This window comes from Arvicola amphibius, chromosome 14 (assembly GCF_903992535.2).
Source record: "Arvicola amphibius chromosome 14, mArvAmp1.2, whole genome shotgun sequence".
NCBI classification, from domain to species: domain Eukaryota; kingdom Metazoa; phylum Chordata; class Mammalia; order Rodentia; family Cricetidae; genus Arvicola; species Arvicola amphibius.
Window position 1 is genome coordinate 16,850,387 of NC_052060.1, and position 257,681 is coordinate 17,108,067.

Below are 257,681 nucleotides of genomic sequence, written 5' to 3' on the forward strand. Positions count from 1 at the left end.
TGGGCGCTGGGTCGCCGGAAGGATTGGGGGTGGGGCCGTGGCCGTGGGGGAGCAGGCAGCGGGCCTGGGGGCGTCGGTTCCCTTGGCTGCGGAGCCACCTCTGGGCACCCAGGCTCTGAGAGGTTTGGGGGTGGGGGTGTGAACCTCTGCCCTCTTGCCATTGGCCTGTCTTCCCTTGCCGGGTGCCAGAAGCAGCGCCCCGGGATCTGTCTGCAGGTGGCGACGGTTTGCTCCGTCCCTGCTCTTTGTGAGCCTAGGAGAGAAATGGCTGAGAGTGGAAGCTGGGAGCCCTTTGGGGCGCTTCGCAAAGTTCTACAGCCCAGCGAGCCTGTAGTGCGCCTGCCAGAGGCCGGGGGCCGGTCCAGCTGGTCCTGCCTGTCACATCTTCCACGCTGTGGACCCTAGGAAAGTCTCTGAAGTGTTATGAGCGGCCCCAGAGAAGGGGTTTCAAAGACTCTTTTGCTTTACAAGGTGTTTACACAGGGGATGGGCAGAGAAGTTACCTAGAATCAACTAAATTCCTGCACTTGCTTAGTGCTGGCATTTGATTCGGCCTAAGGTATTCTCCTTTCATTCAGGGCAGCCTTGATAAGTCAGCAACAGGCTGAGGTACCAGACCTGAAATCAAGGCAAAGGGAAGTCTACGTGTATTTGACGGAGCCTCTGAACTTTCACAGGGGGATAGACACAATGCAATCCGTAATCAGGTTTTACAGAGTGGTCATGCATGCATGAATCGATGCATTACTTACTCTTACTTCAAGGGAGCCTGAATGTTTATCTCGGGGGAAAGGGGCTTCTGGGCGTTCATTCAGTACAAAGCATGTGTACATTTTCGGATGTGGACACGTACTGGCCCGCAGAAAGGAGTTGGTGTGTTTATTTTTTCGTGGTGCGTCTTGAATGCTACAAGACTCCAGAGAAGGAAGGATTAGCAGCAGCTTGCTCCCTTTTGCTGTTGAGAAGGCTGAAAACAAAAAGAGTTCGGGGGAAACTGCCCTGGCCATCCTAGGAGTGGCACTATGGAGAAAGACGATCTGTGTATCCCAGGCCTGTGCCCCAAGGATCTCCAGCTTGGTTCCCCCACCCATTTCATACCTAACAAAATCCCACCAACAGAGGCAGGGCAGACTCCCTGGGAGCGTGAACCAGTCCCTCAGACCAGCTCCAATTTCTGGAGGCTCTCTCCTGAGGTCATTGAAGGGCAGATCTTGGTAGTGTGACATTTTTGCCGCTTTTTATCTGTTCTCAGGTGAGGTATCAGACCCCAGGACAAAAGGTCTGCCCCCTTTTGATCCTCTGCCTCCAAAACGGAAGCTGCTTAGCAGGGCAGCTCACTTTTTAAAGCAAGAGAAAGTGGTTTCTTTTTCCAAGATTTTTCCACTATCGTCATTTCTGAGTTTTCCTGGTTTTAATCTCCCTCCTGCATCTCTCCTTACCCCACTGCTGAGTCTTTCCCACTGTCAAACTCTTTTGCCACAAACAAAAATAGCTTCAGAGTTTTCATTTGTAAGGCATCCACGTCCTAGTAAAACTGTGGTATGGGAGGTGTGTGCAGTGCCATTGGCTGGAAATGGGGCCACACTGTAGTGCCTGTTGTCCATACCCAGGCAAGCTCCAAGAGGCACTGCCACTGTTAGCGGGTTGCAGCTACAGCCTTCAGAAGTTCTGCTTGAGCCAGGTCATCCCTACAGGGTTGTGTGGTGGGTGTGGCTGGTATGGGCTTGGGCATGGTGTCTGGTGGGATGGTTGTCCTTCTCCAGACTCAGATGTGAACGGTATATGACCATGTGCACGCACATACGAAGGCACACAGAAAGTGGTAAAAGGGTAATTGCTATTTTCTCGGGATGGGTTCTGAGTCTCTGGAGACAGTCTGGCACTTGCATGACCTTCTTGAGAAGGGTTCTTCTGGATTGTTATACAGGGTATAAGTTCACCCTTGGGACAAGAGACTTTAGGATAGATAGGGAGGGGATTAGTGTTGCCTTTCTCCGTGCTTTCGGTTATCCATCAGAAAGCAGTTTGTGCATTACTCATGGCCTTGGAAAAGAAGGGTTGACTCAGTGGAAAGGGTGAGGGGATGGAGCTCAGTTCACAGAAGCAGACAGCTGGTGCTGGGACTCCAGAATCCCAGGGGTAGTACTGTGAGACTAGCAGCAGAGGTCATTGTCCTTTCAGGGCCATGTGTCTGGCTAACAAGGTTCTCCAGGGTACTTCCTGATTCAGCAATCTCTTAATCTTTGTCATTTGAACCCCTGCCCAGGGCGCATCTCTTTGATAAGGCAGGGATGTTAGGGGTCATGAGTCAAGGGGCCAGCAAGGACCTGAAGCCTTAGCCCTCTTTCCTTTCTAGGAGGGTGAGGGGATTTCTGTGGGCAGACTGGGCCTTGGATTGCCTTGGGTTCCAAGTGATGCAGGTTGTGTGTCCTGTTCTGGGCACCAGCCTCATCAGGAATTCCCAGAACTCCCTCTGCTGAGATGAGGCTCAGGCTAATTGCATCCCCACAGCAACCAAGCCAGATGCTCTACTTCCCGCTCTGCATGGGCAGCCATCATGAGGCAATCTCAGAGAGACAGGAGATGGAGCGTCTGTGTCCTGGATCCAGGAGAATCATTTGAATCAAAAGGTCCTCCTTCACTTTCTCTTTAGGCTCTCGTGTTACAGACGAAGATTCTGCAACCCAGAAAGTTAACGGCGGCTTGCTTTCAAAAGTTAAGGGTAGTACTAAAGCAGATGGAAAGGTCCCTGGAGCCTGTGCTCTCAGCTGCCTGCTTCTTCTAAGGGAGCATTAGGATTGGGCTGTACCTAGTTCAGGGAATCCATTTGACAGGGAGCCAGACAGTGGTCTGGTTTGAAAACTGTCCAACCCTATATATATTAACTTAACCACTTGGAAGGAAACTTCTGAGGCTTCGACATTTTTTCCTGTTACCAATAGGCAAAAACATCATGGGTTTTTTTGTGGGAGTAAACTAAACGTTATATGATGTGGAAAGGTGCCTTGGATAGTGCCCAGAACTTTGCTGGTGCTCAGGAAACATGACCTGAGTCAGAATCAGAATTATCTATAACTGATGGAGTTCATGTTTGTTTCCCAGGCCCTCACCCCCTGGAAACCTAGCTAAGTATACACTGGGGTAGGGGGGGCAGGGGTCTCTCCTGGTCCAAAGAAAACACAGTTCATTGTAAGGGCGAATGCCTTGCAGACAACTATGCAATGCAGAGTATGTTTCTGAATCGTCTCTCAGCGGTGTGTGGATTACCTGCTGTCACGGATGAATGACCCCCACTCTCCTCCATTCTCTCAGTTCCTATAATCAAGGGCTCATCAGGCCCTTGCTGTTTTTCTATCCTCTAAGCAGTGACATCTATAGGAAATGGCATTGTCATTCCCTTTGTCTTCTGCAGCATCTAAACAGCCTTTCAGGAAGAGAGGCACTTATGAAGATCCCCCCCCCCCCTTAGCATGTAGGTGGAGAAACTGAGGCAGAAATCAACTCCTGAAGGACACTTCTAACCTACAGTTAGTCTGCAGACACTTATTATCAGGATTTCAATTCAGCTCTGTCTTCAGAGTTTACTGTTTAGAGAGAGAACAGCCACCCTTGAGAACCCAGGAAACAGCAGCAAGGCATAGAGTTAAACAGAGTGCAAGCAGCATCGGTCAAATAGCAGTCCTGGCTCCAGTACCTGCTCAAGCACTACAAGCACTATTGCTGGGCTAGATAGAAAGCTAAGATTACATGGCCTTTGCCCCGAGAGATCTTTGTGGGTCCCAGGGAATGTCCTGCCTAGAGTGACTCCCAACCAGTTCTGACTGTTTATTAATCATTTAGGAAGCCACAGCTACTCCTTAGCTCTCATTTTCCTTATGTGCAAGATGAGTGGTGTCTACTCCAAAAGCAGGGGTTGTTTTGGTGACTTGATGGAAACCGTCCATGGATGCATAAGGTATGGAGCCTGGTGTGGTCAGTGCTCAGTCATCCATTCAAAGTCAAATCCAGGGTTATCAGAATGCTAGGTATCTGTCGGCCTTAGATTCTCTTATTCATGAAACGATAGACATCATGGACTCTTCTGACTGGGATTGCTTTGAGGATGAAATGAGATAGTCATGGGAGACAGTGCAATACCTTGCATAGAGTATCTGGCCATTTATTACTGTTGATGCCATCACTGTTAATGAAAGGGATATAAAGCACCTGTAATCCAAGCTTGGCATGGCAGGTGCTTGAGCAGAGAGGCAGAGTGCAGCTAGCCTAAAGGAAGGAGAGTCTTGGGAGGAAAGGAAGCATCACCAAGAAGGAGAACAGGTAGGATTTTAATGAGCAAGGCAAGTGGAGGTACAGGGGACATACTCCAGAGACAGATATCCAGGGTTTGTTTGTGAGCCAGTCTCTGCTCTTGTTGTTGGAGGCTAGGGAGGTACCTGGACTGCCTAGCTCATATGTTAAGGTTTGTCGCTGTATGAAGATGCTGGAATGTCAGGCCAAGGAGTTAGGGTTTTATTTCACAGGCTACAGAGTGAAGCACCATCAGAAACTTGTTTTAAGGAGATTGCTCTGAGTAGAATGAATTCCAAGGTAAAGGGAGGAATCTAGGAATGGGGAGGGGAGAGTGAGACCAGAATGCCAGCAGGAGGGAGGACCAAGGGAGCCAGTCTTTCATGGTATTTCATTATTTGGCAATCCTTGGAATAAGTACAAAAAACATGGTCAGGTGCTGGGCAATGGTGGTGCATGCCTTTAATCCCAGCACTCAGGAGGCAGAGGCAGGTAAATCTCTGTGAGTTCAAGGCCAGCCTAGTCTACAGAGCAAGTTCCAGGACAGCCAGGGTTCCACAGAGAAACCTTGTCTTGAAAAACAAAAACTAAAACAAACCATGGCCAGGGTAAGTGGCCTAGGGTGAGGGATTCTATGGGCAGGAAGTGAAGAGCAGCATTCGGGATGGAGAGAGTGTAAGCTTTTCTGTCTCAGAGGCATCTGGGTAGGAAGGACCAGTAGCAGCTCAGGAGCAAAAGCATCATTAGAGCCTGGAGAAGTGGGAGAAGTAGCATTCCTGGAGAGAGGAAGGCCAAAGTTCATCACAAGTCTGTGTAATAAGTCAGCCAACTCCAAAACCAGGCCAACAAACAACACCACAGACTCCCAAAGTCACCTCTGCCTCGTTTATTTCAATACAGAAATAAACCAAGTACGTTCTAGAGAATCCAAATAACTGAGCTAGGATTTGGCTCTGCAGTGGTGCGATCAGTTTAGGATTAGTGGAGTTGAGTGTGCCAACCCCAAACAATTTCCCGTCACTGTTACGTGTGTTTCTGTGTCACCACATGGCTTCCCACAGATGGTATACATTTGGGGATCGCAGAGTCATTTCACTATCATCTTTAAAAAGCCAAATCTGGGAAGGTAAATCTGCTTCCCCAAGCCAAATATAGTTCTCCGTGCCATTGTTCCCTCCATCCTCACAGGTGATGGGGAATGTGGTGCAGAAAGCTGCGCATGAGGGGCAAGGGTGCCCAGCCCTGAAGAAGCTCCGAAGGGTGCAGTAGAGGACAGGTGAGAGATCCTGGCATGGGATAGGGTGTTGTTATATAATGGGGAACTCTGGGTTCTGGGCAGATGGAGACAGGAGGCGAAGGAGCTAGGGAAGGCAGTGAGCGTGGCTCAGCTTGCTCTGGGGTGGGAGAGGGACAGTGTGGAAGTCAGGTGGACCAAGAACCCGAGAGAGAGAGAGAGAGAGAGAGAGAGAGAGAGAGAGAGAGAGAGAGAGAGAGACCCGGTACAACCTCACAACCGTTCCCTGCCTGTTCATCATGCTTCTGATGGCTGCAGTTGGACAGTAGGTTGCTAGGGCAAGGATCCAGGCCAAGCATCCTCAAGAGTAAGTAGCAATTTGCCAGGGAAAGCTTTCTCCAAGGGAGTCAGGGGGAGAACTTCACTAGGCTCTTGGCTTGCTGGGGTCTCCCACCTTGACAGAATTTTCTAAACCCAGCCTCGGTCTCCTTCCCACCAGGGAGAAATAGAAAGGATGTGTTTACTTGATCTCCTTCATTGGCACCCCAATTTCTGATTACCCTGGTGGATGAAGAGTGAAATAAAAATTAGCATGTTTATCCCACTTTTAAATTTGTTTAATGAGAACTCATTTACCCTCTCCCAATTTAAATTCGCAATAACACCCATAACCTTTCAGAGCTAATTATTACCCATCTTACCAGATCTTCCTGTTAAAGGCTTTCCTTCCCAAGTACTCCTGGACCCCCCCCACCCCAGCTTGACACTTTATCAGTCAGCAGCCTTTGATGAACTGGCTCTTTGCACAACCCCTGTGAGATACTATCCTTGCATCACTATCAGAGTTCCCTATTGGGGTGCTTTCAGTCTTATCTTGCCTTGGAGATTGCTGTTTCACTCAGTGACACCCCCCCTTGTCCCATCCTCCGACAATTAAAGAAGACTCAGCCCTTTCTCTGATCTTTCCTATCCCTCAGGGGTCACGGAACTAACTTCAAGCTGGTGTGCACAGTGTCTGAGCAGCTACCAGCCCAAAAGCTGGAGTCACCATGGCGGCGGGAGTTGCAGCCTGGCTGCCTTTTGCCCGGGCTGCAGCCATTGGATGGATGCCAGTGGCCAATTGCCCCATGCCCCTAGCTCCAGCAGACAAGAACAAGCGGCAAGATGAGCTGATCGTCCTCAACGTGAGCGGAAGACGGTTCCAGACCTGGAGGACCACTCTGGAGCGCTACCCCGACACTCTGCTGGGTAGCACAGAGAAGGAGTTCTTCTTCAATGAGGACACCAAGGAGTACTTCTTTGACCGCGACCCAGAAGTGTTCCGCTGCGTGCTCAACTTCTACCGCACCGGGAAACTGCACTACCCGCGCTACGAGTGCATCTCTGCCTACGACGATGAGTTGGCCTTCTATGGCATCCTCCCTGAGATCATTGGAGACTGCTGCTACGAGGAGTACAAAGACCGCAAGCGGGAGAATGCGGAGCGGCTCATGGATGACAATGACTCTGAGAATAACCAGGAGTCCATGCCCTCGCTCAGCTTCCGCCAGACGATGTGGCGGGCATTCGAGAACCCACACACCAGCACCCTGGCCCTGGTCTTCTACTACGTGACTGGTTTCTTCATTGCCGTCTCAGTCATCACCAACGTGGTGGAGACGGTGCCATGCGGCACAGTGCCAGGGAGCAAGAGCTTGCCAATGTGGAGAACGCTACTCGGTAGCCTTCTTCTGCCTGGACACTGCTTGCGTCATGATCTTCACGGTGGAGTACCTCCTCCGGCTCTTCGCGGCACCCAGCCGATACCGCTTCATTCGCAGTGTGATGAGCATCATCGACGTGGTGGCCATCATGCCCTATTACATCGGCCTGGTCATGACCAACAATGAGGATGTATCAGGGGCCTTTGTCACTCTCCGGGTCTTCCGTGTCTTCAGGATCTTCAAGTTCTCCCGACACTCCCAGGGCCTACGGATCCTGGGCTACACCCTGAAGAGCTGTGCCTCAGAACTGGGCTTTCTCCTCTTCTCCCTCACCATGGCCATCATCATCTTTGCCACTGTGATGTTTTATGCCGAGAAGGGCTCCTCTGCCAGCAAATTCACAAGCATCCCTGCATCTTTCTGGTACACCATCGTCACCATGACTACGCTGGGGTAAGTCGGTGTCACTGGCCTGGCTAGGGTGGAGTTGGATTGGTTGATCACAAAGCTTTAGATGGTGTATCACGATTGAGGGGAGGAGGTTTGGAGACAAAAGTCCTTCACTCAACTCTTGGAAGACAAGGGAGTGGAACAGTCAGAAAAGAAACGAGTGATTTGTTTGTGGGTGGTGACTTGTTCTGAATTGATTCTATTGGGGCGGGGTGAGGCATGTGTTTTATAAAATATGGGAAATTAAGTCACTATGTCTTTCCTCAAGCAGTGTGGTGTGTGTGATGGCAGGGTGGACTGTCTCTAAGAATTGTGCAGAGAAGGAAGACAGAGCAGGCAGGTGGTGGGGCAGCAGGCTGGGAGAAGTTGGGTGAATGGTGTGCAATCTGCACATGCAGATCCCTTCCTGCATTTCTCCTTGGTGGCATAGTTGCAAGCTGCTTTCTCTTCTGCCTCATTTTTCTCTTCTGCTGCCACAGACACTCATGGGTTCGGTAGCTCTTATTAGGATTTCTCCCAATGACCCTGATTTGGGGATTTTTTTTTTTGCAGAACAAGGTACCAGTTTCTTTTTTCTCACTAAAGGAGGAGCAGGCTTGTTTTACCAACTGGAGTCAGAGGGGGAATGACCCAGCCTACTTGTCTCAGTGGGTCACGTGACCAGACAAGCACCGCTAGCTTCAGAGGGAGAGACAAGTGCTCGGTGCGGTGCCATCTCAGGCAACATTTCTCTTCCAGATCTCTGAGTCCTCCACTCCACTGAGGTCACAAAAATACATTTATGGTGCTGGCGTGTGAAGCTTTCCATTAGACAAAGGGGTCCCAGGAAGGAGATTAAAGCCTTCATCCTAACAGGATTAGAGAAAAATAAAGGCAGCTTTATGGAGACATAGATTTCAGAGGGGTTCTGCCTCAACCTCAGAGACTAATGAAAAATCCCTCCACAATTCATACGCCAGCTCTAGATTTGCTTAGAAAAGGAAGCATTATATTGCTGATGGAGAATTCATGAAGCTTTTTATTTGGTCTTTGACAATTCAGTTGGTGGCATCCTGGTAATTCAATTTTTTTTTTCCTAGCTGAAACCCTGTTGTGGTGGTATAGGTTTATTCCATAGTGCTGCGTGTGCTTATTGGGAAGAACTGAGCAGGTGACTGGACCTTCTAAAGTGATTGCATTTGTCGTTCTGCCACAGGAGAGGAGCAGGGAGGAGCAAGGGATGTCACCATCCATTTGTGAATGCTATGTTTGATCCAGTCATCCATTCCCTTTACCTCTGTCTTTCGCAAGAAAACTATTCAGCTATTCTTTCCAACACCACACACACACACACACACACACACACACACACACTCACACCGTACATCATGCATACACAGGTGAACACACGCCCACATATGTGCTCATCAAATAACTAGCTGCTCACCAGAGTGAATGTCTAACTCACACTGTGCCTTTCTTGGATCAAATGGCAGATGTAAGCTTTGGGCACCATGAGATATTTAGGATAAAGTGACCTAGGGACTTGGCTTCATTTTTGTCCCTTCTATGCAGACCCTAGCCATCCTTCACCTTCCTACAGAAACCCAGGTATCTCATCCCAACCCTCAAGCATGATCCTGATGGGGATGCATGACTCCCTAGTCACCTCTTGATAGGATTCGTGACCCCCAGAGGGAGGAACTTGTATTGCGATAAAACCAGGCAGATTGATGGGTGTCAGATTATTAAATGGGATCCATAGGAGCGTCACTGGCCGTCCACCCATTACTTTTTATTGTTAGTATAATAGCATCTGGGTGTCTACTGCGTGTCAGCAGTGTGCTGAGCACTCCGCATGTATTATCTTTAAGTCCTCTCAGCAGCCTTGCAAGGTAGGAGAAGTCCTGTACTCTTTAAAGATACAGAAGGTGATGCTCAGAGGGATTCAGTAAATTCCCCAGAGTCACAGCTGATTTTCAAATGCCGCCTATTACACCTTCAGTTGTCCCTTTCTCCTTGTCCCATGTCCCACTGTCCCTGCTCCATCGTGGCCTCCAGTAGAAGCCAGAGCTGAGGCTTATTACTTTTTTAGATGACCTTCGAATGTGATATCCCCTTCTAGTCACATGACTGGTCAAGAAAGCATCAGCTTGGTGAGTATTGCATGCCAGGCACTATCCTGGGCACGCAGAGACTTTACACATTACACATTTCCTTCTAGACAGAGCAGAAGACTGCACTAGAGATCAACGGCTGTTTCCATAGCTAGACTTGGGATTTTAGTTTTACTGTGGGGTAATGGTTGATCTCTTTAGTGGTTCAGGCATCAGGGGGTGGGGTAGGCAGTGTTGGCCTCTCGTTTATTTTCTCAGAGGTAGAGCAGGGTGCGGGAAGACTGCAGGAGAAGGCACATGAGGAGGAAAAGACTCTGCCCACACTGGGAACAGGTGTGGCTCCCTTAGGGGCCCTGAACGTCCTCACTCCACCCCCAGTGATTAACAAGCTTGGCTCTCCGTCCCAGTACATTGAAATGTCCAGCTTCTGAGAGGAGACTAAACGGGCTAGAAAGGAAGCCTTCACTCTTCTCTTCCTTCTGTCCAGAACAGGTTTACAAGACGGGCCAGTTCTCGTTTCCTTCCTTCCACTCTGACTGTAGCTCCGTGCTAGATCAAGCTCCTTTGACTTTGACCTGAGCTGGCAGTTGGCACCATTACCTGGCTCGTTTGTTTAGCTCTACAGAGCAGGTGCTTGGCAAAATGCATTTTAATGGAGGGGTAGCGTAAATGGGGCACCTTCCTCATTTACTTGCCTGATGTTGTTTCTCAGTCTCTCTAGATGTATCTGTCCTTCTTGAGGGTAAATTGAAGGTTTGAGCCTGCAGCCCTGCAGCAACTCCAGCCCTGGATGCTCTGTCTCAGCTCTGCTGCTCCGGGGAGAGAGGAAGAGCAGACTTGACTGATCAGTCCACTGAGATGCTACAGGACCACATGGAGCTTCTTGCCCTTACTAGGGGACTTTTGGCTCAACGGCTGGAACGTTTTCCCTCTCTCCTGGCTGGCTTCTATCCAACACCATTCACTGGCTAGTTTAGTCCTGATCGCACCATTGAAGGAAGTTCTGTTTTTTTTTCTCTATGTTGAATTTGAGCTCAGGTGACCAGGAAGGATAAAGGACCAGCTCTGCAGTGGTCCAGTTGCTTCCAGGAGCTCCCTAGACATACCAAGCATGTCTGTAAGCTCCCTTGCCCTTCTCCTCCCTGAGCTGCCATCTCTAATCAACGATACTATCTTCAGCTCCTTCTCAAAGCAGTGCCAGCCAACATACTGAGCACGGATACAGTGAAAGTGTCTGCTCTTGCCAGCGCTCCGGTTGCCATCCTCTGCTTCTGGCCGCTTCTCCCATACCTTATCACTCCTCAGGTGGTATCGAGCTAGATTGTCCCCCAGGGAAGGATCTCCTGAAGCCAATTATCACCATTTATTTAACATTTCTCAAATACACTTTACACACACAAGACAAATGACAGCCCACAAATTATGGAACCAGGGTTGAAAGATGGTCTTTCCTTGTCAGGTTCCTGTGCCGGTAGGAAAGACCCCTGAGCTGTACCCAGGTTTCCCTTCTGCTCCCTTGACAGTTGAGATCCCAAATGCACCATTCAAGGATTAATTTCCGTGTTCATAATTGATGCTATAAATAAAACAAATCCCCAATTATCTCAGTTAATAGAGGAAAGGGATAACGTGGAACTCCCAATATTAAATAAGACCAACATAACTAGTTTGGGAAGTATTAATGAGGTGAGTTATGTCAAAGCAAATTTCCCTTCTTAATTTCGCTTGGCTTGCTTAGCACTGTGGCTGACCTGGAGCAAGTCCTGAATAGGTCCTTGAAGCAGCTCAGATTGGTGGGGGAAAAGAGAAGCTGGGAGCCTTTGGGTATGCGTTCTCAAAAGCTGGGGGAGGGGGCTGACTTCAGGACATCTGGAGTGGACTGCTCTCGGACTTCTTAAAGAGGAGGATTGGGCCTGGGAAAGGTAGGGAAGGTATGGAGCAGCCTGCTCCTGACTTACATAATTGTCATCGGCAACCTGTCTGTCAGCCCGTGCTCTGAGATGAGAGCAATTCTGCAGTGTCCAAAAAGCACGTTAACAAAAGCAGAATTGATTGTTTTGTTTTGGTTTTTTACTTCTTCCAAGCATGAAGCAGTCTCCAGGTGATTTGCATTTCCCTTTAAAACTTAGTCCTGGAGGGCATCTATCTGAGGTCCCAGAAGGCAGGAAGACTCGGGAAGTCAGGGGTGTAGAGAGAACACTGCAGGTTGGGGTTCTGGATCAGGTTCTCCAGTGCCAGAAATGGAGCTTATCTGAGATGTGTTTTTATGAACTCTTCTGTTTTCAGTGTTCTGTCTGTACTCCCCAGGGATCACCACACCTCAGTCTAGATACTGTATGGGGTGGAGCCCTGCCCCCAGGACTGCTCACAGAACATTCTGAGAATGAGTGACCTTCGGGTTGTTTGTTTGTTTTGTTTGTTGGCATTTCTTAACTGATAGTTCCCTGGTGCTGAAATTCCCAAGAGAGGATACAAACTTCCATCTCAACAAGGAGCCTTTGGTTCTTTCCATGTCTGTGGATGCTTACACACGAGAGAGCATTGCCGACTCTGAGAATACACAAGCACTATGATGGCATTCCAACCCAATGTGAATTTGCAAGATAAATCAAACAAGGTGCATCTCCCTTCTTCAGGACAGTCTTCCAAATGTAAAGCTCCACTGTCATTCTCTAAGAAGTCTTCCTAGCAATTGAAGATCTGCGGTTCCTCTTGCCTCCTGTGACAGTTCCAGTGTCCTGCCGCCACCTCCTGGTGTCCTACCCTGTCACCACCTCCCATCACAACCCTGATGTCCTGCCCTGCCATCATTTTCTTGACTTTGTCTCTGCATTTTCCCCATAGATTGTGAAGACTTGAAGTGGCATTATCTTCAAAGATCACAAGGCGTGATAGTATAGTAAGCATCCATCCCAATCGCTTGACTAAACAAAGTTGTGCTTTGGCTTCCCCAGCTTCAACTTCCCCATTCACACACTACTTCTGGCCATGTGAGAACCAAACAGGCCTTTCCAGATATCACCCATGCTGTCACGTCAGGCAGGATGTTTGTGGGCAGAGCAGACAGGGAAAACAAACACTGAATGAAACTTCAACCTTAGGAGGGCTGAGACTTCTTGCAAAGAGTGCCGTGAGCCCTTAAGTAGTATTTGGCTACTTAACCATGATCACCTCGAGATACTGCAGGACCAGGGAGGAGCATAAAGGGAACCATAGGTAAGCTCCTACCCAACATGGTTCCCTTCATGCCGTTTATTTCCCCCAATACTTATTAAGTTCTAGGCACTAGAATTCAGCAGTAAAGAAACCATTCTGTGCAGCTTGCATTCTAATGGGAAGGGCAATACAGTAAGTAGATAAACAAACACACTCTATTAGGATCCACAGAAGAATAAAACACGGCAGGACACGTAGGGAGTGCTGGGTGTACTTACTCTCCAGCAGCCTGATCCCCAGGAAACCTAGCGGAGGCTTAAAATGCTTGAGGGACTTCCTGTTCAGAGCCGTGGTGGCATGGTGGTCACACCATGCTTGAAGGATCCTCCCATTAACTTTCTGATCTCCTACCCCGTCCCTGCAGAAACTCTATTAGGAATTTCCTTGCTATTTCTGGAATAGCATATTAACGATCCCTCCATCTGACAACTTTTGCATGTATTGTTCCTTCTGACTGGAACGCTCTTCTCTATATTGTCCATATCCCTTCAGGTCTCTCTGCTCAGCATCTGTGAGGTCTTCTTGATCCCTTAACATAGCATAGCATGGGAATAATCCAGGCTTCGGATGGTGGTGGCATCATGAGTGAGTGCAGCAGAGATCAGGGAACTGGAAGATCCTTGTCTATTTAGAGGCGGAGGGCTGGAAGATTAGCTCAGTGGCTGCTGTGCAAGCATGGGAGCTGGAGTTCAGAGCCCCAGAACCTGTGTAAAAGCTAGGCACAGTGGCACACTTATGCCCCAACACTGGGGAGAGGAGAGTGTGAAGACAGGTAGGTCCCTGTAAACTCATTGGACAGTCAACGGAGTTGGGCTGAGGCACTTGAGGTAAGAAATTCCATCTTAAAAAGTAATGATGGAGGGAGATTGAGGAAAGGTCCTGAAGTTGACCGCTGTTTTCTACTCTTCCTCTCTCTCACACACACGTGCATGTGTGTGTTTGTGTGTGTACCTACTTATATGCACTAACAAGTAGACTGCCCCCCCCCCACACACACACGCAAGCACACTTTAAAAGTAGAAAGAAACATCAGGAAGTTTCTCAGGAAGTATTCAATAGCCCTTCTCCCATTAAGCCAGCTGAAAAGTTACAGCAGATTAACCATGAAGATCTTCCATACCCTTGAGAGAAACATTTGGCAAGAAGAGGCTTGTAGGGAGATTCAAAGCCCGGGACAGCTAAGACATCAGCTGGGAACCAGCAAGCCGAGAGCACCAACTTGGAGTCGCAACATCCAAAAGAGGGGTAGTGCAGGCTGGCGGCAGGGTGGAAAACTGGAGAGAACTCACCCTTTCTCCTGCCCAGGCCATAGTGCGAAGTATGTGATCAGCTGGCCTGTGCTTACACCATCAGGAGGGACCAGCCGTGGCTCTGACATGGAGGCCTCTCTGAGACTGGACTGCAGAAAAGGTTGACTTGCACGGATGACATTTGAGTCGCTTAGGTGCCTTACATGTTGCGGTGGGGGTGGGGGGGGGAGCGAGAAGTCTTGCCCCGCCTTTGCTTTCTAAGCTGGCAATTCAGATCACCGCAGTTTTTGGGAAAGGGTTTCCACGCTGGTGTTCATTTCACAGCTCCCTTCCAGAATGTCTGGAAATCAATCCCAACCTCTCTCTGCTTGGCTTTGTTTGTGCTTCTTTCTTTAAACACACCAGTAAACACAAACATGATTCTTCCTGAGGAACCACAATTATTCTGCCTTGAAATACTGTAAACAAAAAGCAGAGGGCCCTCCTCCCTCCTCAGCCAGGGGAGAGCCCCTCATCGGCTGCCTGAATGTGTTCAGTTCTCACACCCAGGAAGGAATGCTTGTCCTGGGGCATTTGCGGCTCCAGACCACACCCCACAAGAGCTGGGAGTTCTGAGCCAGTGGCTCAAGTAGAGTAACCTTCCACCATCTTTGGGCACATGAGCCTGCATACAACTAGCCATCTCTAGGACGCTAACACTGGAAGATGCGTTCACAAAGATTCTTCTTTCGGTGATGTTCAAGTCCCTGTTTTTCTTCTGGGAAGCAGACAGGCCCCCAGAGATCTCCTTTGGAAAGAGTGCGTACTGTTGGCCTCAGACTAGCATCTAGAAAAGATTCGTTTTGAGAAAGGAGTTCCTCCTATGTTTGGGGGCATCCACTCTACTGACTCCATGTTTGGTTTCCTGTTTGTCCATCCTGCTTCCTCCAGAGCACACCAGTACAAATGGCAGGTGTGTGGGAAGGTGGGACTGCAGAGGGAAGAGAGGCCAGCATTGGTAGACCATGACTGGGTGCAAGAAGATTGCACTTAACTCATGTAATCATATTCTGGGTGCCAGGACTTGAATGAGTGTCATTAAACTGAATCAGAAAAATCGTTTTAATATAAGTGCCACCTCACACGCAAGCTAGTTGATGGAGAGATGGATGAGGCCGGGGACGCCTCCTTTGTAATGTAGTGCTGTAAAACCCATCACCTTCATTACTTCCCACCAAGCCAACGCATCATAATGCCCATGAGTGGCAGAACAGCTTGAATTGAATATACAGAAAGTCCAATCAAACAATGAATGGATGGAACTATATAAAGAAACCATTTTCTGGGAGGCTGGCTCCATTCTCTGGGATTCAGCTCTCTGACACATGAAATGTGCATCAATTTTCACCAACTAATGCAGCTGCCGAAATCGCCAAATGCGATATTTGTTTGCTTCAGAAGTGGCAAAGGGGACCCTTCCCTCCTACGTTAACTGGCTATCGATGCAAAATTGCAAATCTCATTTTCTTGGATTTGCATCCAGTGGCTCCCAGTGGCACAGCAAGGTGCCTTGCAATGGCAGTAAAAGTAGAAGCATGGTCCTGCCTCCATCCTGGAACCTATCACCCTCAGTAGCACCTCATCATCTTTGAACGATTGGACAGTCACCAGAGTGAGCATTGTAAGAGGCTAGGTAGGAGTCTATCCATTTAGCAGTCATTGTAGAGAAAGGGGCATATCTTTGAGGCGTGTTGCCACACTCTGAATGTCTGTGCCATTGCTGTGATGGCCAAAGTTGTTCGGAGCAAATGTTTTGTTCTCCATTGGGTTCCTCCTCCCACCGTGGCTCTGTGCTTTGTCTTCCACTCCTCTCTCCCAACCAGTTATTGAGCGATTACAAACAGAGATATCAATAGATCAGTCAAACAGAAGAAATGAAAACTGGCTGTTCAACAATCATACAATACTGTCAAAGGCTGCTAGAAAATATTTTTTTTCCTTCTGGCATGAGCTCCTTTTCAAAGCTTTTTTTCCAATGACAAGAATGGCAGGGAGCTAACCATAATGATAGGCTTATGGCCTCTAAACAGCACCGCTGGTTTACTTTCCCTTCTCTCTGGACATGCGTACGTTAGCTGTGGGAGAATCATAGAAGAGTTAAACTAACCAGTATCAAAACCATGGATATCATAAATCTCATTTGATTCAGTAAGCATTATTGAATACCCAGTATTTGCAGGGTAAAGTATCAGCAAATGTTGGAGATATAAAAATAAACAAGAGAGCTCAGAGGTACAGTGTTCGTCTAGTATGTGCAAGGTCCATGGTTCAGTTCCCAGTACTGCTAAATTGAATGGGATAGGAGAGAGGGAGGAGGGAGGAAGGGAGGGAGAGGGGGAAGGAAGGAAAGGGAGGGAAGAGGAGAGGAGAGAGATCTTGAGAAGTCTATGATATTGCAGGGGATGTGAGTATGTTCACAAGAGTGTACAGGGAAGAAAGTCATGCTCTGAAAAGACCTGGTGGGTATTGGAGAATAAATATTTAATATTTGTTGAGGAATGAATGATTGGCCTCACAGAAGAGGTGCTTTTTAGCCAGACCAACAACAGCAAGTAAGATTTAATAAGTGCGAAGGGGAGACCCAGGTAAATCAATGAAAGGGCAATGAGCTCGGGAAACTTAACTACTGTTTGTTGTGTTTAGGATAAAAAAACAGGAAATGGTTACATAGGTAGAAACAAATGGTTTTTTAGAGACTCAGAGGACCCAAAATAGGAGGGCAAGGAGATCATTTGGTAGACATTAGGAGCCACGCAAGATGTTCTGGGCGCGTTGATAAAGCAGTGCTGGTTCCTGGAGGAATGTTAGAAGATGTCTTAGATGCACGATGGCCATCCATGAGTGATGGAGTGAGAGATAAAGGAGGCCTGACCTGCGACAGCTACAGCAGAACTAGAGGACTCAGATGGAAACACAGCCAGGAGAGGTCTGAAGGATCTCTGGACGTAAGACTGGCTAATAACAAACACGAAACTGCAGATACTAGAGAAGGGACAGGTTGGTGAGAACTCACGAGGGAAGGACCGTGGCCTTGGTTTTGGATAAGTCCAGATGGTCTCTGGATAGAAATGGCTCTAGGGAGGACAAAGGCTGAGAGTAGTTTTTCAAATCCTTGGTTGAAGTGAGAAAACTGGAAGAAACGATTGAAGGGGAAATGAAGGCTGAGCCAAGGAAGGAACCTTGAGAAATTCTTCTTGTCCTGTGTCTTACTTGGGTACTCAGCCCCATCAGGTACATTGTCACCATTTGTAAATAACTTCGTTAAAGATTCTGTCTAGTCTGTCTTCCTGGCCTAAGGAAGTTCACTTTCATACTGTGTTTCTGCTGTAACTAAAAGGGAAGATTGGTCCTCTGAGTAAAACAAGGTTTTGTTTTTTTTAGTGTCCTACAAATGATAAGTAAATAACAGCACCCACCAGGTAAATGTTTGTTTATGGGTTTTGCAGTAGCAAATAAATATGTCTGCCCTTACTTTGCCATGTGGATAGGACCTAGGATTGAAATGGTCACAGACAGACCAAGACCATCTCTGCCGGGCTCAGGGTGATGCTGATGTAGAGCGGCCCAGCTTTCCTGGTCTTCTGCAGTGTCAGACTCGGCAACCAAGTTTCAAGAGTTTGAGACATTTTTTCCCCGACTTGATTTATTCTTCCCCTTGGGAGAAAATGTTACCTGCACCTACTGTGTTTGGTCACATGAGAAGGCCATGACAGTGTGCCCAAGCTTCCACACTGCAGCCACCCTGAAGGTTTTTGGTGCCATTTGAGTTCACTGGGCCTCTAATGACCTACGGTCCAGTAACAGATATCTGTGCTCATAGAGTTGTATTCCAGGCCTTGGTAAGGCAAGAACATGAGTGAGATGAAGGGGACAGTGAAGGTAGCACATTAATGGGAACTCTGTAGAGGCTATGGCATTTCAGCTAGAGCTTGGACAATACTGGTGCAAGATGAAATACGTTGGTTTGACCATTTATATAACAGCTATAGTGGAGATCTGGCCCATGCATACCCTACCCGGAAGGTGAAGAAGAATTAGTGGACAGAACAGAAAAATCCTTGGAATTGACATTCTAGTAGGAACTGATAATAAACAAATAAATGTTTAAAATGAGAATGAAATATTGAAGTAAAAGCTATAAAGACACTGAACCTCATAGAAGAAAAAGTGGGAAGTACACTTGAAAGCATTGGCACAGGAGACCACTTCCTAAATATAGCCCCAGTAGCACAGAGACACTGAGAGAAAAAAATTAATAAATAGGAGGACCTCCTGAAACTGAGAAGCTTCTGTAAAGCAGAGGACATGGTCAACAAGACAAACTGGCAGCCTACAGAATGGGAAAAGATCTTCACCAACCCCGCATCGGAAAGAGGGCTGATCTCCAAAATATACAAAGAACTCAAGAAATTAGTCATTAAAAGAACAAATAATCCAATAAAAAAATGGGGCACAGACCTAAACAGAGAATTCTCAACAGAGGAATCTAAAATGGCTGAAAGAACACTTAAGGAATGTTCAAACATCATTAGTCACCAAAGACATGCAAATCAAAACAACTCTGAGATTCCATCTTACACCATATAACACCTGTAAGAGTGGCCAAGATCAAAAACACTGATGACAGCTTATGCTGGAGAGGATATGGGGTAAAGGGAACACTTCTGCATAGCTGGTGGGAGTGCAAACTGATACAGGCCCTTTGGGATATCTGCATGGTGATTTCTCAGAAAATTAGGAAACCACCTACTTTCAATAAATACCCGCATACCATTTTTAGGTGTATACCCAGAGGATGCTCATCATATCACAAGGACATGTGCTATCTTCATAGCAGCATTATTTGTCATAAGCAAACCTGGAAACAATCTGAATGCCCCTTGACCAAAGAATGGATAGGAAAATGTGGTACATTTAACGCAATGGAGTCTACACCGCAGAAAAAAATCTTAAAATGTGCAGGCCAATGGATCGATCTGAAAAAAACCATCCTCAGTGTATGTAACCCAAACTCAGAAATACAAATATAATATATACTCAGTCATAAGTGGCTTGTAGACATAAAGCTAAGAAAAACCAGCCTACCAATTCACAATCCCAGAGAACCTAGACAAACAAGGAGAACCCTAAATAGACAACGTGGATCTAATCTACATGGGAAGTAGAAAAATACAAGATATCCTGAGTAAATTGGGAGCATGGGGATCATGGGAGAGGGTAGAAGAGAAGGGGGAAGGGAGGGAGGGGAGTGGAGAAAAATACATAGCTCAATAAAAACAATTTAAATGGCTATAAAGAAAAGGATAAAGCTGGGAAGGAAGAGAGAGGGGAGGCCGGATGTGCAGGGAAGCCTGAGAGGTCTCAGAACAGGGAGGCAAAGGGGACAGCAGCTGTTCCTGGTTTCCTGGGTGAAGGCACCCACTCAGGTCCTCCAGTTGGTTAGGAGTCAGAGAGTGGCTGTGTCCAGGGTGCAGCGATAACTGAAGAGCTGTGATTGAGCCTCTTTAGGGCCGTAATTCAACAGCGCAGAAGTGACTGTTTGCCATCTGTGCTGGAGACTGAATGAGTAGAAACAGGTTCACCCTGACGGTGAGGGATGACTGTCATTATCACCCTTACAACAGTGGCTGATGATGCTCAGCTTCAACAATGGCCAGCCTAAGCTCAATGCAGGCTGTTTAGATGCATCTAAACCCTCCCATTGGCCTGAGGGAAGAGGTTTCAACAATTGCACCTGGCTTGTGGTTAAGTCTTGAGGCCCGCTCAGAACTGGAGGCTTGTCTGTACCAAGCCTGGGTTCCCCTTAGCGCTGGTGTATGCAGCATCCACTCTTGTCCTGTCAGCCCCCAGCCTCTTCTGTCCAAAGGAAACCAGAGTGTTTCCTCAGAAGAGGAAAGAAAAGTCACCTTCCCAGCTTTCTCATGTGCAAAGGAGAGAGAAAGAGACAGAAGCACCCCAAACTTCCTAACAGGGCAGGGCTGAAAAGTTCAGGCTTCATGTACAAAAGATGAGAGGGAGGGATGAGCACAGAGTATAGCAAAGGAAATGTCTAAGGCCAGGGGGAGCACGCCGATGGCCCTAGGCATGTGGGAGTTAGGCTTGCTGGTGTTCACGGAGACACGGACACTGGTGGCAAATGGGTGGCAAAGGAGGGAGGACAGCCAAGACAGGGGTGGGAGCTTTCAAAATATTGCAAACTCTCCCTTCCCCCAAAACACATATGAGAGGAATATCCATACTACACAAATATCTTCGATAATAACTTTGTCAAGATCGCAGACTATTTCCTTCCCTGGAGAATTCCTGTCCCAAGTTGCCTTGTTGTTTTGGCACTCCTTATCGTTCCAGAGGCCTTCTAGCTGGACCCTCCCAGTCTACTGAAGGTGTCATAGCTCTGCCTAATTCTGAGGTGTGGGACACTGGCCCATTAGGTAAGACAGCTGTGCTCTTAACTGGCCGTAGGTCTAGGTTTTCCACACCCCTTAGGAACTGGCCCTTTGTGGTGGTCCATGGCTACTTTTACTTCCAGAAAGATGGGGCTGGGGAATAGAGGAGCCCCCTGGGGGATGTAACCTCTGAGGTATCACAGCCAATGTTGGACCCTCCTTGAGGAAGCCTTGTGCTTGGTGTGGATGGATCTCCCTTCAGGATAGCCTCATTCCCACTTGGCTGTTTTCTTCAGCAGTGTGGCTATTCATAGCCACATGCCTCTTCGGTGCCATTCCTCCATGGAGAGATGAGAAAGGGCAATACACAGTATGTGAGCTTAGGGTATTTCTGTGTTACCTTCCTTCTCACACCCCTTTCTTCTTCCTGCAAAAACTGATGGGAGTTCCCCAAGATTTCTGACCCAGAGAAAACCCACGTGCTTGTCTTCTGAGCTGTAGCTCTCTTGGTTTTCCCTCCAGCCCCATCTCCCCCTTAAGCAGAAATTTGTTTCAAGCGAGCAAGGGCCGTGGTGTCAGTTAATAAAACATTCTCCTGCAGCTGGACTGGCACGCTCAGAGCTTGGGCAGAGTTTAGGGGGAGATTAGGAAGCTCCATGCCCACTCCCCCCTGTCCCCACCCCTACACCATGCCTGACTTCTGAATATCTCCATGTAAGGGCAACTTCTCATCTGAGAGGGAGAGGCTGCAAAGTCCACACTCAACATTTAGTACTTTATGCCTGAGGTGGCTTATGTGGATTGGCCAAGTCCTGTGGCTGGGGTGGGGCTCTGAGGGACTGTGGAAAGGCCCTCAGATTAGAAACCAGGGGAGGTGGGTGTAGGACTAGCTTTGGGGAGTCGTGTGACCTTGGGAAGGTAAGCTCTCCTCTCCGGTCATTTGTGTCTTCTTCTGAACTGTGAGAGGTTTGTATTGGGTGAGTTCTCATTTTTTAGCCAGCTACTATAAAGCCCGGAGCCTTTTCTGCACCCAAGGAAAAGGCTTGTTAGCCTGGTAGCCTGGGTTCTCCACAGCTGGAAGAACTGGCCTTTAAATGGTCAGATGCTTGGCAACCTTCCCATTTCCATTTCTTTTTTCTCTAAAAAGGCAGAAGTTAAGAGTCCTTGACCAAAGTGCCCATAAGCAATGTAAGTCCACAGGGAGGCCTGGCAGGCCTTGCTTGGAGATCCCCATCCCTAGGAAGGCTTCAGGAACTTGGTGCTAAGCAGTCAAGGTCAATAGTTATTAAGGCCCCAGGGCAGAGGTCCTACTGGGGAAAAAAGCAAGGAATTGTAAATCCAGCTCCATGGGATGACCAATATGACCAAGTGAGTGGCAGCATCAAACATCAACCCTGGGAGCCAGGGCCTTTTAAAGGGTGAGGTCGGGTAGGCATTCAAGCCTATGAATATTAAACTCAGAGAGTCTAGTTCACTATCTCTCTTCAGCACTGAACTCACCCACCCCAGCAGATGGCATCAGGTCTTCCTACATGGTTCTGGGCATGGGAAGCTGCCCCTGTTTGCTGTAACACATTTCTTTGTAGGGAGAGTCGGTGATTACAAGCCTTTTTATACAGATCCGGTTCTCCTCCTTTAATCCATAAGGACAAGGGCTTTGAGGAGCCAGAAAATAGTTCTGGAAGGCAGGGATAATTCTGATCACAGAAGTCTCTTGGAGACTTAGAGATCTGTCCTGGGACAGACTTGGTGTGACTGGGTCCCACTGGAGTGTGTGTGGAGGCTTCTAGGGTGAACCATCACCCAGGATCCTTGCTAGATATGTGGGATAAGCAATCAAGAACCTGTGTGCTATGGCTGGCTGACTTCTGAGGGTGACTAGATGCACCCCACTTCCACAGTCTTCCACTATTCCCTCTATAGACACCTCTATCTCTTTCATGCCCTACCCTCATCACCAACTTATCTTTTGCATGCTGTTATCCTGATGATCTGTGAAAGGCCCTTCCTTTTTCTGCTTCTCTTATTTCATTACAAGAGTTTCCCACAGGAGCTTGGGGGAATCTATAGGATGCTATATGCATCTATATATAGTGTAAGCAGCATGACTTACCTTAGTTTAAGTAGTTTGAATGAAACCAACCATTAAATGATCACAGAGGACTGGGGAGACAGCAATCTTGTAGTCTCCCTTGGGGCTATAAGCATCCCATTGACTTTCTTTTCAGTACAGGGAGATAATGAAAGCCAAATTGACCGAGGTGGTGACAGTGGAGGGGAAGCCTGGTAGACATGGCCAGGATAGCAAATCTAGGATCTCTCTCTCTCTCTCTCTCTCTCTCTCTCTCTCTCTCTCTCTCTCTCTCTCTCTCTCTCTCTCTCTCTCTCTCTCTCTCTCGGATACAAAGACCTGCTTTCAAGCAGCTCTGACTCCTCAGCATGAGAGGCTCTGGTCTTGCACCCCAGTTGTATTCTTGGGTGGGAGGGGGTTCTCTGTGCTGCTTTGGAGCCTGTCCTGGAACTAGCTATTGTAGACCAGGCTGGCCTCGAACTCACAGACATCCACCTGCCTCTGCCTCACGAGTGCTGGGATTAAAGGTGTGCACCACCACCACCACCACCACCCTGTGCTCCAACTCTAAGCAGAGCTCCCAGCATGTGTAAGGAGCTCAGTGGATTTTCACTGGCTCATTGAAGCCTCACTGTGACCACGTGATCAGCAATGGTCTGATAAACACACTGAGCGTAGAACTTTAAGCCGAGCAAGATCAGACAGTGAACCCAAGTTCAGAGGCTGTGCATTTCAGAGTGTGAAGTCGAGGAGAAGCTGCCCATGCAGACAGGGTGGTGCCAAGGGATCTTTAGATCCACTCCACTCTGAGGAATCACAAAGTGATAGAGATGAGCCCATGAATCTGGCCGGAAAGGTGGTTTTGTAGAGCTGAAAAGGAAAGGTAATCCAGGCAGAAAGTGAAAACTGGAGGGGAGAGAGAAATGGGTACCATGCTTACAAGTCTATGCGCGCGCGCGCGCGCGCGCGCGCGTGTGTGTGTGTGTGCGCGCGCGTGCGCGCCCACGCGTGCACACACACACACATGTACACAAGAAGGCCTCCCAGCTATGAGGGTGCCAGGTAAGGCAGAGAAAATTCTCGGGTAACCTAAGCAATCATCCAAAGTGGACATTGTTTTCTTTTTGCCATCAGGAGTCCCTCTGTTCTTGGGACTGCTGAGAGGTGACCCTTTTTCCATTCCTCACCCAGGGCTTCATCCTCTGGTTTGTAGATGAAATAGACCCCCATGTACCTTTTTTGTTTTCTCAAAGAGTGGCTCTGTGCCTGGAAAATCCAGAGAAGATTGTCGGGTGGCAAGAGAGATTGACTGTTCCTTGAATTCTCAGTCCTGTTTGTGAAAACCCAGAGTGCTAGGCTGGGTGGGCTGGGGCAAGAGTCTCCAGCTGCTGCTGGAGCTCAAGTGTGCTCCGGTGACAAACACTTCTGCCACGTGGCCGAGAATTCTGACCTTACGCAATGACCATCAGCTATAAGGTCTGGTCACCAGACGCAGGAGATGACCCATACGACGTGGAGAAAACATCACGTTGGCCAAGGGAGGAGGTGAAGTACAAAGCAAGGAAACAGCTAGCCCCCAATACTCCAGTATCACAGGAGTCCTTTCTCCTGATGGAGCCTGCCTTGGTTAGAAGGCTGATGCCCCTCCTTCCCTAATTTCCAAAGAGCCATTGTCAGTCCTGGCTCCATCCTATCCCTGTGTCTCCTTCTTAGTAACAGCAAGCATTTTGAAAATATCACTTTAATTCTGCTTAAAAACCCACCCACCCCCAATTTGTGTCACCTTCTCAAATCAACTTTAGTGGAATTTTCCCCCATAGAACCGTGTTTCCCAGTATGGTTACCTGGCTTTGCCTTCGACCTTGCTCTTAACCTGAGGCCACCTGGGCCTCATGAGGATGGAAGGCACTGTTAAGGGCTGTTTCCACCCCTCTTGGCCACCTTGGAAGCTGAGCAGTCCTGTGTCTCTCCCATACCTGTATCTCTATCCCTACTGTGTGTTGTGGCCCACAAGTTGGGTGTTGCTTCCATATACTGAGCTTTGTCTGTCTGAGGGATCATTTCACCCACCTGCCCTCAGGGTCCCAACTGGGAGATCCACAGTGAAAATCTGCTTTGGCGCAGCCCTGTGTGCAAGGGAGGCAGGTCTCGGAGCCTAATCCTGTGACCCAAGAGGATTCTTGGCCCCTCTCCCCTCCATGCTGGGCCCTGGCCAGTAGCCCAGGCATCTCTATTGGCGTGTAAGTGTTCATTTCTCTCCTGAGCAGCAATAGAGTTATAACCAGAGGCAGTTTAAAGACACCAACTGTGGGTAGCATTAGGAATATCCAGGATAGGGTCATGTTCTCTCTCTTCTTCCTATGAGCACTGAGGTGGTGATTCTAGGAGGATAACAAGCTTATTCCGAGAGCAGCCAAGGCTACGCATTGGTAGTAAATCTTTCAAAGAAGAATAAACCATATGTGTGTGATGCTTCCATAGTGGGAGAGTAAAGCCACCTGCCTGGGCTCATCTCAGCCCCGGAAAGCTGCCTAGAAGATAATTGTGGTGATTACTGTTGGTTGTTACCTTGACAGGGTCTAGCATGCCCTAGACGACAAATCTCTGAGCACATCTAGGAGTGTCTAAATTGGGTTGAAACTCCAGTAAGTGTGGTTGGTTCTATCCTATAGAGGTGGTGGTGTGCCATATCCTATGGAGGTGGTGGCGTGCCACATCCTATGGAGGTGGTAGTGTACTAGTCTGGATAGAAGGAGAAAGAAAGCTGCATTCATTTTCTGCTTCTTGACTGCAGATGCAGTGTGACCAGCCATATCATGCTCATGCTGCCGCCATCCCTTCCCTGCCATGTGAGCCAAAATAATCCCTTCCTCCATTTAGTTTCTTCCTCTCAGGGATTTAGACACAGCAGATATAGTCATTCGCACTTTTTGTTTGTGAAGGTCCCGTCTCTGTCAGAGCAGCTCCCTTGATCTCCAGCTTCCATCTTTCATGACAACACCATTTCTGTGCCTCTTCAACCCTACCGGAGCTGGTGATGTGACAGTCAGCATGCTTCCTCCACACGTGAACTCCCTGGCAGTTGGCAATAGAAGGCTATTTGTCGGAATAGCAATAGGGAATCCCCTATATGGTAGACCTCGCAGTGCTCTGGGTGTCCACTATTAACTCACTGTCATACAGCCCCATCAAGAAGCGTTGCCATCTCTGTCTACAGCTGAGAAGACTGGGGCACAGAGAGATTAAGTGACTTCTCCGAGGTCACACCAGTTCTCAGTGGCGAAGCAAGGTTTAAACTCGGGCTTTCTGCCTTTGTGGCCCTGGAACCGCTACACCAGACTGCACTCCTGTGGTCACAGTGCCGTAAAGGGGAACAAAGCTTCTTTTCTGGCACCTTCATCAGCTCCCTTGTGAGAACCTGAATCAGCTAGCTCTTATCTCACAGGTCATCACCCTTAGTATGCAGTGGCTTTAAACTTTAAACACTGATTGCTTCTCGTGATTCTATGATTTGAATGGACAGCATAGTTGCCCTAGTCTGACTGCTCTTCCCCCAGGGCCATCTGTGGTGTCCTAAGGATGGTCCAGCATGGACCATCTGGCAACAGATGAGTGAGCACCTGAGGCATCTGGGATGGATGGCTTAGCTCTGGTCCCGTACCACCCAGGAGAGCTGAGCAGGGTAGAGCCCTCCATTGATGGCAGTGGCAAAGTTCCCCATCACTGCACCGAAGGTCTAACTCTTGGTGCACAAGTTCTTTTCATGCTTCTACTCTATCGATTTCGCTAATGTGTAGTGGCCAAGTCTCCATTCAAAGGACAGAGAAATCAATCACACCTTTTGACAGAAGGAGCTGTGATGTCATATCACACAGGGGTGAGGAATGTTGGTGGCCATTTTTTATGACCTATCACAGCTGATAAAGGCTTCCCATGAACTTCATGGATTGAATTTTATAGTGGGAAACAGCAGGGAGGAAAGACAGGATGGGGGGGGTCTACATGGGAAAAGGCCAAGTGTTTCCACCGAGGTCCAAAAGCTAACATAAATGTGGTCTTTCCATCCCTAAGTGTGAATATATATCACCCATGATGTGACTCCTTTGGTTGGGACTGGGAATACAGGGATGTCTAGAGAATGGATTCTCTTCTCTGCCCTAAGCCAGGGGGTGAGGAGCCATGGATTTACCTGGTACTGATTTTATGATTGTACTTCAACCATACCTTATGTTTCTAGCTGGCCTAGATTCTCACAAGGGGCCTTAGTTACTGGCAAGGGCAGATTGATAAGACATGTCTGGGGGCCACCATGGCTCTGCTCTGTCACCTTTTGACTGTGTGACCAGACAGAAATCAATGTGGGAACCTCATTTTTTTTTTCTCTGACAAATGAATACTGTCATGAGTATTAAAATAATGATGTTTATTAAGTGCCTAATCTGAAGACCGGCAGTAGTGTGTGCTCAACATCAGCCATCCCTGGGGCTTGGGTGAGCTCTGCTGCCCTTGTCCATGGGTGGCAATGGCCAGATGAACAGAGTTGTCACTGGTAAATAACGCTTGGCTTGCCCAGAATGCCAGATGGCATGCCAGCAACTTGGGCCAAGGAAACACACACAGGGCGAAAGCTATGGGGAGAAGAGAAATGGCACTGGAGCCACCCAAAGGCTCTACGGGCATCATTCTCACAGCCTGGTGAGATCTGGTTGAGTCCTGTCATACACATGAGGAAGGTGAGGGGTAGCCGTCAGAAAGCACCCTAATCAGACTGGACCCCAGAACAATCCACTTCATGGAGGATGGCCTTCAGGTGCCTTCCTTAACATCCTCTTTTCCCACACATCTTCAGCACAGGGAGAAGGAGAGATTTAGACAATAGAAAGAGAGGCAGAAAGGAAAGGTGCTTAGTAAATGCTGGCAGTTGCCAGGGATGTGATGGGATTCACAGAGCAGCCTGTGCCCCTTCACTAAACAGAGATCACCTAGCCTTCAGACACCAGGGAACCAAAGAAAGGACCAGTCCTTATCAAACCGGTCTCCATCCTTCCCTTGAGTAGAGCTTCCTACAATAAGCGAGGAAACAATTATTTATCAGGGATGAGTTGGGCAGGGAACTAGACATACTCAACAAAGACCAGGGAACATTATGCCAACTAGGTCTGTTGAGGTTGACGGGGCTTCTCAGAGCACAATAGCCTTGCTGGCGGCAATGCTTGCTTTGTGAGGGACGGCCAAAGACACACACTGCATTTCTGATGAGCACAGGTGGACAGGCCCTCTCTAGATGGCCAGAATCCTGACCTTCAGCCCCTGGTGGCTGACCAGGAAAAAGCAAAGGAGACCAGGCTATAGCCCAGGTTCCTGAATAGAGAGATCTTTGCCCCTGAACTGTACCACCCAAACTCTTTCCAGGAAGCGAGGTTAGCTAAGGCTGCCCCTAACCAGGTCCACCCCCTACCGTTTGGCTAGGAGAGGAGAAGGGGTAAGGCTGCCCTCGAAAAGAGGGGGCTTCCCTGGAGAAGGAAGCTGGCATTTGAATGGGGTTCCCCCATCACTTGCTAACCTCACTCACTGCCAAGGCCCCAGGCTCCCCTTGGGCTTCTAATTAAGAACTAGAAAGATGAGTGCTGTAGAGAGTGCTCTGGAAACAGTCTGTTCTGTTCTCTCTCCATCCCTGGGGACTCATACTCATTCCCATCTTAATAGGAGGGTGGGGGTTGGGAGAATGAGTCTCTAAAATCAAAGCAATGTCTAGAGCTCATCAGACTTCACCCCTCACAGCCTGGATCCCCATGTTCTCCACCTCACCACTGTCCCAGGCTTCCTAAGGATGGCCCAAGTGTTCTGCTCTTGTCTGCTTTCTGGCTTGAAGAGGGCTTCACAGGCCATGCTCCCAGTGACCCTTGACTTGATGCTGTTGTGGGGAGAGAGGCAGAGGGCACTTGACCTTATCTGGTATTTTGCTTATATAGTGCGTCACCCTAGGATGGGCTCTGTGTCTGGAGGGTGACTAGGGGCTATGGCATGTCCTCAGGGTTGCTCAGTGGGGCTTTATCCTGCTCCCTAAGACTGGTGATCAGCTCTCTTAATGAGAAAGGGTCATCAGCTCTAGACTATATTCTCTGGCCTGGAAATTCCAAGCCCCAAGTAGTTAGCAGAATCCTGGAGGGCTTATCTGGGGTCTTCTGTAAAGCCAGCTCAGGCAGACACAGAGTGTCTGGCTATGGAGTGCTTGAAGTAGGGAAAGGAGAAATTACTAGGGCTTTGAGATCGTTTGTGAAGCTTTTATACCTTGGGCGTCTGAGGAAGGTATTGTGCCATCAGTCTACTGTGTGCCTACACTGTGTCTCTCTGCACCCAGCATGGACAGCACAATGTGTCTCTTGGTACAGTTGCTGGTCTCTTGAGTTCCATCCCCTTCCCAGAAGTAGGCAGGAAGAGAGTGCCATGTCTGATCTCTGCTGGCTTTTGGAAGCAGGAGCCAATGAGCCCTGCCAGTGTCTTCAGCTTAGATCATAGGAACCTTTGGGAGCTTCCCACTCCTGGGACTCCTGAGAGAGGCCCTTGCCTATTTGAGAGTGGGAAGCGATGGTGGGTGAGATGCCTGGGGCAACAGGGAGCAGCAAGACCCTAGTTAATGAGCAGGGGAGCTTTGGCCTCAGGGTACCCAGTGTGGAGCATTTAAACAACAGAAGAAACGACTGCCTGCTTCGCTGTTTGTAGTCCTTATTCATCCTTGGAAGGAAATATCCATCTTTGAGTAATTACAGCTAGAATGCTGAGGATTTTATGTAGAGTTTAGAGGGAGCTGATAGGCGTGGGAAAGTGCTTCTGAAGGTATGGGCCACTCTGTCCACTCAAATGCAAATGGACCCTCAGTAACCACAGCTTGAACACTACTGGACATGGTCTCTCTCTCTCTCTCTCTCTCCTCTCTCTCTCTCTCTCTCTCTCTCTCTCTCTCTCTCTCTCTTTCTCTGTGTGTGTGGTGTGTGTGTGTGTGTGTGTTTGCCTTCTCCTGTATGCATCTGTCATTGAGTGATAAAATAGAACATGATGAGTGTCATTCTAAAGCAATTACAAGCAAGATATGTAATGGCAGAGCTGGAGAACACGGCATTTGGCCTCCGGCAGCCTCTGTGTAAAAACTAATTGGGAGGTTTTGTTTCCCTACTGCTACCCAAGAAAACCCGATCAGCTTCAAACTGGGGGGAAAAAGACCACCAGAGCCTGACACAACCACGCGGGTGTTGAGGACTTTTGGGCTGTTGGACACTGTTGTCAACCAGGATGGATGCCAGGTGCAGGGTCTTGCCAGCTACAGAGGGGTGAAAGATGGGGAGCAATAGGAATACCCCTGAAGAAACAAAGCTAAGCAGCCCAAGTCAAGCATTTGGGGGTCTTTGGGGATCACAGAGAATGGAGGCTAAATGCAATGTGCTTTTATTTCATCCGTTTTGATTCTACTTAATGTCTCCATTTCCTCCCTCTGGCTCCAGACACTTCCTCCGCCCCTCCCTAGCTCCCTGGCAGTTCCTCTGCTCTTTTCATATATCAAAGAGCTAAGGGAAGCTCTCAGGCCTCCTCAGGGCTCAGTCTGTCAATGACCAACTTTTCCTCCTCTTGCTGGGGAATGGCCCCGTTTCTGAGAGCCTGCAAATGGGACCAGAGCGATATCTTAGTTAAACTTTATCTCAGGGCTTCACCGAGGACTGGGAACGTTTCCTGAGCAGATCAACCATGGGTGTGACAAGGATGGACACAGCTGGTCAGGGAGGCTGCCCTTTATACACTAAGTTAGGATCTTTACTTTGTTACAGGCGTCCTCAGCCCACTTCACTCCACCACCCCCATGCCTGCAGTGTGTGGGTATGTGGACATGCACGTCTGTTGTATCTTTCTATGTATACATGCTAGTGGTTTCCAAGCCAATGGCCAAAGTCCATAGAGGATCAAGGTTCCTTAACTGTATCTTCTGGAAGGATACTTTGATTTGCAAGACAGTGGATAATTGAAGTCTTCTTTGCTGGGAGCTCCCCAAGTCTGACCTCAACTGTGAGAACTCTCTTCTGCCCCTTTCCCTACTCCAACATGTCCTAAGAGGCTTGCAAACTCCTATTGTGAAGAGCCAGAGCGTAAATCATTTTAGGCTCTGTGGGTTCAATATTCTATGCCAACTACTTGGGCTTTGCCGTAGTGGGTGCAAACACACGCCAGGAGAAGGAACAAGCACAGGTATTTTCAGAGGGAGCAGATTTGGCCATGGTTTGCCATTTAGAGAGGAGAGCTAGTGCCTGGCTTCATGCTGCTAGTTGGTGACATAGGTGACTCCAGAGCAGATCCCACCAGGCTGCCATACAACTGCTTCATCACATCCCTAGGGTGGAGGGGACAAACCAGAGCCAAGAGAATCGTCTGGGCTAAGCAGCACCTTGTCTGCGTTTGGTGGCTATTAGTAGAGATGGCATTGCATGAAATTGGGAAGTAGCCTCGAGGCAAGAACCATGTTGCCTTCTGGAGAGCAAATGCATGGTGTCTAGTTGAGGAGAAGGGAGGTATTCCACCCAGTGCTTTTAAAAGCTGAGTTTGTAAGTGTGCTGCATAAAGGAGTCATAATCAATGCTCTTTGCTGTGGTTGCTTCCTCTTATCCTTTATGGTGACCATGGGCCTTAAGGGCCCCAGGTCCCTCCTGTCCTATCCTATTACAGTACAGAGTATGGCTAAACTATATTGGTTATACTTCTATTAAGGATGAGGAAGAGTCAAAGACAACCCTAGTTGTGAGTTAGTTTCCTCTCTAGAGACTTGTAAGCAGGAGCTTCACCTATTTGGGCCTCAGTTTCCCTAAAGCAAGGTGCCTGAGCACAGTAGAGAGAGGCAGGGATGTTTTCAGAGAAGGGGGAAGACTGACCCTGGAATGGGTTAGTTGGAAGGAATGTGCTGACCTCAAGCCTGGTATTGGGCTAGACCTGCCCTTGAAACCAGGAATGCTGCATGGCGGGAGGAGAAAAGTGGGACTCGTGAGCTCAGGCCAGGTTGGAAAGGCTCCCAGAGGGTGCTGAGCTCACAGCCCAGACCCTCCAATCAATAGGGCATGGCTATTTATAGCATCAGCCTGAGAGAAACTTAATTATGATCAAAAGGAGCTATTTAATACCGTGCTTGCCGAAGACGCAACCTCTTGTCAGAGGAAATTAATCAGCACCAGCCGCTGCCGTGGGCTCCTGCCCACTCAGGTTCCGAACTCGGGAGGCACCTGACAGAGCACCGATGACGTCCACACTCCAGCAAAGTCATCTCACATCTGTGGTCCCCCCAGGACTCCAGACATCTGGGGATGATGGAGACAAAGTGAGGGTCGGGGAGTAGGGAGGGGGTCTTCTTTCATTTCAAGGCCTGCCCCTTTCCTATCTGTTCCCAGCTATGCACCCTCTTTCCCCCCATTCTCTTCTCTTTTTTCCCATGGGATTAGAGACCTGCCCTACAAGTTTGGTGCACTGGCTGGGCTCTGTGAGACACTTCCTGGCTAGGTAGGTTTACACTGCAGTCTGCAGTCTCCTGCAGGTCAGAGATAATAATAGCACCTCTCCTGTTGGGTGGTGATGAGTTATCGCAGTCGCTGTGTGAACTGTATCTGACACATACCAAACATTTTAAACCACCAGAAAACTCTGGCTGATATTCTTACCACATTACTACAGCTGTCTGGGTGTCTCCTACCTCTGCCGCCTCAACCAGATCATGAGTCTCGAGGGAGTAGGGACGGGGCCTATCTCAGTGCCTACTGTAGTGTTGGTCATGTAGAGGGTATTTAAGATGTGTTGGCTGCTCAGTCCGTTTGATCCAAAGTAAAGATATTTCCTATCTTATCCATTCAACTCATTAATTTACTATAAAAACTGTTTTTGAATCCTCAAAACCTTTGCACTAGACATTGAAGATATGAAAACCATTAAACATAGATGAGTCTTGTATGCCAAGCTGCATGCTACTTACTGAGCCTGACATGTGTGTAAATGGATCATTATAGTGCAATAATAGGACTGTGGCCAACCTTTAGCAGAAACACAGGAGTCACAGGAAGCCTCTTAGTGTAGATGCCCCAGGATAGACTTGAACAATTTTATAAGTGATAACGGGGACATGGGGACAGAAGAAAAAGTGTGTGCAAAGAAAGGCCTAGATTAATGAAGGTTGGTGCATACATTATTGGTGATCATTTTGGCTAGACTCTTAGAACAGCACCAAGGTCAGCATGAGACAACTCTGGCTGGGCTGTCATCAAGACTTGGGTGTACAAAGCAATGAGAGAGAAGGGGGGCCTCTGTCACTGTCACTCTGCATAAGTGCTTGGCTCCAAGAACATGAACCAATATCCTCCCTAGAGACACGAAAGGAATTTCCCCAAATGACAGACTTGGATTTTGGAAACCCAGTGGAGAGAGGCAGCATTCTGATCGGAGACTTCTGCAGGAACCAAGGGTCTGTTTGCAGGAGGCACCAACAGCAAAACTAGATCTCACTTGTGGAATAACTGACCTGTGAGAAACCACACAGAAACAACTAGAACACAGCCTGGAGCAGGAACCTGAGTTTGACACATTGGCTGAACTAAACAGGCATGATGACCCAGGGCATCAGAGAGCATCTTTGTTTTTATCTCCCACGGGCCCCAAGCCAAGTTTGCTGCTCTGGAGGAAATCTGGGCCAGTCTCATGGCTCTTCTGGACACATATAATAATCTCAGGCAATCTCAGCTCTTTGCATCAAGCTCCGAAACCACAGCTTTAAGGACCACTAAATGTGACCTACTGCCCGTTCCCCAGTTCTGCTTGAGATGAGCCAAAAGTGCCTCCCATTTTTCTTTCCCTGGGTGTCGGTTCAGGTCCCACAGGGAAGCAGCTGGAAGCTAGGTCCTTAAGGGAGGCTATTTGCAAAGGTGAGACTCAAGTTCTTCAAGGACTAGAACCTAAAAAAGAGAACTACATGAATGAGCCACCTGAGGGAGCTGCCATCTCTGGGAGAGAGACACAGAAACCCACGGTGACCCAGTGGGTCCCGGACAGAGAGAATGCTTCTGTCTCTTTGGTTTGTTAGTCCATGATACCTTGTTGGAGGGCAAAGGAGCCCCTATGTGCTATGGGTGTGGCAGAAAGGGAAGGTGGAGAGGTGAGCTGGAGGGCTAAAAGATTCTCCACTGCAGCTCTTCGCCTCTCTCACTTGCATGACTTCCCCATGAGCCACCACCCAGTTCTGAAACTTGCTTCTTTCCCAAGACACACGTTCAGGAGTTCTTTGGAGACCCTTGTCCATACTTTCACCTTGAGACTTGTCATCTTTTCCACTTGAGTGTTCAGCCTCCGTCTCTGCCCTAAGCTTTGGGGTTTCCTTCCAGACATGCACCTCTGAGATGGGACCCCACTCAGTTCCATAGGCAGCACTCCCTCTGCCTGGAAACATGGAGTATTTGCGTGTCCCTTTCCCCTGCTGACTTAGTGGCCTGTGAGCACAGCTTTCCCATCTGTATATAGGCACGAGGAAGGTATCACCGGCTTTCCGTTTCTCCCCATGCAATCTCAGAGGCTTCTTCAGGCCCCAATTCTTGCCTTAATTGGCAGTCACGGTAAACTCCTTCCAACTAACTTCTTTCAACCTCCGGCAACCTTTTTGTTCATTTGTTCCTCAGTGGACTGGAGTGAGCAGACAGCTCAGATCGTCTGAAGCTGAAGAAGGTGGTTTGTAGTTCTTGATGCACGGCCTTGTCTGAAACCCAGGTTTTAAAATCCTGGCATAAATTTGTGGTGCTGAGTAATTTTTAAAATTTTTCATTTTCTCTATTATTACGGGAAGTAGCGTGTGTGTGTCATAGCACACGTGTGAAGGTCAGACGACAGCTCTGAGAAGTCACCTCTCTCCTCCTACTGTGGGTCCCTCAAATCAAACTCAGGCTTTCAAGTTTGTGCAGTGAACGCCTTTACCGCTGAGCTGTCTCAATGGCCTGGAGCAGCTCATTAGCCCCTCAGAGCCTCGTCTGGCATCTCCTCGGCTTTTGCAAAGATTTAGTGAATTTGTTCATTGAAAACATTTAGAATAATGATGAGAATATATTGCGGTAAATGTCCAGCAAAATGCAGTTGATAGCACTATTGTGTTCTTTTTCATCTGATTGAGAAAAGCTTGTGGGGAGGGTCGCCTGCAAAGCAAAGATGCGGAAAAGGAATGAAGAGTCCCCACACCCACCCCATCTCTCTGGCTTTAAAAATCCAGTGGGGGTAGCTAGGCTGTGCTGGCCCCTTTGTCAAGAGAAGGTAGAAGCTTCTGGGTTTCTCATACTTAGGACTGCACACCCTCAGGGAAGGAGCAGTCTTGCCCCTTTATATGTGAGTGGGAGAAGCCAAGAGGGCACACCCTCCTTTTCCAGTAGCCTCTTCCCCTCATCCAGATGTCAACTCTGGTAGAAGATGAGAGCACCTGAACCGGATAAGATGGGTCCATATCGGAGTTGCCCTGCTTCCATCTCAAGGGTCCTTTCTACCTTCTCAGACACTGCCCAGGGGTGAGACTGCAGAACCCACCTGTGTGGAGAGAATGGAATGGATGAGAACCCTTTTGAAGACAACTCTCCCAACCCCTACAGCCATGCTCAGTACTTCTGCAGGGTCCAGGCTGAGAGCAGTTCTTATCTCACTGAAATGCTAGAGCCCAGCAGAGGACTCCAGACCTTTTGCAAGGTGGTTGTGTCCTGTCAGTGGCTCAGACCAGTCCCTAGGCTAAGATGCAGGTGTGTTTGGCTGATTGCAGCCCCTGCTGAGTGGCGCTTTGTCGGAGATATCCTCCAGGACCCTCCCAGTTCCTGGCTTTTATTCTGTTCCTGCACCTGGCTCCTTGCTGACCAGCATTTCTTTCACTCTCCTTATTGTGCTTCTTTTACTCGCCCACCTTTGTGGTTCCTGGAGCTTTTCCTGCTGTCCTTTCAGATGGTTCCTTCTAGAGAGGCCTTCCTTTCTACCCATCCATAGCCACTCAGCCCTAGCCCTGTTCTCCTCTCCACACTCGCTGCCTTTGCCTCCTGGCCTGTTCCTTGCCTCCTCTCTCCCTTTTGAGAACTGGATCTTTGCAAGTGCAAGCGACCTTATTTTGCTCAACGGTCTGTCTTTTTTCAGCACCATGGCCAGTTCCTGCCACATAAAAGATGCTCAGCAAATGTTTGGTGAACTTTCTGTGTCTCCTTCCTTCTAGGTACCCACACTTGAGGTGTTCAACACAGGTGCTAACTTTGGCTTACCCATCCAACCCCCACATACATATGCCTCCCCACCTGGTGATGTAAGTTCCCAACTCTAGGGAAATTCATATGCAGATGTCAGGAGAGGGCAGAGTGAGCTGGCATAGGGGCAGGGTGGTAGAGAGAATGTATATGTGTATATAGTGTAGACTCAGGCCCATCTGACTCTAGTTCACTTTTGGCCACTCACAAGCTGTGACCTTAAGCCTGTGGGTGCAGACAAGAGATGTATGCAAAGTCTAATGCCTGCACACACTGTGTGCTCACTAAATGCAAGCTGTTCCAGACTCTATTAAATTGTAGGGATCAGCAGAGCATCCATTGTAGGGCATCCCATGCTGAGACTGGAGACTTGCTTTCTGATCCCTGGATCTCTGACATAAAGCCTGTCACCTCTTTCTGGCTCCAAAGAATCTAAGAAAGAGTCCTTTCCTATGGCCAGTCAGCCCCTGTCCTGCTCAATAATTAACCTATTCAACTCTCTAAAAGTACCTGTTGGGTCCAAAGTGCCCAGGGTTGGTTTGGGGGAAAGCCAGGTAAGATGCATGTCCTCAGAATTTGCCACCCAGCCAGAGACACAGCTGTCCAGAGTAGGGAATAAGACAGCAGTATGAGTGGAGGCAGTGTTGTCAAGCAGTGGTATTCAGCCATTAGTGGGTCATGGAATTAACTTAATGGGTCACGACAAGAATTTTTAGAGCAGAATAGAATATCATAGGATGTGTTGTACCCAGGAAAGAAAGTGATTTCTTATACAGATATTATTACCAATAGATAGATAGATAGATAGATAGATAGATAGATAGATAGATAGATAGATAGATAGACAGACAGATAGATAGATAGATAGATAGATGTTAGATAGATAGATGTTAGATAGATAGATAGATAGATAGATAGACAGACAGACAGATAGATAGATAGATAGATAGATGTTAGATAGATAGATGTTAGATAGATAGATAGATAGATAGATAGATAGATAGATAGATAGATGATAGATAGATAGATAGATGATAGATAGATAGATAGATAGATAGATAGATAGATAGATAGATAGGAGTGGATGGATGGATATACAGTATATATGATATAAAGCATATTATATTCCTTATTTGGAGTCACAGTACAAGTAGACAAGGTGCCTGGTGACAGCCATTCTTGAGAATCACACAAAGCTTCCCTGAAGGAAGGTCCTCTACATAAGGCCTGGGATATTAATACCTAGACTGAAAGTGAGGAGGGAAGCCTCTCCAGGGAAAGAGTGAACAAGCACAAAAACAAAAACAGAAGAAGACTATAGTTTTAATTGTCCCACAGTTCAGACAAATGTATTCATTCTTACCCACATACTTGTTTTTTTGGGCATGTGTCCGCCTGCACTGTTTTTTTTCCTTGTCCCGTCTGCACCTGATTGCTCCCCGGGACAGCCGCAGACCCTTGCCTTCATGCTCCTCCCCCTGTGACTGCCTCCTAGTACCACTGTTGCTGCTCCTTGTGTCCCATGTAGCTACTGAGCTGCAGACTCTTGACTGCATCTCCACCGACTGTGTCCACTCTGCATGTCCTGGTGGCCATGTAAGGTCAGCAGGATATTCCACTGCATCTCTGCTTTTACAGAAGGAAAATTGAGGTTTGGGGAGGGTCAGCTCAAACTCAGACTCATCAAGCTCTGAATGCTGAGTGAGAACCATCACCATATTTCCAATGTCCTAGAGGTATTTTATTATATCATAATGACCCTTAAACGTACAATGCACCAACCCGGCAACCAGATAAACAATTCACCCCTTTGGGATGAGTCTGTGTGTTATCCTTGCACCTCCCCTACCAGGCTAGACACCCAGACGGAAACCAAGAGGTATTTGCTGTCGTTTTCTAGCTATGTTGGAATATCAGCTATGACCCTTGAACGTACAATGCACCAACCCGGCAACCAGATAAACAGTTCACCCCTTTGGGATGAGTCTGTGTGTTATCCTTGCACCTCCCCTACCAGGCTAGACACCCAGACGGAAACCAAGAGGTATTTGCTGTCGTTTTCTAGCTATGTTGGAATATCAGCTATGACCCTTGAACGTACAATGCACCAACCCGGCAACCAGATAAACAGTTCACCCCTTTGGGATGAGTCTGTGTGTTATCCTTGCACCTCTCCTACCAGGCTAGACACCCAGACGGAAACCAAGAGGTATTTGCTGTCGTTTTCTAGCTATGTTGAAATATCAGCTCAGGCTCCGTGGAAAGGATCCCAGTGATAGCAAAGTCTCTACTTCTTCTGTCTTCGCTATGTGTGACTGTCCTCTCCCCTCTGCTCTTGCTCTCCCTCCTATTCTTGCTTTTCCTTTCCCTTCTCATCGGGCACCCCCCTCATCCCTTCCCCCATTTCCCTTTCCTTCTTCAGACTCCCATGGCACCTCACTGCCTTTCTGTGCTGCACATAGTCAGTTGCTCACTGCTGTGGACAGAAGGTATCAACCAGGTGTGGTCAGGAAACTTTACTCAGGCACCATCTGCGGAGGGGCTGAGCCAAGTCCCCAGAGAGGAGCAGCAGAGCTCCTGACCGAGGAAGGAGGAATGGGATGCATATGTTCCGTGAGTCAGTTTGGCCCTCTAGGGAGACAATCTGGACAGCTGGCATAGAAACTCCCTCTAGGCCTGGGGCAGGGTGGGAAGATGGAAGCAGAAGGGCCCCAGAAGGTTCTGAAGAAGGGAGGAGATAAATGCTGCCCTTAAGTGTGGACAGAGTCCTGAGAGCCTCCAGACAAGTCCCCAGGCTTCTGCTTCCCTGTGTACCTCAGGAGGCTGGCTCACTGCCCTGTGAGTCACAGGCTCAGCGGGGAGTGATCTATTTGCTGCTAAGCACTCAGCTGTGGCTGCTTTTCCAGGAGCTAGAGCCATTTACAGATGGGAACGGTGCTCATCTCTGGCAGGGGAGTCCCAAGCCCAGCACCAGCTCAGTGCCTCAAAATAGAGCTTCCTGTAGGGGCCAGGCAGACATGGAGCCCAGCTGAGGCTTTCCACATGAACGCAGCCAGCCGGTTCTGTTTGTCCAGTGGGCCTGGTGAGGGAAGTTGCCCAAAGCACCAGATGAGATCATTTGCTTTGGTCACTTTGTGCTTCAGGGCACACTGGGAATGCACCAAGCATCTGTGAGAGGCACACATAGTGTCTGAACTGGTTCTTAGGGATCAAGCCGTCACCTTCTGCCATTCCTTACATCTTCCTGTCTCCTGATTCCCTTTCGGCATGCATAAACATACTGTTCCCACTGTAGAAATATCATTGAAGAAGCAATCACATAATTATTATCTAAACATAAGATTTTGTGTTCTTTTGATGACTCTTAAGCAGCCGGCCTACCAAGTTATTTGTTAGCATAAGAATATATAAAGCCTCTCCCACCTCAGCATCTTCTTGGAGGAAGAAAAGTCCCCATGATGAGTGTCTTATGCCTGTTATCTCCTCAGATTGGCAACTGTTCTGCTTCAAAAATACAGGCTCTTCTGTGTCTGAAAAATGCCTGTTAGTCTCTGGTCTCAGGAGTACTAGTGGTGTGATGTAGAAAAAGTCATTTAATCTAAGTCTGAATTTCTTCATTCATAATACAGGAAAAGAACAGAAACAGTTGTCATGGGACCTCAGTGAACGTTCATTGAGATAATGTTTGAAAAAGTATAATATAAACTTCGAAGTGCTGTGCAGATGTTTTATTTAATTATTTAACTCACTCTGAGAAGTCCTTGCCCTAAGTACTTTGAATGCAAGTGGGTTAAGCTCTCCAATCAAAAGCCATAGAGTGGGCTAGTAGATACTGAAAGCAAAACCCAACTGTGCGCTGCCTACAAGACTCACTTTACCTTAAAGGAACTGAAAGCGATACTCCACACAGCCAGAAACTGAGAGAGAGAATGGTCCTGATGCTCCCACCGTGTCTTGCTTAGCCCAGCTGAGCTTCTGACCCACACTGTCCTTCCTTGCATATTTTTTATGCCTTGCTCGTTGGGGGAATGCATGAGTCTGAGTGAGAACGGAATAGCCATCTCCTTGACCTGCTCCAGTGCTATCTGTGGTAGGGTGGTGCATGAGGACAAGAAACATCTCTGGCTGGATATAGCAAAGCCCTTTGCAAACACAAAGAGCAACATAACCTTCAGAGTTATTGTGGCTGGATATTTAATAATAATCTGTCTGTCTCTGGGGGTGGGTGCAAGTAGGATGTGCTGTCTCCATACAATGAGGTTAAAGGAAACAGGAATGTACCACATGTGGGGGTGTGGAGACTTGGGGAAGGTCTGTCAGGTCCTGAGGCCTGGAGACCCTGAACAGTCTTTCCCAAAAGCCTAGCTCGCTACCTGGCTGCTACCTGTAGCTCAGACCGCATCTTCCCTATCATGACCACTTAATAAGTACTGTTCCAAGCACCATTTTGTTCCCCGCTTTTGCTCAGCACTGGATCACTGCTCCGTTCAGTTCCCATCTAAAGCACATCTCCTCTCTGTATACACACACACACACACACACACACACACACTCACTCACGGCAGTTAGAACTGTATCCCCTGGTGAATCCACTACACTAAGAGCATAGGTCTGCCACAGCCTGTATCACAGTCTGCTCTTCGTACATGACTCCAATCTTCTCTTCGTACATCATACATGACTTTATGGGAGCCAACAGAAACAACAGCTCTAGTTTCTTGAGTTTCACCAGATGCTGGGCTGGAGGGCTGTGTGCATAGAAACACATTCGATCCCAAGAGCCCCAATGAGTGGGTAATGTTCTCTTTTCTAAGCCCAAACTGTCCATGGTCACAAAATGACATAGTGGAACCAGGGCCAGAGCCCAGTCCATTAGGTACCAAAGCCCAGGCTCCTTATACCATGTGTTCAATGTAGAGGAGAGGCTTTAGTGGGTTTGATGCACAATGCTTGGGAAGACCTCCTTGGTGTAGGTATGAGTCAGTAGCATGGTTTCCTTGCACGGGTCATGGCCCAAAACCTTATTCTAGGTTCTTTCTTGGTAGCTTCTGGTACCTCTTGAGCTCTGAAGCTGAAGTAAGACCCCTGGAACCTCATAGCTCTGAGAAGTGGGAACAGACAAAGTTGAGAGACTTGGCCAAGACCTGAATCTGTTATTTCCATATAAATGGCTGCCCTTGGTAGCCCAGAGCGCCCGTGCTTTCTGTGATTACTATTTTCCTCCCACGGGGATATGCAGGGTCAGTCTCTGGGTGGGCTGTTGTGGGTCTAAAGTTAGTACCTCACCTACCTTTCTTCTTTCAACTAATACCAATGGAGACCTAGTGAGTGCCACACACCATTATTCTAGTCCTGGGACCCAGCCCAGGTACCCCGGGTACACAATGTTGAGTAGCAGAGTTGAACATGTAGAGGGTGACAGCCAGGCCTGCCGAGGTTGGCAGGCAGCTGCTGTTAAATGCACTGCCAGTCAAGCCCAGCTTCTACCGTGGCAATGGCTGAAATACCCATATGTGTTTTCCCTCCCTTCCCTCCCACTGTAATCATCTCCAGGGAATGCATTCACATGCTTGAGAACGAACATTTACTGGCTTCCCTGTATATGCCAGGCACCATGGGGGACACATAAAGAGCAACGAGCCCACGTCGTGGCAATAGGGGACTGTGGGACACTGTAAGCTGATCCTCTGTCATCAGATCCACTTTAGATAGACACACACGCGCACACACACACACACACACACACACACACACATGGACACGGACACGGACACACACACGCACATGCACACACGCACGCACACACGCTGGCCAGAAGCCTAAGCCTAGAAGAGAGTGCTGAGGCTCTCTCCAAGCCCAGGACAGGGTCATTTGGCTCTATCTTCACAAAGCCTCTGTTGTTCCACTGAAGAGTGTCAGGGCCCCTGAGAAAGGGCCTCCTAAGCCATGTTCCCACGGTAGCAACCAAGAGCACGCTTTAACTGTATGATTGCGCCCTACGTTTTCACTAACTCAGAGCAGGTCTGCAAGCTGAACGTCGCACAGTTCCAGCTAGCTGCGTACACTTCTGAGTGCTCCTTCTGCCGCTCTGGAGGCTCCCATTCTGATGCTCTTCCTCCGTCAGGTAGAACGCTAAGAGTGACCCAGGGATCTAACCTCCTTCCGCCTCCCCTGTGATCTCCCTGCCATTGCCCCTGCTTGATTGGATTTTTTTTAAATGTAGCTTCCCCTTCTCTTTTGTATTTACATAATAATAAGTCTAATAAATAGTTGTCCAGAAGATGGATGAGGTGCTGTCTCTCTGTTTTCCTGACAGATTGAGCCCCTTATGAAACTCGCCAAAGCAGAGTCTTTGCTGCAGCTAATGAAAGGTAATCACTGTGAAGCCTGGCTGCCTGGTTCTTGGCGTGACTACAGGGAGCACGCAGCTTGCTCCTGGATTTGGGTTCTAGTCACACCATCCTTGAGCCTCAGTTTGTTCTGCTGGGAAGTGGGCCGAATGATGGCTTCCCGCCAGCATCAAGAGTTTGGGGAGCCTGCAAGAAAATGCTTTGTCAGCAGTGAGGACACGTGGAAGACCCCTGCTTTCCTCAGAGTCCTCCCAAACTTTGCCCTGTCTGGGTAACATGTGGGAGGCACGAGCAGGCAACAGGCCGTAGTCTCCAGGGAGACAGCAGGTCTTCCAGAAGCACCAAGAAACGCAAGTTCTAGCCTCCCCTTGGCCCCTTGCTTGCCTTGGGCCTACGACTTTCCCTATGAAATGAGAACATGCCATGAGCCACTGCCTTAGTGTCCCCCATTCTGACGGATAGGAGAGAGGACACCAGTGCCCTGTGTTGGCGTCGAGATTGTCATCTGTGGCCAGTTCAAGCTGTGCAGGGTGCTCACAGTAGACAGAGCTAGGTGGGAACATGAAAGCTGAAAGGCCTTTGCTCTGTAACTTGTTTTGCTTTCAGGGTCCCCTGGCTGCCTCTGAGCTCACGCTAAAGCATAGATTTTTTTGATGTTCCCTTCTAAGGAACAGTTTTCCTTCAGTCAACCTGAAATGTCACCTGCCCTGGCCAGACACTCACATCCACATCTGGTACCTCTGCTTCCCTGCTCATAGCTCACTCCTCCGGAAGTCCTGCTGCCTGGGCTTTGCCCACACACTTGTGGGTTCTGGTACCAGTTCTTCAGTCAGGTGCAAGGTCAGTGGTTAAGTTCCTTTACCACCATGGGGCCAGAAAGAGGGCAAGAAAGTCCAAGTTCTGTCCCTTCCTAACTAGTTTTGACCAAGTCATTTAATCAGAGTCAGCACAGGAGATCAGTTTCTACCTGATTTATAATACTCCCTCCTCCTTCCTTCTGCTACACTTGTATCACCTTGCATTTTAGTTTTGGGTTCTCTGAAAACAGAACCAAGAGCAGTATGGGTAGTTCCAGGCAGCAGACATGAGACTGGCAGGAATAAAGGTAGAGGTCATGATAGTTTAGTGAGCTATTCATCTTGCCAGGTAGAGGGGATCAACCCCATGGGCACCTCTGAGAAACCATGTTGCATGGACCAGAGTGCATGGAGCTTAGAGCATTGGCATCCTGTCTCTGTTGGCTGTCCATGGTGCATGAGGAAGTACCAGACAGGGAAACAAAAAGTATCCCAGGTCCCCCCTGGTATGGACTCAGGGTTGATTTCAGCACTGCATCAAGTCTGTACCATGGGGTGTGCAGTGTGGTCCTCATTGTCAGCCACACCATTTGACTATCTGCCAGATGCACTTTTCTCCTTTTTTATATACTTGACTTTTATTATTTTATTCTTAATAATATTAGTTATCAGACATGCTAGGCAAGTAAGTACCAGGGATTGAACCCAGGACCTTGAGGATGCTAGGTAAGCTCTCTACCACTAACCTGCATCCCCAAGCCCTAGATATGTTCCTTATTTATTTACTCCATAGTTTTTACTCATGTCCACTTCATACAGACCCGAGCCTTTCTGGCGCAGGGTTCATCTGTTCGCTCTATACTGTTCTTAGAAGAGCACCTGGTACGTGACCGACAGTAACATCTGCTTTTGAATGAATGTGCAGAGTCAAAGGAAAGATGCATATCAAATTCTCAGTACAGAAAAGATATACAAAGGGCCTGAAGAGCACTGCTTCCATTATTCAGTTATGTGGACACAGCTCCTGTCCACTTGGGTCCAGGTGGCCAAAGGGCTGAGGCATTTTTCTCACAGCCCAGACCCCCAGGGCAGAGTAAACAGAGCCACAGAAGTCCCCGCGAGTGATCTGATGACTTCTGGCAGCAGGTTGAAGCTCCGGTGTGGAGAGCCTTCCATCCACATCACCCCTGATAAGCTGAGTGGTGAGCCCTCTGTGACCACACCTTGGGGAACTTTTGTCCTTGTTAATTGTATCCCAGAGGAAAGCAGCTTCCTAGGTCAGAGGCAGTTCCTGCTCCTCTCTTGGAAACTCAAAAGATCAGATTCCAGCCACAAGTAGGGAGGCAAGGTGCCTAGAGGTTGCCTTTCAGGAGTCAAGGCAGTGGGGGTCCCCGGGTCACCTCCCCAGGGCCCAGGGCTGCTGGAGCAGGCCTGCCCCTGGCTGCCTGTCATCTGCTGGGGATTATGGTGCCATTTGTTCTAAATCTTGTTGACATTTCATTTCACACACTATTAAATGAACCTCTCCAGAAGGGATGAAGGGAAAGTTTGCTTTGGCGAGAGAGGGGAAGTAATGTGTACTCTGGGGTAAAACAAGGCCCTGATTTATTGCTGAGAGGAAAACCCCAGTAGATACGGTGCCAGCCTCCAGACCCCAGGGCTCTGGGCTGGGGATCTGAGCCTGGGCTTTTCCTGGTTATATTTCACCTGAAGACCTGCTTAGCCCTATAGGGAGGAGGAAGGAACTGAGGGGGACTGCAGCCTAAAAGGGGGACCCCACTGGCAGGGGACTCCCCCCTAGACTTCATGGGAACCTGAGCAGACTCCCAGCAGGGCTGTTGGCTTTCCAGGGCTGGAGCTGGTGAAAGGGAAAGAGAAAATGTTAGGTTTTATGTGAGAGGCTGGACAGCAGCTCTGTGCAGGCTCTGGTCTGTTTTAGTTAACCCTGAAGATGCTGCAGAGTCTGGGCAGAGCAGAACACCTGTCTGCCTGCTGCTCTTCCTCCTCCTCTTCCTCATGCCTTCTCCCTTGTTTTGGGGAGGTCTTCATAGAGTACCTGCTGTGTGTCTGCTACCTGGAGCCTGGAGCTGAGGACAGCAGTGGCAAAGCTATTTCAAACCCTGCTCTTGAGGGCCTTGTGCTCAGAAGGGGGCCTGAAGCCGGACAACAGAGATGCCAGGGTGCTGACGTGGGGTGGGGCCATGAAGGGATAGTAGGCAAAAGCCTGACTCTCAACCCCAGGGGTTCTGATGGTACTGGTGAGGGGTGTGGTTGCCATTAGCTCTTCTTAGCTCTCAGGTGATCTTATTGGGCTCAAGCTTGCAAGGTTCCTCAGGTTTCTCAGGGGGAATAGAATCATGGCTGGGACCTTATTTGCGGGGGAGGGGGGGAAGGTAGGAGGAAGCATGTCTTGCTTGAGATTAAGAACGAGACTTTGCAAGTTTTAGCGGTTCTCTGTATATCCCCAGAGGGCCTTGCTCAAATACACATTCTGGCTTGATCTAGTAGGCCCAAGCAAGGCCTGCTGTTCTTTTGACAAGTCCCCAGCCCTGCTAGTTCTGCTGCTCTGAAAACATTGTCTGTGCAGTCATAACCTAGAGAATGATCAGGAATGACCTGCCCCCTCACATCGTGTGGCTGGTTCCCTTGCCTGTCACACTGCATCTGTCTATCTGCCTCTCCCCTCGTACAGATGTTAGCTATGTTTTTCCTCTGGTTAGGACCCATTGGTATCTCATGTGACCTGACAGAGGGTCAGAAGTTCTAGCTGGAGCATTTCCCTCTTCATCCCTGCAGTTATTGGTTGCTCTCTTCTTAACTGTCCAGTGTCTGCGGTCTTCCCACTATCCCTCTTGCCAGCAGAGTGTGCTAACCCAGAGCCTTGGTAAGCATGCTGCTTTTACATTTCTGGCCAGAAGTACACTATTCAAAGCAGTCCACATATGGGAACTTTCCACACTCCCCATTATTGTCCATTCATCCCCTTCCCCTGTGCTATTTCCATCTCTCTCATTGCCATCAGATGTGTGCCCCTCCTATGGGTTGTATAGTCCCCCTTGTGCTGAAAATGCAGGGACTTTTTCTTTTGTTTTTGATGGATCTTGACTCCCAGCTAGCAATGTTATTTGTTAAATGCCTAAGTAGGTTCCATGTCCTCATGCAAACTAGGCTAGTATCTGGCAGCAGATAGGCGTCCAATACATGTTGAATGAGCGAGTGGACAGACTAATAGATGGAGGAGTATGTTCCTGATGTAGCTCGGATGCTGGCCTCAAGCGGATCTCTTATCTTTACTCAGGGCCGATGCTTTTGTCTGTAGCATGCAAGGCTTCATTTGATGACTTCCAAGGTTTGTCCCTCGTTGGAAGTTCAGGATTCTGCTTTTATGAGGTTTTGAGTCAGTGCGACTTGTCTGGTTGCAGTGGATTGTCTTCAGGGAAGAGAGCTGACAGATTAAGAAGACAGGTCAGGTCAGACTAAAGGAATTTGGACTTCAGCTTAGTTCCAAAGGCAGCAAGGAGCCACTGAAGTTTGCTGAGCAGGAGAGTCACTTGATCAGTGTGGCACTGCAGAGACTGACTCAGCAGAGCAGGCAGCAAGGTAGGGAGAGGACTCCACCTCTGCCCAGCCCTCCATCTGGCTTCCTCTACCTAATTATTTACAGATCCTCCCATGGCACGGAGGGTTCCATCTATGCAGCAGGCATCCCTGCATCCTAGCAACGTCAATCACTTTGGGCCAGGCCTCTCTTGCCCTTCCCCAAGGAGTCTGCTGACCCCCGCTGACCCAGTGGACGAAAAAGCACTGGAGCTGGTTGTCTGTTTGAGGACTGGCATATATACAAACCTTCCTGAGGAAAAGGGGAGTTACTGTCTGTTTCCAGGAAGGGAATGTCCTGAGCCTCTGGGAACTCAAACTCAAGTCACCATGTCTCTGGTGTCCTCAACATTCCCCTCCCCAACACACCATTTCCTTTCCTCCCAGAAACCTGCTTCTCTCTTGCTCCTTTGTTCAGCATGGGAGAATCCAGAGTACTCCTCCCCTCCCCCATGCAAGCCAGGTCATCACCTGCTTGTTGACTGTTGCTTTAGTATTATTTCTACTTGCTCCTGCCTTCTAATTTGGTTCATTGTCATCCTCCAGGCAACAGTATGCCCCAGCCTTCCAACAGGTCTTCCACCCTCCAGTCTCGCCCCATCCATCCATCTCCCCAGTTGCTTCAAGAATCACTCATTAGCCATTCACTCGCTCAACATCTCCTGAGTGACTCATGTGTACTGGGAGCTGCGCAAGGCACCGGGGAGGTGGCGATAAGCTGGAAAGCCCGCCGTGTCTGGTGGAGAAGTCAGTGCTCCCCAGCCTTCCAGACAGCATTAGGATTCCGGGTGGCACCGGAAGTGCTAAGATGTGAGTAGAGGGCAGGTGGAGAGCTTTGAGAGCCGTCTCTGACGTCGTCAGGGGAGAGAATGGGAAAAGGTCTCTGAGTAAATGAGCCATATTGTAGGGTTCGGGGGCTTGCAGCCATCCTTATTCTCTCCGTGAAGCCGAGATGCTAGGGGAGATGGCCAGGCGCTCCTTTCTTTTCTAGCCTGGCTCCCCGTCCTGGCCTCAGCTTCCTCTTGTCCGACCACATGCCTTGAGGACACCAAGCATCTCCTTGTACACAGCACTGTTGCTTTTGCTGTTGCCTCTACCCAGAGTGCCATTCCAGCCTTCCTCCCGTGAGCACTACACAGCACGTTGTCTCCTAAGTCCCAGCCCCCTCTTTCAGGAATCCCACCTGCTCCCTCCCCACAGCAATGGGGTCACACCAGTGTGTTCCCTGTTAGCTTCTTCTGCCGAACACTGCCTCCTGCCTAGGCACTCTCTGCTTGCCTATACTGACTTATCTCAGAGACTAAGTGAATATAAATGTGCCAGGCCAGGTTTAACCAGGACCAGCCTTTTCAGCAGGCTGAAATATCTCTGAGAGCACCCCGGTCTTAAACACTTTCTTAGCTCTTCACCGAAACCTAAAGCAGTACTGTGGAAAGACACAGAGGGGCAATCTGTATGTGCCTGTGAGAGAGAATGTGTGTGCGCTTGTGTGCATGAGTGTGTGTGTGTGTGATCGGCAAATCCAGAGGAAGCCCGAAAAGCACAGTTTATCAGGATGATATGTTTCTATGTTTTCTGCATGAATTATACAGAGCAGGCCTGTGCTGTGCATTTTGCTATTTTTATAAGTCAGTCTTGCAGAGTTTATTTTTCTTGAGCTCATTTGTTGGGATAATGACATGTTGTCTGAAAACGTGGATAATTGAAAGGTTGTTAGGGATGGGGATTGGGTCCACCCTAGGAACTGGAGTGAGCAGGGATTCCAGTCGGATGCTCACACACTCTGAGCCTTCAGTCCCTCTCCCTCACACCTCCACAGGGCACACTAGCCCATTACTTGCTACAAAGAGGCAGTCCCCCTCTGCTGCTAACACTGGACAAGCAAATCCATAGGGATTGAGCACCCTTCCTGCCACACGTATTCAGCAAAAGATAGAGGCTGTCACCATATCCATCATTATTATCATTATGGTTGTTGCCATTTTAATTATTTAATATTCCGTTATTATTGTCATTGAGTGTGTCACCAAAATACCAAAAATTTGCATCTCCCAGGGGAGAAGGACATGTTTTTCTCTCTCGGAGCAATTACAACCAAATAAGGATAAGATATTAAAATGATTTCATTTATGTAGATATCGGTCTATGTTAATGAGTAAAAACAGGCAATTCAATTATCTGGGAGTAAAAGAAGCAAGTGGTTGCACAAATAACCCAAAAGCCAAGAGCGCCGGCACTAAAATCGATTCAGAAAGCTGTCTGCAATCAAACCGGAGAGCATGAGGTGAGTCCGACTGGGCCAATTTAAGGCTTTGGCTGATGAAGTATCAGAAGGACCTTGCAGTAAAGTGTTGAATAAATTAAAGGCCCCAGTGGCATGGGCTGTGTTGGTTGCACGTCTATGGAAAGTCTTTCTTGTTAATTTGAGAAGCTATTTAAAAGCATAGGGCTTGAATTTCCCTACACACTCCATGCTTATGCATAGATGGATGGGTTTGGCTGTCAGTCTGGCAACCTCCAGTAATACCCATGCTCCTCCTTTAAGAATCAAGACGAGGGAACAGACAGTAACCAGTTGACCTGGAGAGATAAACAGATAATAATAAGTGCAGCTGAGTCACCAAGCATAAAGCATGTGTCAAGCTTGAGATCTCTTGAGTAGCCCTCTTATCAACAGAAGATATGTTCTAAGGCCAACTGTGGCCCAAGCCAAGGGGACTAATGAACTCTGTATATGCTATGCTATCTCATATATACATACTTGTGATAAAATTTTAATTTACAAATCAGACATACTAAGAGGCTAATAATAATTATTAAGAAAGATATAGCAGTTACAACAATATAATAGCATTTATGTGAATATGAGCTCTCTCAAAATATTTGGCTGCATGATCGTTACCCTCATGAGATGAAATCATGTCTGTATGATGTGCTGAATTGTGATAGGCCATTTCCTTTATTAACTTGATTGGAATCAGAAATGTCTAGGGTATTAGTGAGGTACAGCTTTGGATGTATTTGTGATAGTATTTTAATGTGGGTGGCACCAGCCCCCAGGGCCAGGTCCTAAAATGAATGAAAAGGGGGAAAGGAGAAAACCACCTGACCACCAGTGTTATCCTTTTGTGACCTGTCAAGATGTGAAAAGCAGCCTCATGCTCCCACTGCCATGCCTCCTCCTGAATGATGGAATGTAGCCTCTAACTGTAGGCGCAGATAAACTCCCCCCACACCTTGTGTTGCCTCCTGCCATCTTCTTGGTCACAGCACAAAGTAAGTAACGAATGCAGAATTTTAAGTGTTCAGCTACTACATAAAGGCTCCTTGAAAACAAGAACTGCAATACATTGTCAGCCAATCTGACAGAATGAAAGACTAACAAATAGGCTGTCTATAATCATATACTATTCACGGGGATGACTCCTGTCCAGGGTGGGACGGCATAAGACTCACTAAGCCACTCAGAATGCTGTGTAATTTAAACCTTAGGACTCGTTACATTTGGGCTGTGATTGACCCTATGCAACAGAAAGCACAGGGTGTGAGACCTCACATCCAGGAAGGCTACCAGAAATGTGTGGCTTTGTTTAATAGCCGCAGCAGCCCTATGAACTAAGTACTGTAACACTCTGAACGTTGTCACACAACTGAGACCAACAGAAGAGCACACTGTTCCAAATGCATCCAACTAGTAGACCACCAAACCAGGGTCCAGGTGCAAATTCTAGAGTTTGGACCATCACCCTACTGTCTGCATCATTACCTCCATCATCCACACACACAGAAGTAAACGTGCACACACACTCACACACAGACACACATACATCTTTTTATCTGCTTTCGAGAACATTCAGAAATTGGGCAGGATGGTGGTCTGATATTATTTACAAATTTGGATTAACTTAGACAATCGGGCATTCACTTGGGCTTCTGAGGTTTTCTTGCCTGGCTGTGGTCCTGGCTGTGGTCAGTCTCTTCCTGAAGCTGCAGCAACCCTGATCCTGAGTGCCCTGATCCCTTAGCAGTCAAGGACTTTGGAGGAACTTGACAGCTAATTTGCTAAGGCTTCTGACTGGGCTGTACCTTTGACTTTGGTGACCCATCAATCTAGAGAGCAGTTAGCTGAGCTGGGGAGTCTAAAGATATGTGGAAGTAAACTCCTTGTGTGGACTTGACCACTGAAGCTTGTGCCCTTGGAGTACAAGCTTGAAGCTCCCTGGGGAGCCGAGTCAGGAAAACAGCCTCCTGTGGCCCTAGCACTACATCCAAATCGTCCTATCCTTCATAGGCCAATTATGGGAAGAGAAACAGGATACTGTGGAGAATGGCCGTGGTTACGGCTCTCGCCAGGATAAAGACAATACTCACGGGCAGGGAATACAGTCCGCTAGAGCTCAGAGCATCAACAAGATCGCCCAGCGCCCAGAGCTATGGAGCACATGTGGGTACCGGTAAGAGGTCCTTACTCCATTGTCCTCTGCCTTGGCCTGGACCACACCAGCTAGCTGGAAGACATGTCTCCACCCAACCCCTTGTCCGGCTCACAAGCCCAAGGTAACCTTGACTTCTCCATAAGCATGGCCTCCCTCCCACTCAGCTTTCGGCTCTGACTCTGTCAGTTCTCTGCTGTCCTGGAAGGCTGTTTCATATCGTGCTAAGTCCCAGGCAGCTTCCCATACACCCAGGGGCATGAAGGCCGAGAAAATAAAAATTCATCTTAGTAGCTGCCTTCAGAGATGTATAATCAAGAGGATAAATCTGCCTCTAAAAACCATAAAATACATTGTAAACATGAGAGAAAAACAGAAAGGAATTTGGTCAATCTACGGGGCTATAGTGACAGAGATAAATGAGAGTTGACTGTGTATTTTAGGGCTGGGTTCCACAGCCCTGGGTGGTCAGGGCAGCTGCCTCTTGTCACACAGAAGGAAGAGCAATATTCCAGTCCTCATGCCCCATTTGTGCCAGTTGCTCTAGGCACCTTCTCTCTCCATGGAGTCACCAGACAAATTGTACTTCTGTGACTTAGTTTCCTAACCTGTGATGCAAGAATGTGCCTACGGATTAAGGTGACAAATGAGATTAAATAAAGTCTCTGACATATAGTCAGTACTTACCAAGTCTCAAGTCTGTTCTCAGTACAGCAACCTACGCAAGTGTGTATTTAGGTCTCATTTCCTTGAACACAGGAGAGCTACTGAGAGTGGAGAGAAAGATGAGGTAGAAGATGCCCGGATGACGTACTGGAGTGGATTCAGAGTTAAGCATTGTGTATAGTCACACTGGCTTAGTTCTGTGTCTTTGCTAGGAAGGAGTTCCATTAGCGTTGACCCTATCCACGGATAGGGGAGATGGAGGCACAGGCTAAAAAACGGGGTCAGTGCTTTACAGTTCAAGTACATGGCCAATCTAAGTAGTTATAGCTGGACTCTTCTATATCTTCTTTGGAAAAATAAATAGAAAAGACAAAACAGGGAGAAGGAAGAAAGGAATTTCTAGAGGCCTGAGACTAGGGAATGGAAAGTTATTGTTCTGCTCCTGCCTCCTCCCTGAGGGTCTTCAGGTGGATAGCAACCCAGGGGGGCACACTTCTAGGTGTGCCATAGCAACTGAGCTGATCTTCCATCCATTTGGCTCCTCTAGTTGGCAGAAAACTGCCCTTGTCTCTCAGATGCAACACTTTCCTTGGGGATAGCCCGAGTCTCTCACGCTAGTGTTGAAGGCAAAGTGCAGTCAGGTTCAGCCCAGAAGGTTCCCATTTGGGACTGAGGACTGCTCTGGGTGAAAGATACAGTCTTTTCCATGCTTGGCTCCCATGACCTGTGAAGGCCCTGAAGCCACATCTAATGGTCCTGGGAACCACATCCGACCTTATTCAAGCCTATACATAGACACAGTGGCTCCATTAACATATCACATTTCTTCTTTTCTTTAACCCTTATGCCAATCCTGTATGGTAGGGAACTTGGCCTTGAGAAAATTCTCAATGAGATTTTGTGCTGCCACATGGCAAAGTCTGGAGTCTGACCCCTGTATGGTAACTCTAGCTATACCCTGTCATCTCTGGGTTCTTTTGAAATCTTTAGGCTACCTGTGGTCAAGCTTTCATGCAAAAATCCCCTTCTCATTAGGGACCTCCTGTAGCACTGGCTTTTGGATGGATGGGTGAACCAGGGAGGCTGGGTTGTTATAAAATAAGTCACCATGTAAGCCGTGAGAACTTATGGATACTGTATGTTTTCTTCTACAGAGTGTGGGTCTACACAGACAAGGTCCCTGAGTCAGACTCATGGACATAGCAGAAGGGTGACTGCCAAGGCTGGGGTAGTGGTGAGGGACAAGGAGCTAGTGCTATCCTGGGAAGATGAAGACCTCCTGAGGATAGCTGATAGCAATTCCATTGTAGGACTGTACTCAATGTCACCAAGATGAACACTCTTAAACATGGGAATATGGTGAAAGCAAAACCCTCAATTCAAATGAAGGAGGAGAAGCAGGTCAGGAGTTAGGTTTTATGGGTGGGGATATGATGCCCCTCAGTGATGTCCATATATGAACCCCAGCATCTGTGACTATTCCCTCCATGGCCAAGAAGGCTTAGGCTAGGCGGGTGGTCCTGAAGCTGCATAGAAGCTCCGTAAGAAGAGCAGAGTAGCCTGGGATATCCAGGTGGGCCGTTGCAACCACACAGTAGTCTGAGTTATCCAGGTGGGCCATTGCAACCACATAGTAGTTTGGGTTATCCAGGTGGGCCATTACAACCACAGGGTACTTAAAAGTGGAAGAGGGAGCAGCAGAGCAAAGAGTCAGAGGGATGTAACCCGAGGAGGGCTCAACTCACACTTCTGGTTTGAAAGACGATTTTGGGGACAGCAAGTCAAAGACTGTAGCCTAGTGGGGCCTGTTGCAGGCCTCTTATCTACAGAGCTATAGGCTAATGCATGTGTGCTCTTTAAAGCATTAAGCTTGCAGTCTTTTGTAACAGCAGAAATGGGAAACACGCACAATTGCTGAATAGGGATGTTTGGAACACAAGGGTTCTTGCCACAAAAGTGAGGCTGCCACGGAAGGAAGATGTATCCTACGAGATGGAAAATGAGTAGCTGCACCTAGCCATTGAACTCTAAAGTAGCAATACCCCCAATAAACTTTTAGCCTGTACGTCAAGCACTACCCCAAGCTCCAGTTTCGTATTAACTCATAAACATATCATGTGGGAAGTGGTCACTATCATTTTCCATTTTACAAAGAGGAAAGTGAGGCTTAGATTGTGGTCAAAGCCACAGACCTACACACAGAGTTGCTAGGATCTGAAGCCAGCCCCCCGAAGCCTTCCTTCTGGCTGCTACACTAAGGAAATGACAGACTATCCTGTCTGTGTGACCCTTCTTCCCACCTATCACCCTGAGATAACCAGTGTCTTAGGTTGCCAGTTTATCCTTCCTTCCACACACAAGAGCATGGCACACGCATTCTTGCTTATATTCCTGTTTCTTATCTGCAGCTAGGACACCAGGGATACTTTCTTCAGATATGTGTTTAAGTGTAGCATGTTCAGGAGGCAGTGTGCGCGGCCCCACCCTCTTCATCATGTGGGCAGTGAAGGGGGAGGGGAATAGTCCCAGCAGCAACTAACATGCCAGGCATGTAAAAACATGGTGGCACATGCTTTTAATCCCAGAAGTTGGGAGGTAGATGCAGGCAAACGTCTGTGAGTTCAAGACCAGACTGGTCAGCATAGTGAGTTTCCAGCCAGCTAGAGCTGCAAGGTGAGACCATGTATTAAAGAGTGAAACTTGTAACCGGACCCTTCCAGTCACAGCTGTCTGGGTGAGTGCCAGCAGTGCCCAGCAGGCCTTGAATGTCTTGTCCTGACTATCTTTCTATCAAGGGAGGGATTAGAATTTCTGTGTCACTGGGAGAGAAACTGAGGTTCAGAACTGCTTTGAAGTCATGTACTCAAAGCTGAGCCTGATAGTTATGCCTGTGATCCCAGCACTTGGGGGGAAGAGGCAGCAGGATTGAGAGTTCAAGACTGTCCCTCAGCTACAGAGCGAGTTAGGGGCCAGCCTGGGCTACTTGAGACTTTCCCACAATAAACAAACAAATAAAACTAAAGAAAAGAAAGGAAAAGTTAAATAACCAATTACATGTCACCTTGGCAGAGTGAAACCTGACCCTGATTTTTCTGACGTGGGTCTAGCTCTAGGTTTACTGAAAAGGGGTTGGGGGTGGGGCTCAGTCTGATGGAAGCCTGGCAGGTTTTTTATTCATTTTGACTCATTGGTGGGAGCGGCTGCCCAGCTACCAGGTCTTTACCTAGCCCCTTTGAGGAATCACTCCTCAGCCCTAGCTAAGGAATGCCAATGTGGTGCGCTGGGAGGTGAGAGCTCTCTTTGCTCTGGGGCATCTGGAGCAGCAAGCTGGGGAGCAGAGAGCCATGAGACCCTTTTCCAAGGTCCCCTTCAGCCCCAGGATTCACAGACTACTCCCGTGGGGAGGCTTTCTGGTTGTTGTCACCTTTGTTTGCAGGTTACTTGACTACAAGTACAAAGTCCAGGCCCGGTACAACTTACTGCTTTAAACAAAGAGCCCCATCCAGCAAATTGCATTAAATCACCGGGCTTTGTCCGCATTCCGACACCCTTTCTAAATCTGCCTACCTAATTAGCTTCTTCTCAGAACCCCAAATATGATTAAATCTGTATTAAAAATATCTGTGCGGTGTAGGATCAGACACACCTGAGCATTTTCTAAATTTAGCAGAAGGACAATAGGCTCTGGGTGACTTTAATTGGGTGCGTGATTGCCGCGGGAGTACATTTTAATTTGGATTTCCAGTGTGTTTCTCCGTCTCTTGTCTTTAAATTTGTAGCCGAAGAAGGGGGAGCCGAGCAGCCGGGCCGTTCATAAGCATCTTCCCTCAGAGCTGAATGAACAACGCACTGTGGCCATCCAGTGGAGGAGGGGACAGCTGCTTATGTGTTCCCTCCCCTCGGCTTGTAACTCCTAAGCTCTGCTTTGACAGATACCGAGGCCAAGGCTGGGTAGAAACGGGAAAAGCAGCTAATGGACCCTTGCAGGGGCTCCTGTCACCTGATTTCCTTGGGAGTCCCCAGTAGTTCTCTCTGGTTTCAGTGCTTGGGGAGAAGCTTTGCTCAGAGGGCTGTTGGGATAGACAGAGAAAAGGAACCAGGAACTTCATCTCCCGAGCTCTGGCAGGTCCCTGGCTGAACCATAAAACGGTGCCGGTCTTAGAACAACTAACAGTAATGACATCCCTACAGGAGGCACAAGGCGGGCTTCTGTCACAGGCTGGATAACTTCCCTGATTGTACCTGTCACCATCAGGAGAGAAAAAACACTGTGTGAGTCCCGGGCAGGAACCGTGGTACGGTCAGCCTGTGGTAGGATGACACCTAAAGCCATTTCTGGGGTCGAGGGAGTCAAAGAAGAGCAGAGCTTGCCCACCCAAGGACCAGAGATGGGACCGGATGTGCGAGTCTGGGCACTGGGAGCTGCAGTGAGAATGTATGGTTTCCCTTCAGGGTGCTCAACATCCTGCTGGAATTATTACACCAGGTGCTTGCAACTGATTTTCAATTTGCAAAGCAAAACAAATTTGCATTAATCAGAAAAATCCGCAGGAAAGACTGTTTAGATTGTAATGCAGCTGCCAGAGCCATTTGGATTCCAGGTTTGCAGGAGGCTCTATTAACCCTGATGCCATTGCAGGCTTGTTACCACTCCCTTCAAACAGGCACGTCAGAGGGGCACAGATGTCCTTCCTGGTTCCAGTCTGGGTGGCCTTTTCCTCCAGAATACTGGAAAGCAGGAGGTGGGGCCATTGGAGACAGTCCCGTCACGCTGTGACACCACCCCAAGAAAGGGCTGTGTAGGCAGTGATGTGAGGTTTAGGCAGGGCTGTCCCAATGTCCGAGGTCCAAGACACCTAGGGTCATCGTCTGTGAGTCAAACTCAGAACTTCTTCTGGGAACTCAGTTCTCACTGCCGCTTTTCCTCCAGGGCTGGTCGCTGTCTGCACATTGCTTGCTTCTGGCGGATGGAGATCTGTCTTAGTCTGGGCTTATGCAAAGGCAACAGGTGAGGATGGTGGTTCCGAGCCAACGGCAGCCTCTTCTGAAGCCTTGAAGGGGTGTGTTCCATAGCTAAGTCCTCTACTTTGCTCAAACTTATTTCTGAGTGGAGGACCTCCATCCAGTGGAGGCTTCTAGAGATCAGGCTTCACAGAGGGGAGTTGTTTCAGTGCCTGTCTCCTGATGTGCAATGGCTACGCCCTCACACAACAGGTGTTTGGTGGGCACCATTCTAATCCCTTGGTACCAGAGTAATGAGCACGGTAGAATGAACTCCCTACCTGACTGGAACCCATATGATAGTGGAGGTTGATATTCTAGAGATAGACAGGCAAGAAAAAATGTCAAGGGGAAATAGGATTATGTAATGTGCAATTCCCTTTGTGTCCCTGTGATAAAAAGCAAAGAAAAACAGCTTCAAAGAAGAGTGATTTATTTTATTTGGGCTCACAACAACAGAGGGTTCTCAAGGTCACTTGGTCACATGGTGATGCCAACATGTATTAGGAGTTAGGCATTCTGTACCTTGTGACAGAAAAGGACCAGGACAAGAGTAATGCTTTAAAGGCAAGGCCTGGGGACCTACTCCCTCCAACCCGGGCCCACCTTCTGCAAGCCTGCTAGCTCCCCACGGTCAATGCACATTTTGAGTCTACCCGTGAACTAAACCATTGATCCAGTCAGAGTCTTCATGATCTAGAAACATCCTCCCAGACACACCCAGAGGTATGCTTTGTTAATCTGCTAGGGGATTCTCAGTCAATCAGGTTGACAATGAAGATAAATCATCACACTAGAGAAGTAATGTTAAGTAGTGTTGTTAAAGGAAGGGCAGGCAGGGAGAAGGCAGGGCAAGTTGTCCTCCCACAGAAGAAAAAGCCACTGCCACAGGCAAGCAGTGATCTCATGGAAAAGAATGACTGAGCAACCCACTTACCAAGGAAGAGGAACCTTCCAGATAGAGAGAGAGCAACCCTGCAAGAGGAAGCAAGCCAGGTTTTTCACATCCAGGAGGTGAGGAAAGCAGGACTGGTCCCATGGGGCCTCTGCGGCCACCGTATGCTTCCCCGTGAGTTGCAGCAGCCTTCCTGTCACACTGTCTATGACACACTTGTCCCGTGGGCTCTCAGCTCATCTCCGTGTCTTTGGGGCCTAGCTCAACGCTGGCCTATAGTAAGGATGAGAGACTGCTTGCTGCATGAATGGAGGGAGGGGAAGAGAAGGAAGAAGCTGGGGCTTGTGGTCCTTACATGTAATTCCGCTCTCAGGAGGTTGATGTGGGAAGACTGGCCAGCTTGGGCTACACAGTGAGTTTCAGGCCTGTCTGGACTGTAGAATAAAACTCTGTCTCAAATTAACTCTGCCATTCCCGGTTCATCTTGGAGACTCTACCTCAGGGCTCTCCCTCTCTGTGTACAGAGGAGTTACGTGTGCCCTTTCACCTGGAAAGGAGTCAGTGACACAGGAGAACACCTGATAGCAGTCACGTTCCTGGCCCCGTTCCTGGCTCCGTTAATAGTGAGAGGTGGTCAAAAGACGGAGATGTGTGCACTTGGAGATTTCTAAAAAGTGCATGATGAAATGATGGTCTGTGTTCATGACTTTTCCTGTTGTTGCAACTACATACTTGACAAAGGCAACTTAAGCAGTAATGGATTTATTCTGGCTGAGGATACAGCCCATCGTGGTGGGGAAGGCATGGCAGTAGGGACAGGAGGCGGCTTAGTCTGTAGTAAGGAAACAGAGACGGGAATGCTGGCACTCAGCTCCCTCCTTTTTATTCAGCCCAAGACCTTAGCTTTGTCCTTCCACATTTAGGGTGAGATTCCGACTTCAATTAACCCAATCTAGAAACTCCCTCACAAGCCTGCCCTGGTGTTAGTGTCCTAGGTGGTTCTGTATCCTGTCAATCAGACAGCATCAACCATTATAACACCCATAGCGGAGGCCAGGTTTCAACTGAGAACTGTATGAAGAAAGGCTTCTGCGGTTCAGCAGAGCCATGTGTTTGCCTGCAGATCTCCGGAGAGTCACCTATGTGGAAGGGCCCCTTGGCAGGTCAAGTTCAATACCCAGAAGGCAGTGTGTCAAGGAGTCCTAAGTTAGATCCAGGATGAATCCCATCCCAAACTGAAATGCCCTTGCTCCTCCATGTTGCTAAGTCTAATGACAGGCAAGCAAAGGAGGTCTTTTCCATTTCCTGATATCCAGCGCTGGAACCAGGGACAGAGGGCCTGTGACTTCTTCCAGAAACTCTCCTTCCACCCTGGCTCTTTCCCTGCAGTGACCAGCGCTGGCCATGCCCAAAGCTTTAAACGAGGTAGCAAAGCTCTGGAGAAGTTTTGATTTGGGGGCTTGAAACTCTCGAGTATTTGCATGTTTCTCCTTAGCCCAGAAAAGAATGTGTAAGGCTGTTCTAGCCAGCAGGTGGTATCAAGAAAGATCATCCTGAAACCTGGCCTAAGGAAGCAGCCTCTGGGGCCAGGTATGCTGGTCTTGGATCATGACCTGACATGGCTGGTGGTGTCACTTTGGGTGTGTCCTTTCCCCACTCTGAACCTTCAGTCCTTGCCTGGGAAATGGAGAGGTGACGATAATTTCTCTGACTCCCTCTTAGAAGTATAGTGAAGAGTAAGTGGGAAAAAAATCAAGATAAGGCACTTAGCGTGATGATTGACCCATGCTAAGTGCTTCCTAAGTGATTCCTGCCTATGAGGGAAGATAACAGAAAGAATGAAGAGAAATGCATGTTTAGGAAAGAAAGGATAGCCCAGGGAGGGGCCAGAGACCAGGCATCATCCCAAAGGATGCTTCCTTCGAAAACAGGTCAGCGGCAAGAAGTAGTGCAAGCCCACTGCTATTGATGGCCAGGCTGATGATCCAGCCCAGGATGCGGATTGCCTACATCAGCCTGAGTGCCGAGCACGAGTCCAGGAATGCTGCTTCTGCCTTGGGGCATTCTGGAGGCTTCTCCCAGCATTCTGGAGGGAAAGTTAAACGACAGGAGATGAGGCTTCCTGGCTGGCAAGGCTGGGGCAAGCTGTGTCCCCATTGAAACCTCGCATTTGCCCTCTGGAGATTGAGAAGAGTGGCCTAGATAGCCTCCCTGGTTACTGCTCCCTACACCAGGACTCACCTTATACCCTCCCATCAGGTTCAAGGCTCCTAAGCCTTTGAATTTGAACCCTAAACCTGCCAGTACCTGGCTGAGTGACCGTGTGTGATTAATTAACCACTATATCTCATAGGCCTCATCTTTAATGATAAGATGGCCATGAAGCTCAAATAATACTCTGTGCATAATATCATGCAGTACACCAACTCAGTCAATTGTGGGAATTACTACTGCTGCTACTCGTGGTACCGCGCCCATAAACCTCCAAAGAGTGAGAACAGTGTGACCCACCCCAATGTTCCCAGTTCAGCTGAGGGAGCTGTTTTGCTATAGAGCATAGTGAGGAATTACCTACTAATAATCTGGTACAGAACTTAAATATGTTTGCCAGAGTTACCCCAGTACATCCTTAATGGAATGCGTAATCGTTTCAGGGATGCACAGTAATTAGGTATAAATGGTAAGCTAGGCATGTAAATGAAAATAATTAGTATATATAATAATTAGGAAAATAAGGCATTTTTGAGATCAGTGGAGAGGAAGGGAGATGCTAAGACTGGGAAATGAGATAGGGTAGGGGGAAGGAAGGCTAAGGTGCCTCTGGAAGCCCCTCCTTTATTGCACGGGGAAGGGCAGGTCTGTTTTCCAAGTGACATCATGGCTGGAGCTTACCCCAGCTTACCACATCCAGAAGCTACTTGGACACACATTCCTAAAACACTGGGCTGTGATGTGAGAGGGAACATGGCCAGCTGTCCACGGAAGCATCCATGTGCTATGATAGGACGGCAGTTCTCCCTCTGAGGACAGCCAACTAACAGGGCCTGGCGTATTGTAGTCCTCAGCACATCTGTGTGGAGTGACTGTACAGCATGGGTGGGAGCCTTGGGGAACAGAGAAGAAGCTGGTGGAGGCACCTCCGGTCTTCGGGAGAATGGAGAGCAAGGAGGCTAACAAAGGAGGTTCTGGAACCAGGCTCCTGGTCTGGAGCTGCCAGCTGATTAGCAGTTCATGCCTCGGCTTTCTGCCCCGTGAACTAGAAATTACCAGGTTTGGATGGGGACTCAAAGAGCTAATATAGTTGATGTGCATAAAGTGCTCAGCCCGGGGCCAGGCACTCAGTCAGCGCTAAATAAGCCTCTCATTAGCCCTTCATGTAACCTCTTCTGTAAACTTCTGGTACCTTTTGAAACCTAATCATGTTTCTCCAAAGCCTCACAGTGGAGGAGCGGGCAGATGGGGAGAATGGCAAAGAGCACGGTGGGAATCCAGGGCAGAGAGGGGAGCCTGGAGCTCTGATGCTTCCCATTCCTTCCTTCCCTCGCCCCGTGTTTACTTTGTACCTCCGTGTTAGGCTGTTCTAGGAGCTGGGGATTTAGCAGTGACCGACATAAGCCAGCTCCTGCCTTCTTGGAATGTGTTGGCATAGTTGGGGGACATGGTTAATAAGACATTCTGCCAGTTGCTGGCGAGTACTATGGAGAAGAAAAAATGAGTGGGGAGAAAAGAAATGAATGCCTAGGGCTGGGGAGGAAGAGCCATACTGGCAGATCATAGACTGCACATCTGTGCAGATGTGTGGGTGCTTCAAGGCCGTTCTCTGTCAGTGTTCTAAGCCGCACACAGGCCAGTAGAATCTGCCGTCTCCTTGCTGCCCACTGGTCTTGCTCAGGGAATGTGTTAGGCTTCAGATGTCCCCATTGTTTCCCAGGTGGGAAGACAGATGTGAGGTGGCCTGCCAGGACCACCTAACCAGGGATCTGGTATCAGATCATGAGAAAGGCCCCTGCTACATGCTTGTAGAATGATCATCACTGATATCCTGTGGGTGTTTATCAGTCAAAGATACTGCACTGAGCATATTATTATTGTATTTTTGCCTCTTTTAAATTAATCTTTAGTGTAAACTATGGGTCTCATTATGACAGTTTCACACACACCGTCACTGTATTCTGCACGTATTTCCCCACTACTCAGGCCCATCCCTCCTCCCCCTCACTGGCCCCTTCCTCCTCCTGAACAATTCTCCTTCTGCTCCCTTGTCATATGCCCATACCAAATCCATATTCACATGAGATGCTTTATCCTCCACTATAGCCCTCTTTTGTCCCCTTTACTTCCTTTTGGACTCCTTCCTCCCCCTCCAGGGTCCTCCTACTTTCATTAAACACACACACACAAATCCATACACACGTGCAAGTGCTCATGCACACACATACACACACACACACACACACACACACACACACACGTATACATACAAACCCATACACATTTTTAAATCTAGATTTTGTCTATGAGGGAAAACAGTATTTATATTTATCTTTCTGAGACTGTTTTATTTCCCTTTAGGTGGTGATCTCTAGTATCATTCATTTTTCCTGTAAGTGACATTATTTTATCTTTATAGCTGAATATTGTGAAATAGAGCACATTTTCTTTACCCATTCATCTGCTGAACAGCATGTAGGTTGGTCCCCTGTCTTTGCTATTGTGAATAGTAAGTTGGAACCCTTGTACAATGCTGGTACGAATATAACTTAGTGCAGACACTGTAGAAATCACCGTGGAAGTTCTTCAAGAAACTAAAAAAGAGGGGGACATATGATCCAGCAATACCATTCCTGGGTCCATACCCACAGAGATAATTGCATATTTTAACCCCTTTAATATTTTTTATTTTTTTTAATCAGAGTCAGAGTCTTACTCACACTGTAGCCCAGGCTATCCTAAAATTCTCTATGTAGCCCAGGCTGGCCTCAAATTTGTAGCAGTCCTCCAGAGTGCTAGGATTGTAGACCTGAGCCAGCCTCCAGTTTGCCTCTTTAGACAGATCTTCTTATCCTACTTGCAAAACATCATCCTGCTATATGAAACTGAGGCCCCCTGGAGGGCCCTGAAGGTCATACAGTTAGAGCCATGTCTGCTGCCTTTTGACTCCAGCACCTCTCCTGTTAGTCACTAGAGTTTTTTCCTGCCTATGACATTAAATGAAAAATTCCAGAGAATGCAATGTGCTTAGAAGCACCAGGTTACATTCTGATTCCTAGGGCTTAGACTCCGACCTAGGGCCTGCTACTGGGTTACACTGAACCAGCCCCATCACCTTGCACTACCCATAATGCAATAGTAAAAGTGCTGTGAGGATCAGGTGAACTAAAGTGTCGAGCTCATAGCGGAGTGTGTGATATAGTGTGAGCTGCAAGTCAGCCTCTGCCCCTTCCATTCAACAACCAGAGCATGAGCCAGCTGCCTGGGTCAAAGGTGATCTCCTCCCCCAGAGGAATTGGTCGGTCTCAGACACTAGGCAAGAGACGTTGGCTTGCTATAAGTCTTGATCAGCATGTCCCATGGAAACTCGCACCCGGGAGTGCCCACACAAGGGGCTATTCCTGCAGCAACAAAAGCATGGACAGCTATGCAAGGGGGCTGCAGCAGGTTTGCCCCTTCCTTGTCTTGCCTGGATCCCTGTCATTCATCTGAGCCCAGAGGTCAAAGGTGCATTTGAGGAGAGGATGAAGCATCACCCACCTTCTGAATCTGGTCCCTGGTCATGGGTGGTCCATGAGATAGAGATAAGATTGCCTTCAGCTGGCTTGGCTCCGTGGACCTGTCTCTCAGAAGTGTTCCCTGGCACAGTGGTGACACATGCAGGGAGGACAGGACTGTCAGGCAGGAGGATGCTTTTGTCCCTCTCAGGGTCATAGCCAGAAGCAGGATGTGTTCTCCTCCAGGGAAATAAAAGAATCAAGTGCAAAGGAGTCTGAGCCTGGAGGACAGGTCAGGATGTGATTTCTTAAGTGTTCTGTGCCCTGAAAGAGCTCAGAGTGACAACAGCCAGACCTTGGCTCTTCCCAGACCAAGGCCATCCAGAGCCACCTTTGTTCTGGCTCTGAAGTCCGACAAAGTCCTGGTTGGAATAAATTTCCTAAGCGCTGGGCCCCTTCACCATTCTGTTGAGGTGGCTCTGTCCTACCTTGCCCTTGGGTAGCACTGAGACCCCCACTTCTAACCTGTGGTTTGGCTTCCTGTGCACATGTGGACAACCATGAAAGAAAACTTCAGGACCTGGAGCACAACGGAAGAAATCCTCTTGGTCAATCTGATGAAGCTGCCTCTGCTACCTGAGTCTGCAGACATGTTTTTTCAGAAACGTCCATGCTCCCTAAGTCCATGCTCCCTAAGCATGGCACTAGCATACACTGCTGTAACTATTTTATTTATGTATCTAGGATATTTCTTTTCAGACTGTGGACTCCTTGGAAGAAGGTGTTCACTGTAGCTTCCTCTCAGATGTAACCTTCCTCTCCATGCCTGGAATGCAGGTACTTGGTGAGCCTTTGCCAGGTGGGTATTACCAGGGACAGAGAGAAGGATGGAAGTTCTATGCCCCGCCCTCAGTAGCCAGTGCCAACACAGGCCATCGGCTTGCAACTGATCATGGACCAAGAACAGCCTGATGCAGGTTGCACTGGTGAGCCTTACCCCAGGGCACATTAGGGAGTCAGCTCAGGAATTCTGCCCATCATTGTCCTCTGACTGTCCGACTTCCCATGTCTTCATTTAAAAAAAAAAAAAACTCTTGTGACTTCAGGAGGCTGGGTCAAGTAAGGGGGGCTGTCACTTGCTGCCCAGGATGGAGGCCCCAAGGACCTTCTCTATGAGATATGCAAAATAAGGTCATAAGCCTGGATGACTCTGATATGAAAACATGTGTGTCCTGCCTAGCTGATGGCACAGAAATAAATCACCAAGATGTTCCCTTGGATGGTAGAATGGCAGAGGTTAGGACTTGGGCAATGGAAGTGAGAAGATCACATGTGCACCTGGGTGGGATTCCTGTCTGAGCTCCATGGTAGGCAGGTGCATAGCAAACTCCTAAGTCCTAGAACTCCCAATGGACACTGCCCAAAGCAAGCCGGAGAAGCAGACGTGATTATCATGAATCAGGACACAGAATGAAGACTGTGGCCACCTGTAGTAGGTCTTGGACTTCCAGTCTTGAGCAATAATGAGAAGCCAGGAGAGCCCTCTGCCAGGAGTCACTGGCATTAATGCAGGCTGTAGGCTGGTCGGCCCTGTGAACTGTTCCCACTCCATTCTGCGCACTGATCTCAAGACAAGGCAGGACTGCGGAGGCAGAGAAAATGGAAGAATGTCGTATGCCTCATGAGATGATTGAGCTGAAAGAATCCCTAGGAATCATAAACTCCAGCCCCTTTGTTTTTCCAATGTAGAACCTGCTGTTGCAAGATCAGACATTTGCCCATGGTTACACAGTTAACAGAGCCAGGCAGGATCATGTCTCATGCCCAGAATGCCAGTGTTCAGTGGAGCCTACAATGATGATCAGCCCTGAGAATATAAGCCTGGGCTATCCCCAAACATTAACCTTAAGGGCTAGGCTGTTGGGCCAGCAGAGGACTCCAGGGATGTAAACATCGATTCTCACAACTACAATACAAAGCAGGAACTCATCGGTAGATGAAGAATCATGGTGCAGAGAGGTTAAGGAACTTGTCTAAAGCCATCCAGCTACCAGCTACTGGACATAGAACTCCAACCCAGATCTGTCTTCAGAGCCAGCAAGGTTTCAGCATGCTTCCTGTAAGCCAATCACTATTCCGAGCTCCTGCGTGTGTTAATGTAACTCTCTCAACATGAGACAAATGCTATCATGTGTAAAAGAAACACGTTAGGCACAGGGAGGTTGGGTATCTTTCCCAAGGTCCTAAACTGACTGTAGAGCAGAGGGCAGATTTAAACCTTGATTCTCAGAACAGAAGAACTCTCTGTTAATTCTGGAGTACACTTGGTGAGCAGTTGTTGGATGGATGCATGGATAGGGGCATGGATGGAGGCAGAGACGGATGCAGGGATGGATGGAGAGATGGACAATGTCATCAGTGCTATCAGTGCACAGTGGTCTGCTGGGTAGCTGAGTCTCTCCACCCCTGACACCAGCATGTGGCCTTTCCTAGTGCACAAACTGAATCTGCTAGCTGTGCCAGACCTGGCTGGAATCTCAATTTACTCTAGGATTCTAGGCAACCCATCTCAATGCCTCCCTCCCTTCCTTCCTCCTGCTGTTGTGCCCCTGCCCCGCCCCCTGCTCATTAATTAAAGATGCCAAAGGAGGTCATGACTCACAATGGAGACACTTCCTTCATGCTCATCTTGGACAAATCAGGGCTGCCTTGGAGCATTTCTGGGCTTTAAGGCAACAAATGGTTGGAGCCAGTGAAACCTCAGAGTGAGTTTCTGGGTGCCTGAGAACCCGCAGCAAAGGCAGAAACTGAGGGGTTTTTACCATTGTTGTGCATGTGTCTGTTGCATAGGCACCGCGTGGTGTCACTTGCCCCGGCACCCTGATATCATAGTGTTAGACATTCACAGATGTTGGCGGGAACTCAGTGTCTTAGGTTAGCCTACCAACAGTTCGAGAAGGGTAGGGCCAGGATGCCTTGCAGTTCCAAGACAAGGAGGGAAAGTTAGCTATAAAAAGACTCAGGGGCCTACTAAAGGCCAGCGGGAAACACGGGCGGATAGTATCAGAGAGGGAACACTCCACGGGAAAAGCGGAGACCTGTCCGTTGAGTTACTCCTCTATGAACTAAATAGTAACCTTGGGCTAGTTGCTCCCCAATTCTGGGCCTTAGTCAAGCAAGAAGTTGAGACTCTATCTACCTGCTTCCTCCCCTGTGGAATGGGGACAGAAGCATTGCTCCATCTTCCTGCTATGAGCATTACAGACACAGACCTTGAAGTCCTGCTGTAGTGTTACCCATGGAGCAATGGTCACTGCTCAGTCAGGCTTTGGTGGTTCTGTGGCCATGTGGGAAATGCTTCTGCTGGGAGCACAGGTCTGTGCTTGCACAACCAAGGAGGAGAACAAGAGTGGAGAAGGGCCTTCCACTGCTCCACAGCCAACACACGACACTAAGAGATAGATGCCGTTCTCAGCTCAGGGGACAGGGGTGAAGACGGATAAGACGGTGGCAGACAATAGACTGGATGATAATTTTTGCAGTAGAATTTTTTAAAACAATTACAAAATAATTTGTAAAATTGAAAGTGTGTACAAAGAGACTCAACCCGACTGACTATTTCATTGTATTTCCTCCTCCTCTTCATCCTCCTCTTCCTCTTCCTCCTCCTCTTCCTCCTTCTCCTCCTCCTCCTTCTTCTCTTGCAGGTAGGTGTTTCCTGTGGCCCCAGCTTTCCTACCCATTTCCCTGACTCTGGCTTAGGGAGCTCTGAGCACCCCGGGCGGAGGCTTTGCCCCGAATGTTTTCACACCTTCTTCCAGTCATGGGTATTCCATCCATCCCTCTGTTCTCTGCCTCCCCAGCCTACTCTGTGCCCTGCATGGCCTCCTTAGTGCTCCCTCCTGAGCTGCTGACCTTAGCCAATAGGAGCAAGGCAAGAGAGAGGCTAGGTCTCTGCATCCCTCGGCCCCTTGCCTCTGGGAATGGCTGAGATGAATGCCCCAGCCAGGCCACTCCTTTTCCCGTTCCCCTTCCACTTCCATAGGCCTATGAGTGGTCACTATCCCAGCACTCCTCTCCCCGGCAGACCTCCACACCTCATCTCCGTCCCTCCATCCAGGCTTCAACTCTGTCAATAGCCCTCTCGACACAGTCACAGGTACCACCTGACGGAGGGTGCTGTGGCTGGGTAGAGAGAGCCCAGGGCCCGTATGCCATGGGGTGGGAGAAGCAGAGTCTAACTACACGTCTCAGCTAGGACTGCCTCACTTGCGTGGTGACTATAAGCTGCTTTCCTCGGTTAGTTTGCAGCGCTCATGGTAAGAATAACATAATATGTTTGTAGAGATAAGAACACCTCCTTTGTGGACTCATTACAGAGGCTGAATAGCAAACAAATGAGACAACTCGTAAGAGTCACTTAGCAAAGTGGCTGGTATGTTCATCATCTTGCTTCAGGTCAGGAACCTGTGTGCCCAGGAATTCCTGTGCAGGGTGTGCTACCCAGCATGGAGTGAGTTACACAGTCAGCGTCCTACTAGGTGTAGGAGATCGGGCTAAACAGTTAAGATAGGGTGGACATTTATTTGGGCCCCCTTCCTCTAGGGACTTGAAGCACAGTTGAGCCAAAATAAAGGGGAGTATGGTTAGTGTCTTATTCTAGTCGAAAGAAGAACCAGCGTGGCGAGGTAGCCCTGCTCTAGTTGTGAAAGAAGAAACCGATTGCTTGGTGATACGAGACACAGCTAGCTCCTGGGGAGTTGAAAGTGGCTAGACTCGGTTGGGCAGTCAGGTTTTGAATATTGCATGGGGGAGGACATGCTGGGTGGGACAAGAAAGGAAGACAAAATGGCTGCAGTGGCTTTAGTACTCAGGTTTGACTAACCCTGGGGACGTGCACGAGACCACAGCTGCCCCTCCATCTCCTGCCTGGGCTGGGGTGTTCGGCAGCAAGAGCTGGCTTCGGGAACTGGGGAGGGAAGAGGAGGCAGCACTCCACCAGAGAGGCTCCAGCCTGCCAAGCAAGCTGGTACTGGAATTATTTGCACTCCATATGCCAATTTGCTTTGTCATTGCCTGGCTATTTTTAGAAGCCTCTGGCGTATCTAGGAAACCAGAATCTGTTGACTGTGTTTCTTCAGGGCGAGGAGTGTGATTATTTCTCAGAGATGCGGGAGGAACGTGCGAGGTCGAGTTGTGGAAGGCAACCTCTTCCCCTTGGGTCAGGGCTGCTGTCCCGTTGTCCCAAGGGGCTCCTTTCTGACCTGTCTGCTGTGAGTCCATGGTCAAGTGAACACAGGCAGGGGTTGGGAGCCTCCATTTGGCTGATAGTCAGAGAGTTCAGGCAGCTTCCCCTCTTATGCCGCCCTCCCTGCATCCCAGGACATCAGGTAGAGTTTGCTCCAGGAGCCTCATGGCTATCCTTGGCTCATTTTTCCCTCAAGGAAAAGTAGAGAGCAGAGAGGGGGTGTCATGAATGGTGGGGTCAGGTGTTTTCAGGTCCACAGCCTCTTACTCAGGGAATTGAAATAAACACCCAGATTAGCGACAGAAACAAGAGAACTTTATTTAAAGCTAAGCAATAAAAAAGACCAGGGCACACTGCAAGGCAGCAGCGGCCGCGTGAGTGAAGACACTCGGGGCCTCTGATGGTTGTTTGTGGATTCCCTGTATGGCGGTCCAGAGGAGGCGGAGTCTGACGACAATGAGGGCAATGCTCTGTTTTGATTATAGAAGGTCATATCATCATTCTTCTACTAGGCATGACCGTTCCCGTAAAGAATCTGATTTTAATCATACACATGCCCAATTATGCATAGGCATGAGATAGTAAATCAGGGGTTCTCCCTAGAGGTTACTTGAGGACACAGTTTTGCCTTATAGTACCTATATCCTAAACCGATTCAAACTGGATTGGCCCTCTTATCCTGGGGATGGGGTGTCTTGTGAATATGTTTGGAAAGAAACTGTCCCAAGTTCGGTGGGTATACCAATAGCCTGGCGTAGAAGGCAGTGGAGGGGTGTATGTGCATAGCCCATGCAGGTAAAGGTAGACTGCCAAATGCTTCATTAGATGGGGTGTACATCGCCTAATTCGAGAAGGACCCCGGGTTACTACACTATTCCCTGTGCTTGCTTTGGGTTTTAGATAATTTTGAGTGCGAAAACTTCTCTAGGGAGGAACGTGAAAGTTCATGTTCCTTCCATCCTATAGCGGCTCTCCCCATTCACACCCTCACGGCTGTTTCAGAGGCAAGGAAGCATTTCATCTCAGCCCTCCCTTTAGCCAGGACAGGCTCCCATAGCATGATCTCGGTTCTGTCCCCATATGAATCAGAAGCAGAACACCTGCTGAATAGGTATCGGGTGCCAGGAGCTATTCTTGCAGCCCAGTCCTCATAATGCAATCTCTATAGTTTTCCCTGAGAGTAGGGGCTTGCGAGGGTGAGCAAGAAGTCTGCCAATAGAGACAGTGTGTTTCTTCTACATTGCTAACCCAGTGCGTTCCGTTTCTTTTTCTTGCCTTATTACGTTGGCTGCGACGGTTTCAGTACAGCATGGAATACGGTGGTGAACAGACGTGGCAAAAGCAGATGCTCTTCGTCTTCACCTTTAAGTGTGATGCTAGTTGGAGGGTTTTGTAGAACCTATTTTCTAGTTGATAAAACTCGCTAATGTGTATTGTTGGTTTGGGGGTCATAAATGAGTATAGGATTTTGCTGAAAGCTTTTGCCACACCTACTGAAATGAGCATATGGGCTTCTCTTTTACCCACTAACAAAATGAACAACACCAAGGAATTTATATGGAGTTGGTATTATTTCATCCCTAAATATCTGGTAGAGTTGTTTAATGAAATAATTTGTACCTGAATTTGTGGAGAGGATGTAAATTAGATATATGATTTATTCAATAAAGATATAGGGTCTTCTACTTATTTATTTTATTTTATTTTATTTTTGGTTTGGTTTGGTTTTTTTGAGACAGGGTTTCCCTGTTTAGCTCTGCCTGTCCTGGAATTTGCTTTATAAACCAGGCTGGCCTCGAACTCACAGAGATCTGCCTGCATCTACCTCCCAAGTACTGGGATTAAAGGTGTGCACCACCACTGCCTGGCTTATCTATTCCTCTATGAATGAGTTTTGGTAGTGCTGCATGTAATGTCTTTCAAGAAATTTCATCTACGTTTTCAGATTTGTTGATATGAAGTTAATTTTTACAATACCCAGCTTTTGTTTTGTTTTAGGATTTATTTTCACTTGTGCGTGTTGGTGTGTATGTCATGCATATACAGGTGGGAAGGTGTCAAATCCACTGGAGCTGGAGTTGCAGGTGGCTGTGATCTGTTCTATATAGGTGTGGGAACCAAATTCAAGTCCCCTTGAAGAGCAGCAAGTGATCTTAATGCTTGAGTCATCTCTCCAGCCCCAATTTTAATTAACATCTATTTATTTATTTGTGTTTGTGTGAGTGTGTGAGTGTGTGTGAGTGTGTGTTTCTATGTGGAGGGGGCACATGTGCTACAGTGCCTGCATAGAGTTCAGAAAACAACTTGTAGGAGCCAGTTTCTCCTCCCACTCTGTGGGACTTACGATTCCAATCAACTGTATCTTTACCCAATAAACCATCTCACTGGGCTGCACTGACCCTTGTGAAGGATGCAGAAGCTATAGTGAAATATAGCAGGACTTCCTGTTCATCTTTATAAGGAAAACTTTTGGTCACATTTGTCTTTGCATTTCTGTTTTTCTGTTTCCCTGTCTTTATTATTTCTTTTCTGCCGGGACTTTGGTTTTAGTTATCTTTTCCTAGTTTCTTAAGGTAGAAGCTTAAATCATCGATTTTAAGTCCTTTTTCATAGCACAATTATCTCACGTCTTGAATTAATCCCTAACTGTTGCTTTAGCTGTTGGAGAGGAGTAAATCTCATGCCCTGTGTTCATTTTTCCCAGTTCCAAATTTTTTCATTTCTCTTTTGATTTTTTTCTTTGATTCGTGAGAAGTGTGTTATTTATTCTGCTATTATCTGTCCACTTTCTAGCTAGCTCTCTAAATCTTATTTCTTGTTGATGTTTTTATGGTTGAAGGAAAGACTTTGTAGTTTTTATTCCATGTTTAGAACTTAACTGGTCTTATAGCCTACTCTATGGCCTGTCTAGGTCAATGATTTCACACACATGCACCTGTGGATTGTGCAGTTTAGGGGTAGAGTCCTAACCTAACTTCAGATGGTGGATGGGATCGTTCTAATCGTCCACAATCCTGCTGATTTCCACTCTTCTTTCTGTGTCTTTGGCTGAGGATAGACTGTCTAACTCTAGTGATGGTTTGTTCATTTCTCCTCCATTTCTATGAGTTTAGGCTTCATGTGATTTGAAGTCATATTATAGGTGCATATGCAGTTACATTCTTTTGATGGAGTGACCTGGTTTTTAAATCATACAATATTCCTCTATACCTCTGATAATAGTTCTTGTTCTAACATCTGTCTGATATAGGATCTCTAGTTTTGTTTTGATCGATGTTTTTGTATCTTTTCCTGTCCATTGAACTTATTGATATCTTTGTATTCAAGTATTTTTCTTTCTTTTTTGTTAAACTTTTTAAAAATTTCTTTTATTGAGCTATATATTTATCTCCACTCCCCTCCCTTCCTCTCCCTTCCCCTTCTACCCTCTCCCAGTGTCCCCCATGGTTCTAATTTACTCAGGAGATCTTGTCCTTTTCTATTTTCCATGTAGATTAGATCCATGTATGTTTCTCTTCGGGTCCTCTTTGTTGTCTAGATTCTCTGAGATTGTGAATTATAGGCTGGTTTTTCTTTGCTTTATGTATAAAAGCACATTACGACTGAGTACATATGATAATTGTCTTTCTGGGTCTGGGTTACCTCACTCAATATGATGTTATCTAGATCGATCCATTTGCCGCAAATTTCAAGATTTTTTTTTCTGCTGTGTAGTAATTCATTGTGTAAATGTACCACATTTTCCTTATCCAGGGGCATCGAGGGGCATTTAGGTTGTTTTCAGGTTTGGCTATGACAAGCAATACTGCTATGAACATAGCTGAGCGCATGTCCTTGTGGTGCAATTGAGCATCCTTTGGGTATATACCTAAAGATGGTATTGCTGGGGGGGGGGCTGGTTTTTTGAGGCAGGGTTTCTCTGTGGCTTTGGAGCCTGTTCTGGAACTAGCTCTTGTAGACCAGGCTGGCCTCGAATTCACAGAGATCCGCCTGCCTCTGCCTCCTGAGTGCTGGGATTAAAGGCATGAGAGACCACCACTGGGTCTATTGCTGGGTACTGATGTAGGTTGTTTCCTAATTTTCTGAGAAATTGTCATGCTGATATCCAAAGGAATTGTACCAGTTTGCACTACCACCAGCAATGGAGGAGTGTTCCCTTTACCCTACATCATTTCCAACATAAGTTGTCATCAATGTTTTTGATCTTGGCCATTCTTAGAGGTGTAAGATGGAATCTCAGAGTTGCTTTGAGTTGCATTTTTCTGATGACTAAGGATATTGAACATTTCCTTAATCTTTCAGCCATTTTAAATTCCTCTGTTTAGGTCTGTGCCCCACTTTTTATTGGATTATTTGTTCTTTTCATGTCAAGTTTCTTGAGTTCTTTGTATATTTTGGAGATCAGCCCTCTGTTCCATGTGGGGTTGGGGAAGATCCTTTCCCATTCTGTAGGCTTCCATTTTGTCTTATTGACTATGCATTTGTTTTACAGAAGCTTCTCAATTTCAGAATTTCCCATTTATTGTTTCTCTCAGTGTCTGTGCTACTGGGGTTATATTTAGGAAGTAGTCTCCTGTGCCAATTTGTCAAGTGTACTTTCCACTTTCTCTTCTGTGAGGTTCAGTGTGGTTGGTTTTATGTTGAGGTCTTTAATCCATTTGGACTTGAGTTTTATGCATGGTGATAGGTATGGATCTATTTTCATTCTTCTATATGTTGAAATCAAGTTATGCTAGCACCATTTGTTGAATATGCTTTCTCTTTTCTATTTTATATTTTTTGCTTCTTTGTCAAAAATCAGGTATTTGTAGGTGTGTGTATTGATACCTGGGTCTTTGATTCGGTTCCATTGGTCCTCCTTTCTGTTTTTATGCCAATACCAGGCAGTTTTCAGTACTGTAGCTCTGTAGTAGAGTTTGAAGTCAGGGATTGTGGTACTTCCAGAAGTTCCTTTATTGTACAGGATTGTTTTGGCTATCCTTGATTTTTTGTTTTTCCATATGTCGAGTATTATTCTTTTGGGATCTGTGAAGAATTTTGCTGGGCATTTTATTGAATCTGTAGGTTGCTTTTGGCAAGATTGCCATTTTTATTATGTTAATTCTACCTCCCCAAGAGTATGGAAGATCTTTCCATTTTCTGGTGTCTTCTTCAAATTCTTTCTTCAAAGATTTAAAGTTCTTGTCATACAAGTCTTCCACTTGTTTGGCTAGAGTTGCTCCAAGATATTTTATGCTATTTGTGTCTATTGTGAAGAGTGATGTTTCTCTGATTTCTTTTTCAGCCCATTTATCATCTGTGTAAAGGAGGGCTACAGATTTTTTTTTAGTTCATCTTGTATCCTGCTATGTTACTGAAGGTGTTTATGAGTTGTAGAAGTTCCTTGGTAGAATTTTTGGGATCACTTATGTAAACTATCACATCATCAGCAAAGAATGAGAGTTTGACTTCTTTTTTGATTTGTATCCCCTTGATCTCCATTTGTTGTCTCATTGCTCTAGCCAGAACCTCAAGGACCGTATTTAATAGACATGGAGAGAGTGGACAACCTTTTCTTGCTCCTGATTTCAGTGGGATCGCTTTGAGTTTCTCTCCATTTAGTTTGATGTTAACTGTTGGCTTTCTGTATATTGCCTTTATTATGTTTAGGTATGTTCCTTGTATCCCTGTTAAGCATTTTTCTTATAGATAGCGTGCAGTTGGGTCTTGCTTTTTATCATCCAGTATGATAGCCTCCTCTGATTTTTTAATTGAAATTTTAGACCATTTATATTTAATGAAATATTGATATAGATTAGTTTAGCTCTAATATCTTGCTATTTACTTTCTATTTGTTTTATATCACTTAGTTCTTGATTTCCTTTTTTACATATTGGATATTCTATTTAATCGTACTGTTGGTATGTTAGCTGTGTCTTTTCAGTTTGTTTTTAAGTTCTGTTCTATGGTTTACAACATACCTAACAACATACCAGCACCTACCTTCATATATTGAAATACTTCGTTTGCATTATAAAAGATCTTACAACTACATATTCTGTTTTGTACCTCCTTTATTTTGTGATATAGTCATGTTTTTACTAAGTCCCATAAATCTTACAATACAATAAAAACTTTCCTCTCTAAATAGACAACACTTCAAAGAAAATTATAAAATGAATGAAAATGTATTTCGATTTATTCACGTTTCTTTTATTCCCAGTGATTTCCATGCCATTGAAAAGATGCAAATTTCTAACTTGTATTATTTTCTTTTTCCCTAGAGAACTTCCTTTAGTTTCTTATTGGCAAATCTAGTGGTGACAAATTACCTTAGCTTTCATATGAAGGGGTATTTGTTTTTCTTTGAAATTTACTTTTCCTGGATATAGAATTCTAGGTTGCCAGGTTTTCCTATTAGTCTTTAAAGATATAATTGTCTTCTGTCTTGCATACTTTATGGTAATGAAGTCTTCCACCTTGCCTTTGTTCCTTTATATACTCCGTGTATATATAATGCCCCTTTCCCACTGACCAATTTCAAGAATTTTTCTTTATCACTGTTTTTTGGTGCTTTGATTATAATGTGCCTTTGTGTCATTTGCTTTTTCTTTGCCTTGAATAATCAGTAAGTTTCCTGAATGAGTGGATTTATAGATTTTGCTAATTCTAATAATTTCTTCATTTTTTTTCCTTTCTTTCCTTTCTGCCTAGGATTCCACTTGCATGCATATTAGATTATTTAGTAATTTCCTAGGTTACTGATGCTATCTATGTTTCTTTTTATTTTTCTACTCTTTGCTTCCTTTTGGATTTTTTTTTTAATTTCTCTTTCTTCACACTTGCTAATTCTTCTGGTGTGTCTGATCTGCTGTTTATCTCATTTTTACAGTTTTCTTTCCAGCTACTATATTCATTGGGATTTTTTCTTTTCGATGTGTGTATGTATGTGGCATATATCTGTGTGTGTGCACGTGCGCATGTGGGTGCACACGCATGTGTGTAAACATGAAGATCAGAGTTGATGTCAGGTGTCCTCCTCAACCACTCTCCAGCTTATTCTTTGCGACAAGCTCTCTCACTAAACCTGTAGCTAAACTAGCTGGCCAGTGAGTGCCAGAAAGATTCGCTCTACCCTCCAGCACTGAAGCTATGGCCTCATATCACTGGTCCAGCTTCTGCGTGTATCCTGGGGATCTGAACACAGGTCTCCATGCTTTCTTGGCAAGCACTTAACCAACTAAGCCATCTTCCTACCACCTAGGGACATGTTTTTCTATCTTCCATTTTTATTTCCTTCATGTCCATGTTTTTCTCTAATTCTTGAGCACTCAGGCTTTATGTTTGTCATAGACATTTTAAGATTCTCCTGTGTCGTCATCGCTGTCATGCCCGGGTCATTTTTAGTGGATTGATTTTTTTCTTAAGATTACTGGTCAGTTTTTTTCTTTTATTCTTTTTTCTTTTTTTCTTTTTTTTTTTTTACACACTTATTTGTTTGTGTGGTGTTTTGGTTTGATTTGTTTTATATGGTAGGATCTCATTCTGCCATGTTAGCTAGCCTCAAACCCACTATATGGTGCAGGCTAACCTCTAAATAATTATCCCCAGGCCTCAGCCTCCCAGCTGCTGACATGACGGATACATGTCACCATGCCTGTCCTTTTTTTCATTATATGCTTGAATGTGAATTTGATTTGTTGGATGTTGGTCTCCACTTCCTTATTTCCTTAAAGGACATCATTATTATCTTTTGGGGCACACATAACTGAGATCAGTTTGATACTTTTAAAACCTAACTAGGGAATCTGGTGTCTTCCCTGTTTGAGGCTGCTTTAGTCCTATTCCATATGGTGGCCATTCTGTGTTGTTTTCTATTGCTGTGAGAAACACTATAGCCAAAGACAACCTGGGGAAGAAGGGGTTAATTTCATCTTATAGTGGGTGGAAGTCAAGGCTGGAACTCAAAGCAGAAGTTTGAAGCAGAGTCCATGGAGAGATGCTGCTCACTGGCTTGCTTTCAGTCGCAAGCTCAGCTACTTGTCTTATACAGCCCAGATCCTACATGCCCAGAAATGATAGCATGCACAGTGGGATCAGGAAAGATCCCACAGGGATCCCACAGTCTGATAGTGGTAATTCTTTAGTCAAATGTCCCTCTTCCAAGGTGTGTCGAGTTGACAATCAAAACTATCTCAAGTGTAACTTTCTGAGTGTTATTTGATGCTTTGAAAACTGACCATGAGGTTCAGCCATTCTGGCTCTGGGGTCATGAACTTCCTAGCCACGGTTCGGCTGGAGATTGTCCTGCTTCTTCAGTGGGTCTTTCTCCAGCTTGGCGGAGCTTCACTCCATGTGTGTTCCAAAGATGTATGCTAAGAGAACACTTTCAGATCTCCTGAGCACATGTTGGCTTTCCTCTTTGAGCATTCCAGCATTCTCGTCTTCTTGAACTCCAAAAATCCTGGGCTGTGTTTGTTTGGGTTCTCTTTTTTTGTGCTGAGCCTAGAAATTGGGTAATGGCAGGAAAATTGGGGAAATTGTTGTTCATTGTTTGAAAATGTCTCATCTACTCCATACGATGCTTTAGTTGTTTAAAGATGAGAAGGTAAACTCAGCCCTCATCATGGTATTGTGGTAGCACGTACTTTCATTTCTCCTTATTGTAGAATTGAAGAAACCAAGGCACAGAGAGCTGAAGTAATTTTCCCAAAATGACACTCTTCATAAATGGCAGATTTCTTATTTGAGCCCTGGTCAACTCTCTTCACTAAATTGTCACTCCTCAAGGTCAAGGACCTTGTCTTGGCACAGGGAAGTGGTACGCAGAAACTATTGAATGGATAAATAAATGATCGATCTAAGACTGAAGGAAAGCCTTCCCAGGAAGGAGAGAAGACACAGCCTTTCTTACCCTATACCCAGGTGGTGGTTAGATTTACATGGTCCGACCAGAATGCCTGTGCTGATTAACAAGCCCGAGAGGCTCCGAAATGCAGCAAATATTTCTCAACTTCCTCCTCCTTCCACCTTGTAGACACCCCTGTGCGTAAGCAGCAGCTGCTGCTGCTTTCGAATACCAAATCTGCTGTCTGGCTCCCACATTGAAACATATCATTTTAATCATGTTCTTTCAAGCCAGGAAGCCAATTTGCATTACAAAAGTCAAATTCCTTTCCCTGGTGGCAGCCATGCAAAAGGCCCGGCTTCCTTTTCACTTTTGCCCCGGGTGGAAGTTCTAGACATGCTTGAACTTACCTCAGGTCCAAGCCAGCGCCACCTTACAGAGCACACCGGTTCCCCACCCTTCCTACTTCCTACCCTGCATTCTTCAGGATGATGGAGGAAAGGAAGCCAGAATCCTTTCCCAGTGTTCTTATTCTGAACCACAGATCTATTTCAGATGATGCCAGAGCAATTGATTGAAAATTATATGCCCATTTGCCCATCTGCATAATTTTGCATATTTATTTAATGGTCAAGTAAACTCATTTGGAGTCCCTCATTGCTTCTCTTTCCCTCCTACTATTGACTTATCTCCTAGGTCTGGCTCAGCTCTTGTGGTCTCTGTTCTTACAAGGGAAACAGGCACCTCCCAGGAGGCCTCTAGAAGCAACCCTCGTCCAACATCCCAGAGTTCAACTCCTTGTCCTGTGACCCGAAGTTGTACGGGTCAGCTAAGATCTGATCCAGACTAAATGATTGAAGAAAGTGGAGTGTGAGGCTGGGCCTGCTTCTCAGGAAGATTTCAAGTAGACAGGTTGTCCGGCCACCCTGCAGACAAGTGTGTCCCTGGGGACGAAGCTGCTGTCACTGTGGGTAATTGGATTCCTGCTCCCCAGCAGGACAGGCACTGGTAACCTTTAGGATTAATTACTCCAGTAGACCTCAGCTGCCTGATCTGGCTGACTGTCTTCCCTGCTCTTGATCGGAATGCCCCAGGGGCTCAGTGGTGAGCAACTGTGTTGGGACAGAAGTGAGCCCGAGAGATGCTCGCATGAGCTTGCAGTCTGCTTGAAGATGATGCTGTGCCTAGCTCTGAAGCTCGTACCATCCCCAGGTCTTCCTGGGGCAATTAAAGGGACAATTACGCAGTAAGGTAGAATGAAGTCAACAGCTATCCTAAGAAGGAATGTCAAGCTGCCACCCGCCCTCCCCAATCCAACCCCCATGTGCTCAGAGGAGGTGCCAGGGGCTATGTTTCTTAGGTAGGTGGCTGAGTTTGGGAGTCTCTTGCAGTGAAAACCTATAGCTGGCTCCCAGGCCACCAGGAGTTCATGCCTGCTGTGTTCATTCCCCAGAGCATAGATTTGAAATAGGGAGCTATGGAGCCAGTGCCAGAGTAGCGAGCCAGGAGCACTGAGGTCCGAGGCCAGGTATAACAGTGGTGGCTGAAATCCGTCAAGTGCTTATTAGGAGCAGGCACCTAGCCTGCCATTACATCATTCCAGCCTCCCCACAAGCCTGTAAAGGGCATGCTGCTACGACCCGCGTGTCCTAAAGGAGAAAACAAAAACAAACTGAGCACCGTTGCCAGTCGAGACCGGAAAGCCGCTCATGCAGGGTATTGAAAGCACAGCGTGTCTGTCACCAGGCCTCCTGACTCTGGGAGATCCTGCAATGAGACTTTTCCATTGGTAGCCACGGGTGCAGGAAAAAAGCCGGGACCGTGATGGTGCTGGTTTCTGTAACCTTTGGCACAGAAAACAGCTGGCGCCTCTCATGCGTTGTGAATCCTGAGACAGTCCAAGCATTAAGGGTCCTGTGCTCTCCAACTGACCACTTTCTCTGTCTCCCTCCTCAAGCAGATCAATAATCTGTCAGTCAGCAAATTCATGTTGACACCAAGTGTCCCTCTGTCTTTGTCCCTCAGTTTAATTGGGAGGGGGGCCAACATTTCTCCCACCATCAGGGCCCTCCTACACCACCCTTTATTCCATCCGGCCTCCACAGTTGGCAGTGAGCAGTGTATCAGGAAAAGACTTTCCTGGAAAGCCTGATTGGCCACTCATTTGTTTCCGCTGCCACCTCCCCAACCCCCAGATGGCAATGGGCGTTTCCATGACAACGTAATGGGAAGCAATCACACCTATTGTGGGGCAGGACTGTTGACTTGCATGAGAGAGCATGTGTGGGGCTGAGGAGAAGAGAGAAACATAGACCTTCTTGTGCCCAGGAAGAAAGGATGCTAATTCTGAATTGAGAAGCTGCCTTTGGGATTCTAACCGCCACCCATGCCGATGGAAACCTCGTCACTGGGCAGCGCACAGTTTTCTCCTACTGTCAGAGAAAAAGAGAGAGTGTGTGCACACAAGGGGCGGAGGAAGAAGAAAAAAGGCACAAGACCTGGGGTTTACACTTATTTTAACCCAAAACTTCCTCTGTCGAGAAGCTCCCTGTTGCTTAGGGATTTTCTAAAAACCATTACTTTATTCTTAGATCTTCTCCCATCCATTTATCTACATGTATCTGTCCACACCATCAGGATGGCTAGTAGGCCTGATGGGGAGGGCTCCCCATAGAATGTACGAGAAGAGAGTTCTGATTTCTCTCTTTCTCTCTCGCCCTCACGTCTGTGTGTGGTGTGTGCATGTGTTATGAATATGTGCACACCTGTACATGTGTGCTCCTATCAGTGTTGAGTGTCTTCCTCTGTCCATCTCTTATTTTTAGACACGAGGGTCCCTCACTGATCTGGAGCTTGGTTAGATAGACTGGCTGGCCAGCAAGCTCCAGGAACTCCCTGGCTGTGTCCTCCCACCCCCAGTATCAGAGTTACGGATGTATGCCACTGTGCCTGGTTTTACATGGGTACCAGGAATCTCCCCAACCCCGGTTTCTTTATTTTTGAAGAGGCAAAAAAAAAAAAAAGGAATGAAATGAAATCAAAGAATGACTCAAGCGAAGTAAATTGGAGTTATATTGGAAGGGTGTCACTGTCTCCCAAGGATAGAACTCAGTTGGGTGAATGGAGGAAGCAAGGCAGGGAGAAGAAAGCAGGATGGGGTGGAACTGGGTCCACACCTCACCTGTAATTACAGCTCTGTCCCCACTGTTCCCACTATTAAAAATAACAGCGCCAAGACCAGTGAAATGGTAAAGCAGGTAAAATCACTTAGCTCCAAGCGTGACAACTTAAGTAGTCCCATCCCCAGAACTCACACAGGAAAGAGTTGACCCCCATGAATTCTCCTCTCACTCTCACAGGTACACCACAGCATGTGTGCACGCCACTCCGCCATACGCCACTCCGCCATACACACACTAAAAAATCATATTAAAGACAAATTCGAGAAGGCAGCAGCGGTAGTCAGACCCCCTGGACTCTGCTGAGGGCTCTGCCACACAGTAGCCCACAAGTGTCCGTATGGGCACTTCACCCAATTTCTGTTTGCCTCCATCTTTGCTAGAGAACTGAGAAGTAAGCTTGTTCAGACCATTCCTCCAGTGTTGACTGTTAGTCTTACTGTTTCCCATGAGCCCCCTCCCCACTAAGCCTTGATTTACCCACCGATGAAATGAGAAACATATTTACCCCAAAACCAGTTTCTTTGAGAACAAAATTCACTAACATTTAGTGGGAAGGTCTTGCTTGCCTCAGACATATAATAGATGTTAGATGTCAATCAGATAGCTCTCAAACGCCCATACTTTTGTCCCTGCGTGTGTCTTTAAAATGCCTCTGACAAGCAATCTTTCATATCCTCTTCTTGGATTATTAAATATTTGCAGAATGCTGAACTGTGGGCTGGGTGTTGTGGGGAGCCAGCAGTGCAGAAAGGATATCCTGTCTCCAGATGCATCCTGGGTCACCTAGAAAAGCACCGTGCAAGCAACAACTCTGTCCGTGCTGTGAAATGCAGGAGCCCTTTTCTGCACACAGCTCATCCAGAGAAACTGCTTTCCGTGTATTAGGTGAAGAAATGGGCGTTTGAATTTCAAGATAATGATGCGCAAAGACACGAGTATATTCTGGAGACATGACAGGGGCAGGAAGAGCTTGGCTTTGAGCTTTTAAATGGTAGACAGAACACCAGCAAGCTGGTTGCCTTCTGCAGGCTGCTTCTTCTTCTCAGGATCCATAGCTATCCCTCCTGGTCATCTGGCTTGCTGTAAGGCCCTTGAGTGGGTCAGGAATGCAGATATTGACCGGTGGTATTTGCGTGCTTCTGGCTCAAGTGGCTGAGGTCAAAATGTCAGTTAGAGCTGTAGCTATCTAAAGGCTTGACTCGTGCGGTTCTTAAGTAGTGTCAGTCCTTCACCATGTGGCCTGCTTCTTTACAGGGTGCTGGCAGGTGATTCCAGAGCAACTGATCCAAGAGACAGACAGACAGACAGACAGACAGACAGACAGACAGACAGACGGACAGACAAACAGACAGACAGACAGACAGAGAGAGAGCAGCCCCCATCCCTAGTATGAATGCCATAGTCTTCTTATAACCACCAAAGTGAGGTGCCAACATTTCTGCCAAATTCACCTAGTGAGAAGCCAACAAGACCAGTCCCCATACAGAGACAGTGCCCTAGATGTAAATACCCAGAGGCCACATGGCACCTGGTGATGAGGCTTTGCCCCTGCCCCATCATTTTGCCCATGTCTAGAAAAAGCATTGGCTTCTCATTCCTCTAAAGACAACCGCTAGGACTCTCTGCCCTCAGCTCTGTGGCCAGCTGTCTCCTTGTTCATTCATGGATCTTTATTGCACACTTGTGCCCCATGAAGTACCGCAGGTAGCTGGATAAATAATTGTATTTGGGGGACAGGAGCCCAGAATGAGAGGACACAGGGCAAGAGGCCAGAGATGTTACCCACTGAGCGAATTCTCAGGCTGAGGACAAAGAGATGTCAGTCAGCAGTGAGCATGGATGTTCTAGCTAGTGGGTAGAGGGAGAGCAAGACGTCATAAGAATGAAAGAATAGGGGACATTTCCAAAGCTGATGGAAGTGGAATGGCAGTTACCTGAGCAGGATGGGGGTGCGACACAGGTGAATGGGACTCAGGAAAAAGTTAACCCTCAACACAATTTGGGCTGAGGCTGAGGGCACCTCTCTAAGGTTTAGGGGGAAACAAGGTTTGAACATCTGCAGAGCCTGGAGAGAGAAGCACGTCAGGACTAGCACACCAGTACACACAGGGTTAGTGTGATAACAATAGTTCTGCTTAGTTTTTAATTTTACAGTAATGTGCTAGGCGCACACACCACAGGCAAATGTCCAAATGACAGCAATTGATACTACAACAAAGGGCAGGAGAGCCAAGGGGATGGAAACCCTCCTTTAGCAAGGTCTAGATTCCAGCTTCTTTTTCATTGCTGTTGCTTTGGGTTTTGGTTTTTTGCTTATTTGTTTCAAGGTGGGGTTTCTCTGTGTAGCCCCTGACTGTCCTGGAACTCACTCTGTAAACCAGGTTTGCCATGAACTCAGAGATCCTTCTGCCTCCGCCTCCTGAGCACTGTGATTAAAGGTGTGAGCTACCACCGCCAGATCACAGCTCCTTAAGCTTTGACTCACGTTGTCTTTTTACCCAAGAAATTTGTATTTAACCCCAAGTATACAAACATATAAAACAGACAGGCAAATCAAACATTTAAAGATATTAAACCATGAATTTACTTTAAAATAATTCATAGGTAAAATGCATAATATATATGTAATTTTAACACTTACTAAAGGCAAAAACAAATTGGCACACTAGTAAACATATGTGTCTATTTTTACCTAAGGTATAAGGTATGAATGTTTAGTATCAGACTGAAAGGCATAGAGAGTCCTCCATGGCTTTAGGGATTGGTAGATACCTTTATTTTGTTTTTTGAATAAGTGTTTATTTTTTTGTTGGTTCATATACTTGACTACAGTACCCTCAGGAGGTCAGAAGAGGGTGTCAGATCCCATGGAGCTGAGGTTACAGGCAGCTGCAACACTCCAGGCACCGGGGCAGGGAATCACATACACTGCGAGACCAGTATGAACTCTTAAAACACTTGGCCATCTCCAGCCCCAGATATGTTGACCTTATAATTATCAGCACTGACAATATGTTCACATAAATATGCAATACAAAATAGCAGAAGTATCTTTAGCACTTGTTACAAAAATTGTTGGGAAGTCTATCCTAATCTCAAGCCAAAATTGAGTTTTATGAAACTCAAATCAGCAGCTCAAACAAGTTTTAAAATGTTTAAATGTATTAATATTGGTACATGTCAAAGGAAAATTTCAGAAGCTTTAAATTTATAATTTTTGGGGTGTGTGTGTGTGTGTGTGTGTGTGTGTGTGTGTGGTGTATACGCAGGCGTTCATACCACACTTGCTGTATGTGTGAAAATCAGAAGACAAATTTGTGGAAGCATTTCTTTCTATTCATCTTGACAAGGATTCTAGGAATTGAACTCGGGTCACCAGTCTTGCCTGACAAGCACCTCTACTGGCTGAGCTATCTTGCTGGCCCATTAAGCAGCAATCTTTAAAATCAAACGGTCTAACACAATATAATCCAAAAACATAATAATTCCAAACTTGTACTCCAAAGAATGACAATTAAAAAAAGCATCAAAAGTTTTTATTTTCTGTAAGTAAACCATTACCCTTCCATAAGAGCATAAAACTACGTGTGTGCAGTAAAAACAACACGAGTCATAACATGCTGTAGTCTGAAATCTGAGTTGAGGTTCTTTTACACCATGTTGCATGGTGTGGCAGTATGCACATTGTGTTCAGAACAAGGTCACAGTGAAGCCACACAATGCCATGTTGGCAGCTGATGCCAGACCTATCTCAGATCTATTACAAATTTGATTCAGAAATAATTTGGGAGCATTGCTTGTTCAGAAACTTTTTACTGTTACCAGTTTTTCACACATTGAGTTAGGAGACTCTCCTATGGATTCACATGCCAGTTTAAGAGTCTGGTGTCTGGACAATTGTTGTATTATCATCATCATCAGTGTGTGTGTGTGTGTGTGTGTGTGTGTGTGTGTGTGTGTGTGTGTGCGCCGGTGCAAAGGAGTGTTTAGATGTGACAGCATGTAGGTGGAGGCTATAGATCAATCTCCAGTGAGGTTACTGTGTGTTGTGCTTTATTTTTTTTTCCGAGACAGGGTTCCTCACTAGCCTGGAGCTCTCCAAGTAGTCTAGGCTGACAAGCCAGAGAGCCCCAGAGATCAGCCTGTCCCTGCCTGGCTTTTTAAAGTGGGCTCTTGGAATAGGACTCAGTCTCTCTACTTACAAGGCCTGCACATGACTGACGGAGCCATCTCCTCAGCCCCCAAGCTCTGATTTGAACGGGTCGAGAACGCCAGCCAGGTATTGCCAGGCAAGATGCACCGTCCCCTAGAAGGAAAATGTACTCATAGTCACAGCTGCTGATTCCACAAACTGGGAGTCAGAAGGTTTGATGGAGATGCTCTGTGCCCACACTGACCTTAAACGGGGAGTTTGCCTCCACGTTTCATATTCTGCTAGTTCTTCTTCAGACTTAAGGGTCTAGGGAAGGTTAACGAGCATACTCCCCCAAGCCCTTGCTTACTATTTGAGCGCATGGCTCTGTGTCTCCTCATGATCTTACAGTCTCAAGAACACAGAGCAATAAAGAGGACCGGGCTTTGAAATACACGCCCCCCGCCACCGCTTCTGCACCTGGGTGGTGATTGCTGACAACTCCCTCCTGCTGTTGGAACTGTGGGTCTCAACTGCAAACACTGCACTTGAGAATTACCCTAGGATAGCCCCCCCCCCCACACACACACACTACCACCTCTCCTTAGACGGGTCTTTCCCAAGTTAACCTCAATTTGCAGTCCTGTTTCCTCAGCCTCCTGAATGCTTGGATTGCAGGCATGTGCTACCATGCCCAGCTACCCAACAAACGTTCCAAAGTCAGCAGCTGAGGCTCCCTCCCAAAGGGTGGTGTGATTCTGCTTCTCAGGGGGACGGGATGGGGGCTGGATGGGGCTCAGCCTCATTGTTTCTTTGAATAAACCAGGGGACCCAGAGTCCTGCTGAGCAGGAGACCCACCTGCCTCTCCAGAAAAATGGCAGTTTCAGGAGTTGCCCCAAGGAAGGCTGTCTACCATAGTCACCTGACTGATAGAGCCATCATCGTGGGTCAGAGTGAAACCCCGGAGACCTGCATCTAAGACACCCTAGCTGGCTCAGATACTACAGGTTTGTGTTCATTGCCCAGCAGTTGGGCTAGAAAACTCAACACCCTTCTGTCACTGGGGTCCTTTGGGAAGGCAATGGACTCCTCTGCTCTCATTATTTCCGTTAGAATCATAGCGGTTACTCACGGGTGATGGCTGAGGCATTGGTACAAACGGTTTCCTTGTTTGGCCCACTGCCTGAGTGTTCTGGGTGTGTGTCTCCCATCAATGCACTCTGCTCTGGTCTCTTTGGTGGGGTACAGTACACAGGGCACAGCCCTGTGTGGTCACAGATGCTTCATTAAAGGGTTTGCGTGGAGATAATGAAGACCTGGGCCTGCTCTGGAGTGTGCCTCAGAAATCCACTCAAAGAACAAAACCACGCAGTTTCTAAATCAGTCATTTGGGCTGGTTCAGCATGAAAGGCTCTGATGAGCGGGGACTGATTCATCCATTCTTGGTGTTCTGGGGAGGCACACAGAAGAACCCTGAGAATGCTGTGGACTTCCGGTGTGAATAACATAGCTTCCCCCATAGTTGCCAGCAAGGCCACCCCTGAAGTCACACTGTTGAATGACTTGGTGTGGCTGTGGTATAGACACAGGACCCCTGTTTGTCTAGCTGGGAGCCTGTGAAGTTGGTAGCTCAGTGTGTCCTGAGTCAGTCTCACACAGCCAAGCCTCTGTCTTCTCCCTCTCTCTGCTTTGCAAGGTCGCCATGGTGACTTCCTGTCTTCAGTATGTCAGGGTCTATCAGAGCCAATCGGCGGCAGGTGCAGATAAGGGTCTCTGAGCAGGAGTGGCTGCCGTGCAGCCTGCCACCGCCAAACACAGCATTGATTCTCCCCCGTGCCAGTGCCCATGAGGACAAGGGAGGCTGGGGGAGGAGGAAGCCCTTTCTATATTTAGCTCCCGCACTGGGTTCGTCCCAGTGGACGCTTAGAAAGAGGCTGACTTCCAGCCGTGAGGAGGTTTAACATCCCTGAATTAGGCACAGCCTACAGGGGGCTGCGGTTTGCCCAGTGAGAGGGTTAAAAGAGGTGTATGTGAAGAAAGCCAGGGGATGAGAACCACCAGAGGAATTGCCCCTAAAAGCTCCTCCCCCACCTCAGAATCCACACTGCTGTACTTGGAAGAAGGCTCTGGGGGGAGGAAGGGCAGCAGAGAGGGCTCAGGGCCTGAGCATGGAGAAACCCAGGAGGGGGCTGCTTAGCCGTCAGTTTGGTCCCTGAAGCGCTGCCCCCAGTGGAGGCAGAGCTAGGGGCAACTGAGCATTTGCCCTTGGGTCTTAGGAATGACCCTCAGGGAGATCCCAACTTCAGGAGGGCAGGGCAGACTTGAGTGGTTGGAAATTGAGGTTAATGGCCAACCAGCCTGAAAGTTGTGCTCTGAATGCCCCACTTCACACCCTCCAAAGACACATGAAAAGGGTTTAGCACACCAGAGTCAGTAAATTGTTTGTTTGCCTGAATTCACCAGGTAATTGCATGTCCCTCTGCTTGCTTCTGCTGTCTGCACTGGGCTTTCTAGAGAGATAAGCAAAGGCAAAATGAGGGTTCTGGTCTCCTGAGGCTCTTAAGCTCTCGGTAACAGAGCAAGGGAAGCGAAAGGACGGGCCAAGGCAGAGGCTCATGCAAATGAGTGATGGGAACTCAAGGAGGGACAGAAAGAGGAGTCTAGGGGCCTCATAGTCCCTCCTGCCTCTCTAGAGGGTGTAGGGTGCCCAGCAGGCCTGTCATTCTGCTGGGATATCGACAATGCCAGGTGAAGGGTTCTCAGCATGTAAGACTTGTCCTCAGTGGCAAGTGACCTGTACTTTCAAGAACAAGCAGTTCCGTGTGTGTGTGTGTGTGTGTGTGTGTGTGTGTGTGTGTACGTGTGTGTTGATTGTATATCCGTAGGTTACAATGGACGCAAATATATATTGTTAGTGATACTTATTGAATGTCCACTGTTCCATTACTCCACTGTGTTGAAGATCGGCAGGGAAATATATGAAGGTAGCAATCATATTATTTACTAAACATCTGTACTATATTAGACGCTTGACTTTCAGCACATCTAATTGATACCTCACAACAACCTCAAGGTGTATGCTGTTATCTCTACTTGACCACTGGAAAAACTAAGGGTCAGACAGGTTAAACTTGCCCAAGGGCAGAGAAGACAGAGAGGAGCTAGTGCCGCTCAGATTTGAATATAAAAGATACCCTGGCCCCAAAGCTCCAAACCACTGACTGTCAAGCCAGAGAGCTGTGAGCACACAGGACAGGCACATTCTCACACTGCTGTGCCCACCAAACCATGAGCAGGTGGGAGTGGGAGTGGAATCTACTGGTCTCTACCCAGGAAGGCGCTGTCAAAGGCAGCATCCTGCCAAGAGCTGCGAGGGAGATGCTGGAGCCCTGTCTTACCCACACTTCCTGTCTTCTTACCCATGCTTTCCTTTATCCCAGGACAGCTCCTCTTCCTCCAAACTGCTACCCATTGCCACAGCCTCCTTTCCCTGCGAACCGCTGGTTACAAGTGTCCTGTTAAGACATTTGCCCCTCACCTGCTCCTTCCTCCACCCTTCCAACCCCTGAATGCTACATTCTTGAATTTCAGTATACAGTGCTCCATATATTATCTCCCCCAAAACCAGGGCCCAGTTTGAGATTGGCTTCCCCGCTTTATCAGTGTGATCCCTGGCCTATCTTGGGGTGTTGGCCAGATACTGAGGGCAGGTTCCCACTGCCCTCCATCCTCCTGTGGCCCCTGAATGAGACTGGGCTATGGGAGAGTCTGTATCTTGCTCCTGTGCTTTAGTCCAAGCACACTGGCCAGGCTGGGATCCGCTCTCTAATTTGGCTTTGTTGCTGTCAGATAGAGTAGTTTCTGGTTCCTCCACTGTTCCTGCCACAAAATAAAGCTCTACCTTCATTCAGATCTCCCCAAGCTCGTGTGGGAGTGCAAGTCAATAAACTCAGCACTCAGGAGGTTGCAGAGGAGGATCAGGAGTTCACAACCACCCTTGGCTGCATAGAGAGTGAAGCCAGACTGGGCTCAGGCCATGCCTCAAGAAACCAACTCAAGCCAAAAGCACATGCTAAGTTCCCTTCTTATCAGATCTGAGTGGATATCCAGATGCTTCCAGATTATTTAAGGCTCTGGAGTGTCTGGGGGACCATGGGGATGCTGCTTTCAGAGACTGGCCATGAGGGCTCATATAACATGTCAGGTTCTCCAGCCTTGAGTCAGGTGAAGACTAAGACTTTGGGACTCCCTCCCTTCTTCCACCCTTTTCTCGGATATTTTGAAGACAAGTCTCCTGGCTCAGCACAAAGGTAGTATCCTAAACTTGATGCTCTGATGTCACATTTATCATCCTGACCTATGGCTCATCTCTCATCTTGGAGCTGCAGCTCGTCAAAGTCACTGAATTTATCTTGGGGTCCCTATTGCCCAGTTAGGGACCTTCTGTATGTAGCAAGGACACTAGGAATATTGCTGAAGGGATAAATGAAATGCCATGGTCTCAGAATGCAGGCCTTTTTCTGTTACAGATGGAAACTTATGCTAATAAGTGTTGATCTTGCCTCAAACTACAAATCAAGCCTTGCAGAAGGGCAGCTGATCTCGCTGCGTGTTGCCTAGAATATCATCAATTCTGGGCACACAAGACTTGCTCAATAGAAGCTTGTTAAAATAAATGGAATAGAATACAACATATCACCCTTTGGACTCCGGGGGCAACTGCCTAGATACTTAGGGGTAAGTGGCCATTTAGCGCTAAGCACCTGACTTTCTATTGGCTCTGGGAACCGATCTGGCTGAACCATGGGATTTTGCTCCTGGGTAACAGCCAACCGTAACTGCTTTATACTGGGAGTTTAATATGTGACATTGCTGTGACAAATGCCTTACTTCCCTCATCTCATTTAATCCCAATAACAATCCTTCTACATTCTCTCATTCATCCAGCCAGCCGGTATTTCCTGAGCATTCAGTATTTGCCAGGCACTGGGCATTTGGTAGTATATGAGATAAACAGTTTTGTTCGCCCTGTTGTACAGATAAGAAAATAGACTCAGGGACTCAGTAACTTGCCTGCAAACTTGTAAGAGGCAAGACTGCACCTATGGTCAGGCAGAAGGGCAGATGCCAGTAGCCACAGGTGCTCACATGGCCGAGGCAGGAAGAGTACTGGACCCCAGGAGATCAAGCAGCCGGGGCAACATAGGAAGATTTCATTAGAAGATAAGATGGAGCGGGGAGGTCCACGTGGTTTTCTCCTCCACATGATCTGTGTCGTTTGTAAGTTTGTGGCGGTTTTGGGAGGCAGAGATTGCGGTTTGATTCCTCTAGGCTCTAGCAGGACTTTGTGTTATGGGTGTTTGGCAGGGAACCACACCTGTCACCGGTCCCTGAAGTGATTTTCCCTGCATTCTGGAAGATGCAGGGTCTGACTCCTAAGGGAGTCTGGGAGGCAGCTTGTGGGATTCAATCTCCTCTTTTGTGTTAGATCCATTGTAGTTGGCCTCGCAAACATGAACTCATAGAACTCGCGTCTGTATTGTGGTCAGTGTGAATGGTGCTTGGCCTTTCTGCAGACACATCCTTATTGTCACCTAGAATGGGATGCATAATACCAGGGAGGCCCCACTTCTTCAACCCCAGCCCGAGCTCCAGGCTGAGAAGCAGAACACTGAGCCGTTTTCAGACTCTTCTAGAATAAGGAGGATGAGAGGCAGAGGGTGGATGTGGCTACCCTGCTAGAGGGTACTGTGGACTGAGCATCAGTCCTTTCCTGTTCCTCACATTGAACCACCCACGGGATCAGGATTCTAGCCACATTTCATAGGAGAGGCACTCTAGGCTCGGGAGACTCTTGTGGCAACAGTGACAAACGGGGAACTGGACTAAGGAGCCAGGAGACTGCGTGAACTTTAACAGCGATCCCCATGCTCACGATAAAGCCGTCCTGGGGCGAGTCGTGGGCTAGAGGTTCTTTAGGGGTGAGAACAGAGCCACAATCACTAAGGATGGGAGGCCTGGCGGAGATTGGCACAGCACTCCCTCCTACCACAGCTATGAAAGGGATGAGCCTGGATAATGTCACCCTGTCCTTTGCGCTCATATGACAGTCGGCCTCACTGTTGACAGGAAAAAGACCATTTGAGAGGGTGCTGATCCCTCACAAAGCTTAGTCCATAATGAGGGAGACAAAGGGGCTGCCATGTTAGGCTGGTTATGTAGCTGAGAGCTGAAGCCGCCATGGTTGTAGGCGGTCCCCACCCAGACTCCTGCTCCCCAACTTTCTGCTGAACTCCATGACCTCAGCCTTTTCCAGGAAAGTGTCTAGGGTCTCCTCTACCTTTCCCCTCATTGTGCTCCCCTGTCCATCTCCCTTGGACCTCAGCTCCTACCTGGCAAGGACCTTTACTTTGTCCTTTGTTTTTTTTTAAAATATTTATTTATTTATTATGTATACAATATTCCGTCTGTGTGTATGTCTGCAGGCCAGGAAAGGGTACCAGAACTCATTACAGATGGTTGTGAGCCACCATGTGGTTGCTGGGAATTGAACTCAGGACCTTTGGAAGAGCAGGCAATGCCCTTAACCACTGAGCCATCTCTCCAGCCCCCTACTTTGTCCTTTGTTAAACAGCAACAAGAGCCCAGACTTACTGCCACAGTGCTGACCCACTGTAGTTTTCACGACCACACGCTTACATCTTATGCCAACCCCAGGACCTGAAAACAACAGATCCATCCTGGCCCTCAGGAAGCCCTCAAGGTAGATGGCCGCCAGTGGTAATCTTAGGCATCACTGTCCCGAGATGACTGGAGCAGCCATAGGTGTCACGTGTGCCAGGATCTCAGAGGTGTAGCCTTGGAGGTATGAAGAGCAGCTTGGGATCAGTTGCCCCTGGCAGGTAGTCCTCAGAGGGCACCTCCAACAGCTGGCTGAACTTCCCAGATTCAGTTTTGTTTCCCACTCTGCTCTGATAAAAACAAGGGAAGACTAAGATGATAAGTTGGAAGGAATAGAGGCCTTCGCTCTCTAAGTACCCCATCCATCTTCACCACCTCAGGGAGGGCCCATTGTGGTCCCTACTTGACAGACAAGGCCAATGAGAGGATCTGTAGCATGCCAAAGCTGGGATACAAACCCGACAGTCCAGTTTCGCCCGGTGTTCTTGTAAGAACGCTCTGAGATACTTTTCTCGTTGCTGACAAGAAGTGGCTAATGAAGGAGCATTTGTTTTGGCTCAGGGCTCAAGAGATGTGGTCCATCATGACGATAAGGCAAGCACTGAGTGGGAACCCACTAGATCATACCTTAGTCGACCCCAAAGCAGAGGAAGTAGAGTCCCAGTACTCAGCTGACTTTCCCCTTTTCTCTTTCTTGTCAGTCGGGCCTTAGCCCATGGGATGATAGTGCTGCTCACATTCAGGGCAGTCCTTCAATGAATCCTTTCAGAAACATCCTCAACAATACTCCCGAAGTCAGGCCTCACTAATGGCCTGGCTGTTTCTTAATGCAATCAAATTAGTGATCAAAATTGGTGATCACAAATATCTGTAGACTGATGAGGCTAGACAGCAAGACAGGTTGTATGTGAAGATGGAAGACCGCTGATATCCCAACCTATTTGGTGATCTAAGGCATTTTTTTATATCCTCCTTTACAGTCGGCATATATTTACCCAGCCTTCGGATTCCTTATGGAGAGAGGGTACTGGGTGTATTTCTCTGTGCACAGATTGTCTAGTCTCTTCCTGTATCTCAGGTGTGGTATATTGACCCCTCCACCTTTGACGTTTCAGCTCTGCATCCCAGACCTGTTCAGCTATTCATTCCAGACCTGAATGCATACCTAGTCCTTCACAGTCACACACAGAGCCCCACGCTCCCCAGCCAGTGCTCCTGGATATCCTTATGTTTGCATTGGCACTTGACATCCACCTGCTCCATATACTCACAAAAGGCCTGCGTGCCCACACAGAAGTGCAAGCATCTAAACGTTCGCGTCCCTTCAGAACAGTAAGAAGAGGCCACAGAACTAGAGACAGTCGAGAAGATGCTCAGGATCGAGGCCCAGGAGCCTGGTCAAGGCCTAGGGGAGTGAAATTTTTTCTGAGAGCTGAGACAGGACCCAGAACTAACTCTCTTCACTCTTCTGTAAGAACCACCAGGCAGAAAAGCAGAAGCCACAGCTGGGGCCTTCTGTGAGGTGTCAGGCAACTCTCACCAAAAATGTCCCAAACACTGATGTAATGCTGGGGAGGACTTAAGTCTCTTGCAGTTACTGGGCAGGGCACAATGCTGGTAGATGCTGGTGTGTGCCCTTTATTAATAATAACCAGCAAGAGTCGAATGTCGTTCTGCGCATGTCCCTTTTCTAAGCACAGGGATACAATGAGCAGGACAGGTCCCACTGCCTCAAGGGCCTTGCAGTCTTGATGTAGAGTTGATGGCAGTATTAGCAGCTTCTTAAGCCCAGAACTTGAACCACGTATATGTTTTGGTGGATTTGGACCTAGTTATAAACCATAAGGAAAACATTAATAGTATCAATAATACTATGTTAATAGTATAGATGGTATTTTGAGGCACAGAGAGGTTAAGTGACATGTCTGAAGTTTTATAGCTCATAAATAAAGGGCCAGCATTAGAATCCAAACAATGATTCTCACGTTCTAACAAGACACACAATGTTAGCCAATATTTGATGGCAGTGCTCAGGGAAGATCTCACCTCCCTTTTTGGCACAGTGCTTCAAAGGTTACGGAGCCTTTAAACATACTTTCTTAAGCTCGCTTGAGCCCACCAGCCGTCCTCTGAAGCTGAACTCATGGTTCCCATTTTAGAGAGGAAATGGATGTGGAAGTTTTAAGTAAAGTGCTGTCTTCTAGATAGCTAGTAGATACCAAAGATGGGACTCCAGCCAAGCTGTGAGGTCCAAATGGTCCCATGCTGTCTGTCAGAATCAGGCCCACTCATTCTTTCTGGGCCTCAGAAGGACCCTGTCTGCTCTCTTTTGACCTCTTATCTATGCGCTGTGAACTATGCACTATAGCGTTTAAGTGAGGGGTTTTCAAACCCAGTTTTATTTTGTATCCATCCACTATATTCCTAACTTCTGAGCCCTTTTCCCTGCTGCAGGGTGATCACACCTCCTTCCCTGTGCCAAGGGGGGGAGGGGGGCTCAAGCCATGCGCTGAATATGGGCCACAGTGATCAGCCCTCTAACCATTCAAAATCCTCCTCAGGATTTCCGAGAGTGGGGACAGCAGGGTGGCTTCCTGTACTCTTCCTCCTGGCATTTGACCAAGCTTTCTTTGAAGAAATGCTTTTGCACACCCGATGTGGTAATGGATCCTGGACTCTCCTCACCTCAGGAGCTCTCGGGAGGCACGGTGTACCAGGCCTTCATGCTGAGCCTGGGAAGGAGCTGGTACCATTCACAGCTTCCGGGCCACCCACTGGGTCCTGGGCTATCCCCAGGGAAACAAAGGAAGCTGTGGAGAGCAGATGGAGAAGGGCCTCTCTGCAGCCCCCTGACTTATGACAAATTACCCACTAAGGTGACTGACGCAGGGAACATGACAGAGTTGATATCAAGGCCCAAGAGCTAGAATGCAGCTCCCCAGGGAAAGGAAAATGAAAAATAAGACTAAACTGTCCTCCCACACGGCTGTCATTAAAACAGTGCTCGGTATGTCACAGATATTTTTGCTTCGTCTCCAAATAATTTGTTCTTCCAACTTAAATTTTTTTAATTTAATTTTTATTGCTTCTTCCTCCACCTCCCCATTTGTTCTATGAGGCCAAGGAGACTGTGGTGTGTATTCCATGTCCCGAGGGCCTCCCCTGAGCGTCACAGTCAAAACTTATGCAGTCCACACCCCCAGGCTGCTTTTCCCAGGAGGCTGAGTCCTCTGTCCTCCTGTTCCTCTCTGTCCTCCTCTCGTCTCTCCATCCTCCTTTTTTCCTTCCTCCTTTTCCATACCTCCTTCACTTTACCCTTTTCTTCCTTCCTCCCCCTCTTCTGGTTTTCTTCCTCCCCTCCCTCCTCCTTAATCTCTTCTCTCTTTCTCCCCTCTCCCTTCTAATTTCTTCATCCTTGTTTCTCCTTTCCATTTTTCCATTTTTCCCTCCTTTTCATTGTCCTCCCTCCTCCTCTTCTTTTACTTTTTAAAAATTGCATTGTGTGTGTATGTGTGTGTATGTGTGTATGTGTGTATATGTGTGTATGTGTGTGTATGTGTGTATGTGTGTGTATGTGTGTATGTGTGTGTATGTGTGTATGTGTGTGTATGTGTGTATGTGTGTGTATGTGTGTATGTGTGTGTATGTGTGTGTGTGTGTGTGTGTGTGTGTGTGTGCATGTAGAGGTCAGAAGACAGGTTGTGGGAGTCAGTTTTCTCCTTCCATCTTGTGAGTCCTGGGGATCGAACTCAGGTCATCCTCAGTCTTGGCAGCAAGTGCCTTTACCCTCCTCTTCCTCTTTCTTTTTCTCTTATTCTTCCTCTTCTTCTTCCTAGGTCTTAGGAAGAAAGTCTGTCAGCATTTACCAGGTACCAGCTACTGTCTTAGCTACAGTGACACTGAGTTCCTTTTGTCAACAAGAGGCGCACACGCGCACACACACACTCAATGCACATGACTGAGTAGCTTAAAGCCAAGTGCCAAGAAAGAGATGAACCTGTGTAGAGTGGGAAGCAAGGCAGCTTTAGCCAGAACTATGAAGCCAGACCTCTGAGGAAGGGACTGGCAGAAAGTCAGTACCTGTGGAAAGTTTGGGAGCTACCCTCCAGATGGAAAGGGAGCACTTCACACAGTGAGATCCCCAGCCTGGGAGTGAGCTGACATGCCTGTGAAAATAGGGAGGGCTCAGCAGAGAGAGCGAGAGGAGCAGGGAAGAAGCTACTGGCAACAGAAGAAGCCAACCAGACAACAGGGCCTCCTGCTAGCCACAGGCCCACCAAGAGTATGTGCAAGGCGTCATGAAATTGGCTGGAAGGCTTCAAGTTGGGCGATTTGACCAGGTTTGTGTGTGAAAAGCCCACTACAGCTGATGTGTGCAAATTGACTTGTGGAGAGCCAGAAGGGTCAAAAGACCCAACAGGAAGACTAACTACATGTGGTCTGGCTCTCTGTTGTCATCTCTCCCCCCCCCCCCCACCAACAAACTGCAGCTGCCTGTCTTGTTCAATACCACTCCCCTCATGCCCGGGATAACAGAGGCACTCACAGTTCTTTTCTAAGTGCAGAACTCCTGCCTCTGACCAGGTATGAAGTGCTGCTGGAGGCTCCATGACCCTTCTCTCAGAGGCACTTGTACAGAGGTCTGAAGGCAAGGGTCTCAGAAAGTTGGCAGACAGTTCAGGACAAAGCTACTATGTGGTAGGTACATCAAGAGCCCAATCAGAGAGAGAATCGGGGCCCAGATGAGCTTTCTGAACAGGACTAGAGTAAGCTGGAGATTCTGTCTGCCAGGGCTTTGCCCACATGGCTCCTCCGTCTATTACACTGATTCCACCCCTCATCTCACTCGATCACAGCTGGAATGTTCTTCAATCCCAGATTCTCTCTTTTGTGAAGCTTGACCCAGTCCATATGCCCCAGCTTGTGAGACCCAGGCCTGTCTTTCTTTTAAGGCTTTTCACACAGCTTTTAAATTGTCTTGTACATTTCTTTTCCTTGTGCACACTCCCTCCCAAGGAAGCTGGCTGAGGGAAGACAAAGGTGGCATCTGATTCATCCCTCAGCTCCCCGGAATGTAACGCAGTTCCTGGAACATAGATGCTCAAAAAGTATTTGTGCCAGTGAAGAAGGAAGCTTGTCTCCCCAGTGGGCAAGGAGACAGACCCTCCCCACAGCTATGAATGCACTGTTTGTTCGGCGATTGTGTATTGAGGACTTGCTATGTGCCAGGCATTATACCAGGCTCTTGGAGGCACAACTGTCAGCAAGGCAGACAGGTCCCTGCACTTATAGAGCTTAAACAGCGATGAGGGGCCAGACAAAGCCCCGCAAGTAAGCTAGTAAACCAAATGGCGATCAGTATAGTAAAGCAAGGGCCCGAGCGTGTTGAGGGTGGCATACTGATGAGTCTCCTGAGATTACGTTGATGGGGATGCCCTAAAGGACATGCAGGAGTCATGTGGAGCCTTGGAGTTCACCCCTCTACCAAGACAGTCCATTCAGTGAGTTCCCATCTCCCTTCTGTATCAATGAGCCTCTTTATACAGGACTGATGCCCTTAGCACTCAATGATTCCATCCTTTCTCCTACATCAAATGCAGTCCCTTTACTCCCCTTCTCTACCACAGACTTTCCCCCTTTCTTTGTTTCTCCTGACTGCCAAACCTCTTTGAAAGAACTGTCGGACTCATCTGCTCAGATTCTCCTCTTTTGTCTGTTTCACCTGGTAAACATGTATTGTGTCGCCGTGTGTGTGGCACTTTACGAACACTGCTAAGAGCTTTCATCACCCCTCTGTGAAATAAGAGGTCTCAGATTAGGAAACAGAACAAAGAATGGCTAAATAACCTAGCAATCGACACAGCACTAGCTCGTGTCAAAGTGCCGAGGCAAGCTGGGCCCACTCCTGAACTCTCCAGTGTAACTCTTCAGTGCCCTGGCTCCCCAGAGCCTGCATGATCTGGGCTTCTGATGCAGCGCTCTCCTGAGGTTTCTCTCCGTGAGCAATCAGGTCCTTGAGGGTGCCGGCCCTGCAGTCAGGTCTCATCCCTTGTCTTCCCTGTTATAGCTCAGCAGTACTTAAGCCACCTCCCTGGTCCTTCCTTCCTCCTTGATGCTCTCTCTTCTCCAGGTTCTGGGGTCGCATGTTGTCCTCATCCCCCTGCCTCATTGTTTGCTCCCCACCAATGGCTTGCTAACTTCTCTTTTTCTCCACCTGGGGATGTGGAGGAGCCAGAGCCTTTGCTCCAGTCTTCCTTTCTAGTCCTTTAGCTTGGGATACTCCAGCCACTGAAATGTTGGTAGGTTCAGGCCCACTGAGGAAGGAGTGCAGTCCATCACTGGGGAGGTCACAGTGATGCAGAACAGTTGTACTCATGGTGAGACAGTCAGGCACAGAGAAATGGCTATGCCATAGTCTTTTTGCCTTTTTAGTTACTCTGGGATCCTACTCTGGGATGCTACCCACAGTCAGGTGGGTTTTCCCTCCACAGGCAAACCATTCAGAAAATGCTCTCGCAGGCACACCCAAAGCTGGGCTTTATTAATGCACTGTATTTCTTAATCCAATCAAGCTGTCAACAAAAATTTAATCACCACAGCCTTTCTTTCTTAAACTTGACACTTACCGAAACTATCTAAGCCCTTAGCATCTCTATTTAGGGATCTGATGAATGTCTTAAATTCAGGAACTCTCAAACTGAACTTGTGCTCTCTGCCTCACTCCCACTACGCTTCCTGCCCCACTCATTTATCTCCTGAATGGAAAACTCCATGTGCTCAGGTAGACCAGCCAAAAGTCCTAGGGTCATCCTTGACTGGTCCTCCATTTCCAACCTCTCAGAAACGTTGTATGCCTTCTCTCTGGGCACATGCAAAAACCTGACCATGTTTCTCATCCCTGTTCCTACCACACTGGTGAAAACCACTGTCATTGCTGTATCACTGTATGACCACCGCCACCGCCACCGCCACCACCGCCGCCACCGCCACTGCCGCCACCACTGCCACCGCCACCGCCACTGCCGCCACTGCCACCACCATCACCACCAGCATCCTGGACACCTTCCCTATTCATCACAGCAGCCAATGTAGACATTTTGAAATTTAAATACGAGAGTATCCCTATGTTAAGGTACAGGGATGAGGTTGTCACCATCTTTGGAGGGTCCTTAACATCCTCCATCATGTGACTCCCGTGGCCTCTCTAAATTCATCTCCTGCAGCACTTTTTTGGGTTCTGGTCACTTTGTCTGTTGTCCCTCGCCAGTTGAGGAGTGGTCCCTCGTTTAGGCCTTCCCTCTTGACTCTCCCCATCACTAATCCCTAGAGACCCTCATGGCTAACGCTCAGATATCACCATGTGCCCCAAGTCCATGCCGACTTCCCCAGGCTTCCCGCTCCTTTCTCCCTTTGACACTTTCCACCACTAGCTATGGTGACTTATTTCAGTGGCACACACTCCCACCCTCTCTTAGACCAAGAACAGTAGAGGAATCAAAATATTTTGTGCAGTGATGTTCTAAACACCTAAGCTGGATTCTGGCACAGGCAATACCTGTGAACCCCTGTGACCCCTTGTCTAGTGATGTGCTGGGACAGCAAGTGCCAAGGAAGGTCCTCCATCCTCCTTCTTGCCCAGTCAAGGCCAGAGTCTATGGAGATGACCCACTGTCGAGACTGAAGAAGCGTCTGCCTCTACACTTTTTAGGTAGTCCTCTGCTCATTAACGGTGATGTGTGTGCGCTTTGTGACCTGGCCCAGGGAAGAGCAGCAGCATGCTGAAACATGACCCAAAAAACCCAGCCCAGCATCCATGTTAAACCCAGACAAATCCATCACATCCCCTGACACAAAGAGCCCTGATCTAAAGTGGTCCCGGGGAACAGCTGACCTCTGCCTCCCTCCAGCTTCCCTGCAAACACAGCCAAAGAGAAGTCTGTGTCAGCAAAGCTGCCATCTGTGAGTGACAGGACACCAGGCTGCAATGGCCACCTTTAGGGGGCTGCAGGGCTTCTGTTCTCTGGGTCCCCACCTCACCAGACCCAGGGTTCAGCTTTTCTTTCCTCTTCCTTCTCTCAGAACTCGTTACCACTTCCCCTTCTCTTCACGCTTCTGTAAAGAGGATCCTGCCACCGTGTCTTTGGCTTCTCCGCATCTGTGTCTCCTCCTTGTCTGTGCTTCCCTGCACACTCACTGTCTGTCCACTTGTCTGCCTGCTCTACAAACCCTGCTTCTCATCTCTGTCTTTCACCCGCATCCAGTTCTCTTTCACAAGCTGCTTTTTCCATTCTCTCCCCGTTTCACTCCTTCCTCTCTGTCCCTACCCTACGGCCCCTGCTCTGGTGTCTGTCCTTGTCCTCTGGCCTTTGAAATCAATGATTCGGGTCCTCTGGCAGGTTTCTGGAAAGCTTTGTGCTTCTTCCTTCCCACCCCACAGGTTTTACTCTGTCTATGACTCTCTGATCGGGGGCCAGCCCATTGCCAGTCCTGCCCTCCTAGCTCCTTGCCCTTACTATGGTGAGTTCAGGAAATACTCTTGTCCCTCCAGTCAGGACAACCTTGACCTAGACCTACTGTGTTGACTTTTCTGGTGGCCTGTGGTCTCTTCACTGGGGTGGGGACTTTTCCCTGCTGTTAAGATTGACCTGCACTTGGGTCTACAATGCCATTGTTCTTCAAGGCTTTCTGCCAACTCCCTGAGTCCCCTGCATAAATGGCTTTCTAAGAGTCCATCCAGATGACACCTTCCTAGGTCCTTCCAACTGATGTTCCAGAGCACATTCTTCTTATATGGAAGCTCTGGGTACTACCATCTTTTCTCTTTTACAGCCAGTATGTCAGGCCACTTTGTAAGACATGGTTCATCTCTTTCTCTTTAGTCAGTTTGGAATCTGGCTTGTTTGCTGCCTCTTCCTTTTCCAGAGCCACGAGTTTCCACAATGCCACAGCAGAGGAAAGAGGACTTCTTTGCTGCTCTTTAGTTTTGGAGTCTGGTTAGCTTAGCAGTGCCTGGCAGTGCTGTAGGCTGCTGAGCAGGTCTGTCGGGACCCTCACATGTGGCTAGGAAGAGTGACCTGTTTTCTGCCTTCGTCTGGATTTATCATTCTCTCTATGATGCCTACCGACTGTACTGTCATTCTTCCCTGCCATCTCTGGGGAAACTTCTCCTGTCCCTTCATACTTCCAGCCCTGCCAATTTCTTACATGGACACTGATGAGTTAAATGGGATTGTACTGATGAAGGGGCCTTAGAAACTGGAAAGCGTGTAGCAGTTGCCCTATGGGGTGGTAGGAGATACGTCCTAAAAACCCTTCATGGAAGCCTGAAGCCAGAGATAGTTCCAGCCCTGTACACAGTATTTTTCCCATAAATATACACATAAGTTTTGTGCCTTTTTCATCGTAACTAAGCAGCACCGAGGCTGCAACTTTTGCAGTTTGAGGTGCGACTGCAAGACTAGCATAAATCTCGTTTTCCTTCTTCATAATTTCACAGATGGAAAATTTTGTTCTCACCACTGATCTTAGCAGTCTCAGTGTACAGTTCTTTCTCTTTCCTTATTAAAGAGAGAACGTTTAACTCGAGGGAAGAGCTTTGCATCGACCTTTCAATGTATTTGGACTGCTGGCATTAATAATTTTACACTTTGGTCGTTACGTATAGTGCGAGTTCCTGAAGCACAAGCACTAGGGTATCAATTCTCTCTAGTAGCTGAGACAGCAACTGAGTGAGTAATGGGGGTAGCATATACAGCATGGATACACATCACAAAAGGATGGTTAGCATAGACTGGTTAGTTTTATGTCAACTTAACACAAGCTAGAGCTATCTGAAAAGAGGAATCCTCCATTGGGAATAATGTATCCATAAGATCCAACCCTAAGTTTTTTGGGGTTTTTTTTTTTTCAGTGTTTCTCTGTGTAACCCTGGCCTTCCTAGAACTCACTCTGTAGACCAGGCTGGTTTTGAACTCAGAGATCTACTTGCTCTGCTGGAATTCAATGGGGGAGGGCCCAGCCCATTGTGGGTGGTGCCATCCCTGGGCTGATGATCCTGGGTTCTATAAGAAAGCAGACTGAGCTAGTCATGAGGAGCAAGCCAGTAAGCGGCATCCCTCCATGGCCTCCGCATCAGCCCTTGCCTCCAGGCTCCTGCCCTGTCTTTAGTTCCTGCCCTGACTTCCTTCAGTGAGGAACAATGATGTGTTAAGCCAAATAAACCCTTTCCACCCCAGGTTGCCTTCGGTCATGGTGTTTCCCCACAGCAACAGTAACCCTGACTCTTATTTCATCCCTACTACTCAGAGCCATGTGCAATTTTAAATTGGTAGATTAATTTACTTCTAGAATAGTCCATGTGTATTTTTGGACCCAGATTGACTATAGCTAACTAAAGTTACAAAACAGAAGACAGCGTAAGAAGGGATACCTCTGCATGGTGGCTTAAATGTGCTCTCGTAAGCCAGCTGTCTAGGCCTGCGTGGTGTTTCGAGTTGGCTCATCCTTCACTGATGTTTTACTAATCTGCACTCAGAACAATTTTACTTCCTGATGGCTGTGAGCAGGCGCGTGCTTGCTCCCCTGCCGGCTCTCTCACAGGCCTGGAGCTTAGCTTTCTGGAGGGCTCTGCATTAAGGGTGAAACATGGGCCTTCTGCTCTCTGCAAGGATTTCTTCCTGGTGCTGTGGCCGGGCATGGTTGACATCTCAGTTAAATGGTGCTCATCTTGGACACCTCAGCCCCTTTACACAACAGGCTTAGTGGTGCATACTAGGTGTGTTGAGGGTCACAGCTGTCAATGATTTGCTTATTGTGTCACCCCCCCAACACGTTGACTAAACCCCCCCCCCCAGGCCTATTTTCCATCTTGTTAAAATGACAATGAAGAGTGCTGGGAGGATACTGGGCGAGGTGTGTATTCCATGCCTAGGAGGTAGGGACTCAGTGAGTGTAGCTGTTTTAGCATTACCTCACAAGGCAGCCTCCGCATGGCTTCGAGCTGAAACTGGCCTCCCAATAAATTGAAGAGGGACTGTTTCTGCAGTGCGGAGCCACGCGGAAGTCTCTAATCCCTCTTGCACAAACCCTTCAAATGTCCAGAGACAGCTTTCATGTCCCCTCTGCGTCTTCCTCCATAGAAGGGTCTCCAGTTTCCTCCCCTGGTCCTCATATTCCCCACGGTTTCCAGACCCTTTGTCATCTAGGTCACTGCTTTTTGTGCACATTTGTCAATGCCTTTCCAAAAATATAGCAGGCAGAACTGAAAGGCAAGGCTTTGAATTTGGTCTCACCTGCCCAGAGGACAATGGGACAGTGACCTTCATCTGGATCCCCGGAAAAGGCGAAGCTCTCATTAGCGTATGCCGGTGGGTCTCTCTGTTGAACGGTGGCTTAATGGTCTGCAACCAACTGAAAGGTTTCCATATGACCCCGCCGAGCCCGTCCCCATCGTACTTGCCAGGCTAACTTTTCCATGGCTGCGGAATTGGTGAGCATGTGTTCAGCTGTGCTCTATTAATTTTCACTACGAGTTGAGATCTCTTTTTAATTTCAGTGCATGAGCAGATTTCCATGTTCAAAAATCAAAAAGATATAAAGGCAGACAATGAGAAGTCCCCACAACATCTTTTTCCAGTCTGTCTGGTATTCCCTCCTACTACCTTGGCCATGACTGCAACATTCTTAGTTTCTGATGTATCCTCTGGAGTCTCCTTTTACAGGTATAAAAGCACACCAATATTAGCCCCTATCTTTCACGTCTGTTTTATGTAACTGGTAGCATAGGATACATACAGCTCTGAGTTTTGTGGTGGTCAGCAAGATTTCACCAAGCAGTACCTGAGGTCCCTTTGACTCTGCATTCTTTCAGCTGACATAGTTGCATGTTTCCCAGTCTTGTGACACTTGTATATATTGTAAGCATGCCATCAATGTCTTTCTCCAAATGTTGATAGAAATATTTAGAAAGCTGGGGATCTCTCACCATGGGCTTATCCCAGGCTTGGATATACTCTGAGGTGCGTAGGATCCTGCCGTTCACTGGCACAACTGATCAGGCTTGTTTTTAGTCCACATCTCTCCTTATTCACAGGGTAGAACACAAATCCATCTAATTAAAGAACTAGCTTCCTACCTGGGTGTAGTAGCACACACCTTTAATTCCAGTACTCCAGAGGCAGGCAGAGCTCTATGAATTCAAGGCCAGTGAGTTCCAGGATATCCAGGGCTACAGAAAGAGACCTCATTTAAAAGAGGGGAAGGATAAGAAAGAGAGTGAGAAGGAGAGAGAGAGAGAGAGAGAGAGAGAGAGAGAGAGAGAGAGAGAGAGAGAGAGAAGAGAAAAGAAGAGAAAAGAAATGACAAGTTTCTTGGGGTTGAGCAAATGACTCACTCAGTGAAGTTCTCTACATGCAAGCATGAGCACCTGAGTTCAATCCCCAGCCCCCACATAAAAACCTGAAACATTGGCCTGAACCTATGATGTCAATACTGGGGAAGCAGAGACAGGAAGATGCATGGCACTCATTAGTCAGACAGCACAACAGAATCAGCAAGCTTGGGTTGTGTGAGAGAATTTTTCCTAAAGATAAGGTGGAAAATGGTCGGAGAGCATGCCTGGTGTCATCCTCTAGCCTTTGCACACATGCACACATGTGTCTACACGCACACGCACACTTGCATACATGAATATGTGCAAACACACACATGCACAGAACTATCTTACCAATCTATCAGTTTAAAGCAGAGGTTGTCATCTAGGAAAGTTTTTTTTCTCCTAAAGGACATATGGCGGTGCCTGGAGACATTTTTTGTTGTCAGCTGACAAGGTTTAGAAGAAACTACAGGACAAGAGGCCAGGGTATTGTTACATATTTTACAAAGAACAAGGTCGCCCACTGTCCCACATGTACACACCAAAGACTCTCCAGTCTCAGTGTCTTTAGTGCCAATATTGAGAAGTCTTGGCTTAGAAAAAAATACCAAAATTAATTTTGAATTAGAAGATTAATGTCACTTGACCTTGATGAATACATGTTGGTCTTTATAATCATTACTTTCAAAAGTTAGGTCAACATCCAATTGAGTTTTAGCAAAAGAGTATCCTCCAATTAAATTAGAACAGCATAGGGCCAGGAATATAACTCCACAGCATAGAATTTACACACGATGCATGAGGGCTTAGGCAGAATCCCCAACTTAAAAAAAAAAAAGAAAATTAACTAACTAAGCCGGAACATCATCTAGACTTGTGTATATCTCTCCTCTCTTGGGAAACAGCTCCCCCATGGGCACCTTTCTCCACAGGGATGCCTCGTGTCTGTGATGACAGCTTCAGTTTGGGCTCCTTTCTCACCACTGCCCCCAACTCCAGCCAGAAAAGACATTGAATTCATGGAGAGTTAGGAAGTCATGGGGAGACGCTAGTAACGAGGGAGTAGGTGTAGGAAAGGAGGCTCTTGTTCAGACTTTGTAAATGGCTGTTTTTCATCTAAGTGACTGTCCCTGATGTAACATCTCAAAAGCCTTGGCAGGGCTGCGGAAATAGCTCAACTGATAAAGTGCTTGCCTGAGAGGATCTGAGTTTGATCCACAGAATGCACGCTTAAAAAAAAAAAGGCCAGATGCCGTGGCATATGCTTGTAATCCCAGCTCCAGGGAAGCCGAGAAAGGCAGATTCCCAGGCCCTGCTAGCCAAACAGCCCAGCCTAACCATCGAGTTCCAGGTCAAATGAGATACCCTGTCTCAAAAACCAAAGTAGATGACACCTTAGAAATGACACTTCAGGTTGACCTGTGGCCTCTACATGTACCGGTATGCATAGGTGTACCCCCGCACAAGTGCATGTCCCCTCTCTTACAAAATACCTTGACAAACAAAGGAGATGGAGAACATCCTACACTTTCTTAAGAAAGTGTTGAAATATTCAAGAAAGATCCACTGGTAGCCAGCACATCCCACAGAGCCCTGGGTCCCTAAGGAGGACATGGTAGTCATGCTCCCATCCAGGAATGCCTGTCTCCATACCCACCATACACTGTTAGGGTCTCATCCATTCAGGGAGAAATAGAGCATTGACCAAGCTGCTGAAGAGCCTACAAGAGGCAGCCTGTAGAGCAGGACAAGCATGAATACGGAACAGATCTGCATCAAAATCCTACAGACCTGTCGAAACTAGCGTAACAAGGTCTAGTTCTTAATGCCTTCAAGGACCTGCTTTTCCTCCATAAGGACAGAGATAGCAATACCTACCTCCCAGCTCCAAAGGCAGAAAGAATAGGCATCCTCCATGACTTAGGCATGCAGTCAAACGATGCTGTGTAATTACTGAGAGTGCTCACAGGAGGTATTAGATGCGCCCTATTCTAACACTAAATACAATCCCAAACAAAGGACCATGGATGTATAAAAGGTCATTGGTGTGACTGAAAAAGCTTTGAAAGCACTGCACTTGGGTTCATCAAGGGACACAGCTTTGAATTTCCGTTCTGTCACTCACTGGCTGTGCACACAGACTTTCCTTCAGTTCTCTTACTTCTCTGTTTTCTTAGCTCTAAAATGGGGATAATGCTACCTATGCAAAAAAAAATAAGGATCAAATAAATATTTATTGAGCCCTTGGTTGTATCCTGCCAAGGAGGCAGGCTTCTTGTCATAAATGGCATCTGAGATGGGCCCTGAAGGCTGAGAGGTTGTGAAAATGGAAGCAAAAGAGCACACACACACACACACACACACACACACACACACACACACACACACACACACACACACACACACACACACACACACACACCAAGGAAGGAGGAGCTGGAAGAGCCTAGACTGTCCTGAATACCTGTGGGACTGTCCAGGAGGTTTAGGAGTAAACATGAGCAGCAGACAGATCGGAGTAATCCAACTTCTCCAAGTTTCAACTCCTTCATCTATAAAAGAAGAAGAAGGAGAAGGAAAAGGAGGGGAAGCAGCAGAAGCAGCAGCTGCTACAGAGTGTAAAGAAGCAATGAAGTCGTCTTTGACAGCTTTACTCCGCGGTTAAGGTTCCCTGCAAGTGGTTAATGGCCTGAGATGCAGCCGTAGCAGATGCTTGTCTCGCACACTTCGAGACCCCAGATTCCATTTCTAATACTGCTAGAAAACACACAGAAGACAATCAGTGTGGTACCCAGAGCCCCAAGGTTGAGAAGGGCCAGTTCTCTGGGGCTTTGTGTGCCAGGCCAAGGAAGAGGGCGATAGTTTGGGCCGTGAGAAGCTTTGACTTGCATTTGAATCAAATGTTCCAAACTGTTACAGGTCAGCTTTTGGTACCTCTAAGAGGTAGGCTGTCAAGGAAGGCCACATAGAGAGGCAGGGAGCCAGCCTAGAAAATGGTGCCAAGTTTGGTGTTCACCATGTTTTCGTTAGAGACACTGAAGCAAGCAACAGAGACCTAGCAAGGCCCCAGGCCCACAGCTGGCTATACCAAGGTCCTAGGGGAGAGAGTGGGGTTCTCGCCCCTCCCTGTTGGACTCTCTTCTGCCACCCTCTTCTAGCCTCCCTATGACAGCTGCGGTGCCCACCCCCAGTCCCTGTTTGGAGCTGTGATTAATACAGGTTTAAAATAATCTTTGTCTTCTCCCTTTGTCCGCCCCCAGTGCAGCCGCTGCTCTCCTCCCATCCCCCACATCCTTACCCTCTGCTGAATTAGCCACACCTCACAAACCAGCCTGGGTGCTACTTTAGCCAGTCCCCTCCGCATGCATTCAGTGTAGGAGCCCATGACAGAGCTGCCCTTCCAGGTCCTTTCCTGGTCTCCAAAGCTCCACAGTAGTTTCTTCCTAAGAGCTTTGGGTGCAGAGCAGGGGGACACCAGCAGTACATTCTGCCCATCTCAGATGATGACCTTGAAAAGCGTCTGGCCCTGGATGGACATCCCACTGGGTGCAGGAATGTTAGCTCACTTCAGTATGGCTTCGTAGTCAGTAATTCCTGCCTTATATAGGACTCTATACCTCAGTTCCTCCATCCATCCTCTGATTTTGTTTTTCCTTTCTTTCTTTCTTAAAGAAAAATTGTTTTCCCTTCTCTGCTAGTAGTTCTAAGCTGAGGGTGTAAGAAAGGCCACCCCATGAAACAGAAGAAAAGAGCTAAAGTAACATGACTTTCAGGAACTGTGCAGGAGGCCACCAGATCTAGCCACCAGCGCCGAGTAGCTAGCAGCCAGCAGTCAGCCTCTCCTGGAGGGGTCACCCACCTCTTCCCCACACAGACTCTGTGCCTCAACTCGTACATCCTGCGTCTGCCCAGGCACTGTAGCATCTTCCACTTTCCTTCTTTCCCAGGAATAAGCCTGATAATTAACAGACCGTTGCCCCTTAGAGCCACGTGACCAAGTGAAACACAATGCTTTTCTATGACCCCTACCTGTGTTTATACTCATGGATGGCCATGCAGGCATGGCTAAGGGAAGTCATCATAAGATGGAGTAGAGGGTATGGACCATCAAGCTATGGGTTGCTAAATTGAAGAGACACAAAGGTCTTTTTTTCCACCCCTTTTGTTTTACAAAGAATGAAACTGAGGTACAGAGAGCAGGGAGCACTCAGAGCCACCAGGAAACTGAGGTGTAGAGAGCAGGGAGCACTCAGAGCCATCAGCCTTAGAATGATGGGCCAACTTTCAAGGCCTTGCTCTCCACCCTTCCCTAGAGGCTCTCCAGGGCTCCTGCTGTGCCCTCTGAGGTCTAAAAGCTGTTGCTATAACCTGTCTCTTGCAGTGACATTGGAGGTGACACAGCATAGAGAATAGATTTTCCCATACACAGTGGCCAGAGACAGAGGATTGGGGAAAGATAAAGTGCTGGAGAAACAAACCTTGACTTAGAACCCAAGAAACCAGATATTTGGGTGAAGTGAGGTGCAGACAACTGGCAGGGACTTGTGCCCACCTGGCCCTGGATAGGTGCTCACTTGGCTTCAGGCTGAACTGGGCACCCAACAACATATAAGTTACTTCTCTGCTCTGGTGTGAGAGAGAGTGGAGGAGTTTGGGTTTGTATCAGCCAGGCTGATGAATGCTCAGTTAATCCTGAATTGCTTGCTTGAGGGAAAAAAAAAAAAAAAACCCTGGAGATGGGGAAATGTGTCCCTTTGGGTAGAAAGGAGACTGAGTGTGTTTGATGGCCTGGATGGAGTCAGGCTAAATATTTAATGTTCTTGACAGAGACCTGGAGGAGTCTGTCCCCTTCTCTAAACAGTAACACGCCAGGCTCCCAGGCTGGGAGACAGAGGAGCTGGCAGCTGCGTCCCTAGGAACTGCTTCCAGCTGCTGCTCGGAGAAAGCAGGAGGCCATGCTGGGGAATGTGACAGGGACATGGCAGAGAAGGAATGATGCAGACTGAGGTTGAGGCGCAGGGGGCCGGGACAGAATGAGAACGTTCTTTATTAAAAAAAAAAAAAAATAGCAGTTCATTCTTTACATTTGGAATAAAAACCTGTTGTAATTACCTAGCAGTGGGAAAGCAATTTCCAGGCAGCTTTATTGTTCTGCTCCCCAACCAAATGTGCAAGGAAACATCCACCAGGGACAAGCGGGAGCGAAGGCGCAACGCAGTAACTATGATATTTAAATGTTTCCACAGTAGAAATTTCAATAAGGCTTAAATGAACCATAAGTTGATTTCTCTCTGGATTATTCTTTTCTTCCTCTTCCTTCATTACTTAAGACATTGTGCTCCGAAGCTGTACTCATATGGCCCTAGTAGTGCTGTCCCAGCGGGAAGCATTATCGGTTGCCAGTCAGAGTTACCTCCGCCTAGTCCAGGCCCTAAGGAACGTGCGCTCCTGACACCCGCCTGAGCCATCAGCTGGGTCACCTGAGGTTTCAGGGCTCCTACCTCATATCCCAAAGGTGTCGTGTTTAGGTTCACCCTGCATGGCTGCACATCCCTAGACCCTTGCCTCCCACTTGAGACAACTTCAAGACAAGAAAGGACCGGCCATTGGGGCCAGTCAAGTGTGGCAGCTGGGAGTGTGGCGGTGAGGTGAGGCTGAAATCAAAACGTTTAGACTTCTCTTTGTCATCACCATCAGGAGGGGTAGACTATTCCATCATTCTATGAATCTCCAATAGCAGTAGCACTAAGAGGAGCTAATATATTTATAGTGCTTCTCTAGCCACCCCCCCCCCCATGCACGCTCTTACAGAGAAAATTTATTCCCACCACAGTTCTGGTGGTGATCACCACAATCCCATTTTCAGGTGAGTCAATGAAAGCAAAGCACTTCAGTCTCTGCCCTAAGCCCTTCCAGGCAGTGTTGGGAGTGGGAGTGATCCCAGATCCTGTTGTGGAGCCCTACTACCTCTTTACCTGCCTCAAGTCACTATCCCAGGAGTACTGACCCCTTAGAAATCATGCATTTGAAATGTGGATGAGCCAACAGCAGAATAGGTATGAAGGAAACGGGGGCTTCCTTGGGTACTGTGCTGACTGATTTTATGCCATCTGGACACAAGATAAAATCATTTTGGAAGAGGGACCCTTACTTGAGAAAATGTCCCCATCAGATTGGCCTATGGTCCATGCATTGTCTTGATTGGTGACTAATATGAAAGGGCCCAGATCACTGTATACAGTGCCAACACTGGGCTGGTGGTCCTGGCGACTATAAACAAGTAGGCTGAGCAAGCCATGAGGAACAAACAGTAAACAGTGTTCCCTGGTTGCCTCTCTTTCAGTCCCTGTTTCTCGATTCCCTTGCTTGTCCTGACTTCCCTCAGTGATGGAGCATTACGGGAGAGTTGTGTGCTGTGTTAAACCCTGAACTTCCCAAGCTGCTTTTTGGTCATGGTGTTTTATCACAGCAACAGAAACATGAAGACAGGAACCTTGAAGAAATTCAGAGACTGCAGACTTGGATGAGAGGCCAGGGGCTGCTCATGACAGTCCCTTGAATTCATCCACTGTCTTCCTCCAGACACGGCGTGCATCTGGTCACCCAGTATGTTCCTCTCTGCAAGGCTGAGATAAGTCATGTTCAGCTGATCACACCTTGTGGTTCTTTTCAGCCCTTTCGAACAGGCAGAGCCGGGAAAGAATGAAGAGCCTTGAGCATGGCTTTTCATTTCAGGCTTTGAAAAACAAGCCATATCTATGAATGTTTGGCCTGAGAAATGCCTTCATGCTGAGTTTTCTGTTCAAGGCTATATTTCAAGGCTATTTAAGTAATCTCTGGAAGCTGAAAGGCAAGAATATGAATTGACGCAGAACATTTGACTACATGTAGAAACCCAGCCACCGAGCTCTGGCCAGGTCTCCACCAGCAAATACTTGTAGTGCAGGTATTACTCATATTCTCCAGATAAATAGAACCAAGGGCAACTAGGTAGGCAGATGGACGGATGGATGGATGAATGGATGGATGGATGGATGGATGGATGGATGGATGGATGGATGGATTGGTGGGTGTCTGGATGGATGAATGAATGATAGATGGATGAATGAGAGATAGATAGATAGATAGATAGATAGATAGATAGATAGATAGATAGATATTTGGATGGATGATGGATGGATGGGAGATGGATGGGTAGATAAATAGATCAATAGATAGATAACAGATTATGAGGAATTTTATTTTTTTTTGGTTTTTCGAGACAGGGTTTCTCTGCAGCTTTAGAGCCTGTCCTGGAGCTAGCTCTTGTAGACCAGGCTGGTCTCGAACTCACAGAGATCTGCCTGCCTCTGCCTCCCGAGTGCTGGGATTAAAGGTGTGCCACCACCGCCTGGCTATGAGGAATTTTTTCTTATAATTATAGTGAATCAGAAATCTCATCACCTGAAGTCAGCAAGCTGGAGATCTGGGAGAGCTGGTGCATGGTTCTAGGCCTAAAGTTAGCAGGAGGAAAACCTAAAAGCTAATTACTCAGCTAGAGTTCAAAACCTGGACAAGACTCATAGCTTAGCTTAGAACTGTCAGGCAGGAAGATGTCCTCCCGTCCTGGTTTGTTTCTGCTTCTATGATAAAAAAAAAAAAAAACCGTGACCAAGAGCAACATGGCAAGAAAAGGGCTTATTTTATGCTTTAGAGCCCATCACTGAGAAGCCAAGCGTAGAAACTATAAAAGCAGAGACCATAGAAGACTGCTTACTGGCTTTCTCTCAATGGCTTGCTCTGCTTGCTTTTCTGTATATTCCAGGATCATTTGCCTATAGGTGACACAATCCACAATAGTCTGGCCCTTCCCACATCAATCATTAATCAAGAAAATGTCTCACAGACATATCCACAGACCAATCTGAGGGAGACAATTCCTCAGTTAAGGTTCTGTCTTCCCAAGTAACACTAGCTTGTGTTAAATTGACGAAAACTAACCTGCATACCCTCTGATTGGCAGGACAGTCTTTTTAATCTTACTTGGACCTTGAAATGAGTGGATGAGCACCACCCACACAGGGGCAGGCCATCTCCTCAGGCTGCTGCTGATTCAGATATTGATCTCATCTAGAAACATCCTCAAAGACAGACTAGAGTAATATTATATCAAAGACCTGGGCACCAATGGCCCAGTCGAGTTGGCATAGAAAGTCAGCCGTCACATTGCTCCTGTCTGGGTGCAGCCAACTCGATATTCTCTGTCCTTGGCCCATCAGCTTTGGTTCTAAGGGCTAAGAATATAGGGAGGGTGGTTATAGCATCCCATTAGCTCCACTAATGAGCTTGCCCTTTCCTTCAGTTCCCCACAGCTGTTGGCTTCAGCAGCCAGCTGTGCAGGTTAAAGGCAGTGGGAGTGCTTCTCCCCAGTGCCCACCCTGTCCTTTGCCTCCCCAGAAGGAGCTGTTGTTACTCAGGGGAATATGGCAGAGAAGGTGACCACGGGCAGGTGACTATGCTCTTGGGCTCCCCTAGTCCTTATTCTTGGCCCAGCTCTATGCCCCGGGAGGAGAGGAGGCTGGTGTAGAAGCAGAGTCTCCCGTGTCTCCTCTCCCCTGTGCACAGCAGTTACTGAGCTCCTGCTGATTAGAAGCCTGTGCCTTATTAGGCATAATAAGGCCATATTGTGGCTGGCAGGAGGGGAGCACATTTCACACTCCAAGAAATGGGATTCGGCAGAGACATGGGAAGGGGTTCCGGGTCCCTGCTTCTCTGCCCACTCGTCTGCAGGTTGGTGATGGCAACCACCGAGGGGAGATAAGTGCAGACTTTCTATCCAGCAACTTGGGTGGCACAGCCCCGAGGCTCTGAGAGGGATAGCTGTCCTGGGCACATGTCATCCCTCTCTCCCAACTGCCTGACCTTGAATGAGGTGCTTAACTTTTCCATGTCACGTGATGCTTGTTTGGGAAAGTGAAAATAACAGCACCCACCTCCAAAGGGTAGTTTTCATGAAGATTCGATGAGTTAATATGTATGGAATGGGTGTCAGAGTGCATGACCCCCCGGGGTGGGGGCCAATAAATGCTGGCAGTTATGACTCCACTGGGTTTTGTACTGGTGGAATATTTGTAACAAACTGGAAGCTGAAGGCTAGTTTCACTAGCGTCTAAGGACTGAATGCGTGCTCTGGAATGGATTCCCTTCATTGGGAAGACATGAATTCTTCCTCCGTATCCATTACACATAGGATGCTGGTGTTCCATGAGCTTGGTGGTTTGGGAGGACTATAGGAGACGCTTCGTCATCACACCTGCCTCTGGACATGGATAACTGAAGCAACACCTGTGGATCCTCGAGGCATATGATGGAAACTGTCTGTTCCAGCCCCCACAAACCCTGCACCCACGCTGTCTTCCTTGGGCTCCTTTCCTGGTTATAAACAGAGCAAACCCTCTTAGAGTCAACTCAGTATGCCCTCTTTTGGCCTCTCCATCTTTAAGGTCCTACATCCTTTCTTGAGTGTTCACATGTTAGCATACATAAAGTAAGAGTGTTGAGGGAAATGGTTTGATAGAGTTCCAGGCATTTCTGGATGTAGGAGAACTTGAATTTAAACATATTTCTTACCAACTTCACTGTGGATCAGTGATACTCAAACAAACTTTTAATGTCTGGGCTTACTGATACAGATCTGTGATTGCAGCTACCCAAAAAGCTGAGGCAGGAGAATCTCAAGTTCAAGGGCTGCTGGAACAACAGAGTGATCTCAAGGCCTACCTGGCCAGTGGAGTGAGACCTGACTCAAAAGTTAGAATGAAGAGAAGCGGGGAGATCTGTCGCAGTAGTGGAGCTGACACTTACCGCATGCAGAGCCTGTGTTCAGTCCCTTGTACAAAAGAGAGGAGAGGAAAATCTTCTAAGTGCCTCGCCTAGTACATGGCACTTATTGGGGTGCAATATGAGTCGTTTTTGTTTGCTTTTTCCTCTTTTAATCAACCAGTATTCCTTGTTCTCTGAAATAGAGGGAATCTTGGAGTCATGACTTTGAGGACAGGATCCCGACTAAACATTGTTACATCTCCTGGAGCATTCAGCTCGGTGCCCAGCACATGGCAGGTACCCTCCTAAATGTGTCTGAATGAATGAATGAATGGATGAATGAATGAATGAGCGAGCAAGCAAATGATGGACCTCTGAGACAGGGTCTCGATCAGTCCCTCTGTGTGTGGAGCCATTCATACTCCACTTGAAGATAGAAAGTTGATCCCTGGAGCCAGACTTAGCAGGAGAAAGACCAGAGATTCAATTGGACGTCCTAAGCCCCCACCCCCTGTCCCCTCCTATTCTAGACAAGTACCACCACAGCCCATCTCCTCCTCCCTTCTGCTCCCTGGAGCTTTCTTCTCCTTTCCCCTCCCCCAAGCCCCCCGACTCCTCTGTTTTAGAAGTGTCTGGGCAGAAGGCAGAGAGCAAAATCAGAGTCTTTCTCTACTCCCTAGTTGGTCTGAAAATAGTAACTAATTCAAAAATCACTTTTCTTTAGCCTCAGAATAGGTGCCGTGAGTGTTTAGAAGTGAATTGAGCCTGCGTGGTTTTTATTTTGCTTGGGCTAGGATTTAAAATCCACTCACAATTACTGACTTCTAAGCAACAGGAAGAAGAGATGTCAGTCGATGTGGGGGATTTCATGAAATATAAAATTCTCCCCTGAAGAGGGCCTAGGAAGTGAATGAGCCACACACACACACACACACACACACACACACACACACACGGCAGGTCCAGAAGAGCCATCTAGCAGCAATGAATATTTCATAAGCGCTCAGGAAATCCGTGTGGTTTGGTTGCTTTGGGCTGCTGCCCACCCAAGCCCATGGATTTGTCCTGTATCACTTACTTACCAGCAGCATTTAGAATGGAGGGTGAACTATATTGAGAGGGTTATGTTGCAGGTGAGGTTACCTTTGCCCATAGGTAATGCGTAAGTTGGAGAGCTGGTCTAGGAGCCTGGTTCGCTCCAAAATTTCAGCTTAGTGCTCTTAGCCCCTGGACCATAAGCTTGGCCCAAGGAGGAAGCAAGCATTTGCCAGCTTCTGTACTAGGTTAATAGTGTCTTTCCTGAAACTGTGTGCTGCTCCCCTTCCCGCCATCTCTGGTACCCGCACCCCGAACTTAGAAGCCCAGTAGCAGACAAGCTCAGTGGCCCTGCTTTTCCGCTGCCTCCAGGAACATCCATCAGCTGCAATTTCATGTTGAATGGGGCTGTGAGGAACTTCAAGGCCGAGATTATTACATTTTGTACATTACACTTCTGCCAGAGAGCTAAAAATACCCTCCTGGTGGTTGCTAAGTGCAGGTCTAATGGTTTTCCTTAGAGGAAAGAATGGAATTTTAGTTTCTCTGAATCTAGAAGCCCTGTGTCCAGGGAAATGGAGATAAGGAAATTGCCAGGGAAGGTTAGGGTGCATCCTTGGGGATGGGGTTAGGGCCTGAGGGACAATCCCAGAATTCATTTTTTCCCAGGTGTCAGGATGCATCTCCAGGGACCATTGCCCTCAGAGGGCCTGGGTCCCTGAAGGCACATGGAGGGAGCTGTAACTGTCACAAAGAATGTCCCTGATCAGCAGGCTCCCTCCCCAGAGAGCGGATTGTCTGAACTTCCATTTTGGAAGCTTCTCTTTCACTTGTGTGGGATAGCAGTTCTCAAAGCAGCTGCCACAGCCAGGGTAATTTAAGGGAAATACAAAGAGTGAGGGACAGTCTGGAGGGTCAGGGGGAGATTCACCTGCCTTCCTTAAGACACGAAGATCTAGAATGTCTCTTACCCAGTAAATTCAACACAGATTTCCTAAGCGGATAGCCACCCCCACACTGCCTGCTTCCTCGCAGCTGCCCCAGCCTTCTCTCTGACTACAAACAAAAACGTTTGATTTATTATTGAACCAATACATCAGAACTCCCAAGTCTGAGTAGGAAGCTTGCTGTCCTCTGAGCGGTCCTCTTGGGAATGCACATGTTCTGGCCGTTGTCATCTCCTGGAACAGCTTCACACCCTTTCTTTGAAAAAAATGTCTAGTCCTCAGGTCACTGCAGCCCACACTGCCCCTCTGGATCCAGAATGTCTCCCTGGGACGTTTGATTCGTTTGCTGGAGACTGTTGCCATGGTTTCATCCTCCTGATTACCTTGGACATTGATATGCATGTGAATTTGCCTTCCCTGGCACAGGGCAACGAGTGGCCCCGAGACTAGCTGAGGATTGGTCAAGTGGCAGGCCACACTAGCCTGGAGCAAGGTGTGTAGGGCAGCGTTTTAGCATCTGCACAAAGGACAGGTCTTGGGGGCTAGTGAGATTTGCTGTGCACATATGGCTCTCAGTGAAAGCCAGGCTGAGAGCCGAAGACTCAGAAAAAAGAAGGGGTACACATGTCACTGCTTGGGGGTGGTTGTAGTTTGCCTTGTTCAGAGGAGCACTGATGAGCTCACCCCTTGCTCAGATCATGCTCCCAGATACAAAGTTCACCCCAAACTACTGGAGGAAAGAAAAGCATATACAAAGAAGTAGAAAATCAGTCTGAGACATCATACTGCACTCACTATACTTGGCTCAGAAGACTTTCTGAAAAATCAACTCTACCCTCCTGAGCTGAAGATATGATCTCTCGGTGGCCCAGGGACACTTCAAAGAATGGACACCAAGCTCCACGGGCAATTTTGAAAACACAGAAAGAACTTCCAGGAGTATCTCAGGCTAGGTTACCAGGCAATCCCAAAGCAGCCATTTGGAAAGAACAACACTGGTGTAGTGTGCCTATTCTAGGTGTTGATGAGAACAGCCTCCCGGGCGATGTGGCTCCTTCTCATTGGAAGAACCAGACAAGCAGTGGGAACGATTAATGCAAAGCGGTGGCTAATCAGAAAGCTCAGCGCTGTCTGGCTGTGGTAGGAAATGTGGGCATTGTACGTACCTTACAGCATGTTTGCCTTCCTAATTATGTTTTGCCTCCACTGCTATGGAAATGAACTGCCCGTCTGGGAGCGCACACCAATTAATGGCTGGGTCAGGCTTCTTGGAAGGTTTTGGAGTCTGTGGAGCAATGGGGAGATCTCCTGGGATTGAACAGTTTTCTACAGACAGCTTACCCAGTGTGTACCCCATCTAGGTCAGATGGAGAGTTGGCTGCAATCAGATTCATTAGCAGCCCAAGAATTAAACTACCCCCATCTCCACCCCTGCTGGGTCATTCTCCATTCCCCTCCTGTTTCTGCCAGATATTTCATGAATCTTGAGTACCAGAGGCTGCCAAGCAGGCAGCTTTGCTTCAGTGGCAAGGGGGCTGGCTAATCTATATTCGCATATTAACCATACTTCCTGGTGAATTTCAATAACTTGAAAATGGGCATTTAGCAGCTGGGGAAGAGAAGGCATGTTAAGTGCTCGGAACAAGTCTATAATAAACATCTGCTTGGGAGAGACCCTCTCCAGCCAGATGCCCTGGGCTTGACTGGGGCCCTGGATTGGGGCAGCAGCCGCATAGTAAAATACACTTAGCCTGCTTCTCCAGGTCCAGTGGACAGCCCCAATGTCCCTGTGGAATGGCTCGGGCCAAAGCCAGCACTCTCTTATTCATAAAACTGAATTTCCAAGGCAGACCTCCCCCTGCCTGCTACCCCAAATGAAGCCACTAGCTTAAGGCTTTTATCTCTTAAAGTCCTCAGCCTGCCCCGTCATACTGTGGGTATGTCATGCCCTGTGTCCACCACTGAGGGTCTTGTGTATGTCCTGCTAAGCAGGAGTCGTGAGGATGACATTGCCAAATCTGACCTTGCTAAGATGGGTGTTTTTGGGAACCAGTCTCTTCCTGTCTGAGGCAGAGCACCCCTCCACCACACACACACACACACACACACACACACACACACACACACACACCATGCATACCTTCTGGCAGAATGCGGAGAACACAAAGCATAGGTCCTGAACACCCCACAAGGAGGCCTGGATCAGGAATGATGGCCCAAACCTTTCCATTTCTTACAGGGGTTGTGGGACATATTAGCCAGATACTAGTAGGCAAGCTGTTCTCCTGGCTGACTCTAGAAAACACAAGTACACCAAGAAATCAGAGGCGAGCACAGGTCCAGGCTGCAAAACCCAGAGTGGTGAAGAGAGAGCGTCAGAGCGAGAGCAATGCCGGTCTATACCTGACCCAGGGTGAATGGCCTGCCGGGGTGTGATGGTGGCTGAAGTATATATAGATGAGGGGCTTCAGAGTATTAGACCTCTCCCTCAATCCCTAGGGTGTCTCCCTTCCAGAACTGGTAATGTTCTCTAGGGGTGCACAGGAATGGACAGCTGGTATTAGGAGCCTGAAGCAGAGCTCATAACAGCTTCCTCCCCCGTGGTCCCTCTTCTTAGAATCCAAGCTCTAAGTTCTCTGGGTTGATTTTCTGGTACCAAAATTTCTTGTTTCTCATTAACACTCATTATCCTTCCATTAGCTCACTCTAAAATTTTAATGCCCTGTCTTCTCTCACCCCCTAAGACAAGCATCAGTACCCCATGACTGCCTTGCTTTTCTTCCCCTGCAGATTCTGGCCATGATGTCATGAAGCCTGCCACACCCAGCATGCTTCCAAAGTCCGTGTAGATGTAAAATGTAGATGGTAAGGTTTGCAAGTCAAACACACTGAGAAAACATGGCATTTAGCGAAAGTAAACAGGTTTCTACAGTGTAGGACTTCCATGTCTTTAATATGCTAATCCGGGCTCCTAGAAGAGGAAATGACAAATTTACTTAACCCCAAGCTCTTCTCCTCCACCTCTCCCAGGACTGGGGCTCTGCTGAGCTCTCCCAGGAAATGTGCATCTTCCTTTCTTGTTTTCTGCAGGGCCCTGGCTCCCTTCTCTGTACAGTGGGAATGATAAGGCCAAGTCAATGTGTGATGTTTAGAATATGCTAGCGCTCCAGTGAACCCCCAATACTAGGCTTGGTAGTTATTCGTTAGTTTATTGGCTGTTTTCCATCTGGCTTTGGCCGGCTCCCCTCCGCCGAACTTGCTCTCTGGTCAGTCCTGGCCGCAGCCCGGCCCCAGATCCTTTTCCTCTTCTCAGGCTCTGCTCCTTAGCTGCCCTCACCCTTGCCTTTCCCTTGGCCTTGGTACCTCCTTTCCTCTGTGTTAATAATTTTTATTTAAGCCAGCAGACGTTCCTTGGTTACTTTTCCTCTTTCATTGGAAATCACATCCTACTTCAGTTTCGTCTGCCGCGGTAATGAAGGCAGGCGTCCCCTCACAGAATCCATGCTGTCTTTTGTCAGCACTGTGTTGGATATATTACAGTCCTCACACTTGGGCTGTCCAGAACTGGGCTCCCAGGTCTTTCCCTTTAATCTTGCTCTTGGCATCCTCTCCAACACCGGAACTCAGTCCTCCATGCTATCTGACAGGCCCTGCCAGTTGTCTTTCCAGACTCCGAGCTCAGTCTCCTCATCTGCATTTCTCTGCCTCTTTCACAGTTTTCTCTTCAGTATACTTCATTGTTGTGATTCTCATCACCGCTTCTAGTTGGTATTCCTGCTCCCTGCTCCTAACCCGTTTTCCGCTGTGCTTCTAGAAAACGTTTCCGAAAGGCAACGCTCTCACGTCATATCCTGAGTGAAATGTTCGATGGCTCCCTACGACCTAGAGGACAAAGTTGTGACTTGAGTCTGTCCTGGATACAGACCAGGCTCTCTTCTCATCTCACCCCTCAAGGCTTCTCTTCACAAGCCCCTCGCTTTACTCATGGGGTTTCACAACGGTCCCCACACTTGCTCTACAAGTCCCTCACGGCTGCAATCGCTTGCTGTCTTCGGGGAGTCACAACATTGCTCCAGCTGAGAGCCGCCGGGTCCTCTCTCCTTGCCTCGCACTGAACACGCAGTTAAGTGTGTCTCTGCAACATCGCTTCTGGAGCCCAGAATCCTTGAAGGACTGGATCCATGGCTGACTAATCGCTGCTTCCCTCTGCATTTTTCACAGAAGAGTAACTCAATAGATGTTCACTAAGTGATGAATAAATGTATGAATTGGTGATGGGATGGATGAATGGGTGGCTGGATGGAAGCCACCTCTTTATTCTTTTTGTGTCTCTTTTTCTTTTCACTCACTAAGAATCCTGTGCACTGACCTAGACAAGAGACCCTGTAACATCATGCTTGTTGGCGTATGTGCTTACTGTATTTCATCTTGCTCTCAGTGGCCTCTCTCTAGGCCACATCAAGGCTCTGGTAAAGCATCACAGCTGATGACTTTCCAAGCTGTGTCCTTTTCTGAGGCCTGATGGCCGTGTCTTCAGAATGGTACCGGCATCAGCTGACCCTCTTGCTGAAACCATAAGCCATGACTATCCCCCGAAATTCCCTTCAGTACCAAAGTCTTTGGAGTCTGACCTTGAACTCAGGCTGATTTTATCTCTAGAGCAGGGTGACTCTGATGTCCAGCATCAAGGTAAGCCAGCCAGACTAGCAGCTCAGGATTCCAGTGCCCGGGGACCCTTCATTTGGATTCGTCGTCTTCACATTTTCAGTGACGACCTGTGATCTGCCGGGAAACTGTAGTTGTTTATTTGAAAAGAGTAGGTTGGTGTTGGGGGACGGTGGAGTTTGGGGTATGAAATAATACAAGTGACTACTGGCACTGGCTCTTACCTGCTGAGGTTTGAAGTGTCAACAACTACTGAGATCTAAGTAAAGAAGACCCTGGTGGTTGAGAAAACAGGCTCTGGAAACCAGCTTCCTCATCCAGGTCCCAGAGTAGCCAGAGGGTAGTCAGGTCAGAAAAGCCACCTGGGTATTTCAAACAGAGGAGACTGGACACAGGGCTTGGTCCTCTGCCCAGTGGAAGCCTTGAGAGGCCAAAAAAACAAAACAAAACAAAACAAAACAAAAAAAAAACCTTAGGAAGCAGTCACCATCTCTAAGGCTGAAAAGACAAAAGTAAGTGTAGCCAGAGTTCAGGAGGCTGATGTTCCGACTACCGCTGGCACCCCAGGGCCAGTTCTGAATGATGCATGAGGCAGTTACTGGAAGCAAAGGCTGTCTCAAGAGCTATGCTGGCAGCAACAGGAGGCAAGAAAAAAAGAAGTCTCTGCACCCCCTCTGTTTACAGTCTCTTCGTAATGCCTGTTAGTGCCCTGTAGAATGCCCTGTAGAAGTCAGTCGTCAAGGAAATCCAGAGTCTCATCTCAGAATAGCAACAGAAGATGGCCAGAGCAGGAACAAGCAGTGAATGGCTGCCACCGAGACTGGCGAGCTCTGTAACTCTGGTAAGATGTCTGTCTCCTCCATCAGGCTTCTCATCTTGACAATGGGAAAGGCATGTGCCTGCTTTATAGTTCTCGGTTTTCTGATGCATGGGAAACACTTGGGAGAATTCTCAGCACACAATGAAGCCCAATCACTTGGGTTAGCGTCTATCGGAGTGACTCTCTTTACTCTTCATCTTACACTTGCAACAAAATGTGTAAGCTAAGCATGGGAGCGTGTGTTTATAATCTTATCACCCTGGAAGCTGAAGAATTCAAGACCAGCCTGAGATGGTGAGAATACAGAATACTGTCATCCTAGGTATTTGCTTGACATATATTGTTTTAGTTCCTAATTCTGGGTGTATATAACTCTTCTATGTGTGCACTCTTTTGGAAGACAATTTTACACACACACACACACACACACACACACATGAGTGAGTACCAGCACCTACAGTTTCATGTTAAACTTTGCAGATTTTTGTGTTCTTAACTGTAAAAGCAGGCTAATGATACTCTAAAATATGCTTAGATGAGGTGCTACACATGACCCTGCCTGGTCCAGGTCTGAATGTGGTGGGTATTCTCCATGTTGCTCTCTCTCTCCCTCCCTCCTTCCCTTCCCTCTTACTCCTTCCCTCCCCCCTCCTCACTCCTCCCAGACTGAGTACAGCTACTTGGAGCTCAGAGCTCTGAACCCCTGCAATGCCTCTGACAGGCTGCCCAGTGCTGTCTGTGAGCTGGGTCTCCCAGAGCCTATAGACTACACACGGAAATGGGAGAGAACCAGGAGAAAGACAAGACGAGGGTCAGCACAGTCTGAGCTCTAGTCCCAGTTCTGCTTGCGAACCCCTCCCTGTTGACCATGTTCACCTTTTCTCTTAGCTCATGTATTTCCAGTCTGTAAATGGGAACTAGAGACATCCCGGAAGAATGTGTGAGCTAGTCCATATATACTGTGGTCCTTAACCCAATTGTTTCACCACCCTTGGGGTGGTGGGTTTGAAAGGGCGTTAGAGACACTGGCAAAATGACAGTGTTTGGGCTGTGGACAGCTATGGAGCGCAGCTTGGAAGGAGCCTCTATCTCAGGTTCCTGGAGTCCCAGAGACTGGCTTGGAAGCCTAGGAGTTCTTCTGCCTGAAAAAAACAACCCATATGTTCTCTGTGTATATCTCTCTGTCTCATGAGATAACTTGAAAGGTTCTGAAGTCCAAAAAGTCCATTGTTACATTCTTATTTATTTATTATTATACAAGTGTAGGACGTGGGAATGTAGGGACATGCACCACAGCAAACACGTGGAGGTCAAAGGACAGCTTGGTAGAGTCCGTTCTCTCCTTCAGCCTCTGGGTGCGTTCTGGGATTGACCTTAAATTGTCAAGCCTGTGCCTAGGCAAGCACTTGCTGGATGAGCTGTCTCCCCAGCCCTGAAGCAGATACTTTTTAAAATGGAAGTCCATATACAGAAAAGGAAAGGAGATTCAGGCTTTAGTCAGGTACTGCTATTGACGTTCCTGCTCGGGGTGAGTCTGGAGTGGATGGATGGAAAATGGAAGTACTGCGAAGAACTGGGTGGGGAGGGTAACAGGCTTTGGAAACAAGGCTTCCAAGTTCAAAGCCTGACTTGCCACTTTGCCCCTCTTGATGCCCCTGGGAGGAAACGCTTCCATTCCTGGCCTTGGTGTTTTCCGCTCTAGAATGGGGATGATGCTTCAAAGAGCTGTTGTGCAGTTTAAAGAAAATATATGCAAGGAGCACTTTAGCAGTGTTTGGCAAATAGTAAGTGCTTAATAAATGGGAGCTATTATAGTCAGCTGCTTAAAATAATAATAGCAACCACTTATGGAGTGCGGAGGGTGCCAGGCACTCTGCTAAGTGCTTCGCCGGCTTTATTTCATTGAAATCGGAGAACTCAATGAGGCAGATGTGAGGATTATCCCCTGCTTGACAGATGAGGCAGTGGCTTTAAGCAGCTTCTTCAAGGTCAGTCAGCCAGTTTGGGGTGGGGGTAGCCACAGCTGGAACTGGGGGTTTGTCTGATGCCACAGCCCATGCTGCGTGCTTAGACATCCTGACTTATACAGAGCTAGGCGCTTGCCACTGTGCTGAGAAGGGCTTCTGCCAATGGACCCAGAAGCTTCCTAGCCACTTCTGTCAAGGAAGCTGCCATGCTTCCTCTAACAATTCCTTCTAGGAGTTTTTTAAGCTTTCCTTCTTAGACATGTGGATCACCTTCAGAAAGGGAAAGACTATGTCTTGTGGACATGCACAGCATCCCCATCCCTCCCCCACCTTCATATTATCCAGAGTGAACCTGAAGCTGTCTGCCTTCCAACTTCACAGTCTCACTCCAGCATGACCCGGGATGGCAGTGCTCCGCAATATTCAGGAACTATGTCAAACATATTGATCTCAGGAATCCAAGAAGGTTTTCTGTCTTCAGTAGCTCCTAATTAGATATTCTTCTGTTTCGATTGATAAATATATATTGAGTTCCCTGTCTGGCTCCAGGATCAGGACCAAGCTACTAACATGCCCTAACACAATGCATTTCCCTAGGTGTACAGCTCAGCAGGAGAACCATCAAAAGCAGCCTGTTATCAGCCAAGGGCCCACTATGATCCAGTCATTGCTCTAGGCATATCTTACTCATCCACAACAATGATGTTAGCCTTTTCTACAGATTAAAAAAAAATAAGAAGAAAACAACAAAAAAACAGAGGCACAGAAAGGTTAGGTGACTCTGTCAATATGCTAAGTGTCAGGGCAGGACATAAAAACAATATGTTTTAGCTCCTATACATAGGATCCCTTCTATAGTATATATTTAAAAGCTTTCAGTGCTTCCAAAAAGGCCTCTTGGGGGGGGGGCATATCTTATAATCCAATGTTGCAGCATGCTGACTGGTTACACAGTACTTCTATGGGGATAGCCATTCAATTCTACTCAGGAATCAAATAAGAAAGCCAGTATCGATACATTAGAGTCACATCATGGTTTTGACCCCCAAATAGCACCATGGCTTGTCTGCTCATTTATTATATGTGTGCCAGGCAGTGGTGGGGTGGGGGTGTGGGGGTCTAGGGGTGCTCACATGCATATGTACACAAAATAGTGTCTGTTCAGTTCTACTGGGAACCTAAAACTGCACCCAGAAAGAAGGTGCCCTAAGAACATCCGTGCTAAATACTAAAATTATTTAAGATTTTATTTTAAAAAAATAACATGTAGGCACAAAATGAAGACTCTTCACAAGCAAATACACACAAACAAGTATATTTAAGGAAACAATGCAAAGTAGCCTAAGTTGTTTTTAACAATAGCAACATAATTGGGTTGGGTTCAATTGCTGGAATCTCTACTATGAAGATTTCTCTTTTATACAGATCACTTTATGTTCTTTTATCAAATAACAGAATATGTAATAGCACCTAAAATTCCCAAACCCCTATCACCTATTACCAGTATACATCTGTAGCATTGGGGAACACATTTCTTAGGAGATCTCCCATAGTGTGGTGGCTTATGACTGTAATTCCTGTGTTCAAGAGGCTGACCTAGTAGGAGGATCATGAGTTTGAGGCCAGCCTGGGGACATGTAGTGTGACCTGTATTTTAAAAAGAGATAGGTGGGAGGAGAGAAGGAAAGCTTAAAATGGAAGAGTAAATGGGAAACAAGGGAATGGGTGATGGATATGAGAAAGTGTATCTCTTCGTGAAATCTGTTCTTACGTACAATTAATAGACTCTAAAAAGGGTAACAGTACTAAAACAAAAACTGAGTCCCACTAGCTCACTGCATAGCCCTCACCTCTTTGGTTACCATTTGACTATAACCGGAGACACGCTCTCCCCTGTCTTCCTTTCCTGTTTTCAAGACCCTCACAAGTAGAAGCCTCTGCCCACTTCTGTACTGCAGTTAGAATAACTAAAAGTAAAGCCTGTGGAAGCTCTCTGAACTGTTGAATTAGAAAGTTACGGTGTGGTTGGATGAGATACGGAAAGGCAGTAGCAGAAACGGGCACACCTGAGTTCTCAGTGACTCTAATAGGGTCTAAGACACAGGTTTACATGCCCCGCCTCCACCTGGTGTCGGAGTCAGAGTTCAGCACCATGGCCAGAGACACGTTCTGACTAGAGGTTTGCTTGCTGAATCTTGCCTGTGCCTGTGCGCTCCTATTCCAGGGTCTCCAGCACCCCACACAATGTCCATTTCTGGTGTCTTTATCTCCCCTGCATTAATCTCTACCCACTCCCTCCTCTCTACCCCCATCAGCATTTACATATTACTAGGAAGGGGAAAAAGGGAAGGGAGGGAATAATATTAAGATAGAAAGGCTTGTGATTTCCCGGTTCTAGAACTCTCCTCCTGAGAAGTACTGAAGGCTGTCCCACAAAAGAATACCCTCTGGGACACTGCTCCACCATTCCCAAAGTTGCTTCTCCAAGCTTGATAGATGTACTGTTTCCCGGCTCTTCTCAGCGAGTGCCACAGGAGGCTGAGAGAAAAGCCTGTGGTGTCCCACACACATCATCCGTCCTCACCACCCTGGCCCTCACCCAAGCCATACTTGTTATGGCAAATCCTGCTCTCCTCTTCTGTTCTTCCTAGCGGTTAGGAAGAACTCCCCAGTCATCTCGTTACTCAAGGCATCTCTCAAATTCTCCAGGACTCCATTCTTTCCTCGTCTCACCTTTCATCCCAGTTATCAAATCCAGCCAGCTCCCGCCTCCACCTCTCTCAAATTTGCTCCCCATCCATCCCACTGCCTCTTCGGGAATCACCGTCATCACTTTTCCTCTGAATTATTTTTGTTGTCTTTCAAGACAGCCTCCCCACTTCCTGCCTCATTCACTTACTACTTCCAACCTCCGCTACCCTACTGAAATCCTTTAAATACCCCCTCATAGCATGCATGATCAAGTTCAGACTCTCTACCATGACCTCCCTGAGTCCACTGAGCTCTGCCTTTCCAACGTCCTTGACCCCTTCTTGTCCTTACAGTCCTGCTGCAGCATGTGACTGACTACTTTCAAAAGCATGGTGCTGTCGGATGCCTCTGTGCCCCTGCAGGAGATGTCCCTGCTTCTAGGATGTGTCCCCCCCCCTTGCTCTCCCAGGATACCTGAGATCCATTTGTCCTCCAAGACTCTGAATAAGTCTTCTCTTTGGTGAAGCCTCAGTTCTCCTAGCTTCCTCTATAGCACCATCTTAATGATTGGTTTAAATTCTCCCCCATTTAGACCATGAGTCCATTTTCTTGTTCTTTATCTTCCAAACAAATTAGGTTAGTAATTGTCCAACATACAATTGATACAGCCAAGAGAAATAACTGATGGAAGAATGAACTTCTAATTAGGAAGTCTTAGTTTGCCTTGAGTATCTCACATGCCTTTTCTGAAATTTAATGCCATTGGAGATAAAATGGAGATAATGATGCCTACATTGCAGAGTGGGCTGGGGTTTTTATGGAGCAAATACCTAAGGCCCCTAGCCTGTCCAGTCCATTGTAGTAACACATGCAGTCAATGTGTTTTCCTTGCCTTCCCACTTCCTTTCCTCTGCTGTACTTAGTCTCATTCCTAGTCTAATCAAAATGGGCAAAAAAAACCCATCTTTCTCACACCTCAGCCTCCTTGTCTCCCAAGGTCAGCCAGTCCCTGCTCTGTGTTTACCTGAGGTTAACTGAGGGCTGACTCTATCCTGGACACTTTTTCAAGTGTAATGACTTTCACAGAAGCCTGTGAGGATCCATTGGTCCTGTCCATGCTTTAGAGGTGAGACCAGAGACAACAATGACCAAGGTCATATGACTCCAAAGTAGAATGAGGACTAAAGTCAGTACAGGGAGCTGAAAGACTGCGGTGCGGGTCTTCTCAGCGCTGATTAGGGCCACCAGGAGAGGGTATCAGTCCACAGCCACAAAGGAGCCTATCTCACTGCTTCAAAGACTTGACAAAACATTTCCAGATGCACCCAGCCAGAATTCAGAGTAAACTCGCGTGGCCGGCCCTATTGCTCGGAGGTTTTCTCATTGGAAAACCTTTTACTGCTCATTGATAAATCTTGTTAGGGAGTGGAGAGTCTCCAGATTCCCCGAGGATCTGGGCACTATCCGTCAATCAGGGCCCATTCTTCTGGATTTTGTAAAGTTGTATTAGAACATGGCCATGTCAGCTCATGTGTGCATTATGTGTGGCATCCTTTGTACTAAGTTAGCTGTGACAGAGACACTGAGACCTGCAAGCCTCAGATATCCCTGTCAGGCCCTTTATAGAGAAAGGTTGTTCATGCTTCAGTGCGTTCAGTCAGCACCCCACTGCCAGCGCAGACTGGGCAAACCCAGTGATCTCAGCTATCTGGACAGAGTGTCCAGTCAGCCCAGAGCACGAACACCGACAAAAGCCTCGAGGCTTAAGGACATGCCCCCACTTCTCTCAGGAGCTTGCTACTAAGCTCTATGGGGAGTCTTCAGGTTGAGCTCCCTCCCCTGGTTTAGGGGTCTCTGGCAGACTCACACCACAGGGGTCCCAGTGGACTGTCAGGGCAATGCAGTCAAGACAAATTTCCTGAGTCCCAGAGGCTCTTGGAGACTGTCCCCTGATGAATGGCAGGAGGAAGAATTTCTCCCTTGGCATCTAATCTGCACTTGGGAAATCAATTGCTCTTGTCACTGGTGTCTGCCCTGGCCCTGCAGGGCCCTCTTCCCTGCTGAGCCTGCCCTGCACCCCGTGCCTCCTCCACCAGCCTGGTGATGCAACCTCAGGATGAGGAGGGGAGGGTGAGGGAGGGGCAGAGGACCAGGAAGTCTGTCTGCTCCAAGCAGGTCCCCTCCTGCCACTGGCTCTCCTCTGTGAACAGAGAGCAGGGCCTACAGTGGCCCTGAGGCAAGTCTGCGACCCTCACTTTCTTATATGCAGGATGAGGTTTGGAAAGTGATCTGCAACTCTCTGGAAAGACTACTCATCCAGTTTCCAGAGCTGGGAGTGGAGATGGAAGGGGGAAAGATTGCTAAGGCCAACGTCTCACCTAATGCTGCCCTGACCTACTTGTGTTCCTGTCCTGGAGCTGGGTCAGCAATCAAGGCCATGGTGCAGACACAGGGTGCTCATCCTATGACCTCTGACATCCACCTCATACCTCCTACTCATCCTCACTTCCTATCTCTGGCCTTCTCAGAGCTACTTCCACAAACCATCATCTCAGAGCTGGTAGGGCTGTCTCAAGACACCCTGGGCAAGTGACAAGTGCTAGAATCCCTCTGGTAGACGGGCCTCACTTCAAAGAGGACTTTCTTGCTGGGATCTCAACCTTCCCAGTGGCGACCCTTTTGCCATTCAGGGACGGACACTGGCTAAGATGGGCTCATAACTCTCTCTCTCTCTCTCTCTCTCTCTCTCTCTCTCTCTCTCTCTCTCTCTCTCTCTCTCTCTCTCTCCTTCTCCCTCTTCCTCTCTCAGGATTGAAGGGTTTGTCTTCAGTTCACACCCAACCTAGTCAATCCTGGGAGCCTTCATGGAAGGGGTGGTGTTTCAGGAGTTACCTGAATGACAAAGGGGAGCTGTTTTGTTGCTGCTGCCAAGACAGATCGGGGGGTCACCTCCCTGCTGAGGCAAGACATCCTTGCAAGCTCATCTTGGGCACTAAACTGGATCTGTCACTGCGATTTCACAGCGGCCGCTCAAGAGCAGAGAGAGACGAGGAGGGAACTCAAGTAGGCCGTATGCATTAGCAGTGGCATTTGTAAGTCTGGATCCAAGGGGAGAATTGGGCACTGTGGGCCTCTTCCCCAAGACTTTGTGAGATTGATTTCGGTGTTTCCATCCAGGTAGAGCTGTCTGCCCATGGCCCAGTTTTCATGGCCACGTAACAAGTATTAAATCAGGCATCAATGCAGTTAGAAACAGGTCAGGCAGACCTGGGGACCAAATCCCAGTTTTTATTCATTGTGGGCCTTGTTTATATTGATTTTCTTATGTGGGCCTCATTCTCCCTGAACATCTATTTATCTGTTAGATGGAACCATTAGCTAGTTGGTAAGAATTGTCTGTGACTGAAATGAGACAATGAGTGTAAGTTTATCCTTTAGAATGCTAGTCCTAAATAGATGCTCAATAAATTCATTTCTACGAGACTAGGGTCTCATATAACCCAGGCTGGCCTCAAATTCACTATGTAGTCAAGGATGACCCTTAATTTTTGATCTTCCTGACTCTTCCAAGTGTGGGTAGTATAGACGTTTCCTACCATGCCCAATTGAGACTATGCCGGGAACTGAACCTAGGGTTTCTTCCTTGCTAGGTAAGCAGTCTATCAAATGAGCTTCAACAGCAGCGTATCACCAAATATCCCTAAGTATCCATCATATCCCAGGGACAGCTGCTCTGACAGCCATTGCCTGAGATAATAGACCTTGTGTCACCTCAGATATAGTCATACCAGAATACCATCAGTGAGGTCCTCTCTTCAGGGTTCCCCTTCTTGTCCTGGGAGTGCAGCTTCTCCTTCTCAAAGGTGCTCGGGTAGAGACAGGCATTCCCCATGCCTAGTGCCCCAGCCTCATCAACTGCAAACTCTCAACTCAGCAAGTGGTAGCTGCCTTTAGGCACTACTATATGACAAGCACGCAACACAGTGCATGGAGGTAGGGGGCCTAGTAATTGACACATGACACGGGCTTGGTAATGTCTCCCTGTTATCACATGCTTGGCACCCACAGGTGTAAATGGGTAAAGATCTCTTGGCTCTCACTTTCACCATTGAGATTATGGCATGCAGCAGGTTCCCTGCACACGCAGAGATTCTGTAAGTTCTGCACACTAGAACTTCTGCTTAGCACCAGGGGAGCCCTGGAGAGGGTCCAAAACTGAGATGTGGCCAAGTAGGTCCCTGACCCTGCTGCCCTGACCACCTGGGCTATGGAGTCTCCGCAGTTCTGACCTGGCCTTGGGGGACAGGGAGTAAACTCCTAGCTGACAGAGCCCTCTGCAGTCATTCTATCCACCCTTCTCCTTTCTGTCACCAGCCCCAACCCTCCCTAGATGGTTAAGACCTCTCTTCTTCCTAAATGAAGACGTTGCCAGGCTTTGGTGACCCAAGGAGCTTCTCACAAGCATCCAGCACAGGGCCTCAGGAGAAAAACTTGAGAACTTGAGAAGGGTCAGAATATGAGCCCCAACCAGAGAGTTCTTGAAGCATAAGCCTAGATCATGACATTGTTCATCATAGAGCATGGCATTATCCCATCATAGAGCATAGCACCATTCCATCATAGAGCATAGCATCATCCCATTATAGAGCATAGCATCATCCCATTCTAGAACACAGCATTGTCCCATCATCGAGCATAGCATCATTCATCAAAGAGCAAAGCATCATTCCATCACAGAGCATAGCATCATTTCATTATAAAGCATAGCATCATTCCATCATAAAACATAACATCATTCCATCATAGAGTATAGCATCATTCCATCATAGAACATAGCATTATTCCATCATAGAACATAGCATCATTCCATCATTCATCATAACATCATTATTCCACCATAGAGCATAGCATCCTTCCATCATAGAGCATAGCATCCTTCCACCATAGAGCATAGCATCCTTCCACCATAGAGCATAGCATCCTTCCACCATAGAGCACAGCATTGTTCCTTCGTAGAGCATAGCGTCATTCTACCATAGGGCATAGCATTGTTCCATCAGAACCTTGGAGTCTTTCTAAAGGCAATGGGAAACAAGCACTTTTAAGTAGGGACAGATATGAATAAATCAGCTTTACTGAACGGCCATCTTTAATGCTGTGAGTTGAAAGGACAGAAGTCATAAGGAAGAAGAGAGACCAGTGAGAGGCTGTTGCCCTGGTTGTCACAGAATGTGCTGCCATCAAGATAACCTCTGAAGGAAGTTAGAGGAGGAAGTACAAAGTACTGGAATAGAGTGTTCTCATGAGGACAAGCTAAGGCTTGAGAGGTTTCCTGTGATGCTGGGATTTTCAGTGTCAAGTCAGCAGCCTTATCCAGCAGCCATAGAGGACAGCGCATAGGGGCCCATAGTACTTTCAGAGCCATGAAAATGCTTTAATATCACAAGAAAATGTGACTATGAAATGAATGCCTATATGCATAGCACTTGCCTAAATTGTTCTAGTATTAATAAAAACTTGGTGCTGGGCAGTGGTGGCGCACGCCTTTAATCCCAGCACTCGGGAGGCAGAGGCAGGCAGATCTCTGAGTTCGAGGCCAGCCTGGTCTACAAGAGCTAGTTCCAGGACAGGCTCTAGAAACTACAGGGAAACCCTGTCTCGAAAAACCAAAAAAAAAAAAAAAAAAAAAAAAAAAAAAAAAAAAAAAAAAAAAAAAAAAAACTTGGTAGTAAGAAATCAAGATCAAAACCTGCTTAAAAAAAAAAATCCAAGGAACAGCAGAGGGCCAGTCGCCTGACGCTACTCTCCATGTTTTCCTCATCCAAATGACTTGGAAATCTGCCCCCTCCAGTCCCTCAGTCTCTCTTTCTGTCCCTCTCTATCAAACTTCCTCAGTCCTCTAACATCTATATGGCTAATCTTAGTCAGCCAGTGGGTCACTTTGTCCTTAACTCAAGGTGGCTTTATTGGCACAAGAAGACTGGCAATGAAAGCAGTTCTCCCACAACATATATGGAATTTTTGTTGTTGTGTGATATTTTGTGTTTGTGTTTGTTTGGTTTGATTTTTGTCTTGCCTTAAACTCCCGAGTTCAAGCAATCTTCTTACTTTGGCTGCCTGAAAAGCCCCTGGGGCTATCGGCATATACCAGTGTTAGTCGTGAAGAAAGAATATTGAACTAGCCAAGATTATTCTTGTCTTTATACAAATGCCCCTTGAGAAATGATGGGGTGACCTAGGAAACTGGCCGGAGAGACTCTGAGTGTAGCTCTTCTGTAGAACACATGCTTATCAGGGAGAGACCCTGCTCAGTCCTCAGCATCCAACGTAAAGGAAAGGGAAGAGAAAAGGGAGGTTTGATGGATGAATGGAATCAACAGGTATTCCAGTGGTAGGATTGATAGACTGTAGGGCTGCTTCACAATAAACCTTGGAATAAGGATAGAGTGAGGAGGAGTATGTGTAACAGCTCATTCACTTGGTCAGCCGTGTGTGTGAAGATTCCTGTTAGTGGGATGCAGAACATTGTCATCCATAGCCTTGGGCATGTCATGTCTCCCTGTCAAGCATCCCTTCCCTCATCTCCAGAATGGGGCCATTTAAAACTCTCAGAGGATTATTGTAACAATCAAAAGACGTTTTCTTCACGACCAAAGTGAAAGAACCTTGCTCATGATGTTCATCAGCATGAGTTGAACCTTGCCAACAGACATTGTCCAGTGTCATTCATTCACACTTAGCCACTTGCTGTGGGAGCCCATCCCCAATGGAACCCATGTCCCAGTGGAGGGCTCACCATTCAGGAATGAAAATTGTGTGACACCAGAGTTCCCATGTGCCCAGCACAAGTCATATGAAAAGGCAGAGGCTTGCAGAGGGATCTTCAGAGATAGGTTCAGCCAAGGAAGGTAGCCAGGGTAGCTTTCCAGAGAAGGAGGTAGCCGATGGAATATTCTGTTACCCTGAGTAAAACATCTGGTGCTCTCTGGGAGTCCCAAGCAAGCTGCTCTCAGAGACAGCAGTCCCACATTGCTCCCAAGGCTTGCCAGTATCTCCCCTGCCCCAACGCAGTGACGAAGCATTTGTTTTCGTGTCGTCTGTCTGCTGTCGAAGGAGCTCTGGAGCTGTCGCCCAAAGATATCCCTTCTGTCTGTTCATATGACTCCCGTCCTGTTCTCCCCTAAGTCAGGTAAACTAGAACCCATGTGTCCAGTGAGCAGGGCAGAATTGTCAGTCTCAACCATCCTTGACTGCCCACAGCAAACCTATGCCCAGGCTGTGCCCACAACTGCATCCCCCCTCTACCTTACAGATTGTAGAGCTGGAGCATCTGTAGAATGGGTTGGCAGTTGTAGACACCATTAAAGTCATGTGTAACTTCCCAAAAGAAACAAGTGAGAAGTGGTTTGTAAACTGTTAAGACTTTATACAGATGTTCATTCGCCGTTTGAAATGAGTTAAGAAGGTGCCAGCCACTCACTCAGGAGCAAAGCAGAAAGAGAGGATGAAAGGAGGACCAGCGGCCACAAAGCACCTCCAGGGACTGTGGACTGCAACGAAAGACAGTGTGTCACTGCTCATGAATAAGTATGAGACGCCCTTGACTCCTGACAGCCTTGATTGTTCTCTGGTTAACAAGGTAGCTAGCAGCTGCTGGTTTCCGCAGGCTGGAGGGGCCCTCCCCCTCCCTTCCTGCCCTTCTCAGCTGCTTGCCCAGGGTGGAGGGCACGGGATACTGCAGAGTGGGCCACCAGGCAGCCCCAAGATCCTTCTTCTTCCTTTGGCATCCAGCAGTGCAGTCGCTTGAGGCAGGGAGCCAGCGCAGGAAGCTGAGACTGGCTGAGTGCTGGGGAGCTTTGCGATTGGCAGGTGGGACTGGCAGCCTGCTTCCTGGAGCAGACCCCAGGCTGGGCAGAGGCTTAGTATTCATCATGGGGAGGAGATGAGTGGCTGAGGGGGGACAACAGGCAGCAATCCTGGGATTGGAAGGGATGCCAAGATCACCAGGAGACCTCCAGCTGCTGTTGAGATTCGGGTTTTACTACAGCTGTGACATGCTCTGCATCGTGATGGGGGTTTGCATGATTATTGTCTTATGGGTTCAACACAGCAGTCCTGTGCCATCATAGCTATCAGTGTCAACACTGCCACCAGCCCAAAAGCTGAACCACTTGACCAGGTTCATGAGAGGTGAAAGTCCAAGGCTTCGCAGAGAACCTTGTGTGCTCCTTGGACTGGAACGTCAGGCTGCTGTCCACATCACAGTCAGGGCCCCCACAGTGTCTTCACCCTCTAATTTCCCACCCCAAGGCAGGTACAGACTAGAGACGTGACTGACATGTTGTTCATCACGGAAGACTTCCAGACAGGGTTCACAGTGGCCCCCGGCCTGCTCCACATCATCCCTCTCCACCTGGCTTCTAGTGGAGTCTGGCCTATGAGCAAACCCATCAAGTGTTTGGAGGGAGGCCAGGCATGGTGGCATACACCTTCCATCCCCTAGCACTGAGGGAGGCAGAAGGCAGGCAGCTATCTGTGAGTTTGAAGCCAACCTGATCTACATAGTGAGTTCCAGGAGACCTAAAACTACATAGACTGTGTCTCCAAAAAAAAATTAAAAACAGAATTTGGAGGAAAGAAGGAAATTGAATGAGGCAGGAGGATTCCCTCAGTTGCCTCACCGTGGTTACCTTAGCTAACAAGTCTCTTGCCAGCCTCTGAAGACCATGGCTGCTCTTAGAGGGTGCTTTTTCCACCCGATTCTACTTCCCTCCACTCAACATTTAGCCTACAGTGTAATAGCTGCTCTTTCAGCCCCTCTTTTCCTGAGGATGTGCTCATATCTCTGCACACAGGATCTAGAGAGGCCTCTCCTCAACCTTGATCAAGCTGCCTCAGTCTGGGGTGATGGGCATAGAATGCAGAGCTATGGAAAGGGTCCAAAGTAAGAGTGTGTTCTCCCAGACCCATATGAAGAGAATGTTACCAACTTCAATTCATTCCCATAACCACCCCCTTTCCATAATTCAGAAGTACCAGAAGCTCCTTGCTTTGGAAAATCCAACGCCTAGCTCCCGCTCTATGCCTTCCCATCCCAGCCTGGGATGTGGTCATTAGCATCACACCCACACCCAGTTGAGGAGGACCATTGAGATGTAACCAAGGTGTGAAAAGTAATTATATAAGAGATATTAGCAATTAGCATCACCCTTGGATTTCACTTGCTGGAACATGCCTCCTTGTCCATAGAGCCTGAAGTTTGTGGCTGAGGTTAGTATTTAGATAGCAGTGGCCATGCAGGGCCACTGCAGGATCAGAAGTAGCCTAGGCCTTGACATTAGGGGTTTGGGGAGGCCACATCCTAAACTGAGGCCCTCTGTAGGACATAAGCCAACCTTGGTGTAGAAACCTCACAGCCTCCTCGTATTTCAACACAACCATACTTTTGCCACGCTCGAGGAACCTTCGAACAATAATCAATTCAGCAGGTATCTAGAGCTCATGTATCTAATGCCTGGAGCTTTAATAGTGAGCAAAATATAAATGAGTCACTTGTCTCACAACCATCATATCTGAAGAGAAGTACCAAACGTCATACCCTGTCAGATACTTTAGATACAATCCCTGTAACCCTCAGAAGGAGGAAGAGGAGGAGGAAGAGGGAGGAAGAGGAGGAGAAGTGGTTTTGATGATTTTCCTGATAAGAAGTCTAGGTTTGTTCAAGTTAACCATCCCGTCAATCATTCGCAAATATTTGGGGGTGGGGGGGCATTGTCAGGCACTGTCCTTCATGCTAGATCAGCAGTGAACAAAACAAATAGCCCTATCCCTTCCTGGAACGGAGCTTAACATGGATGGGAAACATAAACGGTAAAATGAATAGCAAACGAGGAGATGGCATGTTAGTTAGCTTTTCATTACTGTAATGCATACCCAAGAGAAAGTTTAAAAGAGGAACGAGTAGGCAGAGCATCATGGTGGAGCTAGCTACCTCCCCCCCCCCAGAGTCCCACCACGTCGAATCCATCAATAGGTTAACTCATGGGTGGTGTTGGAGCCCTCCTCCTTTAATGATCTCTGAAAACACCCTCACAGACACACCAGAAGTGTGTTTTACTAATCTGGGCGTTTCACGATTCAATCAAGATTAACTGTCGCAGGTGGTAGGTGTGGGAGACATAGAAAGCAGTTCTGTGCAGTGCCAGGATTGGGGTATCAAGACACACCCTTAGCAAGGTGGCGTTTGTGAAAAGATGAGACTCAGGGGAGGATGGGACCAGAGACGCGAGACAGGCTTCGAACCCCACCTGATTCTGGAGCTGGGCTCCCACTCGCCACATGTTACTGCCTCCAGACCTTAGCCGAGGGTCTGAACCTGCCTGTTCCATTCAAATACGAGAGTTCACTTAATCCCCGCGTCGGAACAACCCTGAAGGCAGGTTTTGTTATCACGATTTCCCAGAGAGGGAAGATGAAATGGCTTGCCCAGAGTGCTAATCCTGGAAATTCAAGCCCAAGGTTTGCCACCCAAGGCGGCAAAGCATGAAGGAAAGACACTGGGCTGCCTGTTTGGCAGCCTCGCACAACTTCCTGACCCTTGATTTCCCCATCTGAAAAACACATTTAATATTTTCGTCTACCTCCTAGCATTGCTGAATTGCTGCGGATTTGTAGGTACTACTAATAGCATGCCAGGCTCACTGCATTTAGGCCTTTGAAATTTGTTAACTTTTATTTATTTATTTTTTTGAGTTTGGGTATTCTAGGCTGTCCACAAGCTGGCTATGTAGCTGAGGATGGCCTTGAGTTTATGACTCTCCTGCCTCCACTCCCCCAAGTGCTTAGGTCACAGACCTACAGGCATGTGCCATCACATCTTGGTTATACATGACTATGGCCCCAGTCCAAGGTTTTGTACACACTAAGCAAGCACTCTCCACCGGAGCTACATCCTCAACCCTTGGCTGGCTATTACTGTCCTAAAAGCAATGCTTTACTTTTCAAATGACCCTGGAAGACCTGGTGCTCGGTATTTGGGAGTAGACGGAAGATGCCCTGGGGGGAAATAGAGGCCTGCAAATGGAAGACTCGCCCGTCAGCATGAAGCTGGCAAGGCAGGCAGGTTCACCTGCGGGACAATGGGATGTGTGAGTGTTGCTTAAACCAAGTGGTGAGACTTCCTGATTGTAATTACCCGGAGTTGAGGTTATGACTTCAGCAATTTTATTCTTCTTTTGGAAGCACTGGCTCATTTTTTATGCATGCGCAGGGCCTAATTGCATCCAGAGAACGCTCCCTGCCTGTTGGTCTGGAGGTGCACCACCATATGCTTGGTTGTGTGTGCGATTAACCCACCGCAGCTGCGCTCCCCTCTGACTGGATTATGGATTCCATTTCAGTTCCGTTCTCAGGCACGAGTTCCATGATTTATATTTATTAACATGATCGCCTTTTAAACAGGGTTCTGAGGGCAGAGTTCAGCACCATGCAGGCAGCCTTCTGGGCCAGGCACATGCAGACAGCACCCTCGGCCAAATTTATGTAGCTCAGGCTCTGTCCAGAAAAGATGCCCATCCTGCTAGGCAGGTCCCTAAGCTCGCCCCACAGAGAACTCTGGGCTTCCTTGAAGATAGTGGGGATCTTTTCCCTGACTCCTGCCATCCATTGTTCCTGAAGTTCCTAGGTGGTGCAGGCCTGACTGAATCGTTGCCTCACAAACCTTCCTTCAAATCCTGACAGCCACTGACCATTCACGTCCTCTCGCCCGAAACCGCTGCCTTCCAGCGCCTGCAATGGGGACTGAGACACAGTGGGCATCTGATTAATATTGAGCAAGGGATGCTTAGGAATCCATCAGTCTTCCGAAGTAGGCACCTGCACCTGTGACCCACATATTCCATGACCTCCACAAATAGTCACTTGCCCGCACAGTGGCAGCTGCAGAGATTGATGGGTCAAGTGCTCCTTGAGCTTAATAACAGGAGCGAGCAGAAGCCAGCAGGAGCCAACCCCAGAGCCAGTCATCTTTGCCAGCTTTTCCGGCACTCTGCTTTTCTCAGTGAGGGGGAGCAGTGACTTCAGCATGGCTCTTGGGAGAACCCAGAGCCACGGGACTCTCATTCCAGGGTCCCCATCCACCTGCGAGGCACTCGTGGCCTCAGAATCACACACCTCTTGGTAGCCGTCCCTTCCTCATGCAGGCCCTGAGCACCTATGTCCTGCCAGATATTCTGCTAGGTTCGGGATATGAAGAAGAAGGAGAATCATGCTTGGTCCCCTGGGAGCTTATGTCTAGTGCGAGAGACAGAGCTGTAGACAATTGGCTGCAGTACAGTGGAATAAACACCCTAATGCCTCGTGTTTACAAAGGCTTGAGCACAGAGGAAGGAGGGACTAAATCCACCAGGGGGGATCATTGAGATCTTCACTGAGTTCCAATGACTTTAGGAGGAGATTGGGAGCAATGACACCTCTAACCCCCACAAGTGCATTAGACTGAACCACTTTGAGAAGATGCATAGTCCTTAGTCACAGAGAACCTGCAAGCTAGGCAGAAGACTCCCTGTGTGCCTATTTGTTCAATAAACAGCTACTCGACACTTACTGAACGACAGGTGCTGTGCTAGACTCAGGAGATACAAAGATGATCAGACACATTGCTACCCTGTGTGAGTGAGGAAGCAGACAAATGTAACCCATTATGAGCCAGAAGATGTCCATCTTCATGGGAAAAGCCTTTGCACAATACAAAGAGAAAGGAATTATTACAGGGATGGAGAGCTAAGAGCTTGGGGCAAACAACTGAGGAGTCACTATGGCCAGGATGGGTTTTAAAGCATGATCAGGAGTTTCCAGATAAAGTGGGGGTGAATAAGGTAGGAGCCATAAGTTTAGTGGGAGTGATTAGGTGGATGTTTATAATTGAATAATACGGGAACCCAATGGCGATATAAATGAGGGACATGTGAGGTATCCCAGTGATGGATATGAACCCCCCTAAGCCCTGAATCACCACTATGAAGAATGAACCCTACAGAAGGTTTCTCTGTGTATGAGACACACACCCGACTGAGTCTAAGCCACTGACCTAGACCTTATATCAAGGCGCATGGGCCATTTGGACTAGGAGCCAGACCCCAGCAATGCCATCACTCTTCCAAGCCCTGGACCACTTCCAGCACTTCAACAAACAGGAGAAAACCACCTGATCCACCGTGTTCTCCCCAGTGGCCCCAGACTCTGACTCAGCCTTGTCAACATACTGTAAAAGTCCTCTTAGCACACCTCTCTTAGAGTCTTCCATTGCATCCAAGCTGCAACCAGGCAACCAGACTCCGTATCCTGAGCTCCCGGGAGAGACTGTGGTGAAGCCTAGCTGAGTGGAGGGCAGAGCAGAAATGGTCCTCCACGCCTTAGCCATTTATAAGGGAAGGAAGGGTTAGCTAGCTTTGGGCACGCTCCAAAGGGAGAGGAGGCCTGTGGATTAGCTGTGAGAGTCCCCAGATGGTGTCACAGCCTCCAGGCATTCCTAAGGGAGCAGAAGCTCTCGGGAGATGTGTGCCCATGCATGCTGGAACAAGGGGTGGGGAATTGGGTGCTGTCTGCCAGGTTATTTAGTCACTAATGACGTTGCTATTCTTAGGTACTCGGGCAATTTGGGCTTCTCTAATCAGGGAGCAGAGAGCAGGCCAACTGAGGGAGCCAGAAGATTTGAAATTCTCTTCAGACCCTGCTAGAAGTAGTCCAAGCATTCATGAGTAGGGGTTGGTTGGATAAGAGTCCAACGTTCTCTGCGTCTACATAGGGCAGGAGTTGCAGGGGCTAAGATGCAGCAGGAAGGAATGAAATGATGTGTCTGCTTGGTTTGGGGCTCTCCAGCTGGTTCCGCTGGAAAGAAAATAGATTATCCTTTGCCTTAAGAGGGAATTGCATGGAAGACATGAAGGGCCCAAGTCAAGGACACTATAGCTCAAATCAGGAGTCCCTGTCATAAGGAAGCTGGAGCACAAGGCGGGGACTTAGGTCCCTAAAGAAGGGACCTAAGATGGACAGAGAGGTTCAGCCACAGGAAAAACTAAGCAAGGAACCAAGTTGTAAAGAAATTAGGAAAGGTCCAAGATGATTATGGCCTTTGTTATTTGGGCTGGGTTTAGAGTCACCTAGGAGACACCTCTGTGGGCATCGTCACTGAGAAGATGTGCTCTGTATGCTCCCGCTGCCATGCCTTTCCCCCACGACGGATCGTATGCCCTCTTACACCACGAGCCAGAACAACCCCCCTTCCCGTAACTTTGCTCTGCCAGGTACTTTGTCACAGCAGTGAGAAAGGTAATCAGAGGTAGTCTCCTGCCTCCACAGGCAACCATGCAGCTTCGTGCTACCTCTTTTCCGGGGCACACACAGTGGTACACAGCAGCCTGGAGGCTATGCTCCTAGAAACTTGACTTTGAACCTGGGAATGCCCAGGTGAGAAGGAAGCTGGAATATTCTCTTCCCTCATTCTTCCTCCCCAACTGCTGCGAACAATTAAGCCCCGGACAGCCATTAGGTAGTACTGAAGGGCCTGTATTGATTAAGGATAATTATGTTTACTCTTTAGTAGTGTGAAGCGGGGCAGGAATTTTTTTTGTTAATTTGCAGCTGTTTAGCCTCAGAAAAAGGGACCGATATTCCAGTCTCAGCTACATGCCCCCCCCCACAGGATCCCACATCCATGTACATTCGCCACACACACAGTCCTTATTGCTCAGTTACTGTGAAAGCTCAGGTAAGGCCCCAGCACCCCGGACAACTTCTACTCCGGAAGAGAACATGAAAATGTTGAAACGTTGTCTTGGCTACCATTATCTTAGAGGCACAAGAGAAGCCAAGTGACCACAACACACACACACACACACACACACACACACACACACACACAGGCAAATATTCTGTCATTCTTCTCTCTCCTCAGTAGATTTTTTTAAAACCTAAAATCTAGGAGGAGTGTTTTCTTCTGTCACTGTGCTACAAGCCCCAGTCCCATGGGAAAGGCCCTAAAGCCCTCCACCCTAGTGTAGACGATCCTCCTGACAACTCTCTCTTGATGTTCTGTTTGGGTCAGACAGTGGCACCTTTTCCAGTTGTCAGTCACAACCACCTCCCTCCGCTCTAGGCAGGCCCTGGGCTCAGGCCAAGATGTAAAGTACCCTCAGTGTAGGAAGGGAGGCCAACTGGGCAGACCCAGGCATCTTCCATGCGGCTAGAGAACTTGCGCTCAGGCCTCTGCCTATCACGTAGGGCAAGATGCTTCCCTAGGATGCTGCTCCCCCGGCTGTAAAATGAAGGTGATTAGAAAGCCCGTCTGACGGAACTGTTGTGACCGGCGGCGCGTGTGTCACATGTGGCGAGTGCTCGGCCAGGCCTGGAATGGTGCAAATGAGTGCTCAGAATGAATGCTAGTGACAGCAGTGAGTGGTGACTGCACCCCTGGAGATCCTGTGCAGACTGGCTTACGCTGTCCTCTACGGGACCGTGCGAGCAAAAACAGGCAAGAAGATGCTACCTAGTACCTAGTACACCCAGATCAAACCCCAGCAGTCTGGGACCAAGGTCCTTGTCCTTGACCCCGTGGCCAGTCTGTTCCTCGCTCCCAGCTCAGTACTCCATGGAGTACCATCGACCGTCATTCCTTTTATCAGTACTGGCAGCAGAGGAGGCCATGGGTGACAGAGGAAATGTACCTTACATAACCTGGGGAGTGCTCTGAAGAGAGAATAAATAGGCTAGCTCTGGATGTGGGAACTGTGTGGTCAGGAGCCCAGGGGTGAAAGACCACAGCATGTTGGGAAGACAGTGAATATTTCTAATAAGGGCATGGTAGGTAGACTGGCTCTACCCTAGCCTGCCTGGGACTGTTCTGGTTTATTACTTCTTGGCCCAACTTCATTATAAATTGTTCCCTAGTCACTCCCAGATGGTCCCAGTTAGAACGATAAATTATATGGTCACTATAGTTTTATATACTTATAGGGCAGGGGGAGAACAGAGAACGTGTTTTTACAAAATGGGACTCGCTACCACACCTAAAGACTGACTTTATACCAAAGGAGATGGGGACTCAGTGAGGAATGTCTAAAGAAGGTTCAGACTGGAGTTCAGCTTCGGCATCCATCATCAGTTGATTGCATGGCTGGAGTCAAGGGGAAGAAGCACTGGGGAGCTGCAACCCTTACATTGTAGGTGGAGCAGAGGAACACACCATGTGATTTGAAAGGCAGGGGAACCAAGAGAGAATTACTTCCTAAGAGCTATGAGACAATTGAATTTCAGCCTGGGTGGGGGGGTGGTTCTCAACAGTGTCCAATGCTGCAGGGAGCTGCAGTTGCATTGCTCTGGAGGAGGGAGGTTCTCAACAGTGTCTGATGCTGCAGGGAGCTGCCGTTGCATTGCTCTGGATGGGGGAGGTTCTCAACAGTGTCCAATGCTGCAGGGAGCTGCGGCTGCATTGCTCTGGAGAGGGAAGGTTCTCAACAGTGTCCAATGCTGCAGGGAGCTGCTGTTGCGTTGCTCTGGAGAGAGGTGGTTCTCAACAGTGTCCAATGCTGCAGGGAGCTGCTGTTGCATTGCTCTGGAGAGAGGTGGTTCTCAACAGTGTCCAATGCTGCAGGGAGCTGCTGTTGCATTGCTCTGGAGAGAGGTGGTTCTCAACAGTGTCCGATGCTGCAGGGAGCTGCTGTTGCGTTGCTCTGGAGAGAGGTGGTTCTCAACAGTGTCCAATGCTGCAGGGAGCTGCGGCTGCATTGCTCTTCAAAAACGGAAGAGCCCCTGCTGGATTTCACAGCAGAGGCTCTCCTCAGCCTGGATGGACACATTTCATTGTAGACGTTGTGCTGATCACAGCAAAGCAGGAAGCCACTGTTTTCTCTGGAACGTGAGAGGAAAGATCTTCTGCTTGAAGTGAATATGTGGAAATGAGGAGGGCTGAGGAGAAGGGTCCCCTCCTGGAAATCTGCGTGAGAATGATGACTGTTTCAGTCAGAAGACAGTAGAGAGCCAGGAGCTCTGCTGTTAGACCAGCCCCCTGGGATACCAGCAAGGCTCAGAGCGGAGTGAGATGAAATGTCGTGACTTGCGGTGGTTCAGAAGTTGATAAAGATGGAGACCAAAAGGAAGATGGAAGAGGTGTGGGCCTAGCATCCAAGAAGCTTGATTTTCCTTCTCGTTTGACACAAAAGGATAATTCTGGAGCAGCATTGGCTATAGAGGAGAGGGAGCACCTCTTTAAAAGTGAGCTTCCGTTTTGGCGGGCGTACCAGACACAATGCCTCGAAAGTCTGTGTCTGTGTCACGTTTGTCTTTGTGTCACTTCCTCACCCACCCACTCGTGAGCCTGCCCTGTGAACTGAGACTGGCTGAGTGGTGGAGAAAGAGCGAATGAATGAGGCTATCGCTCCTACCTGAGACGCGCTCCTCCTGTGAGCCTGTGCTTCCTGCGAGGCGTGGAGCCCTTCTCATCCCTCTGGTGTGCTCACCTCAACGCTGCTGTGTGCACCTCTGCTCTTCTCAGAAGACACGGGAGGGAAGAAAGACAAACGAGCGTGTAAAAGTCATGTTTGCTATGACTTGTCAAATGTGCTGAAATCTCAGGGAACGTGAAGCCTGCTCCCAACCGAGCTGCATTTCCAGAACCTATCTGTGCCAGTCTGGAGTGGTTTAGACATTGTTTAGAAACACGTGGGTTCCCAGCACAGTGACCCTGCGTCCCAGTCTTAGTCAGTGTCCTGTTGCTGTGAAGAGACACCATGGCCACAGCAACTCTTATAAAGGAAAGCATTTCACTGGGGTTTGCTTGTAGTTTTGGAGACATAGTCTAATATCAGCATGGTGGGGAGCATGGCGGCATGCAGGCAGCTGTGGTGCTGGAGGAGCTGAGAGTTCTACACATGGATCCTCAGGCAGCAGGAAGAGAGAGACACTGGGCTTGGCTTGAGCAGTTGCAACCCCAAAGCCCACCTCCAGTGAAACACTTCCTCCAACAAGACCACACCTACTCTACTCCAACAAAGCCACTCTTCGTAATCCCTGTCAAGTAGCACCACTCCATAATGACCAGGCATCCAAATAAAGGAGCCTTCAGGGGCCATTTCTATTCAGACCACCATACTTGGGGTTCCAGGATGGTACCCCCACCCCGGTCCTTTCCCCATCCACAGAAGTCTTTACCTGAGAGTTTGTTTCCTATCATCTAGAGTCACCCTTGATCTGAATGCATTAATTGGAAATTTCCAGAAATAAATAGTTCATAAGTTTAAATTGTGAGTTGCACTTTAAAATCTGAGTAGCGTGGTGGTGTTCCTTCTATGCCAATCCATCTCCCTCAAGACCTGAATTGTATCTTTGTTCGGGAATCCTACCTGGTGTGCACTACTTACCACCTTGATCGCTGAGTAGATGTCTCCATCACCAGAGGAACTGCTGTAGGGTGGCAGTCTTGAGTTCAGGTAATAATGGTTCCCAAACCCAAGAACAGTGGCATGAAAGAGGCACCAGGGCATAAAGCAGGGAAGGAGAGACGAATTCTGGTGCTGCACCTAACACTGTGGGGCACATAGGAAAAACACATGACGTATAGAAGGCTGGCATTGTCTACAGATGCAGGCACTCACCAGGAGTTTGCTTCACAGGGACAAGGTTACCTCTAAAATGGCATAGCAAAGGGTCTCCAGAGACGCAGTGACACCACAGGGAGGGGAGCCGTGAAGCTCTAATTTTAGAGGTTTAGACTATGAATATACATATACACATATGTGTGTATGTGTATTCATATGTGCACATCTGTGTGTGAATGCCAGAGGTCCATGTTTGGTGTCTCTTCCCTCTCTCTCTACCTTATTTTTTTAAGACAGTCTCTCACTGAAACCATAGCTCACCAGTCTGGTTAGCCTGACTAGCAAGCTAGCCATCTACCTTCCTGCACTCCCCAGCCCCATTCCCAGGCTTCAGTGCTGGGGTTATAGACCCATGCTGCTGGGCCTGGCTGTTATATGGGTACTGGGCGTCTGAAGTCAGGTCACAGTAACCACTTGCCAGCTGAGCCTTCTCCACATGCCAGTTCTAGTTTATCATCATCATCATTATCATTATTGGTATTATTATCGTCATTGTTATTAGTACTGCTGGTGGTGGTGGGGTGTGTGTGTGTGTGTGTGTGTGTGTGTGTGTGTCTGTCTGTCTGTCTGTCTGTCTGTCTCAGAGGATGCTTGCAGGAGTTAGTTTGATCCTCCCACTATGTGAGTTCCGGGATTGGAACTGAGGTCTTGGTGACAAATGCCTTTACCTTCTTAGCCATCTCCCCACCTTGGTTCTAATTTCTTGATGAAGCTCATTGTGTTCTTGTCACTGTGTTCTTCCTTACTTCCAAGCCTAGCACCACTGGCTTCATCATCTAACACTGAAACGCAGGGCAGAGGGGGCCTTTCTGGCTCCCATTACCAAACAAAACAGGACTCGGAAGGAGGACCATAGCTTGTGTGTTTCCCAGAGGCCACCCAGGTTTCCACAAAGGAGCAGAAACAGACGGGCTTTATTTTTAGATTCCCTGTGGCCCCCTGAGCCCTGCCCCACTTTCTGAAACAGAGCTCGGGGCCCAAGCCATCTGGCCCTACTGCCAGAATCAGCCAGACTAGCGTGGCCCTTGCCACATCCACATTTCAGGTCCTGCAGTGGCACTGGAGTCTATGGGAATGCACTCCTGCTGTCCTATGCTCACGTCTTTAGCTGAATGGAGTTCCAAGGATCTTGCTTTGTACCCCAAACTCTAGGGCTTCTGACTCCACCGCCCCCTTCTAACCCCACCCCTCCCTACACCATCTCTGAGCTCCATTTGAGCTTTCCCACATTTCTGAGACGGAACCTACAACTCAGAGAGTGAACAGCTATAAAAGCAAGAAAGAGGGTCCCAGCTGAACGCTAGACAGGGCAACACAGTGCATCATTCTTTCATCTGCTTACAGAGAGGGCAACTCATGCCTTTGAGTATGAACACTAGAAATGAGGATGGCCTCATCTTTGTTCTCAAGAAGCTGTGCATGCCATTGTCATCCGTATCACAACTGATCTCAAGGGCTGCCATGAATCAAGGGCCAAACCAGAGGAGGTGGTGAGTTGGTCTATTTCCTGCCTGAGTGGAAACTCCAAGCTGGCAGTTTCTCCTGCTTTTTTCTCCCTCTCTGCCAGTGCCCCTTGGTTCATCCTACGCTTGCCACATGCATGAAACTGACCTGGGAGGGTATCTGCCCAACACACATCATTCTGCAGATGGAAGTGGGTACCAGTCACCTTGGCAGCGAGCTGCTGCATTCGCTGGCTGCTTCGTGGAACCCTAGTGGTTCCATCTCTCCTGAGAATCATTTTCTGCTTTTCTTATTAGTAACCTAGACTGGGCCTGGACCTGAAATCTTTTTATCCAGTTCCTTCAGACCCAGATAGGTCTTTTGCAGCCTGAATACCATTAACTGGCTTTTTTCCCCCCTCACGACCTTTTTTGGACCTCCCTGTGAACAGTGGCATTTGGTTTTCCATTCTTAGACTCCAGCATCTATCAAGAGTTATTCCTGTGTCTATAGGGACACTAACGTGGAGAAACTGGCTGAAAGGGTCGCCCAGACTGCTTGGAGAGTAGACACGTGAGATCTATTTGGAATGCAGCTCTAATCTGACCTCCCCATGGGCACTTCTGCCAGGCCTCCTATGAGTCCCGTGGGCGCTGTGAATACCCAGCTTATCAGGATTAGCCCTGGCTCCAGAACACCTGGGCTCTTCCTGGCCAGTGTTTGGGGCCCAGGCTGCTGCCCATATGGCCTCTCAGATGCTCTGCTTCCCAGCTGCCCTCCCTCTCACTAGGATCTGTCTCTGCACTGCAAAGCACGGGGTATGCCTTGGCCTGAAAGCAGCAGCTGAGCATCAGCTACTCTTGGAAACAATGTATATGGGTGAAGAGTTCCCTCCCGGCCTCCTGAACCTATGTTTTTAGGGTGCCTGGACAAAGCCTCCTAGTACTCTGACTTCTTTAGCATATGCTTATAGGTTGTCTTTTTTCTGTCTTGCAGAGCTCTAATAAAGAAGATAGTGAAATAAGACTTCAGAATGATATACTCAAAAGGGGTCTGGGCCCTGGAGAAGCAGGCAGGCAGAACAAGGCAAGGAACCCATCACTGGAGTTGACACACACGAAGGCAGCTCTTGATTAGCTTGTCCAGAGCTGCATGCACACTGATTCTACTGAAAAAGTTCTTTTTAAGATTAATTTTTATTTGTGTGTGTGTCCATGTGTGGATGCCCTCGAGGCCAGAAGATAGCTTTTTATCCTCTGGAGCTTGAGTTCAAAGAGCTCATGAGCCACCTGGAGTGGGTGCTGGGAATCAAATTTGGGTCCTCTGAGAGGACAGCAAGTGCTCTTAACTGCTGAGCCATCTCTCCAGCCTCCGGAAAGAAAGTTAGTAGAAGCTGTGCCTAGGAAGGTACAGGCAGTAGAAGGTGCAGGGTTTGGAGAAGGTGCCTCCTCTGACATCTGACATTATGTCTTCCTACTCATAAACAAAGGGGAAGCAAGAGAACTTGCAACTTTGTAGGCTCTCCCACCTGGGGGCAGAACTGAGGCCCAGAGTGTAGCGTACATAAATCCCCAGTACAGAGGAAAAGACCCTCCAGGAAGCAGCAAATGTGGTCTGGGAGTCTAGGAGCCTAGGAGCCTGGGAGTGGGTGACCCACAGGAGAGGACCTGAGGGAGGTGTGCTGTACGATGCTTTCCAGGCCAGAGCTGGGAGCAACACCCAGGCCAGAGCTGGGAGCAACACCCAGCTCCAGAATGGCAGGAACAAAGAGCAGGGCTGGAGCCGGGGCCTAATTAGAAGCCTGCACGTAGGAGTCTGCTAAAAGCAGAAGAACTAATGAATTTTTAACTTGGTCCACTAATAATCTTTTTCCTTGAGAGGTAGAACAGACAAATAGGGGAACCAGGAGAACCAAATCTAGACGTCAGTGAGAATCACAAGAATAAGTTGTTAAGGGTGCTGCTCTCTGACTGAAGGAGCAGGCACAGGACCTGCGCCAGTCTGCACCGGGTCCTCTGCATATATGTCATGGCTTCCAGTTAGTGTCGTTATGGGATTTCTAAGTGTGCAAATAAGTGGGTCTTGGATTCTTGGGCCTTCTCTTGGGCTCTTTTCCTTCTGTTTGCTTGTTGTATCCAACTCTGATGTGACAGGTTTTGTTTTACCTTATGCTATGTTTTATATTCTATTATCTCTTAGAAGCCTGTTCTTTTCTAATGAGACACAGAAAGGGAACAGATCTGGAAGAGAGGGGACCTGGAGAGGAGCCGGGAGGAGTAAAAGGGAGGAGTTATCGTAATCAGGGTGTATTATGTGAGAAAAGAATCTATTTTCAATAAAAGCGGGGGGGGGGGGGAGAATGCTGTCTCTCCAAGAGCAAAGCTACTGTCTGTTTTGTTTTGTTCACTGAGCCATCACCCTGCCTGCAACTGCCCGTGGCCATTGTAGTTGCTGAATTATTTGTGCAGTGAACACAAAGCATAGGGCTAGGGACCCAGAATAGGTGGTCATGTCATCCTGGCATGGCCACGAGCCAGGGCGGGTCACCCCAAGTAGCTTCAGGCATGAGCCAGAGCCCAAATGAAGGGAGAATCAAGAGGTGCAGTGCAGCAGGAAGTGGTCCCATCCCATACAAGGAGCCAGAGGGGTCAGGGCTCTGGTGGATGAGAGGAAAAAGAAATGAAATGTCTGTCGCACAGTCACAAATAGTCCATGTTGGAGAAAAAGACTTCGGAAGAAATGCCATATATTTTTCTATGGGGCAAGGAGAGTGGATAATAAAACACTTTGAGAATCTAATAAAAATCTATAGTTCCTTTCTTCCATAAATGCCACACATATCACACTTTACATCTGTACAGTGTTTTCTCTATAATTTAGAAAACATTGATGGATTTTGTGTTGAGATCTACTGTAGAGTTGAGATTTGGAACTCAGTGGCAGAACGTTTACTGAGCATGCGCGAGTACCTGGGTTTGAGCCTCGGTGTAAGTAAATAAGTAAGTAAGAAGGAAGGACATTTCTAATACAAAAGAACCAGTGTATTTATAAAGAACTCCTCTAGGAGTTTTTGCATAAAGAGAGTACAGACCATGTCAAGAGGCAGGCAGACATCATACTCTCCAAGAACTTTCTTGTTGGGTGTGACAAAGCCCGGTGTTGGTGTTCCTCCAAAAGATATATGCTAAAGCTTGATCCCCAGTACTATACTGTTAAAGGAGTGGGGGTGTTGCATACCTGTACTCTTTGCATTGGGGAGGGTGAGGCAGGGGGATCAAGAGTTCAAAGACAGCCAGAACTGTAAAATAAGACCTTGTCTCAAAGAGAGAGAGAGGTGGGGGCAGGCACCTTAGAAGATGATTAGGTCCTGAGGGTGGGATCCTCATGAATAATATTAGTGCCTTTATATATCAGTGCCTGCCGACACTTTGATCTTGGAGTTTCCAACCTCTGTAAATGGGACAGATAAATTTTTTTTTAATAAGCCTCTTAGTTTATGGCATTTTGTTTCAGAAGCCCAAATAGACTCAGATATGTAAAATAAAGTATCAATTTTTTTCTTGGAAAAAGGCATTTTTATATTTCTGTACTGACTTTTAGTTGTTAAGACAGGGTCTTGCTATGTAGCCCTGGCTAGCCTCAAACTTGCAATCTGCCTGCCTCAGCCTCCCAAGTGCTAGATTTTCAGGTGTTTCCCACTGTGCTCTGCTATCTCTGTAGCTATTATTACTAAGAAACACACCAGATTTGAATCTCACGAAGCTTCAGTTTCCTTGTCTGGAAAATAGGGAGGATATCTATCATAACTGGTTATTATTTTTTAAAAAAAATGGAATACTTCATGTCAAATGCTTGGCCTGGTGCCTGGCACATTTGAGCCAACATGTTTTAACCATCATTATTAAGATTATTATCATTTCCTGCTGGTAATGCCCTCGCTCTCCTCTGCTGACTGTTAAACCCTTAAATAAAGGTTAGCCTTTATGTGGTTTGTTATTTTTAAGTAATTCCTCAAGCAGGAAAAATGAAAAAGGCAAAGGACTGCTCCTTGGAGGTGATGATGTAATATTAGCTTTGTACAAAGGGAGTGAGGATGGCGCTGAAGGGCAGGGGAGGAACACGGCACCGGCACCTGGGAGGGGAACTTCGCCTCTGGGAAAGAGTGAGGACCACGGAAAGGCCTGCCCCTTGCTTTGCCTCTGTCTTCCCATCAGTAAGTGCAGATCTAGCATCCATCAGTGAGGTCGGACTCCAGACCTGGGCCCTGAGGTCCTGACACTGAAAGGATGTACAGGTGAGCAGCTAACACCTTGCTGGCATCACTGAGACTCTGCGAGGGACATAGAAGGCTCCCAGGGGATGGTCCCTAAAGGTCTGCACTGACCACACTGATATCAACCTGACAAAACTCTAAAAGCAATGGCATAGCAAATATATATAGTGATGTTAGATGCAAGAGACATGACACTTGGATTATCTGAGGGTCCCTGGCATTAGGACCAGGATCTATCCCTGGTGCATGAGTTAGCTTATTGGAGCCCATTCCCAATGGTGGGATGCCATGCTCAGCCTTAATGCAGTGGGGAGGGGCTTGGTTCTGCCTCAACTTAATGTGCCAGACTTTGTTGACTCCCCATCAGAGCCCTTACCCGTTGGGAGGAGTAGATGGAGAGTGGCCTGGAAGGGAGGAAAGGGAGGTGGGAGGAAGAACTGTGATTAGAATGTAAAACAAAGAAAAATTTTAAAAAGAAAAGAGAGAGAGTGTGTGTGATGTCATACCCAGAAGCCAGTAGGAGATTACTAATTAAACTGAGTAAAATCAAAACCGATTCCCGTTTCTTAGTATGGTGTGAGTTGTTTCTTTTTTTTTTTTTTCTTCTAGAATGTCAAGGAAGTACCATTGGCATATAGTTTATTTCAGAAAAATAATGAAGTCATTCCTTATCACCTTAGGCTAAATAGAGCAATGTGACAAGAACAGTAATATTGTGACTTCAGTAATGCCCCCCGCCGAAGGCCCAGGTGTTCTTCCCAAGTGTCACGAGGATCCTGGCACTTGGTCCTGGCCAAATGGCCAGAAGCCATATCAAGAGACTCTCTGAGCAGGTGGCATGCGCACAGGTCTCCAGGTTGGACTTTCTCCATGTGTTCGTCAGTGACAGAAGGCAGGCTTGCCGACACAGTCACCACATACCTGGGAAGGTGGAATCACTAGATGGGGGCAGTGCCAGGGTTCCCACAAGTCTCCAGCACCTGACATGGTGGGTTTGTGCTGAGCAAAGTGTAATGGAGGGAGGTAGGCAGAAGAATAACAGGCACTTTGCATAGATGCTCTCTCCAGAGGGCCGAGCGCTCACCTCATTCCTTAAGTGTGGCTGCTCCTAGCCACATTCCTTCCAGGTCAGCTCCACCGTGGAGAAACCTAGCACACACTGCAAGGGGAGTGGGATCCCATCTACAGACAAGACAGGTGGGTAGATGGATCGTTGGTACAGCACCTCTGCTCTTCTCTCCCTCTTCCCCCAAAACCCGGTCTCGCTGTGAGGAAAAAGCATGAGACACATACCAGTAAAGGAACGCTCTTCAGAACACCTGACTAGAAGCTTCAGAACTGGCCAAGTTAACAAAAACAAAGGAAGTCTAAGAAACAGACAGGGACCAGAAGAACCTAAATACAACTGAAAAAAAAAACCAGGACCTTAGGGACAGATGCTGTCCTAGGCAAAGCTAAGGAAACCTGAATATGTAACAGGCTTTGAGTACTCAAATATTAATATTTGTTGCCTAATAATGAAACTGTTAGACACTACAATGTCAGTAAATGTAATAATTGGGGAGGCTGTGAATATATAGGAACTCCATACCAGTTTCATGGTTCCTCTGTGACCATAAAGCCATTATAAGATATTTTTTATAAACTATAATTGACCTAATGTATAAATTCCTGCATTTAGTACAAAAAAAATATTTTGTGTTTGGTGGGGACCTCTACACCAAGCTTAGCTTATGGGAAAGATACCTAGAATATTTTTCTGTTTGCCTGGCTCTGGCCTTGTGGTTGTTACAAAGTTTGAGCAAACATACAGTAATGCCTATGTATCCAGAACCGTGGAATCCAAATGCAGTTGTCACGTGCTATCTGTGTGATCTGGTCAAGACCCCTAGTCTCTTCGGTGACCATACCCTCATCTGCAAACTAGGCTAGAGATAGAACTATCTCATAAGGTAGAGCAAGACCCTGACCTGAAACAACTGCTCAGTAAGTAGGTCTCTTGCTACACATATCAGACGTCTGACCAAGGCAGGGGAGGGCCTGCATCTTATTCTTTAGAGCAAGCATCATTTAACGGGATGGTTAGTATCTCAGAGAGAATGCTGAAGAACTCAAAATCTTCACCCTGAAGAACCGACTGAGGGGGGTACCACTTCAAAGGGCCTAGCAGGAGCCAGCAGATGAAAGTGACATTCTTGGTTATTTACGGACACCCTGAGTATGTCCCTGGACATAAGCCTGTCTAGACCTTTGCTTGCCGTGACAAAGTACCCAAAGTACCAGACATAAACATTTTAGGGAAGAATTATTCATCTTGGCTCACAATTTCAGAAGTTTCCATCTGTGCTTGACTGGCTTCATTGCTATGCGCCCCCGAGGTGAAGCTGAACAATGGTGTATGGTAGAGCAAAGCAGACGACCTAGTGGCAGACAGGAAATGAAGTCAAAGCGAGGAACCTCAGGAAAGAGTTGCCTTCCAAAGACAGGCATCCAATGACTTACTACCTCCAACTGGGCCCCACGTCCTGATGGTTCCTTCAGCAAATGAGCCTATGGGAGTCACTTCGTACTCAAACTATAATATTCCCCCATCCTCATAAACATACAAGGATACCTTCTAGTCAGTTTCTGCAGAGCGGCGAGGGAAGTGAGCTGAATACAGACAGCTAAGGTGAATAAACATGCCGTTACTAAAAACCGTCTGCTTCTGTCTTCAACCAGACATTAACTTTGTGCCAGGACAGGATTGTGGGGAGACAGTGCAACACTTGGAGGAGCCTTTTTAAACTTCAAAGCAATCCAGGGAAAGTCAAGGACAGAGCTTTTCTTGTATGATTCCATGAGAAGCGCGACCAGACCATGAAGAGGAGACAGCTCTTGGAAACAAGGGTAGGATGTTGAGAATTTTACCTAGGTTGATCCCATCTGTAAATTCACCCTCGCAGGGTTGTTGGAGGATCATGTCCATGGAGGCCAGCACTCTGAAAATGTGCTCCGTGATCGAGGCTGTTGTAATCTGCCTGGCTAGTTAGTAGCAATGGGAAACTGTGAGGTTCTGAGAAGCCCAATCCATTGATCTGTAGGTGACATGGTCACTTCCCTTGGAAGCTTCTGGAGCTCAGATAAGAAAATCCCACTCTTCCAAATGGAAACACAGACTAAAATAGAGTTCAGGTCTACAGAAGGAAGACGGGGAATGGCAATCCATTGTCTTCCAGAGGCGCTTGACATTAAACTCTTGCCAACTGCTGAGATTCTGGGTGAAAACAGCCAGAAGAACGGGATGGCTGAGGAAGAGGGAAATTGGGCTGGTAGTTACAGAACTACCCTGTGGTCAGTGAGGTAGGGAGCCTAGAGAAAGCCAAGGATCCAAGCTGGCTGCACAGTCCCAGAGGCGGCAAGATGGCTGGAGCATGGCAGAGAGAGAACAGTGAGGTACTCCTTCAGGATTCTTGCTCATCTTTCATGGGTCTTAGGTGAGACAAAGTCTCTCTTATGTATCCTAGATGATGAATATGAACCGCAACATCATTCAGAGCTTAAAGTTCCCATGTTATGCTAAAATCTCCAGTCCCCAGAGACTTCCAAAGGATGGCGCCACATGCCTAGGAGAAAAAAAACTAACAACTATGTATTCAAAATTTTACAGTCTGGAGTTACAATAGACAGTGACAGATGGGTCTGGATTTACATAAAATGACACACACACTGAGTTTCTGAGTATTTGTTGGTGAAATCAACAGCAACTAAAATGGATCCCTCGCCCACACACACACACACACACACACACACACACACACACACACACACAAGCATTCCACACAGCAGAGGCTCCCAGCAGCAGCCAGCAGAGAGAGCGGAATCTGTTTCCAGGTCAGAAGTTCAACCCTCACTAGGTGTGGTCCCTTTCCCTTCTATTCCTGCCCTGCTGGCATGACCTCAAACGCTGGAGGAGGATTAGCCGTGAGTCCCTTAGAGAAACAGCTTTCACACGAACCAAGCATCCTTTGAGCCTCAAATACCCAGAGTACTCTCCAGTCTGGCCTGAGCCCAGTAAATCCAAATAGGTTGGTTGATCTGTACTCGGAATTAGAGCCCCCGATTTTAAGAAGGATATTGACAGTCTGAAGAATGTCCAAAGATGGTGTAAACTGGTTATTTGAAGCCTAGCCTTTATCCTGCTGAGAAAGGGGGAAGAGTCGTTACACACATGCAGGGTTGCCGTATAAAAGACACAATAAAACTCTGCTGCATTTTTGCACAGCTCCAGGGACACACCTGACGGGGTGGTGAGGGAATGAAGAAAAAGCAAACACATGGGCATACCGAAGTTGGAATCAGGTAGAGTGAGTTTTCTATTGGAGAAACCACAGCATCCTGGAAGCACAATATGTTTACTACATACAGGGTTATTGTATATAGGTAAACAAGGAGGTGAGGCATTATACACAGATAAACAAAGAGTCAGGGCTGTTCTACACAGCTGAACAAGGAGGCAGGTTTAGCTAATCTTAGTAGGAGCAGCATGTAAAGGAGCAGTCTTCATGCCAGAAATATAGAGGGGAGGGGTCTAACATTGTTTATGCACAGTATCCACGTGAGAACCAGAGGAATACTGAATACTTTGCCATTCCACTGAGCCTCACTCTGGGGTGAGGAAGGGGCTTCACCACTTTCTCATGGGTCTGGGGCTATGGTCCGTGATATGACTGAGCCCAAGTCAGTAATACACATTCATTCAGGACTCAGGACTTCCTACAAAACTCCTCTGGATATCCTCAGGAAACTGTTAAAGTTAGAACCTAGATACACAAATTTTAAAAAGGTTGTTTGAGCTCAGTGCTGAAGCAGAATCTCAGTTGGTGTCTCTAATAAACTGGTTGCATGGAAAAGTAATTACCTAGGCTCTTTATTATTGCGGGGTTCAGAGAGAGATGCCAGCTGCTGTGGTTGCTGTTGGGGGGGCTCCTCCTTGGATGGAGAATTGAACTGGGAGGTCTCAAGGTTTCTTTCTAGACCTTGGGTGATATAAGTTCACGTTCTGTAAGTAGAGCACGCAGAGAGTAGGGATTATAGTTTAATCAGAAAGGACTAATACAGACACGCACAACTGGGAGAAATCCAGAAGCTTCGGATGTCTGAGTCTGGGGTTTGCAGGCTGTTTTTCTTAAGTAAATATGACTCTGAATAAAAGAAAAAAGAAGTGTGAGTCCCAGTTCAGACTTGGCTTCTGCTTTCATGTTTAAAAACCTCTTCCCATTATGGAACGGTGGTTTAAACCCCAGCGGGACGGTGGCCCTCTCTCCTGGGAAGCTTTCATGTCTGTCTTGGGTGTGTACTGTCCTTTTCCTGAGTACCTCTCCACCCCTCGTGCCTTGCTTAAGTAAGTATTAAAATGGTTTCTTAAACCTGGCTCTAGAAAAATTTCCAGGAATCCACAAGGATGACCCCAGCTAAGACCCTAAGCAGTAGAGGAGAGGGTGCCCGAACTGGCCTTGCCCTGTAGTCAGACTGATGATTATCTTAAATATCACCATAGAGCCTTTATCCAACAACAGATGGAAACAGAGGCAGAGACCCACATCGGAGCACTGGACTGAGCTCCCCAAGGTCCAGTTGAAGGGTAGAAGGAATGAGAATATGAGCAAAGGGGTCAAGACCACTGAAACAGTTTACCTGAGCTAATGGGAGCTCACCAACTCCAGCTGGACTGAGAAGGAACAAGCATAGGACCAAACTAGTCCCTTTGAATGTGACTGACAGTTGTATGGCTGGGGCAGACTGAGGGGTCACTGGCAGTGGCACTGGGATTTTTATCTACTGCATGTACTGGCTTTTTGGGATCCTATTCTCTTTGGATGTATACCTTGCTCAACCTAGATATAGTAGGTAGAGCCTTGGACTTTCCACAAAGCAAAGTGCCTTACCCTTTCTTAGGAGCAGAGGGAGATGGAGTGGGAGGGTTTGTGGAGGGAATGGGAGGAGGGGAAGGAGTGGGAATTTGGATTGGTATTTTAAAAAAAAGAACTAATAAATAAAATTGTTTCTTAGTAAATTCCATATTTTGTTTAAAAAGAGAAACAATAATTCCAGTGGGCATCCGTAGCTACTCTCATTCTCTATATCCTCTTTCCCAACTTTAAGCTGATCACAAGAGCAGGGGGAGAGATGGGCATCGAGACCTAACCCTTTCTGTAGGTCAAATCCTTCATCTGATCCTATCCAAATCCACAGGGTAGGCATATGGACCCATCTCCGTGGCCATGTGAAAAGCCCTGCTTCTTAGTGTACCAAGTGCAGATCTGTACCTGGATGGATAACTGAACTTCCTGCCGCCCCCCCCCCCCCGCAATTGTCCATCCCAACCCTGGACAATTCACCTCTCTCCCAGCATAGTACCGGTTCAGCTCTGCTTCTTGTGGTACTTTCTTTTTCAATCTGTTTGTTCAGATGATTTGATTCTATCTGACAATTGTCAGTCACTGCTGACCACTGTCATCCTTCCTTAATACAACCTGCATCCCGCGCATTAGCTCTGTCTTTGGGGAGATATGCCCCAGGTAAGAGCTCAAGAAAAAGGAGATTGGAGGCATGGTTCAGTTGTTAAGAGCGCTGACTGCTCTTCCATTAGGACCTGAGTTGCTGTCCCAACACCCATATGGCAGCTCAAAATCTGTAACTGCAGGCCCAGGGGATCAAAGACCCTCTTTAAGCCTCCTCGAGCACCAAACACACATGTGATGCATAGACATACATGTGGGCAAAACACTCGTCCACATAAAATAAAATAAAATGAAAAGAAAGAAACTAAGAAAAGAAGTGATATTAAGAGACCCTATTTTAGACTTCTTGGCCTTCGTGTACAAACAGCAGAAGGCGGAGTAATTGTGCCAGAACTCAGCACCGCTGCGACTTGGACAGCGTCCCCCTTAATTTGTTCTTCTATTCATCCAATAAATTCAGACTGGCTTGCTGTTCTTGCTCTGACCTGCCTAGATTTCTTATTTTGAGCTTGATTCCTACGGAACTTGTTACCAGCTTGAAGTATAATTTCGAGCAAAGCCACCTCTCCTTTCTGGCCATCAGCTTCCTTATCACTAAGCCTTCGCCTGCCCCATGGGCCACGTCAGGAAAAGGCCATTCATTAAGGATACACTGGTTGCTGACAAAACAGGTACAAGGGTGCCAGGCTGCTTGCAAGCCAGGGAAAGGTCTGCACTAATCATCCCACAGTCTTAAAAAGCTTCCAGCATCTGTCAAGATCCAAGTGTAAGCTGGGCACTATAATTGGGCCCTTAGTATCTCCAGCAAGTTTTCTTGACACCTCCGCTGAACAGTGGATGGATTAGACATGGTGTCAAGCGGTGAGCCTGTTAATGTGCAAAGCAGAGAGGTGTCAAAGCTGGCAAAAAGCAAAGCCTCCAGCTCTTCTCCATCTCCATAAAAACAAGTGGATGTGGCTGCTCGGCTGTCACTGGGAATCAGGGAGCGAGGCCAGCATGGCAATACTGCCAATGTATGGTCCTACTGTCTTCCTGGCTCCCTCCCTACTTGCCTCCCACCTGCCCCTGAAGCTTTAATTACCTCCCAGGCCCAAGAGGATGCCCGCTTGCTGGTGATAAGCCAGAGGAGGGAGGAGAGATGGCTCCATTGGAAATACAGAAGCCCGTCAGCCTTCACAGTGACCGTGGGGAACTGAGTGGCTGTCTCTAGTTATAAAGGCATCTTGGTGGGAAGATTTACCAGAGATATATTTATTCCATTAGAGCTACGCCTCCCTTCGGCCTCGTTATCCCCAGTACCAAATCGATCACTCTGCCGTTACATTCTGGGGGGATGTAGACATACTCCATTTGGGATGGAGCTGGGTGTTTAGTAAGATGCCCCCTCCATTGCTCGTTCCTGGCTTTGGAACTCATTCCAGCTGTCTAAGCACGTAGGGAGAACTGTGGGTGGTGATCTTTCCAGAACAGAGGAAAAGAACTGAGAGAATGAAGAAATATGTGAGTAGATGATGTTAATAATAGAAACTATTGGGTAAGTACATTGATGATTATCAAAGATGATCTGGGGGCTTGAGAGATGGCTCGGAAATTAAGCGTACTTGTTGTTCTTGCAAAGGACCCAGGTTTGATTCCCAGAACCCATGTGATGGTATACAACCATCTATAACTCCAGTCCTGGGGATCCAATACCCTCTGCTGTCTGCTGTGGGCACCGGGCACACATGAGACATAGACATACATGTAGGTAAAGCACACACACACACACACACACACACACACACACACACACACACAAATAAAATTTTAAAAAATATTTTTTTTTTTTTTTGGTTTTTCGAGACAGGGTTTCTCTGTGGCTTTGGAGCCTGTCCTGGAACTAGCTCTTGTAGACCAGGCTGGTCTCGAACTCACAGAGATCCGCCTGCCTCTGCCTCCCGAGTGCTGGGATTAAAGGCGTGCGCCACCACCGCCCGGCTTAAAAAATATTTTTAAGGATGACTTGGGTTGACAAAATCCTTCTTTGAAAGTTCTGGTAATTAGTATCCAGAAAGGGACAAAAGAAAAGTTGCCAGATCCGTCCCCACACTGTCATGGGATAGTCCAGGCTTGTTTAAAACTCTGCCTTCTGGTGTCTATGTTCTTGATCTGGCTCATGGCTGGAGTTCTGTACCTCTGCTTGGGAAAGTTTCTTATCCTGCCTCTGGTAGAACTTGCAGACTCTATGTCTTCAGTTTTCTGGGTGTTTCCTAAGAAGATCCAGGCCAGCAATGCAGGGATCAGGGTGGCAACTGAATGGAAAGAACAGTCCAGTTAGGGTGGTGCTCGAGCTGGAGTGAAGCTCAGAGGTAGAGCTCTTCCCTACCGTAAGGAGGCCTCGGGTTTAATCCCCAACACTGCAACAGCAAAAGATGCGATTAGGAAGTCTACTCCCAGTTCTCTGTGCCCATCCATGGAGTTGGGCACAGCTCTGTGCCCTGTTCTAGGCATATAAAGTAGATGTTCTTGTTGTTGTGTAGATGTGTGTGTGTCAGAAGGTATATGTGTATGCACATGTGTGCATAGGCATGAGGAAGAGGCCAGAGCCCACTGCTCTCTCCCTAGGGTGTGGACTCACCAGTTAGGTGAGACTGAATGGCCCCTAATCCCCAAAGACAGCTGTCTCCCTCCCACTCGTCACTGCTGGGAATGCCAGCACACACTACTCCATGCATTGTTTGAGTGCTGGAGTTCGAACCAGCTGATCCATCTCCATAAGCCAGGAAGGGGATAACCGTGTGTTCAGAAGATTACAGCCTCTTACTTAACAGTCTCAGAAATTCCAGTGTTGGCCATGAGAGTCTCATTGCCTTGGTCTTGTAGATTGGGATTTCTGGGATACATTGTCTTTATATTTTGACAACTCCCCAAGTGGGTCTCCTAGAGTGAGACCCTGCCTCAAAATAGATAAAGTAAAATTTAAGACACATATAAACTTTAAGATACGTGTAATTGTGTTCCCCAAACCATAAAACAGTAAGAGTGGCATTGTTTCACATTTTTTAAAAAAAATCTTTCGTCTCCTATTCAATAGAAGATGACCAGATTCCACATCTGCATTTTGGCTTTTGTTATCTGTGCTTTTGGCTGAAACAGACGGAAAAGCGCAGTTTCAGACAGCAGCGTCCAACCTAGAGTTGGGCAGCCAAGGTTCCCAGGACCCACTGTGGAGGAGGCACCTCTCTTTACAGTCATGCAGTGAAGGGCTCTCCTGTTTGTCTCACTTGAGTCTTCTTAGTCCTGTCACGTAGATGTGTGATTGGAAAGCCACTGGTGCTTTACCAGCCTTGTTAGGTAGTGCCGGCCACTCTCTTCCGGTACCACACCAAGATGCAAAGTGTAGGGTTAGCGCTACTGTGGAGTCACAACTGTACCCTCCTCCTCCTCCTCTTCCTCATTCTTGTCTCCTCTCCCTTCTCCTTTTCTCTTTCTCCTCCTCCTCCTCCTCTTTCTCCTCCTCCTCCTCCTCCTCCTCCTCCTCCTCCTCCTCCTCCTCCTCTTCCTCCTTCTCCTTCTTCCTGTCCTGGAACTCGCTCTGTAGACCAGGCTGGCCTCAAACTCCAAGATCCGTGGGCTTCTGCCTCCCAAATGCTAGGATCAAAGGCATGTGCCACCATTGCCTGGCCCAATACTTTTCATATCATTTATTTTAAAATCTATTGGCTTGCTTGCATATTGAATGAATCCTTTAGTCATGTTTATGAACCCAGTCAGAGAACCCTAGGATCCCAGAAATCTACAAATCATACTTAACCACGGTTGACCCTCCTTTCTTGGGAACCACAGGACGTTAGAGCTAACACATAAGCCAAGCCAGAGGAATGAATGAATACCAGGGGCGCTAAGAATTGCCCTGGGGTCAGAGATGGGCAAATCTTCAATGCTGCACCAAGAAACACAGCTTTGACCTACAAAAGGGAGAGAGAAAAGGCTTGTCAGAGAGTGATGGGCTTGGGTGTGTTTAGGGCATTTGTCTGCTCAACTGATTTTATTGAGAATCCTCACATTCTAAGCAATGGGGATTACTGTGGGCATAGTGGTTTCTGTCTTCGTGGAACTTGCAGTCCAATGAGGAATTGGGACCCTGTGATGTGGAAGAATGAACCAGAGTACAGTCATACCAGGAGAAATAGGGTTAAAGCAGTTGTCATATGGAAAAGACCATGGTGATCAGGGAAAGGGCGGGGGAGAGAAAGAGTAGTGGAGAGCAGTAGCAAGTAGGAGCCACAATGAGATAATAGCCAATGTCACTGTGGGGATATCAAAGATGATACCCAACTTCTCGTTGTTCCCTGATATGGGATACCCATGAGGAGAAATGGTTTGGGGAGGACATGATGACGTATTAAATGTGAGGCGTTTGAAGGGGTGAATGTTGTGGGAGCTTGATTCGTTTGGCCAATGACATTTGGGGTGACTAGCCCTATGGGCGTGGTTTTCTGCAGACATCCATGGGTTTCACACTTTAGGGGAGGACATGACAACATATTAAGTGTGAGCTGTTTGAAGGAGCAGGCCATGCCACTGGAGATATTCCATGGGTCAATGAGTTATGTGGACCTACTCTGAAGGTAGCAGATAGGCTGGAGAATGAGATGGGAGGGGCTCACAGGACCCGAGACATCAACATCTAGCCACCATTTCTGCCCCTCCCCGAACTGCAGTGTGTCTAAAGTCAGACTTGGTATCGTCTCCCATCTTTAAAGACAGTTCTCCATTTCAGCTATTGATAACCCAGTAACTCTCTGCCGTTAGAACTGATGGCCCGCAGTTCACCAAGGAGATCCCCTGCCATGCCACCCCTGCTGCCATGGCCAGCTCTCCCTTTCTCTGCCCTCTGCACCTAGAGGATGCTGGCTGACTTCTCCACCCTGTCCTCTCTGCCTGGAATATTCATTCGCACGTCACTATTCTGGCAGCATAAGGGTCTTGTTTGCTCAGAGGATTATTTCTCATTCTGCAAGATCTGGACGTATATCTGCCCATTTCATTTTAGATTTTCTCTCAGCCACGCATCGTGAGATAATCAGACATCATCTTACCTTCTTGCTTCATTTTTGTCTCTTGTTGTTTTATTTGGGTTTTGAGGCAGGATTTCATGTAGTCTTGGTTAGCCTTGAACTCCCTACCTAGCCACGGTGACCTAGAACTCATGATCCTCCTGCCCTCACCTCCCAAGTGCATATGCCACCATGTTCAGTCTACAGTCAGTCCTTGCAGAATTTAGGTGATGTCACATGAAGTCTCAGAACAATGTACTGCACCATTTACTCCCAGAACTTCCTCTTTTGACTTGGTGAAGCCACTTACATGACAGCAGAAAACAGGTAGAATTATCTTTGCACCCCTGGGTTCTGGAGTGATTCTAGAATGAATGCTAAGTCCTCAACCAAATGGGTTCAATGAGAAAAGAAGAGAAACAAAGCCATGGTTCAGAAAGTACCTCTGCCCAGCCAACCTACCTCTCCTTGGGGTCAATGGGAATCTAAGCTTGGAGTCAGCCAGACCCCAGAGGACTGTGGGCATCATGAGACCTGAACGCATAGAAAAGGTAGTAACTCGACTCTGGGTGCCTTGTTTGCTCAGAGCAAAAAGTCCAGCAGAGTCCAATGGTTCTGGTGGCCAATAAATGACAACAAAGAGCAAGATTATCTGTCTAGACAAGAGGCAGTGTGCCAAGCAGGGCTGGCAGCTAGGCTCTCTCCACACCTTGGATTGAATGTATCTCCCTCAAATTCCATGCACTGAAAACTTAAACCCAAATTCATGTTGATGATATTTGAAACTGAGGCCTTGGTAGGTAATTGGGGTTAAGTGGTGTCATAAGGGTGGGACCCCTATGACAGCATCAGTGGCTTTATAAGAAGACAACCTTGATGGCACCAAGAGAGCTGATGGGCTGACCAACTCAGCTACCATCCAGGCTCAGATCCAGGGCTTTGAGTTAGCCCCACCCAACATCTTCCCCATCTGTGATCTGCTGGAGCATGTGAAGGGGCCAGTCCAGCAGATCTATCGCTGCAGGATCTCCATGACTCAGAGCAACAGCAGGATATCTGAGAGTCCCTATGAGGGTCCAGTATTGATGGTGTAGTAGGAGCAAAAGGCCTTGATCCAGACTAACCACTCATTGCAATGAACATTTGCAAGTAAAGCTGTTTGGGCCAAAGAGTATACTGTGTGACACACTGCAATTTCCAGTGCCACTAGAACTAAGAAATGCGTGATGGAGTGGCAGGAAGGATGGAGGAACTGAATGGCACATGCGCAGCAGGCTGTGATGGAGTGGCAGGAAGGATGGAGGAGCTGAATGGTACATGCACAGTAGGCTGTGGTGGAGAGGAAGGAGAGATGGAGGAACTGAATGGTACATGTACAGCAGGCTGTGATGGAGTGGCAGGAAGGATGGAGGAGCTGAATGGTACATGCGCAGTAGGCTGTGATGGAGAGGCCAGAAAGATGGAGGAGTTGAATGGTACATGCACAGTAGGCTGTGATGGAGAGGCAAGAAGGATGGAGGAGCTGAATGGTACATGTGCAGCAGGCTGTGATGGAGAGGCAGGAGAGATGGAGGCATTGAATGGTATATGCGCAGTAGGCTGTGATGGAGAGGAAGGAGAGATGGAGGAGTTGAATGGTACATGCACAGCAGGATGTGGCTGATAGAGGAGGAACATGTCACTGCTCAGAGGGGTTGGTGAGATGGTGTTTTGTATTTTTGTTTGTTTGTTTGTTGATTGGTTGGTTTTTCTTCTTTTCTAATTTTTATTTTTAATTTTTTATTTTCTTTGTGGAGGGGTACAAGGGTAGAGGATGGTTATGTAAGGACTGGGAAATGAGTGGGATTGGAATGCATGATATGAAATTTCCAAAGATCCAATAAAAATTATATGAAGAAGAAGACGATGAAGACATCAACAACGATGGTAGACGACAAGATGACTGGCTTAAACCGGCTCAAGCCGGCATGTGCTTCCCTCTGTCATGTATGACAAAGCAACATGGTTCTCAGCAGATGTGAGCACCTTGACGTTGGACTGCCTGGCTCCTAGAACTATAAAAAGCAGAGTCCTTTGCTTTGTGTGTGGCTCACACTATGTTGTTCTATTACAGCAACACCAAACAGACTAAGATCCTGGGCTTGTGGTTCCTAACAGGCCCCGAGCTCACTGAAGGAACACTGAAAACAGGCCTGCTCTGAATGGCTCTTCCTGGCTCTGGGGAGTACTGGGCCTTCTCCATCAAAATACCCAGCAGCCTTCAGCCAGAGGGGATCATTGTGGCAGCAGCTGGCAATGCCTGAGCTCACAGATGGCATTTGTTTTCTAAGGGGACAGTGAGGGAGCTGGCCTCTGTAGGACAGGCAGTTCATATTGGTGACTATTGGCAGATGGAGCTGAATAATCTAAACACACTTTTTTCATCTATTCAAACAAGAGGAGTAGCAAGCCAAAAACAAAGGCGGAAACTTGGGGGCATTAGACAGTTATTCTAAGACAGCCACAGGTGGGCAGACGTGAAGGCTGGGTCCTGCCTCTGTTTGTAAACCTTAGGGAGAGTGTGACTGTGAAGCCCTGGGAGTGAAGAACCAAATTTTCATCACATCCTGCTGCTACCTTTGGGAGCCAAGCAAGTGTAGATGGAGGTTGAACTCTGGGAAGGAGGCTTCCCACTACCAACATGCCCCGTGATAGGCTGCTTGGACCAAGGGGGTGATCCTGCAACTCTGAAATACTATTCTTAGAGACTCTGAGCAGAAGGAAGCTCCCTGCACCTTCCCTTCTGTGCCTCCAGAAAATCTGCAGCCAGTCCCAAGTGTATCAGTGGGGGGAAAAAACCAGAACAGGACAGCCTAGAGTCATTAGTCTCTTCTTACTTGTCCTCTGTGCTGGGCTCCAGAAAAAATAACTGAATGTTTTCTCCTACTAGGTTCTCTGGGGATCCATTTCTTCTTCTTTGCTCAGTCCTGGACAATCCTCATGAGGTCTCAGAGCAGAGGAGAGAGGGTACTGGATAAAGCCAGCATTTCTTACCAGGGGGAAGCAGAGGAAAGTGGCTGCAATGGATATCCATTTAGAGTCTCTGCCTCTCTTAGCCTGGAGTCTCGAGTATAAACGGATGTAATAATAGTAGGCGCCTCGTGATAGTGGGAGTGTGCAGAAGATCATGCACAGACGTTCTACATGGGTTCAAGGTCGTTGTTGCTACCACTGTTATCTGTCTCCTTCCTTCACTGGCCTCAGAAACCCCAATGCTTAACTAGCAAGGTAGGCGAGTATTAGACCCATGTCTGGGGGCTGGGAATGTAGCTCAATTAGTAGAGTGCTTGCCTCGCATGCAGAGTCCTGGATTTGTTCCCCAGTGCTGTATAACCCCCTCCCCCGCCAGGATAGCACTCAGGAGGTGGAAGAAGAGGATCAGTTTAAGGTCATCCTAGCCTGAGCTATCCGAGATCCTATGTCAAAATAAACTAATCGATTTAATTTAATAAAATCTCTGCCTGCCCAAAGGTGGTGGCACACTCCTTTAATTGCGGCACTCAGTGGGCAGAGGCAGACAAACCTCTGAGTTGAAGGCCAGTCTGACCTAGAGAGTGAGATCCGGGACAGCCAGGACTAGACACGGAAACCTCAAATCAAAACAAAACAACAAAAAGAAAACAAATAAACAAACAAAATTCTGCCTGTTTGGTGTCCTGGCATTGTGAGTCCCTCGTAATAACTGTGACATCTAGGCGAGATAATTCTTCAGAGTGAACCTGTCAGAAGTCAAGGACTAAGGGCAGGGTGGCAGGATGTGGGGTGCTCGCTGGGCTCCTCCTTCAGACCAGCACCTTCTGCCATCCCCTTTCTCATGGGCTTTTCCTACCCCCAGCTTCAGCTTTCACTCACTCTAAGAAATTCAAGCTGCCACACGCAGACCAATGGTTAGTATATTTAAAGCATCCTGAACGTGAGCTGTTGTCAGGTTGTCCGTTACTGCTATTCTCGGAAGTTCACGTCGTGAATAACTAAAGATTCCAATCTGAGGTAACACTGTCTCGTGAAAACCCTGAATGAACTCTTCTGCCTTGGAAACTTTCCAGAGGCTATGAATTCATCAACGTAATAAATACTTCCAAGTGACCTTCTGACCTGAGCATTAACAACAGAGAAAGGAAAAGCCCTGACCCAATGGAAAGGCCTGGAGTGTCTCCGTGTGTCTGTGTCAGGTAGCTGGACTGTCTGCCGGCAAAGGGGAGCATGAGGAGGAGAGCAGATCCAGATCCCCAACCTAGGAGCCCAGATGGAATTATGACAGTTCCCTGGCAGCAGATTCTCAAAGGAATCGTAGCTCACAAGGAATGAGAGGTTCTAAAAGTAGAATTATAGTGATCAAAATCACATCTAATTCCAACCAAGTAAAACAAATCAATATGGCTACCTGGGAAACATCTGAAAAACCTTAGGTTTTCAAAATCAGCTGGGAAAATACATTTACACCAAATACTGGAAAAATGGCTGATATCTTTAGCATACAGTGAATGCAAATCAACAATAAAACCCCAAAGGCACAATAAAAGAGTAAGAAGTGCATGACCATTCACTCGAGAAGAAATAGCCCTGGCTTCCCAGGAGATGAACTACCTTCAGTCTTATCAGTCAGAATTAAAATTCAAACAACTAAACAACTACATTTGTCTTATAAATAACAACAATTTCAATTTTGATTTGTTTTCACGAGTACCCAATGCTGGTAAGAGTGAAGCTGAATAGTCCCATTCAGAGACAGCAGAGGGGTATGGCACCCTGGGGAGTCGCTTCTTGGATCTCTCCTGAGGAACCGCTGCTAGTTCAGGAACTCTGTTGTTGCTAGTGATGTTATTTGTACAAGCAAAATTAGAAAGAACCCAAAGGCAGCCTTGGAAAATAATGCTTATGATGCTTCCATGGCGGTGTGGAAAGGAGCAGAAGACAAAACTGTACCCCTTCGCCTCTATGATGTTTAGGAAGCAGTAAGCCTGGAAGGGAGCAGCATTGACGATGGTCTCTTAATTGGTGGAGCAATGGATGCTTTGTGTAGTTCTTTTTGTGTCTCTGCTTAGTGATCGTATTTTTTGCAGTGAGTACGCATTACTGCTTTGGGGAAATAAACTACTGATCTAAAACACTGGCGGAGTGATAAAGGTCCAAAAAGGACACACGGAAATGACAGACTAGTCTGGCAGACAAGACATGCTGGGGTTGGGGGGGGGGGGGGCCTTATGCTCTGATCAGGGCTTGCTATAGCGTCAAGCAGGTCTGTGCCATCGTTCACGACATGAGGAACTTACCTCGGGTTCTCCCCAGAAGTGGGAACAGTGGCAGGGATGAGTGAGTGTTGGATAGTGCTGCCCAAGAAGCATGCCAGAGTTAGCAGAAATCTAAGCACAGAAGGCCACCACCATTGGCCATTGTGCTGGAAGATAAGAAAACTCTTGGACCTCAGACTTGAGTTCCAAAAATCCTCATGCAGCAGTAACTATCTCAATGGTCCTGTTGCTTGCTAAAGTGTGACCCTGGAACATCACTGACTTAAATGATGTCTGAGGCAATTGAGTTGTGATGGTGATTGAATAGCTGGAACTGGTGTTTGAACTTTTCCTTGAGTGTCTGTCTGCAATCTTTCGGATGAGGCCAAAAGTGAAGTCTTAATTTGACACCCTGTGTCTAACTCCTCTTTAACCTTCTGTCCTTTCTTGTTCTTGACAAGCAGGAGCCAGCCTATAGCCAACCCAGGACCTCAGCAGACAGCGCAGAATGAGGCTAGACTTTCAGAATGTAATGTGATGTGTAGATTCACAAAGCCGCCGGGGAAGCAAAGGAGAAGAATGGCTGAAGGCTGGTGAACACTGAGCAAGGCCTAGGCTTTTGGATATTGGAACACAAAGATCAGGGAGGCAGGTGGCAGGCTGGTGAGTCACCACCTGGCTAAGGCCAGACATGCCTGCTTGCCCTGCTTCAGCTAAGGCTCTGTCCCCAGCTCTAGCTCTGAGCTTCTCCCCAGATCAGCGCTTGCTCACCTCCCTCCAGATCGGTGCTTAGTTCCATTTTGTTCCTTCCTGTCATCATTATTTCTTGTTGGGTTTGTTGTTAATGTTGTGTGGCTTTCCCCTGGCCTCAGAGAGGTCATGAGAGCATGCTATCAGCATAACAAAAATGTTTTCGTTTGCTCTGCAGTTCCCCACGCCTCAGCTTTTCCTAAAAGCCAGCATCTTCTGCGTCCTTCCCTTGGGGGGCTTCCAATTCAAGCAGTTTGTTCTCAGGTTTTGCTTTTCCAATGTAAACTTGTCAGAGCCCCCAGTGTAGCCACATTAGTGTCTCCGGATGCCTTCTGATTGGGGTCATTTATTGCTTGTTGTCGTCAGAATTTCCCCCTAACAGTCTGTGGTCCGAGTTCATCCTTCAACTCAGCCCGGGCCGCTAACTAGCTGGGGACCTCATGGAAGCCACTCAACCATGCTGAGTAGCTGCAGTCCTGTCCTACTTAGCTCCGAGGCTTGCAGCTAGGACCGCATAAGCAGGTAGTCACACACACACACACACACACACACACACACACACAAAATAAAAAAAACCTTTACCCCACAATAAAATGTTATTTCCGCTCTAAATTGTTTTCTTTTTTCTTTTTCCTCGTTGAGGAGAACGCTCTTCAAATTTTGGGATGGCCAAATCATGCTTCACCAGAGAGAAGCAGCTCAAAATAGGAGCAAAGGTGGCCAGCACTTTGCCCTTTAAAGAGCTCCACCCCTGGGTGCTTTAGAACCAGAGCTGGTCTGTGAGGCTCTGATGTAATTGTTGGGCTATATTTTATTTGGAACCTGAGTAGTTTCAATAGAAAGAAAACAGGAGGGATGGTGAGGGCTGCTGTCACACGTAAGAAACTGGGAAGGTTAGAAAAGCCCCCAAATGATGGTATCCCCACCACTGCAAGCTTACGGGGATTCTGCTGGGGCGTCATGAAGAAGAGAGCCTTTCTAGGCTCAACACAGCCTGCCTGTTCCTGGGACACGCAACAGGATCCTTGAGGAAAGCTCTCTCTAGCAGACCAGAGGCGTGTGCTTAATCCAGATTGGCCTCCTTTGTTACAGGCGCTGTGGCCTTGGGGGATGTGACTTGCCATTTGAATCTGCACCATGAAAATGACACCTCCCTCATAGGCTTGTTTTCAGAGTTTAGATGCGTGACACAAAATTCTTAGCGCGAGGTGTGTACTCTAAAGATGATTGTTTGTCCTCGGCTCTGTCCACTGACCACATCCCTGGGGCTGACTATTAAAGGCTACTTTCAAAATACCAAACAGGAACTTACCATGTGATCCAGCAATTCTGGTTTCTTGGTATGTATCCAAAGAATTGGAAACCAATATTTACTCGTTCATGTTCATGGCATTTCTCACAGGAGCCAGAAGATGGAAGCAGCCCAAGTATCCATCCCTGGTGAATAGATAAACAGAATATGGTATATCCATACAATAGATTATGATTCAGCTTCAAAAGCGGGGAGGATTCTGACACAGACTACAACGTGGGTAAACCTGGAGGCTCACCAAAGGCAGAACGCTCTCCTCCACTCCACAGCGTTCTCTGAGCTGATTCTCTGAGTATGTGAAGAGAGTTTGCAGGTGTCTCCAAAGAGCAATGAGAAGAGTGAGAATAGAAACCCCCCACCCCACAGAGTACATTTATTTCCTAGGACTAGGGTACCAACGTGCCACAAACCAGGTGGCTAAGAACAATAAAAATGTACTCTCATAGTACTAGAGGCGTGGGAGTCCAGGATCAAGATAATTTGCAGATGCTAGCTGGGCCTCCTGCCTCTGCTTTAGAAGACTGGGAAGACCCTGTTCCCTGTCTTACTCCTGGCTAATGGCAGTGGCCTGCAGGTCTTGACTTGTGAACGCATCCCTCCCATCTGTGCCTCCATCTCCACATCACATCTCTGGGTGTCTAGATCCAAGTGTTTCTTTCCTTTGAAGGGCACTAGTATGGACATCATCATCATCATTATCATGCCACTAGTTATTGGATTCGTTCCCACCTTCTCCCACCGTGTCCTCATCTTGACTTCCTTACATTCACAGAGATACTGTTACAAATACGGTCTCACTGACCAGGGCCATGGCAGAGGTAGAGGGCAGAGCATGTATATTTTTTAACAGGACACAGCTCAGGCAATGGTGCTTCCAAATGTGAAGACAGTGTAGTAAATAAGACCACAAGATTTTGCAGCCAGATGGAGTTGGACTTTTAACCTCTCCAGAACCTACAGCTGATATATGGGGTAACTAAGACCAGGCAGAAAGCATGCAAAACTAACAGACACATAGGAAGCAACCAGAAAGTAGTAGCTAATATTGTTATCACTGTGGTGATGATGGTGATGATGATTGTTTGTTTGTTAGCTGGATGCTAAAGGCACAAGAAAGTGGTGTGGCCTAGGAGACATACGAGCCAAATCCTTTGGGTGAGATCACGCCAGGTTGTGGGAAACGGGATCCAGTTTAATGGAAGAGATGATGGGGTAAGCTTAGTGGAAAAGATGCAGATGTTTCTGACAGTAGAACCAGCTGAGGAGGAAATTCCAGGGAGCAGGAGCCACACAAACAAGGCGAGGCTTGGCAACAAGAAGGCATAGTGCAGCGTGGAGTGGAGCTCTTTGCTCCATTTGGCTGGAACTTTGGGAAATGAATAAGAAGTAATGGTGATTGAGGTCATAAAGGAATGTTTGGACCACAGAGCACAAGGAGTTTGCATTTAATTCATAGGCAGTGGGGGAGCCAATGAATGCTTTGGTGAAGGGATGATACAATTAACCCCGAGCTGTAGGAAATTACTATGACCACGGTGTGCAGGATCGGAGAGCTCTGCAGACTCTAGAACAGGGTGTGATGAAGGCCCAGGTCCAAGAAGGCACACTGAGGTGAGAACTCTCCTGGTCAAAGACTAGGGGTGGGTTGCAGGAAATGTGTGACTGAGCTGGTCATCCTGGGTGCTCTGTACACACTCTTTGGTCTGGTTATCATAGATGGAAGAGAGCAGGGCATGCTGGGATTCAGTACCCCTCTCCCCCCAGACTCAGGAGTCAAAACTCCACTCGTGAGCTGCTCTCACAGGATGGCTTGGGACATGGTGGGGGTGTCCTGCTCCCTTCCTCTGCCTCTCTGGGAAATAGGAATGATCCAGATCCTTAGGCTTTGGGGAAATAAATGAAAGTTAGAGCCTGGTCAGGCTGCTCAGCAGTCTTGATTGTTCTGCATTAACTTTCACCTCCATCTTACTTTAGAATTCTGTGAATATTTATGAGCGAGCTCTTCCTTAATGAGGAGGGGAACCAAAACATTAATGAGCTTTCTTTCCTAGTTGGGCTTGAGCTGTCTTCCCACCCTCCCCCCTTAATTCAGACTTCTAATTTGAATTCCAGCTATGCTTTTCTTTCCTGGTTCCTCTTCCTCAAGGGTGAGAAGGGCCATTTGGAACTTTTCAGTGCCACATCCAGGGAGAATCAAGTGCAGAAACTGAGGCAGTCAACATTCGTAGCTCAGAAGGCCTTGTGCATGAGTGTGTGCGTGCGTGCGTGCGTGCATGTGAAGTAAGACCCAGCTGAGATCAAATGTGAAGGAACGTCGGCTCTGTGAGAAGCTTGAGAGAAGTCCAGCCCTCACTGGAGAGAAGTGTTCTGTATGTTTTAGGCATCCTCTGGGCCCTATGCCTGTAGTTTCACCTCCAGGAATTCCCTAGAACAGGACAGAATCCTAGGTTTGTACTCTAGTTAGTGTGAACTGAGCTGTGTCTCCTCCAAGGGACAAGTGCCAACCTGACCCTCTGGCCCTGGGGAGAAGGTAGAGAGCCTTGCGGAGGCTAGAGCCAAGCTTCACGTAGGACGGGCAACAGAGGGAACAACAGGACATAAACCATTGTGTCCATGGTCCCATCGGGATGCTTGGAGACTCAACAGTCCTCTCATACACACTTTCCCCTCAAGGATGCAGAATCGCCAAGGGACTGCCAAGAAACATAGCAATTGCAAAGTTGATAAATCAGTAAAAAAAAAAAAAAAAAAAAAAAAAAAAAAACAAGCAAGCCCCCAGAAAGGTAGAAGTCTGTTCCCTTCCTGGCAAACCACAGGTTCTCAGCTGCATCTTCCAAGCCTACCACAGACATGAAGGACCTTGCAGCCTTCATCCTATAATTCCCAGCCGCTCTTGGCCTCTGTCTCTCTCTGTCTCTCTCTGTCTCTCTCTCTGTCTCTCTCTGTCTCTATCTCTGTCTCTGTCCCTCTCTCTGTCTCTGTCTCTCTCCCTCCCTCTCTCTCTCTCTCTCTCTCTCTCTCTCCTCTCTGTCTCTGATCAAGCACTGATCATGCTGCAGTTGAGTGCACTTTAGGTCGAAGCCAGTAGAAATTTGTTCTCAAGGACTCCTGCCGGGAAGGAGATGCATAACCAGGCCTCGAGTGGATAAGTCCACTTCCATACTCCTGACCCTGATCCTCCTCCCCCCAGCCATGGACCACCTTCACCCCAGGTGGGAGAGAAGAAAAGCAGCCATCCACTGCCTTGTTTGCATAAGCTCCTTTTCCCAGAACCTACTAACCCAGGGAAGAGGCCCATAAAGCCAGGCCCTGGCCCCTGGCTGGTGAGACAGTCATCTCCTAATAATGTGTGTATGTGTGCATGCATCTGTGTCTGTGTGTGTACACATACATGTGTGCACACGTCTGCAAGAACAGCTCACACCTGGCATTAGGCTGAACAGTCAGCCTCAATCTGCTTAGCAGATGCTAGAGAACTAGCAACAATGAAGAAAACTAACAAGGGGCTCAGCGGTATAAAAACCAAACTAACTGCAGCTCTTTCTGGGAGTGCTCCACTATTTATGTCCGGTCATATATCCACAGCGGATGCTTCGCACGTCCCTGACAGGCTGGGTAATTTCTGTTGTAGACTCGACTCAATCACATCATTAAGTTCTGTATTCATGTACCCAGCTTTCTCTCGCTGACTGACCTGCTCCCAACTTTTCCCACAGATGTTAGTTTTTATTAGCATGATGTTCTTTTGTTTAAAAAAAATATGAATGGGGAAAAAATCAAAAATAAAAGACCATTGGGTGGAAAGTACAGAGCGGCCACCCACAGTCAGCCACTGTCAACGTCGTTGGGTTATTTTCTTCAGTCATTTTCCTCTGTGTGACTTAATTAGCTCCATCCCCACAATAAGGCTTTTGGGTCAGTACCAAGCTTGTGCTACAATAGACGAGGCTGTGGTGAACGCTTCCGTGCTTTGACTTCTGAATGACACTTGGGTAAAATTATTGGGTCATTTTGGTCCTGGGCAATTGTAGACCTCTTAATGAATATTGCTGAACGCCTCTCCCAAGGAGCTATGCCAATTGGCATTGAATGAGGATGCCCATTTCCCTGCCTCTTACCAGGGCTATTCATATTCTCGTTCTTTCCTCCCCCTCCTCTTTCATGCTAATTTTAGATAATGTGATGGGCTGAAATGACAGTTGCTGCATTTTATTTTCAGCACATGTGGAGACTAGCTACGTTTCAGTGTGTTTATTGATTAGTTGTAAAGTTCACGCGTTCAGGTCACTTGCTGGTGTGCATGTGCGGAGGTGGGTTTGTGTGTGTGCAACTATGCAGACATCCGTCAGGGATTCCGGCTGCTCTGGACAAGTCTGTGGCGTGTAAATAGGGAAGGACATGGGTCCTTCAGGCTCCACGTTCCCACGTCAGTAGCTATATAACTGCAAGTTGCTCCAGCTTGTGTTCAGATCTCCGCTTTCTCGCCTGTGCATCATACCTAGGACACAGAATTATAGAAAACATGTCTTTAACCCCAGGATTTAGGAGTCAGAAAGACAGTTCTCGGTGCAAGGCCCCATGCTGGGGAGAGGGGTGCTCAACTGGTATTATTCAGACAGTGGGGATCCCACAGCCGACCTCATCTTCCTCCCAGGTTACTCTCCAGGATCCTCAGTAGCTGCTGGTGGGGCAGGAGAAGGAGAAAAGTTTGTTGCAGGGTGGGGACGCATCTAAGACAAACCAGAAATTCCTTCTAAACTTCTATTCTTGTCCCTTCTGAGGAGTGGTACTTGGGGGCTACTGTGTGTTGATGGAAGCCAGAGCTAGATAATGAAGCGGTAAGCTCAGATTTTATTCAAGACAATTGAAACAGGAGGAAGGAAGATTCAGGACTGAGACAGGCTCCATCTGAATACAGCAAAGATAACGGAGAATTTATAGCCTGGGGGAACGGGAGCCTCTGGAGCAAGATGGAGTCTGACGAAGCCAGGCTATCGGGATTCTTGCTGGAGGTAGGCCAGGGTGATCTGGAGGGTGGGGAACTGATTGGACAGTGAGGGTACCAGACACTAATTTACTGGGACTTTTAGTAGAATTGGGCCACGCGGAGACAGACATAGATGCTTAAAACTGGAGACCTAGCTAGGAAGGTGAGTCAGAGGAATCCCACTGATGTGGTTTAAATGTGAACTCTTCCTACAGGTTCGTGTCTGAACACTTGGTCTTCTACAGTGGCACTATCTTAGAAAGCTGTGGAACCACTGGGGGGGGTCTGTGCTAGAGGAAGTGGGTCACTAAGGTCAAATTTTGAGGTTTCGATCCTGCTCTGATTTCCTCTCCCATCTCTGCTTCCTGTTCCCATGAAATGTGAGGTCATGAGTCCCAGCAATATGGCTTCTGCCACTGTGGAGCCATCTGCCACTCTAATGGACTGTCCCCTCTCATGTAGCAGACTGTGGTCCTCTCCAACCACAAGCCAAATAAATCTTTCTCGCTTCAAATTGTTTCCTCCGAGTATTTGGTGATGGTGCTGAGGAAAGTAGTCAATACACTGAGTAAAGTTTGGTCAAGGAAAGCTTGTCATGTGGAGAATAGTGACTGATGGAGCCCAAGAGAGAGGCAAAAGGAAGGGGAGGAGAGGAGGAGGGGAGGAGGGAGCGGAAAGGGGAACAACATGGTGATGTGAACTTCCAAGGACGGCCAACTGACTGGTCCTGTCAGAGCTGGAGGTGACCACAGAGGGGAGGGCACAATGTTTCCAGGTACCCACTGGCACACGCCGCACATCCAAAGGTAGTGGTCCATTCTCTGTCACTTCTCCTCGGCTAGCACATTGAGAGAGCTACCTCTTCCTCACTGGTGCTAAACTGGTGAAAGGTCTCCTGGGCATGCTTTTGTGATCCAGTCACAAAGCTATCTCAGGAGTCAAGGTGCAAATATTGCTGGACATAATGGTATAGCTTGATAAAGATGTTCATACTTGGGGTCTCCCTCATATGGCCCAACAGACCACAACCCTGGGGTACCTTCAAGACAAAGAACACGAGCAAGCGTGTGTCCTGAACCGCAAAGCTGAAGGCTGTGAAGATGTTCCCATCAAGAAAGTTGGTCACCACCGTGGCTGCAGAGCTTGTCCCCACCAGTAGGGCCCTGGATGAAACACAAGCCTCAATATCAGCATCGCTTCTCCGACAGTAACTCCAGCTCATAAGTAAAAGCAGATCTTTATCCAGCAATTGGGGTTTCTGTAGTAATGAAAGTTCTCTGCTTGGAGCATTTGTTAAAACCAGATTCATCTGAGTGATAAGAAAATAAGAGGATGACAGAGGCACCGCGATTACTGTCTCCCTGCTAATCCTTGGTGCAGCATGTGTTCAGCAAGCACCTGCTGTTTGCGGAGCTCCTGCTGGGTTGCATCCGCTCAGTTTGGCTCAGGTCTCCGCACCGGGTCATGTGCATCACACCGGATGCACTGTTTGGTTTTTTGTTTGTTTTGTTTGTTGTTTTGATTTTTTTTTTGTCTTCTTACCAGTGCATTGGGTTGTTATATATTTCTTTTATTTTATTTTATTGATTTTTATTGAGCTCTACATTTTTCTCTGCTCCTCTCCTTGCCTCTCCCCTCCCCTTCAGCCCTTTCCCATGGTCCCCATGCTCCCAGTTTACTCTGGAGATCTTGTCTTTTTCTACTTCCCACGTAGATTAGATCCGTGTATGTCTCTCTTAGGTTCCTCGTTGTCTAGGTTCTCTGGGATTGTGATTTGTGGGCTGGTTTTCTGTTTAAGCCACCGGAGTCTGATAGGTGTGCTCCCCCATCAGAAATGTTGGCTTCTGACTCTTGCTAGGTTTTGAGAGTGACCCGGGGCTGCCCCTGTAATTTCACTGGAACTCATTCCCCACGGCCCCTCCCCACTGTCCCCCGTGAGCTCTTCTCCACACAATGACTGGATTCTCAGACGCCTGCAGTTTCTTGACTCAGATGGAGCACTCACTTTAGACCTGGACGAGCTTCCCTTGTGCTTTCCCAGGCAGCCCCAGCAAACTGTGGGCCTCTTTCCCCTCCAGGTCCACTGCAGCTCATTGCTGCATTTATTGTGAAACTCCCCCACCACCACATGGTAACGCATCTGTTTACATGGTAATCTGCACTGTTCTATACTAAGTCCTAGGTCTTACTGCTTTTGATCCTTTGGGGCCCTGTGTCTGTGTAATCTGTGTATATTACAGATATAAATATGCACATGTCTCCCATGTCTGATGGCGTCATGTCTGTCAGTTCCACTACTTACTCTTGTTCCTGGAGACCTACCCAAGGTCAATCATAACTGCTCTTCCTTTAGTGAGTGACAGGTACCTCCAGCACATCACAGAAAAGCTCAGAAAAAGCACTTGCATGTCATGTGTTTGGGGGGGCTAGGGCCCCTCAACCAAGGGACGCATTGCATATGAAATACTTAGATAGCACATGCCTGATCAAGAACGGATGCTCTTTGAATGGATACCTTGATAAAGTCAAGACAACTGAATGCCTGAGCCTCAGTTTCCTGGCCTAAGTATTGAAGAAGGAATTTGGCCACCACAGGGTTCTTGTGGGAATGACTAGCAGCCGTGAGTGAGGTGGCATAGCTGCTCACACGTTATACGGTCAGTGCCTGCTTAACCCACTCAAGACCCTTGACCCAGATAGAGAGCCAGCATCCGATGCCCAGGCAGAGCTCTAACTGATACAGGCATGAGCAACGTGGACCCCTTGGCTCCACAGTTCCTAAGCAAACCTGGGACAGCACGCGCCTCGGTCAGTTCTCAGCTGCAGACAGCCGCATCTGCTGACCGGGATGTTCTGGAGTTCTTCCACACGCGCTGTGCTGTGCACAGGGTCAGAAGGCTCTAACTTAAACACCAGACGGGGCCCATACACAGGAGCGGCAACTCCAAGCTCACAAGCTAATGCTCAGCCTCTTCGTTGCCATGGCTCCTTGCTGACTCCTCATGTATTTTTTAGGAATGCGTAATTTCCTAAAGGGAAATTAAATTGGATTGTGCATTAATTTAAGCAACTGGAGGCCATGCTTCTCCCCATCAGAACTATTGGCTTCTGATCCTTGCAAGGGGTCTGAGTGACCCAGGGCTTTTGGAAAAGCCCACTGTGATCCCTTCTCCACAGCCTCACCCCACTGACCCCTGTGAGCTCCTCTTCACATATAACTGGATTCTCAGAAGCCTGCAGTTTCTCTACTTAAAAAGAATGTCCAGGCCCTAGACACAGACAACCCTCCTTGTCTCTACTGGCTTCTGATGGCCGCTTGTATCTTAGTGGGATAAAGGCAGAAGATGCTGGGAAGATATCCTTCTGGACACCCCAAGAGTTGAGCAAACAAAGCATAAAAGCTGGAACTTTAGGTATGTGTGCAGCAGGGCCTGTGTGAGCTGCTGCCCCCCCCTCCATGCCCAGCTGCAAGGGGCTAGGCGGCAAGGACTTGGGCTCACTGTTGTTGTGAAGCAGGGCCTGGCTTAAGGCCTTTTCTGTTGATAAATAAGGTGACTCTGTGGAGTGCTGATTTCACCATCTGTGAACTGGGATCCTAGACGAGAAGATCCTACTTCACTAGGTCCTCGTGTAGGTTAAAATCTGAAGTTTCTTCGGAGGAGATGCTTAGCAGTGTTCCCCATGAATTAACACTCACAAAATGATCGTGGCCCTTATTTTCATTGTTGTTACTTTGTGGAAAGGACTTTGCCCTGCACCTATGCCTTCTTATTGCTCCATGTTTGGTGGTGGTCGGTGCCCAGAGATACCCCCACACCATGCTCTGTGTTTCCCGTAACCCTGAACACATAATGTAGCACACAGAGGTCACACCACAAAGGGGAAAGTCTGCTGAGTGGAGGATCCTCGGGGTGTGAGAGAGTTCCTCTAGCATTCCCCCACAGAGCCAGGGAGCTGGTTGTGGCTGGGTCAACCCTCCTTGCAGTCATTCTGATGCAGAGCTGTACAGGCCCTATCCTCCACCGCCAAGGCCGTTAAGCACTGAGCACTGAGCAGGGCCACCCAGCTCATCCCAGCTTCGCCCAGTGGTCTTCACTCTAACCTGTGATATGTTGGCCCCAATTTCCACTGAGCTCAAAGCCCTGCTGCTGCTTGGAACTCTATAGCTCTGGCCTGGAACTTAGCACACAGTCTAATCCTCCTGCCTCTGCCTCCTGCGTGCTAGGATTACAGGCGAGAGCCCTCCCCTGAGCTCTCCCCTGTTCTTACCCTCTGCACCACTTCGGATCTTCAGAACACTTCTGTGTAGGGCTCAGGAAGCAGGCAGGTGGGGAGGAAGGAAAAGAAATGTCTGCGCCTGAGTTCTGGGTCTCAAGATCTCAAAGAAAAATGCTAATGTCACTCACCTAGTTCCGGTGAGTACCATTCTGCAGAGGAAGTTTAAAATAGAACTCTAGTCATACCTAATGGAACCAATAGATTTTTAAATATAATTAAGCTTCAGCCTTATGCAGCCAAGTCTGGCTGGAGGTGCTAATGGGAGCGGGTGAGCCTGAAAGAACATTTGACTCTGAAATTCAGTGAGTGACGTGGGGGCCCAGCAACCCATACTCAAACCTTGCGTGAGGACTCGCCCTCCCACCTTTCCTCTCCCATTCATTGACCAATCCGGCCCACAGGACCCAGAGCTCAGGGGTGGAAGGAATGGATATTTCAGATAGTCTATGACAGGCATTGTCAGGATTTCCTAGGTTTGAGTAGCCAGCAAGCAGTAAAATTATATCGACTTCCATATTGACGTATTTGTGGTTCTGTGTAAATTTCTCAGCCTTTCCTACTCCGTTCGAGCCTCACCAGCATCAGCTGGGCAGTGTGTGCTGAACATCTAGCCCACGAGCAGGCACATTTGCCCCCTTTATAGGCATGAGTCATCCTTTTCCTGTAGCTAGATGATGCGGGAATCGCCTGACCTAATGATCAGACACAGAGCGTAAGGTGTGGCGGGAGGTGACCTGCTGATACCTCCCACATAGCCCGCATAGTGACAAACAAGACCTTCTCATTTACACGGCCCCATCCCTGTCTCCCTCGCTCATGGATCATACAGATGCAATCTGATAAAAGGAAATATTGACCTCGGTGACAGAAAGGTGTCACAACAGCTGGTGCGTGTCGGCCTGCCTGAGGCCCTGTAGCTGGAGAGGGTGACAGGCAGAGGCCAGAGGGAGCTTACATCCTGAGACCAATTATTTCAGCCCTTCGTTATTGGCTCACTGCCTCTTCCAGCTGCCACAGACCCTCACAACGAGGCCACCGATTTGCTGGACCCCAAGGAGAGTTCCTGCTCTCTGCATGCACAGACACAGGCAAACAACCGCAGACCAACTGTGGAAGAGATAAGACCATCAAGGTTTGCACTTATTTTAAGATGCCTTTTCTGTTATTAAAGCCTTTGGCTGACAGCTCTTTGGGCTCTCGGGGGGGCTTGCCTGCATCCCTGTTCTCCACAGAGTTGCCTAGAAGAAACGCTGGGTTTTCTTTCGCTCCAGGGCCAGACAGAAGCATTTTCCACCTCCCTAGGTTCAGTAATTGGCTATAGATTCTCACTGAGAAGAGAAGGGATAGTTCTCAGACACCTGCTGTTTCTATAGTCGGGGTGGGAGCTTGGGGGAAAAGCCAGGACCAGTGAGCCTACACCCAGTGTAGCCTTTTAGGTGCAGTCGCTAGGCACACGATTGGGCAGAGCAACTGAGCACACTTCTTCCTCAGCTCCACAGGTTCTAGAGTAACCAGAGGCCTGTCCTTCCAAGGTGGTGTCCTGCATAAGGGACCCGCCCTCTTCTATGAGCAAAAGGCCTATTCAATAGGTCTAGGAACTAGAACAGACTAAATAGTCACCAAGTCCAGAACCTAACCTGGCTTTGGACCAGAAGAGAAATAAAAGCCACAAGGAATGCAAAATACAACCACTCACCCAGCTTATTCCAAATGGAGCTACAGATAGATTCTGAACGCCTTCACATGCTGACCTCCATCCTCTCCCACTTCCCGGTCATGGGCAAACAAGAGCTGCAGCAGGTCACCCATCTTTGACCTCATAATATCCTGTCTGCCCCGGGTGATGCTGGACCAGGAAACTGCTTCTTGCTTGAAATTTCCTGCGCTGTTTTTGGAGACCAGAAGGGAACTAAAAAAACCATTCGCCTGGCTCAGAAACCAGTCGGTATATGGAAGGAGTTCTAGAGTAGGCTGGGAGAAGGGAAGATCCGTCAAGGTTGCCTGTGTTGTCTGGCAGCTGGTGCACCATCCCTGGTGCAGAGCCTCAGGGCGTGCTGGAGACCCTATGTCTTCATCAGTGTTCAGTCTCTAGTACCGGTGCTCACTCCAGTGTCTGACACACAGCATCAATCACACAAAGACCATTGATTAATGCCATTTTACCCTTGGTTATATGAATGGGTCTGTGTATGTGCATGGGTACACACACACACACACACTGGAAATATGGCATAATTTTTCCAGTTCTAAGAGATGTTTTGTTGTTGTTGTAGAAGTAGCACTGGTTAAAATGGAGTGTTGGACTGTGTAGGTCTTTTGGGCTCTACAAAGCACAGCTACCTCCGTTGATCTTTGTCGCCTGCCCAGAACAACACCCCTGGCCTCCACACACTCCTAGAGCAGCACTCCAGCCTTTTGCCCCGCTCAGCACTTCCATCAATCTTGTCTAAGTCACCAGAGCCCACGGACAAGCTTTCAAGGTTCTTCTTAGGGCTCATCCTTCTTCCTTACTCTTTGGAGCCTGTGAAGAGTGACAGGCCATCAGCTCTGGTGTGCTTGGGACTCACAGGTGACCCAGATTGGAGGTAGAAATGTTGTTAGTCGGGACACCTTTATCCCTATTGCTCCGATGCTTGAGAGTGATTCAACTCGATGCCAAAAGTCAGTGCACTTAGAACGAAGGCATCTCTGGCAGGAGCCACCTGAGCCTCCAGGTCCCTGGATGGCTGAAGACTCTAGAACAAAGGTATACATGTCCGTGTGGACAGTTCTGCTTGTCTTATTAGCGGCAGTCTCCAGTATCTCTGACTAACTTTGTTCATCAGCGTTTCCAGATTGAGCCAAGATGGCAAGCTCTGAGGAAAGAGAAAAGAAAGAGTGTGTGTGTGTGTGTGTGTGTGTGTGTGTGCACATTCCATGTTTATTCTGAACCTGAAACATTTGTGGTTGTCCTTAGCAATTCCCCTGTTCCAGCATTCATCACAGGAAGCAGGCCACACTAGAAATTCACCTGACCCTTTATCCTTGCATTTATGTGTCACCAGAGCTCAGGACAGGAACTGGACTCTTTTTGTGGAATGGGAAACATTTGACCAAGAGCCCTAAGTTTTGGGAGTGACTTAAGCTCTTCCACTAATTGATCTCAATAGAAAAACCAAGTACAGAGGTGCTGAGGAAATTCAAAGAGATGGAATGATCAATAGATGAATCTGAAAAGGTTTCCTGAGATAAGATTCTTTTTACAACCTGAAAGGAGGAAAGAGACATGCCATTTATTGACTTCTACATGCTAAGCTTCATACAAGGACATGTATGTTTTTCTGCTTACTGTTTCTAGATGGTTCCTTTAACCCAAAGTATACTGATTTCATTATAAGGTACATTTAACTAACATGCATACACATCCATTGAACTCCTAATTTCAGTTATTGTGCTGTTTAAATTCTAAAATTTCTGTTTGAAATTGTTTCCCGAAATTGCCAAGACACTTTTTAGTTTCCATTCCCAGGAAGTTTTTCAAGCTTTTATTTATTTGATTGTAAGCATAGTCTTCCAAGTCTGATAATACCCATATTTCAATTATTCGTGGGTCCCTTTAGTATAACTTCATCTGACCCTCACTTGTGGTGCCTTCATCCTGTGTGTGCATAGACATGCGTGTTCTGTGCTAGTGAGTGTGTTTGGAAACTGTGGGAACGAATCACCGGTAGTGAAATAAGTGTTCTTTCTCTAGAGAGGGCCTTGGTTTCCTGCTTGCAGATGTGTGAGATGGCTAGCAGTCCAGGGCTCCTTTAATCCAACTCAAAGCTCTAAGTCCAGCAAGGGAGGTGATTTGCTTTCGGCTTCGGACCTTCAAATGAAGCCTTTAGTACTCCAACTTTGCCTGGCTGGAGAGGATGCATTCAGGCTTCTATCCCTGAGCGGGAAAAGGGAATCCGCAAATTTTCACTTTTCTTTTTTGTCCCTGTTACTTCTGAACTAATTGTTTTACTAAAAGGCAAGAGTGATGCTAACTCCTGGGTTTATCCATGTTCTCTCTTCTTCAGAGAATATGGCCCCGCTAGTGTCTATTGCTCTGCTCCCTCTGTTGGTTTTATTCTCTGTGTATTTCCTTCAGATTTTAAAATTCTCTTTGGCAGATGAGTTTACCCAAAACAATTTACAGATGTGCTTTCCTCGTTTTTCTTTCAAGTGAGGTGAGCACATAGCATTCCCCTTTCACATATGAGAGAGTTAAAGTGAAATTTTTTACCTAAGCCAAATTGTCCCCAAGGAGAAAACCTGAATTGAGTCAAGGTTATTCTAAATCTAAATCCTATAATTTCCTCATTACACTATTCATGGGCATGGAAAAGAGTAGAGTACTATTTACCACAGAAGTATCTACAAAGAGGCGGGTAAGAGAGCTGGACCAGGAGCGCCACTGGCAGGGCTGTCCTCTGAGCAGATCTTCCCATGGAAGTGGGGAAGCAGAAAATAGACCCCTGTTCTGGGATGGAGGGGGTCTCTGGAACGACCTGTGACAGTCCTCAGTTGACTCTGTTCTTACAGCCCATCTGGATCTGAGGAGCAGCACCCCGGAAGGTGGAAGCCCACGTCAGCCAGTGCTTCCACAAAGCAAAGGCAATAGACAGTTGGGGAGATGACTAGAGAGCTACCGAGTAGAAGGACGTCAAAGGCCAGCCTGAAGATCTTGGATTCAGCCCGATAGCAGCCACTCATTCCTTTCTCCTTCAGGTTCTGTTGTCCTGTTCTATTATTGCTACCATAAAATGACCCAGCAGCCTCTTCAGAACACCTTGGTCCCAGACTACCGCAGAGTTTATGAAAATATAAATGCATTCTGCAGTTATGTTTCCTTCCACAAGCCAGTTGCTGCCTTTTACTTAGCAGCAGGAGAATTCTCTGCAGGTACTTCCTCTGAGCCAAGCCAAGGGCAGCATCTTGCTCTCTACAACCCTGCCTTCCCTTCCTCATCTCTCCTCTCCTCTCCACAGCCCTACCATCCTCAGTACATCCCTGCCTCCCCCATTCCTACAGTCACCTCAACACCCCTTACCCTCTTCTCCACCTACCTGGCCTCCTCGCCACCTCCACGTCCCTAGTCTACTTCCCACACCGCTACCTCCACCCCCGTAGCCTTCTTTCCTCCCAACCTTCCTCTCCAGCTCCCTGCCTTCATCTCCTGTTTCTTCATTCCCACATCGCTACCCCTGTTTTTCAAGGAAAGTGTTAATAGTTTAAGGTCTCTGTAGAGCCAAGCTCCTTAAAAGGAGTTGATTTATGTCCTTTGAGGAATCAGAGGTATTTCTACCATTCATTTCCAAACCATCCTTGCAGGAGGTGAATTAAAACTGACTGAGTATGTGTCGGTCTGTTATAAAGCAAGAAAGACTGGAAAGGAGAGAAGGTGGCTTAGGGCAAGGCTAAGGACAATTAACAGGCTGGGCTGAAGCTCTTTGGCACGCCTTGGAAGAGTTGTTTCCCAGTGTCCCCATGTGCCCCTGTCCAGAGCTGGACTAAGATGTATGCATTGTCTTCTTGCAGGTTTTCTTACTCTTTTTATTTCACTGCTGGAGTTGATGTTCTATCGAGATTAATAGTCGATTGAGTCATTTGAAAAGGACCCTTTGACAAACAGAAAGCACATAAATAAGCTCTTGTCTGCCAGCTTCATCTGGCCTCCCTGCCATGCTACCAGCCCTGCTCTGTAGCCAAAAACACCAGTGCCCTTTATTTGATCTATGCATCACTGTCACCCTGCAACATTCTGGAAGGATCTGCCATGTCCACTGCAGCCAAGTGCACTGGTCCTTGAGAGAACCAAATGGGTTGTGGGATGGGGGTCGTCTTCTGGGAGCTGGAGACACGTGCTACCTTCTGACCTGATTGTGGTACCCCTCCCTCATTGAACACTGGTCCATGGACTCTGAGTCAGACTGCCTGAGCTCAGATCTCAGCACACTGGCTGATTAGCCATATAATTTGGTGCTTATTAGCTAACCTCTCCCCGCTTTGGTTTCCTAGCCTGTAGAATTAGGATAATCACAGAGCCCATCTCCAGGACTTGTTAGGAGATTTAAATGAGCTAATGCAAAATCCTGGGACCAGTGCCCGTCCCGTAGTAAATCTTTGTTTATATATAGTGTTTAGTAATATTCTCCCCGAGGACCAGCGCAAAGCTACCCCACCATCTCCTGATCTCCCTCAGGGGCTACAGATACAGTTTCTATGGAAACTACAGTCAGGCCTGTGAGGAAAGTCATGAGGGGCTCCAAGACTGACCCTATCCTCTCTTCCCTGAAGGCTGCAGCCACTTCAGGCCCACAACACAGAAGTTTGATCAAAAGACAGGGAGTGGAGGTATTAGAAAGTGGGGAGGTCAGAGAAAGAAACTTCATCACAGTTAAATCTGTGGGGGGGGCACATCAGATATAGGGGAGGCTGGGAGACCAGTCCCTTGGCAGCCCTGAAGCACTCCCCAAGACCTTGCCTGCATTAGAATCTAATTAAATACTGATCAACCAGAGGAGAGGCTCTGATTACCCAGGCAACAAGGGAGTCGTGCACATTGCAGTACCCCCATCTCACTAGGGGAGCCAACGAGGAGCTGGGTGGGGTAATAGTGGAAGAGTAAAATACCAGGGACAATGAGACTAAAGATCTTGTTGTCAAAGGGAAAGAGCGGAGCTGCTTCCATCAAGTGTTCTTGAAACAAGCTCTATTGTCAAGAAAGGGATGGAAGGCATAGCCCTGCCCTCAGAAGTAATTCAATGGCAAAAAAGTAACACATGAATTCAGAAAGTTACAGAGCAACAAGGGGCTTGCCTTCCTCCCTCTCTCCCTCCCTCCCTTTTTTCCTTCCATCCTTCCCTCCCTGCCTCCTGTTTTGTTTTACTGAGATGAAATCTCACTGCATAGACCTCCAACTCAGGACTCCGCTGCTTCAAGCTCAGCGGAGTCCTGTGACTGCAGGTGGACACCAGCACTCGTGACTTGAAGGGTTGTTTCTCGTGTGTGCACACTGCCTTGGGAATTCAAACACCAGGGAGAAAGGAGCTGACTACTCCTCTTTTAATTTTGGGTTTGACTTTGTATTGTGGGAAAGTTGGAGGATGTAAGGATACACACGGAGAGGAGGTGACCCTCCCAACCCTACCACCTGCCTGCCCCCCCAGTGTTGCCCTCTCCTCACCTGGAGTATTTTAAATGAATTTCAGATAAGTGCCATTTCACCCGTGAATATTGAGCTCGCATGGAACATGATATTTTCTTCTGCTTATGCAGTAGCTCTACCTGTAGGTCATGCCTTTTTTTTATTATTATTAATTTTCTTGTTAGTGTAAAAAGAAATTGGTTTAACTGTGACATTTCCACACACACACACACACACACACACACACACACACACACACACACACACATCATTACACTTGTTCCTATTTGCCTCCCTCAGTAACGTCTCCCGTACCTCTCTGCATCTTGCTGGTTTCCTTGCTTCTCCTACATCGTCCTCCCTTCTGCTTCCATGCCACATTGTTCCATTGCCCTCTCTTGCTCCCCCTGTTCCCTTCAGACCTCTTCCTTTCCCTCTCTCAGTCCTCTTTCCACTTCCATTTAATATATACATAAATACACATACATATACGCAGATGCATATATGATTTTAAATCTAGATTCTGTATATAAAAGAAATGTGATACTTGTTTTTCTGGGTCTGGCTTATTTTACTTAACAAAATAATTTCAAGCGCTATCAATATTACTGCGAATGTCATAATGGCTTTCTTTATGGCCGAATAAAATTCCTTTGTGTATTCGTACCACATTCTCTTTATCTGCTCATCTGTGGATGGGCATCTAGGCTTGCTCTATATCCTGGCTGTTGTGAGCAGCACTGACATAAGCATATGTGTGTGCAAGTCTATCTGCAATGTGCTGACTTAGAACCCCTCAGTTTGTGCCCAGGGATGGTATCTATCAATGGGTCCTCTGATGCCTCTGGTTTTAATTTTAATAAAATATGAATTTCCATAGTGGCTTCACCAATCTGCATTCCCGCCAGCATTTAATAAGCGCTCCTTTGCTTTCTTGATGGTGGCCCCTCTAATTGGGAGGGGATGAAATTTCAGTGCAGTTTCTTGTTTGTTTGGGTTTTCCTAAGCAGCCTTAATTTGCATTTTCATGATAGCTAAGGATATCGAACTCTTTTTCAAATATTTATTAGCCATTGGTTTTTCTTCCTCTAAAAACTATTAAGTCATGAACCCGTTTATTGATTTGTATTTAATTTTTAGATTTCTTTATAGATTCTAAATATTAACACCCCCCCATCAACTATATAACTGACACTCTTCCTACTCAGGGTATCTTAACTCTGGCCTATTTTGTATGTGTGTGTGTGTGTGTTGTGTGTGTGTGTGTGTGTGTGTGTGTGTGTGTGTGAAGAGAGAGAGAGAGAGAGAAGAAAGAGAGAATGTTAGAGGGTTTTCCTGAAGAGATGAGAGAAATCCCTTGCTCACTTGAGGGGCTGAGAGGCTTAGTATCTCTCGCTCGCTCGCTCGCTCGCTCGCTCACACACACAGAGACAGACAGGCAAACAGACAGACAGAGAAAGAGACAGAGGAAGCATCCCCAAGACTCCTGGTCTCTTCAGGAGCTGTTCAGATATCAGGTCTGACAGAGCTGGCAGGACCAGTGTAAACATGGGAGCCAAGAGGTGAGGACTGAAAAAGAATCAGAAAAGCATCCATTTAGTCATAAATTTTATGACGAAACTTGACAGTGGCCAGCACTGGGGTGAGCAGAGAAGCAGAGAAGACCAGGGAGACCAAAGTCCCTGCTGTCACTAGCTTGCTTTTGGGGGGCAGGCAGGAGGACAAGGTGGAAATAGAAGAATGCTAAACTCTGTGATGTCACACAAATCTTCTCCTCAGAACCAGAGAAGGGTGAGAGACAGAGAAGAGAAGCAAAGGCCCAGAGACCAGAGACTAAGGTCAAGAGACCTAAGAAACCCCTCCCCCATCTCCTGCTCCTGCCTCAATCTCCTCACCCCTGCATGGCCCCATGTGGCTTCAGACAGACCAGTCCTCATATGTAGCTCCATCCCCTCCTTCCAAAGAAAAAAAGGATTTAAAAAAAAATACTTTGGGGAGGGATGGAGACTCAAATGAATTTACTGAGGTAAATCAAACCAAGCCCAGAAGCACTGAGCCCCAGGGCTGCTAGCTTGTAAGACGTGAAAGAACTCTTCTGAATCTCCTGCTACTCGCTGGAAACATTAAATTGGCCTCAGGCTCCGGAGCAGATTTAAGTACCTGAGATGATGTTAGACGTAATCGTTAACAATTTGGGGGAGCCAGAAATTTAGTCCCGTTAAAAGTTCAAGGAAAACCCTGTCTCAGAAGTGTAGACTGGGTTTAGCCCTCCACCCTAAAATGTCCTTTAAAGAGCTGTCCGTGCATGTGCCGAGCAAGCGCTGGAGCAACGCAGGGCTGTGGAGCCCTCTTCTGGCGACGGCATCGCACTGTGCCAGGTCTGCCCTGGTGGAGCGCACTTCTGGTAGCCAGGAAAACAGGACTCAAGCATCCCTCAAATGCTCCAATGAGGTCTGTGGAAGCTGCTGAAGCTTAGAGACCATGGCTGTCCCCAAGCCACACAGCTAGAGGCTTGCATGTGGCCTCTGACTCCAGAGCAGAGAGCTGCGGGAAAGAGGGGACCGGCAACCCGGAAACAGCCGCCTGCTGCTCGTGCCCAAAGAGATGAGGAGCCAGGCTATGCCTGAGGAGCTTAGAAAGCTGTCATGTTGGGAGAGGGACAGACATGGCAGAACAGGTACTCACAGGTGTAAGGTAAAGAGGAACCGACAGCAAGGGCAGCCCAGCAGTGACTGGGGCTGCTGCTTCGTGCAGGGTCACTAAAAGCTGTCTTTCACTTCCCAGCTCAGAAAAAATGCATGAGGGGCTCTACTTTCATTTTTAAAAAAAAAATGTGAAGAAACTTACTGTTATTCATTTTTCAGATTAAGGAAATGAGACCAAGAAGCCTGTGACTGCTGGAAGTCTGAGAGAGAGGGGAGAGAGAGAAAGAGAGAAAGAGAGAGAGAGAGAGAGAGAGAGAATTGTCTTCAACACAGTCCTATCTGACTCTAGTCCACCAGGAGGGCAGGTTAGAGAGGCTAGGGAGGGTGGCCTGCCAGGCCTGTAAGTCTAAATAGTAGGAGTGGGAGAACTGGGCCTCAGAAGATGGGGATCAGAGAAGAGGGGAGAAAAAAAACCCCAAGAAGGCCAAAGGTGGCCTCCGAGCAGAGGAAAGGAATGCGGACAGGCTATTAAAGCCTGGGTAGGGAGAAGCATAGTATGCAGAGTGTGCTGCCTGATGGCCATGTGCAGATCAGACGTCCAATTGCTGAGTACTTTGACGTGATCCTTCTCATCCCAGCATCTTGCCCACTTTTGCCTCCCTCTACCCATTTCAGCTGGACTCACAGGAAACCATCAGAGGTGTGCTAGCAGAGGCTAGACTGGAGCTCAGAGAAGATCCACACCAACAGATAGCACCTAAGCTGTCACTCAGGCTTACGGCCTGTCTAGCCCAGCATTGCAGTCTCGCTCGCTCTCATCCGACAAGCTTGAACCTCAGTGCTCCACCCCTGAGAGTCACTGCTGTCTGACCTTGGCCCCATCGTGCCTCTGTTGCCTATTTTCAAGAGCCTTCATCCCCATCCGTATCACACGCCCACCGTCCTTTTAACCAAAGGCTTGCTTCACTGTGGAGACATGGTAGCACATCCATTTCTGAGATGCTCGCTGGCCCTGGGTGGCAGAAGGCCGAGCATCTGACCCACTGAGAAGGGCGTCTGTGATGCCCATATGGAGAAAAGGGAGCAGATGGTACGTGCCTGTGGGACAAGGTCTCTAAGGGAGCGCCGTGATTTGACCAGACATGTACCGCTCCTCGCGGCTCTTCTGGGTCAACCCCTACTCTCAGAGGTGTGAGAAGATACTGGTGAAAAGTTTCCTAGGAACTGAGGTTGGGGAGGATAAACTGAGCCAGGTAGTTTCCACAAAAATATGCCAATCAAGACTGGAGTTGTAGGCATGCCAATGTGGCTCGACCCCACTTGCCCTGCATCTATCCTGATGAGCCTAGCAGGGGGCTGAAGGGCTTCGTGGCCTCTGAGATTTCAGCGTGTCCTCCTATTACCTCTTCCTCCAAGTACAAATGTCTCTGACAACCACACTCAAAGCAAACACAGCCAAGGCAGGGAACAACTGACTAGACACTTAAGCTTCATCATTTTAAGCCAATCCCAGCTTCCACCTCGATGTCCTCTCATTGAGAGGAGAGCAGTAGTGAGCTTGCTTGGCTGTGTCTCTTCGCGGTTTCTATCCACAGATAGGTGGATGCACTTGCTATTCCATTTCCATCAAGTTTTCATGTGGTCTGCTGCCTGCCCCCCATCTCTCCTGGTCCATGTAACTACGCTCTCCAGGAGACCCAAAGAGACTGAATTTCTGTAGTAACCCAGCCTTGCTCAGCTCTGCCGTGTGGCCACCACAATTGCCTCTCTCAGGGACAGGGTTAGCCCAGGTACACAAACACGCACACACACGCACACACGCACACACACACACACACACACACACACACACACACTGATCTTTACTGCTCTCCTACTAGTCACAGTAGGAATGAACTCGGGTCCTGGAAGAACTAGGATGGGAAGCAAAGCTCTCCTGTGGAAGACCCCAGCAGAGATAGCCAGTTGGTATACATCATTATACTCAGTCCTACTGAACTGGGGATTTTTAACTTTTCTACTTTCAGACTGCTTCTTTTTCACATTTTCCTAGATAGTCCTGACAGATTGGTTGGTTGGTTAGTTGGTTGCTTGGTTTGTTGGTTGGTGGTTTGAAGCTCAAAAACAATTGATTAGAATTTCTAAGATAAGCCCCCAGAAGAGGCAAGCTATAAATCTCAGCAGCGGTCTGGCCTATGAGAATGGGAAAAGGTTGTGCTGTCTGAGTTAAGACGCCATGGAGGTCAGCCAGGTAGAGGCAGGCAGACATGTGGTCCAGGAGAGGGGCTATAGAAATAAAGTAAAGGCTGGGTGTCAGAAAAAGTATGTAGGCTCTGGAATCTGTAAGAAAGAGAACAGAAAAAGAAAAGAAGAAGAAACAGGGAAAGTTCTCTCTCTGTGTGTGAGGTGGGCCTACGCAACAGAACCAAGCAGCATTTTTAGTAGACCTAACCCTAACCCTAACCCTAACCCTAACCCTAGCCCCTAACCCTAACCCTAACCCTAACCCTAGCCGTTGCCCTAGGAGACTGGAATTCTGATAGAGAAAAGTGTGTTATCTCATTCAAGGACGAATTTGACCTGTCTATTGTGGCTCAAGGCAGCACCCCTTCCTTAAGGGTGGTCCTTGAACCAGGTCCCTTGAGCAGCTCATCCAGATGTTAAGCAGGTTCTTATTCTTGACCAGAATTTTCCATGCCATTCTCCACCCTGAAGCAGTGATGGCCTGACATTCGGGAACAGAGGTAGTCTATTTTCACATGGCCTTTGGTGTGTGGTCAGTGAGCAGTAGCTAAGAAGCCAGAGCTCCCATGTGACATTGCTGCCTAGAGAAGCAAGCAGCTTTCTGGAAGTGCTGGTCTGGGGTCCCTGCCCTGAACTGTCCATCTTTGTGACTTCAGCTTTGATTTTGCTATAGAGAACATTTCATAGATATCTACTCTGTATCAATAACCCTAGTAGCAGAAACCCTGGACAGGAGTGGTGAAGGTCCGGGCAGGATGTCTGAGGGCCCGGATGGGGTGTCTAAGGATCCAGACAGGGTGTCTGAAGGCCCGGATGGGGGTGTCTGAAGGGCTGGAAGGAGGTGTCTGAGGGCCCGGATGGGGGTGTCTGAAGGGCTGGAAGGGGGTGTCTGAGGGCCCGGATGGGGTGTCTGAGGGCCTGGATGGGGTGTCTGAAGGCCCGGATGGGGGTGTCTGAGGGCCTGGATGGGGTGTCTGAGGGCCTGGGTGGGGTGTCTGAAAACTGGATGGGGTGGGTGTCTGAGGGCCCAGATAGGGTGTCTGAAGGCCTGGAAGGGTATGTGAAGCTACTTCTTTCTGTTAGCCCTCATTCACGGCTGCTTGTGTACTTCCCTGTGGCTTTTGTTTTCTTGGTGTGTGGGAATTCTGGAGGCCCAGGTTAAAGAGTCTACCTGTGGCAGAATTTAAATATGGTGTACCATCTGGGAGCCATTCAGCCCACTCCCAGGACTGAACTTAGTTTCCTGTCGTCCTTTGTTGCTATTGGTCCAGAAACAAACCACAAATCACTGAGCTCATGCTGGCATGTGCCTCGGAGCAGCTGTGCTCTCTCTGCTCCCTGCTCACTCCTCCAGCTGTGAATCTGCCTTGTGATTGGTTCCTTTTTATTAGAGTAAAAAAGTATATCCAGGGGCTGGAGAGGTAGCTGAGAAGTTAGGAGTACTTAGTGTTTTTGCACCAAGGCACCAGGCAACTCACCACCACTCCAGCTCCAGGGGATCCAACACATTCTTTTGACTTTCTTGGCACCTACATGTACATGGTGCACATAAACTCATGTAGACACACACATACACATAAGTAAATAAATAAATAAAGCTTTACTTAAATATATTTAGGAGGTAGACATCCTACAGCAATAGAGCCCTCTGGAGATCTAGTTGGCCAAAAGGGAAATCCCACTGAAAAATACACTTAAAGCTTTTTTCATTCAGCAAATATCTTGAGTGTCTGTCTTGTGCTAGGTACACTTGTACATATCTCTGCCTTCCTGAAGCTTGCAGTCTTGTTTAAATCAGTCCCAAGGTCATGGAAGCACACAGTAGGAGGAGCTTGCCTTCTCTCTCCTGCACTTGTGAACAGTTGGATCCTTACTGTGCACCGTGCAACATACTGGGCACCAGGGATCCAGAAATACATAGTCCCGCCCTCAGGCTGCTCTTAACCAATGAGGAAAACTGACATTTTGTGACGTCTCTTAGGGCATAATGGAGTGAATGCCCAGATGGGTGTGGAAGACAGGAATGACTACTGTGTTGACTGTCAAGTCAAGGAGAGCCTGAGGAGGTGACATTTGAGCAACATCTGGAAATACGAGTGGGAGCTGCCAGAGCAGAGCCTTCTCAGAGGAGAGAAGGACTTGGAGGGAGGTTAGAGGTCACGGAGAGGCCTGCAACATTTGGGAGCACAGATTTTCCAGTGTGGCAGAAGCATGAGCACCAAGAGAAAGGGAGAGAAGGGGGCTGTTTTGTATGTCTGTATTTATTGTGTCATCTATGTTTATTTGTGGATGTGTCTGTATTTGTGTGTGTGTGTGTGTGTGTGTGTGTGTGTGTGTGCGTGCGCGTGTGCATTAAGTGCTGTTGACAGCAAATCACTCTGGACCATCAGTCAGGCTCTCCTCTAACTTGGGAATTTTCTTAGTTTCCTCATTTGTACAGTGATTATGTGGCCAGAAGCTGATGGCTCTAGACCCTGCCCTCTGACTTTCTGAGCCCAGAGATGTGTGGCCCATGGGGAAAACATGGTTCCGAGCTGTGTGGTTCCCAAATCACCAATATCCTTGTCACCTAGGAACCTCAAGTGCAGGTTCTCCAGTGCTCCCCCAGATCTCCAGAATCAGAGGTTAGTGACTGGCCTAGCAGCCTATGGCTTCACTATGACTTCTGGTTCTTCGGGTACTAAAGTCTGAAACCTTGGGTTGAGGTATCAGCTTTGTTACCCAGCATGGCTTTTGAGCTAGCAAAGCAAGATCATCGCCATAGCTTAAGAATGTCGTCCATCTCTTGCCATGAGCCTGCATCTATGACTGGTGGTAAACCCTGCCTGGCAACACTAGTACAGCAAACGGCCTAAAATTCACACAGCCCCTTCTCTGTGGTCTGTGTGGATGGACCTGGAACTTTCTCCTCTGCACTGAAGAGCCTTCCACCGGGCTGCTTGGCTCCGCCCTTGCCATCTCCTCTTCTTCTCTCTAGGCTGCCCTTTCTCCTTGGCCGCATCCTCCTTTCCTACAGGAAAGGACAAGGGTGCCCTGAAGTCAGCCAACCATGGTGACCCCAAGTGTGTTAACTGATCTTCAGTTAACTCACTTCAGAAGAAAGACTGCTGAGGACTAAATAACCCACACTGATGCCCGATGAAAACGGATCATCCCTGGGTAAAATGGCACACGCCTATAATCCCGGCACTTGGGAGACAGAGGCAGGAAGGTCAAGAATTTAAGGCAAGTCTCAGCTCCATAATGAGTTCAAGGCCAGTTTGGGATATACAATACCCTATCTCAAAATAAAATAAAAAATAAAATAAAATAAAATAAAATAAAAACCTGAAACAAAAATATAAATGAAACACAAAAAAAAATATTCGCTGAGCCCTTGTTGTTGTGGTCCTTCTCTGAGTCTCAGCTCTCCTCTGGGGCTCTACCCCAGGTAGGCATTAGGGCTACAGATGCAGCCCAATTTCTCTGCTCCTTGTTGGAGCCAGGGCCCAGTTAGCAGATGAGCACCAAGGGGCATCTCCCTTTGGATAGATGAGCAGCAAGGTGTGCTTTTAGCTGAGGGAGCATTTGCTTCATTTTCCAGGCCCCTCAGGAGTCCCTTCTAAAACATTTTCCCCTTACTCACTGCCTTGTTGGCCCCTCAGGACCATAGCTTTGCAGTGATGAGCAATTGTGCACAGGGACTCTGCAGTCAAAAAGAGACCCTTGGGATTCCTTCTGATTTCTTCATCTGTAACACAAGGATAATAATGTATCTCCTTCTTAGGGTTGTCGGGAGGAACAAATAGAGTGGTGTGTGCTGCGCCAGATTTAACTCCACACATCTCAGCGACACAGCTTCACAGAAGGGGGTTTGGGCTTGGAAAAAGGCTTCAGCAGTGTTTTCAAGAGAAAGCAGCCCAGGCTCATGTTTTTGGTGTGCTTATGGTCCTCGGGGGTTATCCACCATTGCATTGTTCGTTAGCCCTGCACTCGGAGGAAGCCAAGAGGTCTGAAGTGGCCAGGGTTCACCATGGTGGCCTGTCCAGCCCTCACAACTCTTTTCCCAGCCCCACCCAAAGAGGAAGACCACGTCATTGCTTCCCAGAGAAGAAGGTGGCCTCGGAAGCAGGTGTGGCAGTGTAGTCAAGACTTGTTCCTTATAAAAATTCATTAGGGCTGTGCCTCCTTGATTGAGCTCCTACAGGGGGGTACCAAAGGAACAGTGCCCTGGCATCCAGTAACAGGGGACAACGCCCCCCCCCCAGATGGTTCTCTGGCCCTGCCTGCAAGGCAGGCAGAAGCAGCCGGGAGCTCAGCTGCACTTATCTCCTGGCACCTGGAGGGGGAAATGAAGGCGCAATTAACTGTACAAGGCAGGTGGTTTGTGCAGCTTAAGTTCAGATAAAAAGTTTAATTATCCCTAAGCCCTAATACAAATTAATTAGCCTCCCTGTATTAGGGAGGTAAGCCTCCCTGCTCTTGCCTCAGCCCAGACATCACTGTGGATTACTGAGGACATGCTGGGGGGGGGGGGGGGGACAGGAAACAGAGCAGTGGGTCCTGGATGTTCACGTGGAGGGCACAGACAGGTGGCCCCATGCTAGAGGGTCTAGGTGGAGGTCGAAGTCCTGTGCCTAGAACGCTGCCTTTGTTTGATGTTTTATTTATGCTTGTTTATTTATTGGGACCCAGGGCACGCATGTCAGGGGACAACTTGATGGAGCCATTTTCTCACTCTTACCACGTGCAATGAACTCGGGGCGTCAGGCTTGGCAGGGAGCACCTTGACCCACTGGCCCATATCACCTGCCCCAGGAAAAACTTATAGTGCCTATAGTACCCACCTGCACAGCCAGGGTGGTGTTGGGGTGAGCTTGGAATGCAGAGGAAGCTCTGGGGCTCCATGGTTTTCCAGACTCTGACTTTCCCAACTCTTTTTCCGTAGCCCCCTCTTTTGAAATTCCACAGAGAGAGGAGGCCGCGTGTTTCCACTGGGACTCAGAGAACTGTTTACCAACTGCCCTCCCCCGCCCCGTGCCTGACACATCTGCCCAGGTGGACCCTTGCCCCTGGCCACCATGGCCATCACCACACCCGTGGGCTGTTAAGTGACAGGCATGCTGCCTCTGCGTCGCCATCGCACACGGTCTTTGCGCATCGCCTGCACGTTTCCTGAAACACTGTGAGCAGAGGGAATGGCGTCCTTAGATCTGCATCTTAAGCACATACGCCTTTATGTCTCAAAGGAGAAAGGAAGCAGACAGGAGAAGTCATGTTCACAGGCCTTTGCAGAAGTTCAGTCTAAAAATAACGGTGACCCGAGTTCTCGACAAATACCCGTGAAGACCGAGCACTTTCACAAATAGAAGCTCGTTTACTCCACCATTCTAGAAATGCCAGGAAGCCAGGGAAAGGGAAGGCAAGCAATATGCCCAAAGCCACCAGCTAGTGGCAAAGCCAGGAGCTGGGCCCTCAGCAGGCAGGCTGGCACTCAGGACCCAGGCTTTCCATCACTACGCCATGCTACTACTACTGGGGACAGGAAGAGAGAAGAGAGAGCCATTTCCAGCTGAGTCCTTAGAGCCCTCCTCCTGGGCCATCGTCTCCCCCAAACCCACCTCCTCCTTTCTTTCTTCTCCTACCCGGAGGAGCAGAAGGAGAGAGGAGGGCTATGGGAAATAGCCCAGGTCTAACCCCAGCAATCTGCCTCTGGCTACTCGACTGACTTGGAGCACAGTCTTGTCCTCTTTAGACTTTGGCTTCTCATCCCTCCCTGAGATCAGTGGGTTCCCATGAGCCCCACAGGTCCAGATAAAGTTCTCACCCAGCACATCTTTCATTTCACCCCTTCCCCCCATAAATCTCCTCCCCAGTCCCACTCCTTTGGCCAAAATGTCCCCATCGTTAACATGGAAGATTCCCACAAAGCTCTCCAGCCTAGCCTCCTCTGTGTTGGATTCGGTTAGGCAGTTCTCCTATAGGAATGTAAGGCTGTAACACAGCCTGGAGATGCAGTGGTGTGCCTCCGGAGTGGAGGAGAACCACTTCTCTGGACCACCATCCTGGGATCTCTTCTCCTGTCAGTCCAGCCTAAGATGGTGTTAGGAGTTCGGAAGCTATTACATTGATGGGGGTGCTGAAGTTAAATTCCCTAGTGATCACTTTTGTTTTTTTAAATATAGATTCTCATTAGCCATGTAAGTCATTGATTATTTGAATCAAATTCTGGTGGTATCGTTTATCTTTGTTGAAATTAATCTGGCTGATTTCACCCATGATTACAGCCTGTTAAAAATCCCTTTGCCTCCTAAAGACTCTATTGCCCAGTAACTCTGTCATTTAGAAATTTGAAAAACTTAAGGACAATCAGTAGTGGCAGCCTCTCCATCATCATCATTACTGGATCCAAATGAAAGAAGAATAAACAAAACTGCTAGTGAGCTGGATCGGCGTGGGTGGGGGCACAGATAGAACAACCAAGACGTGGGAAAGTCAAGGGTACAGCTGGCCCTCAATAACAGCTAGGACTCAGCTCAGATGCCATCATATCCCACCTTGGATCTCTTTCTGTGTTTCAGCCCTTTTCCTTCCTAATAGCAAAGTTGTGTTTCCCCATAGCAGACAGAAAACACAACTGCCAATAGCTCCGGAGACTGGCTTTTCGAAGCTTCAAATTCTTTAAAAGAAGATTGATTTGGTCCCAAAGGTATATTCTGTACAGTCCAAGAATGATCTACAATAGCCGTGCTTTGGGTTTTGAATGAGTGGGTTTATTGAGTATGTTGCAAGCAAAAGGAAAAGGAGTAAATAGCAAGGAACCGACAGGTTGAAACAGCTGAGAGACGGCAAAACAACGTCAAATCGACTGAGAGAGCAAACAGTAGGTAAAAGGATCAAATCGTGGGCTTACAAACATCCAGCAGAAATTGACCAGGAAACCCTGTTGAGGCAGCCAGCTGGAGTTCTCGATCGAGAGAGTCCTGGAAAGAACAGTGTCCCCTCGGGTGAGGCTTCCAAGTAGAAGAGCATAGCAACATCGAGGCCTTACCCTCATCCAACAGAAACAGACCGGGGAAACTGAGGCAGTCAGCTGGAGTTCCTGGGTGAGACAGTCTTGCGTAGAAAGGTGCCAGCATCAGAAGCCATCAGGAAAATGCAAACCAAACAACACTGAGATACCACTCTACACTCACTACAGAAACCATCATGGCAAAGACAAAAAATAGCAAGTGTTATCTTAGATAAAGACACATCGGACCCCATATTCATCACTGATGGGGTTGCAAAATATTATTCTGTGCAAAACAGCCTGGCTGTACCTCACACTGATAAACATTACCATGTGACCCCTAACTCATGAGAACACAGTCATGTAAAGTTAATACGTAACTGTTCACCTATTATAAAGAAGCAGCTTCCATAATAGGTAAAACATGGAAACAACCCCATTGCCTGTCAGCTGATAAATCAGTTAACAAAATGTGACCTATCCTCACAAGTGAATATGAGGTTTTGATACATGCTAGCCCATGGTTGAGTAAAAAGAAGTCAGACACAAAGACCACAAGTTCTGTGGTCCATGGGTGAAACATTCAAAGGAGAGAAAGCTAGAGATACAGCATCAGCGGGCTGTGGGTGGTCTCAGACTGCTAATGAATGTGTGGTTTGGGTGGTTTTTAAAGATGTCCCATGGGTGGGATACAGCTCAATGGTAGGACCTTTGTGTAGCACACAGGAAGCCATGGGTTCATTCTCCAACAAGCACACACACACACACACACACACACACACACTCAACCAGAACTAAAAAGAAAAAAGAAGATGAAAAACAGAAGGAGGGGGAGAAAGAGGAAGAAAGAAAGGAATAACAATACTCTCAGGCCGGGGCTTCAGGCGTAGCTCAGTGGTAGTGCGCTCCCTTCGGATGTGTAGCCCCGGATTTGCTTCCTGGAAGAAGCAAGCAATTACCCTGGGTGGTAGAGGCACAGCTGGGCAACTCCGTTAGAAGCTAACGGAAAATACTATTTGGTGTGGTAACTGTATCTCAATAAAGCGGCCAGAGACAAACCCAGGATGGATACTTACTGACTCAGCTTAGGGAAGATGCCTTATTTTGAACTTGCTAGGACCAGAGGAAATGAGAGCAGTGTGGTCAACGTGTGGTTGGCAGCTTTTCTAGACAGAGCTCATATCATATTGATGAGTGAGGGGCACAGGGTAGACTCTGAAGAGAAAATCAAGTCCCCCACACTATAGACAATCTACAATCAGCCAAGCATGATACTAAACATTTTTTTCTGAATTATCATCACAGTTCCGGGGATATGAAGCCCATTCTATAGATGGTGTAGGCTCAAATTAAATATTTTCCAGGGTCATTTAACTAGTCAGTGAGTCATAATGACCCAGGTATAAACCCAGGTCTGATTCCAGATCTTCTCTCAATTATTAGGCCATGGCTGCCTCCCTCTGGCTTTATACAAGTTGCTGGAAAATTCTGGAACATACCACTGGAGACTTAACTTTAGATCCCTTAAGTTCACTGAGCTATACTCCTTCAGTAAAGGGGACCCTGCTATCAGAGCTGTGTGCTTCCTTTGCTGGCACAGGAGCACGGTATCTTGAAAAAGTGCCAGAAGACTAGAGATGGTCACTCAGCCCCTCCTACCCACTCCTCCATCCACCTGCTTCCTGTAGCTAGTCAAGGACGTGAAGAACTGGGGCAAGAAGGCATCCTGCAAAGCCTTGACAATGGGCCTCTAGCCATCCCCGGTCTGCCAGCCGGTTAACCTCACTCTCAAAACAAGAAAGAAGGTTAAGTTGGCAAGATGTGTGCATAACAAACCAAACACGGCTTATTTTCTAAGCGTTCGCAAGCTGTCCGCTTAATAATCTGCTTTTGAATTCTGCCAGCAAGCTGATGGCAGAAGTGATGGATGCCAAGCCCATTGGTCTGTGGTTTCTCACTTTAAAAATACCAGCAAAGCCATCTAGCCTCTAGCCTCGTGGTGTTTCTCTGCTGTGCTGTGATCGGAGATCACAGATAGTGGTTCTGCACCTCCACTTGGACTCCCTCCCATCTCCTGGCGGGGGCCTTGAGCACCTCTAATGGGAATTCACCAAGTCCAGTCAGGCACTTACCCACTCTCCCTCCCAGATTCCAGGCTCCAGACCCTTCTGATCTGCAGCAGTACCAGCCTTCTCCAGATGAAACGCATTCCTCTCCACAGAGAAGGCAGACGTCCCAAGGAGTGGAGTCATTCTGTTTTCCCCATCGTCTGCTCCCTCAGACCATCTGCCCGGCAGTGGGTATAGCTCCCCCTACCTTGTTCTTTCTTCAAACCTTTAAAACAACTACCGTGTTTTACTTAGCATTTCCGCCAGCTTCAGCTACTCTCAAAGGCTGCCTTCCGTTCCCCCGCCATCTTTAGTGTCATACGTGGTTGTGGACCCACAACTACCTTTCAGTCAGTCATGTCGTCTGAAAAGCTCAACATGATCTATTGCATGGAATCTGCCTGTCTCCATCACTGGGATTACATGGATTTAAAACAGTGGGACTGTTTTTAGAGCACTCTATCCCCAACAGAAATCATGGTTTCTAGGATGCCTGCAGAATAAGCTAGCGAGGTTAATGTTCAGAAGCTACACATATCACAGTGAGATGCTAACATCGGTTACCTTTGTTACTTTCTTTTATAAAGGAACCTGAGGCCCAAAGTAACAACCTTCCAAGGTTACACAGTCATTTAATGGTGGTCTCAGAGGGTCTTGAACCCAGATCATCTTAGTAAAAAAAATCCAAGATCTCAGCATCCCCACTTTTCTGAGTGTCAAGACTGAAGAGGCAAATGTTGTCACAAAAGGATCAGGTCCTAATGGTAGTGGGTGCCTGGGAAGCTTAAATCGGAACCCGGGGCCCTGAACTGTGAGAAAAACAATCCTCAGAGCCTGCTTCAAAAGGTTTTGGGGACATTACATGGAGTTGTTTATTTATTTATTCATTCATCCAACATTTGCCCTGCCCATAGTCTTCAAGTATTCAGGTAAGGACCTCAGGCTTCCAATGTGGCTAACCTGTTTCCCTCCACATCCTTCATCCACATCCTCCATGGAAACCCAGGACTCCTGAGTCCCCTCAGAACCGGTACCTTTAAGTTTCCTGGACATGCTAAGGCTGCTTCTGCTACGGACACAAAGGGCTTTGGCCAACGGTGCAATCAGAGTTCTTTCCTTCATAAGGCTTTTAAGTTATCTCAGTAAAGAGGAGGCCAAACATAACCGCTGTGGAGAGCATCTTACTGATTGCAGGAAGGAGGCCTAGGCCAGGCTGCCCAGGGCTGAGCAAGGGCCGGGCCACATTGGTCCCAAGGGCAGCTGCCGGCATGTGAAGCATGTGAGAGAGTTCCAAACTGAGAAGAGCCCAGCATTATTCCAAAGTGGCTAAAGGGGTTGAGTGTCAGAGACCATACGCATCCCTGAGACAGTCAGTGGGAAGAAAGGAGATAAACTCAGGGGGGACAGGCTTCATCCCAGCTAAGAAACAACCATCATGCAAGGTCCTCAGGCCTCACTTCCCGCATATGTACAACAGGGCCAAGAACCTGAAGTTTCGATAACTTGTAGGCTCGTGTAAGGTCAACCCCTAAGAACTTTGTAAGTTACAGTCTTCACGTGAACAGCTGAGCTCTGGTATCTTCATTATCGTACGTGAGAGCCTGCTGCTCTTCTGCGTCAGACTCACCTGTGGCTCCTCGTGTGCTTGGATGCCGATCCAAACCCCTCACCACCACATACTGGATGCTGGAGGCTATGTCCTGCCTGTCGCCTTAGCCTCCTGTTATAACTTTCCCCCTCTCCACGTGCAGCCCTGCTGGCCCCTTGACTATTTCTGGAGTGAGCAGTTTGTATTACCAAGGCCTCTCTGATTTCCTACTGCTGGGTCCACCCAGGCTCAGGTGTTCTGTGTGGCCGGAAGTTACACCTCATTTCTCATCTCAGGCCTTTCCTGACCACAGCGTTAACCTTTGTTCTCTTCGTGGAAACAGCCGTGTGCCAAAGAGTTGTTATGATTTCTAATTAAATATTTTAATTCTTTGAGAATTTCATACATTGTATTTTGATCTTATTTGCCCAAATCCACCTTGTCTGAGTTAAAGCTTCTATTGATGTGATACAACACTATGATCAAAAGCAACTTGGGGAAGAAAGGCTTAGTTTCAGGTCACAACCCAGAGATCACACTCCATCACAGAAGGAAGTCAGGACAGAAACGCATGACAGGAACCGGAAGGCAGGAACTGAAGCCGAAGCCTTGGAGGAACAGCACTTCCTGATCTGTTCTTTCTAGCTTGCTCAGCCTGCTTGCTTATACAGCTCAGGGCCTCCTGCCCAGGTTGGCATAGCTAAAGTAGGCTGATCTCTCCTTCGTTATTCTCTAATCAAGAAAGCACCAGACAGACTTGCCTATATCCACTTTCTCAATTGAATTTAGCTTGTGTCAAGTTGACATAAAACTAACCAGCACACAATCCCCACCTTCCTACTTGCCCCAATACTCCCTCCCCCCTTTTTCTGGTTGCTAATTTAAGAATTCATCAACTCCAATTTTTGCTGTCCATACATTTCTGGGTGGGGGGACACCCACTGGAGTGTGGTCGACTTACCAGGAACCATATCTTCAAAGAAAATTGGCTGTCCCTCCCTCCCCCAAGACCATCAGATGTCTGTATCTCCTCAGTTAGGGGTGGGAACTCATGAACCCCTTCTCACACCATGCTAAAATGTTGACTAGCTTGATCTTGTGGTGGCCACCACAGCCGCCGTGAGCTCATGAGTGCCTCCATTCTGTGGTGACCTAAAAGACAGTCTTTGCTTCAATCTTCCCCAGACTCTGGGTCTTAGGATCTTCTTGTCCCCTCATCCACGATGGCTGCTGAGCCTTGAGAAGGAAATATGATATAGGTGCCTCATGAGCGGCTGAGCAGTCCACAGCCTCTTATTCTCTGAACTTTGACCTCTTCTGAGTTTCCGTATTAACCACCGTCTACTCACAAAGAAACTTCCCTGATGTTGTCTGAGGGGCTTTACCTATAACCTATGAGAGATCTGAATTTAGAGAGCAGTTTGGTACCATGTCCATCTGGAGAAATAATAGCAGTAAGTTTATACCTTGGGCCTCCCTCAACCATGAGTTCTTGGCCAGATTTACCATACCAAGCATGTGTTTTCCAATGTGTGTCCATATCCACATACGGGTGTGGGACCACCCCTGGAGTTGACCTACCAGGAGCCATATCTTCACAGAAAACTGACTGTCCTTCCCCACCAAAAGCCATCAAATGTCTATCACTCCTCATTTAGGGGTAGGGACTCCTGTAGATCAGGCCTTAATCGCAAACAAAAGTTCTTGGTTACCCCCATAACATGCATTCTGCTTTGTCGTCCATGGGCATGGGATGACATGCCATGCTGGCCATTATTACCATTCACAAAGTTCACAGCTGACTGTTGCTGACTCCCTGCCCCCCAGAAGCCCGCAGAGCGCTCTCGAGTGCTGTGAAAGCTGGCCAGCAGGGAGGAAGCTTGCTGGTCGGCATCCACTTGACCTCTTCACACCCTATGACCAGTGTGTGCCGTGTCTTCAACAAGAGTCTTACCGAGATCTGGTGGTCAGCCAAGAGCAATGGCAATCGGCTGTGTTGTTTCGGGGGGGGGGGTCTCCAAGACATCCTTGACTGACAACTCAAAGGGGGGGGTATCCTATACTAGGTATTTTATTTGACAGCGTATAGCTTCTGGGAGGAGCATTAATCCCTATACAGATAACTGCAATTAAGCTTGTGTGTGTAATTATATCATATATATGAAATTTATAAATTAGGAGGTTGCTGCGTCACTTCTTCAAACGTCTTTGGAGTTGGCCTTCCCTCCCCCACCCCCTTGCCCTACATCCCTCTTCCCACGGAAACCCCTCTCCCTGTCATTCCCTTTTCCCCTTCACAGCACCTATGGTGCGCTCTCCTCCCTCCCTCAAGATCTTTCTTCCCCCTCCCCACCAATGGTCCCTTTCTGGTTTTCTGGATTCTCCGGATACTCCAAACTAAACACAGATCTAAGATTTGATGCTAAAACCCACATATGAGTGAGAACATGTAATGCTGGTCTTTCGTGGTCTGCTTATCTTTTTACCACCAAGTTTTTTTCGTGTCATCGTTTACCCATGTGTGGCCTTCCCTATAGAAACCTGGATCCATGAACATACAGGTTTGGCCTCTTGCTCTGAGACTGTTTCACTGACCTCTGTAGATGCTGTGAAATATTGATAAGTGAACGAATGTGTGTGCGAGTGTATGATTAGCTGGGAAGCCTCGCTTGTTTCCCAAATGGCCCCTTACATCCTCTGTCTCTCCCTCTTCCCCTCTCCCTCTCTCTTACAGGTATGGAGACATGGTGCCTAAGACAATCGCGGGGAAGATATTTGGCTCCATCTGTTCCCTGAGTGGTGTCCTGGTCATTGCTCTGCCAGTCCCTGTGATAGTCTCCAACTTTAGCAGGATCTACCACCAGAACCAGAGAGCAGATAAACGCAGGGCACAGAAGGTAAGCCTTAGAAACAGGGTTGGGGGGCTAGAGAGATGGCTCAGTTGTTAAGAGCACTGGCTGCTCTTCCAGAGGACCCAGGTTCAAATCTCAGTGTCCACATGGCAGCTCAAAACTGTAATTCCAGTTTCAGGGGACCTGAAACTTCCATGGCAAAACATTAATATACATAAAATTTTAAAAAAAAAACAGGGTTGGGGGAGAGAGGCGCAAGAAGAGTGGGGGACTCAGGTAGGCTTGTCAGGCCTTGATTCTTTGGAGGATTCCTGCAAGACTCCCTCTGGCTTGGAGAGATAAGGCAACTTCATGTCCCCTCCTACCCACCAATGTCCTCAGTTCCAAGGCTACTGCTTCAGAATGCAGCAAACCCTCACTATTGACACATAACTGGATTGTCCTTTTAAGGAATCTATTGAACTGACCCATAGCTCAACGTCTACATGCCCAGTCATGGCCACCAAGCAATTCCTGGCTCCTCCAGAGCTTACCAGGAAACAAAATGTCATTTTCATATCCTGTTGAGGGACGATAAAAAAGTAAGCAACAAAATACATGTTCAGAAAAGAGAAAGGCATGCCGTGACAGAGCATTCGTGGCCACTGTATTCTGGGTCAAGTGGCACAGTAAATGGTAGTAAGCACCGGGTGCCATGTAAAATCACAGAACTCAACCAATGGCTGGAGATTTGGCATCAGGCCTGGGGAAAGTTCTCGGTTCTGCCAAGTCTGTACTTAGGATGACAGATAAGTAAAATATTTTCTGCCAGTACAGAGCAAGATGTCTACAGGTGAGTGTACTCAGAAGCCTCATTTGCACTTGGCCTTCAGGCTTCTCTCTAGGACATTACAGCCACACCACCAACCCCAAAGCATCTTCCAGAGATTTTCCTGCCAAGGACTTTTGCCAGGGTCCTGTAGTATTAACATTTACGTGGTTATGACAAATGCCTGTCATTTATTATGAAAAAAAATAATTATTTTGACCCACAGTTTCAGAAGAATTAGTCTGTCTGCTTGGCCCCCAAACATCATGGCAGCAGGGGGAGCACATGGTGGAGATTGTCCTTCACTCTTGGTGGACGGGTGGCCGAAAGGGAGGAAATGCCAGTGCTCAGCTGTCTTTTGGGTTTGCCTTTTGTTTTTCCACCTGAGCCCACAGCCCACAGTACTGCTCATACTGAAGTGGGTCTTCCCCGGCTAATTCTCTATAACAGCCGTCATAGACATTCCGAGAGTGTGCGTGTGTCATCAGTCTCCTGAGTGATTCTAAATTTGATCAAGTTGGCAAAGACCAGAAGAGAAGGGATCTCTGGAAGGGGTGGGGGGATTCTACTTCCCTTTTGATCTGGGCTGAAAATGGTCCCCATATTGTCTCAGGCTCTGGGGTCATGATCAGAGTCTCTGGGTACAAAAAAGAACAGAAAGGCACCTTGTTGGAAGATTAGCTTAGACATGACAATGACTTTTGCTCTCTGTGTTTTTTTTTTCTTTCTTCCATCCCTTCACGTCTACAGACATTTATGTAAGCACCTTCCTTGTGACCAGCCCTGCAGCTAGATTACTTACTTCCACTTGCAAGAATAACCCCTGGGTAGCAGGGCCTAGCACTGGACAAAGCAATCTAGAACCCCAGAATAGGTCCTATAGGTACTGACTATAACAAAGCCACAAGCTTAAGCTAACTCTAAAACAATGGTTGCATAACAATTTACATAAAACAGTAAATAATTATAGTCATATACTAAGCCTACTTGGTCCCTGTATCCCAAATATGACCTCTTGTGTGTCCTTGTGTCACCTCCTCCTTACCTTCCTGTTTCCATAAACCTGTGCCTGCTCAGTGACGTCACCAGCCTAAGGTCTTTCTTCTGACATCCTCATCGCCTACGGCATCTATCTTCCATCTCCTCACCCAAGGTCAAGATCTCCCCACTCCCAGACACTCCAGAAATGGAAGCCTTATCTCTCCCTGCTCAAGTCAGCTGGCAAAGGCGAACAATGACTAAATACATCACTCAGTTCTAAATAAAGGGGCAGAGGAAAAACTGGGCTCTCATATCCAAACTCTGAGGTCCTGAGGTCCAGGGATTCCTGCGGCACACACTCCGCCCTCACAGCTTTTAAAAGTGGGCAAGCACAAACTCGGGCTTTTTGCAGAGCTGGTAGGGTTCTCAGAAGTGCCAGGCTCAAGGGTGACAGCCCCTCCAGAGGTAGCTGTGCTCTGCAGCTACCTTCTCCTTCCTGGCCACACCATTCCCACTTCTCAGCGAAGCCCACCTGCAAAGACTACAACAGTGAGTGTTCCCCACGGAGAGTTTAAAGCTTACTGTTGTGCGATTAATATCCAGAAGGACCAATTCTGGCTTTTTCCTCTCTCTGAGCTACTCAGGATGAGCCCTGCCCAACCCCTTTCTCTCTCCTTTGAAATGAGTAAATATTTACACTGTTTCCCCTAGCCTGGATACTGTTTCTCCTCAAGGTTACACCAGTCTGTCTCTTTCACCTTGGGCTTCCTGTGAGAGGAAAAAAACCAATACTGTCTGTTTCCAGCGCTCAGTCTGTCACGGTGAGCCAAGGCAGGGCCGGCCCAGGGGACTTGGTGAAAGTAGAGAGACCGGACAGCGAGGAGGTCAGGGAGGCTAATGATAGCCCTCAGCTCTGACCACGCTTCTGATAGCTTCTTGGACAGAAAAGTAGGCTCCAGAGAAGGTGCCTCGTGGATAAAAGCTCCAAAAGAAATTTGCATCACATCTACCTGTGGGGACTGTCTTCCCTAGGCCAAGAGAACCAGAGATAAGTCAAGGTTGTCTAGCAAAGGCACCTGGGATAGAGCTGGAGAAGCCACTGCCTGTCCCAGCTCCACTCACTTTTTGGTTTCAAGGGAGATTGTTTTAGTTTTGCTTACATATTTATTTTTGTTGTGCTGGGGATGAAGCCTAGGGCCCGTGTGCCTGGTAGGCAAAAATACTCTATCCCATAACTACACCCCCTGTGCTATATCCTTTGTTTTTAGTGGAACATTTTATTGGAATAATTATAGATTATGTAGTTGCCCATGTAGTTCCAAAAAGATAGAGCCTGTTTGTACTCTGCCCAGTTTTATCTAATGGTAACATTTTGGAGAACCATACAGTGTACAAAGAGTTTAAAGGGTATAAAGCCACCCCTCTTACCAATCTTCCCCAGTGTGTGTGTGTGTGTGTGTGTGTGTGTGTGTGTGTGTGTGTGTGTGTTACAGTTTCCTCACCCATGTAGGTTCCTACAAATCCAGCAGCTTCATGGCTGTGAGACTAGCCAGTTCCCGCAAGAGAACCCTTGTGGCTTTTATAACAATGCTCCTGTTATACTTGCTACCCGGTCCCTTACTCCTAGGAACTATTTCTCTGATCTCCACTTATAAAATGGTTTCATCTCTAAAGTTACATAAATGCACTTTTGCAGCTGGTAACCTTTGGGAGCTGGCCCTTTTCATCCATATAATCCCCAGAGACTTCATTCAAATTGTATCACTAGTTTCTTATACCAGGCCTAGTGATGCAGGCCTGTGATCCCAGATGCTCAGGAGGCTGAAACAGGAGAATCCTAAGTTCTAGGTCAGCCTGGGCTACAGCATCATCCAAAGCCGCCTAGGTAACTAATTAAGATTCTGTCTCCAAAAAAAAAAAAAAAAATGTAAAAGCCCATTCACTTTTCTCACTCAGCCATGTTCTGTTGGATGCTTGCCTGCTGAAGAGCTTCTGGGGATAGAAATGGTTTCCAACTATTACAAATAAGCAGTCTCAAGCATTCTCATGTATGGGTTTCCATCAACATAAATCTTACTGTCTCTCTGATGAATGTCTAAGTGTACAGCTGCCTGTGTTTCCTTTTCTCCCTTGTCTTCCTTCTGCCTCTTTCAGGGCAAGAGAGGTACAGACTCATGTCCAGGCCGTCCTTGCCAGCTGCCAGCTAGAGAGTCCCAGTTGTGCCAGGTTCCACAGGGGGTCCCCAAATGATCTTGATCAGTAATGGTGGCAGGCCATGTCCCAAGCTGACAGTGTTGAATCAGAACTCTCCTCCAACCCCAAAGCTCCACTTACACCTGTTGAAGATGCTGGTTCCTGGGCTTTGCCCTTCAAATTTAAAGGAGGTGAACTCAAGGAGGAAGGAAGGAGAAAGACGCCCTGAAAGCTGTGTTCGACTTCCTAGTTGGAAGACATGAGCTGAACCCTTTCTAATCCATTCCCTCATCCTGGCTGAGTGGCTCTCCTTATTTTAAATCAATTCATTAATAATTTGTAAGCCTTTGAAACAGCCTAGATGAACTCTCCAGTCCCTTACCTTTCATAGTATCCTTATGTGTGGAGAAGAGTGGAATCTGACCAGTCCGTACAAGGACTGAGCCCGTTACAAGGGCTTTACAAGCATAGATGCCCAGCTAAACATGCTTGCATTCCTTCTTTGGCTAGCACAGTCTTTGCTTGAATTCCTGTTCAAGGCAGAGCATGCACTGGATGCTGGCAATAAAAGAATGTGCATAAGACCCAGCAGAGCACAAAACCAAGCAGAGAACACCATCAGGTTTCACACACTGGCAGGTTCTGCCAACCTGCCTCAAACCTCTGTTTCCCATTTGGGAATGATTAAACGATACACTGTGTTTGATGTGACAATCTCCTACCTTAATAGAATCCAGAGTGAGATAAGATTAAAAGAAGTGTCTCAGAGGGGAACAGGAGAAACTTTCATCTCCAGAAAGTAATAAAGACAGACCCCACATATGAGAAAGGTCCGCCTCTAAGTGGCAATCGGATTACATAAGGCTGTAATGAGCTTGACACAATTGGATTTCCATATGCAGCTCTCTATGCCCAGCTTTCTCCCAAAGTGACAGCAGCCAAGTCATGAACTGGGAGGAACTCACTTGACTGTAAACATCTGACCACAGTGGGGGGGGAGGGTTGCAGCAGGGCTGCTGGCCAGATTCATCCTAGACATGGAATGAATGAATGTATGTATTTTGCTCAGAGACAGGGAGGGTAACAGGGTTGACTTGCAGGCTTTTCTTTCTCGTATCTTCCTCTTCAACCTCTCCATCTAGAGGAGTAGCCATCCTTGGACTTACTGGAAGACCTTCCAACTCCAGTTCTAGCCTCTGTCCCACATTTAAAGACCAAGGGAAAGAGTTTAATTGCGCTGCAAGGAAATACTGGTGGGTGGGGGAGTTCTCGGGAAACAGGGAACATAACGTAGCCTTTATGATCCTCTTGACAGTCCATGGCTTCTTAGCAGTCGAACCAACCCACGCAGGATATCTGGGAGAGGATAACAAGAAATGAAAATTGCCACAATTTCCCAGAACCTATCTGTCAGGGTCCAGGTTCAAGTTACAAGTCACTGTACCCAGAGGCAGGAAGAGAATCCTACACTTCAGACTGCGACTATGCATCTCAGGGACTCTTCTGCATGAAGCAATAGCGTGGAACTGGTTCTGGATCTGTAGAGCCCAGGCTATGTACTCTAAGCCCACAGGGCTTTGTTCCAGTCCCAGACGACTGAACTTCACGGTCTTCTTTCTGCTGTGCTGTGGCTGGCGATCATAAGACAAAAAAAAAAAAAAAAAGAGCAGCTAGCATATATCAGATGGCCATTCCCTCAGCATGCAAGTAAGATGAGCTTGGCCCAAGATGCTGTGCAGCCCCCTGTAATGATATTTCATTTGTGTTTTATTTAAATAAAGCTTGCCTGGAGATCAGAGAGTAAAACAGTCACACTGGTCGGCCTTACGGACCAGGCAGTGTGACACACACCTTCAATCTCAGTAGTCACACTAGTCGCCATAGAAACCGGGTGGTGCATGCCTTTAATCCCAGTGGTGCACGCCTTTAATCCCAGCCCTAGAAGATGGGAGGAGACAACTCACAGACATAGTCTCATTCTGAGATTGCTGGAGTCAGGATCGCCATTTTGGACTGAGGTAGAGGTAGGAGCCAGTGGTGGGCCGCTTTGCTTTTCTGACCTTCAGGCTGAACCGCAGTATCTATCTCTGAATTTTTATTATTTGGGCTACAGACCCTGTCTGGAGGAGGTTGTCTGCTGAGGGCTTTCCCAGGGAGGGTTTTAGTTCTGTGCTAGATAATGCCAATGTACTCTCCTGGAATGTGTTCCTTTCTGCCATAAACACATCAGGCCACCTCTACGTACACTATACCCTTCCCACGCCTGTGCACAACATAGATGTGTATTGACACATCCCATCAGCTCCCAAAGTCAGTTGTAAACCTACATTTCTTAACTTTAAAAAGTTAACTGAGTAGTGGTGCACGACTTTAATCCCTGCACTCAAGAGGCAGAGACAGGCTGATCTCAGTGAGTTCGAAGCCAGCCTGGTCCGGTCTACAGAGCAAGTTCCATGGCAGGCTCCAAAGATACACAGAGAACCCTGTCTTGAAAAACAAACTAAATAAATAATTTAATTAATTAATTAAAAAGAACAACAAACAAAGTGAACTTCATGCCCTTGAGGAGCTTACATTCTAGCACAGGAAAGAAACAGCAGCAAGACGAGTGTGTGTGCTACCCTAGTGTAAAAATGCCAGGAGACCAGCAGACGAGTGTGTGTGTTGTGTCCTACCCTAGTGACAAATGCCAGGAGAAAAGCAGTTGTGTGTGTGTGTGTGTGTGTGTGTGTCTGTGTGTGCCACCCTAGTGACAAATGCCAGGAGAACAGCAGATGGGTGTGTCCTACCCTAGTGATAAATGCCAGAAGACCAGCAGACAAGGGAGTTAAAAGAGGTGTTGGTGGTGCCACTGTTCCCTTTGCTTTCTCTTATGACTAACTGTTCTGTGGGAACCTATAGCACATGGAGAACCAAGCACCCTGGAACCCAGGAGGGACTGAGAGCAGTTAGCACACGGTGTCCTCTAGGAACCATGGAATCTCCTTAGAGACAGGAAGTAACAGAATGGCTCATGCCATCATGTAATACCAAGTGGAAAATACCAGAAAAGCTTCAGGAGAAAGAACTTGAAAATGTGGTATTTCTTCCACCAGGACTCCACCCAGGCTGAAGATCTGTGAAGATTCCTAGAGCCCTGACCATGGCTCAGCTGCAATAGTGGGCGCACAGGTCTCAGATCCGTTCTGGGGTCTAGATACAGAGATGCATCAGGCTAAGACGGGGGGAGCTTTTTTCCCTTCTCACACGATGCTAGGGAAAGCAGCCTCAGTGGGGCAGCTGTTGTCGCTGGTTCCGCCAGGCTTCCTCTTCTTGTATCTTACTGCTTTTCTTACTGTCTACCCATCACAGAAGGCCCGCCTTGCCAGGATCCGTGTGGCCAAAACAGGAAGTTCCAATGCCTACCTGCACAGCAAGCGCAATGGGCTCCTCAATGAAGCCCTGGAGCTGACGGTGAGTGTCCAGAAGACTGGGCAGAGGATATAAACTAGAAATGGGCTTCTCTGCTCATCCACTCCCCCAGAAGCGCCAGTTTAGACTCTGACAGAAACATGTCTCCAGGGTCCCCACGAACTTAGTGCTCTCGTAGATTTATAACTGCTGCCCATAAGCCAGCTGCTGACAAGGGCCCCCAGACCCAGGCCAGCAGGTTTTGTGGTGGCCCTAAGATTTGGCTTATCAAGATTTTCTCATGGGGCTGGAGAGATGGCTCAGTGGTTAAGGGCATTGCCTGCTCTATCAAAGGTCCTGAGTTCAATTCCCAGCAACCACATGGTGGCTCGCAACCATCTGTAATGGGGTCTGGTGCCCTCTTCTGGCCTGCAGGCATACATGTAGACAGAATATTGTATACAAAATAAATAAATATTTTTTTAAAAAAGATTTTCTCATGCCTTCCTACCTTCTGTGAAGAAGCGAAGAGGCTGAAGAGAGGGGAAGACACCAGCTTTATTCTTAGCCCTTCTTTCTGTCTCCCTAGGGCACCCCAGAAGAGGAGCACATGGGCAAGACCACCTCGCTCATTGAGAGCCAGCACCACCACTTGCTGCACTGCCTAGAAAAGACCACTGTGAGTGCCAGCCTCCTGCTGCCTCCTGCTTCACCCCTGACCTCCCAAGGCTGTACTCGCTTTGCCATCCTAGGCCAGATAGTTAGTCTGTCCCCTTCCAAAGGTCTGTAAACACCCCAGGGGGTGGGGCAAGGTCACCCGAGTGAGTGACCAGGTGTGAGAAGAGGCCACTCCCATAGTCTTCCCATTCCTCCCTAACAGCAGCATGAGTCTTAACAACTAAGAGTTTTGTTTTTCATTCTTAGTTCTGATGGGCATCACCCAACAAGATTCAGGCTGAATTTACACAGGACAGTAGAGAAGAGGGAAGATGTTTGTTCCACCCCCTGTAGCTGGGTTGAGGCAATCCGTGGGTCCCCTTGTGCATGCAGGAATGAAGGATGCAGTATACATATTCTTTAGCCAAGGATTCATCAGTCCCAGTCCCACTTAGTAACCTTGCACTTTGGCAGGGAGTTCAGATTGTGAAAGGCTGATTGCTAAAGGAGATTGTGGCGGAGGGTGCCACAGCTGGAATGGGAATGATGCCTGTGCCTTTACTGACAGCCTGAAAGGAAGGGGCAGTAGGGCCAACCCTGAACCCTTGGCAGAAGTGCCAGGAATCCTAGGGAGGGAGAAGTCAGAACAGAAATGCTAAAGTGAGCCTATTCCCTGATCCTTTCCAGAAGTTTCCTACTCAAAGAGCCTAGAGTCAGGGCTCATCCTACCCTTGAAAGGAGCTTCCTGGTTCCTAGTAGCCCATAACCTTTCCTCCCAGATGCTAGATTCCTCTTACTCTGGGCCAAAAGTGGACCCCATGGATGACCGTGGAAACCCAGTGAGATCTTCTAAATGAGAACGTGCTCTGCAAGCCCAGGTCCCAGCAACTATGGTCAAAAACCCACAAACGCCTATCTCCCAGGGTTCTCCCAAGGACACCGAGCTTGCCAATGGGATGACAGGGCCAGGCCCCACTGCCCTTTCCAAGTCGCATGTGCTGGGTGGAATGTGTCTGTTGAAAGGACATGGGTGAAAACACTGGGTTTGGAGGGCTGGAATGTTGGCACCGGGGGACTGAGAGATGGAATGCTGGCATTAAAGGGGTGCAGTGCTGAATCCGAGGGAATGTTGGATTGATTATAGGGACGGGATGTCGGAATGCTGGATTTGGGGGAAGGAATGTGGGACCCAGGGGTGGAATGTTGGGATAGGAAAGGAGGAATGTTGGTATGGGAAGAGCGTATGCTGGGTTAAGCAGTCTCCTGTTGGAACCAAGGGATGAACTGTTGGGACAAGGGAGGCAGAATGCTGGGAACGAGGGCTGGAATGTTGAATTCGGAGGGTGGAATGCTGGGGTTGAGAAACTGAGTGTCCAAACTGGAATGCTGGAATGTACAATCAATGGTGTTTCTATCTTCTGTTGGCATGTTGTCCTGTAGGGGTTATCCTATCTTGTGGATGATCCCCTGTTATCTGTACGAACCTCCACCGTCAAGGTATCGCTTTATACATTCAATTGTTCTCTCTGAATCTTGAGTCTGTGGATCTACTCTGCTCACCCCTAGTCTGGTTTCTGCATGTGCTGCTGATCCTCCCTGGGCTTTTGCTGTCTCTGCTGCCACACCCAGTACCAGCTCAGGCTTCCAGTATTTTTGCACCCACACTACCCAATTTCCTTTCCTATTCTTTCCTTGGACACCCCCAGGGGCTTAGAGGTGGGCAGTGGAACTCCAAGGTCAGTTTCCTCTGGAATACTCATATGCCACACATCTCTCTGCTACCTCCTCGATTTCCTGGGAACTCTGGTATTGACCGCCAGGGGGCATTCTCTGAACTCTGTCCTCACAGTTCTCTTGCTCCTCACACTGCCAATGCCACAGGGTTTGGGGCACTTTGGTCAAGGAGCCATTTTTCCATTGTTCTGGGTTTAGCTATAGGCCACCCTCATGGCCTACAGATCCGAAACCGTTAACATTCTTTCCCCAGCTTACATTTGACCTAGGGAATCCTGAACTGCCAGGTAGTTAAGGATCCATATGCTACAGTCAGGCCCAAAAAAGACAAAATTAGAAGAAATCTTATCCTTAGCAGCTTGGCCCCTTTGTGATCAAGAGCAATACTCTCCCAATTCTGTGACTGGTCCAAACTTTTACAAACTTTTGTCACGCCTGTAAGAGTCATCAAGTGTGCAAAGCTGAGCTAGAAGACTCACAGTTAATGGCTTCAGAGCTTGCTAAGAAAAATTTGATTCTAGCTCTGATGATGCCACTCGGACCCTCCACGTCCTCTGTGTCCCTTCCGCTCAACCTGTAGATGGAGCATATGACACATGATTTAACAACCAAGTCCCTGCCCAGTCTAATGGCCAGGGAGGCCAATTTGATTCTTTTGACATTGACACCTGTGGAAATGAAACCCCTCCCAAACACTTACCTGTAATCCAGGCATTTGGGGGTCCTCCATTAAAGGCCCCATACAGGGACCGGGGCTCCCCCACCTCCCTTCTTCTTTTTCACTTCTTCTCCTTCCTCCCACAGAACCACGAGTTTATCGACGAGCAGATGTTTGAGCAGAACTGCATGGAGAGCTCAATGCAGAACTACCCGTCCACCAGAAGTCCTTCTCTCTCCAGCCACTCCGGCCTCACCACCACCTGCTGCTCCCGGCGCAGTAAGAAGACCACACACCTGCCCAACTCCAACCTGCCGGCCACTCGCCTGCGCAGCATGCAAGAACTCAGCACCATCCACATCCAGGGCAGCGAGCAGCCCTCCCTCACCACCAGGTGGGTGGCTTCCAATCCCACCAGCCCCGAAGTCTTGAGTCATTCGCTTTCCAGAATTAAACAATCTCCGCGTTAAAAGCCTCAGGGATCCCTGCTAGGGGTCCCCCTTATCCACTGCACGGGGCCCCTCTGCTTTCCTCCCCCACCTTCCTTCTCATGCTTTGAAGTTAATCCAGGGGTCTTCGTGGGGTATTAGATGGTACTGTGGCAGTTTAACTCAAAGGTGGCTTTAGGTAGTGGTGGGGGGGACTCAAAAAGAACCCAAAAATTGAAAAGATGGACTATGATCATTTTCCTAAGAAAATACTTTCCCCAACTGTGTTACATATATGGCTTATCCCATGCTAATTGTGAATCACAGGCGGACTTTTCTTCCTTGTCTCTGTTTATGGTTAAGCCATTTCCTGTTATTCTTTTTTTTTAATTATTTATTTATTTATTATGTATACAATATTCTGTCTGTGTGTATGCCTGCAGGCCAGAAGAGGGCACCAGACCCCATTACAGATGGTTGTGAGCCACTATGTGGTTGCTGGGAATTGAACTCAGGACCTTTGGAAGAACAGTCAATGCTCTTAACCTCTGAGCCATCTCTCCAGCCCTATTCTTTTTTTTTTTAAAAAAAAAAAAGTATTTATTTTATATGCATTGGTGTTTTGCCTGCATGTATGTCTGTGTGAGGGTGTCAGATCTTGGAGGTACAGACAGTTGTGAGCTGCCATATGGGTGCTAGGAATTGAACCTGGGTCCTTTGGAAGAGCAGCTAGTGCAGTATTAACCACTGAGCCACCTTTCCAGCCCCTCCTGTTATTCTTAATAGGTTGCAGAAAATCCGGGGAAAGCAACTGTTGTAACATCACAAGTGATAAGCTCCCGGGGGCTGGGAATAAGTACTACTATCTGATCACTTAGTAATTGTTAATAGTGATTAGGGTGGTAATTATAAACTGGTTGTTTAAGGGAGACATACAAGGCCCTAGAGTTCCTTGATAGAGCAAAAACAATGCAGGGGGTCAAGGGAGATTTGGGGTGCCTGCAAGGAGGAACCACTACCAATTCCCTCTTTTCTATCCCAGTCGTTCCAGCCTTAATTTGAAAGCAGACGATGGACTAAGACCAAACTGCAAAACATCCCAGATAACCACGGCCATCATCAGCATCCCCACGCCCCCGGCTCTAACCCCAGAGGGAGAAAGTCGACCCCCTCCTGCCAGCCCAGGACCCAACACGAACATTCCTTCCATAGCCAGCAACGTTGTCAAGGTCTCTGCCTTGTAAAAACACCGGACAGAGGGCCTGAGTGGGTAGTGGGGAGTAAAGGGGGCTGGCATGTTAGTGGGTGGTCACTGAGACCACTCTCTCCCCTTCCCACTATTTCTGCCTGCCCCGTTACACCCCTAGCACTGAGACTTGTGCGTGGAAGGGAAAGGAAGCAGCAAAGGGGACCCGAGGCTCCCACTGCTGGTGTGGACACAGCCCTGTGACATCGCATCTTGCTGGGGCCTGAGGAAGGGAGGGGGTGGGTAGGGAATAGGCCATTGGGGGGTGTAGGCCACTTACCTGGACAGGGCCTGGTAGGGGCACCTCAGACCAAATGACAGTTGTTTCTGAAGACCCCAGTGAGGAAAACACAAGACCAAGGGCGGCCCAGAGGCCGAGTCATCACATGCAAACAGGAAGAAAATATAACACTGTGTACTCAGCACCTTTTTCAAGGATCTTAATGGATAATATTTATTCATGGGAAAAGGTGGAAAACAAAATCAATGGATTTTTGTGAAATGTTTTTCTCCATGGACCCAACAACACCTTTAAACCAAAACGATGCATTTTGTGAGGTTGGTTTTTATTTTTCTCCTTTTATAGCAAAAGCTTTTAGAGGCTCAAAGTCAGTTATTGCTGAGTTCCCTCCCCAGTCCCAGGAGGAGTGAGGTCACCTTTGCTGGGCCTTCACTGCCCAGCCGACCTGCACAGAGCTGTCCAGCAACCACACAGCAACCCTTCTGCTCCGTCCGTCCGTCTCCTTTGTCTCTGTACCTATCTGCTTCACCTTGGCTGTTTCTGTGTCCAACCATCTGTCTCACCGTGGACAGTAAAGCCTTCTCTGTCACTGCCAAGTACTGCAGACCTGTGCCTGGGAGTCAGGCCAAGAAAATGCAAATACGGAAAGGAAAGGAAGCCAAGTGGGGAGAGCTGAAAGGTGAGGTAAGTCTACCTTATGAACAGAGGTGCTTCCCTTGTGGTTGGAACCACTTGTCTTTGCAGTTTGGGGGAGGGGGGCGTGTATCACACTGGGTCTTGAAAACGGAAACAGCAACTTCAGAAAGCAATCGTTTAGGCTATACCCTGAAGACAGAAGCACCAAGGCTCCCAGCTGCCAGAGCTCCAGGGCACCTTGCTACGTACCCTCCTTTAGGGTCCACTGTAAAGCCCATGCAGTGCTCTGCCAAGAGCTCCGCAAGCATCCTCAAAAAAGGACGATGGCCTTACTACCTGAGGCAGTTCCTATATGAAGGGCATGAAGGGTAATCGTGTCTGCCTCCTGAGGGATGTTTCAAAGCAAGAAAGGAAGCAAGAGGCTCTAGATGATTCTTTCCTGGTCTGAAAGAGGCCCTGAGGTCTGAGTCGTCTTCAGGCATCATCTCTGAAGACAGCCCAAGTGTGGGAACACTGATGACCTCCATAAGAGAGTGGGGATTACTTCTTGAAAATATGGACAATGTTTGCTCAAGTTATTTACATGGTAGCGGGCCTGGGAACAGTATTTCTGAAATCTCCCCAATCATTTTCACCACGAGAGTGGAGCAGGTGAGCCTCGGGTTAGTGACAAGGGCCCTTTCCTGCCCTTCCCAACCCCAACTATTTTCCTGCGATCTCTGATGCCTGGGATTTGAGGCACCTGAGTTGCTTAGGAACTTCTGTCCACTCTACAGTTCACAGATAAACTGTTCATTAGCAAGTCAAAACTCTCTCCGTCCAGTACAGCTATCTAGATGAGTTCTACTAGCCAAGGGCCTGAAAGCACCCATGGGGCTTCTATGGCCTCAGCTCCAGTGACCCTGTACACCGAGGAGTCCGGGTGTTTTGAGGTGGCACCAAACAAGAAAGTGGTCAGAACGGCGGAAGAAAAGTGCCCTTCTCTCCATCTCCGTCTCCCTGTCCCATCTTCAGTGGCTCCTGCCAGTCCTTTCTCTAGATCTGGCCTCAGGATCTCCCCTTATCACGGAATGGAGTTATTCTCGCAATCCAGTAATTTTATCAGCCAAGGCAGAGAGCCAAGCTGGACCCAGTTTGGGCAGATACGCAAAGAACTAGAAAGAGATCTTCATTTTGAGTGAATGGACCATGGGACAAAGGAATGTCTAGGTGCACGCTACATCCAATGGGATAAGGATACAATTTAAAAGAAACACTGATGTGTCACATGAAAGCCACCGTTCTATATAAGAGCAAATCATTGCAGGGCTAGGATGACGACTCGACCAAGGATCTCCTTGTCACTTGGACAGGGCACCAACATAGCACGTTATGGTTCTCATGAAAAGAAATATATTTTAAAAACTGTGTCCCCCAAAATTCCATTTTTATTGACTTGAGTGAACTGAATGTCTTGTTGCTTTTATTTCATTTCCAAAGCCTGTATCATGCCATTTCCCCTGCCCCCTAAAAAATCATTAATTAAACCTTCATTTTCATTCCCCCATTGCAGTCTTGGCAGGGGGTAAGGGACCCAGCTCACCTGTGTTCAAAGGTATCAACCCAAGAAAACAGCTCACAGCCATATAGCTCCTAAAGGGTATTTGTGACCAAGTACAGGGGCAAAAAGTGTGCCGGATCAGTTTAGTAAGTCTGACTCACCAGCTAGTAAGTGAAGAACCAGAATTATCAGAATCTTCTGCAAACCAATAGTTTTCTGGTGCAATTGACTCATGGTACACAAACCATGTTAGAATAACCGAAAATTCCCCAAACTACCACTCCATTCAACCCTGCTTAGCACGGGAGGGGAGAGGGTATCAAAAAGACAAATATAAAAAGTCAAAGGCTACATTCAAATAATAAATGGAAATAACTTCGAAAATATAATATTAGGTACACCAGACCTAGAAGATTAAACTAATTAGTTCATTTTGCATTGTAAAAAACTGAGGCCCAGAGAACTTGACTCGCTTAAGGTAATGTAGTCATTTAAGGATAGACTAGGGACCAGAGTACAAGATCCTTGGCCACTAGTCTGTGTTTTTGTTTTGTTTTGGGTTTTTGTTGTTGTTGCTGTTTTAACACACCCTTTGCCTCGAGGAGTCGATATGTTGAGGAAGGTCCATCAAAGATGCCATGACATAACTAGAGGCACTCCTGTGTAAATGTCAACACTTGATGGGGTCCTGGAAATCACCTGACTATACTAATACAAATTATAGACATCAAAGCTACTATTTCTTGGGTAGAGCAAGCCACAGGTGTTCGGGTCTATAAGAGACAGGTGAAAAGGGAAGTACAAGATTTATCAGGCAAATGCTCGATTTTCTCAATGAGGAGGAGGCCTGGACAATGACCTTTCAAAGTCCACCTTCCCATTGCTTCTCGCTGCATCTGTGAAGTCCACCTTCCCATTGCTTCTCGCTGCATCTGTGAAGTCCACCTTCCCATTGCTTCTCGCTGCATCTGTGAAGTCCACCTTCCCATTGCTTCTCGCTGCATCTGTGAAGGTAGTCAACCTAGTAAACCCTTGACTCAGAGAAAGAAATGGACACAAAACTGAATGACACCTCCTAGGTTTCATGGCAAGTCAGTGGCAGAATTATGATCCAGGACTCAGACATCATGTCTGGGAGTGTCTTCTATATCCCGCTCCATGGCTCTAAGGTTTGCTCATACTTTTATTTTTTTTGTTTTTGTTTTTTTTTTGTTTTTTTGTTTTTTCGAGACAGGGTTTCTCTGTAGCTTTGCAGGAGCCTGTCCTGGAACTAGCTCTTGTAGACCAGGCTAGCCTTGAACTCACAGAGATCCGCCTGCCTCTGCCTCCCGAGTGCTGAGATTAAAGGCGTGCGCCACCACCGCCCGGCTTGCTCATACTTTTAAAAGCTGGGTTTCAAGGGTGATGATTAGGGGAACCATTCCTGAAGTAACAGGACCTCCTGAAACAGACCATTATTTCTTCCTAATTCCCATTTTTCCTAAGTAGTCTCAAGCTCAGGACTAATTGTACAGAACCCCTTTCAAAAGACCAGTAGATATTCTTATCAACTGAACATTATTAGTCTACGACCACATCATTTGATCAGATGCTAATGGGGACAGTAAATGATCCGTGATTCACAAAAACCACATAAGGAACTGCTGAGGATGTTATACAGTTGGCTTCTCTTCCCTGCAGTTCAGGATCAAGTCATTTTCTTATCAGAATGCAGGTTGGAAAAGTACCTGGGAGCATTACATGCCTAGATCGTTTTCCTTGTCTTTTTAAAAATAGCAGTAGTGATTGAAATTGAGCTAGCATTAGATTTGAAATTATTAATGGATTCTAGTTGATTCAGGCTCCCTCACTTCAATTACTAGGTAACTAAGTAAGGCAGAAGGATCCCAATACCATTCACTGGGAGTAAGCTTCCCTTTCATGCTAGTTGGCATGGTAACCATAGTATGAGGAATATGAGACTTATTTTTCCTCTAATTTCCTAATGAATTCTCATCACTTGCAAAGCTTTAAAATGGGACAAGGTAAAAACAATGTCGTGACCCATGACACGTGGAGCCCAAACAGCATCATGAAAAGCATCAGAACCAAGGCAAAGTGGCTTTGAAAAATGAAATGGCTTTTTAAAGGGGTTCCTGATGGGTCTTGTTTTTTATTCAGGATATTCTGTGTTTTCTCATCAAATGTGGGAATGCCATTTATCTTAGCAGGTTATTTAAACTATGCTGGCTGATGACACATTAGCCAGCGCAGGGCACTGACCCAAGTCCTGGGGGACTCCCTGGACCAAGGGACTATTTTACAAGCCAGGGAGGTGGGAGGGGTGGTATATTTTTGATAACCAGACATTCCAATGTTTTCCTTAGAGGTCATGAGCTCCCATTAATGTTCTCGTGAGAAACATCAAGTGTGTTCTTTTCTATTTTCGTAAAATTACTGGGCTTTGCTTAACAACATCACAATGGCAAAGAAATATACTGTACAAAACTGCAGGAAGACAAATGTGGAAACTTTCTGTGGGGGAAGAAAAAGCTCTTAAGTTTCTTGTCTTCTTTTGAAACCGTAGTGCATATGTTATAACATGTATATCATTTACAGTATTGAGTCCTGTGCCACTGCTGTACCTGATGTATCCAATCTGGATTAAACAAACTATGTGCCACAAGCCTTGGAGTGGGGGCAGTTTCTTTTAAAACCAGTTCTTTCTCTTCCAAAACCACACCCTTCCGTCAGGAAGCTTTCTATCCTGCTAGAGTAATGACATAATCTTACAGGTAAAGGCCTCATCTAACCTGCCCCATCTCCTACATAAGCAGTTCCACAGCGTCCCAGAGCTTGCCTGCCTTCATGCTCCAGGCAGGTTCTGTTTTAACAGTGGAACAATGGATTGAATTTGTCTATAGCTCCCTCTTAAGGGCCAATTACTAAACAAAAATCTGTCTTTATACATCAGCATTGGTTCTACTGAGGCCTCCTCTGATATCTGCTCCACCGAGATCAAGGACTAAAACAAACCACAAACGTGCATGACACACACACACACACACACAACAGTAAATGCTACAGAGAATAGAAATCTCGACAGGCAAGAGGAGCACAGCTAGGTTTGTCACATATTGTGACTTTACATCTGTCACTTCTTCCTTTCAGTTCCTTTCTTGACTTTGAAGGGGGTGTGGGAAGGATTAAGTAAGATCTAACCTTAACAATTCTGTTCGTGTGAGAGAAGCATTTTCATGTTCTGACATGCAACAGCACAAATTTAAATCCTTATCATACTCCAAAACCACCAGATCCCAACCACTGAAAACAGTAAAAGAAAGGGGAAGCATACACAGTATGCTCTCAAGCCCAGGTCAAGTACGAAATTCACTGTAAGCACTGACGCTCACATCCTTTCTAGCCACTAGGTGTCACTAAAGACCCACAGCTCAAATAATCTGGACGAAAACTGCCCAGTACCTGCTGCCTGCAATTCTGCCTGCATTCAGCTTTCTTTTTCATTAGTGTGTGACACCTTTGCAGGTTTGATGCTGAGCTTTGATTCCCAGATTTACAATGTAAAAGGAGAGAATTGACTCCTGTTAAGTTATCCTCTGACCTGCACCCATGCACCATGACATGCACGAGCACACACACACAAATATGTAATAAAACTGTTTTCTCGCTGGGCACGCCTTTAATCCCAGCACTCGGGAGGCAGAGGCAGGCGGATCTCTGTGAGTTCGAGGCCAGCCTGGTCTACAAGAGCTAGTTCCAGGACAGGCTCTAAAAAAGCTGCAGAGAAACCCTGTCTCGAAAAACCAAAAAAAAAAAAAAAAAAAAAAAAAACTGTTTTCTCACTATGTAGTTCTGTCCTGGAACTATGTAGACCAGGCTGGCCTCGAACTCAGAGACCCACCTGCAGCTGCCTCCTGAGTGTTGGGATTAAAGGCATGTACCACTATGCCCAGCTCCTAATAAAACTTTTAAAGCACTAAATGTCAAGTCGTACATACGCACTTGTTCAAAAGATACAAAACAAACAAATGCATTCTGCCTTAAGATAAGACCTTTGTGATGGGGGTGTCAACAATAGCCATGAAAAATGTAAATTATTTTATATTTCAAGGGAAATGGGAAAAGCCCTCAAAAATTTCTGCTCTGAATCATTCCTTCTCTTCATCATGACCCAAAGAACAATCATTCTTCTTCAATTACTTTTGGTGTTCTGGGACTGAAATTTACCTTAAAGACACATGCTTTTATTTTAAAGGTCACTAAAATAAAGTAACTCGCATTCCTAGAATTATCCAAAGTGGAGGGCTGGAGAGATGGCTCAGTGGTTAAGCGCACTAGCTGGTTGCTTTTTAGAAGACCGAAGTTTTGTTCCCTGCTCTTGACAGAGGTTTCTGTCTCGCCTGGTCCCGCAGCCATTCAGTCACACAGAAACACACAGAGGCCTACATTAATCATAAACTGGTTGGCCTATTAGCTCCGGCTTCTTATTAACTAATACTTACATCTTAAATTAGCCCATTATTCTTGTCTATATTAGCCACGTGGCATGGTACCTTTTATTAGCGAGGCATTCTCATCTTGCTCCCTGTGTCTGGCTTCTTCTGTCACAACTGCAGACTGACTCTTTCCTCTTCCCAGAGACCTCCTGTTCTCATCACCCCATCTATACCTCCTCCTGCCTGGCTACTGGCCAATCAGCACTTTATTAAAATAATACAAGTGACAGGATAAAAGACCACTGTCCCACAGCACCCAGCACCCATGTTGGCCAGCTCACAACTGCCTTGAACTCCAGTTCTAAGGGATCCAACACTCTCTTCTAGCTTTGATGGGCTCTCTCACACACAAATACACATAAGTAGAAGAAAAAAATACAAACTCTCCAAAGAAGAGAGGTTTCCATAAGGTCTCGTATGTAATAATAAATGTCTAATTCATGCTGAACCTGAGGTTAAAGTAATGAATGGCCTGAAGATTTTGAAAATTAAAGAATTACTTAAGATTATAGACTTATAGATTTGAATTACTGTTCTCATAAAATACTTTCTCATGAGTCATATAAAAACTCAATCTTATAAGGAACCCTAAAAATCTAATGTCTCATTTTATTGAGAAAGCTGGATTCTGAGAGGTGACTGGTATGAAGTATAAAAGTAGATAGAATGTCTTAACCAGGACAAGTTTTCTTTTATGATACAAGTTCCCAGCTGACGTTACAGTAAACCCGTGCACGGTTCTGAACAGGTTACATGGACACATGCCTAGGCTGGATGCCCCTTCCTGCATTCCCTTCACGGGCACACCCGCACAGCAAGCCACGCACGGGGGGGGGGGAGGGGGCGCAGATGTCCTTCCACTTTCGCCTCTGCACCACCACTACCTAGAATGCAAACAGCTCCAACTTCCCCGTTCCAGCCCAAGGAAACGAAGGCCTTCAGCGCCTTCATGAAGATGCATATGTTCGCTTTCAGAGTGCCCCAAGTTTCTCAAATTTTAATTCATGTACTTGCTATTGGATTTGGGAGTGTTTTGTTTTCCATTTCCTTAGTGTGTGGGGTCCAGAGTGTACTCCTGGCAGTCAGTGGACAACTCCTTCATGGAGATCAAACCAGGTCATCAAGCTTGGTGGCAAGTGGCAAATGTACTTACCAGCTCTCTCTCCAGCCCTGTGAAGCTTGAATCGGGCATTAAGTGTTAAACATTTACAGAGATCTTATGGAAACCTGCTTCTCTGGATAACTTAAGAATTCACATTATTCTTGACTAACCAAAAGGAATTCTGTATAAAAAAAAAAAAAAAAAAAAAAAAAAAAAGGCAAACACAAAACAAACCTGGAGAGAATACAATTAATTTCAAGACTAATGGGTAGCCTCATCCCTAATTAAGATGCAGCAGTATTCTAATTAATCCCCTTGCAATGACAAACAATGAAGTTGGCTCTGTTGTGGTGGGGAGGGTAGAAAGAGGTGAGTTCAATTACATAGTACTGACAGGATCTTATTTAAGTGTGTAATTAAAATCTCTACAACTTAGTAATATATTGAAGCTAAACTAGGTTTGCTAAATTATTTCATCTAACTTCACAATACAGGTATTGATTTTTCTGTATACGACTGACCATGCCAAATCACAGAAATCCAAGCTGAACGCTTTAAGACTAAATCCTAGGGAAGTTCCACATGAAATGACAATGGCTGTGTGTGTTTGCTGACAACACTAGAATAAAGGGTCTATACTGCTAAGTATGTACACAGAGAAGAACTTTGCTATTTTAAAGTGAGTAATTTCTCAATACATAAGGGATTCTCTCACCTAAAATCCAGCTCACAGCAAGATCCCAGACCAAGTTTAGTGATAAAAAGAATGCTTAGCCTCTAAGTGCTATAACTTTCCTAAGTCATAACTTAGAGAGCTCGGAAAAATGACAGCTCCTCTTAGATCCTAGCATTCAAGGAAAAAAATTCTTTGGCGCAGATTAAGAACAGAACATACTATGGAAAGACTCAGAACAGAATGGACTGTCTTCTATCACACACTGAGCACTAAAAGCTAGGCCTTTCCATTCATTAGCCTACCCGCAGAACTCGTAGGTCCCACCTATGCAACTCACATCAAGTCTCAACCTGGGTTGCGTAAATGCACTTAAGAGGACCTACGAGTCCTTTGAAATTTTGTTCACAATCCTATTTACGGATTGAGAAATTTTCTTGGGTCAACCTACTCATGGCTTCTAAGAGATTCATTTAGAACCCAAGAAGCAATGAGGATAAGCTGCCCCGTGAGCAGAAAGTAGCCACAGACGACACTGCCCTACTTAGCACACTGAGATGTCTGTGGGCAGCCTTCACAGCTTCTTCAGGATGAACAGAAAGCATCCAGAACACTGACCTAAATCTGTTTCCACAGCCAGCGGAAACCACCACTGGAAGCAGAGGGCACTGAAAGATTCCTTCCTGCCTAAACCTCAGAGATCTACCATGATCAAATTCCCATGAGAATACAGTAAGAGAAATGGAGTGCAATCCTTTTGTAAGGAACTCCACAGAAAAACATTATATTCAAATTTTAACTATTTTTATTTAAGGAGCGCCATACATGTCACCTTTTAAAAGGTTTCTTTTGGGAACAGCCTACATGAAGTGGCACCTTGGGGGTCTTAGGATCCAAGTTCTAAAAATTCTCTTGCAAATCTGATGAAATTGGAAAAAAAGAATATTACTGGACCAAGTCAAAATAATCTGAAAAATAGCTGTGTCCCAGTAGAAAGCCTCAAAGTCCTCTCAAGTTCCTCCAAAATGCCACCATCCCCCACTTACTCCAGGTGAAGAATGCACATCCAATTACTGATAACAGTCTATGGTCATCACTGGTTACTGCGCATCATTTCTTGTAGATACATTGTATTCATCTGGTAGGCAGCCATCCAACTGGGATGTCTCTGAGCATTCCAATAGTACGAGTGGGAAGCAACAGCATAATATTCTTGCCACGCCCTGTAATATGCTCTCCAGTACTCCTCATAATCCTGGTAGGTATCAGAGAAACTCGCATCTGTTTCCCTCTGACAGTCATACCAAGCCTCCTCCTGGGGTTCTGTCTGGGCTCGGTAAGAGGAGCGCCGTGGTGGATTTCTCCGACTCTGCTTAGATCTCTGGCTAGCTCCTTCTTTATGCCTTGCCTTCATTGGGGTTTCAGGAGACTCCTGGCACTCCACTTGACTTGGGGTATCATTTCCATTCACAGCCTGTTCCAAAGGGAGAGGTCCACCCACAGGTGTACATTCAGAGTCTTTCATCTGAGTGTCAGAAGAGCCTTCCAAATATGACTTAGTGCCCTTGCTCTGGGAAGAAGTCCTCGAGCTGCAAGAATCGCTCTCACTCTCTGAGTCCCCAGACTGGCTACTACTCGCCAGTATCTGTGCTCTATCTTCAGAGATGCGATTTCGCACAAAACCATTGTGAGGATTCACAGTCTGAGCCCCAGGCCCCGTGTAGTGCCGGATAATTTCCACAGGCTTCTCTAACCCCTCTTTAATGTAGTGTTCATAATCCTCTACCAGTTCTGCAAAAGTCAAAGTACATGGCTGATGAACTTTGAAGGAAGAGAGACAAGGGATTTTGGGGAGGGGCCCAGATGAGGCTTCTTTGGCCTGCTGCTGGCTGCTACTGGAGAAGTCCTCAGCAGCGGTCTGATCAGAACTCTTCCCTTGCTCTTCCGGTTGTGTGTTACAGCCCAACTCTTCTGGTGGAGCAGCCTTTTCTATGATTCCACACTCTGAGGGGATTTTCACAGGAGGTTTTTGTTTACTACTGTGCTTTGATTTGGCTGGGACTGTAGATACAGAAGTATTTCTAGGGGAAGGCATTTGGTTACCAGGAATTCTTTGAGTCTGGAAGGCTCTCTCTGGTTTCTGAACTTGCTTTTTGGGAGTCTGGGTAGGCAGACTCGGTACGCTGTGTGTACACAGTGCAGCTGTGACCTCCACATCACAGTCCAAGCATTCTTCCATCAGGCCAGGAGGAACGGGGTCTATATATAAGGAAGAATACATATTAAAATCTCAGCCCAGCACCCTTGAGGATAGAGGCAGATGGATCTCTGTGAATTAGATGCCAGCCTGGTCTACACATCACATATCAGGCCAGACAGGGCTACACAGTGAAACACTGCCTCAAAAATAAACGTGCAAAGCCTACAGCTTTGGGTCTAATACAGTAGAATATCCCTCATGCCCCAAGTAGTTATTAACTTACCTTCTCTACTTTTCAGCTATTAACATTTTTACTTAACCTACATGTCCTAATCTACAGGAAACAAATTAAAAACAGCATGTACTCACAGGCCTGTGTTGAGAATTAAATGAATTAACATGCATACAGTAGATACACTAGCACTATGTGCTATTATTTTTATAAGCCTACCATCACTACAACTGTAAAAATGTCAAAACTTTTGATTCACAAGGAAGCCAGGCATGGTGGTGCACGATTTTAACCCCAGGCACACAACTTTAATCCCAGCACTTCAGAGGCAGAGGCAAGCAGTCCAACCTGGTCTACATAGTGAGTTTCAGGACAGAAAGAACTACAAAGAGACTCTGTCTCAAAATAAATTAACTAACTAATTAAAAACAAACAAAAGAATGTCAAAAGGAAATGCACACACCTGGTAAAGGGAGAAGGTTGATGTTACATTTCTGGGCAATTTTCATCATCATATTTTCTTCTTCCCCCCTACAGCAGTAGGTCACTGTCAGTCCCAAGGTGCCTAAGAGTATGGAGTAACATAGAAACTCATTTCCACAGAAGCAACAGTCCAAGTACCTTTCATATCAGACTTCTTGTGAAAGCACTAAACTTCCTTTTTCCTTACCAAAGCGGCCAGCTCTGCCAATCCGATGCATGTATGTCTCCCAGTCTAACGGCACATCCAAATTTACTACCAGATTCACCTTCTCAGCATCAATCCCACGGGAAGTCTTGAAGACAATTGTTTGTATTAATTATAGCATGGCTACCAGTGTATGCTCTTCTGGTATAACCAAAAGTCAGATTTAAAACAGGCAAATATTTAGCACTGAGAGGAAAAAAAATCTATTTCTAATGACTAAGTAGGCCTAAACCATTTCAAAAATAATTGTAAATCAAACATTAAAGTTATTTTTAAGAAAGTACTTTCCCCAGAACTGGAAAGATAATTTATATCTGTGGCACCTGCTAGATGTATGAACTAGGACAGCAATCTAATAACACCACACTCCATGATGAACAGTCAGCCAAACCTAGCAGGGGCCTTACCAAATCTGTAGAAATGAGGACTCTGCAATGAAACTGCTTCAGTTTAGCCATAGCATCGAGGCGCTGATTCTGGTTCATGTTACCTAGAAAGACCCAAAAAAAAAGTCTTAACACCTGAGCATGTCAGGTTTACACAGCTGCCATCTGTCATCCTAGTACTCAGAGGTTGGGGCAAAAAAGCCAGAGTTCAAGGCCAGCCTAGACTCCATGAGATCCCATTTCAAAAACAACAAAAACTTAAGCTAAGACACATGTATCAAATCCACAATAAGCAAGGATCATAACTCTCAGTCGTAATGTTTTAAAAGAAATAACCAAGTTAATTGTATCCTGTTTACAAATGTGAGTGCTAAAATCTAAAGTCAGTATTTTCAAAATATGGTTTAGGCAATCAATTTGAAATTCAAGAATCAATTTTAAATGGTGATATTACTAAGTCTAACAAATAGTTCTTAGGAAAAAAGTTCTTACCAACTGTTTACAAATCTTGTTTTAAGGGGGCTGGAGAGAGGGCTCAGCGCTTAACAGCACTGCCTGCTCTTCCAGAGGTCCTGAGTTCAATTCCCAGCAACCATATGATGGCTCAATGGTGTAGTAAGATCTAGAGCCCTCTTCTGACCTGCAGGCCCACATGCAGACAGAACACTGTATACATAATGAATAAATAAATCTTTAAAAAAATCTTGTTTTAAAGAGTCTTTGTATGCCTGTGTCTATGTGTCTGACTGTAGACAGTTGCATGTGCCTATACATTCAGAGTCCAGGAGAGGGCATCAGATACTTAGGAGCAAAAACACCCACCTGGTTTGATATGTGGGTGCTGGAGTCCAAACTCCTGTGCACATGATTGCACAGGAAGTGCTTTTAACACTGAGTTCTTTCTACAGCCCACAAATCTGGTTTTGAATGTGACCCAGGGTTCAACTATCAGCCTATTAAGAAATGAATTTCCCTAGTACCTCATACTGAGTATGTTCCAGCTAACAAGAATTACACTACATACAAAACTGAAAATAAAAATCAAAAATTTCTTTTAAGTCTTTCCTACTAATCCAGCAATTAACTCTGTGGATGAAGTGAGTCACTTCTGCTTTCCATCGCCCATTAAAGTCAATTCAACAGCTGGAGGTGTAGCTCCAAAGAAGAGTATTTACCTAGCATAAGAAAGGCCAAGGTAGGGGAGCAGAGAAGATAACTCAGCTAGTCTTACCATGCTTTTCTATGGCAGGGTCTTGCTATGCCACCCACCCTGGTCTTAAGGTTAACATAGTCAAATATGGCCTCAGGTCTATGACCTTTCTGCTCCAGACTCTAGAGTACATGCAAAATCATACCCTGCTTAAATTTTAGCATTTTAATAATGGATTATATGGATTGGATTAGATTATATATACTGGATTATATGAAGAAACAAAATATGTCTTAAGACATGAAGATAAATTTTGCTTTATACAATTAAGTTCTTTATGAATATAACTTAGAGATTTTAATTAAAGTATTTGAGAGAATTTAAGTATCTCTGATCACCGATTTTCTAAATTGTTACTACAGACCAAGTTATTCCTTTAAAAAAATTTAATTTAATTTAAAAAGTTCCAGGAGACTGATATCAAATTCCAATGAAGAATAAGCCCAAATTTCCTTTATTATGAGTGCAGTCTCGCACTCATGAAACAATTCAAGAAGTGATCTTTTTCTCCCTTGATGTGGAAAGCTTCAAGGCAATACATTAAACAAAGACAAAGAGCTGAACTTGCCTGAAATGCATTCAGTAGGAAAACCTTTAGAAGAAAGGATATCAGCCAAATGTTGAGCTCTACAAAACAAAAAAAGAAAGAAAAAGATTTACAACTTTCAACTATTGCCTCATGCCTATTCTTTGTTTTTGTTTTTTTAAATTCCCTGGATTAAGTTATTACCTGCTGTGCAAATTAGAAAACACCAAGGCTTGATTAAATGGGATTCTACTAAAAAGTTCCTGTAAATGCTGACTCTTTTCTTCAAAAATCTTATGAGCCAAAGGGTAAGAATTGACCACGTGGTAGTACTGCTTCAAACCTACAAAGAAGTCAAAAGTCCCCAGTTAAAACAAGCACATCTGGTGATTTCCAATGGCAACTATGACGCAGTCACAGTCAATCAGACAAGGGAAGCCCCACAATATCACAGATTAACTGTGAAACCTATACATACCTATGAGGCTTGGATCACTGGGATTCAACCTTACAAATGTGGGATCTCTCATATACCTTGTCAAAGCATTAGCCAAAAATTCAGGATAAGTAGCAGATACTGCCAACATCTGTTTACTAGCAGGTAAAGAAGAGTAAATCCAACTGTAAAATACAAGAAAACATATACAATGAAAACTATGCAGACAGCAAACACTACCTGGAAAAGTTAAAGACACATTTAGACACAAAATTTTTATAATCAAGTTAGTTCTTACTTTATTTGCTCCTGGAAACTGCCTTCTTCTAAAAGCTTATCTGCTTCATCAAGAATAAAGAGACGGACACTGCCCGGACTCAGGTAGTCAAGTTCTATGAGCTGCTTAATTCTTCCTATAGCCAGGAAAACAACAACACCTGAAATACTCATGACACAGCAAATCAAGAATTCAAACCTCAAGAAGCTTTACTGTATTTATCCACAGGTTCCACTGAAGAATTTTCTCAGTGTGAAAGTATTCCCATCAAAGACTCCCGTTTAACTACGGTCACAGTCAATGCTCCACTCCTCAAGAACTTCAGCTATCGACAGATATCAACAACTTACCAGGAGAGCCAACAGCAATATGACACTTTTTAAGTCTGGTTTTGTCTTGCGATAACGGAGTCCCTCCAATAAAGACGTGACATTCTAACCCTTCCATTTTTATTCCAATGGCTGTGATAACAGAATGTATCTGAACAGCAATTTCTCTTGTAGGAGCCAGTATCAAAATCTAAAACAAATAGTAAAATATTACTTTAACAAGCCAGAGGAACACATGAATGATACATTCATTGCATGCTGTGCTACTTTTCATTTTAAAAGAGGAGCTTCAAGACCAAAAAAACAACAAAAACAGCAATCCATTTATTATTCAGTTAATTATTAAGAACCTACTGTATGGGAGAAAACATACAAGTTGTGAAAGAATTGCTCTCCTGGCACTCTTCATATAAACAAGAAACATATATATGTAATAACAAGTAATAAAAAGTATTCTTTTAAAAAAAATTCAAATAGTGCTGGGCGGTGGTGGAGCACGCCTTTAATCCCAGCACTCGGGAGGCAGAGGTAGGCAGATCTCTGTGAGTCCAAGGCCAGCCTGGTCTACAAGAGCTAATTCTAGGTCAGGCGCCAAAGCTACAGAGAAACCTTGTCTCAAATAACGCCCCCCCCCAAAAAATTACCTAGGTTTAGAATTTGGTCTGCTGCCAAGTATCTAAAGTCAAAACTCTCAAACACACCCTAATTTACAAATAGACTAGCCACTGCCCTTAAGAAGTATGTTCATATCTCCTAGAATTTGGTGGATGCAGAACTACAGCACTCAAAGAGGTTCCTAGATGACGAATACAAGGATTCTAGGTTTAAAAAACAACACTTTTAAAGATTCATCTTCATGGCAGCCACTTTTTAAAAAAAAATTTATTATGTATACAATATTCTCAGTATTCTGTCTGCATGTATGCCTGCAGGCCAGAAGAGGGTACCAGATCTCATTACAAATGGTTGTGAGCCACTATGTGGTTGCTGGGAATTGAACTCTGGACCTTTGGAAGAGCAGCAAACTCACAGAGATCCGCCTGCCTCTGTCTCCGGAGTGCTGGGATTAAAGGTGTGCGTCACCACCACCTAGCTGACCATAGGACAATCTTAAAACCAATCCAAAACAACCTAAAACTGGAAAATTGGGAGATCAATACAATGCATACAAAAGACTTTAAGAACCACTGGGCAGGGGTAGGGGTGTGTCCTGGAGGCAACCACATGGTGGCTCACCATTATCTATAATGGGATCTGATGCCCTCCTCTGGCATGCAGGTATACTTGCAGGCAGAGCAATCATAACTTTTTTTAGAAAAGAAAGAAAAAAGAACCACCTGAAGCCTGGCGGTGATGGCACACACCTTTAATCCTAGGAACTGGGAGACAGAGACAGGCGAATCTCTGTGAGTTCGAGGCCAACCTGTCTACAGAGCAGGTTCCAGGTCAGCCAAGGCTATATAAAGAGAAACCCTGTCAAAAAAAAAAAAAAAAAAGCACAACCACACAAAATTTGCCATAACATATTATATAAACCAAAACTTTTCCCTTCTAGGTCTAACCCCAGTTTATCAAGTAAAAGGTTTTAATTGCATAATGATTTTAGTTGACAAACGTTCAAGATGTTATTATAGAAAATTCCAAGTTTAAAAAAACTAATAATGATATTCTTGGCCACAACTCAACGATCTTACCATCTAGTTTACTTCTGTAATTTTCAAATGGTTTGGCTTCATTCATCAAACTCACCATCTGTGTGGAGTCAGTAGTTTTTCATAAGTCTAGCTAGAGTCCACGTGCCTACACACCCCCCTCTGGATCCTCTGCGTTAAACTCACCTGAGTACTATAGTTTTCAAGAATAAGAGAGTCCAGAGCAATGGTAGAGAATACACAAGTTTTCCCAGTGCCAGACTTGGCTTGAACAATTAAATCTGAGGAAGAAACAAAATACTTACCATTAGCTAGATTCACTGAAAAACTAGACATTAATATGAGATCAGAGAATGACCAGGCTCTCTCCTAAGACCACCTAGTTGTCACCAGTATTTTTAGTTGACTCTCAAACGCGCACGTGGCGTGCTTGATCCCTGACTCAACCACGGAGCCATTTCTCCAGCCCCTTGGTCCCCGAATCTCCAACGTGGAGTCGATGCTATGAAGTCTTAACCATCTTCAAACTCCACCGCGCGCCCGGAGCCTCGCCGAACCCCACCACGGCGCCGCTCCGGAGCTCCCCCGGCTGACCCCAGTCCTCACCGAGCCCGCAGCGTCCCAGCGGGATAGCCTTGAGCTGCACGGGAGACGGCCTCTCGAAGCCGGCCGCCCGCAGCCCCTCCAGCACCGGCCGCGACAGCAGCAGCGACTCGAAATCCGCGGGCTCCGCCAGCACCACGTCCCCTGTACGCGTCCGCGGCCCGCCGATGTCGTGAGCGGTCCGCAGGCTCCACGGGGAGCCGGGGGTTGGCTCCGGAGCCGGGATCGGCGCGGCCACACGCTCCGCCGCCATAGCTGACTCCGCGGTTGCCAGGGCCGCCGGGGCTTCAAATGCCGCCGCCATGGCAGCCGCGCCTCCAGATCTCGCGATAGTTAGAGTTGAGGCGGGGCTCCTGGGAAGCGAGAAGAGGAAAAACTTTATTGTCAGTATCCTGGAGAAGACACAGACACACCTGGCCTGGAAGTGGAGGGGACGAACGGAAGTCGGAGGCTGACGCTCTGGGGTGGGGTGGGGAGGGGAAAATGTAGCCGGGGGAAGAGGCGGGAAGAGCGGAGGAAGATGAGGCTACCCGTGTTGCCGCCTGCGGCCTGCAGAGGGCGTCGCGTGCCCGCGGTGGGCACCGCCCGCCTCCCGCGGAATCAGGCGCCCACGGCGCGCTTTGTGACGCAGCCCGTGCGCCGGTCTCGGCGGCGGCTGAGGTCAGCCGCTCGGGTCTCGCTCGCCCGTGGCCACGGTGAAGTCTTCGCTCTCGCACCCTTTCGCTTTGTCCCTCAGTGCTCCCAGACAGCGCCCCCGAACACAGCCAGACAAGTTTACCTCGCTAGGCAGCCCTGTCGCCTCGGTGCCCCAGCCCCCTCAGCACAGTGCGGGCGCGGGACGGGAGCCTAACTGGACGGCCAGTTCCCAGGCTCTGCTTGAGCACTCTCTCGAAAGTCTAGGCTAACAAACGTTTCGGGCTCAACGCATCCTTTGTGTGCCCTTGCTGATCTCGGGTGGGCAACTAGCACACCACTTCCCCTTCCTCTAGACCCGCCCACGTGACACCTATTTAAGAGGTCTTTCTTGAAATCGTGAGTCACCACCATCCTGTCTACCTCTGGCCTTTCCCATTATTCTTATCACTACCCCCGTCGTTTGACTTTTGGTTTGAGTAGCTTAGTTGGTTAGGGTTTTTTGTTGTTGTTGTTGTTGTTGTTCCTGTTGTTTTCTTTTGCTTTTAAGATAAAGTCTTCCTATGCAGCTCAGGCTAGCCTCACAATCCTCCTGCCTCAGCTTCCCGAATACTGAGCTATGACAGGTGTGTGCCACACCACACATGGTCACCCTTTATGATACAACTACCCGAAATGTTTATTGTCTCCCTCACTTACCCTGAAGACAGGAACGAACCTATTCTGACTTGTTCTCTTTTGGGCTGGTAGAAAAAAAAAATCTGACACATTAAACAATATTGTCTTCCTCTCTCGAAATGCTCACACAGACCAGCGCGGAGTTTGTCTCCTAGCCGATTCTAAATCTCAAGTTGACAAGACTTATCACAAACCTCATTTGTCCTTAAATTAATTCTGGCCTTGTTTCCCATGCATGCACTGATGTCCCCACATCCCAATTGTGTAGAAATATCTTTGGCAAGGAAATTGCACTAGAAGAGATTTGGATGATGGACACTGTCTGCTTACTAATTTACAAAACACAAAGCAAGGACCTACTATCCATATGAAAGAACTAATAAACCAGGCAGTGGCAGCGCACGCCTTTAATCCCAGCACTCGGGAGGCAGAGGCAGGCAGATCTCTGCGAGTTCGAGGCCAGCCTGGTCTATAAGAACTAGTTCCAGGCCAGGCTCCAAAAAAAAAAAAAAAGAGGAACTAATAAGGGACTAAGGATCACAGCTAATAAGGAACCAATATGGCTCTAAAGAGTGCAGGCTTCCTCTTAGTTGCCCACATCTTTCATCCATTAATCCACAAATTACATATCTGAGAATTCCTTTTTTTATTATTTGGTTTTTCGAGACAGGGTTTCTCTGTAGCTTTGGAGCCTATTCTGGAACTAGTTCTTATAGACCAGGCTGGCCTCGAACTTACAGAGATCCGCCAGCCTCTGCCTCCTTAGGAGGATTCTTTTTTGATTTGCTCTCACCCTCTTTCTCCTTTTTCGAGATGTTTGCCCGTTCGTGTTCATAGCATGTAGGCCCATATTTCTACATGATGTGACATCCAAGTTCTCTGGCCATGGTGAGTATCCAGAGCAGTCACGTACCCTGCCAGACAGGCTGTCACTATCTAACAAAAGGTCAGGATGTGGCTTTGCCTCTTTCTTTGTAATTTGGAGGATGCCTGATAGAGATGTTAATTCAAGCCTACGTGATAGCTAGCGTCCAGAGCAAACAGGTAGTTGTGGACCTGATGAAAAGCCATTCACCTGGTTACCTAGGAGACAGAATGCTAATGTATTTCCCCTAAGTTAAGTTTTGGTGAAAAGACAGTTTGGAGAATAAGCGAGAGGAATTCTTCAGGATATCATGAGGGATCTCTCAGACTCCCCCTCCCGATGAAACCATGTGAGTTGTGTCTTTATTCCTGTCTCCTCCACGCCAGTTCAGAGAGAGATAGTTTATGTTGGGGTCTGGTAGAGAAATAATTTATGGTCTGGGCTAGCACCGGACTCCGATAATACCATCATGAGAAACCAAAGCTTTTCTAAAGTGGTGGAAAGATAAAGAAAATGTGGGGTTTTCAGTGGGATAGTAAGCAGCCTTATTATAAAGGAAGACAATTCTGACAAACACTACAAAATGGAAGAACCTTAAGGACCTTATGCCAAGTGAAGAAGTCAGTCAGAGAAGGACAACTACCGTATTCTTCCATTTGTGTGAGCCCGCAGAGTGAATCAGACTCACAGATGTAGAAAATAGAATGGTTGTTAGCCAGAGTAGGGAGATGAGAAAGAGAGCTGTTATTTAGTGGATGTAGAGTTTGGGATTTGGGGGACAAACAAGTATGAGAGACCCTGTTTCACATCAACGTAACTCCACTTAACACTTGAACTGTACACCAAAAAAGCACCAAGATACTAAACTTGGTAAGTGTACTGACCACAAGGTTTTAAAATCATAACTTTTAAAAGGTTTCTACCACTATGGAAGATGGCTCCTCAGGTAAAGGTGCTTGCTTCCAAGCCTGACTACTTGAGTTACAGCCAGGGACCCACATTGTGGAGGGAGAGAACTGACTCCTGCAAGTTCTCTATGACCTCCACATGCATGCTGTCATGTGCACACACCCACACCATACACATGCATGCTGTCATATGCACATACCCACACCATATACATACATACTCAACTTTTTATTCTACCATTACAGAATATCCAGTATTCTGATTTTTAAATGTATAATGAAAATAGCCAAAAGAATTCATACTATATTAATAAAGGCATTTGCACTTATGAAATGGGAGGAGAGAATTCAAGTACTCACTTTGTCTATTTTGATATTTGTTAGGCATTTTCAGAAGACATTTTGAATGTAGTTTTTAAAAACAATAAAAAGGAGGTTAACTGAACAGCTTGAATTGGCATTGAATCAGTTGATGCAGCTGGACAAGGCAGTTTGTTCGGTCTAGTCCAGTGCTTAAGAAGCTGAGACTGGGGGATCAGTACAAGTTTAAGGCCAACCTAGGGTACATAGTGAGTACCAGCCTGGGCTATAGAGTAAATACATGTCTGGAAAGGATCACTGATAATGTCTTTAAAAGGATCACTGATTTTGTCTTCAGGTATTCTATCTGTGCCCTGTGCTTCAAGATTGCAATTCCAGAAATAAAACAGGGAAACAGGATCTATAAACGTGGGCCTCGAAGTTCTTGGATGCTTTCTAGATGAACAGGAGCAAAGCAAGCAGAAGAGTACTGCCTTCTCCATTTCACAGTCAAAGAAGGCAAGACACATAACCAGCTGCAATGCCTAGGAAGCACAACAGTATAGCAAAATATCCATAAAGGCACAGGAGTGGCTCTCACATTGGTGGTAGCTAACAGCACTCAACAGCAGCAAAATCACACCGCGTGTTAGAAACCTAGCCCAGCTTCCTAGAACTAATGAGGTCATGAATCATAGGCAAGAATCTGCTGCTACCACTGTGTTAGACCAGCCTAACTCTCAATTACATTTTAAATCGTATTCTTAAACTTGCAGGTAAGGATAGCTACCACCCCTCATTAAAGAAGTTTCTCTTAGCCAGACAGATAGTGGCCTTTAATCCCCACACTCGGAAGGCAGAGGTAGGTGGATCTCTAAGTTCGAGGCACTGGTCTAGAGAGGGAATTCCAGGATGGTCAGAGCTACACAGAGAAACCCTGTCTCAAAAGAAAAAAAAAAAGAGGAAAAGGAAGCTTCTCTTTGCAGCAAATGGAGCCCACGGTGGAAAACACAGCTGGACACAATGTAGAGATCAGTGGATTCGCCCAGCCCCAGTGGAAACCCGTACAGCACAGCTCCTGTATCTACGGCTCAGGGAACATCACGGAAGAGGAAACAAAAAGATCGTAAGAACCAGCACGTCAGGAAGTCTGCTGTGAAACTGTCTCTCCTAGAAATGGCTGCATAAACAAGACCAGACAACGCCAGTAACAACAGACATCCTAACACAGAACTGGGGATATCTCATGGGTCTCATCCCTAGAAAAAGAACTTCTGAGAGAGGGAGAATTAACCTCTTCCAGGGATGAGCCCTTTACTGGGTATCCAACACAAAGTGGTCAGCCCTGAAGCCATATACCCACAAACAATAAAAACAGACCCAGCAACTTGTATTTAATATATTTGTGCATGTATATGCATATATATACATATATATATACATACATACACATGTGCGAGTGTCTAACAATAATAAAGAGGCTATCAATTTAAGAGTGGGAGGTGTGGAAGGAGCTTGAGGGAAGGGACTTGGGAGGGGCTAGAGGATAAAAAGGGAAGAGGGAAGTGACATAATTCTATTTTAGTTAAAACTATTTTGTAAAAAGGGAGGTAGAAAACTGAGATGACATCATTCCAAGTCCACATAGCTCTGGTCTCAGGTCCAGGCATAAGGACGATATCCGGAAGCCTCTTTCCTGAAGGCTCTTCCTAAGATTTACAGGAGCCCTGAAATTACCTCCTCAGCTACAGAAAGGAAGTGACCGGGCAGAACAGAACAGAGTCTGGGCCAAGGATGGCTTCCAGTAGAAGGAATGGACTTCATAAGCCTGTGCCCAGTGATGGCTCATAGACAACCATGTGCTGAGAGAAGTCCTCAGCAGCCAAGTAAAACGTGCCCAGCCCTCAAGTAGTCATGGTGGTCTGTCATGAGGGAGGGAGGGAAGAGGACAGGCTCTTCTCCAAGCAGGCCTAAGGGTTATTAGGACTATAATAGATTTGTGACCAGAGTGCTCAGTGTGAAAATCCACACAGTGTGCTCCATGCAAGGAGTGGAAGTCCACAGGGAGACCAAAAGGTGACTTTTGCAAAAATTTTTAAGGTTGTTTGGGTCCAGTTTCATATTCTGCTCCTTTTGGTGCCCTTTAACCTGCACCCAAGACTTCCCACTGGGAGCAGTCCCAGGCCCTCCCCTAGCTTCTCCATTTGTTTACATTTCTGGGTCTCCCTGTAAATAAACTATCAGCATCTCAAGGGAGTTTGTCGCTTTAGGCTATCTATCCCAGCGCCAGGTTTGGTGGACCTAGGAAATAATGAACGGCTGGCACTTTCCTGTTGAAATTTCTCTGCTGGGCCTTGTACCCACAGCAGTGGTTCTGTAAACTCATGCCCATCCCTGTCAAAAAAGCTCATTCTCCCCCTCCCCCCCAAGAGACCACTTTTCCTAAAGAAAGTAACATTTTACAGTTTGTAGGTATTCTGTTAAGACATTTGTTGTGTATGATGTTTTGTAGATACAAATATTGTGTAGTTCTGCTGTTGGTATCAAATTATGTTACTTATAGCTAAAAACCACAAAATATTTTCCCTCAGGGGTTGACCTTGCAGCAATCGTTGTGCCTTAAACACGGGCTGGGGCTGGGCGCTGTAAGACCGAGGATGAAGGCAAGCAATCATTTGATAAGCAGAGGCGATGTGAGGGCTATTGGATGGACTGTGTCAGCCTCCTGGCCTCTGGCAAGGTCATGCTAAGGATCCAGCCTTCTAGGTGAAGCCACCTCCTCCAAGTCAAACCAAAATCCTTAATTTCTCATGACCTGCAAAGTCTCTGGTACTTTGTTCATGCCATGCCCGTAAAGACTTTGCAGGAACCCAGAGAGAGAACTGAAGAAAGGAGTTAGGCTCAGATGGGTGGAGGTTCACAGGGATTACTTCTGAGCCCAGGAAGAGGCTAAAAGAATCTCACTCATTGGATACAAAAAAAAAAAAAAAAAGGCTTGTGTCTGGAGGCTTCCCCTGCATTTGAGGACCACTGGGGGAAGGTAACAAGCAGAAAAGCAAACAAGTATTGCAATCCCTTTTTCCTCATTTGACCCTCAAGCCAACAGCAGCGTATTTGGATTAATCCACCCATATTTCTTCATTCATCCATATAAACGTTCTGAACACCCCTTCAAAGTACTCAAATGTTGAAGATGTAAAAATAGTACAAAACAATGAGGGTAGTCACCAATCTGATTACAGGGGAAAGTCAGGTCAGGTACCTCTCCATTATTGGTAGAAGTCTTAGCTGGGGTCATCCTTATGGGTTCCTGGGTGTCTTCCTGGCACCAGGTTTCTCCCTAACCCCATAATGGCCCCCTGGATCAAGATATCTCTTTTATTATTCTGGCCTTTGTTCCACCCCAACTTGACCATCCTGATTCCTCATGTTCTCATCCCTGATCCCCTTTCCTCTACTCCCCAACCTCAGGTTACCCATGACATCTCATCTCTCTCTTCCCAGGGAGACCCATGCATTGCTCTTAGGATCCTTCTTGTTACCTAGCTTCTCTGGAGCTGTGAACTATAGTCTGGTTATCTTTTGCTTTACATCTAATATCCACTTAGGAGTGAGTACACACTGTGTTTCTCTTTCTGGGTCTGATTGCCTCACTCAGGATAGTTTTTTTTTAGTTCCATTTATTTGACTGCAAATTTCATGCCATTCTCTTTTTCCCTCCAATTGAGTAAAACTCAATTGTGTAGATATACCACATTTTCTTTATCCATTCTTCAGTTGAGGGGCATCTAGGTTGTTTCCAAGTTCTGGCTATTATGAATAATGCTTCTATGAACATAGCTGATCGAGTGTTCTTGTGGTATGATTTAACATCATTTGATGCCCAAAAGTAGTATCTCTGGGTCTTGAGGTGGATTGACTCCCGGTTTTCTGAGAAAACTGCCATACTGCTTTCCAAAGTGGCTGTACAAGTTTGCATTCCCAAGCCTTTAATTCCAGCACTTGCGAGGCAGAGACAGGCAGATCTTTGTGAGTTCAAGGCCAGCCTGGTCTAAAAGAGCTAGTTCCGGGACAGGCTCCAAAGCTACAGAGAAACCCTGTCTCGAAAAAAAAAGTTTGCATTCCCACCAGCAGTGGAGGAGTCTTCCTCTTACTTCACATCCTCTCCAACATAGGCTGTCATTAGCATTTTTGATCTTAGCCATTCTCACAGGTGTAAGATGGTATCTCAGAGTTGTTTTGATTTGCATTTCCCTGATAGCTAAGGATGTTGAACAATTCTTTAAGTGTATCTCAGTCATTCGAGATTCTTCTGTTGAGAATTCTTTGTTGAAATCTGTAGCCCATTTTTGAATGGGATTATTTGGTATTTTGGTGTCTAGTTTCTTGAGTTCGTTATATAGTTTGGAGATCAGTCCTTTGTCAGATGTGGGGTTGGTGAGTACTTTTCCCATGTTGTAGGTTGCTGTATTGTCTTATGGACTGTGTCCTTTCCCTCGGTGTAGTGTCTGTGCTGCTGGTGCCTTCATCTAAGAACTGATGGAAGCAGATGCAGAGATCCACAGTCAAGCACTGGGCCAAGCTCCAGGAGTCCAGTTGAAGAGAGGGAGGAGGGATTATAAGGCCAAGGGGAGTCAAGATCATCACAGAGAAACCCACAAAAACAGCTGACCTGAGCTTGTAGGAGCTCTTAGACTCTGGATCAACCGCTAGGGAGTAGACATGGGACCAGCATAGGCGCTCTGCATGTGTATGACAATTGTGTAGCTTGGTCTTCTGTGGGGCCCCTAGCCCTGGGACCAGGACCTGTTCCCTGGCACATGAGCTGGCTCTTTGAAACCTATTCCCGATGGTGGGATGCCTTGTCCAGTCTTGATGCAAGGGGGAGGAGCTTGGTCCTGCCTCAACTTGATAAGTCATGCTTTGTTGACTCCCATGGGAGGCCTTACTCATTCCGAATGGAGACAGAGAAGTGAAGTGAATGGGGAGGGGCAGGGGGGAGGTAGGAGGGAGGTGGTCAGGGGATGGGAGGAGAGAAGGGAGGGGAAACTGTGGTTGGCATGTAAAATAAATAAAAAAATAGAAGAAAACAATGGAAGTCACTGACTTCAAGCACAAAAAGGTGGCCTCTTTCAGTGTAAAGCACAGAGTACTCTGGACGTCAAGGATATGCAGCTAACGCAGATGTGAAGAATTAGGAAAGACCTAGGGGTCAAAATTAGGACTGATTGAAAGACCCCAAGTTAGAAATTTAGTTCCCTGGGAAGTTCATTTTGCTCTAATGGAGAAGTCTGGGGTAAAAGTGACATAGTAGCTTAAGACCACAAAGTTCACATGCTCCGGAGCTTCCATCCTGCCAACCAAATGATTACTCTAGCTCCAACCATCTCGTCTTCATTCCAGACATTAGGATGAAGGAAGTGTCAACATAGAAATAGGTAGAGTAGAGGTCATCATGCCAGGTGCCCCCTTACATTTGTTTGTTTTATGATTATGATTTTCTGTTTGCATGTGTGTGGATGTACCTCGTGTGTCCATAGTCCTGGAATTGGAGTGACGGTGGTTGTGGACCACCATGGAGGTGCTGGGACTCGAATCTAGGGCCTTTGCAAGAACAAGTGCTTTTAACTGCTGAGCCATCTCTCCAGCCCCAGAAGCCCTCTTTTTAAAAAGAATGTTCTCAAAAAGCGGCTACATTCCTACATGGCATTTCACTAATTAGAACTTAACCCGTAGAGTCCTGCCTATCTTTAGGGAAATCTGGAAACTCTATCTGTATGAATCGGTTCTTTCCCTTCATCACGCGGGTCCTGGAAATTGAATTCAGATCATCAACCTTGGCAGCAAGCACGTTTACTAACTGAGCCATCTTGCTGCGTCCATTGGAAGTATACTTATTCTTCTAAACAACCGACGCCCATTTAACTTAAACTATAGGCTACAAAGGAGGTCTATTACTACAGAAGAGGGAGGGAATTACAGATGAGGCAATTAAGAGGCTTCCGCATCTTCCCAGAGTTAGTGAAATCTTAGAAAACTCTGGAGACTGGATAGAAGTTGTTGCTCTTATCGCAGAAGGAGAAACCAGAGGCCTTAAGATGCAGAATACCACAGCACATTTCTTTCTATTTTTTTTTTTTTTTTTTTTTGTGAATGGGTGTTTTGCCTGCATGAGTGTCTGTGTATAGTTGGTGCCCAAGGAGCCAGAAAAGGGTGCCAGATACCCGAGAACTGGAGTCACAGACAACTGTGAGCTGCTGTGTGGGTTCTGGGAATCGAATCTGAGGCCTCAATAAGAGCAGTCGGTATTTTAACCACTGAGCCATCTCTCCAGATGCCATAGCACATTCTAGAACTTCTTAGAATGAAAGTGGAGGGAGAGTGTTGGCTGCTTTTCTCATTGCTGTGGCAAAACACCTGACAGAAGCAGCTTCAGCGAGGAGAGATTTATCTGGTTCGTAAATTCAGAGGATGGCATCCATCATGGCCCAGAAAGCATGGCAGATGGAATGGCTGGAACAGGGCGGTCTGTGGCTTCGGGAGCTGTTGCTGCACGGTTTGTTCACACCTTGGCAAATCAGAAAGAGACAGTAGGACCCGAAGGAGGACTGTGCCGTAATCCTCAAGGCCCACTCTCAGTGGCCTACATCCTTATCCGGGCCTCATGTCCTCCACCTCCCCAAAACTGCACCCCACGCTGGGGACCAGAACACATGAGCCTGCTGAGGACATGTCCCACTCAAACTCCAACAGAGTGAGCTTTGAGGAGGTAAGAGAGGTAAGCTGGCAGCCAGGCTTCGTTACCCACAGAGACTGTCGAGAGCCACTGCCCTCTGATAACTCCTTAGAAGAGAACCTGTTCAGGGTCCCAGAGCTCCTGAAGCCGACCAGAGCCCAGATCTGCCAAAGCACCAAAGCCCGGACTCCTACATCTTCTGCCTGTCCTAAAAGAGCTGGCAGCCCAGCTGGGAAAAAAGGATCAAGTATGAACTACGCAAGCAGCCCAAGCTGGTGTAACATCCTCTGCGGTACTGACATTTTTCAGGTCCTTCATTGCTCAAAGCGGGGCTGTCCTGTGGGAGTGAGAAGTTCTGAGAAACTGAGGGAAACAGCTTTGGGATTCAGAGAGCAGCGGCTCTCTTTCTTCTCCGTTCTTCTCGTCCTTACACCAAGTCAAAGTGCTTTAAAAGGTGCCTGAAACTCAGAGGAAAACTGCACGCTGGATGTCTTCATTCCCCAAGCCCAGCACTTAGGTGGTGGTATCAGTACCTGGAGCTGAAACTGGTGTCCCTGGGAGAAGTGGGGCTGATATTCTCTACTTCTCGTCCAGGATGCAGCTTCTCCCGGCAACTCCTCAGGCAGTGGGGGCGGCAGGAGACCGTAGCAGGCAGACAAGTCTCAGGAAGCTATTCTGGGTAATAGAACAGTCTGTGAAGGGGCGTGGAAGCATCAGGAACTTTAGAAGCTTAAAGAAGGTAAGTCCTCCAGTGTGAAAGGAGGGCTGGGATGGCAGCGGTTCTGGGAAATGAGGCTAGAGGGATGTATTGGCTCCGTGTTATGGAATGCCTCGTTTGTCACCGCGAGGAATATACAATGAGCTTGTCATGCTCTTCCAAAGAGGGCCGTGTTATATAACAGTGAAGAGAAACACGGTTGGAAATAGAAATGGGACTCGATTCGCCGGAAGCTGGAGGAGCCAGAACTTAATTTGCAAACCTGGGCACATCACTAAGCTTCGTATCTACTGAGGCAGATGACGGCAAGACCCGCTTGCAGACCTGCCGGTTCCTGGGTCTTGCTTTCTAGGCTCCAGCACTGCCTGTGTGCTGCTTACCCTGAACCGCCGCAGGCTTCTGTCCCCAGACTTTCCCACTTCCTCTGTCCCATTCTCCAGTTCATGTGCAGTAAAGGAACACAACCTTGCCTCAAATTTATCAGTGCGTTGTCCCAACACCCAACTCAATCCTGATTGTCCTTTCCTAACAAGGAGAATAACCTTTTTTTTACAAATGTCCCATGGCCACATCAATGGAATTTTCAGTACTTCCTCAGAATGGAACTAGGTATGGACGATCTGCACCAGACGTCTAAGCCCTTGCAGTTTGAACAACCACCTCTGGCTATGAGAATTTGCGTGGCTGACTTTGGGATCAGAGCCCTAGGCGGTCCTCCCACATATACTCTGACCAGATTCCCCTCCGCTCAAGGCCCGAGTTGATTGATTGCCCCATTTAACACCACTGCCCCAATCTTTAGAGAGGAAGGCGGTGTGTTTGCTCTTCTTCTGAGAAAGGGGCCCAATTCATTCTTGTCCAAGCAGCATAATAAATAACCTGTCCCTTTTGGCAGGGAGTTTATTAGAGACTGACGGGACATTTAACAATAACCGGGGGCCTGTGATTTATTAGGTAGGAAGATTTGTGGTGTCTCTAAAGCCGGGGATGTGGAATTTAATTGATAAAGCGGCTGTCACCCTCTATGAAATGTGCTCAATAGAATATGCATCGGAAGGGATTCTCTCTGGGGCTGTCAGGAAGCATTTCTACTGATCATAGTCGCTTCCTATCCATGGTGAGGTCTGCTGGATATCGGAGTGAGAGATAAGTGGCTCGGAGGGGACCCTGGAGAGGGCCCAGAGACTGGTGCACCCGTTGGTTGCTGGGCCAATGGAAGAATATGACACAGATGAGCAAAGGAAAAGGGATTTCATGATCCTCGGTGAAGACTCCACTCAAGAGCACTTTGCTTTTCTTCTGTGAGCTGCTCAAGAGAGCGAGAGGCGCTTAGCACCTACAGCCTGGAAAGAGGAAGAAATGAAAGGGTTACAAGTCATGAAAAATTCATTGTGGAATTCTAAACTTTCTGGACCAGAGACAGCTTTCTCTCCTGCTTTGCCCTGCCCTCCAGCCACTACCACCATCACCAGCACACATACACACCCCCACACCCACACCCACACACCAGCATGACCACTACCACCACGCCACTTACTTCACACTCAAGTATTCCTGGAAGCCCTGGTAGCAGCTCCTGCTGTCACTCCTACTTTCTCGCTAAGAACAGAGCCACAGAAACCAGGATGGATGGAGCCTCACCTTGCTCCTGCCATTGTCTTCCACCCTCAGATATCCCAGAATCCAGGATGAGAGCCTGGACACAAATGCTTGCGCTGGGGTGGAATGGGGTAGAGCACCCAGCCACCTACCCACTCTTCCACCTCTGCCTGCCCGCTGTCAGAAAAGGCAGAGCTCTGTCCTTAGGCCGCCCTGAGCCTTTGCAAGGCGGCGCCACTCACGGTTTGCTCTCTCCCCACCCTCTGGGTTTCTGCTCAGCCTTAAACAAGGCCATGTAAGGCGCGGAGAGGGGCTTTCTGCGGCCAGAGCCTGTTTGCCTCCCCTGATCCTCCTGCATCTATTCTTAGGCCCCAGGAGATTGGTCTGCCCCCTTGCTCCCTCCAGGGAAAAGGGGGAGGGGGAAAGGCAATAGCCAGAAAGGAAATAATTGTCACTGTCTAATCTGAGCCTCGGTGGTGACACTGAGGGACCTCTGAGTGGGATAGATACAGCAACTGACTTGATCAAATCAATCCTTTCCTGCAACCTTGTTAAATTAAACTGACAGCTCGGAGAGGAGGAGGGAGGCGGCAGGATCATAGCCTCTGCTGGGGTGGGGCGGGCGATGATAAGAAGATCAGACATAGGCAGAGCATCAGCCCCTCCTTTCCCTTACTTGCTGACTGTAGGGAGGTGATGGGATTTGTGGCTGTGCCCTGCTGAAGGATCTGTCTGAGCCCAGGCTGTGGAAAGTGATGTAGAGGCAGACTGCTGCCTCCCAGGAAGCCTGGCAAACTCCCCTGGCACTGAGGCCTCGGGCACATTTAGAAGGCATCTTGTGACATTTCTAAGGGCCTTCGCGTACTTTCCCCCTCTGTGACAGGCAAGCAGCAATAGGAGGGCTAGCTTCACGCTGCTGCTAAAGAAACTGAGGCAGTAAAAGACTAGGGAGCTGACCTACAGTCAACCCAGGAACCCAGGCTTCTTGCTTCCTAGTCCTGGCACACACTGCCTCTAGCTTTGTACCATATGGCAGGATTTCCTAGGATTTAGTCCCTAGAGATGGGCCTTTTCTTCCACCCACTAGAATGTAAGCTGCGCAGCCTGCATACCGGGCCATCAGGAAAATGCCAATTCCCAAATGGCCTTGCGCAGCCTACCTGCAAAACACATGGCTAGTTTCCAAAGATCAGGAGGCCATTCCAACATCCGCCTGTCCCTTGCCACACGCCCAAGCCCTTCCCTGTCGTTTCCACTCACTCTAATTGTAATTAAGGGCAGGAGGCAAGGTGGGAAGATATTGTTAGCAGCCCCAGCCAACGGCCAGAGTAGGCAGACAACACCAATACCCTGCTGGCTTCCTCACCTGTCACCCAGTTCCTCACCTGCCAGAGCTCATTTTCCACTCGCCAGTAGGTGTGAGCTCCTTGGGTGTCTGAGCCACGCATAGGCACTCACACATGCACAAGGACAGAGCACCATTGTGAGCAGAGCAATTCCTCGCCCGCCCGCATGCCCTGATTCTCACTTCAGGGGCACACCAATGACGCTATTGACACATTGCCCCTCTCAATCTCTTCTTCGGTAGGGAGCACACACTGGGATGGGGATTCTGCCAAAGACGGCGAACACCAATCACAGAGCACAGCTGGAATCTTGTCACACCTTGTCTCCCAGGCACGCTCATTACATACCCAAACGTTAGTTAATGAGCAGACTGCAGACAGAGCGGAGGTGGCAGATGTGCTTAGAGAAGATGTCCTAGGTTGTTTTCTGTTGCTGTGATTAAAAAAATCACAACCAAAAGCACCTCAGGAGGAAAGAATATATTTATTTGACTTTCAGTTTGCATCCCTTCATAGAAGGAAGTCAGGGCAGAAATGCAAGGCAGGAACCTAGAGGCAGGAATGGAAGCAGAGGCCGCAGAGGAACACGGCTTACGTAATGGCTTGCTCTTCATGGCTTGCTCAGCCTTCTTGCTTATACAGCCCAGGACCACCTGCCCAGAGGTGCCATGGCCTACAGTGGCCTAGGCCTTCCCACGTCAGCCATTAATCAAGTAAATGCCTCACAGATTGGCCTACAGAACAGTCTCATAAGGACATTTTCTCAACTGAAGTTTCCTTCTTCCCAGATGACGTAAGCTTGTGTCAAATTAACAAAACAAACAAACAAACAAACAAAGAACTAACCACCACAGAAGACAAACAACTGGAAACACCATCAAGGGGAGTGTGTGTGTGCCATGGCAGGCCTACATTGACCTCATTTCCCACGTCACCACTCATGCCCTGGAAAAGGCTAACAGTACACAGACGGGGGTATTAGACAAATACCACTGGCCTCTTAAACTCCTCCTTAGTGTTATGATTGGCTACACTCAACCCCGGCATCTCCAACATATCTGAAAACATTGAATAGGGCATTTCTAAGGAAAGGATTTGGATTCCCTTAGAACAGTGGTTCTCAACCTTCCTAATGCTGTGACCCTTTAATACAGTGCCTCTTTTTGTGGTGACCCCCTCAATCGTAAAAGTATTTTTCATTGGTATTTCATAACTGTAATTTTGCTACTGTTATGAATTGTAATGTAAATAGACTTCCCAAGGGGTCTTGACTAGGTTGTGAATAGCTACTCTAGACGGGAGACGGAAGGGAAGGAGGTCTTGTCTGGGGGCAGTGGTCACAGTCCATTGGGTATGAATCCTATGCTAATTCTATCATTAGCATCTTGGTACCCTTGGGCAGGTCACTAACACTCCGCACCTTGTTTTCCTGGCTTGTAAAATAATACACTTAGGCAGGAAATTCAGACTGTTAAGAGTGTTTAAACCTGTAGCAATCATAAAGAACAAGCCTGAGACCCAAAGAAGTTATCTTATTGGTTCAAGGCCACACAATGAGCAGAATGGCTGAGGGTAGATTCTGGAGTGACGTGGGTGGATCTAGCATCCCCTGCGGCAGGTGTCACTGTCTCATGTTTTCCCTCTCTCATCTAAAGAAAGGAGAACTGGAGGTCCACATCCCTAGTTTCAAAAAAAAAATAAATATGGGCCTGATATGAGGGAGGCTCTGTGCATGCCATGTCAGGACTGTTTCCATTGGCAGACTAGAGATTCAAGTTTGGTTATCATCTTTTCCAGCCTTCCCATGGAGTCACAAGCCTTGATTTTCCTACAAGGTCCTCTGTGGCTCCAAAATTCTATGTTGTACATCAGACATCTCAAATGCAAGTTGTTTTCAAAACTCTCCATGCAGAGACCCAAAAGACCATTTGTACATCAGACATCTCAAATGCAAGTTGTTTTCAAAACTCTCCATGTAGAGACCCAAAAGACCATTTGGAGAATTCATTACTCACCCTCCATCGCCTCCTTCGTTTTCTACGGATGATGATTCATGGGGGAATGATCACAGCAAAGGAAGCCTGCCCGATGCTGGGGAGGAGGAGGCTGTCAAACTCCCCAGCCTTCAACTCCTGTGTGTGCTCAGCTCCGATGCATTGGTGTGCACATCCATTTGTAAAGTGTGACGCTATTTCTTGGCCGCCTGCCTTTCCTATCTGGGAACCCGGGTCTCTTGGTACAGACCATTGCTGATGGTAGTCACTGAAGACTCGGAAGAGAGTTCTGCCTGTCAGCTGTCATCCTTGGCTCTGGTTCCTTTCAGGGTGTCCTGGTTGAAATCTCTACTCTGCTCCAAGTTGACAAGTGATTAGTGCTTGCTCTGTTCCTTGGCCCCTACAAAATACCAGAAGAGACTGAGGAGCCAGCCTGGTAGAGGCCAAACCTGAGAACTGACCTCATTTTCTGCTTACCTCACAGCCTCAGGAGGAGCTGATAGCCTCCCTTAATCACTTGCTAACAAGTCTCTCCCTGACAGGCTGGCAACCCCTGGTGCTTGCTTACAGCTGGTGGAAGGGTCCAAGTAGCAGGTAGGAAAATAGCTTTTACCCTGAGTTCCAGGGCCTGGTAAGATTACAGAGAAGCCAGTGCTGTGCCTCTAGAGAGGCAGACATTGTAGGATGTCCTCAGGAGGGTCCAGGAAGCAAGCTGCTAGCCTTCTTGGAACAATAGACATCTACCAGCATTGGTTTGCACAAATACCATAAGTATTTCCCTTAACCAACATGCCTCATTTTCTCTAACATTCATTAGGTATTCTTTGTAGTTGGGATTCTGACAACAAAAAAGTTTACAAAGTGGAAATATTTGTTCCCTAAGGAGTGAAGAAACCACAGCTTAGGTGGTGTAAGCACCAAGGCCGCAGCTACCAGTAATTCCAGATCATGACAATCAGCCCGCAGATTAAACATGTGTTATTTACACTAATTTATTTTTTACATTCCCAATGAGCTAAGCATGACTATAATCTCAACATTTTAGAGACAAAGGCAGGAGGATTGTTGCCTGGGCTATGTAAGGAATCCTACCAGGGCAACAAAACAAGATTCTCTCTCAAATAATGATAATAATAATAACAACAATAAATCTCACTGAATTGTTGAGGTAAGAGAGCTGGGAAGCCATGTATACATGCTTATTCAAAATGCTACCTTTTCTTCCTCCAACACCTCCCTTCCATTCCTCTCCCATAAGAATTAGCACCTGCATGACGGATCACCTGATCTTAAAGTCAAGTAGCCGTGAGGAATCTAAAGTATGGATATGGTGATGTCTATCAGTACCAGGGGATCAGCCATGAAAGTTCCATGGACAAGGACCTACCAGGACTATCTCCTTGAGTGGGTCTCACCATTTTAGTGAAATGCTACCTTAGGGCACACCCCTTCTTTCTTCTGTGTAGCTGTAGAAGCAGCATACAATGTTCTGGTCCCTCCTTTGGGCCTGTCGCTCTGCCTGTAACTGGAGAGAATGGATTACTGTCCTCTGCTTTCTGACTGGTATGCAATGTGACTAGCTGCCCCATGCTCCCACCCTCATGCCTTCCTACGTTCAAAATATGAAGATGAACAAACTCAGTCTTTCATTACATAAGTAAATACTGGCAAACAAGGAGAACAGCATTCAACTTACAGAGCACTGGGACTGGAGAGATGGCTCAGCAGTTAAGAGTGATGGCTGTTCTCCTTCATGTCAAACTTCTGAGCCTCTGTAACCTTAGCTTTGGGAGATCTGAAGACTCTAAATTCCTCAGGCACATACTCACACACAGACACACTCAAATAATAAACACAATAAACCAAATCTTTAAAGTTTTCTCGTGGAGCTTTATGTCCAGTGCCTTTGAGTCTTCCACCAAGTCATAAAGCCCCTTTTACTCGAACTCAGAGTGATGTTTTATTCTAGATCCAAGAGGCTTCCCCACTGTAGAAGCTGCATCACTCCCTTTGACCTTCCTGGCAACAAGAGGCCAGTCCTTCATCTACAGTCAACAGAGGAAGATGCCATGCTAGCTAGGAGTTAACCTCTTCCAAGAAGAGTTAAGTCTCTGTCTAGCCTACCCCTCCCCAGTGTGTTCAAACAGACACCGGGTATTCGTTCTGGAGTAGTATCTGAACACATTCCAACAACACATGTTTATCTCTAAGGTCAGCCTTTCCTGTTGACGCTCCAGAGGCCTATAAGGAGGGGAGGGAACTAATGGTCTCTGCAGCCACAGGAGGTGAGGAATGAGGGCAACAGGAACACAGCTCCACCCTTTGGGAGGACGCTATTATGCTGAAGTTTCTAGAACATGTGTGGCCATGTATCTCCCAGCTCTTCTGTCGCCCGTGGAAATGAGAAGTTGGGAACCACCTCCTCCATAGCTAAGCTAAGGATTTGGCGGCTGGGAACCTTTCAGGTGGGGCCCCAGGATCTGAAGCCAGGAGGATGGCAGGATTTCCATTGTTTAGAGCAGGATGAGCTCTGTTGGGGCACAGCTGGCTCTACCTCTCCCTTGAAGCTCACCTATAGGTGCCAGGACCTTCAGGCTCTGGCAGCGGGAGCAGGAGGGCTACCCTCCCTCACTAATTTGAATGCAAATCCCAAGTGACTGACACTTTTGGACCCAGTTCCAGAAGGTGCACCCCTACCTTCAGGAAATCTACAGACCACTTATCCCCACTAGCTGGGAGCAAATGCTCACATGCCTCCTGAGAGTTCCATTTCAGTTCTAGATGTCTTTAAGAAGGATGCCGACAGCCGGTCTCAAAACCTCATTTGAGAGAGCAACATTTTCTCTCTAGACTGAGTTTCAGGAGGTGGGAGGGTGTAGGCTGAACCATCTGATTCCTCTTCAGCAAAACTGAATCATGTCCCCCAGCCTCCTTCCTCAGGCCAGGGATATTTACCCGTGTTTATATAACCATGGCAACAGGCTTTATTCTCTATCTCTTAGACCCTTAGAAAGGGAAGAAATAGAAAATCAGTTCATTTCCCTGCTATTGCTTCCTGCTCTGCCCCAAGAAGAGCTAGTTTCTCAGAAACAAGGGAAGAAGAAGCGATAGAGAGAAAAAGAGAGAAGAGGAGAGAGGGGGCACGTCCATACTCTTGAATAACACGAACCTCAGTCTTGCAATGGCCCAACATCGTGGAAGGACTTCAGAGTTTGATTGTACTTGTGTTCCAAAGTCCCCAGGAGCCATGGAGCAACGCGTGCATCTCTGATTCATCTGGAAGTCCTCGTGTGGACTCGGTACAGAGTATGGTTATCTTCTGCCATCTCCACCTTCAGAGTGGATGGAGTGCGTGCAGACCTCGCTAACAGCGTATTCTTCGCCTGCACAATGGGGTAATCAGTCTTATGTCTTGGCTACTTCACAGGTGGCCATAGAAGGGAGTTTTGTGGGGCTGGAGAGATGACTCAGGGATTAAGAGTGTTCGCTGCTCTTCTAGAGGTCCAAGGTTCTATTTCTAGTCCTCGGAGAGGGTGGATTATAGTCACCTGTAAACACCAGCTTGGGGGAGGTGGTCAGAGAATCTGTGCCTTCTGTTGGTCTCTGGGGACACCTACACACATGTGGGACCCACACAAATAAAAACAGATCTTTAAAAAGGAAGAGAAGTTTATAAGGAGTGTGGCATGTTAGACTCACAGAGGTTTAAATGATAAGCAGGAAAAAAAAAGGGTACCCAGTAAAAGGAAAACATGTGTTGTCAATAGTGTAGCCCCAAGAGGACTAGGTCCTTGTCAAGAGATCAGACAGGCTTCTCCTGGCATTTCAAGCACAGCCAGTATCCTAAATTCCAAGGGAGGTTCATGCCCAGGTTTCAGGGATGGAGAAAACCACAGATCTGCAAATGTTTACGGAGTGCCTTACAACAGGCTGCTGTTTTGCAGGCTGGAGGTCTAAGCTGGCAAAAAAAAAAAAAAAAAAAAAAAAAAGAGGAGGCTGTTGGAGTGGGGAACCCGCCTCCACTTCCAGGATGGTCGCGGTGGAGGACAAAATGCACACCAGAACGTTCCTTTCTGACCCACGGGGGCAGACTCATGGACCCATCAAGACAGAGATGGGAATCCCATTTTAGGTTCCCCCTGGCACGGGAAACTCTTGAACAGATTTTCAGCACCGTTCTGTCTAATCTTCTGAGTGATATGTCCCTCTGAAGAGGAGTTCGAAGGGAAGCCGGGAGTGCGGTCACAGTCACCGGGTTCTGCACCTACCCCTCAACCTTCTGCAGATGTGATCTTGGCTGACCCCTAAGGAACGCCAGCAGTGTCTGCCTTCTCCCTTGGCATCTTCTCTTGCGTCCTTTTGGTTCTGTCCCATGCAGACCACCAAAATCTTGCCAGGAGCAAACTTTCCCGTTAATTATCTTGTAACAACGCATAGCTAATTGCCCTAATTACTCTCGGCCTCTGCCACACCACTGTTGGCTTTTGCTCACCAAGAGCAACTCAAGTTGGGCAAGCGGCCCGGAGGCCTGCTTAGGGAGTCCCGAGTTGGGCTAGCCCGCAGAAGCATCTTGTCTGCTGTGCCCCAATTCCATCCCTTGGGTTCAGTAAGAGTTGGTGCATCTTGGGGAGATTCCTGTCGACTATAATCAGAGCATTTTAAAGTCCTCCCCTCCTCTAGTTCAAGAAGGTCAGCAGGTTCGAGCAGGCCCCATCGCCACATTTTTTTTTATCTTTCTATTAAAACTCACTTTCTGAAATGACGACCCTTGCATTTATTTGTTTGTTTCATACTTCCTTCTCTCCCCACGATAAAAGTTCTGGAAGGCTGAGACTTTGTCTCTCTTATTCAGTATGTCCAGGTCTACCACTTTGCGGTGGGCACAGCAGACCCCGACATGAGCTGACACCTAGCAAAAGCCCCTTCCTTCCGCCAGCGAAGAGAGTGGGGAGGAGATGAAGTGGCACAGCGCTTCCAAGGCTCTCTTGAGAAAGAAAAGGTTTCCGAGGGACTTAAGAGGGGCAGCAAAGGGGAGTTGTTTCTTCTAGAAACCGAGTTCAATTAAGATAAAACACTGGGACCCTTCTCCCCGAGCCAGATATCGAGTTCTTACCCCTAAAACTCCGTTCTTCCTTTCTAATAGATTAAGACTTCACTGGGGGGCGTTGACAGTCTGAGGTTCCACCTCCTGACAGAGCCCAGAACCCAAACTCCTTGGGTCCCCAGTAGTTGCTTCTGGCCCCGGCAAGGCCGGCGACAGACCTACTCAGGTCGCCCAGCCCGCGCCCCTCGGGCAGCTCTTCTCATTGGTCGAAGACACCCCTTATGATTTCTCATTGGCTGTTGTACTTTTCCTCCACCCCCAACCCGGACCGCGAGCGGCAGCGGCTGGGGACGTCGCTCTAAGTCCTCACGCTGGAGCAGAGGCTGCGCTGTGCGCGGCCAGGGACGAGGAGCGCACTGAGAACTCTACTTTCTCGTGAGCCCGAGCCCAGCAAATGGGCGAATGAGGAAGGGGAGCAGGGACATGGATTGCTATCTGCGTCGTCTCAAACAGGAGCTGGTAAGAACAGAGCTGGGGGACAGGGAGGGCTGCTCCACCCAGACCTAGGTACCTGGCCTCGGCCCCACGCTCCGTGCACCACAGAGGCGCGGAGAGAAGAGGAGAGGAGATGCCAACTGGTAGGTAGACGCTGTAAGGCCGTCGCTCAGAGGCAAGAAACTTTGGCAAAGATTTCTGATGAGATATGAACAAGTAACAGGGAGTGAGGGCAGTTAGCCAGGCTGAACTACGACAGAACAACCGAAGAAGAAAAGAGGGGCACACCCAGAGAGGACAGGCACACATATGGAGTAAGGCTCAAGTGCCCAGAGTTGCAGGAGCGACAGGCATGCAGCGGGCCCTGGTGCTCGGGTGCTGGACTTCTGCAGCGCGCGGCCAGATCCCTGTCCTGGGCAGGAGGTCAGGCTGGACTGCTCGCTCGTGGGGAGCTGGCACCGCCCGGGGCCCCCAGCTCTCCTGGGCTTGGCAGAGCTGGCGCGGCTGCGGGGGCAGGCTTGGCCGGCTGTCTGCCCGGGCTTGTCTGCCAGCAGGGAGGGGGGTGGCAGCTGTAATGACGGGGGAGGAGGGGCGCTGCCTGGCAGATCGAGAGCGGGAGTTGTGGAAGCCCGGCCAGATGTCAGGTCTGGGCTTGGGGAGTGTGCGGGGCCCTGGGGTGCTGAGAGTGAGTATGCTACCCAGGGGAGGGGGAGTGAATCACCGAAGAGGGAGAAATGACTGCTAAGGCTGTGTTGGGGAGGTCAGGTTGAGTATGATTTCATGCACGCGCGCCTTCTCTCACGCTCCCACCCTCAGCTTTAGTGTTCCTTTACCACCAGGATTCAGGCATCGTATCTCATCTCTGGACTTCGCTTCTTCATCTAGACTCTCTTTGCTCCCTCCTCTCACTCCAGCTTACCAGGTCTCTTTGATTTTGTCTCTCACAGCTGTGGGCTCCCCTGTCTCATTTTGCTACCCTCTTCTTACTTCGTTTCAGAGCAAGGTCACTAGGTATCCAACAGCAGACCTGAATCCAGAGAGCTCTCAACTCAGGCCTCTTAGGATCCTAGAAGACCCTTCCCATTTGTGTCTGTAGAGGCCCCACTCTGCCTGCCTGGCAGTGTGTTAGGGGCAGGCTTTGGTGGTAGAAGGGTGGAGGAAAGGGGCTGAAGTAGCAGGTGTTCCTATTGATGCTCCCTGACCAAGATGCTCTGGCACTAGTCAGTCCTGTCTGTTCCAGTCCATGCATCTGTCTTCTCAGGTTGCTGTTCACTCCCTTAGTTCTTCCTCCGGAACCCTTTCTGTGATGACCCTCAGATTTGAAAGTTACTGCCTCCCTGGAAATATTTCTTTGGTGAGAACCAAAGTGTCCAGTGATGCTCTTCGGAACCTGTACCATGTACCTTATCCTTTTTCACACGTTGGTCACGCTAGTTCAGGATAGTGGCCCTGGCCCATAAATATCCTGTGTTCATATTCCCACTTCATGTGGCCAGTACCAGAAAGAAAGACCAAGATCATTACAGACAATGGCTGAGGATCAAAGCCCATGTTGAGAAAAGAATCTAATAGGATCCTCTTTGTGCCAGGAACCTGGGACCACGCCACCTACATGAGCATCTATAGAGAGGGTTTGTGGGTGTTCCTGGCATGGGAATGAATTTTCTAAATCTTCACTGATTTGCATTTTTTTTACATCACTCTAGGTGGGAGGTGGTGAGGGGAGGAAGACAGTCTGTGGATGTCAAAAGAATTTAAAAAAGGAAGGAAGGAAGGAAGAAATCTGCATTGAGCTGAGCTCCCAGATTTTGATCTGCAAATCCTCCACCAAGGCCTTGAGCCCCTGTGCCTGGGAGAAGGAAAGAGAAAGGCTAAAGTCACCCTGCTTCCCATCGGTTTTCATTTGGCCTTTTGTCTGAGCATCTCCAGCCTTTGACTGTCTTGGAGAGGAAGCCAACTGCCTGGCCCTGGGCCCAGAATGACACTCAGATGGGGGAGTTCTTCATCCCCATGGTACTCTGCTCCCTTCTTAGTGCCAGCTTACTGAAGAAGGGTCCTAGCGAGCGAAAGGCAGAGCTTTTGGAGTCCCGTTCCCTCCCAGACACCTCCCCTCAGGGTTTAAGAAGTAAGGTAGAATCTCTGTGCCTAGGTACTGAGCAGTTGGAGCAAAAGAGGAAACCAAAGCGCTGTTAGCCTGGGCCCACCCTGAGCTGTCTTCCCCCAGGGACTATAGGGATTGAATCCCATGGCTGTGTTGGGGACATGGAACTTTGGGCTTCTTTAAACCCTAGGGCTGTATTGTAGTAAGCATCACCTACAGGCAGTTTATATTGTGAGTGTGTGTGTGGGGGGGATTTGCCCTGTGGCTGCTTCACTCCAGGTGGGATCTCCTGTGCTATCCAAAAGAACTGTATATTTCCAGGTTCTGGCCCAGGAATGCCTCATGTAAATCAGATTAAGATCTACATTTGCTTGTTTTGTTAAATTCCCTTCAGGAACCTCCTGTAGACACTGGAGGGATACGGCTGTTGCAGAAAGCAACCTTAGCAGGTTGTGAAAATTGTCTTTGTCCAGGGTATTCTGTGTTCCCCATTTTTATCCAGTTCCTTCCCTGGCACCGAAAACACAGCCAAGGAAAGTTGTTCCTGAAATATGGCATAGCCAAAGCTTCAAATTTCCTGAAGCAAAGAACTTGCGTTGTAAAAATGCAGGAGGCAGAGAGTTCAGAGACCCTGGCGCAGTTAAGTTGATAGCGAGAGTATTGGCCCTTTCTCCCTGCCTGGAAGAGGAGGAGGGTCGAGTTTCAGGAATGAAACGTGGCTGAAAAAGTAGCAGCAGCTGACACACTTCTTAATGGGGGGGGGGGCTACAATGTCCAGCACTTCCCTCCCCTCCAGCTGCCAAAGCAGAGCCTGCCTGAACATAGGCCTTGAGACCAGCTGTTCCGTACACACAGCTCTCTTGTGGCGTTCCAGTGAGTGTGCAGACACAGACACACAAGGGGAGCAGACATAGGACGCTCCCAGCACACTTCTTGTGAGTTCAGATCAATTCTGAACAAACCAAATGCATAAAATTTGAGTGGTCAGAGCTCCTGAAGTCCAGCCAGACTGGGGAGGCCTCCTGGAGGATGGAGA

General features: G+C 47.5%; 2 protein-coding genes across 2 annotated transcripts; one reads left to right on the forward strand and one right to left on the reverse strand.

Moving 5' to 3' along the window:
* The first annotated feature begins 6,570 nt into the window (after window positions 1–6,570).
* Window positions 6,571–215,999, forward strand: Kcnd3 (potassium voltage-gated channel subfamily D member 3). Its single transcript, XM_038311487.1, is given in 8 exon segments — window positions 6,571–7,221; window positions 7,223–7,677; window positions 203,789–203,951; window positions 211,240–211,341; window positions 211,868–211,957; window positions 213,376–213,432; window positions 214,474–214,721; window positions 215,798–215,999. Coding segments are annotated over 8 exon segments (1,968 nt in total).
* Window positions 216,000–225,476: 9,477 nt separating this feature from the next.
* Ddx20 (DEAD-box helicase 20) lies at window positions 225,477–233,556 on the reverse strand. Its single transcript, XM_038311325.2, has 11 exons — window positions 233,232–233,556; window positions 232,812–232,906; window positions 230,995–231,163; window positions 230,666–230,780; window positions 230,410–230,552; window positions 230,136–230,274; window positions 229,974–230,032; window positions 228,217–228,299; window positions 227,792–227,897; window positions 227,585–227,686; window positions 225,477–226,948 (listed from the first exon to the last, which is right to left on the reverse strand). Exons 1-11 carry the CDS (start codon window positions 233,530–233,532, stop codon window positions 225,783–225,785), a joined length of 2,478 nt encoding a protein of 825 aa, XP_038167253.1. The 5' UTR covers window positions 233,533–233,556; the 3' UTR covers window positions 225,477–225,782.
* Between the last annotated feature and the right edge of the window lie 24,125 nt (window positions 233,557–257,681).

Excerpts from the sequence above, each read along its gene's own strand:
- Ddx20 (XM_038311325.2), bottom strand. The coding sequence starts at position 233,532 with ATGGCGGCGGCATTTGAAGCCCCGGCGGCCCTGGCAACCGCGGAGTCA. Across the intron at positions 230,275-230,409 it reads CAGTGATCCAAGCCTCATAG|GTTTGAAGCAGTACTACCAC; the intron begins GTATGTATAGGT and ends ACTTCTTTGTAG. Across the intron at positions 227,687-227,791 it reads TGGCAGAGCTGGCCGCTTTG|GCACCTTGGGACTGACAGTG; the intron begins GTAAGGAAAAAG and ends CCATACTCTTAG.